We start from the raw sequence: 266341 nt of genomic DNA, 5'->3' as shown, positions 1-266341 counted from the left end.
TTAAACTCCTCAACACGGGCCTCATCGGGGGTGATGGTGGCACACTTGACACCGACAGAGTACTTCTTGATAGCCTCGGCGGAGTCGATGGTGACCTGGTCGTTGGTGGCGTCACGGTGCTCGAGGCCGAGATCGTAGTACTTGAGGTCGATGTCGAGGAAGGGCAGGATCAGCTTGTCCTTGATGTCCTGCCAGATGATGCGGGTCATCTCGTCACCGTCCAGCTCGACGACGGGGTTGATGACCTTGATCTTCTTGATCGGGGCGGCCGAGGAGGCCTGGGCTTGCTGGGAAGCCATGATAGCAGCAGGAGCAAGGGTGGGGCGACGAGTAGCAAAGGAGGCGAGGTTGGTGGCGGCTCTGCGAGACGTGATGAAGTTGTTCTTGGGAGAAGACGAGGAGAAGGTAGAAGTGGAAGAGGAAAAGTTGGAAGAAAAAGATTTGGAGGAAAGGCTTAAAACCGGGCCGGCAGCAAGAGCCCGTCGGCTGGCAACAGACGAACGAAGGAGCAGCGAATTCATATTGGCCAAGGAGGGGGGAGGGGAACCTGGAAATCTGCGCGGGCGAGCTTGTGAAGAACGGCGAGACAAAATGGGAATGAGAAGCGGCCAGGGTCTTGAACTGCTACACTGGGGAAAGTCGAAAATGGACCAAAAAGGACCCAAAGGCTGCTTCCGTGTGTAAGTTCCGGGGGGTGATCTGTAAGTGTCTGCAACACGAGGAGCTGCGAAATTGACCCGACGTTATTGGACCTAGGATAGGATGATGCAAACAGGAGCGCAACAGCCTGGCGAGGTGTGCCGCAGGTTCAAAAGCCTTAGCCGAGGATCAACGCGGCTAGATATACCGTGCTGGGGTCTAGCTCGAGGGGAGACCAGTTTTGTGTGCGCGAAAGGAAATACTAATAAGCAGCGAGGGGCACGCGTTGGATGGGAGGCCGTGGGAGAGGAACGGTTTGTCTCCTGGCAAGAAAAAAAAAAGGAGAAAATGATTGGAAAAATCGGGAAACAGGGTCAAACGAGCGACCGCGCAACTCGTGTCGGTGATGATTCAATGGCTGTCGGAATGGCTACCGGCGGTTTAGCGGGGGACGACGGAGGCGTATCGGCAAAGATAGCGCGTCTGGGCGATCGAGGGGTGCTTGACACGAGGTACAAGTACGTCTTGTGCGGAGTTGTGAGGGGCCGCAGGCGAGTTGAGAATGACGACAGGTGACGGTGAGGCGACGAAGTTGTGGCAACACCAGGACGAGAGTCGATACAGGAAGCAGAAAGGATATATCCAAATACAAGCAGCTCCGGTGAGAAAATGGGACCGGCGAAGGGCGAACACGCAGTGTGTTGAATTGGGCTGGTATTCTTTTATTCAGCAAACGAAGGATGCGACATCGGCCTTCTTTTTTTTTTTTGGCGGCTTGCGGGTTTTTTGGACACGTAGAGGCTCCTTTCTGTTTGCCTTTTGCTGCGTAGCCTGGTGTCTATGCTTGGTCACTGTAGGGCCTGGGTAGTCCTTTTGGTGAATTCCCTGGCTTTGCCCTTCTCTCCTGTCCTTCTTCCTGTTTTTCTGCCTCGTTCTCTTTCTGTTTCTAAAGCAGCCGTCTCCACAAAAGCGACGATGGGTCCTGGTATCGATAGGGGAGGCGATAAGAGGTATTTTGCGACTGGAGTATGCCGTACGAGTATCAAATGCGTAAGGCGCAAAGCGAGAGCTGTGGTTGGGACTGGAGGTGGCCGTTTCGTGATTGTTTTGTTCGAGAAGGGTTTATTGTCAACACGCGGGGGATGTTGCAAGAGAAATATATGTTTCCCCTTTCCCCGTCCCCTCTCTACGACTGGGCAGGCCAAAAGCTGGTCGCGTGTGGAAAGAACGGCCCAGCGCTTGCTCTTTCCCCTCTCCCGTTTGTCCATCGGCCCCTTCCTAATTAGCCAGCACACCCAGTGTCACCTTGCTGCTTCTCCGGGCCATCTGACCTTGCCGGTGCCAATGGAGGACGGAACCACGGAAATAGGAAAGCACGCGATGCCGCCGCTGCTCAGGGTTAAATTGCCAAACAGGCAGGCACGGGAGGAGGGAAAGAGGGGTGCTGTGGACGCCGGCAAGCGCGCTGGAAACTGTGCACAGGGCACTCAGCATGCGGGGAGAAACCGCCTGTCCATGAACGTTTCGAGGTCAGAGCAGACAAAACACGCAGCACGGATTGGCCGGTCGCGATTGATCAAAACAAACAAGGAGACGCAGGAGCACTTTTGCGGTATTAGTCGCCCCTTGCAGTATGTATTGTGGTGGCAGTATGCGGTTTCCTGTTTCGTCGGGTGCCGTTTTATGCAGTCCCCCCGCATTGCTCGGTGGCTCTTTCCCCTTTCCCATAATACCATGCTGTACGTTGTGCATGTAAAATACTCTGGGCGCCGTTTGACACCTGCAGCCACCCCGGCGATGTTCACAACGGTATTCGACGTTGCGAGAAACATCAGTCCAAAAGCACGAGAGGCGTTGCCCAACTGGTGTCCAGAAGACGAACAAATACACGACTGCACGGGACAAACATCTCCGTCAGCGTCGTTGTTGGTGGCGCCTTCCCGTCTGGCAAGTATACCGCATTACCCCTCTGTCGTTCTTTCCCTGGGAGCCATTATTGTCCCCATGCTCCTTCCATCCTTCTGCATGGCGTGGGGTATCTTGGTAGCGGTGCACACCACCACGCTACTGCCGCGGCGCCCGCATGGCGTGCATTGTAAACTTTCCGCCTGGCCAGGGTTGTGTACCCTTTCGCTCTTTCTCCGCGCGCCTCAAACCGGGGAAAAGCGTATGTACGACGGACGTCGGAGAAGGCAGCGACCTGTTAGCAACCGTCGCACCTTCCCCCACACGAGCCGAAAAAGCACCAACGCAACCACGCAGGAAAGCGCGGCGGCGGCGTCTCGAGACGACCGAATTGGGCAATCATTCCCCACGACATGACATTCATAGGTCGTATGTGCCGGCATTAACGGTGCAAGACTCGTCCAACTGCCAGCTGGCTCAAGTCGAACGATCTGCTACAGAGGAGTTCTTTTGCCCAACGTCGTCAAAGCCGTTCACACAAGCCGATGGACCCGGACGGACCAGTCTTTCCGTGCTTTCCGCCCTAAAAAGCCATGGTCGGTCGACTCTCTCGCTTTTGTTCTGCCAATAGGGATTGGCTCTGCGATCGACCATCTCCACTCGAGTCTGGTTAACACTGGCTGTCGTTGCTCTGCGGCTTTGTGGCCGCTGGTGGCTGGTGGTGGTCCGTGGCGGTCGTCTCGGGAGTACGGCAGTTGTCTGGCAGCTGTCAATCTGTCCGGCAAGGACAGCATCTATCAGAACCTCCACGTGGGACGTTGCGAGTAAACACAACGGCGAGCACGAAGCCTGGCACTGCTTACGGATCGATTGACCTGCTCAGGGCTTTGGGGTATTAATCCGGCGCAAAAAGCAGCCCTTATGCACAGAATACCGAAGGAAACGCACCAAACGCGGCCAAGGAAGGTCGCAAATTGACACGCCAGCTAGCGTCGTTGCTGTCGGCGCCCAAGCCAGACTTTGCTTTTGTACAACTTTGCGACGCAAGTACTTGTCCTCGTCTCATCCAGCCGGTCGGCTGTTGGGTCGTCGTCTTTCGTGGCCCCAGAAAACAGCAGTCGTTGTCGCCTCCCATGTCTGCTGCCTCGCCCTGCCTCCCTCATACCTGTTTTATGCTTATTTCTTATTTTTTTTTCGGGATAGCTCGACATTCCTACCCTACGCCCTACGATTGACAAACGGGGAAAAATTGTCCAATTCAACAAAGGATTCCTCCTCTTCGCGCTCTCGACTTTGAGGCATTCGGCGGAACAATAGGAGAAACGACACAGTGAGGATCCGTTTAAGGTTTAGCTGTGGGCGGCTTTACCTGCCCGATCCATACAAGTACGCGTCGGCTGAGAGCCACTGCACACACAAAGATCCGATTTTAAGCCTACTTGGGATATAGCACCAGTGACGGTATGTACATAGGCGTCAGGGCACGTTCCGTTTAATGCAAGTCGTTGCAGATGCATCCGAAATAGGCAAGAATTCGCAGCTCGATTTGTTTACTTCGCTTGATAGCCTCGGCCACTATACACCGCACCGCCAACTCTGTAACTATATGGAGAAGCATCATAAAAGGGACAACTAGATTCATGCAGATCCGGAGACACTGAAAAAGAATCAGAGGATCAACAAAGCCTGGCTGATACGAACCCGGTGCACATAATTTTTATAGATGGTGCTGTACACGGAAGGTTTCGATTTGTCCATTCCTTCTATATTTCGACTGAAGTGTGACGTGCAGGTGTTTGGAGGGTTCCAGTTCGATACATCTCACCCAGACTGTCCTTTGGGGAGGCACTTGGATTATCAGACATGCCACCACCGCTGCTGACTACATCACTCGTCAAGTGTCTCTCTTTGGTTTGATTCACTGCCATGCATAAAGCAGGTATTATAAGATTCCGATTTTTATTTCAGGAGCTATATACTTGACACGGCCTGGAAATGACGAGAACCTTGGCAACACCTTCCTCCACAATCCAAAAAAGAGATATTTACAAATTAGTTCGCAACCAATGTTGCTTTGTACACATGACGAAAGAATAATGGGAAAATAGATACGGTGGCCGAGGGGATTCAGCGGCCGGGTATGGCTGCCCTGGAGAAGAGGGAGAAAACCGAGTGCGTTGCAAGCTGCCAGCTTAGACGGGCACTTCCTGAGGCACCGTCTCGTTGTTGACAAACGTGCTCTTCTCGCCGTGGGCGATGCCACTGGCAAACGTCTTGGTGGGCCGCCACTTGGCCGAGGTCCGGGGGGTGGCCTCCTCCATCATGAGATCGACCTGCTCGAGGGTCAAGCCCTTGGTCTCGGGGACGAGGAAGTAGGTGTAGACAAAGGCGCAGGTGCAGAGGCCGAACCAGACATAAAAGACAGACGACACGAGGGCGTCGACCATGTAGGGGGTGATGACGGCGATGATGCAGTTCCAGAGCCAGTTGGAGGCGGTGGACAGGGCAATGCCGCGGGAGCGGATGGGCAGGGGGAAGATCTCGCCGATGACGATCCAGGCGCCGGGGCCCCAGGTGGTGGCAAACGAGAAGATGAAGATGGCAATGAAGGCGATCTGGGCGTTGACGGCTGGGGTGTTGTCGGCCGCGGTGCCGCCGACAACGGACGCGTCGGGGTGGGTGTGGTTGAAGCCGACGGTGACGCCGACGGTGGCCACAATCAGCTGGCAGATCAGCATGGACAGGGCACCCCAGAGCAGGAGAGGGCGTCTGCCCCACTTCTCGACAGCCCAGAAGGCAAAGGGCGTTGCCAGGGTGTTGACGATGTTGAAGACGACGGACATGAGGAACTCGTTGGTCACGGCGCCGGTCGACTTGAAGAAGGGCGTACCGTCTATTTTTGTCAGTGGGGAAGGACAAAAACAGAAGGAGAAGAGAAAATGTCTACGCTCAGCACTTACAGTAAAAAATAAAGTTCACACCGGTCCACTGCTGCATCATCTGCAGCGACGTGCCGAGAATGGTCTTGCGCAGGTTGGAGTTGGAGGTCCAGAGCGAGCCCTTGAAGCAGGCGGCCCAGGTGCCGAACCAGGTGGTGTCCGGGATGAGCGCCTTCTCGTACTCCTCGTTGGCCACAATCTCGGCCAGCTCGTACTCGACATACTCGGACTGCTCGGGCTGGCCGCGCAGCTGGGACAGGGCGCGGCGGGCCTTGGACAGGTGGCCGCGCTTGACGAAAAACCGGGGCGAGTCGGGGAGGAAGACGATGCCGCCGCCAAGGATGGCGGCCCAAATGAACTGCAGACCAATCGGCAGGCGGTACGAGTTGGCCGAGTCCCAGTCGGCGGTCTTGTACGTGATGCACGCGGCGGCCAGGAGACCAATGGTGATGCAGAACTGGTAGCCGGCGACGAGAGCACCACGGACCTTGCGAGGGCACTAGTGTGTGTGAGCTTTATGCTTCTGATGGCGCGTAAGCAAGCATGGCTTAGCGTCTCGGGGACTTACAATCTCCGACATGTACAGGACGACGGTGGCCGACTCCAGACCGGTGCCGATGCCAGCAATCAGACGGCCAATGACAATCTCGGCGTAGGCGTCGCCAAGACCGGTGATGATCTCAATCACCACACCAATGGCGTAGATACCGCAGGCCAGGATGACGGTCCACTTGCGGCCCATGTTGTCGGCAAGGTCGCCGGCGGCCAGGGCGCCCAAAAAAGTACCGACGGACATGATGGAGACGATGAGAGACTGGTGGCTGGAGCCTAGAGACGTAGCATCGGGGCCCTCGATCGCATGAACCCAGACCTAGTTTGTTAGTACTTTTTTTTGCGTGACGACCGCGTAAATCCACGCTGCTTTGACATACATCCATGGCGTTAACGTTGCCAATGTAGCCGGTGTCGTAGCCGTAAAAGATACCGCCAATGGCCGCAAAGGCGCACATCAGGTACGCCTTCCAAGTAACGGGCGCCTCGATGCGCTCGAGGTCGGACGTGGCCGCCAGGTCGCCCACATGGACATTGGCGACGGCCGGGGCCGTCGTGTCTTCGGCCGGGGTCGACATGATGGGAAAAGAGAAACGACGGAATACGGAGGAAGAGGACGGTGGCCGTATGACCGTGTACTTTTGCTGGTCGTATTGGGCTTGCAAGAAAGGCAAGAAAGGGTCTGGGACGATCACAGACAAAAATAAACAGGAGGCGGCCCGCGGGATGTTTATATACGACACGGCCTGGCCAGGGGACAGCCAGGAGCCATAGAGCAAACAAGCACCGGGATCAACATCAACACGGGTCGACAGGGGCCACGGTCATGGGGGGACGAGGGAGGGGGCAGTTGTCAAAAAATCACAAGCGCAGACCGGCGGTCTACTCGGAGTCTTTTGTCACGAGTGCTCCATTCCCCTCTGCTTTTCTCGCTATTTTCTTGTCATTTTTTTTGTGCATTTGGCATCACCAATACGAGCATCGCCAACCAAACGCACGCCGTCCTCCGATACACACACACACACGTCTCACTCTCACGCGACCCGGGGCTCCACATGCAGCGTGTGCAAGTGTTCTGGAGCTGCGGAGACGTGCATGGGCCCATGGGGTCCTGGGAACATGGAGGAGGGAGAGAGGGAGCCGCGGGGGACGAGGATCTGCACAGCACGACGGCGTACGACTGTACTTCGGAGAATAGAAAATAAAAATAAGGACCGAAAAGGACGTGCAAGACGTTTTAGACGCATCAGACCGTATTGGACGGGTTCGACGAGTATGCAAGGGTGGGTCTGCGCCTGTTCGACCAGCGCTGCTGGTTGGTGGCGGCTTCCGAGTTCCGACCAGTGAAAGAGTGGGCAGGACTGCAGAGTAATACACACATCCAACCAGGGGTGTTCGGACTACGAAGTACGGCCACAGGTCGGGCTGTAACGTTGGCCTTGCACAAGGCGCCTGGGGCTTCTTCGGCGAGACTCTTGCAGACCAAGCAAGCTTGAGTGGACAGGCTTTGTAGTCTGTATCGAACGCTGGGCGAGGAAGCGGGGAGGCGAGAGAAGGGATGGGGAAGAAGACGATGGCAGAATGGCAGAATGGCAGAATGGGACGAAGGAAGAAATTTGCCCAGCGTATTGCCGGAAATTAACAGGAGGAAAACACTGCGGGATCGAAATAGGCAAGTGCAAAGTCCTGAACAGCCGTTGCGACGCCCAGGACCTTCCTGCGCGTGACCGCGATGGTGGTGGTGGTGATAAACACAATGGTCCAGTATAGTCCCAAACCGTGTTTTGTTTTTTATATGCAAAACCAGAGAAGACGCAAGCAGAACTCCCCCATACGATTCTCTACAGCCCAGCAAGAATAAGCCGAGCCAAACCTGCGGGGAGGCAAAGCTACGATCTGAGGGCCAAGACATACAAAGTCGGGAACCTCTCGAGGGTAAGGGGACAAGGAAGGAAAGGATAGGGCAGAGCGACACATGGTCGATACTTGGCACGGTTGTGGATGCGGGGAGCGGCGCCACAGCGGTTGGCTTGCATAGTCGTGGGCTGGAGTGAGAAGTGGAGAAGGTAGACAAGAACTACGACGTAGACAGAATGGACATAGAAGGGATGGGGAATGTCCGGGGACCAAACAGAGCATCCACAACCATTGACGAGACTGGCAACAAGCAAGAAAGAAAAAGACCAACGAAACGCTTCTGTCAACGTCGTCCGTTCCCTGAATGCCATGCCCGTAACCAAAAGCACACAACTGCACGCAACAGAAAAAGCATGTCCAACATGTCGATGCTGGAGATTGTCTCAGTGTCTCAATGTCTCACTCGCAAAGCATGCTTCTCAGACAAAGCGTTTAGACAAATCGACTTCATCGGTGCATTGTCCCGTTTCAGGAAAGTCGCTCTTTTGGACGACCAGTATACGTCGTACTCACTCATATTCCTACATTGTCGTAGTCTGTTGATTTGTTGATTTTTGGGTGGAGAATGGAGTTTGGGGACAACTGGTGATCAAGAAACCCGGGGAGCCTTTCCCCGTTGCCTTCCTGCCTTCTTTGCGACAATCTGGCTGCACATTATGGGGAAGAACAAGTTTTGGCCGCGTCAATTGGACGAATCTCCTCCCTGTCAGGCCGAGTTTGCACCGTGACCATCCTTACACCCCTGACCCAGGGGCCCGCTATCTGCCCTTTCAGGCCATTCGGGATGCAAAACACCTGCCCAAACTGACAAAGCTTACCTAGCGCCTACTGGAGGCACAGACAACGGCACGCCGTTTCCCTGCCCCCTACTTAGTCTCTCCGACTTAGTCTCTCCAGAGTCGGGCCTCAGCGACAAGAGCTGTCAGCAAACGGAGCACAACATACTCCGCCCGGACTTGGCATCGCCGCACATCCGATCTCCGGCGCACCCAGGTTCGCAACCAGGAATAGAGTCATGTGACTGAATATCATCACCGAAAGGTATCCGAAGCTACGATTCGCATTCCACATGGTTACGTTTACCGATTGTTGCGGTCAAAACTGGTCTGAGTGCAAAGTGCACGTGTATGAACAAAAACCAAAATGAACGCGCTCTGCTGACAAAAGCAACCCTACCTACCCTATCGGGCCATTTAGAATTCAAAATGTCACCCACAAGAACCAACCGCAACAAGTCAACTGACTTGGAAAATCTGGATTTTTGATGTATGGGCCGCTGCCGCTTATCTCCGCTTGCGTTGCATCCTAAATCCTGCAGTGCAGGGTGCAGGGTGGAAGTGTATTCTGGACCTGTCGTCGGCCACCTTGAACACGACCATCATCTTTATTCTGAATATGCTTCTTTCCAAGTCAAACTTTAATCGGTCGAGACTCGTGTTTTTGTTGATCGTCTAGGCCGTTCTGCCTGTGCGAAAGCCATGTCAACAACCTGCCTCACACCACCCAGCCCATACACGCCGCCATCAAAGGTGACTCTAGCTGACGGCACAGGAAACTGAGCATCCAGACATTCACACGTTGACACCCCTGCTCGGCAAAGCGGCACATTGTGTGCCACAGCAAGCCGGGGTAAGGCCGACGTGAGAAAACTGCGTGATACGGCACGTGTCGAGCTCGCAATTGCCAGCCGACTTCCCACGTACAGCTTTACAAAGCAGAAAGGCCGGACTCCATACTCATCCGTACGGGCGCACACTATATTCTCCCCAACCTTGCCTACATTGACAAGCCACGTTTGTTTATGAAGTTAGAACACTACGAACTAAATTTTCGAAATGGTTCTCCACTATGTACGATGAATCCCGCACTACGTATTCTTATTATCTTCAGGTGCATTTCATCTCATTGATATAATGTTTTCATAGGCAACTTAAATGCGCCGTGATAATATACCAGACAATCGAATCGGATTGAGGTAGAGTTTCTTAGCGGGCCGGCACTGAACGGGCCAGGCCGCGCGTGGCTTGGCAGCGACTACAAATGGCAGGAACGACTGGCCGGCATAGCCAAACACATACACATCTAGCTTCTATCAATTCAGCAAAGCGCACACATATGCCATGACCAAATCCAAGTGAGGCTTTCGCAGTCGTTAACATTGCAGGTGCTGGAAGTTGCAGTGCTAGCACTGTCTACTGCAAGGTACAACACCAACCGATAGCAATGGCAAGTGGTGAATTTACAAGTTATGTGGTAGACATAGCGATGTATCAGCAGAATGGTTGCAGGGGATCTACAGGAGCATTGTTTAGCCGGGCCAAAAAACTCTTAACAGGCAATGCTCCCGGGTTACTTACTCGGTCTCCTGTATGTGTGTTTGATAGCTGGAGGCTTTGGAAGAAGGCGTAACGGCGGTTGTCTGGTCTCTGCGCCTGTTTCAAACTAATAACAAGCTCCCGAGATTTTGATGTGCGTCCCCTTGCTACGTACAAAAATGAATATCCGGATGCATGACAGTGACAAGGTGAATATGGACAGTAAATGGATTCGGGAAGCAAAGCTAGACAGATTAGATTTTAACAAGTCCGTACAGTACAAAGAAACAAATGTAAGGAGAGCCTTACACAAAATAATAAAACATGTCCCAAAATGAGCTAATTCTATGAACTATATCCCTCAACAAAAAAAACGAAGAAAAACACTGGCCCATGCTGCAATGCTTTATCAGTACGACTCCATCGACATATCGCTATAAGTTCCCCACTCGGCCGGCATGTCCAAAGACTGAGCCAACTGGCGGGCGTTTGTTGCCGCCATGGACGCCGCCGACCGCGACATCCGGATCGCCTTGCGTGGCTCCTCGATACTGCCCTTGCAGTTCGGACACGTCCAGCCACGCTCGGCAATGTCGACTCGCTGCAGACACCGCGCACAGCGCCACCACTCGGCCTCCGTCTTACAGTGTTGCAGTTGTGTCTCCTGAAGCAGCTTCTTGTTCCTTTTGACATCGGCAGTGGACGATGCGGATGCGGATGCCGACGATGGCGACAGCCTTTCGGATGTTCTGGCACCAGAGGACGACGACGTCGAGGCCGCCGTGTGGTGGTTAGCGTTGCTGCCACGCTTCAGCAGATCCTCGAGGTGGTACACGCGCAGATGCTCGCGGTAGTGGTCCTTGCGGTGAAATGGCGTAGCGCTGCGTGAGCACGAAGAGTAGTCGCACAGAAAGCGCTCCTTCTTATCGGCGTCGGTGTGGATGTGCAGCATGTGCCGGTCAAGGTCGGCCATACGCGTGAATACGGGACCATGGCAATCCGCGCGCGTGCACGCAAATTTGCTGCGGCTCTTGTCGTCAGATCCTCCCTTTGAGCCACTGCCACTGCCACTGTGACTCCCACGCCCGTGTTTTGATGATGCATGAGATGCCTTTCGGTTGGGAGATGTGACGGTTGGGTCGTATGGACTGGTACTTCCATTGTTTCCGCGACTGCTGACATTACTACCTCGTCGGCTGCCGAGGCTGCCGAGGCTTCCATGTTTGTGACTGCTGGTGGTGTGTTCGCTTCGGCCGCTCTTGTGGGTGCCCATCGTACTGCTGCTCGCACTGGTACCAACGCCGATGAGACTGCTGCTACCAACACTAGTATCGTTGTAGCTCGTGGTGACCACCTGTGGTAGCTTAGTTCCTGCGACTGTACTCGCGAACCGTGTCGCCTTAGATGAAGCGTCCTTCATTGCCGGAGGCAGCTGGAATGCCCCCGGTGTGGTCGAGTCCAAGATCGACATGGGCGGCCATGATGTTGTAGATTGCGAAGTGGCCTGGAAGTCGAACGTCTCTGTAGCCAGTCCGCCTGGTGTGTTCAAATCGAAAGCAAGGTTGTCCGAATGGTATGCCATGCTTGGAGACAAACTATATGTCCTGTATGTTGATGCACTAATTGTCAGTACACTTCACCTTCCTGCTTCGTCTGTCCATGCAATTCTAACCTCCGCCTTAAATGTACGCAGCAACGAATTGAAGGTCGCTTGTCCATTTTCTCGCTTTTCCGTTTCTTACCTCGTGGTGTGACTATCGTCGTCAGCACTACTCGGGCCGGCAGACAACCACGAACTCTGAGGTGGCGTGTATTGACTGGGGTCTGTATGGGGTGAAATATCGTCGAAAAACCTCATGCCGCTGCTACTGTGGTAGCTGCCATATATCCCGTCATTGGTCGCGCTGCCATCGGAGCTTGGCCACTGCAGGCCACTGAATCCGGAGAAATCGTGTCCACCCGGGCTTGTGCTCGGGCTTGGTTGTGCGGATCCCGCAACTGTTGCCGTATCGCCGACGTCCAAGTAGTCGCCAAAGTTGCTTCCACTGAGGCTCGTGCTACGGTACAGTGGTCCGGGGTGTGAAAGTCCACCGAATGCAGCCAACGGAGACGTATCACCGGCGCTGCTCAAGGAGAGAAGCGGGGAACCGCCTGAGGCCCGACTGCTGGTCTCGGGCATTCCCGCCAGGTAGGACGAGTCACTGGATGTCGGGCTGGTGGTGTAGGTAAAATGTGACGGGACGCTGAGTGTTTGGCTGGATGCCATGAATGCGTCTGTTGTTGCGTCGAGCCCGGCTTGCGAGTAGCTGTACATTTGGCTGAGTCTAAGCGCCATGTCGTTGTCGTCTGGTTGGTTCATTTTTGTCCCAAACAAATTCGGGGCCGTCAAAGTGTCTCAGCGAGGAGTGCAGTTAAATACCAAAAGAGTGAAAGCAAGAAATGCCTGAAGATAAGCCGGCTGTCCTGTCTTCTTTGAATTTGTTTTCTCCTTGCTGAAAATTTCAAAGTGGTCTCGACGCGTTAGACAGCAATGGCCTTTAACAATGCAGAGAAAAGGACAATTGTGTCAGGGTAGCCAGCATATGTATATATGCCAAATGATTTTTGTACTGCTGGTGTCTCCAGCATATCCCATATGTACCCTCTCCAGATTTTCTAAGCGGAGCAATATTGCCCAAATCGGCTCGAAAAACGGCCTCTTTCTTCTGAAGCGGTAGCTGGTAACAGTAGCGTTGAAACGGGACAAAAGGTGGCAACCTAGATGCGAGGTTGGAATGAAGATGTAAGAGAACAACAAAGAGAAACGTAGATAGAGAAACTGAACCGTGTGTAAAGTGCCGAAAAAGGAAGACTTCGGTCAAGGGGAACTGGCGAAGAAGAATCTGGCCGCGGGACTGTAAAGTGCGAGGATTTGCGCGACTTGAAAGATAAAAATTACATGAAGCGAGAAACTAACAAGAATGAAGGACCGAAGAGATTTAGGTTTGAAGGGATAGAACGATAAAGTAAGGACAGAAGAGGTCTCTGGGTTGGGGAGAGGATAAAGAGTAAATCACCTCAGAGTATGTGAAACTGAGAAGTTCTTGGAGCGGTTTACCGCAGCGAAGATGAAGAGGGGGTAGTATGATTATAGGAGTAAATGAAGGCAGAGAACGGATCCTCGAAGGGGGCTGTAAACCAAAATAGGCGGAAGAGAGGGCCAACGGCTAGAGGACAGGCAGGTAAGAGAAGTGCGGCAAAAATAAAGTAAGAAAATTCTAGAAAGGCAGAAAATGGACGTTGTTATTGTGCAGGTTAACCAACAGGAAGGAGTTGAAGTGTAGACGACAGCAAGAATGTGAAGCGCCTTACAACGAGGCTGACAACACGGCCGTCGTGGGGAGGCCACATGAAACGGCAAAGCGGCTTATTGATGGAGAGGGCTGCACAAACGAGGACAAGGTGCAGGACAAGACCACGCAGGAGGGTGATGGGTGATGGAGGCGGTCGTGCAAGGTGCTTTTGTAGCACTCCGTTGCACCAGAACCGGGGGAATAGAAGAAAGGGTCGGGTCAACGATAAAAAACCGCTGGTGTAGGGGCAGCATCAAAAGATGCGGTGATGCAAGAGACGGAAAATGGAGAAGGCCACAAGTGCGAGCGAGGCCCGACAGAAAGGGTGAGCAAAAGATTAGAAAGCACGGATCGGCAAATAGATTTGACCGTTCTTTTCGTTTTTTGTTTGTTTATCCTTTTGCTTTCTTCTAGTCTTCCCTGTCTTTGTTGTCTTTTTTTTTCTTCCGAATGCCGTGCGAGATACGACCTGCGGGCACCAGATGGGGCCCTCAGCCACTGAACCTAACCTTGATGGAATCGTTTCCAAAACGGGGCAGTATTGGTGTTATTCGGCCAAGCAGTCCGTGTTCCGTGGTAGGCGTGATATTTAAAACCGGCTGGTAAGGGTCACACTCTCAAGTTCCTGAGTCTGCAAAGTAAGCATGAAAACGAGAAAACATGCAGCAAAGAGAATAAACGATGGGCGCTTCGGCCTCGTCACCAGCGTTACGCCAGAGAAATTCAACGAAGCACACCCCCAGTATGACTGGTGCAAAAAGTGGTGTCAGGCCAGATTGTACACGAACGAAGGAACATGAGGCGACTGGGAGAAGACGAGGCAGAAGTACGGCCGCTTGTGGTCAGACACCTTAGCTTGGTCTGTACAAGGAAGGCGTTTTGTACGAGGCTGAACGATGTTCAAATCGCCGTTTTTCGTGTTCTGTGGTCTTTGATATTGCCCATGAATCGGCCCATGGGCCTTCCCTCACGTCAAAAGTACTCTGAACAAGTGCTCTGGAAGGCGACATGGGTGAAAGTGAAAACTATAAACAGCGCCTCCATTTTGAAAACGTCCAAGTCGTCTTGGCATCGGTTGATGCCACACGGATCCAGATGAAAGACACAGTATCGTGATGACCAGGGGTGCAGCAGGGAAAAGGCTTGGGAAGAAGAGTGGAGAGAAAATGGGTACCACTGACTTACGTTGGTGAGTTATGAAGATTAACAAAGCGGCCCGAGAAAACAGCCATCAGTAGGAGGGAAGCAGTTCGAATAACGGCGGCGCATATGCACCGATTATGTGAGTCTGCGGTGCAGGAACACTCGTGTATACGACCGCGAGAAAGAAAAGGGAACAATAAGGCAGGCGAGACACAAGGTGTCTGTGGACTAAAATGCAAAGATGTGAGGAACGAGGGCAAACTGCAAGTGGGAAAGGTTAGCGAGCAAAGCATCATAACAACGGAGTAAAATCGTGTCATCTGGCGAGACAGGAACCTCATCAAGGCTGCTGTGGTCTGAGGGTGGGGTGAGAGAGGCGTGACAGGGTGTGACCATGCGTGAGGTGTGCCTTTATGGTGGGGGCGTGTATCTTAAATATGACCAGAGCGTACACAATAGTGTAAATCGACGAGAGCGGTAATAGAATCAGAGAACAGGCCAATATTTGCAGAATATCTTTCAAAAGGACATAGTCGATGCAGGCAGGTATGGTTGAGCTTGCGGCCTTGTCTGTCTCTTTCGCATTTTGGTTTTTTTTCTCTGTTCTTGGACCGTCGTTGGCATTCCGGTTGTCTTTTTCTCTCGGTCGTGGCTTGCCATCGTGACCACGTCACAAATCTACCAAGGTAGACAGTATTGCCCAGGACTGGCTGAGAAGATCTGAAAGATGCGAAGCTGAAACGGAGCATCGGTGCTGCTTCATGTTTTTCCAGCAGCCTTGAAATTTCATACCGTCCTGGCATCCGCTGTGAAACACTCGTGGACACTGAAGAGGGCTGTGCTACCTGGGGAACGAAAGGCGACCCGGCACACGCGACGTACGTGGATTGGACATAAGGTAGCTTTGTCTGGCTCCCCGGGGACTGGAATTCTGGACAACGGATTCGTACTTGGTAGATGCTCTGCTCGGGAGACCAGGGGCCCCTTGAACGTGTCCTTCGGCCTCTTGGGACCTCTTCGTCACTAGGAAAAGGGACGATGGGGGCATATGGAAAAGCCACAGAGACCCAAGCGTAAACGTCGAGCAAGGTGCGAACGGCGTGGGTGGAGACAACATGGGTACGACCACCGAAAGCGTAATAAAACATCAGACATAAAAGAGATCATAAACACACGGAATGGTGGTGGGGGGGAGAAAGCCAGAAAGGAGACCATCGCAAATGCGATGACGCAGGGCTGAGCCACGCTCACTGCCCCCGTATGGAGAAGGTTCGGTGGGCCACACCTTCCCTTTTCTTGCTTCGTGCCTTCCGGATCCGCGGTATCAGACCATAGCACAGGCTAGGTTCTTTCTAGAATGAGAAGGTTTTTATTTGTGTGTGAAATGGGAAGGCGCCTTGTGTGGTTTTGAACTAGGTATTGGTATGAGGACAACGTCTCGTTCAGGATACACAGAAAGAAAAGCAATGATTATTCTGCAAGCAGACCCCGATCAAGTTGCCTCTGATTACGCGTCTGGCGAGGCATGTGTTTACAAAACAAAATCAAGCCCAGTTAGATCTAGCAACCCTTCCATATTCAATGAAGATGCACGGAAGGCGCGATGGGCCCCAGGCACAAGATGCAACGGAAAGTACGATGAAGCGATACGCCGTATGTCGTTGCCCCTTTTCAAGGAGAAAGAGCGACCATGGTAAGGCGACGAGGAGGAAGCCACAAGCCCCAGACAAATAGCATGGATTGCGTGGCAGTTAAGCAGAATTCAAGTAGACGACATTGTCCCGGACAGCGAAGCAACCGATGCATATGAAAATTCGTGTCTGCAAACAGGCACATTTACTCTGTGTGGTGTGCAGCGCGACAACCCTCCAATAGGCGATGGGTGTGTCTGTGTGCCTTGCTTGGACGCCTAGCTGTCCGCCTTTTGAGCTGGCCAATGAGAGGGAATGAACCAATGGATGTGTTGTACAATGACGGTGCGGTGGCAGGAACGTTCGCACGACATTGGACCAGTGTTCTGGTTTGGGGTAAAGAGCCAGCCCAGGAAGTCGGCCTTTGCATTCTTGTCGAAGGTGAAAATGGCAAGTGCGTTCGGGGGTGTAGAAAACAAAGGAAGGATACGAGAATTACAAAACCCACGAGCCTTCGCTAACCAAACTTAAAAAGTTGACTAACAAGACTCCACACAACAGCACCCACCCGAAAAGGGCAATTTTTTAGATGACCAACTGGGAGTGACAAATTGACTGACACTTCGAGCGGCCCCAAGCTACGGCCCTCGGGTGATGAAATACAAAAATAACCCCAAGAAAATAGGCCCGAGATGAAATGACGCAAATCGTACCAAAAAAAAAAAATTAATAAATAAAATAAGATAAAATAAAAAATGAGGAGCCGATACAGCGTCTCAGATGGTGTTTTTCTACAATCACTGTCCAAACGACGACTCTTCGTTTGGATCGTTCCTTCCAATCATGTACGGGTGAGTAACCTGCCTCCTTCCCGGTGAGCTCTCAACGGCAATACTAGCGTGTCGATGTACGACGCAAGACTCAAGGCCTTTGTCGAGTCGGTCGAAAGTTTGCCAGTCGGACAGTTTGGGGAAGAAAGAGCGATCCTCGTTCTCGAACTTCTTGTCTCCTTCCGTGCAGGGGGGTGGGCCGAACGGGACAAGGCTGAGCAACACCGAAAGAAACACTGCTAGTCACAAAGCGGGGCTAGCTTTGTGGGGCCCAGCAGATAAACTAACACGACCAAATCGCTTTTGTGGAGGGTCGTCCGTGTGGTTCTCTTCATCAAAGCAAACAATGGAGTGAGGCTGTGCATCCGCAACAGACGACGAAAACTCACACAAATCTCCCTTGTCTCCCCTCTTTTTGCACCCTGTGTCGCTCATCTTCATTCCCATTTTTTTTGCAGCCTTTGCTGTGGGCCAGGCCGGTTGGCCCATCTGCAGGTGTCATGTCCACAAATTCTAGGCAACCATGAAAAGACAAGACGTGAATGGTGCATTGTGCGCGGTGAGGTCTTTGGTCGGTTGTCGTTTGGCCTCGTCTTGTGGTCCTTGCCGTTCATGACCCCTTCCTTCTTCTTCCTGCTTCCTTCTTGCTGTCGCCTTTTTGCCGGGCATCGTCTAGATTCGGACAAGTCTCTCCTGCGCCATGATCATGTTCATTGCACGCCGCGTTGCTCATTCGTGTCGTCGTGCTGTCCTTGCTTCCCCTTGATTCGCAACTGTCTTCCGAATGCTTGGCAGTCCCCCTGCACTGGTCCTGCATGTGCCGGGCAGGCCCCATTACGTCGTCCAGTCGTCTTTCTGAGACGAAACGGCGAACGGCCAACTACAAACGACGATGTGCTGCGTCCCTGTATGTCCCTGTTGCGCGTTCGACACTAGGATGCCGGAATTAAGCATAAGCAAAAATAGAAACACAAAAACGGGCGCCTGCGCTTCATGAAGCCCAAAAGGGACACGAGAAAGGCGTGGGTAAAGGGGTTAGATCCAAAAGGATGACGACGCAGCAAAGCCGCAACGGAAACGTGGAAACGCGAGAAGCGTGGATTCAGTGCCGAACCAGACAGCTGTCACACAAAAGATGCGGGTGGGGGAAGATGAACAGCCGTTGAGAAGAGCACGGGGGGGCCAAAGACAACAATGGTCCAGAGATGTGTCTTTCGACGAGGACGTGAGACGTAGTCTGGCAGGAACCTAGACACCCTTCGTTGGCCAAAAGGAAAATGACAGTCTGAAAGAGAAAAGAAAGGCGACTTGTCAAGGTGCAGTTGAGCATCCGGGATTGTCTTTCCGCTACGCCTTGCGACAAGTCGACGGGACAAGGCTTAAAATGACAAATGTGAAAGGTCCGGTTTCGTAAAAAAAAAAATGTGAGAGAGAGAGAAATAAAAATTGACTGGGCCAGTGCAAAGTTAGAGAGGGTAAAATTAAGGAATTGTGTGTTGAGGATATATCTCTCATGCCGAAATAAAAATGTTGACAGGTGCAGTTTGTCATGATGGCTTTTTTCGCCATAACATATGAGGCTTTACAAGAAATTTTCTATTAAGAGTGTAATGCGTAACTATGTACTACCCCCCTCCCAAAAAAAAAATAGTAGCGTTCCAGGAAAATATCAAATGTATATTTATGAATACGGTAAACCTATTTGATTTTGTCAGACTGTCAAGACATCTGTGAACGTTTTCACTCGAGTAAAATAAATTAATCTAAATTTCAAGTATCAAGCTATTGGGGATAATAGTCATTTTCTATTATTTTTCTTTCTTCTTTTCTTCTTCTCTCTCTCTTTCTCTCTCTTTTTTTAAAACTTTTTTCCCCCCTAAAACATGTTCTGCACATTCTTTTATTAGCTTTGTAAACAAAACCTTTTGAAATAACTATAAACTAAAATGTATACTTCGTGAAAAAAAGGGGAAAGAAATGCAACCATTAGGGACAACCTGGGAAGTCCTACCGAAAATGCACAAGAACACATATCGCCTCAGCACCCATTGAACAGAACTTTTCACTATGTGCGAATAAGAAGAAAAGACAGAAAAAAGACAGAAAATGACACAAAAATGACAGAAAAAGGATAGAAAAAGGACAGAAGTGAAGTCGCCGACAATCGCATCCCGCGCTTCCAAGTTCGGCAACTGCGATCGAGGGAGCCCGCTAATCCATGGCGATCCGTATTTTGGTCACAGAAAAACGTAACTTTTGAGCCTCATTTGCACTCTGCACTTTGCTACCGAAGCTCGACTCGTTTTCTGAACGTTCTGGTTCCCAATATCGACTGGATAGACAGACAGATTGACAAGGCTTACCATGTGTGGTCGAATGGTTGACAAGCCCGGAACGAGGCGGGAGGGACATGGCCAGCCCTGTAGGCAGAGCCTCGGACAAAACAATAGGCAAGGCTGCGTCGATCGCCGAGACGCGCCTTTTGTTTCTGTTGCTACCTTTCGTTCCGCCTGTCAGCTCTATCTCGGCTCGATAACAACAAGCGAGAAGACGGTGGCTGTTCGCGATCGTGTCCCATCGAACCGGCAAATGAGTCCATTCCCCCCCATGAGATCGGACGAAGGAAGAGTCAACGGCAAGAGGAAGTGGTTAGGCAGGCTAGGTGGCAATTCACATAAACAACGACGCAGATAAAGGCAGTCGATATCGACCTCATACCATATCGTGGTGGCCGACGCAACGTCACCTCACGAGAGCAATATGAGATTTTTAAGACCTATTTGGCGGCATGCCGGCTGGATCTTATTTATTGAACCACCCTGTGCTTCTGTCAGGTAAATAGAGAGAACATGAGATGAGGATTCGATAAATAAAGAGGGAAAATAACCACGGGAAACGCACAGCACGTGCGAGCGAGAGGAAACGATAACTACTGCAAGAAAAGGAAAGAAGTCGGAAGAAAACGCCGGTTTCCCATTGCCCCTTGATTACCCTTTGCCGCAATAAATACACACAAGTGCGATCAACAGATGACCCAACTTAACGACAGCGAAGAAAACAAAGGTAAAGATAAAAAATAAGACGGAGAGACCCTGCGCTGTCAGAGACAACAACGATCGTTACAAGATCCAACTAGCACCACATAGCAAGAGACCCGCAAGGCGTAACATAGATAACAGTAAATGACTAGAGAGGCCACTACATCTCACCAATGTCCCGCGTCCGGCACCTGTGGGCAACTAGAGAGGCAGACATAGGTCATAGATTGAAAGAATTCCGGTCCATCCGACTACACGTCGTCCTCAAGGAACTTATAGACGAATTTGAAGTCGGCCTTCCGTCTGTTCATCCTAGATTAAAGGGGAAAATACATGTTAGCGAAAAAACCTTCTATGTGTCACGACTGTCGACAAAACAGAGGACAAACATACCATGTGCTCTCGTAGTCGAAGAAGCGGTACGTGCCCTGTTCAAACTCCTCCGTGATGCTCTTGGGCTCTTCGTGCCGCTGGAACCAAGTCTGGTACTGCTTGTGGAAGCGCCAGCTCATGTCCTTGAGAGCCTTGGCGGCCAAGTACTGCTGGTAGGTTCCCTGCTTGTAGTAAAACACGTAGAAGAGCGTGTCCGGGTCGATGCGGTTGTACAACCGAGGGTCGTCCAGCAGCGGCAGCGGCTCCTGCGGGTAGTTGGATGTCGAGTTGTAACGCATGTCCGGCACGTAGCGTCGCGGCGGCTCCGAGTCCATGGCCTCGGGCGGATTATTCGCGGACGTCGACAGCTGGCGCAGGGTGGTCGCCTGATTGGCCACGGCTGGTAGGCTCTTCGTCACCTCAAACGAGTCGACCAGATCCTGCAGCGACGCAGGCAGGTGGTATATCGACTCCTCGTCCCGGCGTTCCTGCTCGTCTGTAGCGGATGCTTCCGTCCCATGCTTGGCACCATTGGTAAAGCCATTCGTTTGCGAGGAAGCTAGATGACATGTTAGCAAAGAGAAAGCCGAGGTGTAAATTTGTGTGGCAAATCTAGAAACGGAAAGGTGATGGCACGTACCCTTGGTTGTTGTCTCTGTTGGCTCGGCCGGCGCGGGTGTTGCCGCGGATGTTGCTGATGCTGCTGATGCTGCTGATGCTGCTGATGCTGCTGATGCTGCTGATACTGCTGATGCTGCTGATGCTGCTGATGCTGCTGATGCTGCTGCCGCCACTGCCGCGTTCTTATTCCGTCTTGTGTTCTCTGCCTTGGTCGGCGCCGCAGCGGGTGCTGTTGAAGCGGACGCGGGCGCCGCCACGGAGACGGCAGGCGAGTAGGACTTGTCGGATAGTGCAGACGGCTGCGCGGGTGTTGGTTTGGGCGAGTTGGTTGCACTGGCAATCTTGCTGGCCTGGACGGCTGGAATGGACGCGGCGGTCGGCAGCTGTGAGGAGGAGACTGGGCCGGAGACGCCGACCGGTGGCGGTAACGGCGAAATGCCCAGATTCAGCTTGTCGCTCGCGGCAGCAGCGGCGGCGGCTGACGCATACTTGAGAACTTCGCCGGCGGGTCGCGTTGGTATGGATGCAGGCTTCATTGTAGACGCCACGGATCCATTGCTCAGAGTCGGCAGCGGCGTATGCAGCGTTGCGAGAGCTGGTAATGGCGACTTGAGCTGTGCAGAGGGTCTCCGTCCAGACGCGGCCGCCTCCGATACCCCTTGTCGTCCCTTACCCGTGGCCGCCGGTGCAGTTGGCGGTGCCGCGGGCTTGGACTCGATTTCCGGCGTGTCGTCTTGTATGGACTGGTTGTCTTGCGATGAGACCTTGTCGTTGTCTAGGTTCATGCCGAAGGCATCTTCGTTCTCTTCGAGGTTCAGGTCGTCGTACATGGTGTCGTCCTCTATGAAGTCGCTCTGCATATTGTCGGTGACGTAGTAGCGTATGCTCTCTTCGAGGTCGGCGACCTGGTCGACGTCGACGCCTCCGTTCTCGAGTGAGCGGCGGATCAGCTCCAGCTTGCCCTGGTGCCACTTATGTCGTTCAATGGTACGTTCAATTTGTGCCATGCGTTCGGCCTTGGCACCGTGCATCTTGCCGCGCTTCGTAGTTGCTTGGATGGCTTCGCCCTCCGCTTCCAGTGTCTCAATCTGCTGCTCCAGCTCGTCTACTTGGTTGCCGATAAACTCGGCCTTCGCGACCTTGGCCTGCTCTTTCGGATCAAGTTTCGTCGCCGCTGACAAGCCTTCTTTCGAGTATGCTTTTGTCTTCATGGCCTTTTCTACAGCCTTGAAGCGCTCCATTTGCTAAAGGAAGGGAAACACCAAAGATCAGCCACCAAACACATTTTTCGACGACACGCCTGCCTGTGAATGCCCGAGTCTCCCGGCGTCTGCTTGCATCGTGCTGGAGGAGGGGAGGAGCAAGCAAGCTTACCGTCTCAATCAACCTGCGGTACTCCATAAGCGGACCCTTGTCCTTGATCTCGTTGCCGGCTGCCCATGTCTTAATCTGATCGCGCAAACGCTGCAGCTTCTTGATTTCACGCTTGAGATTGTCTTCCAGCTTCTCTTTCTGAGCCGGGTTGTTGGACTGCTCAATCTTCTCGTAGATGGCGTCGAACTCGGCGACACCCTCGGTCACTTTCTTGAAGCACTTGTCGACCTCCTGCTGGAGTTTTCGTGCTGCCATGGCGCCGGTCGTTGGCAGCCGTCGCCAGGGAGGATGGAATGGTGATGGGTGGGAAGGTGAGGTTCACGTCGAATACGCGGCAGCGGTGTCCGGTAGATCCAGCCCGGGGTGTCGTCAACGCCGTCGCTGTCGTCGATATCGTTGGTGTCGGTGTCGGTGGATAAAGGGATACAGGGCTCTTGGTTGTGTAGTCGTGTGGTCGTGTGGTTCGACTTGGAGGACGGAGTAGGATGTCACAAGCCTGATTTGGCGTTTGAGGTCAAGAGTTAGGTGTACGTCCCAAGGTGTGCGCAGTAGCCTCGCGACGGTGACGGCGTGGATGAGGCTGATGAATGCTGTACGGAGTAATGTTCGATGCTATGAGGTGTCAGAAGGTGGCTGTGGATTAATAACCCGCCCTTGTTGCTCTTGGTGGATGGCGATTCGGTGGTCTTTCAGATTTTTCGCGGGAAAAGGTCAGCTTTAGTCTCATTTTCTGGCTTTCTTGGGAGGTTTTTGCTTTGTCTGTTGGCTAGTGATGATAGGCCACAGAGGCTAGAATGGTAGTACGCACCAGCCGACAGGCACTAAAACTTGGTAAGATAGCAAAGACGGGATCGAGAGGCGCGAGTAGCTATCGGCTAGGGATGCTCAGTAGTAAAATGCTGTGGCCCGCGTGCAAAACAAGACAGGTGTTGTGTGCCCCGTGAGAAAGGTGAGGCCGTTTGACAGGATGTGGAGATGTTGGCATGAGAAACAGAGAGAGAAAGAGAGTACGAAGGGAAGGAGTGGACGCACGGCGTCTGTTCTCACTGGGCAGGCGCGATGGAGGAGCAACCAGCCTGCAACCAGCGAAACAAAACTGAGCTGGGCAAAAAGTGGGGCACTCAATCCCAAACCTGCAGGCGGCTACCCATTTGAGCCATTGCAGCCCCTGGTGTGGTGGCCTATTTTGGCAACTTTATTTTGGATTTATTTTATTTGTCGCACTTATGCGGCACCAAACGGAACTAAGTCACGTGAAATGTCAAGAACGGGTGCACAGGCTAAGAGCCAACGATGGTACCAAAGAGATGGATATCCAGATTACTCGTCTTCTGATTGCCGTCATGTTGGCAAAGAGTGCGAAGATAGTTGAGGAGTCTACGGTACTGACGAGCGAGGAGTACTAGAATCACCCATGGAAGCATGTAATACATACGCGGATCTCAAGACACATTATCACGTGACCATGTCGGCAGCCTATCACATGCTGCATAACAGTAAATGTCCCGCTGAACAGAATCTGCAGGGTGCTGTTAGAGCTTGCCCAGAGCGCTGTAATACCAGCGAGCCGCACACTGTGGAGTGTCCCTGTGTACAACATATTACCTTGTGCAAATGCAACAACAGCATGTGCATCTGCGCCTGACACAACGACAAGACGACACAATGAAAGGTGTGTATTGTTCTGCGATATAATCTGTCGTATGTGCCGATCACAGACACGCTAACCTCATCAGCAATCCTGCAACGCGTGCTGTCGGCCTCGGTCACGGTCGAGAAGGAGCTCGTCTCGTCGATCGGCAAAGGCGTCCTTGTCTTTGCGGCTGTGGCTCCGGGGGATACAGAAAAGGATGTTGACTCGTTGGCCGCCAAGGTCGTCAACATGCGGCTGTGGGATGACGAAGAGGGCGGCAAGGTACGTGATCCGGGCGGTGGGTGTGGATATCGACCGTTACTGACATTGTCTACTGCAGTGGAAGAAGAATGTCCTGGACATTGGCGGCGAGATCCTGTGTGGTGAGTAAGGCCCTGTTCTGGGGCTGGATATTCGTCGTCCCGGCCACTGACATTCTAGTCTCACAATTCACGCTCCTAGCCTCGACCAAGAAGGGCAACAAGCCGTCATTTCATGGAGCACTGAATGGCGACGAGGCCCAGAGGCTCTACAGCTACTTTGTGCAAAAGGTGCGGGAGAACTTTGCAGCCGAGCGCGTCAAGGACGGCGTGTTCCGGGCCATGATGGAGGTCGCCCTGGTCAACGACGGCCCGGTGACACTGGAATTGTCAACGCCAGCCAAATTGGTTCCGCATACGGGACTGGATGTCCTGAAAACGATATAAGAAGAACATCAGGCACATGCGATGCACTCTAGAACTCACACGGCTCATGGATCCCACGTACATCAAGACAAATCACAAAAAATTATGGACAAACCGACAACAAATAACCACCAAAGAAACAAGTCTGATTTTGACGGATAAGATACGTTCCGACGCGATGTGAGGCTGTATGCAGCGTTGAATCGGTGTGAGGCCAAAGCGGCCCGTCGGCGGCAAGACCAACTGAGCCAAATCCAGTGGCTGCTGCTGCCTTCTGCGGCCATTGACGGTGTGAATGGTGTGTGGCGCGCCTGCCCCGCGCAAGAACCAATGCATCCATCTGATTCAGTAGGAAGGAGCTTCCCTCCGGCCCCACTTACGCGGCTTCCTCTCGTTTTGAGCCTATGGCATTGTCTAGAAGCTTCTACTCCATCCCTCTTCTGTTTTACGACGAGCCTTTTTGTCTCGAGCAAGATCCAAACGCAAGCCGCACCAAGAACAACCAAGACGAAACCCCACTGAAGCGTTGTGCGTAGGGCAATACGAGTGGGCAAGCAGTCAACAGCATTCGACCGATTTCGAACCAGGGCAACTAGCACAGAAGCGGAGCTCTCCTTCCTTTTTCTCCAACGCAATTGAACCTCACTTCTTCTTTTTCTTCTCCCGTTTTTCTCTCTCTTCGTCACTCACAACAACACACGTCACTCCCCACAGGTTTCTCGCAACCTCTCCGCACATTCACAATGGCAGACTCGACCGCCAAGGCACAGCGCCCCCGCGTCTTCTTCGACATCCGCGTCGGCAACAAGACGGCCGGGCGCATCGTTTTTGAGCTCTACAACGATGTGGTCCCGAAGACCGCCGAGAACTTCCGCGCCCTCTGCACGGGCGAGAAGGGCAACACCTCCGACGGCAAGCCGCTGCACTTTAAGGGCTCCATCTTCCACCGCGTCATCAAGCAGTTCATGATCCAGGGCGGTGACTTCACGGCCGCCAACGGCACCGGCGGTGCCTCCATCTACGGCGAGAAGTTCCCCGACGAGAACTTTACGCTCAAGCACGACCGCCCCTTCTTGCTGAGCATGGCCAATGCTGGCCCGGACACCAACGGCTCGCAGTTTTTTATCACGACGGTGCCCACGCCACACCTCGACAACAAGCACGTCGTCTTTGGCGCGGTGCTGGCCGGCAAGTCGGTCGTGCGCCAGGTTGAGAACATTTCGACCGAGCCGGGCGACAAGCCGAGCAAGGACGTTGTGATTGTGGACTGCGGCGAGCTCAAGGGCGACGACGCCATCCTGTCGGCGGACGCGCCCAAGCAGCCCGACGCACTGGGCGACCCGTACGAGGACTTCCCCGAGGACGAAGCCGAGACCGGTGTTAGTGCGACCGAGGCGGCCAAAAGCGGCGCAGCAGCAGGAGACGCAGCACCAGCCGACCCCCTCGCCGGCCTGACGGGCGGCAGCACCGCCACGCTGTCGGCCGAGCGCATCCTCAAGATCAGCACCGACTGCAAGGGCTACGGCAACGCGGCATTCAAGAACGGCGACTGGAGCACGGCGCTCGAAAAGTACCACAAGGCGCTGCGGTACCTGAACGAGGAGCCGGACCTCGACAGCGCCCCCGAGGGCACAAAGGCCGCCCTCGACCAGGTGCGCATCAGCGTCAACAGCAACGCCGCGCTGATGCAGCTGAAGCTGGGCGCCTGGCAGGAGGCCCGCGTCGCCGCGGGCAACGCCCTCAGCGTGCCGGGCATTTCGGATGCCGACAAGGCCAAGGCGTACTTCCGCCGCGGCCAGGCGCTGGTGAAGCAGAAGGACGAGGAGGCGGCGCAGAAGGACCTGGCCGAGGCTCACAAGCTGGCCCCCGCCGACGCCAACGTGCTCAAGGAGCTGAACCAGGTTAAGGCGGCGCTCAAGGCTCGCCGCGAGAAGGAGAAGAAGACTTACCAGAAGTTCTTCTCATAGATCAGTCGGATGTGCTAAAGGGAGCGCATGGGTAGACGGACGAGAAAGCGTAGGAAAAAAAAGAAGGAACATGTTACTATAGCAGCGACTGATGCATAGCGTTATGACCAAATGGGTTGAGAAGACGGCGAAACCAAAAGACAGCGAGCGTACATGTCTTAGGTGGTTAAATTTTTTAAAAAGGACATCTGTTAAATCACAACAAGAAATACAAAAAACGTATTCAGACCTTCACGTGAAGACAAGGCCGTTGAAACGGAGTGAATTTTGATGAAGACCTGTGACAATCTACACGTCTGCGGCACGGCGTTGTCCAAATCCAAGTTGCATCAATAATTGAGCGTGAGTGAATGCCATGGGATAATTGTTCGCGTAGTCTCACACCAAGACTCTGGCCTGCATTGCACACAAATGTTCAGATGTAGATACACCCACGTATTCACGTACATATCATTCACTTACCGTCTCGCACCGCCAACAGGTGCGTCTATTAATACACATCCTTTCTTCTCTCGTCTTTATTTTCTCATCCTGTCACTCTCTCTACCTTCCTTTCTCCCCTTTTCCCTTTGTCTTTGCAAGGTTCCTTTTTGTCCGGCCTCATCTGCCCGATACACATGCGAGATCTCGGTTCTGCCCTTCTGCTTTACCCCCTGCCCTTCTGGCATGTTATATTGCCATTTCCGTTCTAAATTTCCTATCCCGGATTATATGCACTTCAGGGACGACTTGGAAGCTTCCACCGTTAACACAACATGTCTGACGAAATCGACTTCACCGTGGGGCGTTGGCAACCCGCCAGCTCTTCGATCAGCGAATGCAATGTACCCCAGGAACCGCTCTCGGAAGACGCCTATATCACCAACTTGCGTCGTGAAGCGCTCTCCGGGGAAATCAAGCGAGTGGAACAGCGTTCCTTTGCCATGGGGCGCCACCCTTCGTATCTCGCCTACATGGTCGAGCAGAAACACCAGCAGAATCAGCTGAACGCTGCACCAAGCACACAGAGTGTGCACAGCGTGCAGCCAAAACGGGTTGAAGACAACCACCCCTCGTTGTCTTCCAATGCGTGGCAGACTCGCCGTCTCGGTTATTTGCACGCATCCAACGCCTCCGCGGCCGAGGCAGAAGCCAGGGATATGAACGTTTTTCCCGTCGGAGAAATGGATGCTCCATGGCCCAAAGAGATCGGACACGATTCTGTCACAGTCTTTAGAAGCGGCCAGAGTCACCTGGGGCATCCACCGCTTTCTCTCTGGCCTACACAAAACTCGGCCACCATCATCACCACGACCACTAATGTCAACTCTTGGCTAGCCAGCAAACAACCTCTCGCAGGGAACACAACCACTGCCGCCGCCGCTGCCACGAGTCGCAGCAGCTCTAGGTTCTTCGATCCCACCTTTGTTAGCAACAACGACAACTCAGCTGGTGTCAACGCATCTACCAGTGTACACCTCGCACCCATGCCTCGACTTCGGATCGACGCTTCCAAGGGGTCCTCTCGCGCGCCCCTGCAGCCATGGTCGGAGAGCAGGGTTGCTCACAACAGATCACATCTCGACAGCATACGCAATGTCAACGGCAACGCCACGATCAACAAGACGCCCACGGCCATCGTGTGCGGCGACGATACTCCAACTTCAAACGCCCCAACGAACCTGTTAGCGGAATCTACGTCATGGATCCCTTCGTCTGGTGCTGAGCTTCGAAGCTGCAGCAGCAACACCACCGGTGGCGCCAGCAACATCAACTACATCGGCACCAGTATCACTCAAAGCGGAGCGCCCTCGCCGGTCCAGAAGCAGGAGCCCTCGCAGCTGTCTCTCGAGTCACTTGTCATCAACAGCATCGATAATGTTGCCGGCCATGAGGAAACCGCCGGCCCCGTTCATGGTAACAACCCCACCGGCAACGGCAACAGTAGTCACGGCAACAACAACGGCAACAACATCAGCCAGCAGGAGACGCAAGGTGCGGTGAGCAGGCACGCAGACTAGCGGTCTGGCCCTCGCTTCACGGTACCGGCCGCCGCCAAGAGAACGACAACCGCATTGGTCTCGCGTGCACGCTCGCCCCTCCCAGTTCCCACCACCAGAGACGTTGACACGTCGGCCATCGTATCCGCTCCTCAGGGACCCCCGGCCCCGGGTTTCTTGCTACCCATGACGGGCTACGAGTTTGAGCTCAACCATGGCCACAACCTGCTGGAGCTACTCAGGCAGAAGCAGTGGGCGCAAGCGCAGCTGTTTTCGTGCAACGAGAACAACCGGTTTAAGCACACGCAGACGACGGCGTGCATCGTCGCCGTCAATGGACGCATCATTGGGCCGTACCGGGCAGAGAGTCTGCGGTGCTATGGCACAAACCCCGAGATTGAAGGTCTGCGGGTGACCATGACAGTGAATGAGGGCGACCGCAGACACATCGATGCCGCCGAGATCGACAGTAAAGATGCTGCGTCGATGCCTGTCTTCCGGAACGCCACACTGGTGCTGCGGCATCAAATTATTATGACGCATCCTTTGCGCACCTACCACCACCACCATCAGAAGCAGCAGCCACACCACGATTTCTCGCAGTATATGCCGTCATCGTCGTCCAACACGACGTCTATTGCGGCGCTAATGTCGTCTATATCCCAGCTACCTGGTAGTGACCGGGCCTCGGCACTGTCGACAAGCACCCGCGCCCGGACGAATACGGGGCAAAGCACCGCGAGCAGCAGCATCGGCGGTGGCACGGCTAGTACGGCTGCTTCGACGAGCCACCGCTACAGCATTTCGTCGACCGTGTCGGGCGCGTCGTCCACGGCTACTTCGTCGTCGTCGCACCAACAGGGCGGTCGTCGGTATCTCTTTGCCACAACGACCATCCCCCTGTACGCTGGTATCGCAGCCCGGCCGGGATACCGCCCTATTGAGGCCAGCGCCGCCGCCGAGCGCATTCGCGAGTGGGGCGGGCGGCCAGACAAGGGCGTCTTTGGCAATTCGTGGCTCGTGCACATGGCAATCGAACCGCGTCACGTCCAGCATGACATCGATACGAAGATTATGGAGCAGGTCCAACGGCTGACGAGCCATCGCAATGGCGGGGGTCGAGTCGATTATGGTGGTGGCCCAGGTGCGCCAACGTGTGATGCGACAGAGGTCCAGATCATGCGCATGGTCAATGAGAGCATGGCGAAGATCGTGGCCCGAGAGGGAACGCTATCGGTGATGTTGTCGAACCACATCACTCAAAAGAGGATTGCGCGCCAGTGTCCCGATCTGGTGGCCATGTGGGTGATGGCCCAGGAGCATCTGTGAGCTAGGTGTACGTACATCCGCCAGGCCATGTCGGCTGCTGAGGAAACACAGATCGAGAAGGGGATTTCAAAGATAAGACAAAGACATCAGTGTGGCATGTCGGAAAGAAAGTACCGAATCAGATAAAATGAAATAAAAGGATTTTTGCCTTTAAAAGTATGTACCGGCAGTAAATACTTGCTATTTTGCCCACCGGGATATCACTGATTCAATTATGGGCAGTTATTTCAGAGTAACTGCTCTCCCCTATGCCGCCGCCATTTGTTTTGTGGCTGTGGTTGCTGCTGGAACTGGTGTAGCAAGCTCTTTTTCGGATTTCGACTCGGCTGCCGTGGTTTCCAACCCGAGCACCGCCTGCAGCTCGTCTGTCTCGGCATGGTCCCGCGTGTGTTTCATGCGGTGACACCATGTCACAGACACGGCATCGTCTGCGGTCGATTTTCGAAACAAGAACTCGCCGCCGACCTGGCGATGGTTCCCCGATTTGAGCGCCAGCCCCCGCGGGAGCTGACGCAAGCCCTGCGCAATCGACCGGAACGAGGACGCCCAAATGTTTGTGTGCTTCATGTACGCGGGTGGCGGGCCCAAGGAAAGTGTCGACACCATTCCGAACTCGTCGTAGAGACGGCGCGTCGGGTCCGCGTACACGGGGTACACGCACTCGGCGACCTCGACATACATATCAATCAGCGACGGATCACCGCAGCCCACGACGACGATCCGCGAAGGCGTAGGTGCTTTGGAAAGCGTTGCGAGCGGGATTGCCTGTGACAGGAGGCGAAGGTACTCCTGGCAGTTCTGGAGAGGGGAAATGTTAGCAAGGAGCGCCTGGAACACCACCATCCAGACACTAGGTCAGAAGGCGTACACCGCAGAAAAAGTGCCGGACAAAGACGACGAGCGTCTGGCCCGTAAAGTCCTCGTACAGGCTCTTGAAAGGATATGATTTGCCCTCGCGGTCGAGTACGGGCAAATCGGCAGTCTTTTTTAGCGTGCCGCGCGATGGCACGTTGTTGTCGGTGCGGACGGTGCCCGAAAACTCTCGCTGATTGACGTTGTCTTCGCCCGGAAGAGCGCAGGCTGGCGCCGGTGCATCGGTAGTGGCCATATCGTTGTGGGATTTGCAAGAAGGGTGTATGTAGATGCAAAGTTTAGAAGTCAAGTCGACGACGGGAAAAGGAGGCTGACGAGACGAGATCGTGAAAAGGGAAGGAGGTGAGACGAAGAAAATGGAAAGAGCAAACAAGAATACGTCGTCGAGGGCAGGAGCTTGTGATGCACCCAAAGAGGAAAGGTCGATCGGAGGGGCTGCCCTCTGTTTGGCAAGCCGGGACGGGCCAACTTACAGCTCGCTCGGCACAACCTGCTCTACTTGCAGCGCTGATCCGGTGTTGAGTTTCATCCGCGTTAGAGCGCTAGCTAAATGTGTTGTACAAGACCCCTTTTTGTTACGACAGACTGGATCAACAACCTGGATATAGGAATTATGAAAGGAACGGTGACAATAAGAGGCCTTTGAAGAACTGAAAATCGAGTGAAATAAAATTGATTTCGCTCTAGTTCGTTCTTTTATACAATAAGTAAATAAATAAATATAAAATAACTAAACAATGTGAAAACTTCTGATCACAAAGAGAAACAAGAGTAGTATGATTTCTCCATGATTGATGCTGTGTCGTACATGCTTCATCTTAAAACGTAAATAGCGGCAACTGTAGCAGAACTAAATACAAATACCCCAAAGCTGTAAAGTACACAGTATTGCTAGCTTGTATACCACATTTCATTATCACCAAGACTCAAGACTCACGATACAACACATTCAAAATGGGAGTCACCGTATGGAGCACATCAAATCTAGATAAAAACTGCAATTTTCTCAACCAGAGTGCTCGTCCCCTATTCTCCCTTTACACTCCTCTACGGCAGCCGGCATCGTCTTACATAACACCCCTATCTATATTCGTGCTCACTCTACCACTCTTCCTGCGCCTTCCCATTCGAAATACAGACTTCTCTCCTGCCATCCTTTTGGCGAACAAATAACCGTATCCACCTTGTTGCATTGGGCCTCGGTCATCACAGCACCTGGGATGGTCTGTACCCTCCGTGAGGGAAACACAGTTACAGTCTTGCAATATTGCCACGGCCAGTATGCCGTCTCTTGACAAGAGACCCCAGTTCTATGGGCAACACGGTACATTTCCAGCTACATCGGACAGTAGCGGCCTCAACGTGAGAAGCTCAGGGGCCGTTGCCTGCCCTGCAAGGAATATGACGATACTGCCTTTGAAAGCTGGACGTCGGCCACCAACGCTAAATCTGCAAGTGGAGGAGGCGGCCGAGCGTCATTGGCCGTGGATCTCGTATCCACGTGGCGTATGTTGATAACCGAATGATTCCGGCTCTGGAGGGACCTTGGATGCATATTGTCACCACCATCTGTTGTCTTCAGAGTGGGCCATTTGTCGTGGATGAGACATGCCAAAAAAATGTCTTTTTTTCTTCTCCTCGCCTTTGTTCAGACTTTCATTTCCCCAGACACTCAGTCATAGCCCGAGCCGCCAATCTGGCTGGCAAAGCCCGCAGTGCTAATGCTCTGCTGGTCGTCGTCGTAGCGCCGGTAGCCGTTGCCGCTCGCCAGGCGTCCGCTGTTCTCGACGTAGTCCTTGAGCCGGTCGCTCTGGCTGAAGGACGTCATGCGGCCGTTAGTTACCGTGTCGTGCAGGCCCGCCCCGAGGCTGACGCCGCCCTGGCCCACGCCCTTGCCGCCAATCACGCTCGAGCCCGCGGTAATGTCGGTGTACTCGGAGTTGGCCACACTCTCGCCGGCGACGCTCTCGGCACCTCCACCGCGGTTGCGGCCTTTGCCGCCCGAGCGGCCCATGGCGCTGGCACCGGGCAGACCGGGCCACTGGTCAGGGCTGAAGCTCGAGAACATGGCCGGGTACGCGGAGCTCAGGTTGGCACCGCCACCACCGCCACCGCCGCCGCCACTACCAATGGCCGAGCTGTGGATGGACGAAACGTCGTCGGGGATGTACGACATGATGGAGCCGGTGTCAAAGTCGCGCGTACCGCTGCCGTTGTGGCCGAGGTGGTTGTGCTGGCCATGGTGGCCATAGCGGCCACCGCCAGCACCGACCGGACCGCCGGGGCCGCCGTGGCCGCCACCGTTGCCCAAGCCGCCCACACCGAGGCTGGCATTGCTGGTCTCGTTGCCGATGCCGTTGCCAAACACACGCGGCGGGCGGTGGCTGTTCTTGGGGCGGCTGAACTGGTGCAGAGACGGCTGCAGGTTGCTCAGGGGACCCTCGACGAGGCACTTGCTGTCCTTGTAGTGAACCAGCAGGTAGTACCAGAGGTCGTGCTTTGCGAGGACCTTGGGGTTGCCGATGATGACGAGGCCGTATTTGGCGCGCGTCAGCGCGACGTTCAGACGGCGCGGGTCGGACAGGAAACCGATGCCGTGGTTCTCGTTGGAGCGCACGCAGGACAGCACAATGTAGTCCTTCTCGCGGCCCTGGAAGGCGTCGACGGAGGCGACCTCGACCTCCTTGTAGCTCTCCTTCTTGAAGGTGCCCGTGTTCTGCATGGTGGTGACAATGTAGCTGCGCTGGCCCTCGTACGGCGTGATGACGCCAATGTCGGCGGGCTTGACGCCGGCCTTGAAGAAGCGCGTCACAATCTTCTCGACGTTGGACGCCTCGGTGCGGTTCAGGTACGAGGTGCCAGACGCCGAGATCTCCTCGTTGCCCAGGTTCGACCAGAACATCATGGGCGTGTCGGCCACGGGCCAGGGGAAATCGATGTCGCTGCGCAGGCGCTCCGCGGTGCTCACGCCGTTTTGCAGGGAACCGTCGTAGAACATGTTGGACGGGAACTCGGCCAGGTGCGGGTGCATGCGGTACTGCGTTTCGAGGCGGATGGGCGAGAAGCCCAGCTTGACGAGGCGCTCAAACAGGGACTGGTTCAGACCGGCCTTGGCGGCCTTCTTGTTCATGATGACAGGGCCCAGCTGCTTGTGGTCGCCGACTAGAACAACCTGTTTGCAGCCCAGAACCAGCGGGATCATGCACTCGGGCTCGGCCGATTGGGTCGACTCGTCGATGAGCACGTTGCGGAACTTCATCTTGGACAGGCGTGGGTCGCCCGCGCCGACACAGGTGCAGCAGACCACGTCGGCGTTGCTGAGGATCTCGCGCTCGGCCGCCTTGGTCAGCTGCCTGAACTTCTTTTCGTCCGCGCTCGACAGCTCGCCGATCTCGTTCTTGAGCTGCTGCAGGCGGGCCAGCTCGACGTTGGTGTCGTTCATGCGGACCTGCTCGTGCAGGGCCAGGAAATTGACCGACGACTCGACGTCCTCGCGCGACTTGGCCGTCAGGCGCACGACCTTGAGGCCGGTGCGGTGCACACGCTCGCACAGCTGGTCGACAGCGACGTTGGACGGTGCGCACACAAGGACCTGGCTGTTGTTGAGCTTGGCCAGGTGGTAGATGATGGTGGCGGAGGTGACGGTCTTGCCGGTGCCGGGTGGGCCCTGGATCAGGCTGAGCGGGGTGGACAGCACGGCCTTGATGGCACTGATCTGGCTGCCGTTGAGCTCGGGCAGCGCGGGCGCGGTGAACTTCTTGGGTAGGGTCGTCTTCATGGGCGCAACGGCGACCTCGTGGCCAAGCAGCTTGTGGAAGATGTAGCCCGAGACGCTCAGCTCGTTGACGGCAAAGGTGCGCATGGCCCACTGCATGCGGTCGTACGAGGTGGCCTTCCAGACGTAGTCGGCCGAGAAGTTATGGGTGCACTCGGTGGGTACGGACTTTTCGTTGCCCGTCTTGCGCAGCTCCAGGGTGACCTCGTCGGACTGGTTGTTGGGGATCTTGACGACGTAGCCGACGCCCTCCCAGGCCGGGCGCAGCTCGCCCTTGTACTTGAGACGCATCTCGTCGCCAACGGCCAGCTTGACGTCGCCGGACTCGATCTTGGGCAGGATGAAGCTGGCCATGTGTTTGTTGTTGAGGCCAAAGTCCCAGCGGATGACGAGGTTGTCCTCGGACTGGGCCTCCTTGAGCTTCTTGTCGTAGTCGGACTCCATCTTGACGAGGGGGCCGAAGATGTTCTGGTGGTGGTACGGGTCGTCGTACTTGAGCAGGACGGGGTGCGGGTCGTCGTCGACGCCGGCGGCGGCATCAAGGTCCTGGACGGTGGCGCTGGCGTTGTCCTTCCACATCTCCTCGAGGCGGGCGATCATAGCGGCAGGGAGGTGGCGGGCGCGCAGCTGCTCGGCATCGCTGGGCTGGGCAACGAGCCACGACAGGAACTGGCGGTTCTCGATAAGGGGCTGCCAGCGGTTGATGTCCCAGCTCATGTCCTTGGCGGAGGTGTTGGAGACGCACGACTGGCGGCACAGCAGGACGACAACAGTGTCGGATTTGGCGGGGATGAAGCCGAGGATGAAGACGTTGCGGTTGCCGCAGTTGTAGCACTCGAGGACAGTCTCGCCGAGCGAGGAATCGGGGTGCAGCTGGACCTCCTTGTGGCGGGCTCGGACGAGATGGTTGACAATGTGCGAGGACCCAACGTTGCCGCGGGCACTGCAGAACCACTTGTTGCAGATCATGCACTTGACGACAGAGGCGGGAGAGTGGATGCCGCAGTATCTGCGGTAGAGTTAGCGCAGAGCATGGACAAGAGGAGCGAACAATAACGATAACAAAAGACATAAAAAAAAAAAGAAAAGAAAGAAAGAAACCTACACGCAAGCATGGGCAGGCAGCTCCTGCTCCTTTTCTTCCTCCTCGGGCTCCAGCTTGGCATATTGCACGTTGTCGGCGAGGGCGCTCACAACGCTATCGTTGTCCGCGTCGTCAAAGGCAACCTCGGTGCCGTTGTCGTTGTCGTCGTCGTCCTGGCGGCGGCGCGTGGCACTGCCCAGGCCGTCGTGCCCGCCATACTTGTTGTAGAGCAGGTTCTCGTCGGGGTCGATCGAAGACAGGTCGTCGTTGTCGTCAGCCTTAATGGCGGCCGCCGAGTCGGAGATCAGGTGGTTGCCCACATGGTTGAAGGCGCCCTCCATGGTAGGGCGCTCCCCGGGTCGTGGGTCGGTGGTAGCGAGCGCCGAGGGACGCTCTGTTGTCGCTATTGTAGTTGGTGACGATCGGGCGCTGGAAAGAAGGTGATACTTTTGTCGGGTCTCGAAATGTCAATGTAGTTTTGGGTCAAGAAAGTCGACGCTTGAGTGCCATCCGCCTGCGGTGTTGCGACATGCGTGCCTGGTTGCAAAAGGCAGCGGGAGGCGGATTGCAAAGGAGAGGAGAGGCAAACGCGAGGGGCGTTGTCGACGTCGTGATTCCGATGATTGGTCCGGTGAATGCAAAGCCAGTCGATTATTATCAGGGAGCCAGCAAGCCTTGCCTGTTGTGTGCGGGGCAATTTTGCTGGTCGGTATTTGTTAGCAATTTTTGCCTGTCGAGGCTCGTCACGTGCCAGACTGACAATTATTGAGTGGACCTGGCTTATCGATAAGACTCATCACCAACTTTTTTTTTTAGTTACAACACTGGGCGACGATTTGTTGCATCTACACTGTGCCTTCGTCGTCACGACACACAACACACACCCATATCGCAGCGTCGCCTCGTCCGCCATTATGCTTGTATGTTCTTTCTTGGGACACCATTGCGTCGTTCAGACCACTACAGTTCTATCTACTAACCCTCCCAGCGTAAAACAGTCCGCCAGCGGAGAGACTATCTCTACCGCAAGGCGATGATCCTCAAGGAAGCCGAGATCAACGAGAAACGCGCCAAGCTGCGCAACGCCATTGCGCAGGGCCGGCCGCTCGAAAAGGCCGTGGCCAGCGACAAGAAACTGCGCAAGGACTTTGCCTACGACGAATCGCGCGAGGACCTCGATGCCAACGCCCAGCTCGACATTGACGACGAGTACGCCCAGATGAGCGGCCTGGTCGACCCGCGCATCCTCGTGACGACGTCGCGGTCGTCGTCGACGCGCCTCACGGCCTTCAGCAAGGAGATCCGGCTGCTGATCCCGACGTCCATCCGGCTGAACCGCGGCAACCTCGTTCTCGACGACTGCGTGCGCTCCGCCAACTCGGCGGGCCTGACCGACATTGTGCTCCTGTCCGAGCACCGCGGCACGCCCACCGGCCTGGTCGTCTCCCATCTCCCCCACGGCCCGACCGTGTCCTTCTCGCTCCACAACGTGCTCATGCGCGGCGACATCCCCGGCAGCATCCGCGGCAGCGTGTCCGAGGCGTACCCGCACCTCATGTTCGAGGGCTTCACCAGCCGGCTGGGCGAGCGCGTGTGCAAGGTGCTCAAGCACCTGTTCCCACCGCGGGATCCGATCACAAGCAAGACCAAGCTGTCGAACCGCGTGGTGGTGTTCAAGAACATTGAGGATGTCATCGAGGTGCGGCATTACGTGTACGTGCGGACGGCACACGACGCCGTGGAGCTGTCCGAGGTTGGCCCGCGCATGTCGATGAAGCTGTTTGAGATCCGCAGCGGCACACTGGAGAACAAGGACGGTCACGTCGAGTGGCACCTGAACCAGTTTACGCGGACCAGCCGCAAGAAGGACTACCTGTGAGGGGGCGATGGTACGATTAGGCAATCTGGCGGAGCGACAGAGCCGGGGCAAGACAGAAGCGGCTCGGCACTGCGAAGAGACAAGCGGCAATTCGCGGGATTTCTTACGGAATTTCCACAGTCACAGGAATGCACGATATAGGACCTCCAGGCAAGCATGGCCCTAGAATGTCCAAAGATGGGCAGGCATTCGACACCGGAAACGAGGCTCCACGGCTGCCGGGCTGCTGGGCACGAACAGAATCACTCAGCACGTTGCCCTTGAGCAGACCACAGCCTACCATTCCGTCAGCATCAGTGTGGCTGCTTGGCTTTGGCAGACAAGCACACTGCTGCACATACCGCACATGATGTGCATGACGTTACGATCATAGCTCATTGTAAATAGCATAATGGATTAAAAGCGAACTCTATCTTTCAGCACAGATGCGAGAACTTCGTGAACTGTGTTGAGAACCACTCTGCCACTGCCAATCCGCGTTCGACCAGCAAGCCTTGTGGAAAGCTTCTCGGTTAGGCAGCAGAGTTTATGTCTATTTCCACTTCTATTTTTGTCGGCCTGCAGCAACGACTCACCAGACTATCGACTGCACAAAGTGCTGTGCATGTCTCTCCACAGCCTTGCCTGAAAAGCGATGGGCGACAAGTGACGTATTTTAGGGGCCAGAAAGACTGGTTCTTGCAAGCGGATTCACGTTTTCGACACTGTCTTTCAGCAACACCTGCTTTTGCGGCCAAGTCTCAGCCTGATGAACCCGCTCAAAAAATGTGGGTACGGGACCGGCCAAGCTGGGCGACGCGGCCGCTGGGATCGTATTTGCACCGATGGGGTTGGCGGGACGGTGAACGCCTCTTCGTAATACTGACTCCGGAATACTGAGGATAAACAGTGGCCAGGCCCTTGCTGCACAACTGCGGGCCCTGGGGTCTTGCCAGAACGTCCCTTGTTGTTGGCCCCGTTCTTTCGCATCGCTAAAACTCAATCTGGCGCTAGTCCAAAACAGGAAAGATATTGGGTGGTGCCCGGTCGTTATTCAGGCTCAGTGTTCATCTTCATCTGCCAGTTTTTGCCTGTGCGTCGTTGCTCATGGTTTGGTGTATTGGTCCTCATTTCGGGCTCATTTCTCGAGTTGACTTCCTCAATCGCCTCTGGCAGGCCGACAAGATGCCGCTCTGTCCGACTTAGTGTGCCATTGAGAGAGTGGACTTGGATAGGTCGCGCCTTCCTCAATCCGCCTTCCACCGTCAGCCTCCTCTCTTTTTGTTTCTGTAGCCAGTCCACATCTGCTGACGGCGCCTGTCAGCCCGTAAAGTCAAAGACTGCTGGCTCGAAGGATATATGTTGTATCCGCAGAAGCCGGGGGCTATTCCGTTTTGACTTTTCAGTCCTTTCTTCTCTGTTATTCGCCTTGGAAAGGCCTCAGCCACTTTCGTCAACCTGCAAGTGGGGCGCCTTCCCTGCGTACCGATAGTGCACTCGTAAACTGTCCCAAACGGATCCACACTGCCAGCTTACCTACGCTCCTTCTTTCTTCAGGTGACTGGTGCGAATCCACCAGAGCCACCTTCCACAAAAGCGGCGCGTCAAGGCAGCAGAGTTAAAACAAAGCCTGGCTACACAAAGCACACAGCGCGCCTTCCGTACAAAGCATGCCGCACGCCAAAAACCGGTTCATGTAGCAAGTGCGAGCGAGCAAAGGAATAAACGAAGATGCGGCGACTGAAGCAATGCTCATAAAGTCCGGGAAAGAGCAACTGATTGAACCATGAATCTCACGGGAAGGAGCAAATGGCAGCACAGAGCACAGCTCTGCTCCACACGGTCCTGCCCAAAGAAGCAAGAATGTCAGACTGGAGCTTGTTTTTAGCCCCATTTTCCGTACAGCCTGCAGCGCTGCAATGACCGCTGAGGATTACTTACTGCACTTGCCCACGTCCCCTGTCGTCTGGGCTTGGTTTCTTGTGCTTGCTTGATTTTCCCAATTATTTTTTACACATATTTTTTTATGTTAATTTCCCTCTCTCCTCATATTCTCACGTTTCTGCTTCCCTCCACCCAATCTCGCTCCCTTCCCCTGTACTTTTCCTTTCTCATTACCACTTTACCGGACGCCGCCGGACACGAAAGCAAACTCCCCGTGATTTGTTTTCGTTTTTCCTATTTTGTTTCTTTTGCGCATTTTCAGAGCCTGCATCGCCGTCGCGATTTCACACAAACGTCGGGATCCATTGACAATTCGACGACGCGAAGCAGAGGACCATCGTACACCCCTTTTCGCGTTTTCGACCGTTTCCGTGCGCCTTTTCGACCGCTCCTTGGTCCTGCGCCAAGCAAACAGGGCGTCCGAAACGAAACGAAACAAAACGAAAGCCATCCCAAACAGAAACTCTCCGCGCGTAGCGATCCGCATCCGCGTCCGCAGTTGCAGTCAAGACGTCGACCAATTGAGCCCGTCCGGAACGCAGACACATCTCCCGCCATGGCCTACAACCAGTACCAGGGCCAGCCGGCCGGCAACCCGTACCAGGGCAACCCATACCAGGATGCTGGCGCCGCCGAGAACGGATACGGTGCACCGGTAAGTCGAAATCGTGTTGAAGCAGACGGAATGGCAAGCCTCGGCACCGACCGTGATCCGTGATCCAGGATTCGCAATGCTGTGGTTTGTATTGTTTTGTTTACGCCAGCATCTAACCGCTCTACTTGCCCTTTAGGAACAGCATGAGCTGCAGCCGTACGGCCAGGCAGACCCTGCAGCAGGCGCGCCCGTCATGTCGCAGCAGGAGTACCTGACCCAGGTATCAAACGTGCGCGGCGAGATCCGTGCCCTGACGACCAGCGTCCAGTCCATCGCCGGCCTGCATCAGCGCGCCCTCGGCGGTAACGACCCGAGCGCGGCCCAGCAGCTCGAGCAGCTTGTCTCCCAGACCCAGCTCAAGAACACCCAGATCCGCAACCAGCTCCGCATCCTGCAGCGCGACTGCGAGCGCACCTCTGACGGCACCCACGCCCTCAAGAAGCGCCAGTTCGAGACCCTCAACAACGACTTCAAGCGCGAGCTGCAGGGCTACATGACGGAGGAGAAGCAGTACCGCGAGCGTTACCGCGAGCAGATCTCCCGCCAGTACCGCATCGTCAACCCCGACGCGACTGAGGAGGAAGTCAACCAGGCCGCCGATGCCGACTGGGGCAGCGAGGGCATTTTCCAGACTGCTGTATGTATCCTCCCTTTGTCCCTTCTCTCTCTCTAGTCGTTGCGCATTCTTTCCTCTCTCCCATTCCTCTGCTAATCTCGTCGCAGCTCCGGACAAATCGCTCTGGCCAGGCTTCTGCCGTCCTGGGTGCCGTTCGCGCCCGCCACAACGAGCTGCAGCGCATCGAGCAGTCCATTGTTGAGCTGAACGGCCTGTTCAACGACCTCGACACGCTCGTCGTCCAGCAGGATCCCATCTTCGACCAGGTCAACGAACAGACGACCGCAACTGTCGGCAACTTGGAGGGCGCCAACAAGCAGGTTGCCAGTGCTACTGAGCATGCGCGCAGGCGCCGCAAGCTCAAGTGGTGGTGCTTCCTCGTCGTCGTCCTCATTATCCTTGCCATCGCTCTGGGTGTCGGTCTTGGCATCGGTATATCCAAGAGCAACAAGTGAGATAGCAGCGACTGACCGACCCCCGACTCAACTGTGCTTTTTCGCCTTCTCGCCTTCTCGCCTCTTATACATCGTCTTTCCTCTTGTTTATGCCTCCATTTCATTCCCACCTTTCCTTCTCCATTATCTCCATCACCCGACTACCACCTGTCGCCAATAGCAGGAGCTACCCGTTGTCACCCGACGACATCTTGCGTCTCGAACCCCGGCATTTCCTCTGCCTCCACATTTCGTTGGCTGCCGTCTAGGCACATTGTTTTTCTTTTTTTGAAATGTTTATTTTGTTTACACTTGGACAAACAGAAAAGCAATGGAATCTTTTGTGATTGCCCCTTATATTAAACTCTTAATTTGTGGGGGTGGCCGTGTTCAGTCTTGCCTTCTCCGTTCTCGATTCCTACACTGACCGAGAGGCTGCCTCGGACCCCCCACACCCCTGTGTCTATAAAGCGCCAGCTTTCGGGTTCAGACTTCCCACCCGAGCTGGCGAGCAAGTTGTTTTGATGGTGTGCTGTTTTGCTGTTTTTGATAAAAGATAGTACATCTTGCCCCCGCCCTTCCCCTTATTAGTCTTTTTTGTTCCCTTGGTTCGTTATACTATTACCACCTCTGTTGATATGAATAACAATTTCTGGTTTCTTTTTTACAACTCGGATTATTCGGTCCCTGCTACTTTTACGAGTCACTGTGTAGGCTTGAGTGTAAAGCTTTTCGAGACGTGCTATATACAGTGTGGAGAGTGTTCGACCACAGACACCTGAAGGATAGAAAATGGAGGTACTTAGATCCCAGGCAAAAAAATGAAGCGAGTCCCTTTGTTGCCAGGCTCTTGACCTTACTCGTCAACGTCCCCGGCGCCACTCACGGCGGCCCTTGTTCCCTACAAAACGTTTCCCGTATTCCCCTTCTGGCCCCCTGGATCATATTCTTTTGGTGTTTCGGAGTCGTCGTGTCTCTTGCTGTAGAGGGAAGAGTTGAAAAGGATATGGGAATTCGCCAGGGAAGAAAAATACAAAACCATTACAAAAGGCAGGACCAACAAGAACCATAGAAAAACCAATGACAAAAAGGACAGAAAGAGAGTTATAGTTGAAGAGGGGAAAAGAGGAATGGATTCTAAAAGTAATGCAAAATAAAAGAGTAAAAGAGATGAAACCCCCAAAATAGAGACCAAAAAGAATGCTTTTTTTCTCTGTTCGTCTTGTTTTGCCCCATCCTTGATATACGTCGAATATCATCATTTTAATTTTTTTTTAATTGTCGTGTTTACCGCATGACAGTTCCCATGCCCTGGAGTTTGGCCGCGAGGGCCGGGTACTTCTCCTGGACGTGAATCTGTGTGCGGGTGGCCTCGGCGTACGACAGGGCATTAACGAGCTCACCCTCGGTGCGGGCCAGGTCGGCGGCACGCTCAAAGTAGGTGAGGGCGTCGGTGACCTTACCCTGCTGCAGCAGAAGCTGGGCCATGGTAGCGACGGCAATGTCGCATTCGGGGTCGACTGGAGGTGGTGCAGTTAGTACATGTAAACCGATACGGGGAACCATGGGGGGGGGGAAGAAAAGTGACAGGGACCTGGACTACGTACTGATCAGTGCCTTGGAGCACAGCTTCTCGGCCTCGGAGAAGTCTTGCTTCCACTGGAACAGGGCCAGCGACTTGTTGATGAGGGGCAGGACATTCATGTTCATAGGCTTGGTCTCCTTCTCCATCTCAATGGCCTTGTCGAATTTCTCAATGGCATCCTGGTACCGGCCCTGGTCCAGGAGCAGCTCGCCGTGATAGTTATACACGTCCGGCACCTTGGTAAAGTTCTTTTCGCACCGCCGGAACGTCGCCATGGACGAGGCGATGGAGCCCAGCTTGTACTGCGTGACGCCGAGCTGGATGTGCGAGAAGATAAAGTCGCGGTCAAGGTCGATCGACTTCTGGTAGTCCTTGGCGGCCTCGCCAAACTCGGACTTGATAAAGTGCAGCTGCGCACGGTGGTAGTAGATGTCCGGGTCGTCCTTGTTCTGCGCCAGTGCCTTGGTGAAGTCCTCCTCGGCCATGGCCGGCGCGCCGAGCTCCAGGTTCATGCTCGCGCGCTTGATGTAGCTCTGCGTCATGGACGGGTCCAGCTCGATGCTCTTGGTCAGCGCCGTCAGCGCCTCCTCGTGCTTGCCCAGCAGGCAGGCAAAGGTGCCCACCAGGTTGTAGGCCAGCGCATCAAACTCGCCGAGGTTGCCGAGGGCGACGGCCTTGGAGAAGGCGGCAGACGCCTCCTCGTAGCCGTCGGCCGTCTTCTTGTCGAGCGACTGCAGGCCCAGGCGCAGCTGGCCCTTGCCTGAGTTCTCGGCGAGGTCGGCGTCGTCGTCGAGGCCGGCGGGGCGCGGCTTGGGGCGGAAGCTCTGCAGGTAGTTGCCGACAAAGGTCGGGCTGGGCAGCTTGGCGGAGCGGGTCTCCATGATCTCCTTGGCCTTGGTCTCTGCGAACTTCTTGAGCAGGCGCTCGACGGCCTGGGCACTGGCCTCGTTCTTGAAGCCATCGATGATGCAGCTGGCGGTGTAGTCGAGCAGCGACTCGCTGTACTTGCCGAGGCGGTCGTAGGCGTTGGCACGGCGGTTCAGGGCCTTGATGTACTCGGCGTCAATGTTGATGGCGGCGGTCGTGTCCTCGACGACCTTTTCCCAGTTGTTGAGGGCGCTGTAGCATGCGGCGCGGTTCGAGTAGTACACGGGGTCCTGCTTGCATAGGATGGCCTTGGAGTAGAGGTCAATGGCGCGGTCCAGGTCCTTGGCGCCGTATGCCTTGTTGCCGGCTTCCTTAAGCTTGAGCGCCATCTTCTTGCGCTCGTCGAGGCTCATGGCGGCGACCGACGCCTCGGTGATCTCGGGCAGCTCCTCCTCGGCGGCGGGGGCCACGGAGGCGGCCGTGGTCTTCTTGGACGACGAGTCGTCGCTCTCAGTCGCCGACGCCGACTTGCCCTCTGCAGCGGCCTTGCGCTCAGCCTCTTTCCGTTTCCGCCGCTCCTTCTTGCTCAGCTTTGGCGTGGCTTCCTGGGCCGCGGCCTTCTTCGAGTAGTACACCACGCCCGCGCCCGTCACAACCACGGCAATACCAGCAATTGTGTAGACCGCGGCCTTGTTCTCGGAGGCCCATGTCGTTAACCGGTCCCAGACGGACGAGTTCTCGGGGACGTTGACGTTGATGGCGGCGCCGGTCGGAAACGGCGGTACCGCAGCCACCGGCGATGCGATGGGCGGTCGTGCGGCCATGGCTGTGGTAATTGTGTTCTGGCTATAGTGCGTTGGTCGAGAGGTCGGGTACGAAGACGCTCTGCTCTCGGCTGGGCTGTGGTTTGGGGGCTCTCCTGTCTATAATACGAATCTCGCGCTGGGCGGTGTGACGAGAGTATATGCGAATTGGAATTAATAAGTCAATGCCTGTGTTCTGTCGTCGTATCAGATGTGCGGTTCTAAGTCTGCTATGGTCGGCTCATGGAGGAATGGTGTACTCGAGAAAGACTGGTGAAGGTGGTGCGTGGCGAGACAGACCTCAACGCCGATTTTTTGGCTGCTTTTTTTTTGGTCTGCCAGCTTCTTTTGTTTTCTGCCTCCCGCACCCGGATTTTGCCCACCGATGATGTCGGTCTCCATCCACTAATTGCAACTACGCAGGCAAGTGTCAATACAGCTTGGGCGGGAAGGAGCTGCACATGGGAAAAAAATTTAACACCGGCCCTCAGCCCGCTGTTCCAGAGAAACGTAGCGCGCACTGGCCAACCAACCGAGGGCCCAGTGAGGGGAGGGGTGGCGGGTTGTGGTGGCGGCGAGCAGTAACGACGGGCAGAGGCAAGAGACAAGAGGGGTTGCCTCAGGCCGAAAGAGTGTTCTGATTCGTCAGCAGACTTGGGCTTTGGCAGGTGCAAAAGGAACTGTAAAACGGTAGCCTAAACGGGGTCTAAACAGCCACTGTAAGCACTGGACGGGGGGACTTGGTAGTCAACAAGAACCTTGACTGCATGCTGACATTTAGGAGCTGGCGATGGGTTCTGGACACACGACCTGTTGCCGTCTTTGATTTTATACTGTTGATTTTTGTTGCTTTTTGTTGATTTTGTGTTTCTTCGGCCGTCTCAGGATTTCTTGTGCAACATGACTGCACCCGACAGCAGCGCTTTTCAGCTGTTCAGCTCCGTTCGTTATGATGCCGCGCTCCGGAGCGTCGCTAGCAACGTAGAGTTGAAGCATGCTGGATGGAACTACAGCCGGTCGTCTCCATTCTACATGCTAGATTTTCACCGCGACCGCCTGCTCCGCGCAGCGACGCATTGGGGCTGGGAAGCGGCGGTCGCGGCCGTGGCGGGAGATGAAGGCCTACAGCGGCTCGGCGAAGTCTTGGAACAGGCCGTTGTGAACGAGAACGGAGGACCCAATCGGTGCCGTATCACCCTGAGCCAGGACGGTAAGATCGGTTGTGATGTGTCGGGCGCGACAGCAACGCCTCTCGCCGGCCTCTTCCCGCCGGAGCTCCCCGCACCGGGCTTCATGTCCGAATCAAATAGCACGAGCAGGGACAGCTCAGAAGATGCGTTGCCGCTTCTACAGCAGCTTCGTTTAACCATGGGCCTCACGCCGTACGAGGTGACCGTTGATGTTGATAAGACCTCATCGTCGCCGTACACGCACTACAAGACGACACGGCGGCAGATGTACGACGCAGCCCGCAAGCGCGCTGGAATCACAGGTCCGGAGCGCAAGGAGGTGCTGCTTGTCAACTCGGACAGTGGCGTAATTATGGACGGCAGTATAAGCACCGTCTACTTTTGGCGCAACGGCCGCTGGGTGACGCCGCCGGTGCCGCCAAAGTACGGCAAGGAGAGCGGCAGCGGCGGTCTGGATGGGACGACACGACGATGGGCTCTAGAACGGTACTTTCTCCTGGCTTCTTCCCATTTCGAACTACGCCTTACTAACATTGATTTTAGAAAACTTGCTGTAGAGGAAGAGGTCAAGGCCGATTCACTGCAGCACGGCGAGGAGTGCTGGTTGAGCAACGGCGTTCGTGGTTATCTCTTTGGCAAAATCAGCCTTCAGTAGATTCCGGTGCATGAAGATTTGTTTTAGACATATCAGCAAGGACGAAGATGACTTTTCGGTAAACGTAGGTTTGTATATAGTATACCGTCTTGTATCATACGTCGCGGAGAAAGGGCCATATCACAGTAGCGAAAAATACGTTGGACATTTAAATTCATCAAGAAAGGTTTGAAAAGCAAATCTTGTTTATCAATAAAGACTAAAGGTGTTTGGACTTAGGATTGCACTGCCAAGGGAACAGGTGGGGCGTCAAACGGCAGCCTCATTACCCTTGGTAAGAAAAAACAAATGCTGGGCCGTCATCTGTAAACAACTTGCCGTCAGACGAAATACAACTATGAAACATACTGCAAATACAACGCGCATGCAATACCCCCATCTCCGAATACGACAACAGCCTCAAGAGGTATGTCATGTTTACAACCCAAATGTTAGCCGACGGCAGCTAACCTAGGCCGTAGTTCCGTCGCCCAGGTTCTGGTTCGCCTCGATCTTAGGCACCGCGCCGAAACGGACATTGCCGACGTCCCAAATCTGTCAGTGTTAGCAACTGTTGAATTTCAAGAGAGTCGCACGATTCGGGGGAGGGTCTTTGAACTTACCGCGTAAATCGACTTCAGGAAAACGTCGCCGAGGATATCAAAGGTCAGATTACCCCGCGACTGGAAGCCACCGTAGTACACGCCATTCTGCGCATCACCGTAGATAAAGTCCTCGGGCTGGATAAAAAACTGCGTATCGCCAATGGCAACGGAGAACGCAGGCAGCTGGTCGGCGGTGATCGTGGCCGGGATCGTGTAGGCCTGCTGGGACGAATCGTACTGAGCGCCGGGGATGGCATCGTACACAGCCTTAATGAGATCATCTGAGAGCAGGCAGAGCGAGGTGCCAGTATCAACAATGGCGGTGTTATTGGAGCGGGTAATTGTCTTGCCACCGACAGACGCGGACGCGGACGGGATCTCCCAGAACCCTTGGCTGTTGTCAACATTGGCCCACGCGACGCTCTTGCCGGAGGCAGTCACAAGGTCCTGGTCGATGAAGCCGAACGTGTAGAATGACTCCTTGTTGTTGTCACGCGAGCTATAGAAGCAAGACGTGAAAAGCTGGGCCTCCTTGGGCAGCGCGTTGTTGGCCACCAGGTTCTCGACCGGTGTCTTTTGGGGACTGGCGGTGTTGTTCTTCGTTACGGTGTTGATCGACGACCAAGCGAGACCAAGAAGTCCGTCGCCGGTGCTTTGGACAAATTCGCTGGACACTTTTTTAGCCAGCTCAATAGCCTGCTTGGGAATGTCCAGCCCGCCCAGCGAGACGACGTCAGATCCAACGTCACCGGAAGCCGAGCTGGAATCGCCGTACTGGATCTTCCACGAGTACCCTTCCATCTGGGAAAAGGAAGTCGACTTTGTCGGGTCAAACGCAGAGTGGTTCTTCTGATCGCTGGCCGGAAGCTCCGTGGAGATCACCCAGAGGTCGGCTGAGCCCGTGTCGAAATCGAGCTGCAGCTTTTGAGGCGGCGTGCCGATGCTCACCTCGCAAATATACTCGACATCACTCTCTTGGTCCTCGGCAACGACATTGCCGGTGCCGTCACCCGCGTCCACGTTCTTTGGCACATCCGCTTGACCAGGGACGGCCTTGGCCGCAGCAGCGGCGGCGCGCTCCCGCCTAAACTCACGGAGACCCATATGATAAGGGCCAGGCATCGTGGGCTTGAAGTCGAACTTCCGCATGGCTGCAACGTAAGACTTCAGACCATTGTGCGCGTGGTTCTTGTTGACCGTGGCCACGATCCGCTCAAGGCCGCGGCTGGCCTTCAGTTCTTGCTGGACTTTAAAAGCAGCCTGCATGATGGGCGATGCTGTCTTGCGTATCAAGTTGGTGTCAAGTGAAGTGATTAGGGAGATTGAGAGAAGGAAGTATTGTGCAGGTGTACAAGGTTTGTAGATTTACTACAGGGCCAAGATGAAGAAAGATGAGGGAGCCGAGGGTTGAAGAGAAGACAGGAAGAGCGTGAGCAGAAAAGAGGACGAGGTCAAAATGGCTATTCGACTGGGACTTGTTTTCTTTTATGGCATCAGGAAGAGCAGCCGAAAAGGTGCGCAGGGCAGCCACGGGTCTGTCGCAACAACGCACACCGCTGCCACGTAGTTCACGAGGTGACGAGAAACCTGTTCTTTCCTAACCGAGAAACTGTTTCTGTTTGTGGAAGGTGATGTCGTCATGCACCTGCGCGCCTTCCCTGTGCGTATCTGTTGCACATGTTTCTGCTATTGGCCATTCCCCTGTCTGATGCTGCAGCGATCATCGTACTGCGTTCGTAGTGGCATCGAGCTTAATGGCCCCGTCGCAGGTTTTCGCCCCTACTTTCTGGTGCCCTGTTTTGGATTGATTTTTATTCTATTTTTTTATTTCGGACAATGCAGGTCCTGCGATGCCCTTGCAAGTGCGATGTGCCGGATGCTACGATGCAAGTGGTTCATCGTGAATGTGGCTGCACCTTCCTTTTGCCAAGGTTTCGGTATGAATCCCAAATGGAAGGCCCGTACTTTCCCCGTTAGACGAAGGACACAGGGAAGCTGCAGCCAGCAAAACAGATCGTGTAATGTCAGGCATTTTGTGTTCATATGCTGGTGCCGGTGCCGGTGCCGGTGCATTCAGATGTACGGAGTAGCTCAACATGTTGGTTTATAGGAGGAGAAAAGGCCTTGACAAATTGGCCGTGCAAATGTGCTCCGCATTGAATCAGATGTATGTGGAAAATCACCTCAACAAGAACATCCGTCATCAGAATCGGGCTTTGGGATGGGGAAAGCAAGGAGGGCGGGGGAGGAAACAGGAAGCTGCGACCACTACATCATAGCAAAGGGGCCCACATTAGATACGCTTCGTTGACTGGTGTCAATGCCTGCCTTTTTTTGCGGTTGGTGATAACCAAACAGTCGTGCTGCGGCAAGAGCATAAGAGCGTAGCTCCACTGCTCTTTCTGCATACTCCAGCGATCCAGCCACGCATAAACATATGTCAAGTTGCACGGCAGGAAGAAAAAATGAAGACTGTGGAATGCATGCGAGGAAAGACCACTGGCCCAATGACCCAAGAGGTTCTGTTTTCACAAAACTTGCCGCCACCAGTCAATCTCCTTCTCCAATGACATCGGTTTCCAATCACAGAGCAGAGAGGAGTGAACATGCGTTGCTGCCTTGTCACAAACGTCGCGTCCGGCATACAGCTTCCACTGGTCAATGAACCCATTGCCCTTGCCTCGTTAGTTTTCATCACGGCCGTCCATGTCCGCAGTCGCGGTTTCCCATATCTGCTTTTGTCGCCGTACTGATGCACTGCATCGCTCTTGCTGTCTTCAATCGTCACCAACGACCGCTGCGGAAATCTGGAGCCATATTGCACACTTGGCGTTGTGGCTTTCTGCCGTTGGAGGATGTCTCAGTAAACAATTGGCTCTGGACTGGCTGTCAGATATTAGTATAGGAAAGCGCCACTCCGCGCTGCTGGGGTTTCATAGCTTTTATGGCGACAGCTCCACTCAGCACCCCCGCTGCAGCAGACCCAACACGCCTGGGGACGGGTCCAGCACCTGCCCTGCCGCATTTCCTCCCTAATTTTCCCAATGCAACTCTCGTTTTCCTCCTGTTCTTCGTCCTGGTCGTGCCTTCCTGTGCCATCGTAATCGTGCCCTTGGTTTTTGGACGCAGAATTACCGTTGTTTTTTGCTCATTATTTTGGAGCACGTTTGCTTTCTGCTGCAATCGGCAAAATTTAACGTCGTCCTCTGCACCGTCCAGCTCCTAGAGCCAGCTTGTTTCGCACCAACAGCAAGTCACCTTGACCGTTTAATTCACTTTCGCCCCCTCTAGTGCCATTTCTCCTCTTTTCGTTGTTGTTTTGTACAGTCTGGCGGCATTAGCTTCAACCCCATCCCCAAATATCTAGTCAGGAAAGATCGAAACAACAGTCCGCCCGGGAGAGTCAAGCCACGACATCTCTGCTGGCTACTACTCGAACGCTCCTTCCTTGCTTGCCGCCTGATGCTCCGGGGATCCGTCATCCATCGCAGCCCACCCGGACGCCATTGACTTCATCACCATCGCACCTGCCGTATATTGGTCTGTCGTCATCGTCACGTTCGTCCTCTAGCCCGACTCCGTCCCGCCTTGCCTTCGAGCTTTCCGTCATATTACGTTGCCGGTCACACATGCCCTTTCATCCTTCGCTCTTGAACGCCCCTACTGCCCTTAACGGTTCCAGTTCCTGCCGTACCGAGCTCGATTTCAGCAGGTCTTGACACGTCCTTCCTCATCCAACAACGAACGATTCGGCATCCTCTCCACTCTGCTTCCTAAGCACACTGAAGTCAACACGCATCATCCAAGCTCCGTCTTTTCTCACACGACTCCGTGGCATCCGCCCTCGACCACCTCTCTCGTGACTCCGACCCCCTAACATCGATACATTCTCACACCGTTAGCGGCTATCGCCATTATCACTACTTTCCGTAAACAGAGCTTTCGGCCGCGCATATACGGGCGAGACGACTACCGCTACGGGTACCTCTCGCGGCACAGAATGGCTGCTGCTACCGCCACGCCCTCTCCCAATCCCACACAAAAACGCAATGTATCTCGTCGAATAAGGGCCGTGGGCCGCCGTCGGCGTGCAGGAGAGGAAGACATCAGCGAAGGCGGCGCCAACAGCGCAGTGGAGTTGGTTAACGACGACTCGCTTACAGAAGGCTCTATCGCCAGCGATGAGCAAGACGCGGTGCACGATAGTGATACCAGTAATGTGGACGATGCATCACCAACCGTTCCGGCACACGACAAACGACCGGTTGCTCGGACAGGCGGAGGACAAGGAAATGCGCGTGGCAATGGGGCAACCGGCGGATCCGCACTGCGAACACCGGCCAATGCGGCAGACAGCCCCGTGGATGCAGCCGCAAAGGCGTCCTCGACATCCGCTCCTTCGAGCCAGCCACAATCTACGGCACCTTCCGTCAAACAGCCCCAGCCTGCCATTGTTTCGTCGTCGTCAGTTCAACCGCCTCGGCGGGAGACGGCCTACGATCGACAACGTCGGGAACACGACCTCTACAAACAGCGGAGAGACGAAGATCCTTCATTTGTGCCGAACCGAGGTGCCTTCTTTATGCACGATCATCGCGGTGCTGGCCCTGCTGCCAATGGCTTCCGACCGTTCGGTAGGCCCGGACGAGGTGGTCGCCGTGGCGGCTTTGGTGGATCGTTCTCCCCTATGCAGTATGTCACGTTTTGTAGTGTCTCTGTTTTGTTGTCACATCATGCGCAAAATGCATCGCTAACTCTCCTCAGTAATCAATTCCACAATCAGGCCGATCCCATTGCCAGTCAACCGTGGACTCATGACATGCACGAAGCGGTCACGCAACCGAACCCATCACGCCTGTCGATCCCCCGCCGCCAAAATTATGACGCTGTCAACCAGTACGCGAACAGCCAGTACGCTGGGAGTCAGTATGCCGAAAGTCAATACGCTGGGAGTCAGTATGCTGGGAGCCAGTATGCCGGAAGCCAATATGGTGGCAGCCAATTTGGTGGCACCCGCGTTCCTCCCCCCGTGACCGTCATTCCGACATGTCCACCGAGCTCCACGCCCATCAACAGGTCCATGTCGGTCGAGAAGCCACTGGGTATCGTGACCGTCCGCGTTTTCTTCCCGCCGATGAAGGAGCCCGCCTTTTTTGAAAAGTTCAAGGCTATGCAATATACCAAACTACCAGACCACCGGCCCCCGCTGCGGCGAGACAAGGCTGTTGTCATCGATTTGCCAGGCCATCCAAAACGGCAAATCTTTCCAGCAGTAGACCGGTCGTTTATTTTTATTCCTCGCGCATTGCGACCCAATCAGCAGCGCACCCGCGGTGGTCGCAACAAGTCTGTTATGGGCTCCGTGTCGGGTTTCTCGCGCCGCACAAGTGTCTTTGGTGGAAGCTATTACAACGGCAGCATGTATTCCCCCAGTGTCGCTCTTAGTCGTCGTTCGTCTATTGCCCAAGACACCGGGAGGGACTTCATTATATCACCAGCCGGCTCGGTTATTTCCCGCCCGCCCATGGCGATGGAAAACACAGCCCGTCCGGTCGTGCGTCTACCGCCTGCCGCTGGACCCCCTGTTCAGCCTGTTGGTATGCCGGTGGGCATACCCGTTGCAGCTGTGCCCGGGCCCATGATCGTTCCTGCAATGGAGCTTGCCCCCATTCCCATGCCCTCCTATCCCCAGCAACAGCCTCCATATGCCCCCCTGCCGGCAGCACCGGCTGTGAACCCACAGCCGAACCAGCAACCATCGCAAGGGCCTCCCCCTTCACCTTCGCGGCCCAGTTCTCAAAAGCCTGGGCAATCACAGCCTGCCCCACCGGCCCAGGCGTCTGAGGAGTCACAGCCACCGCAGCCTCCTCAACCGACTCAATCTTCCCAGCCATCTCAAACATCGCAGCAATCACAGCCCTCACAGCCCTCCCAACCATCCCAGTCTCACCAGCCTTTGGAGACTTCTTCGCTCAGTAGCGTCCCACCGCCTCAGCACCATCCACTGCCGCAAAAGCCGACGTTCCAAGAAAACCGGCCAAGTCTCAGTTTGCCTATGCACCAACCCCGGCCGCAGAAAGCTGTTTCCGTCGAAAATATCGAATCCCCCGCCGCGCTTGGTGCCATGCAGCCTTCAGCGCCGCAGCCGTACTCTATGGCATTCCACCAGCAGGTGCCTATTTCGATGCCGTCTGGCTACCCGCCCGCTGAATCGCACTCGCGGCATCCATCATATCAATCCCACACCACTGGCACGCCTTTATCACAAATTCCCGAACGGGCCATCCACGCTGCTCCTTTCCAGCCAAACATGCCAGGCCAGCAACAGATGTCATACCCGCAGCAAAACAACATAGGCACGCCTGGCGGGCCAGCGTATTACGCCGGCGCCCCAGGTAGTTATGTCATGCAACCTGCGCAGCAGCAAGGCTACTACTACGCCACTCCAACGACGTACTCGTCAACTATGCCCTCCGGAGCCAACATGCCAGGCTTCGTCCCTGGTGGCGCGCCACAAGGTCCCGTGTCCGCCTATGGCCAACCAGGTCAAGTTGACGCATCCGGCGGAGCGAGTGCTGGCCCTCGCAACATGGTTGCACAGGAGGTGAATGGGATGGTATATTACGTGGATGCATCCCAGATGCCCTCGGTACCAACCTATCCGGGATATGCCCAAGCACCAGCACCGCAAGGCGGATACATGTCCAGTATGGGCAGCATGGTCACGCCGGCACCTGCTGAAGGATACTACTATGGAGGGCAACCTGGCATGATGTACTATCCGCAGTAATGCTTGGTCAATACCATTCGTTCTTCGTCTCATTCCCTTTCATCTAGTCCCCATCTTTCGGTACTCCGGTACTCCTTCTCGTCTGTACCTCGTCCGTGTACAGGAATTCCATCCGTTAAAGCATAGGCGTCATGTATACCAAGCCACTGTCATAATCCGGCGGATTGCATATCGTTGCAGCATCGTCCATTGCGCTCTTACTTCATACTTGGATAATTCTCATTCTAAAGCGTGTCAATTGACTTCCAAATTACGTGTAGCTCTTTCCAACGTGCAGTGATGAATTAATGGTCAGGCTATGGGCATCTATGATGTCTTGGCAAATGTACCAGTTAGTGACTACTATGTCCTCATTCATTGTTACAAAACGTGACACTCGACGTATTTTGTTCACCCCTGTGATGGTTATTTTGGAAGTCAAAAAATATAATTTTATTGTAATTTCGTGCTTTCGTTTCCTTTTCCTACAAAATTAGTACATATCCTGGGAAGACGATATTTACTCAATATCAGGCGCTTACAACAACTCGCGTGACTCAGACGCTAAATGAATTAGTGCAGACGTCTGCATTCTAGAAGCACACGACTTTGACATATGAAGACAGTGGAAACACAGCAAAAGTATTTTGATCGGGACACGATTGCAAAACCACGGCAAAGCTTCGGCGGCATATTGCGTAACTTGCGCTTCTTAAACTCAGACATGGGTCCGTATTATGTGAAAATCCACACTGGGCACTGAGGCGCAGCGAATATCTAATTTCCTGGCCTGTCAGATGCCCATATTCGACATTGACCATGTAAGGCTGTTGGTGTAGATGTTGAGACCATCGCAGAATACATCTGTCGGGATCGATGCGAGAGTCGTAAAACGGAAGAAGACAAGGAATAAGTGCAAGCTGACAACAAGTGTCTGCTCGTTTCTAGCTTATTTTGCAGCTGGGGCACAGAGATGGACCTTTCGGCGAGAGCCCCGCTAGGCCCGCTATCATCCACCAGAGCCTCGCCTGTTGTAAGCATGGTAGCTCCTTCTTGTAACGTGTATCTCTAAAGATTGAGGTCCTGCCAATTGAGGTCGACGGACGAACGATATAAAGGGAGGGCTGTGGCTCTTGCCTTTTTGTATTGCTTTGCTTCTTAGAGGCGACGATGCTCTTTTCTGTTTGCCTCATTTGATCCTTAACATTCACTCCCTGCACGGCAATGGACGACGGAACAGGGACCCCCATCCGGCCCGCTGCCATCCTTGCGACGTCGGCCGGCCTGACTGCATCACCCGGCTCGTCATCACCCATGCAAGCCATAGCACCAACAGCGGCTTTCACCCCGAACGGTGATGCTACAGCGGCTGACTCTGTGACGAACGGTGTCTGTGTCTTCTCTGGGGGGACGGCAGCGAACTCACTCGTGGACGCCTTCCAAGCGGTGGCCAAGCACCTCTCGAGAGACGACAAGGGTGACACGACACGACAACGAGAGAACAAACAACCATGTTCGCTTACCTATATCATCCCAATTTCGGACAACGGCGGCAGCTCCTCTGAACTAATTCGTTTCTTTGGAGGCCCGAGTACGTGACCTGCAGATGTGTCCACTTAAACCCCCACGCTGCTTGACGAAGACGAAGATCTGCTAACATTGCAATACGGCAGGCGTGGGCGATGTGCGAAGTATGTCAACAACTCTATTTTGAAATGTGGACATGCCTTGTCGGATATTCCAAAAGCCTGCATCTCAAACTAACGTGTCAACCTAGGCCGCCTTGTACGTCTCATCCCTTCGAGCGATGACGAAGGAAACGAGAGGGGGGCTCTCCGGGCGCTGTTTGAGCACCGGCTTTGTGCATCCGACCCCAACCAGGCGCGCACCGAGTGGCTGGATCTCGTCGAGGCCCGTCACTTGCTGTGGACATTTGTTCCCAGTGCGACGCGTGAGCTGATCCGCGCCGTTCTCAATACGCTCAACCTCGAGATTGTGAAGCGGGCACGGCCTTCGACGTCCGTGTTCAACTTTGCCGGTGCCAGTGTTGGTAACCTGTTTCTAACTGGTGCTCGTTTGTTTTCGGGCTCTTTTGAAGCCGGCATCTTCCTCCTATCCCTGCTTTGCGGTATCCCGGACCATGTTGCTGTACTGCCGGCGATCAACTCCAACTTTACGCACCACATTTCGGCCGGCCTCGTTGACGGGACGACGATTGCTGGGCAGGTAAACATCAGCCATCCATCGTTGCCTACAGCTTTGCCGGATGGAGGGCCGCCCACCGGGAACGCCACAGGTGGCGGTGGCGGCGGTGGTGAAATGGATTGCGCCGGAGAAGTCGATGTGGGCCCAACAGATGGCCGTGTTCCTTCCGGGCCTGGCCCCGTCTTTCGCTCTGGCCTGAAAGCACGGAAACGTGCTAGCACAGCCGTTGACTTTGAGGACGCAACGTTGCCTGGATCATTGCCGGCGCTCCGGCAACCACAGATTACCTTTAGCAAAGAGGACGAAGAGGATCTGCCCTCGCGCATTTCCCGCATTTGGTACATCAATCCCTACGGACACGAGATTCGGCCACAAGCCAACCCGAAAGCCCTCGCGGCACTGCGGAAGGCCGAGGCCATCATCTACAGCATCGGAAGTCTCTACACCAGCATCATCCCGAGTCTTGTGCTGCGGGGTGTTGGAGCAGCAATAGCACATAATGGCAGCAAGGAAGACAGCAGCGAGCCACCTCGGAAGAAGGTACTCATCCTCAACAGCCGTCTCGACCGTGAGACAGGACCGAGACACCAGGCGATGACGGCTGTCGACTTTGTGCGTGCGATTGTTGCGGCGTGCAAGCAGAGCCAGTCGGACTTCAGTCCAGTGCAGGACAGCGAGTGCCATCGATATGTGACGCATTTGGTCTATCTGGATTCGGCGCCGCACATGGGCGGTTCAAGCAGCAGTGCCGCACCAGAGGTCGACAAGGAGGCTCTAGGTCATCTTGGGATTCAGTGTCTCGCCGTTCCGACCCAGGCAAGCCAAGAGAGCCAGGATGCCAGAGACGGTGCCACTGTAGCGTCCAAGAAAGCCATGGGGCGATATGACCAGGCGGCATTGACGCAGACGTTGAAGAACCTTCTTGATGGCTCTTGGGACCGGTAGCTGAGCACTTGAATTTCACCGACGGCGATCTAGATGGGCATGATCGTTGTGTAATCTACATTTGTTTTCCACTTTGTGGCTAGGGACAACGGCTATCGATTTTTTATTTTATTTTATTTTATTTTATTTTATTTTATTTTATTTTATTTTTTTGGTGGTCGTTTATTTCCTTGATATCATATGTTGTACTCCATAGTTTCGCACCGTATACGCATGCCCAGGCCTAACATTGGTTCTTTCCTCCCGATCCTGCTCATATCGGGTATCAAACGAAAACGGATATCAGCCTCCTGTAAGCGGCCGTGCACAGAGTTATGGTGCTCTCGAAGCACAGTTTCGCTTTAATTGTTTTTCCAAATTGCATTTGGCCACGAAAGTCCACGTAGCTTTTACTAGTTTTATGGCCGATCAATATGTTCATCGGAGAATTGTGTTTCGAAACGACACCGAATTGCTGGTAAAAAAGGAGGGTAAAAAGAAGAAAAGAAGAAACGCAAACATGATGGACGGGACTGATTAGAAGAGCTCGGCCCCGACCGGTCGGTCTGGTTGGGCGGTATAATACGGGAGGAAAGACGATGAGGCTCAAAAGTTCGGCAAGGCGACGCAAGGCGGCAGAAAGCCTCGTTCATAGGTTCTTTTGAGGTCGAACAATGCCTGTTCTGTTTGTATGCCGTTTCTCTGTCTTGACAATTGGGCAAAGGGCGGACATGCAGGCGAACATGAGCAAGAGCCGCATCGTTGGGCAACTCGGCCATCCTCCCTACTTATTCGTCACAATCGACCAGGCAAGATTGACCTGAAATTTCCTGTGTCTTGACATTTGTTTGCTGATGGGAACCGAGTCGACTCTCCAAGCTGTATGTTCCCGACGTGCTTAATTTTCTCTTCATGCCATTGGCTTTTCCGTGTCCAGCTGCCCTGTTTTCTGAAGCAATGTGACATGTTGAGACACGCAGGGGGCCACCACAAACACGGGTGGCGGCGTCTTCGCCCTATCCCAGCAGCCTGTCCAGCCCCCTCGTCACTCGCTAGCCGCCTGGGCTCTATCTGAATTAGGGACTCGATGTTCTAGGCAGTGACAGACTTTGTTCTGCCACCTCTTCTGAATCCCAGATGTGTGCTCTCGTTTCGTTTGCTGTCATGCTTCTGGTCGTTTTCATTTGTTTGCTGTCGAGTTGCCTTCCGCCCTCACAGACCGATCCAGGCCCAGCCGGCCAAGACAGGCAACCGTCGAAGCTGACTCGGTTGGTAAATTGTCCAATGTAAATCAATAGCAGAAAAGAAGCGAATGTCGGTATTATGGTCTTGTCCTATGCCGACGACCAGCTTTCTCTTGTCTGCATTGCAGACCCACATGTCCTGCATGACGAAGCTTCAGCCAATGCCTGCTTTGTTTTTCGTCGTAAATGCGCACTTTGGTTAACAAGCTCTCTCGTCATGTGTCGCCTTTTGTTTGCTCAAATGCTGGTCAGCGTACCTCACGCCGTAATTACCGCCTCCATAGAGAAACAATGAGAACCAGACCAGCGTGGGATAAAAAACATAAGAAACCAAGGTGCGGCTTCGACGTCAGGCTGCCAGTCATGGGCCACACTCCACTTTCAGCACTCCAATGCCCCTTCGTCTGCCCACGCTAATGCTGCAGCAGAGAGAGGGGTGGTAGAGACAACATGGGCGAGAGACCAACGACATTGCATCGAGCTCGAGTCGAGTTTACTTCTGTATCTGAGAAGGTACTTTGTAATACTGTCCGGTTGCTTGTCGACTGTTGGAAATCTTGCTTGTGGTGACGTAGGATAGCTGATAGCACACAGAGCTGTCATTTGAGGTCTCGATTTTATGCGTCCCATCGAAAGGAAGGACATGACTTCAGAGTACTCCCTCTCACAAATTGGCTCTGTGCCATGCATTTCAGACCTGCAGCACGGAGTAAGGGGCGACAAAACGTCCGGGCCTGGCGTTACACATGGTCCATATTCGATGCTTGACGTCGTCAGCTTGCAACAGCCTTGTCACCACTTCAGTGACGACGTACGTTGCCATTGTATCCCGAAAATCGCCTCAAGGTGATCTCGTAATGCCGTATCACCTTCTGTCGTATGCTCCCTTCGCCGTTTGCCACGCGTGACGCCGTCTCTTTTGGTGCCTGCGGGGCCTTGGCGGTGGGCACGGAGCTCTCGGGTAACCTGGGGCGAGGAGCTTGAAAGATCGAGCTGGGGGCCTCTGTCAGCTCCATCAGGCTGGGCGTGGCCAAGGATAACAAAGCAAGCCGCTCGTGTTGGCAAGGGTATTAAGAACTAAAGGCCGTTACGATCTCAGCCAGTAGACAGACGAATGCTGTCTAGCGTCTGCTTGAGCAGCCCAAATATCACTGCCATAATGGCAAATGCTTTGGATGTGTTGTATGTGTTTAAGGTAAGAAGAAAAAAAAACAGACAGAATAGGGGATCGCTGGAGCAGTCACCTGCCCCTCGGCCGACTTTCCATCGCCCTTTCCTTGAACTTTACGATACAGCTCCTCTTAACCTTTGCCCGGCCGCTCTTTCCTTGTTTTCGATTGTGCGGTACAGCATACTTGTCACTGCAGACTCCACGCAAACATGCGGACAGGCCTCACGGCCTCTAATTTTTTTGGGGGTAAGCCTCTGTAAAGGTGTTTCGCACTCTGTACATCGGTGCGTGAATGAGCCGAATGTATGCCCGGTTGGACCAGAGCTGCGAGAGCTGCGAGGGCATGACGCCGTAGACCAGCGATAGAGGCACGAGGGCTCTGACGGGTTTAGACTTTTGGCCCCGCCTGACGCCCCACTTCCCTTCTGGGCATGTGCTCTTATTCACGCCGTTATCCACTAAATACGCCATCGCCTGCCTGACTTGAATGCTATCACTCCAGGGCCTTCCTCGCGTAAGATACGCAGTCGGGCATCGGCGGCCCTGTATCTAACAATGCTGGATCGCCGCATATGTGTTTAGTCCACCGTCGACGTGCAGTTTCTTGGGACAAGACCAACTGCCCGCGAGAGAATAGGGAAGGTACGAAAGGACCTTCGGTAGACCAACAGATCTCGAACAGGGCACCAAATAAACCCATGGGAAAGTGGCACTGACGGCAGTGTTTCGCTCCTTCCCTTCGCTCCTGCCCTTCGCGCCGCATTTGCATCCCTTTGCACCTTTCCTCCGCTTACATTGTGTTAATTGGGTGACCTCCATCCCCGCCCCACCGCCATTCCCTTTCTCTCTCCAAAGGCTGGGCAGGTGGGGCCCACACGTCGCCTCATGCGTAAGTTCTCGCCGTCCTCAGTTCACGGTCCCAGGTTTGCTGCGGGCCTCTGCCTCTTTACTCGCCTTGCTGTACTCGTTCACTGTCCATGGGTGCTCGTCTTTTGCAAGCCTGCCCACCTATTGCGTAGCCACCACCCCCGATTCGTATTATCTGACTGCCTGGGGGGCGGGCTTTAAGGCGACTCCTCTCTTTGCCCCACTTTCAGTGCCTTCGCTGACCAATGACCATGACGCCTTCCTGTACCTTCTCTAAAACGGCCCCTGCTGGGGGACAACCACGCTCTTGCCTCACTCCTTCCCACACTTGCCTGGAGCCTTCGTTCCGCCGTCGGCCCCTTCCCTTATGGCGGGAGTTGGCCCTGCTACTCAGGCCAACACACTATCTTCACCGACAAAACCAGAGCGGTCGCACCTTCCCTCCACTCACTCCTCCTTCGCTTCCTTTCCTCTTTCTTTCCCCTCATTAATATCGACGGGATCCCGTCTTCTCGTCGCTCCATCCATCTTCTATTTTGACGTTCGCAAACTCTATTGTCCATCTCCCATTTGCATTCTTTTTTGTTCTTATCGACGTTTGTCTGCAGTCCTGTCCACGCCACGAGCTTATCGCATCCACTCCAGTGCTCGAACTACCTGCCTCGCACATGTAAGTCCTATGAATCTCTTCAGATATGGTCAACACATCTCCTCGCGATACTGTTTTGCCTCGAATGCCTGCTCTCACTTTTTCCCTGATGGGACAGCATGTTTGTCCCTGGGCATTTCATCGTTCCAACTGTCCTAAGAGCTTCGGACATGTCGATGGCCGAGTACTTGTTTGGCACACTTGAAGTATACGGCCTCGGAACTGTCCATCACTTCCTGATGCAAGATGTTTTCGCAATGTTATTTTGACTTTTCTGCTCTATACATTTCCTGTTTTGGTGGCAGTTTTATCTGCGCCCCAGGCTTATTTTGTCTTTTGCACGCGGGCTTTCCTACCACACGTCGTGTATTATCTCTGAGTTGGCTATAAGTACTAATTCTGGTGATGCTAGAATACGACTTGTGCCGTTGTCACCTCCGTCACCTAATGCACTGCGTTTTTGCATTTTCGGCAAATATATACTATTTACGAAATACAGCCACTGATAATGCCGCCATCTATGCCAATCCAGCCCGACACGCCCATCGCTGTTAAAATCGCGGTGGAAGACGACGTCAAGGCACACAAGAAGACCAAGATCCCCTATGGAGTTCTTGCAGACGGCCTGCCGGCCTTGGAACAGAAGGTAGTAATTTCCTTTCTCGATATGTGTTACAGCTTCTGATTGCTGACGCTGTGCTGACTCTATGCTGCCCTCATCTCTAGCTTCGCGAGTTCCTTGCTGTTCCTGAACGTACGCCATGCCATTTTGAACGATTCTCAGACTCGGCCGGCAAGAACATCCCTCTCGTGAGCACAAACCCGGCTGCATACCGGCAGCTACTGCGGGCTGCTAAGGCCAAGCAGAAGCTTAAGCTGCGTGCTGTCTTCCACGAGACCGAGAGCGCAACGCCCGAGCAGACTGAGTCTGAGGGCGCGGCCAAATCGACGGGTCCTCGCCCTGTCACAATCGAGGACATCCCGGAAGCAGCTCCAAATGCCTCATCCACACCTGCTGCCACTATCGCTGGCCCGGCCCCAACTCCGGCCGCCCCGTCAGCAGAAGCCTCCACTACATTGGGCTCTGTGCCGGCTACCGCCACGGCATCCGCTGTGGCCTCCGCCACGGTCTCCGCTATCCCAATCGCGAGCTCCTCAAAGGCCTCGCTCAAGAGCGCCTTCGCAGCTCTGACAGAGTTCAAGGAGAAGCCGCACGAGCTCACTCCCGATGTTGTTCAGCGGTGCATCGACGCGTACCCCGACATTCCTGGCCACTTTCCCGAAGGCCAGACTGAGACCGAGTGGGAGAAGGAACTGGACGAGCGTTACCAGGCGACCATGCGGAGCATGGCCCAGAACCACCAGAGCCGCCAGGATCTAGCCGACCGCAACTTGGCTATCGTGGAAGCAACTATTGCACAGATGAACCTCAACTCGAACACCAGCGGCAAGCAGCCTGGTCCGATCCCGCCTCAGTCTAGTTATTACCACGATCCGTTCTCGACGTTCACCTTCCCAACCAGGACTCCCGTCAACCCTCTCGCAGGACCGTCGACATCTGCTACCTCGAATGAGGCCCAGAAGCCCAAGCCCATCCCGGTCGCCAAGTACACGCGTGACTACCCTTCTACCTGGGCCCACAGCAACTCGAGCGCGACCATTGCCTCTCCTACGCCCAACCTTGCCACAAAGGCCACGCCCCCTGTTGCTACCTGCGCCACAGTGACGGCCCCGCGTGCCGCCTTCACTGTGTGCTGCAACTCTTGCGAGCGCAAGATTCCGGACGCCCACTACCACTGCTCGACCTGCGAGGGTGGCGATTTTGACCTTTGCGAGACGTGCATCGAGCTTGGTATCACGTGCTACAACCCGGAGCACTGGATGATTCGTCGCAACATTCAGAACAACCTGATTGTGAACAGCACGACTGAGCGCATCTCGCCCAAGGCGAAGCCTGCCTCGTCTGCCACCACGTCGGAGAAGGCTGCGGACAAGGCTCCTATGACGTCTACAGAGAAGGTACCTGCGGTGGCCAGTGTTGCTAAGGACGTCAAGCCCACTACCGCGACTACGGATGATGCCGCTCGCACGAAGGCGTTCCGCAAGTACCAGATCCGCACCTGCAACAACTGCATTCGTGAACTGCCCGAGTTCGAGTTCCTGCATTGTTCTGAGTGCTTCGATTTTGATCTGTGCAAGGCCTGCTTCGTGAAGAACGACCATGGCCACCATCCCAAGCACGCCTTCCAGCCCGCTGTCAAGGGCACTGAGTTCGGCTGGAACGTGACTCGCCGCCTATCTGCCGGCCGTGGCTACCGCCACAACGCTGTGTGCGATGGCTGTGAGGCGTTCATCACTGGTGTTCGCCACAAGTGCAGCGACTGCCCCGACTGGGACTACTGCTCCGACTGTGTCTTGAACGCTGGTTTCATTCACCCCGACCATCGCTTCATCCCCATTTATGAACCTCTTGCTGAGGCTGTCATGACCAAGGAAGATGATCAGGTTATCCACAACGGCATCTTCTGCGACGGTCCCCACTGTGCTTCCAACGGCCTTTTCCACACCCCAATCCGTGGTAACCGCTACAAGTGTGCCGTGTGTGACAACAAGGACTTCTGCGCTACCTGCGAGGCCAGCCCCAGCAACACTCACAACAAGACGCACCCTCTTATCAAGTTCCGTACGCCCGTCCGCCACGTTTTGGTGACGACCACCGGCGAGCACGACAACGGTCGTCGTATGCCCACCATGGGCGACCGCCGCCCCAAGATGTTCACCTCCCTTGGCAACAGACCTGTCAGCACCCCTGCTGCGGAGACGAGCAGCCTGAGCGCCAACAAGGTGCAGACGGTTTTGGACATGGAGCCGAGTGCGGCCCCTGCCAACACCCCCGCCACGTCTGCTGACCTTGTGGCCAAGGAGGAGATCAAGAAAGAGGAGGTGACGAAGGAGAAGACTGTCCAGGAGGAGCCTGAGGCTAAATTGGCCCGCAACCTCGGCGCCGGCTTCAAGGCCGAGACTGTTTCGGACGGCACTTCGTTCGCCCCAAACCAAACCTTTGAGCAGACGTGGACCATGCGCAACACGGGTTCCGTTTCCTGGCCAGCAGGCTGCCGCGTCACCTTCGTTGGGGGTGACTACATGGGTCACGTCGACCCGAACAGCCCGGCCGGCATCCAGGAGCTCGTGTCGTCGTCTGAGTCGACCATTTGCTACAAGTCCCTGGCTCCTGGCGAGGAGGCTTCCTTCACGATTCTGCTGCGTTCTCCCTCGCGCCTCGGCCGGATCATCTCGTACTGGCGCCTAACCACCAAGGGCGGCATAAAGTTCGGTGACCGCCTTTGGTGTGACATTAACGTGCGCGCCAAGGAGGATGTTGAGACCAAGGCTGATTCCACCGAGAAGACCGGCGAGGAGGTTGAGAAGTCTGAGCCGAAGGCCGATGAGAAATCGGAGGCCGCCAGCGAGAGCCAGATGATCTTCCCCAAGCTTGAGACGGAGTCGCCCGTGGACAGCATCCATGAAGCTGTGGAATCGGCTCTCGCTAAGGAGACTACTGCGCTCGACTTTGAGGACGAGGAGGACTGGACTGTTGAAAACTCGGACGACGGCTTCTTGACGGACGAGGAGTACGACATTCTTGATGCCTCTGACGAGGAGTCTCTGGTGGGCGAGGACACGAAGGCCCGCAAGTAGGCGTTTATTGACGACACAGGTTCATGGTAGTCGAATAAGCTATGCCTGGCGCAATCAATTGCTGCTTTTGATCTGTTTTATTTGGGATTGGGTTTTATGAGAATATTGTTTGCTCAAGTTCGTTTCTGGTTTTCTTATTATTCTGGTCTGATTTGTTTTCGTCGTGCTTGTCTCTTTGATTTCCTTCTGTTTATTGATTTTTCCTTTTGACACTTGTTCCCTGAAGTTCTGCTGTATCGGATCGTTGCCGGAGCCCTGGATGGGCTGACTCTGTTGTACGACGTCCTGATTTTATGCATTTGTCTCTGGATGTATTTTATCTCAATTTTTGCGTCTGTGTTTGTCTTTGTACGTTTAACAGATTGAAACAATGGACTTTTGCTTTTGATACCATACTCTTATGTTTCTCGTCACATGCAATGAAAGTTTTATTTAGAATATCTTTGCCCCGTTACCATGGAATTGAGAATGTCAAAGCCGTGTGACTAACCCACATATTATGTCTTACTTTTGACTCTGGTACACATGAATCATCTGGACGAGACAGATTTGCAGTAGGATCGATCACATGAAAGTAACGCGTCCTGCAACGAGACAGCATACAAAGCAGCCTCGCCCCAACAACTTTGATCAAATAAATTATACATGTGTCATATATGTAAAACAAGGAATATATCGCTCTAGCCATACAATGCGTAAGATACCAAAATTAAGGACGCAAATAAAAGACCTGCCAATGAAATACGGCGTACAGAGGAAAGGGCCCCAGAAGTCTACTCTAGCATCGTCTTTTTGCCGAGGGAAGCCGTAATGGCACCGGTCCGGTAGGCGACAGTGGCGTCCTGATGCTTGTATTGTTGGTTGTCGGGACGGGGCCGTCTTTCTCTCGGCTCGCGGGCCTTGTTGCCGCCACGGCCCTCGCCATCGTCACCTTGTGGCCGGCCGCCGTTGCGGAAGCGCTTCTTGTAGCGCATGGCGTCATCCTCGGCGAACTGGATCTTGAGCGGACGGCCCTTCAGCTGGTTGACCCACCACTTGCGCTGTCGTGTGCGTGGTGCGGGCTTGATCGCTTCTTTTGTGTCGGCCACAAGGTCTTCGTCTTCCTTGTCCCCGGCAGCGGCGGCTGCTTCGGCTGCAAAGTCCTCTTCGGTGTCGACCATCTCGGTAATCCTGGCAAAGCCTGTGACAGCCGCGGCGGCCGCCTTGGACGCGGCCTCGGGCGTAATGTTCTGGCCGTCGTCTGTCTTGCCGCCAAACTGCACCCAGCCGTAGCCACGGCACTTTTCCGTGTTGTCTGGGAACGTGGCGACCTTGACCCACGCGACGGGTCCGCAGGGCGTAAAGTGGCGGCGGAGATCCTCCTCGGTGGTATCGAACCCCAGGTTGCCGACGAAGATCTTGCTGCTGGTCATGCCGGCCGCGGGCGCTGCCGATGCGTCGGCGCCGTTCTTGCCAGCGTTGTCACCAGCAGCACCGGCGGTTGCAACAGAAGCACCAGGACCGGCACCTTCACGCTCCTTGGCCGGACGGCCTTCAAACGACTTGCTGTCCTTGATCAGCACACGGCGGCCATCCAGCTCCGTCTCGGACAGTGCTGTCGCGGCCACCTGGGCCTCATACGTCAGGAAATCGACGTAGGCGAAGCCTTTGTTGGGCGGCGCGACGTTGCCGTTGCCGTCGGCATTGACGTTGTGAGGGCGCTGCTGGTGTGGCTGGCGCTTGCCCAGGGGCAGGTTCACGCGGGTGATGTCGGCCTCGGAAATGGCGCCGCCGGAGCAGTCAATGAACCATTGGAACAGCTGAGGACGGGTGACGGTAAAGGGCAGGTTGCCGATCCAGATGCCGAACTGGGAGCGCTCGGCCTTTTTGTTGTCGTCCTTGTCACCGGACTTTCCGCCTTTGGCCGGGATGTCATCGTCGCCCTCATCGTCGGATCTGGGCTTGGCAGGGAGAACCTTGCCCTTTTTCAGAGCACGCTTCGCTCGCTTGGAGGGTGGCTCGGGGAGCGAGAGGTCGACCTCGATTTCGGGGACATCGTCGTTGGCGGCTTTCCGCTTTTTCTGGGCCGACGGCGAGGAGGGAGAGGAGGGGCCTTCGGTTGGTGCAGCGGCAGCTGCCTTTGTCTCGATATCTGTCGCCATACTTGGATCTGGGAAGGACAAGGATGGCGGGTTTGTCTATCGAATATCCGGTGTAGTTTGACGTTGGCGAAGAGAGACAAAAGTTCTGCCGTATCGTCCGGACTCCGCCTTTTTTTTCGACTTGGACTTTTTCCTTATCGAAAAAATGATCGGTGGGGCGATAACGATAAGCTTTTGGGCCATGTGCACGCTGTAATTAAGTTACTATGGCCCTTCAGAGACGTGTCGAATACGTTTTATTTCGCCCTTGAATTTCCTTTTGCTTGAATTTAAATTTGCATTTTCTGATATGTTTATAAAACCCTCACCTCTTTTTTCATTTAAAGGCAGTGGAATTGCCTGTTCACGTGCCTCGTTCCATTTCTGCCAATTCGCACCTGCCTGTACGGAGCATTATGTGCCTTTTTTTCCAGGCTGGGAGTTTCCGTAAACAACAGCCGCCTTGGGCCCACTTTTTGAAACGTCTCTGTTTGTGGAGTTCGTCGTATCTTACCTCTGCCTGCTACAGCAAGAGCAGTTGTTAGTTGTCAGGTGATTAGGCTTAGCTGAGGATGATTACACGGCGCTTACCGCCATACATCTTCCTTTGTCAACAAGTATCACTCTGTGCTTTAAAACTCCGGCCGCTAGGCTCCTGTTCAGACAATCAAGCCTCAAATGTCGTCTGCTGGCCGGCTTTCGGGCTCTGCAACTCTGTAAGCCTGCAAGGTGACGAGGTAGGGCAAAGGGCGAGCGACTGAGTTGTGTCAGTGTCTTCGCTGTAAGCGCTCCTTTTGATCGACGGCCACATCTTTTCCTCTCCTCTTGCCGTCTTGGACTGTTCTCCATTTTTGACACACGCACCTGCAGTTTCCTGTGCTAACTGGGAGAGAAAGGGATGCGATTTTCCAATACTTTCCCTCTTCGGACATCTTTACGGAGGAATAGTATGCCAAAAGTCGGCATGGGGGTACTTTCCCCCCGACAGCGAGCCCCCGCATGCCCTGAGACACCTATTGGCCGCCATCCACACACCACTTTGACGAGCTAATCCTGGGGAGTCTGGCCAGCCAATGTCAAAGAGTCGCGTACATGCACGAAGGCACATCCGAGCACACGTACAAGCAGACACCGCAAGCACCTTGACCTTGTCCCGGCCGGGTCTGTTCCAAGGCGCCCGGGGTGTGCCCTTGGACGTGCTTGTTTGATTTGCTGCCTGCAGGTGACGGGCGGTGGTGTGTTTTCTTCGCCGGTGTCGCGAAAGATGGCTTCCGTATGTAACGGGACAGTAATTAAATTCATTCAAACAATCCCCTATTCATGTTGGAGCAACTCAGTTTGTTGCTGGCTGCTATTCGTATCTTACCATGAAATATGAGTGACTTGGCTCAGACTAGGTTTCCGCTGCGGAGACTGCCCGTCACTTCACTGAACTTGCGCTGGGCGATAAGGTTGGACGTTAGATGATGGCAGTCTGTCATAACCACTAATCCAGTGAATGCCCTGTAACTTTGGGGCAGCCCCACATCACCTGGCCGCATGAGTGGAAGCAACAACAGCCACGCCGGGGGTCTTTGTCTTATTACGGCACAGTGCCAGCTGCCCAGAGCCCACCAGGAGAGGAGATGCAAGACAGGCTAGGCGTAGACCTCAGCCAGTAACCGTCCAAGGATGCCTCCAAAGACACGCTATCCTGCGTCCCGTGCCCCCCAGCACACAACCCACTCACACATCTGCCACGCAATAATTCCCTGCCCAGCCCAACCTAACTAATCCTGGCTTGCCTGAGCGACTCGCCTCTTTTCCTCTTTCCTCTTTTTTTCCGTCTCCTCTTTTCCCTCTTCCTTCCGTCGTCTTAGGCCCTCTTTTCCCCCTTCCTCATTTTCTAATCGCTCCTCTCTTCTTGCTTTTCGTTTGTTTCTACCTCATCTCTCTCCCTTGTCGATATACTTCGCGTACGCTCTCGCCGTCCCTCTCGTATCGACGTATTCGCCGCTAGTTGGACGTCGCCGCCCTTCCGTGTCCACGCCGTATTCGCCCATCCCGCGGTTCCGATTCTGAACGACCTCGAATCATCACCACATCCAACAACGGCTACCGCCTGCCGGACCGACGTTTTGCCCGGCACAAATATACCACAGTCCTTTCATCGACGGCATCTGCATCCCAGAAAGGACGGCATCCTCGGGACCGCCATCCATCGCCGCGTGCTCTTGTGATACGGGCCCTTGTTGCAATCCGATTGCTCCTTTTCTCAGAAAATGAACGTCTTGCTGCCAGCACAACCGGCTCTCTTCCCCCACCAGCACGAGTCTCCAAGACAGTCTCCCTCCCGGTCTAGTACGTCTGCCTCCTTTTGCCTCTTCCTCTTGTCTCCTCTCACCAGTCGTGACTGTCGTGCTTACAACCCAGTGTCTCCTTTCCCAACCATGGCCGCCTCCAAGAAGCGGAAAGCCGACGATGACGGTAGTGATGAAATGTCCGTTTCGCCCATGAGCTCGCCCGCCATCGCCAACCGCCAGCTCTCCCGTCCTGTCAAGAAAGCCCGAGCTGCCGAAATGGCAGGCCGTCCCCTGCCGCTGCCTCGCCTGCTCGAGGCCCTCGATGCCTCGCAGCTGCGCACCATCCTCCAGACCATTTGCGACCACCACCCGGATATCTCGCAGCAGGTCGCCGACAACGCGCCGCGTCCCACACCCGCATCTACGCTGCGGCTCCTCGGCGAGTACCAGGACCGCCTCCGCTCTGCCATGCCGTACGGCCACTCCAGCGCCGACTACAATTACTATCGCGTCAAGCAGCCGCTCATCGCCATTGTCGAAGCCATCTCCGAATACACCCGCCAGTTCCTGCCACCCGTCGAGTCCCAAACGTCCGCCTCGCTTGAGTTTTTGGACGGCGCGACCAAGATCGTCCACACGCTGCCCGACTGGGACAGCCCAACGTACCGCCAGCACAAGGAGGGTGCCTACGACGAGATTGCCCGCGCCTGGGCCGTCGTCATCCAGGAGGCGTCCAAGCGCGGCGGCGGCGGTTTCACGTCGTTGCTTCTGTCGGAGCACTGGGACCAGATCCTGTCCAAACACAACCAGCAGTCGGGCGGGCGTCTCAAAGCCGCCATGAGCGCGCTCTCGACGCACGTCGGCTGGATGGGTGCAACAGGCGGCACCAACGACCCCAACTCCATCCGCAACCAGCTGATGAACGGCACCTTTGGCTCGCCCGTCCGTGTCGGTCCCTGGTAGGAGCAAGACATACCACTACATGTTGTCGAGCTGGGCCATGCCCGGAGACTGTCCCACACGACCGACTTTTAACGACCTTTACGACGTTTTATTTTGCATTTGCATTTTCCCCCAGGCCTCATTTCAACCTCCTCGTACTCTCGTTCATTCCCACGAACCCTCTATCTGGTATATTGCCTTTGTCATTTGACATTTTTTTTGTCTTTTTTTCAATTTGTTGTTTTCGCCTTCATGTTCTAGTTGCTTCGACCCTCATCACACCGGTGTTAATAACGGCCAGCGTTCAATAGAATTCAGGGGACCCAAGGAACCATCCATATTTAGGCGGCGTTTTTTATCTTTTTGTCATCCACCTTATTCTCTTTTGTACGTGCACTTCCGTGGTCGTTTGTCTTCATGGATTGGTCGCGCAGACTCCGTTACCTTGATCCATGATACCATTCTGCCTACCGGCATCGCCATGTTCTTGGCTCTTGTCATTTTTTATGGAAATGATTCTTGGTGACGTTGTTACTGCTAGTTCCCTTCTGTGCTTTCTGTGTTTCTGTGTTTTCTATTCATTCCATGTGCTTCGTGTTTCCATGTTGGGAAATATACGGTAGGGAGGATCGAGTCTTTCGGGTAGGGTGCTCGCATGTCGTCCTTTCATGTCCGTCATTTCTCCCCCCAAGTTTTTGTATGGCGTTTTTGTCGTGTTTATATCATGATGGTTTTGTAGCCGGGTAATCGACTCTCATTCTCAGCCCACGTGCTTGTTCATACAAGTATTCCAACAATATACTCATGGTCTTAAATCATAGGACGACGGTCTTTATAGTTCGAGATGGGGGAACGTTTTGTTTGTCCACGGTAACAGCCCCTTTGTCCTTGATGAGATGCGCGATACGTTGCCTCACCTTGATATGTTCCGCCCAGCCTGTCTTATTTTCTGGTTCGGCTAGCCCCCTGATCTCCGGCTTTGCTATGCTCCAGCAAACCTTCCGTGTTCTGTTCTCGGGGATCCTCGGTTGTGGCGATCACCGGAGTACATTTTCATCCTTTTGAGTTCTTCTATTCTTCTTTCAGGTTTTTTTTTTTTTCAGTTTTTTCAGATTCCGCCGCCACCCACCCATCTTCGGCCGCACCCCGCCAAGCTTTTAATTTGTGTCGTGTGCAAAAATAGCAGCGACGCATCAGCTACTTTCCCCGTCTTTTTCATGACGTTGTTTCGAAAGATGCGCCTTCATTGTTTGAAACCCCCATCATGTTTATTTAAGCCCATTCCGTCAAACCACTCGTTCACAGTCCACGGTTGTACCTTCGCGACCGAGACAAGACAAGGGAAACGGTGAGAAAAGGATGAAAGAAGCATACTTGTGCACCATCATGTTCCATTTAAAATTTCCGACGGAGGACAAGAGTTATGGAAAGATACGTAAGATAATGCTTTGTCTTATGTGCATTCCCCTACATCGTAAGTTGGCTGCGGGTGCTTCCATGTTGGTTCAGTGGGTGTGGGCAATTTTATGTCGTATTAGTGGCCGCGCACGCTACGGCCGATGTTCCACAGGGCCCCGTCCAGCCTGTCAGCCCTGAAAGGTCTCGAGTAGTCAACCCAGGTGGTCGGGTTTGGCGGTAGCATAGGCAACGCCCCAATTCCAGTGCCGCGGTCCACTGTAATTACTTTGTCTGCACGTGACCACGAGTCATTTTGGTAACACCATTCTCAAGTCGCGTCTTCAGCACGTCGCGCCTGCCTATCGTTTGGTAATACTTTAGCAACGCACAGGAGGCGCCAGCAGACGCAAGTCCACATCCTAGCCATTCCAACCAGCCCCGTCCGCATCACGCATCCCGAAAGACGGCCGTCCGACCATTTGTCGGGCACTGTCACTGTCCTGTGTGAATCTGATAGCTTGCTTTTATGCACCCAGTCCTGCTAACACAGTGTGGTGCCTATCTCGTCCCATCAAGACGCGTCTCCCGTGAACAGATTTGTTGATACGGCGCCAGTCGATTGCGACTTTTGTTTGTCCGCCCCGACTCATCCTCGGGATTGATCTCGAAGATGCCCAAGTACGTCAATCCCGCTTTCTGTGACTTACGACCGCGATCTGCCTCGTACTGACATCTACGCAGCCCAGGAGACCAGCACCAGCACATCTCCAACCCCTTCCAAAACATACAACCCCAGCAGGGCTTCGGCGACATGAATCAACAAAACCTGCAACAGCAACCCGCACAGCGGCTGTCCGAGTATACCGCCCAGGAGATTGCTACCCTCCAAAGCCGTCTCGAGAAACAGCTCGGCCCCGAGTATCTGTCCGCACGCTCCGGTCCCTCTGGTCAGAAAGTCCACTACATCGCCGCTGAGAAAGTCATTACGCTCGCCAACGAGGTCTTTGGCTTCAACGGCTGGTCGTCGTCGATTCAGAACATCCAAGTCGATTTCGTTGACGAACACCCGCAAACATTAAAGATCTCTGTCGGGCTGTCTGTCATTGTCCGGGTGACGCTTCGCGATGGCACGTATCACGAAGACATTGGCTACGGCCACATTGAGAACTGCAAAGGCAAAGCCGCCGCTTTCGAAAAGGCCAAGAAGGAGGGCACCACGGACGCTCTCAAGCGTGCCCTGCGTAGTTTCGGTAACGTCCTGGGCAACTGCATCTACGACAAGAAGTATGTGGAGCGTGTGTCCAAGATGAAGGCCGTGCCCGTGAACAAGCGCACGTTTGCCGAGCAGGGCCTTCACCGGCATGCCGACTACGTCGTCAAGTCGGAAGACGATACGACCACGGCCGTCGCGACGGCTGTGCCGACAGCGGCAGCGCGGCTTCCGCAAGCGGTCGCGGCAAGCGTCAAAACCGAAACGTCTGTTCTAGCGGACACGTCCGAATTTGCGGCAGACATGTTTGACGATGACTTGCTCGGCGACTTTGATGAGGCCGACTTTTGTGTAACCGACGAAGGCCACCCCGATGAGTTTGTCGTCCGCGAATCCTCTGTGCCCGCACTTCCCCCGCCTCAGCAGAGCGTGGGCTCGAGGAACACGAGTCCACTGCGACAGGTCGTCCCACAGCAGAACGGCAACTACAACAACCAGCAGAGACCAGCCAGGCCGGGCGTGCCTCCAGGGGCTCCGCAAACGCCGACACCAATGAACGCCAGGCCCATCGGGAACGGCAGTGGCAACGGGTTTGGGCAAAGACCTTACCAGCCTGGTGCGAACCACCAGCAGACCAACGGGCCGCAGCAGCAAGGCCAAAGGCCACAGGGCTTCGGCAGCAACGGCAGCAATCATAACGGGAGCAGCAATAACAACAACAACAACAGCAACAACAACAGCAACAACAACAACAACAACAACAACAACAGCAACAACAACAACAACAACAACAACAACAACGTCAAACCAACACCACTTTCAACTGTGAATAGTAGCGGCGGCAATGGTAACAATGGTGCTGCCGGCGGTGCAGGCGAGGTCGAACCCACCCCCTGGTTGTCGGCCCGTGCTGTCGCCAAGGTCGGCGGTGGGGATCCCCTCCCCGCGGTGGTCCCGAAGATTCAGGGTGAACACCTATTCGACCCCAAGGCCGAAAGTCCCTCGATCCGCAAAACGCCTGGGTTCGACCACAATTCGTCCAAGCCGATCCCACGCCTCAACCGCCCAAGTGGCAGCATCGCGCTGCCGCCATCAGCCAACGCGGCATCAAATGTCGCGTCAGCCTCTACCAGTTCTCCTGCTGCCGCGTCCAACATGCCATCCGGTGCGCCTGCCATTGGTGGCATGACCACCCGGAGCGGTGTACATCACCCGGGAATGGAGCCGATCCGGCGCATCGGAGCACCGCCTAGCACAGCGAGCCCCCTCGCGAACCGGAACCAATTCCGGCCTCCACCCATGAAACGTGGCCCGCCAACAGACTCTACCACCGGCGCGTCCCGACCGCCTCTTGCGGATGTGCCAAGCAATGTGCCGGTGAACGGAGGGACTATAGTAGCTGCGGGTTCTGCTGGTGCAGCAAGCGTGGACGCCAAGCGACAGAAGCTTGCATAGAGGAGATGAGTGTGATTTCTTTTGATTATTTCAAGTCAATTCCGTGGTATTTTCGAAGGGCTACGATTATTATGGCGTTTGGCGATATGTATTAATGGCGGCACGTCTTCATAAACACAAGCACGGCTATGCACCACGGAATAAGACACAAAGCTGGAGTATGTTGCTTTGTGTTTCTTCAAGTTCATACCATGTTTTAAGTCAATTCAACAAATTCACGTTTCAGACCTAAAGATTGATACTCAATATAGTCGGCCTCCCGCCACAGCCGCGATTTGTGATGGCTTTGAGCCAGCCTAGCTAGCTGTCTCTACCTGGCTTCTGGGATTAATTTCACCTTTTTCTATCGACTCCAAACCCTCCACAACATGACGTACGTTTTCCACAGTCTGTTCCGCATTGCCATCTATTCCTATGCAACTCAACACAGCGGTTGGAATACGGTGCAGTTGCTTGAATTGACTAGCCGCTGATTGGCTGACACTTACACCATGGCACCTGCCATTCGACCCACTACGTGCTTGCCCGCTGTCGGCTCCGATTGCGGGCAGGTTATGGTGCCTTCCATAAGTGTCAATTGCACACTATTTTTTTTTTTTCGTCCCTGGCGTTTGGTAGAGCGGATCGCTCCTTCCCCCACAAAATTTGATCTGGACGATTTGAACAGTGACAACTTCCCGCACTTCACCACCTTTACCCTTCCCCACGATCACGACCACAGTTCTTCGGTCCCTCTTCCTTTGCAGCCGACCGAGAGGACAGACTGAGAGACTCACAGAGCCGCCATGGGGCCTATTGCGCTTGCTAGCCGTTCCGGCGCGCTGGCCAGGGTAAGCGTCGTCATTTGTCCCCCGCAACGCAAACGACCTTCCTCTTTGGTTCTACGTCTTGGCTGACCACATTTTTGTTTCTCTCTCTCTCCAGCTCCAGCAGCAGCCCTTACGCCGCGCCCTGCCCTCGGCTGCCCGTCGCCTCTTCTCGACTGTCAACGATGCCGCCCCCCTGCCCACTGTCTACGAGCGCCTCTACAACAAGTATGCCACTGTGCGGCGTGTGCTGGGCGCCGAGCGCCGGCTGACGCTCGCCGAGAAGATCCTGTACAGCCACCTGGACGATGTCGAGACGAACCTGCTCACGGACACAAACAATGGCCGCTCCATTCGCGGCACCGCCAACCTGCAGCTCAAGCCCGACCGTGTCAACATGCAGGACGCCTCTGCACAGATGGCGCTACTACAGTTCATGGCCTGCAACCTGCCACAGACGGCCATCCCCGCCAGCATCCACTGCGACCATCTGATTGTCGGCGAGAAGGGTGCCGAGGCCGACCTGGAGGCCGGCATCGGCACCAACGGCGAGGTGTTTGCGTTCCTCGAGTCGGCGGCGCGCAAGTACGGAATTGACTTTTGGCCGCCCGGCGCGGGCATCATCCACCAGACTGTGCTCGAGAACTACGCCATCCCCGGTCTCATGATGCTCGGCACCGACAGCCACACGCCCAACGCCGGCGGTCTCTGCACGGTGGCCATTGGTGTGGGCGGTGCCGACGCCGTCGAGGCGCTGGTGGGCGCCCCCTGGGAGCTTAAGGCTCCCCGTATCCTGGGCGTGCGGCTGACGGGTCAGCTTAGCGGCTGGGTGTCGCCCAAGGACGTCATCCTGCACCTGGCGGGCCGCCTGACGGTGCGTGGCGGTACCGGTTTTATTATCGAGTACGCTGGACCTGGCGTGCAGACGCTGAGCTGCACGGGCATGGCCACGATGGCCAACATGGGCGCCGAGGTCGGTGCCACGACGTCCGTGTTCCCGTACACCGAGGCATCTGCGCGCTACCTGGTGTCGACGCGGCGGGACCAGGCCGCACAGGACGCTGCACGGTTCCAGCAGTTCCGTAGCACGCAAGCGCCGGCGGCCAACGACAAGAACGCCGTGTTCGAGTTCTCCGCCGACGAGGGTGCCGAGTACGACGAGCTGATTGAGATCGACCTGTCGGAGCTCGAGCCGCACATCAACGGGCCCTTCACGCCCGATCTGTCGATCCCGCTGTCCGAGTTCCGCCAGACGGTCGAGCAGGAGTCATGGCCCCAAAAGCTCTCAGCTGGCCTGATTGGCAGCTGCACCAACAGCTCGTACGAGGACATGACGCGTGTCGAGAGCCTGCTCAAGGCGGCGGCGTCGGCGGGCCTGCAGCCCGTGTCGGACTTTTACGTGACGCCCGGCAGCGAGCAGATCCGGGCGACGCTCGAGCGCGACGGCACCCTGGAGACAATCGACAAGGCGGGCGGCGTGCTGCTGTCCAACGCGTGCGGGCCCTGCATCGGCCAGTGGAAGCGCCGCGACGGTGTCGAGAAGGGCACCTCGAACGCCATCTTCACGTCGTACAACCGCAACTTCCGCGGCCGCAACGACGGCAACCTGGAGACGATGAACTTCCTTGCGTCGCCCGAGATCGTTACGGCGCTGGCGTTTGCCGGCTCGACGACGTTCAACCCGCTGACGGACCACATCCCCACTCCCGACGGCGGCGAGTTCCGCTTCCCGGCCCCGCACGGCCTGGAGGGCCCGCCGAAGCCGTTCGACGAGGGTCGCGCGGCGTTTGCGGCGCTGGTGCAGCAGCCCGATGCGTCGGTGGAGGTGGCCATCTCCAAGACGTCGGAGCGCTTGGCCATTCTGGAGCCGTTTGAGCCGTTCCCGAACCAGGACCTCGAGGGCCTGCGTGTGCTGGTCAAGGTGCAGGGCAAGTGCACAACGGATACGATCTCGGCGGCAGGGCCCTGGCTCAAGTACAAGGGCCACTTGCCCAACATCAGCGCCAACACGCTCAATACGGCCGTCAACGCGGCGACGGGCGAGGTCAACGTGGCCTACGATCTGGACGGCAGCAAGTCGACGATCCCCGAGCTGGCGCAGCAGTGGCGCGAGCGCGGCCAACCGTGGCTGGTCGTTGCCGAACACAACTACGGCGAGGGCAGCGCGCGCGAGCACGCGGCGCTGCAACCGCGGTACCTGGGCGCGCGCATTGTCGTAACCAAGTCGTTTGCGCGCATCCACGAGACGAACCTCAAGAAGCAGGGCGTGGTGCCGCTGACGTTTGCCAACGAGGCCGACTACGACCGCATCGAGGCGGGCGACGTGGTGGCGACGGTCGGCCTGTACGACATGCTGCAGGCGCGTGGCCAGGGCGAGGTGCAGCTCAAGGTTACCAAGGCGTCGTCGGGCGAGGAGTTTGTGGTGCCGGTGAAGCACACCGTGAGCAAGGACCAGGCCGGCTTTATCCTGGCCGGCAGTGCGCTGAACATGCTGTCGCAGCGGTAAGCGTGGAGTGACGAGCAAGGACAACAGAAAATAAAAATATACAATGCATCCTTTCAGGGAGGGAAATGAAAACGTATACCAATGATGGGGCTGGCATAGTTTGAATATCTTTGGTGCATCTATGCTCATGTAAATAAAATTTTAACATGGATTTCCTTGTACGTTCCAACCCATACTGCATCAAGAGACCACCGTATCGCACCACGTGAAGACATCATTGGCTAACCTTGTTTGGTAATGGTACATACCGTTTTACAAGTAGTTCTCCTATTCATATTTCAACATCTCGTCCGCGCTGCCCGTTTGTGAGACTGCTTTTTGTGCTCCCGAAAAATTGTGGAGTTCGTATGACGCACAAGTACAATTGCAGTCATACCGTATGTAACTCATGTTCCACCACTAATAGCCGCAAAAGTCATCGCCGCTCTGCGGTTCGCAAACGTCTCGGTATCCGTACGCGAAGTGCGTCCGCTGCTGGTCGTCGAACGTGGCGGTGCCGGGAATGTAACGGCCGCACCGGTCTGTGATTTTGGCAGAAAAGAGCTGCCGTGTAGGGGCATCGCAGCTGTTGGAATTCCAGTTGCAATAGTAAGCCACGACGCAGCCGCTCTTGGAGTATATGCTCTTGTTTCCGTCAACGCCGAGATAGCTGCCGCACTGTACATCAAGGGCATTGTTTGCCGCATCCGTGTTGGCGGGCGTTCAGCAACATGTGTTGGTTGAAGCATTGGATTCTGTTGGGCTCCTGCAGCGCCTTATCATGAGTTTCTTTGATGTTGACGGTCGGCACGTTGCCACTGTCGCCGATGCGGATATGCTCCTCGGTGCCGCCGGCGTCGACTGTCACTATGTAGACGCCATCCGGCTGGTTTTTCGGGATCTTGAAGCCGGATGCCTGAGCAGCGGCGGCAATAACGACGGCAAGGGTCAACAGCAACATGCTTAAGTAGGTGATAGAAAAGGATAGAGTAGACGGGATGGGCAAGGCAAGTGGTGTTGTTGAGAGCATGGGCGAGACAGAGCAAAACGGTCGTGATAACAAAAAGGGCCCCTCACTCTTATACGGTTTTGTCCCACCTATAATGAACCGCCAATAACCATATGGGGGAAATACGATGACGACAGCGGCGAAGGGTACAAAATTTAAAAGGGGTCTCTGGACTATGCTTCTGAGGCACAAAATTCTTGTCGTGACGTCGTGCTGAGAGCACTTTGGCGCCCAGTTTTGATTACAGTCCTCGTCTCGACGGGTCGGGATGTTTCTATATATTGATGTAATAGACAACTGCACATGACTCGTAATCAACTTGCGGTTTCAACATGCCCCTCGGGTGTAGCCCGTCCAGTCTCCAGCTCTGCAAATTATATTTTTGCCAGTCTATAAACAACCAACAGAAGTTGTTCCTGTAGCGGGTAAATTGACCAACAAAGATAGTTGCACTGCACAAACCGTCACGGAGCGTAGGAAGGGAATGCCTTGTGGTTCATGAGCTTGAATTTGCAAATCTGAAATTTTCCCGGTTGTGCGTGATTTATAGTTGGATCGATTCTTTGATAGCGCTAAGCGTTCGGCCCGTGATACTACGGCGTAATAAACAATTTCACCTTTTGGCATGCAGGTGGTGTGAGTTGGTCATTTATTTATGAATCGCCTAATGTTTAAAAGGGTCTACTATTGCAAATAGGAAGATGAATACTGAAAGAATAAAAAAAAAAGAAACATGAACAGAATAAGAAATGAGAGAGAATAATAAAAAAACATAAAACGCCGGACACTTTGGTATTCCGCTGTTGCGCCCTAGATGTGAACTTGCAATTACCCCTGTAACAACAATCCCATTCCCATGCAAAAAATGCTACCCGACGATGATAACCCATACGTTCCCCACCGTTCTAACCTAATATAGTCCCACAGGACTGTGATCCCTAAATTCATTGCCGCCCCTTGCTCCGACCGCTCGGTTTTGGCTTCACCGGCCAGGCCTCTTCGTCCAGCGCCAACTTGCCCAATAGTGCCATCCATGGCTTGTTGCTCGTCACTTCGGTGGGTAGCTCGCCCGTCCAGACCGAAGGGACCTGGGGAGGTGGTGCTGCACCTGTTGGGGCTTGTGTGGTAGACGCCTTTTGTGTTGATCCGCGGGTTGTGCTATTGGCGGCAGAATCTGGCCCCGTATTCGTATTCATATTCATATTCATGTTCATGTTCATATCCCCATTTGTGGCACTCGTTGGCGGCTCGTCTGTTGGCGACTCTGACGTCTCCGATGATACTGTTGATGCTGCTGTCGCGGCGGCTGCGGCTACAGCGCGGCGGCGGGCGGCAGCAGAACGCTGGACAGCCTTTCCAAAGTTGGCCTTGCGCCCGCCCCGTGCCGCAATTTCTTTTTGTTTGGCGTCGTGCCAGGCCTTGGGTCGCGCTCGGGTCCAGTGCACCCTTGGGTCAATGTGGGCGTAGACAAAATCAGGGGCCTTTCTGGCAGACGAGGACGTAGACGACGAAACGGACGAGTAGCTCGTGGGTAGTGGTGCGGCTGCGGCAGCCGATGCGGCCTCAAGTCGTTCTCTGGACTTTGCGACTTCAGGCGGTGGCGGCAGCGGCGCCACGTCCTCACCCTGGCTGTAGATGTATGTGTCTAGGGAGAACGTCATTGCCGCTTTGGCTGCTTGCGGTGTCCCGTTGGCTGCGTTACTGGCCTGCGCTTTGTCTCGTTCCTGGATCCGGCGCTGCAAGGATAGCCGTAGTCCCAAGCGTTTCGACGTGGATGGTTCTGCAGCAGCGTCGTCTGCATCGCGACCCGGGCCGGCTTTTGAATTATGTATTGTAGGTGCCTGTGCCGCAGGTGCATTTGTTTGCGGTTGAGAGTTGCCGACTATATTTGAGGCAGAGGCGCTCGCTTGAGCGTCTTGGGTGTTGCTGGCTTGCGTGGTCGGTGGAAACGTTTCGCCATTCACTTCATTCGGCCTTTCCGTGACATTCGTTCCCACGCCTTTGTCCCCTTCTGCAGGCACCCTCGGTGTCGGCGCCTCATTTGTTTGCGCCCGTTGGGCTCCATTCCCATAATCGGATCGAGGTCGCTTCTTCGAATGGTGCAAGGCCCGTAATTCGGGCGGGCTTTCTGATGGCGTCAAAATAGTATTGCCACCGTTCGCATTGCTGCTGTCTTTCTCTTTGATGCTGCTTTCATCACGTCCGTTGGGGAGATGGTCCGCCGTCCCATTTTGCCGTGAAGCGGTGTGCAACGAAGAAAAGTATGAGCCTGCCAGACTCTCGCCGTTGGCGCGTGACGCGGGTGTAACGGGTGCGCCATTTGTAGCTGCGTGTTGTCCTACGCCGGGTAGAAGAGATGGTCTTGCTGCAGACGCTGGACGGGAACCACTGCCTGGGGCTGTCTTACGCCTCATGTAAGTGGTCGATAGTTCAGGTGAGAGCACTGCATTTCTGGGTAGACGTGGAGCATCGGACGTGGGCAGTGGGGTCTCAGCTTTGGAAGCCACCGCCGCAGCCGGTTGTGACGCCCGCGGTGACGGGTTTCCCGACACATGTGCCGAAGTATCGCCTGATTTATGTATTGGTGTTGCAATGGTTGCTGGTGTTGCTTTTGCTGCCGCCGTTGTCGCCGTTGTTCCTGCTCCTGTTGTTGTCGGCGCGCTCTTGCCATTTTGCTTCTTTGGGCGTATCCGTGTCAGATGCTGAATACAAAACGGCGTCGTCATCCACGTCAGCGCCAAGCACCCAGGGAAAGTGCATGGCTCTGGGGGCAGCGACACCGGGCTATGTTCCGCGATGTCGATGCCAGCCCCGGAGTGTGGACCGTCGGACGGCAGACCATCGGTGGCTCCGCGCAGTCGCGGCAGTGTGCTGTCATGCGCTGTGCCTTGCAGGATGCTGTTCATAATGCCGTCCCTGCTGCTGAGAGGGTCGCTGAATAGCCTTCCATGGACATCATAGCCACTACGGCGTGGTGGCGCCGACGTATCTGGTAAAGATGCGTCTCGCATCTCTTTTGTCGAGTTGTAGAGCGACGAAGGACATTGAAAAAATAAAGAGCAGGTAAAGTTCCAGCTGCGCGTGATGCAGTGTGAGTCTATAACGGGGCGCCAGAAACGAGCATGCGTGGTCAGTCGTATGAAGAAAGGACAGCATAGCCATAGCCATGGAGCATGAATGCGAAGCGACGAGGATGCAACAAATGGGAACATATAAAAGGACGGGACAAGGAACAGGAAGCAGAGGGTAGGGATTCCGTCTCAGGTCTTTTCAGTTTCTTATAATGGTCATCATGCAGCACGGCCGAGCGGTTACGCATGCCATCTCGACCTCCACAGGGGCCCGTCCCGTATATAGAGAGTAGTTAGGCACGGCGAGAAGCAGGACAGCATCGTGTCACCCTCCTTGCACAGCCAAATGTCTGCCATGGCCTTTGGCCCCGGTGCTTAGCATCCGCACAGATTGGAACAAAGCCCGTATAACGAGGCAAGTATCTGCGCGAAAAGGTGCAGCTGGGACTCCAAAATAGTGGCAGCCCAAGAGACGCAGTGGTTGACCGGCCGCAGAGGGCCAGGCAATCAATCCAGCGTCTGTATAAGGGTTCTGTGACAGCCGCCCCTGTTCGCCAGCAGGCCATTGAGCTGAGGCGAGGTGGGATGAAAAAATTGCAATAAAACAGGGGCAGCCGCTCAGCCGCAGAACAGTATACAGAACGCTCAGCGTGTGGGCAGAACTGTATAGCCTGCGACCAAGTTTGTGTGACACAGGTCCACCTGCGAAAACAGTGGCGAGAATGCCAAGTAAACCAGAGAGGCCGCCATGAGCGCCATGAGGCTGTCTGACCTTTTACCAATAGTCATCATAGACGGAGGCGGGGATAATGAAGAAAATGAAAAAAAAAAAGAGACGAGGGTAAACAACGAAAATGTCGGATGAAAGAGGGGGAAGGCTGCAGGTGGTTGGGGGATCGGTGAGGGGGTTGAGAGGGAGCAGAATAGAATGTGAAAAGAGAGGAAAATATAGAGCAAAGGTGTGCGAGGTAGATGAAAGTGAACCACCCACGCTCACAATAAAAACGGCGAAGATGAGAAAGGCTATGAATATAAAATACATACCGGGCCGGGCAACGAATTGCCGTTCACGGCACTTCAGGACGAGACCTCAGCCGCAACGCCAGCAGGGCGCCGTCACCGTTGTCGCTCACCAGTGCGCTGCGGCCTGGACAGACGCATGGAGTGCAGAGCCGGGGCCTGAGGCGCAGACAGCTGCGCGGTCGCGCAGGTCTGAGCAGGCTCTCAGGGGCGCCGGCGACGACGAAGCAGGTCGTCCGACGGAGCACGCGCCGCTGCTGTGCCTGTGAGAATGGCCTCGCGGTGCTGAGCCGCGCGGAGCAAAAAGCCTTGCCTGCGTGCCGTGTGTTGCCTGGCAGATCTCGCGCGGCGGCGAATCAACGACGAGAAAATGAGACGAGACGATAGGCGACGACGATGTGCGACGAGGGCGGACGACGAGAGGCCCGCGTTGTGAGGGTGTGGGAGAGCGCAGGAAAGAGGCGAGGCTGGCCGTGAGCCAGATGACAGACAGAAAAGCACGCGCACACTTGCGGACCGTTGATAGACTAGACGCTGCGAAACAACACGGCGGGTAGACGACAAGGGGGGTGTGGGTGTTTTGCGAATTTCAGCGGTTGCGCGAATCCATCCTTGGGCAGTCGTGGGAACTGCGTTCTGCGTTATACAGCAGGTCTCGGCGTGCACTGTAATACAGGCTGCCCAGGGAAAGAGCGACATCCACACTGTAACCGCGGCCCACTTATTTTGTTCCTTTGCAGCGCTAGTCGGTGCCACTCAGGAGGTTCGTTCCTTCCCCCATCCAGCTGTCCCTCAGCCTTCTGCTCCTGCCGAGACCAAGTCCCAAAACCGCACCCACGAGGGAAGGAGACGAGACGAGCGATCCGGAAGGCGCCATCCAGTAAAACGTAGGGCCGGCTTGGAACAACGATGCGCCGGACCACACGACTACAGTGTACAGTTGGCGCGCTGGGGTCTTACAGCAGGACCGCATGGGGTCGTCTCACTGAGACAATGGTGGCAGCTTTCCAGCAATTAAACACGCAGCGCCAAAAGCGGCAGGAGGGGTGCACCCCATTCAGGGAGCTACGATTGACCTATCCACGGTGCACGGAATATAGGCCAACCTGAATTGTATATTCTGCGAGGATCCGCCAGCCTCGTTATCCTTCTGCCAACCACCACGACAGCCGACCGCCGACTAGATCTCCCGCCCTCGCCGCTCACGCCGCCGTCGCCCCCGATCCGCGACGCGTGCCCCGCCCCGATGGATTTCCTCAAGTCGGCCGTCGCGTCGGCCATCGCCAAGGGGCCCCCATTTCCCTATTCCTTTGGCGACCGCGTCGACCTCGACCCTTCGATCTGGACATTGTACAACGGAACCCGACGAGTGCGTGAGGATGCAGCCCTGCCAGTCTTTTTTGACGCGTTGACGTCTACTTGTCCTCATTCGTGTCCTCGCTGAGCCCCTCTAACACCTCCCGCCCCAGGAAGACGGATCCAACTGCAGCATCTTCTCCTTCGATGTCACCGCAAACAAAGCGCGCCTCCCGCTGGCCCGCAACGCCCTCAAGAAGCTGCGCACCCTACGACACCCCGGCGTCATCAAGGTGCTCGACACCGTCGAGACGGACACGTACATCTACATTGCGACCGAGCGCCTGGTGCCCCTGCGGTGGCACGTGAAGCGCAAGAGCCTGAGCCCTGAGACGCTGAAGTGGGGTTTGTCCAGTATTGCTGTATGTTGACATGTTGTTCTTTTCTTTCTTTTTTTTCTTTATTGTCTCGCCCTGTCCTGACTCGACTCCCAGCGCACAATCAAATTCATCAACGGTGACGCCTCGTCTGTCCACGGCAGCCTCAAGGTCGCCTCGATCTTCACATCCGAGAGCGGCGAGTGGAAACTCGGCGGCTTCGAGGTTCTCAGCAATGTCAAGGACGACGACGCCATCATCTACAACTATGGCAGCCTGGTCCCGGATGCCGCCCGCTACACCCCGCCGGAGCTGGCCCGCAACGGCTGGGACGCCATCAAGCGCAACAACCACTGGGCCGTCGACTCCTTCAACTTTGGTGTGCTCATCTACGAGGCCTTCAACGGCGACTTTGCCAGCAGCGACCAGGCCGGCCAGACCAAGAACGTGCCGCCCACCATGCAGACCGGCTACAAGCGCCTTGTGAATGCCAACCCCAAGGCTCGCATCAGCGTCGCAAACTTCCTCGAGATGGGCCAGCGCCACGGCGCCTTCTTCGACTCGCCTTTGATCAAGCTGACGGACGGCATTGAGAACCTCGGCGTCAAGACCGAGGAGGAACGGGAGCGCTTCTTGGAGTAGGTCCACAGGTCCACATTGTACCTTGAATCCCGCCATGTGTGACCCTTGCTAACCCGACTAGCGACCTGGGCGAACTGACAGACGACTTCCCCGAGGACTTTTTCAAGATGAAGGTGCTGCCCGAGCTTCTCAAGTCCGTCGAGTTTGGCGGCGGCGGCCCCAAGGCCTTTGGCATCGTCATGAAGATCGGCACAAAGCTGTCCAACGACGACTTTGAGACCAAGGTCACGCCCGTCGTCCTCCGCCTCTTTGCCAACCCCGACCGTGGCATCCGTGTCTGCCTGCTCGACAACCTCCCGCTCATGATCGACCGCTTCACGCAACGCATCGTCAACGACAAGATTTTCCCCCAGATCGTCGGCGGATTCACCGACCTTGCGCCCATTGTGCGCGAGCAGACGCTCAAATCCGTCCTTGTCTTTGTGCCCAAGCTGTCCGACCGCACCATCAACGGCGAGCTGCTGCGCTATCTGGCCAAGACGGCCAACGACGAGCAGCCGGGCATCCGCACCAACACGACCATTTGCCTCGGCAAGATTGCCAAGAACTTGGGCACCTCGTCGCGCAGCAAGGTGCTCATTGCCGCCTTCTCGCGCTCGCTGCGCGATCCCTTTGTACACGCGCGCAACGCCGCACTGCTGGCGCTCGCAGCGACGGCCGACCACTTTTCACCCGATGACATTGCCGGGCGCATCCTGCCCGCCATTTGTGCCGTGCTGCTCGACAAGGAGAAGCTGGTGCGTGACCAGGCCACCAAGACCATGGACGTTTTCATGGACCGCATTCGCAAAGCAGCCGCGGCGATGCCCGACTCGGTCCTGCCGCCACCCTCGGCAACTGCGGGTGACGATGCTAACGCCAACGGCGCCGCGCGCATGAGCACGCCGCAGCCCGACGCAAATTCCGGGTCCAGTAGCTCCTGGGCCGGCTGGGCCATTTCCTCGTTTACAAATAAGATGTCCGCCGCGGCCGGCGAGATGGAGTCGGGCGCGGCCGGTTCGGCGTCCACGCCCACACAGTCTGCCACAACCCAACCCGGCCGACCGACCATGCACAGCACGGCCTCGGCCTCGACGCTGCACCGCCAGGCCGTGCGCTCGCCGTCGGCGTCGCAGCCCGTGTCGCGGAACTCGTCCTCCTCGAATGTGGGAGGCGACTCGTACTTTACGAATGCAGCCGACGATGCCGATGCCGCCGCCGAGGACGATGCGTGGGGCGCCATGGACGACGGCTTTGGCGATGACGGCGGCGATGCGTGGGGTAATGATGACTTTGATAACGGCGACGAGAATGCGGATCCCTTCGCGGCAAAGACGACGACAAAAGCAGCAGCAGCCACGTCGAGCCGAACCGCCAGCGGTACCGGCGGCGTGCAGCCATTTGGCGACGATGATGCGGAGCCCGACTTTGCGGGCTGGCTGGCGGCGCAGGAGGCCAAGAAGAAGAAGAGCAACATCGCTGGCGGCGGCAAGGCACTGCCCAAGGGCCTAGCGAAGACCGGAACGGGCTCGGCCTCGTCGAGCCGGGTACCGTCTGCGTCACGGCCGGCGACAAAACCCGCCGCGAAGCCGGCAGCGAAACCAGCCGCGAAACCGGTGACCAAAAAGATCAACTTGGCGCCAAAAGACGACGACGATGCCGACGGCTGGGGCGACGGGTGGTGAGCTCCTCTCGTTGTCATCACAACGACGTAATGCCGCTCATGTCACTGTTCTTTGTTTTTCTGCCTTCATTCGATTCCGTCCACAATAGAAGCAAGCGACCCTTGGCTAAAAAAAATACCAATACGTTTGAACCGATATATCCACATGTATATAATATACATTTGTCTCCCTTCCTCTCCTTTGCTTTGCTCATGCCATGCCGTTGTTCTCTATAGAGTTGGTGGACCGTTTTCTTCGGCGACCAGATGCCGTTATTAAGCGGGCAAGTGTGCATGGCGGCCGCCCGACCTCTGGGGTGCGCCGTTTGTGGCATCCCGTCGCCCATGATGTGGCATAGCACACATCTGCAAGTATATAGTGCGACCTGGCCGAACTGGCCGTCATATTCCCAACTGTGCAAGGTCCGTTCCGTGTGCCCAAAGCTGTGTCCCAAGCCAACCAATTCGTATCTCCAAACACCGGCCTACCTCCACCTCGACGCGGCTCTTCTTCTTCGAGGCATGGGCACGTTGCCGTCACAGGACACCATCGCGGCCGTGGGTATCAAAACGCTGTAAATAATGGGAGAAGGGACGTGGGACGTGCTCTAAGCGTAGGTGCTTGTCGTCTTTCCGTCATCAAACGGAAAAAAAAAACGACAAAATCCCTCCACTCTTTCACCGGGTGTCCGAGTAGTCGTTGAGGGCGACGCAGACAGCGCCGCGGTGGTGGCCGTTGTACTGGCGGATGACCTGCTGGCTGTGCAGCTCCCAGAGACGGGCATAGTGGTCGGACGAGGCGGTCACCAGGTAGGCAGAGTCGGCACTGAACGCGCAGTCCCACACCCAGCGCTGGTGCTGGTTGAGCGTGGCGTTGAGCACGAGCGGCTTGGGCTCTTCGTCGGGGCCGGGCGGCCGCGTGTCGACCTCCCAGATCTTGGCCGTGTGGTCGGCGCTGCAGGTGGCGAGGCGCTTGCCGTCGGGCGACAGCAGGATGCGGGTAATGTAGTCGCTGTGGGCGCGGAACTGTGTGATGGGCACGGGCTTGGTGCGCTCGTAGGTGGGCAGCAGCTGCCACATAAAGACATTGCCCGTGTTGTTGGCGGCACACAGCAAATAGCCCTCCATCCCCATCGTGATGCAGGACATGGGCACGTCGCCGTCCGGGATCAGCTCGTGCGTGCAGTTGTTCTCCGACAGATCCCACACGCGCACGCTGCCGCTGCGGTCGCACGAGATAATCTCGCCCTGGTTGGGGTGGATGACGACGTCGTTGACGGGTGCGCCGTGGCTGTAGCTGCGCTGGATCGCGGCGGTGCGCGTGTCCCAGATCTTGACGGTGCCGTCCTCGGAGCTCGTGACCATCCACTTGCTCTCGCAGTGAAAGGCAACGCCGGTGACGTTGCCCGTGTGGCCCTCGAAGACGAGCAGCGGGTTGGGGTTCGTAGACTTGATGTCAAACACCTTGACGGCGTGGTGGCCAGCGACGGCGAGGAGGCGCTTGTCGGGGGAGATGCAGAGGCGATTCACTTGCGAGTCCGGGTGCTGAATCGTGCGGGAGCAGATGCCCGAGAGGGCCTCCCAGAAACGGATGGTGTGGTCATAGCCGGCTGGAGAGGTCGAAGTAACGGGACGAGGAGCGAGTCAGCAAATAGAAGCGCGATGTCGAGCAACACGGCGACAGGGAAACTTCTACAACGTACCTGTGCACAGAATGACAGACATGGTGGCGGTCGGCGTCGAGCGTGGTAGTCGGCAGCGGATTGTCGATCCGTCGAGGTGAGAGGAGCTCCAGTGCCCCCGAGGCTGGTGCCCTTTACCTAGTGGAGATGGCTATGGACAAGAGTGGGGCCATCTCGCACACGGCTTAGTCATGATTTTGTACACGTGACCACTTACAAAAAATTAATCGTGCAATTCGACGACAATGATGGCTTATATCGACTTGCTTAATTTATTCCTTTTTGATTTGTTTTACTAATGTTTTGTGTTCTATCGTATCATTCCTTTATCTCCACCTTGCAGAATCTCACTACAGTTGTTCTTTGCCATGCTGTAGTCGCCATCCAAAGGAATCCTCGTTTCTTATGCAGCCCTGCGCCCCGTCTGCAACGAAAATGAAATAAATTGCACACCGAGCGTGCTCCGCCCTGCTTCGTTTCTTCGCCAATTGTTTTGTGACGGTCAGTAAATGCGTGATGGGCGATACTGGCGAAGGCTGTGTCCGCAACGCGAAACAACACGCATGTGGCCACCCGCCAGCGCCACTGCGGACGGGAATCTTTTGTGTCTCCTGTACAACAACATGCGGTTGGATCCGTCGCCCCATTGTGGGTTTCCGTCACAATATCTGTCGTTGTAGGGGTGGAAAGAAAACACTGTCTTTAATTCTGTCACAAATCACATACATCGGCACGCTGGAGCGCAGATCAATACGGCTGAAGCTCAGATCGAACGTCGATTGGGATCAAGACTTCGGCATGTTGGTCCCAGATCGAGCCAGATCCTCGGGAATGGAACTGTAGAAACACATATTGATATATCATAAAGCTCATAGCCTCGTATATTGCGCATTATAGTGAGACCCAACATTTACCACTCTACATCCGTTCATTCCATCGCATCCGTGGCTCCATCAATTCATCCCTCTACTTCTCAACGACTGCTCTTTGAACCACTGTCTCGATCTTCTTCACTCGACCCCTTCTTGTTCCAGCCAAAGCGAGGTCTTCTTTTCGGTGATGATGGCGACGACGGTGACGACGACGACGACGAAGAGGCAGAAGAAGCAGTGGAAGATGACGGCGAAGGTGGCAATCCGTGGTCTGGGTCACGGCGGCTAGGGTTTCTGCCTCCATGGCTGCCGCTGCTTCCACCGCTGTGGCTGCCATTGTCTCCGTGCCGGATTGCCACCCTATCCACAAAGCTCGCATCAAACGACACACCGCGAACCGACAGCTGAGCCAAGTCCTGGTTGTGCTGGTAGCGAGTCATGACCGACGCCCGTGGCGACGACGGCGATGATGTGGGTGGCGAGGACGACGATGCCGACTCCGTTGTGGCTTCACGGCGTGGTGCGCGGCTGTGAGGACAAGGGACTTCGATGTAGGCCCGACCATAGCAGTATGTGCAGGAGGAGCAGCTGGATGTGTTAGCCGTCTCGCCAATGTATGGTATATTCCACAAAATAAGAACTATCCACCTACGCAGTGAAGCTGCCGCAGCAGTAGGAGCACGACTCAATGATCTGTGAACAACCACAAATCTTTTGCGGCCATCCGTAGACAAACTCGTCCGTGTAGTAAGGCCTGGCCATGATAGAATCTGCAAAAAAGCCGGGAGGGTCGACGGTTGAATGCGATGCCTGAGACCGAAGTATATTACTTTGATTCAGTCGTCAGGAGGTTGAATCTGACAGTTATAAGACGAGCATGTAGGATACGGCCCGGTTGTTAGGCGGAAATGTCTTGGTAATGTCTGGAGAGTCCGATTAAGTAGGTAATGGTCGTTTGCGTTTTCTTGAAATGCAGAGAGTAGTTGGTGGAGCTCCTCAAACTCTGAACACGAAGCTGGTAACTGTAGTACGATTTCGGACGTTTCTAAGAAATGGTGATTTTTAGAACTACTAACAGTAAAGGATATTGGCCTAAGCTAGACATATACAGAAACTACCGTCCTGTCTGTGGTCGGAAGAGCAGAACAGCCCTCAAAATGGCCCTTCAACAACGTCGTGCACACTACCTCTCTCATACGACAGTGCAAAAACGACTGAACAGGGCCAGGGTAAAGCTCCTACGTTAGTCAGAAAGATATGGAACTAGTAGCCCGTGGCGGAATTCGATACGAGCGATGGCCGGTGATTCGGAACCGGATTGGTCACCTATAAAGCATCACACAACATAAGGCGTTGGCCTTCTGCCAAGTAGCAAACACGCTCCCCTATCCTTTACTGCACCTTCTCCCATTCCCCGTAGAAAATCTCTCCAGGCCACTTTTGTCCTACAGGGAATGCGTAGACTCCGAACTATGCTAGATGGGAGCGTAGCTGCATGGACGCTAGATAACCCTGTACAGTTCTTATAACCTTCGTTATGGCCCTTCTTGATAGTTTCTGAACCGGGCCGCATTATTTCTCTCTGGCTATAAAGCAAACAGTCATGCAGTGCCGAGGACAATCGTATCGTACGGATCGTGCTTTTAGGCTACCTATTCTAAATCGAAGGGGAGGAAAACACAAAACGTAGACCAGCAAGTTGCACGACGGAATCTGACAAAAATGCGACACTTTCATCACCTCCAAGCCCTTCCTACTTGGCGTAATATCTCCTCGTTGCAGACTCTGAAGGCATCATTAAGCAGCCTGCATGCATGGACATGGATCAGGGCTCTTTACAAATATGGTGAGCTCCTGATATGAGCGAGGCTGCATCTTGGGAGGGGGGGGCAGAACAAAACAGCGCAATACTGCATGTCCGCAAGCCTGTCACCGAGTACGACGTACAGACTTCACTCTTTGGCTGTTTTGTACGACTGAGAACAGAAGGATTCTTACCTGCTCACAGGTGTGCATATACGCAAAGTGGGCAGCTGTGGAGTAGACGACATTTTCCATTTTGATTGACTCGAGATTCCTCGCCACGGCAGCAGCCACATGCTTCGGGTCCAGTCGTACGACATGGGCACAGACGGTGGACGGAATGGCTAGATTTCTGAGGCGCTGCTGCACAGCTGGCCCGATACGACGTGATGTTGATACGATAAAAACTAACGCGATGGACGAAAGGAAAACAGAAGAATGAGAGGCCAAAATGAGGGGGGGTGGAAGCATGAAAGAAAAAAGAAAAATAAGGATGTAGAAAACTGAATGTCAAAACACGAGGCGTCGCATATCGGGTTCACACACTTTGTGCAACACCAAGTCTCACCCGACGCCGGGCAACTCGTTTCATTCTTTACATCACGCGGCCACATCCGATAGGATACCTTTCACTGACCGCTTTGTTCTAACGAGGTCGCAAAACAACGAGCAACAGACGCGCCGATGCGGATAATAACAGTGCTGGTGACGAGACAAGGAACCGGAATGCAGTAAAAGAGCGGTCATCGGTAGTTGTCCATTCCTTCCTACGATTTTCTGGATCGATACACATTATCAGTCAGTTAGCATGAGACGAAATCTTGCAAACACAGGTGACGACAACTGAACAAAGTGGAAACACAAAGCTGAATACAAATATCGAATTTGGTATGAATGGATGCAAGGACAGTAAATAAAGCCAGAGCAAGAAACAGTAGGAAGCAACTAGAAACGCATATGGAGACAAACCAAGTATATACTGTATTATATAGACTTTCGGTTTGTATTGTTGAATTTGTTGTGGACGATGTTTTGTGTCTGGTGTTCCATTCCTGTCCCATGCCGTGTCCGCCGAAAAAAGGTTATAATATGTAACATACAGGAAAATAGCTCACCCCTGGCAAACGTGTAAAATTTGGAGAGAAAAAGAAAGAGAAGAAAAAGAAAAAAAAAAAAAAGAAAGAGCCGAAAATATTAGAGGGGAAATGTCAAGAACATTAACGTTACAAAACTCCGGTCGTTGCAGTTTGGCGTTATGGTTGAAAGTGTCATAAAACGCCGGGGAATCCTTGATAACCGGGCACACAGAGAAAAGAGTCATGACCGACCCGAAAAAAAAAACGACAATTAATAAGACGGAAATGATACAAAAGAGAAATAATTGCCGATTATTGGCAATATTGCTTGACAACAAGACAAATGGATATCAGAAGGAAGGGGCCGTGTAGATAAGCGAGCCAAGCACAACGGCACCCCCGAGTGCGGCAATGCCAATCTTCTCAGCCACTGCCCATGCCCGCCCCTTGCTCTTCTTCTTGTCGGCCACGGCGGCGGGTGTTGCAAGCCGTTTTGCGGATGGGGCCTCGATTGCGGAAGGGGTTGCCACAGAAATAGTAGCTGCCGAAATGCCCGATGTGCAAGCAAGCATCTCGTCGGCTTTACGCTTCTTGCTGTTTGCTTTCCGCTTCTTGTACGACGAGAATGTCGTCGCGTTGGTCAAACCCACGTCTTCACTATCTTCCTCACCGCTAGGAGCCACGAGCGGCGGGAGGTCGGAACCAGTCGGGTGTAGAGCCGGAGACGGCGACGTCTGTTGAAGGGAGTCAATGACCACGTTAACCTTCATACGGGCTTCGTCGATGATTCCGGCACAGAACGCCTCGTTGGATTCAGCCGTTTCGTAACTGGCGGGCATGTTTCGGTAGACAGCGGGTAAAACGCCAGGTGCCTGGGTGGCGGGGATGCCGTCGGTCGGGACCTTTGCAGGAGACGAAGTCGGTGGCGATGGGTTGAGAATCGACGAGATATCGAATTTGGCAGACACCGAGCGTGGGAGCGTGTCTTCGAGGAGAAGCGGCTTGCCGTCGTCAACAGGATCGACATCCGCGTTCTCGTCATTGGTAACGTCCTCTTCAATGGGTTCCTGCTCGTGTATGAGTTCATCCTCAACAATGCGGGACAGGGTGGCCACATCCTCAGCGGACATGGGCGGCGGTGTCCATAGGCCAATGACTGGCATCGAGTAGTTGTTATTCGGGGTGGGCTCTTTGCCGAAAACGAGCGATGGCGGACTGTCCTTTTTGGTGTCCTTGGCGTAGCCTTCGAGTTGCTTGCTGAGGTAGCTGCCCTCCATGTCTTCTGGCAGCTTAACATCTTTATTGTCGTCCTCTTCCTCATGTTCTTCCCCCTCATATTCGTCGTCTTCTACATCGCCGTCCTTCTCCTCCTCCTCCTCCTCCTCTGCTTCTTCTTCTTCTGAACTATTGGTGACATCGTCGACCTTGTAGTCTTCGTTCACTTCGCCATAGTCCTCTTCAACCACCTCGTCGTCGTCTGCATAAACATCATCCGTTTCGCCACGACCCTCACTCACGAATTTATCCAGAGGCGGCAGAACTTTCGTCTCTGAGCACAGCGTGATTTCCTCCACGCTAATAGCGTCGTCGTTGGAAGATGTCTCGCTGTCCTCGATCTCGTAGATCGCAGTCTTAGACTTGGCACTATCCGGAGGAATGGCTTTCGGCCCAGTGTGACTGCAAATACTAGCAGAGTCACATTCGAAGTCACTGACGCTGCAGTCGGAAGCACAGTCGGAGTCAGGCGCACAGTAAGAGCGAGCCCTCTCGGCAGGCCTAGGGTGGCATGTTAGCAAGTATTATGAAAGCGAGTGATATACGACATGGGATTGCGCACTTGTTCAATGTGCTGACGTAAGTGACTTTGCACGAAGCCGGGTAGAAGACGTCCAAGCCACGAGACACGTGGATTCCAAAGCTGACAACGTCGTCTTGCTTTAAGGCCAAAGCGGTCTCCTTGGTGGGTTTTCCATTCACGAATGTCCCATGGAGCGAGCCCAAATCTGTCACGGTGACCGACTAAAGGAGTGAAAAAAAAAAATGTTAGTGAGACCACACGGATACGGGATCGTGATACGGAACACCCACATACTCCGTCATTAAAGTTGCCCGTGATTTCGGCGTGCGTCCGAGAGACAACGGGGCTATCAAAAAAGGCGTTATCGGAGGCAGGAAGAAGTCCCTTGCTGACTGTCTTGGACGCCCGGCCGATCTTGAACATCGGTTTGTCGGTAGTTAAGCGGATCTCGCGGTTGATGAAGTCACCGTCGGATGATTTGTTGCTGGGCTTGAGACTGACGAGGACTACTCCATGTTAGACGCGGCAAGCAAAGAGACAGACGGTAAACTACCAAATAAAAGAGTGGGAAACATACTGCTCTCGTACTCGGTAGCTCCGTTGTCGAGCTCCGGAGCCATGGCCATGGCGATGTATGGACGGCTCAGCTGGCAGATATGTTGGCAGTATCGAAGATTGTCGTTCAGATTGTCGTTCGAGAAGCGTTCGATGTATGTTCAGTTGCAGAGGTTAAAGCCACAATCGAAGGTAATGCGAAAGTTTGTACGAAAAATAACGATATGCCTCTGGCGAGGCTATGAGCGGGCTTGGTGGATATGGCCGATAAGGACGAATCGTGCAGATGACACCGGGATGCGCGGGATGAGATGTGTCGTGCAGATGACGAACTGTAGTTATTACCCGATCAACCAAAAAGACAAGAGGAAGAGAAGATGTAAAATCGTCAACTGTTGGCGACGAAAGAGAAGATGCAGAGATTGAAAAAAGAAGTATAGCAAGGAAGGAGACGGGACAGAGCGATAGAGTAGAAGCAATGGCGGGCGGAGACAGTGAATGTTAGGGAGAGCATAACAAGTGAACGGAAGCACAGTGTGGGGCAGGCTACATTCTGCTAGGCAGGCAGCGCTTATCGAGGCAAGTGCGGTCGAGGTGCCTTATCAGAAACTGAAGCGAAGGAAGTCACCAGACATGCGCCATCAGGAGTGGAAGGTACTCCGTGCGTGAGGAAGAGAGGGGATGGGGCGGGGTAGTTGCGGCTTTGGAGTGATATGTGCTCGAATAAAGTACTGTTGGCAGTGGCACACCTTGGCCAAAAGCCAAAAAGTAACGAATATTACGCAGTAGGAAAAACGGCCGTCGAGCCTTCGATCTCTGTCAGAACACTGCTTGGGATGAGCAGACCACCCGGATCCGTTTCAGTCCGGCCACGTAACTGCGTAATAAGTGACGACACACTGAGTTGTCTGGTTGGCGACGGGGTTATTGGAAGAGACCAGAGGCGACGGGCAAGCGAGGATGCGAGAAAAAGAGGACGACACTGGTGAAGAACCCGGCTCTTTCGTTATCAAACCGATCGAGCGGAGTGCATGAAGGGCTCGGTACAAGGCAATGCTCGAGAAGGGCTTTCGCTGTGCTGTGACGAGGCCCGACCAGATCACGTTTACAAGAATATGTAGTTATGCAGTCTGTTGCTTGACTCACTTGACGAGCATCTCCAACTCCGACTACACCGCATCGCATGATACTTTTCGCGCCGTTGTTCACCGCCTTGCGCAATCAGGTCGCCGTGAACAACGTTCACACAGTTCATACCCTGATACCGTTTCACGCTCCCAAAGCCGCTCTATCTCTATCGCGTGATATCGTAGGCGTGAATTGCGTGGGTCCGCTACTAGCAGTGACGCAGCCGTCATGCCCCACTGGGCAGGCATATCCTGACCCTTCTCGGCCTAGTGCTGTAACGGTGTTGTAGGTGAATATGAACATTTTGGGTTTAATTGGCATGGAATCGATACAGGACGTTAATGAAGTGTCTCTTAAATATAACCTTTGCAGTGGAGAGTCCCATTACCATCCAATGTCTTCGTGTGCAGCTGTGCTGTTGTGGTCGCTTAGAAAGTTGCCTGCTTGGGCCGTCATGTTATGCGTATATCAAATCCATCCATGCAAGTACACGAGTTGGGCAGCCTGCTTCGAAATCGAACGAGTGTAAGTAGCATTGACGAAGGTAAGTAAGTAGACTTTGATGATAAGTCTACTATATCAATAAACAGCACGGCCTCGAACTTTTTATATGAAATGGAATATTTCAATACAAGACACAATTATTGCACGTTTTCGAAGAATTTACTCTTCACGAGGCTTTTGCAAAAACGCGGGGGTGGGGCTACTCCAAAGAGCATAACATTCCGTTACAGCATGGCCCCTACTTGTCCAGTAGGACCTATTTGTTTTGTTTCGCCCAAGTTTAAAGGAATTGGAACGAAGTCCAGGAGCTGTCATATATCATTACTCGACACCGAGATATACCGTTGAGCTTTTCTCTGCCTGGTCACAGTGACAGTATACAATTTGGCTTCAAGTTGTTCGGCTCAGACTTTTAGGGCAGTGGACCTTTACCTCAGTAAACGTATTTGAAAAGTGTACATTGTGAAGAATGATCTACCATACAACTTTGCTAGCTATTATTGCTTGACGAAGTCTACAAAGTTTACATGTGCACTAATTGAGATGTAGATCAACTTCAGAAGTAAAAAATGCAAGTGTCCCTTCTCTTTCGTCTTGATCTTTCGTCCTTCGCCGACAGATTATTTATTTTGCAAATTGATTTCTGCATTACAACAGTACTTACGAGATCTTGGTCGACGCCATGTGCAACGACGATACTATTAGTACCCGCTTAGTCAAACATCAGGCCGTGAAGCACCCTCAAGCAGCTTCCACGAGCTCACCCTCTCACTGCGTTGAGATATATACCGGTAGCGAAAGTGAGACTTGAGCCTCGACCCTTTCCAAGGCCAGGTCCAGCTCGACGACACGGCGGGTTGTAAGCGAGATGCCATATACGGCAGCAAGATCCTACATATTGATACCCGAGCCGCCCGCACACGTGTAGGCTGCCTGCTCACTGTTCCGGTAGCTGGCTTGACTCTGCAATTGGTACACAATCACCGGATGCGTAGAATCATCGAGCCTGTGGGGATCCCATCGCACCTCAGCACAGAAAGTCGTCTGCTTCTGATACGGATATTGACGACTATCAGGCTGTTGAGGCTCAAAAGATAAAGTGTTTCTAAGAAGGACTCACGGTCTGGCTCTCAAGGACGAGAACTTCGGATTGCGAAAAAGAAGGATACGAAGAGTTTGGCTAATGGAGCTTCGAACTTACGCCGAACTGGAGGACGAGCGGGAAACCTTAAGGACAGGCAGTTCACACGCACAGGCACGCGAATTGCGTGCATCGCTCGGGTTAGATTCCGTTCCCTATCTTAGTAATTTAGAATCTCGAGTTGCTTTTTAAGTGAACGTCGTAGATCTTTTTTTTGGTTGGTTGATAGGTTGGTTGGCTCAATTCAAAGGATGCAGTTACGTTTTCCCGTCTTCGAATATATCATACTGCATCATTCTTAGTAGCCTCCTACTTACATTCCTCACAGCCCGTTGCCTATTCTCCACATACACGTGTAAAAACAGAGATATGGTAAACTTAAAGTGACCGCCAAGTCTGTCATACGTTTCTGCCGAGGAATGCGGGAAATGCGGGAAGGGATCAGAAGTACTCTGGAATGGCATGTAGAGGAGTTATATTCAAACGAACATACACGAACCTCGTACACTTACGACGTCTGGTGTCCTAATGTCGTTCGTGTGCATTGGAGTTTTTAAATTCATTTAAAAAAAAAAAAAAAAAACACAAATGGCTTCACACTGCCCCGTCGTAATTACAAGCAAGTAAGTAAGCATAGAAAAAGTACCTGCCCGTGACCTTAGCCTAGCGATAAGAATAAAGAGAAAGGCAAATCAAAACAAAAAGAGAACCAAGGCACACAAAAAACACAAAGTACGAAAGTACGACTTATTCAATAATCCAAATGCAAAGTGGTTACGAATTACATCTTGTGTACTTTGTACGAGCATCTTGTGTGGTGCCACGGCATAACCACTGACTTTCTCTTTTTTTCTCTCTCTTCAAGGAGAAACAAGATACAGTTTCCGCGGACTGTGGTCCTCAAAATAAATCCAGCCACCTCAATTCTCAGCACGAGCCTAATGGACTGCATTTGATATTCATCTGGCGCACATGGCACGGGATGAGAAGCGACCAACCACCAAGCTGAGGCGGGAGAGGTGTATCCGCATCCGCGTGCTTCCTTCTGTCGTTTATCCAAGGGGGAAGAAACGAGATGGGACAGCTTTTCCGGGAAATTGACGACCCAGAATAGGTGTAATTGAAACGGATGTACGGCGGAAAGGTGTGTAAACGGGAGGACGAGAAACACGAGGAGCAATCAGACAAGTCCCGAGAACAACACATTACGAAAGCCGGATGGTTACAATGGTTGTCTCCTTTCAACCAAGGGACGGTTCCAGTAAATGAATAGCCCGTACTGTAAGAGCTAAAATAATCTATTCGGATCGAGCTGTAATATGGTGTGCGAATCAAACAGTACGGGAAGCCGAGTAACTGCTTTCTGTCCTAATTAGGGAGGCTGGGACGCCAAAAAGAAAGAGGAGCTCCTTTCAGACACGCATGAGGAAAGAGCTCGAAAAACGTCGTGACAGAAGGTCAGACAGAAGGTCAACGAAAAAGAGCGACTACATTGAAGACAAGCGACCGAAACAAACGGCCACCTCTACATCAAGCTCTGGCTGTGCTTCGTGGCCTATCAGTCTCCCGTTTGTGCAAGAGCTTGCCTGTATCTCCACCCGTTACAAGGGGCAACCGTGGAAACTGCGACTGTGACAAAACTTTGCCTTTTTGTCGCTTTCCTTGGTGGATGCACTAGCCCCTTTTCGCACGTAGTGCTACCAGCAGACAGCAAACCTCTTGGGAAAACGGGACGCCCCTCGCTCCTTCCCTGCCGCTAGTCCTCAGCTGGTCTGGCTGTCTCTCCTGGCGCCAATGTCAACAAACCGCTCTACGAAGTATTCAGGGCGCACCTGGCTTGTTTATTTGACATTGCGACGTTCGAGGCTTTGGGGAAACCCCAACAAAGCGAACAGCACATCTTACGGGAATACGGTGAGCAACATAAATAAAGCTGTCTCCTTTCCGATAAAAAAGTGGGTACTGGACCGTTTTGATTTGGGTTCTTTCCAATTCTAATATGTCTGCCTTGCAAATCCACGAAAACCTGTCACACCGAAAAGCAGTTGATTAATCTTTCCAGGGTCGTAGCTGCCGTTGCCTAGTTGCGTTCCAGCAAGCTGTCTCTCCCCACGCCGTCACAAATTTCCACATTTCTCAAGTTCCGTGTCTGATCGTTCCTTCCTTTTTTTGCAGCTCCTTACTTTGCTTTTTCTTCCATACTGCAAATTGTCTGGATCGCAACTTCTCTTTGCGTGTCAAGCCTCGAGAAAGCAGCACCTCGGCAAGCCAATCAAACAGCTACTGCAGGTAAGAACCTCTCACTGCGCCGTCCATCGAGCCTGCCAAACAAATTGCTTCCTTGCGCTCCCACCCCTGTCACTTGTTTTCCCTGCACGAGGCCCACCCTCGGATCGCCCGCCTCTTGTTTGTCATTGGCTGGGCGACCGCAGCAACGCCAACGCATCAAAAGACTGCAAAAGAGGGCAAGAGCAAAAACGAGCCGATGCAGGTAGGAACTTGAACGCACCAGGTGCTCTTTCCTCTACACACTTCCTTTTCGTGCCCATCCGCGCCCCCAATCCGCTTCACAGATCCTGCTTCTCTCTCCGTCTCCCTCTCTCTCTGTCCCTTTCTCCTTTTCATGTCGCATCGTCTTGCATGTTGGCTTCGCCCTTCCCCCGGCGACATAACGTACAATCGACTCCCTGGGCAGCCGTTTTCGCCCATCTTGTGCCTGATCCACTAATAGGCCCAAACGAACCTGCAGATGCACCCAACAGTTGCATGTGTTTGCTGCACTTGTCCATCCATCCACCCGCATCTCTGCTTTTCCGTTGCCTTTTCTTTTTGTCGCCCAAACCCGCCCGCTCAGCAACGACGATAGCGGTACGACTCTACCCGCAGCTCGCTGCACGCCGGCCCTCTATGCACCAGACTTTTCTTCTCCTGCATACTCGTTCCAGCTTTCCAACCTCTCCAACTCTTTTTCTCCTTCGTCGCCAGCTTCGCCAGGGCAACCGTCTCGTGCGTCTGTCCACTGGCGATCTATTGTCTCCTTGTCTCTTTTTAGCAGCTCGTCTATTGGCTTCTCGGGCTGCACATCACCAACCAAGTCGCGGCCTGCGGCACTGATTTGGTTTCTTCCATATCTTACTGGCCTATGAGTTGTGTTTGTTGCTGTTTGCAGAAACGGGGAGAGAGTACGCGCATTGTGGGTTTCTCCTCGTACATGGCGCGGTTGTTCTCTTTTGCGTTTGTTTTGTTTGCCTTTGCTAATTCTCTCTTTGGCTGAAAGTCCACCATTTTGCCAGTCCCTTCTTCCCTCGGTCGATTTCTATCGTATTAATTCGCCCATACGCCCCATGTCTTGCTAAAGCCGCTCGTCGACGTCTTTGACCTTGTTTCTTTCCCCTAATACTTTTCTTTCCGTTCGTCGACATCTTCGTGGCCCTCTTCCACTTGTGGCACTTTCTTCCCTCCTCGAATCAAGCTCCCTGTCTGGCATTGGGAGTTTGGAGAGGCGAGGCTCTCGTGGCCGCTGCAAATAAACAGAGCGCGCCCCAGCGGCACCCTCCACCAACCCCATTGATTCGCATCGGAAGCGACATTCGACCCGACTCTTCCTGCCCGAGGCCACCATGGGTGGTGACTCCAAGAAGAAAAAGGCTGCCATTCCCCTTCCCGCCCCGACCGAGTCCGAATCCATCATAACCGCTCCTACGGAAGAGGCAACCGCGACTGCTACTGATGTGTCCCGACCTGGTGACGAGAAGTCGTCCTACTCTCTCCCCGAGGACGGCACTCCCGTGACGATCAAAACACGCGGCCACAGCGCCAACCGCTCACAGACATCCCTGCTCATCGAATACTTCGAGGGCGGCAAAAGCCCAGGGCGTTCCGAGAGCCCAGGTAGCCGCCGGCCGAGTGTGCGTGTACGACTGAAGCCTTCCGGTAGTCGCAAGGACGAACGCATCATGATCTCCAAACCGAAATCCTCCTCCCACCCTCGAAAGGCGTCCCTCTCCCGCCGATCGTCAACTCCACAAAAGGGTTCGTCCACCGCCGCCCGTGATTACGAGGCGGCCGGTGGCAGTGCCATCAGTGCCCTTAGCAGCGGCGGCGATGGCGAGGACAGTCGAAGCATTCACTCGTATGCGTCTGCGACTGAAGAATCCAACGTGTCTCGAAATCCTATTACTGTGGAAATTGACCACGGCGGTAGTGGCGGCGCCGGTGGTGTTAGTGCCAGCCAACAACGGCAACGGCCGCGCCGCCCCACAAGCCCATTGATACCCGCCGCCGCCAGCAGCCGTGGCTCGGCGTCCTATCTGCCTGGCACCGTGTCGGAGATCTCGGCAATTCCGGCAGACAGCTTCTTAGACGGTTCTAAATCGCCACGCAGTAACAGTCCCACTCGCGACATCGCACTAGCTGCTGCGGCCACGGCCGCGGGTGCTGCTGGAGCGGCGGCGCTTGAACGGCATCGTGTTTCAAGCCGAAGCCGAGCTGACGATCCCGACCGCATCGTGGTGTCCAAGTCGGGCTCGTCCCGTGACAGAGACCGTGAACGAGACGGAGACCGTGACAAGGACCGTTCTGGTCGAAAACATCGTTCAAGCCGCAGTCGGACCAGTAGCCTGAATGTTGCGGAGCGCGAGGATGCCGGATCCCCCTCGCAAAGACGTTCCAGTCGTCATCGTCACCACAACGAGTCCGCCGTGTCCGCGGGAGCGGAATCGAGCGTCCTGTCGTCTGCTCTCTCACCCAGCCATCGCTCCTATGACCAATACTCGGTTCGCTCAGGCGCTTCCAAAGCTTCGTCCATCAATAATCCCAAGCTATTAGAGACCGTCGAAGACGCCATCCGCCGCCTTATTCTGCCGGAACTGAACGCCCTACGACGAGAGCACAGCCATCGGGACCGTCGCAACTCTACCACATCGACCGGCACAAGCGTCTCGCGGGACGAGTATGCTACGAACGATCGCCGCCGGTCCGGCACCAGCGACCGCCATGGGTCCGCCTCACACACCCCGAGAGACAAAGGAAGGGAAGTTCGCGACCGTGAAGGAAGGCATGCACTTGTTGATAGTCCATCCCCCGTAATGGACTACGCATCCGATTCGGGTCACGAAGCTGGTCCCACGAACCGTGCCGTTGGTGATACACCAAAACATAGCACAGACAAGGTCCGGGATGCCGCCATAGCAGCAGCAGCAGGTGCGGCTCTTGGCGGCTTAGCGAAAGCAGCCATGACGGACCACAGTGGGTCGCCTACCACTGCGCGGGATCAACGTCGCCGCCGCAGAGCTGAAGCGCAGGGCATTGATATTGATAGAGATCAGGGCGCACCTCCGGTTCAGCTACAACAGCACCAAGGACCACCGGACTTGTACCTCACAGGTGCGCATAGTGCAGCCAGTCGTTCCTTCGAAGACCAGGCTCATGGTCAACGTGGTCTGCAGGAGGTACCAATGCCACCAGGCGGCGGTGGTCTCAATGCCGGTCACTTGCAACATCTCGATCCGGATGCTGGCTTCTTGCAGCCTCCCATGCCTCTAATGAGTGAAATCAACTCAGACATGACTCGCACGTCCATTCTCTCAGCAGAGTCGGATCGCCCCCTTTCAGCAGAAAACGAACGACAAATTCCTCCTGTCCAAGACGTATCCAGAGGTCCGCCCCATGGCGATGAGCCACTGGGTTCCTTACCTCCTCAGTACACAACCTCGTCGAGCAGTCTTCAGGGACTTGGCACACAACATGCCAATATCTCGCATGGCGATCTCCGGGCATTGCCTCGCAACTCTGTTGGCAGTGGTGCCAACCACGCGAATATGACTGGCCGGGGCATCGATGAGGTCGACGAGCACGACGCCATAATCGATCGCGAGCACCAGTATCCCGACCAGTATTTGCAACAGGCTGTCGAAGACGACTTTGTCGATGATTATGACGGTATGGCGGACTACGCTGGTCAGACCTACGATGCCTATGGCCACCAGATTGTTCCAGCGCCCCTTAAATATGTGCCCTATCAGCCTGAGCATCGCGGCCTCAGCCCCATCCCTAGTGTTTCGGGCTACACGGAGGGCGGCGCGAGCGAGGTGCAGGGCTACCGTGACAGTGGAGTGACAACAACTTCTACATCGTCCCCAGGAAAATCTCCTCGGCTCGAGCGCAAATCGGCCGCTTCACTCAACTCCATCCCTAGCAATGTCATGAGCCGTGAGTTTGATCACGACGACCTCAGTGCCCGGAGCTCTGAGATCGACTACCGCCCTGCCCCGACGCAGTTGACCGACGTTACGGAGGACGGCGACCAAAACAATTTCCGTGCTATGGACGGTATTGCTGCCAACCCTGATATCACCCACACGCCAATTGGCATTGAGTCAGCCGTTGCATCACTAGTCGACGGCTCAATGCTTGATGGGTCCGCAGTGACAACGGGTTCCAGCGCAGATGGTGCTTATGCACCTATCTCTGGCACCCGTGGCTCCATGGACACGCTGGAAGAAGAGCGGTCGCATGGACAGACGACACCCAAAAACCGGTCTGTCGAAAGCCACGGTCAAGCACTACGTGAGGGCGACGCCGGTCTTCGCGAAGGTGAGGAGCTGCACGAGACGCGCGAGATTGCTACTGCATCTCCAACGACAACCAGAACGAATCCCTCTGAGTTCTCCGGCGAGTACGAGATCGACCAATATGGACGCAAAGTGCGGCGCGCTTCGCCTACGGCCTCCGAAACGGCTGCCATTACTGCTGGTGCCGTAGGTTTGGCCATTCGTGCAGCTCGGGACCGGAACCAAAACCCATACCAGCCTCACGGTGAGCGTGAGGTGCACGAAGCGAGCGGAAGCCAGGACGTTCCCGCCGAGAGCGAGTGGGTTCCCGCTGGTGTCCAGCGGAACAAGTCATTCAAGGAGCGGACCATGGACGGACTCCGTCCAGCCAATACACCCACCCACAGCACCGACCGCGTTGACGAGTACGACCAATACGAGCACGATGTGCCGCGCATGGGAGCTAGCGGTCTTCCGGATCTCAGCAACCCCCTTCCGGAGATTGGCTACGGCGGCTACTCGGAAGATGAAGATATGGAGACAAACCCTTCCGTAGTTCACGGCCATGTCCCAGACGAAAATGAGCAGGAAGCATGGCGCACTGGCGATCGGACACCTACCCAAGAGCGCCACGATGAAGCGACGTCACACGCAATGAGTCTCGCCGGTCCCGCTGCCGCTGCCATCATGGGTGCTGCTGCTGCCGATCACATGCTTGGCGCGTCTCAGCACAGTCGGCAAACTAGCCAGGAGCGGGACGAGGAATGGCAGCGTTCGTCTGATGAACGCAAGCGGGACACCCTGATCACTAACCCCTACGAAGGCACAAGCCCAATTGTGAACGAGAGCCTCATCAAGAAGTCTATTCCCAACCCTGCCACTGGAGCTGCTGCTGCAGCCGCCGCCGCTGCCGCTGCCGCCGCTGCCGCCTATGGGACAGCCGGGCCGGATTATGCTACCAGAAGCCCGCTCGGCGCCCGGTTTGACGAGGGATATATCTCTCAGGGCCCCGGAAAGTCGCCCGATTTAGCCAATGTCTCCAAGGGCAAAGGTATCGACTACACAGATGCGCCTGCTGTCTTTGGCGCTACGGAAGAGGACCCGTTCTATACGGCGAACCAGGCTCGACACTTTAGCGGCTTGTCGCAGGGCATGGCGACACCACTTTACGATCCCGCTACCGGTGCCGGTATCGACCGCATCGAGAATAAGGACATTGTTGCTTTGATGCAACATCTGATGGTGCGGGACGCACAGCGGAGCGCGCGCGATACGGAGATTCTGGTGACTCTTGTTCGCGCGGCAGCGGAAATGCGCACCTCATTCGAGAACGTCCGCACCATGCTCACAATGCATGAGAAAGGCATCAACAACGAGTTCTCCAAGAAACTCGCCGACAGTGAGGATGCGATCATTACCGAAATCCTCGACGGAACCGAGAAGACGGTCCGTACGCACCTTGGCGGACCCCGGCCTTTCCCGGGCAGTGGCAACCGGTCTCTACATGCCAGCATTTCCCAAGCCGAGACGGAGGACCTGCCAGGAAAGCGCCAGAACATCTTCCGCCGTGCTCTCAAGTCGCTGAATGCTAAGGGAAACAACGACTTGACGAGAATTGAGGACATGCTTAACCAGCTGCTAAATCAAGTCGACGTTCTCAAGGCTCAGTCTGCAGGCGGTGCGGGACCCGGTGGCATCAGTTTGAGCGGCAGTACCAGTGGCCACGGACCGTCTCCGTACGAAGGAATGATGGATCCCCAATTGGCCTATGAGCACGACCGTGGTTATGAACCCGAGGGCCAGGCCGGCACATCCACCGCCAGCCACGCCAGCCAGTCCGGCCTCCTATCCGTCAACTCGCGGGGCGGCCTCATTCAATCGACTCGCAAGTTCTCCGACAATCGGATCAGTACCGTGCCTGAAGGCAACGAAGACGAGCCCGAATACGACCAGGGACCTGGCAGCGCACCTGGCAATGGACCAGCCGGCAACGTAGCTGCTGGAGGTGCATCTGGTAACTTGCGCTTTGGCAGCCCTGCTTCGGTTCCCCAGATGAGCTCAGCCCTGCTCGCAACGCCGCCCAGACAATCACAAGACATCCAGCAGCAGCAGTACCAGCAATTACAACTCTCTGAGCCCCGACTGCATATGCAGCAAGCACCGCAGAGCAACGACAACACACCCCGGACAGAAAAGGCCAAGAAGCACAAATCCAGCAGTTCGTCCAGCTGGCTCCCCAAGATCTCGAGGTGGTCGGAGACAACAACGTCTAGTGTCGGACGCGTGTTCCGGGGCAGCCGCGACTCCAAGAAGGACAACGACGAGCTGGGCTTCCATAGTGGATTGTCTCGATCGGGTTCCGATCTCGCGGCGTACGATGGCTATGAGCCCACGCCAGGAGACAAGCTCCACTCGGGCTTCTCTGAGACCGACATCATTCATGGCGGCAACTACCTCGATCAGACGCGGCCTGAGCAATCTCAGCAGCATGCCCACCAGGGCGGGCAGATATACCAACAACGCCAGTTCGACGATGACATCCACGGTTATCACCTGCCCCCCGACAGTACGGAGATTCTCCCTCCGAACCCCAAGTCGTACATGACGCCCGAGGATCCCAAGTACCGGGCGCATCGCGACTCCCTCAACCTCCAACATCCTCAGCCGCGGTCAGGTCAGCCCTTCAAAGCTGCCCTGGAGTCACAGGCAGCCGACTTTGACTCACCGATGAGCCCCCGATCGGCCGAATGGGCCGGCTCTGCCACATCGCTGAACCGGTTCCCAGGTCAGAACACCAACCGGTACAGTGATGCGTCGGTCAGCAACACGGCCGCGCAAAGTACACAGCAGCAGCAACAGCAGCAGTACTGGGAAGCCGGGGCCGCCCAGGGCTCGCAGTCGCAGGCGGGCCCGCCTCGACCTCCCAAGGAACCTCTAGATGCCCAAAGAGAGCAACAGACGCCACCTCGTCCGGCACGCCTAACCAAGGCAGCCAAGACAAGCCCTCTTCCGTACCACAGCGTGGAGAGCGGATACGGAACAGCCACACACGTCCCGACGAGCTACACCGGCAGCCCTCGGTTTGAGAATCGCAACTTGAGCGGCGCGCTGACAGCACCAACGCGGCGTCCAAGTGGTCCTCGGGCGATGACTCCAAAGAGTGAGCGAAGCGCGCGTAGCTACAACGACGATGAGCCTGGAAGCGACCCACGCAGACAGAAGAGAAGTAAGTTGTGACGGAAAATCACAATCTTCTTTTATGAACAAATAAACTAACACTTGATACAGACACCTTCGGCACGATTGCCTCTCAAGATACCGAGACGTTTTAAACAGGAAACACTCCAACATTCAGTTATCAGCAACACCACGGCGTCGCAAACCAACAACTTAAAATGTCTCGTCTACACGGAGGAGCACACGCACGGATAGAAAATAGGGAGGGCATTGTCGACGGCATGTTGAGAACACCAAAGAGGAAGAGAAGGAATTATTAGGACACCAACAGGCGATGGGCGCGCTTCTACATTTGATTTTGCTTCTGGGGTGTTGTTTACACACAGCTGGCATGATGCATATTTTCATGATGATTACGATATTTGTGAAGAAAGATGGCAAGATCGCAAGATGGCAAAAATGGGTTGCTGGACGAAACCACAACAAAGCCTTCCCAGCATTATGCAGAAAAATAAAGAAGGAGGATAGTCAGATCTTAAAGAAAAGAGGATAGCATAGGGTTTTCATATTTCGTTTTTTTTTTTTTTTCTATTTTGCTTTTACAGCACCGACAGCGCGGTATATAGCAATCTTGTAATACCATACTTAACTCATCTCCCTATCCATATATTCAAGTTTCAGTCAAAAAGTGCAGTGTCGGTCCTTCTCGCCCCCCTCCCCCTCCCCCCTATACATTGTCGTTTCTATCTGTGTATGCGATGGAAGACAACGTTGTCAACGCGGCTTTGAGAGACACATCACATTGTAGTACCATATAGCCCATTGCCAGTGTGTTCCATTCCTGTCTTAAGGTAGTGAACGTCTACAAAATATAGCCAAAGATACACCACGGGGACAACCTAGAAATAGGAATATTGGGGACAATTGAGTGGCTAGGACCTGCTCCTCAGAGTTACTCTATTACTTTGTTTTTCTTGGCCGAGTACATAGATGTAGCAAAACGGGGTATAATGCAGACGGCGCTTTGACCCATTGTGGTGCTCCTGACGTTGTGTCCTCCTCTCTCTTCCCCGTTTTCTGAGACGATGTCGTAACAAACGGGACACTTTATGGATTGTTGAGTAAGTACGAGCTTAGTGTCCTTGACAGTTGAAAATTGTTGCACTACATGTCGAAATAGCCGAGCAAGTGCTCATTTTCTTGAAGCCATTTTGAAGTTATCGCTTGTGGTCGCTTAGGGCACAAAATTCACACGATATTATGAAGTCGGATTAGGGTAATGGCAGAAGTGGAGAGAACCAAGAAGCTTGTCTCCATACAACCATTCTCTGATGCAGTGCACCCAGGAGAGTTCACCACCGTGTGATACATTCTTATTGCTTGTGTGAGAGAAACAGAGTCAGTATTGCGGTGGGGGGGATCCAGCATTTGTCTTCCTGTCGACAGAATTATGTGGCTACGACGTACTGCTGTGATATTTTGTCCGATTTGGTGTGGGGTGATGAATTAAAATAAGTTCACCAATTTATCTCACCGTGGATGCACATGAAATTATTGCAGGTGTCTTTGAAAGCTGCAAATAGTTATTCCAGAATCACGATCCGTTGCATGGATTACGTTGAGGAATTTTACGTTCAGAAAATAGATCTCTCTCCACGTCGAAGATGCCAATGCGATTTTGTCACTATGTTGTAAACCTCCTTATGACAACAGGTATTCATAATCATCATTGCACTCTGGGTGCACGAGAAGTCAATAATAGTTCATCTTCTTCTGCCTCTGCAGTATTTTGAGACTTTGCACCATCACTTCCCTTCACCTCGCCGTATTTACATTATATCAGCCAGTCCCAGCTCTCCACGGTCCTCACAGATTCGGCTGAAGAGAGCGAGCCGGTCCACCTATACACGCTCGCTTGAAGCAGCTCACTGTATGGGGGCTTGCTTAGGAAGCCAAAAAAAAAAGATGTTGTGGGTGTGGTTTTTGTCCCTTCCTCAGAAAAGCACCAAAAGTAGGACTGAGTTTACGAAAGACTGCCAAGGCCGAGGTCACTCTCAGCAACAAATGGAAGTGCGCTGGAGTTCGCTTGCCTTGGCCGCACAGCCAGGTCTTCGCATTTGCGGAATTTGCGCTAAAAGTCTTTGAAAGGTCACTCGCGCCTGCCAGTCTAAGGTCAGCTCAACTGTAGTCGTACGAATGGAAGGGGCGACAGGCAGTCGCCGATGGCCGTCACTGTGGCTGTCGCCGCTGACCTCCGTGATCCCGTGACCCTACGACATTGGTTGATGTTTCGCTCTTTCCTCGTTGTTTCGCTCTTTCGGGTCTCCGTGCCTGCTGTCTCCTTGCAAATTATACGAGGTGAACGTGACTTCGAAACAGTCAGCCGCAAAGCGCCACAGCCCAATTGAACTGTATTTTGTGTGTGTGTTCTACTCTTGCTCAATACCGCTCCTAGCCGCTTCCACCTGGTAGCTGAAAAGAAGATTCGGTCGACCTCAGAATCACACCCCCTTGCCTGTAGCTTTCCTCTGGACGCCCATACCTCTTTGGGCTTGATGCTCTTCACACCATAGAGAGAGCTCGTTCCATTTGTTGTGATCTTTCACAACTGTGAATGTCAAGCACGAGGACCATTGATACCCGGCTTATGTGGTTCCATTCGAACGTTGCTTGTCGTCGTTGTTTGTATTCTCTGGCCGCAATACGTCGTATGAAGACCCTCGCCCCAATCAGATTTTTATTTCTCCTCTTTGAACTCGTAACCTCTCCTCTTCTCCCTGAAAATGGGTCACTTGGACCTTCAAAAGTGGACCGGTAGGAATCGCAAGGTTATTGTAGCATCCTGTGGTGTCAATGGAAGGAGGGGAAGGAAGCTTCTACTTCGGAGCTGGCTGTCTCGACCCCTGGTAAAGGTATAAAAAATGTTCACGATGTTTTATTTTGCATTTTGCCGCGCGAAGGCCGGCTGTCGTGGCGCAGGTGATCTGCCTCAGCAATCACAGCAAGACGTGGCACAAGTTTGGCAGCCGCTGGCATCATCGTGTTGCTGTCCGTCGACGGTTGGCGGGCAACCCAATTGACCTTGTTTCAACATAGTTTAAGCTTCAAATGAGGTCCGACGTGGAACTCCGAGCTGTGTGCCATCCTTGCCCTGACAGTCTGTCCAATAATTGCATAATACTTGTGGTGAGCGAGATGTGAGCCGACGCCAATGAGGAAGTTGCATCTGGACCACGATCGTTGTTGCTTTCGCCAAGTTGTTGCGACAGAGTGGTTGTCTCGCATGTCTCTCTTGTCTGGGAGGGGAAGGTACGTACCGGCATTCCATTACTAAAAATTAGGTACGAGAAACCCAAAAACGGCCCAGGGGGGACAGAACGACCAAAATGACCACTGGGGCGGGGCCTCGTGATGCACTAAGCCAGCCGCCATTTCGTAACGGTAATATGCCAATGGCCACTCTGGAGGAGGATCCCATTTACACATCGTGCAACGTGATCACGCAAAATGCCAGCAGTGCCAGCACGCCCCCTGGAAACGCGCTGAAAACACCTGAAGCAGCCCGCCCAGCACTTGCCCAAAGAGCTGGTCACAGCGCCTAAAAGCCCATCACGCGGTTGCCACCACTCGGCCCATTCGCTGGGAAAGGAGCCAGGGAGCCTCCTCCACCTCTCAAAGCCGCACTTTCCATCCTGGGGGCGTGTAAGTTTGCCTCTCTTGTGACCTGTAGCCAAGCCAGGCGGCTTTGAAAAATTTTACCTATCTGGGTCTTTCTTGCCTTGCTATTACCCCATGGATTGCTCTTTTGCAGCAAAAGTTTTTTCTTTACGCCGCTGTCCTCCCTACCGTCGCGCCTTCCCTCCTCGAGCAATTGTGTTTGACCTGCCCACAATGTTGTCATCTACAAAAGTTCGTCAGGGGGGCAGCAATGCTTACACGCCCCCTTCTCGTGGATTCCCCAGACAAAAGCCCAGACACCCAATCCACCCATTCCAACATGCAACGCAATTCTGGCTGTTTCTCAGCTAATACAAAACAATGTTTTTACTTACACGCCCCTCAGGTGGACGTCTGACTCTTTTTGCTCTGCTGCTCCCCTCGTTAAAAATGATTTGCCTGGATGGGGAGAAAAGCTCTTAAACATCGTGGCCTCTTATTCATATATTTTCTATTGTCACTCGCTTTTTTCCTTCACTCTTCGTCTCTCTCGAATGTCATACACGGAAATAATATACAACAAGTATATAACGATCTAGAGTACATCGAACACGGACATCACGAGCTTCACATCCTCGTCCACAGTGAATATCACCATCCCCTCACACCACGAATTACACCCACAGCCCTCACAATGCCCTTCACAATCACCGAACCACATCCCACCGTGCAGGCAAATGCCTACACACACTCCGGCCGCGGCGGCCTGGGCAACACCTTCCGCGCTCCCACCACCGTCACGCCTGCTGCCGGCATCCCCACGCCCCTGACCAAGGTGTCCTCGGGCTCATCTGCGACACACACGTCCACTCGCTTCTACGCTGGCCGTGGCGGCGCCGGCAACGCCTACCCGGCCTCCAAGCGTCCTGCTACGTCTCTGGACGACGAATACATCTACGCTTCGGCCGCCGCCGCCAAGGCGCAAAGCACCGGTGGCTACGTCGGCCGCGGTGGCGCCGGCAACTTTTACTCGTCCAAATCATCGTCCTCGTCTCACCATAAGAAGGCGTCGGGCTCTACTTCATCCGGCCCCCTCCTGTCGACCGCCGACCGCATTGCCCACAGTATCCGCTTGGGTACCCATGGCCACGGCCACGGCAACGGCGCCTCGTCTGCCGGCAACTTCGTCCGCAAGGGCAGCGACGCCAGTTCCGTCTCGGGCGCGAGCACTACGAGCAGCGAAGAGGGTCGGCGCAGCGGCTTCTGGGGCCGCATGCACCGTTAAAGAGGGCGAGAATGGAGATCTGAACGGCTCTGGCAGCTTGTCTCTTTTTTCTCTATTCTTTAATTTGCCATTCTTCTCGTATAAATGACCCGACTTTCAACGACCACTTTCAAGCGACCAACTTTGATTTTCTTGACGACCGTCCTAGCATCTGAAAAGCGCGTTGCGAAATTAGCTGCATCCTGCTTCAAACGACTCGCTCTTTTTCATTTTTCATCACATTATTTAACTGCGGAACGGAAAAGTTTAATTCTGATTTTCAAAAACAACACCACGGATGAGAAGCATTACGGAGTTTCTTTTTTTATTTTTCTTGTCATTTCGCCGGATTATACCACAACCGAGCGGACCGGCGTTCTCCTGTTTCATTTTTTCATATAGTAGCGCATTTCATAGCATTTTATTCTCGTTGGAAAAAATTACTGGATGGAAGTCAACAAAAGCAAAGATACCCGATTTTGCTTTTCTGTTTCAATCACAAAAGAGAGATATTCTCTTTCCTAATATCTACAATATAAACGCACTCTGCATCTCTTCTTTTGTGACTAATTGTGTCTTGAACAAGTAAAATCTTAAATTTGGGTGCCTCCCTGTTTGTATACAACGAAAAAGGGTATCATTTCAGTGCGCCCTTCTTGCCCGCCCCGCCCTGGCCTCCCCCTTCCCCCCCCCTCCTGTCGCTACCGATTCACTTTCGGTCGGTGATGTACTCCTTCTATCTATTCCTAATAGGCCATATCCTCCTTCCATGGGTGTGAGATGTATTGTATATAATGTATGTATATGTGTGCGTTTGTGAGTTTGCGTATGTGTGTGTCGATGTGTGTAAAAAAACGTAGAAGACGCAAGGGACATGTATGCCCATCCATCTTCATTGATGCCATTGACCAGCGAAGAGGGAATAAATAAGGCATCTCCCTTGTTGTCGTCAAGTTGCATTGTTTCCCTTTCTGGCTTGCTTGCTGTGTCCTGTGAGAGATCGATATCGCCGCCTGCCATATCGCTCCCTCATCGCCCTCCTTGTCGGCCGCCTCGAGAGACTTGTCCTCTCTGCCATTTGCCTCATCACGTGAATTTCGTGTGAATGATGTCGGGGTTCTCGTGCCAATCGTCGATACTGACCCACATCTGTATTTTCGTTAGCAACAAGTCATGGACGGCAACCTCAAAATTCTGTTTCCCGTGAAACCTGGGACTTGGCCTACCTTGCGGAACGTGCTCAGACCGGCCAGAATACTGCCGCCGATCCACGTCGTATACTTGCGCTCCGGCGGCGCAAAGATCTTGATCCGCATGTCCTTGACCGCAATCTTGCGGATCTCGTGCAGCAGCCGGTCACCGAAGCCCTTGGTCAAAGTCGTACCGCCCGACAACACAATGTTGGCATACAACGACTTGCGCAGGTCGAGGTCTGTCCGCACAATCGCATCCACAACCATCTGGTGCACGCCAGGGTACTCGAGACCGATAATCTCCGGGTCGAACAGGATCTCGGGCGCACGGAACCGCTCGGGGCCGACCTTGAGCTTGTTGCCGTCGGGCAGCACAAACTCGGCCGTCTTTTTGGGGTCCGACTTGGTCGTCATGTAGTCTTTCTCCTCTTTCTTGGGGTCCACGGCAATGTAGCTCGTCGCCTCCTTGATGTGCCGCACCACCTCCTTCTCCGCGCTCGTGTGGAACACATAACCCGTTTTCCGCAGCAGCGTCTGCAGGTACTCGGTCACATCGCGGCCCGCCACGTCGATCCGCTGGATCGAGTTGGTAATGGCGAAGCCCTCGTACACGGGCACCGCGTGGCTCACGCCGTCGCCCGCATCCAGCACAATGCCCGTCGTCCGCCCGCTCGCGTACAGCGACAGCACCGCTTGGATCGACGTGTAGAGCGCCGGCACGTTGAACGTCTCGAACAAAATCTGCGCGGCCGTGTCACGGTTGCTGCGCGGGTTGAGTGGCGGCTCCGTCAGCAGTACGGGGTGCTCCTCGCTCAGCACTTTGAGGCCCTCGTCGTAGATATACGCCCAAATCTTTTCCATGTCGTCCCAATCCGTGACGATGCCGTGTTCGAGCGGGTAGTTGATCTTCAAGAGGCCGCGCAGCTCAGTGGCCGCACGCGGGCCGACGAACCAGTCACCCTCGAGGGCGCCGGCGAGCACGCGCAGATGCTTGGGGCGGCCGACAAACGAGGGGAAGTAGCACTTGGGCAGGTCCTCGCCAGCAAAGCCTGCGCGGATGGTCCCTGAGCCATTGTCAATGACCATCGGGATGTTGTGTAGACTTTCCGCCATAGTTGCGGATGTGTATGTGTTTGTATTGTGTGACCGACGGAGGCGGGAAGAGTCGACGGAGTGTTGCAGATGGAGGAAGATCCGGATGCTCAAGAGGCGACTAGCGCGGCGCGTCTGCTCCTCTGTTTGTTCGAGGGCGGGGTGGGCCAGCCGAGGTCGTCGTTGAGCCCGTCAAGGTCGTCAAGAACGTCGAGATAATAGGTCGATAGCAGTGCCAGTTAGCCGTGACGGCCACGGGGCATTGTCTTGCTTTATCCGGGAGAAAGTAGTCAGGAGAATGAGAAAACTAAATACGCTGGCCGCAACAGTATGAATAGCAAACGAAATCGTAAACGGGCTTGCGCTCGCTACCGCTGTTTCAAGACGTCGCTATGTCGCTTATTCGGCAGTTGGCCGTCGTCAAGAGGATATGTCGTCGTGCGGAGGTCGTCGCTGTCTCGCAAAAGGAGAGCTCTCTGTCTCTCCTGGGCCCTCCAAAATTACATGCAGACACGGACGCGCCAGAACAGCACACCAAGGGGCGTGCCTTGCGCTAGTCTGTATTTGCACTAGTTTATTGTTTTGTCGAGGTAAGAGCACGGACCACGCTAGTTTTTGTGTTCTCAAACAACTTCCCCAGAGTTAAGTGTGGCGCAGATAATTGTGGCGTCACCTACGGAAGGCTCCTCCCTTGACTTATAGCGAACAGAAACACGGCTAAGATTCCGACAACTTGGTCGGCAATTTTTATGTAATTTGGTTTTTGTTCCCGAAGCTCATAGTTGTCATACGTTTTCGAGTTTGATGTGTGTATTTCGACAGAAGAATGATGAAAGCTAGGAAAGACGTTGATGCCTCGAGATAGCATGTGTCGCTTCGAGGGAACTCGACGAAAATAAAGGAAAATTATAAAACGCCACCTCTCGAAAAATATAAATACAAAATGTGCTTCTCTATGGAAATCTCAAAAAAATATCGTAAACACTCGTTTAGTGGACATGGCCATCGAGGCCCTTCTTGGCGATCATCGGCCAGCCCAGGATGGTAAAGGCGACAGGGAAGTAGCTAGAGCGAGGTGTTAGTGGGAGTAAACAATGGGGATTGATTCTTTTGATATTATGTGGCAGCTGGGATGGACATACATAGCAATGGTCTTGCCACTCCGCTTGATTAGACGACCGTAGTCGGGAGCCTGGGCGTCACCGGCAACGGGTAGGCGCTGGAAGACATGGGGCTCAAAAGACCGAGCGAAGCTGCGCAGGGACCGCACCACCGAGAACTGGCGGCGGCCGGTAGCGGCAGCATTGCGGATGGCAGCGCGGGCGATGACGGGAGACATGGCGAAGGTGGAGGAGGTAGTAGTTGGTGTTGCCAAAATAAAAGCTGGTTATAACACCGAGTGGTGATGTGTTGATTAGATGAAGAGTGTTGAGAGGATGAAATGATCTGACCAGAAGGCTGACGATGCAATAAAGAGAAATAAAACATAAAAATGAGAGAAGGAAGGAGGATAGCTGAGGTGTCTTTATATGTGAGGGCAATACGGAGACTTGGCATATGGGATATAATTCAGGACAGGACTAGAAGCAAAGGGCAAATTATGACGGCCAAGTAATTGTAATCCTTCTCCTTATTGCACGCCTTCATCATGGCCAGGCAGCGACTCTAGCCCAATGCCCAAGCGCCCATCTAGTCATGTCGGTGTTCGTTCCATTGGCATCTCGTCTTCGCCGTCCCAGTCCGACATTTGACCGTCTGCAGCGTATTGGCCAGCGAGTTCCATAGCATTACGATGTACTTGTTCAGATGGAGCAAGTTGACGAAACTCGAGAATGCCAGTGAAGGAGAAAACAAAAAGAAAGGCGTCAAATGACCAATATTCAATTGGAGAAGGACGCTTCGGGAGTCTCTCTGTAGATCTACTCCATCATGCCATTCTGGATGATAAACGTGAGATGACTAGGGAAAAGTAGGGGAGCTCATTGTGCGAATCCGCGAACCGGTGAATAACGGTCTAGCTAACGTACGCGGCGAGAGAACAAAGAATAGCTGTCTATGGAATGGGCAGGGATTCGCAGGGCTGAGTGTCCCCCAAAAATCATATTCCCGGTCGTAAATGTAAACTTTGCGGGCACCGGGAATAGCAGAGGGACGGGATCTACCCGGGTTTGGTCAGTCCGCTTTTGAGCTCGACTAAACCATTTTTCGGGGGAGTGGCACCACCGTGAGGCACTGCATTGTGCCCTAGTGGCACCACTAACAAGCCCAAGTGGCACGATGACTGCTGACAGTGGCCGGCTGTTTCCGACCAATGGAGAGGCCAATTTGGCAGGTTCAACGTTGGCAACTGCCATTTGCCCGTTTCCTTTGACGGGCTGTGCCTGCCTTATCGCCACTTCCAGACGAGTCCGTTTTTTTAACTTTTCCAGAGCCTTGGGGGAAGGAGGGCAAGATGGCATTGTTGATTGCTGTCGGTTTGTTCCTTCCATTTCCGTGCATGCCCTGACTTGTGTCACATGATAATCAAAGATGGGAATTGTAGAAATATTGAAACAGTAGGTACGACTGTCTCGTAAGCATATGTCGAGTAATATCGACCCAGATCTTGTTTTCAATACCTCCCTCCTCCATCGCACCGGGAGGATATCTACGTCCAAAGCACGGTGACAATAGAGCATGCAAGAACAACTATCAATTATTGACGACCTCCCTCCCGTACCTTCTCGTTTTCCAGTCACACCAAGACACATTCCTCCATATGTCCAGCGTCAAGATGCGCAACGATACACGAGCGCTGCCGACGACAGCGCGTCTTTTTGTGCGGACATAAAATCGAGGCCGGTGAAATAACGTTCAGCGTTGGCCGTCTTGGAAAGTATTCGATCACATCGGCGCGGTCCTACTCACGGACGCCTTATATGCAGCTTTTCCGTACCGCGACCCTCCAAAGTGTCAAGGGCTTGGATTGGACGTATTTATGGCGAAAGCGAAAACGACAAGACAGAGGGTATGCAGGAAGCCAGCAGGACCAATGGCAGTCCTGGGGTCACTTGTGCAACCGCAGCGTGTTTCTACTGTTATTTTTTGTATTCCTCTTCTGTCTTTCCTTGGAGCTGCAAGGTGGCTAACGGCCTGTTACCCTTTTGATATGACAAACATTGTAGTTTTCTATCCAACCCGTACTATCATCGTCTTCCAAAACTCGTCTCCTGTACTCTGTCTCTCCATTATACGTTTACCCCCGACCTGGCGCCGAGACCCATGATTTTCCAGCAAACTGACAGAGAGTCAGTATGAATAGTTTTGACACGAGGTAAGCTTACATATATAACGGAAGGAAGATGCAACTCACTCTCGAAACCAACATCCTCGGCAAAGTATCGGTCGGCCACATCTTTGCCAAACTGAAGCTCGCCACCAGTCTGGAAAGCGAGGGCATTGTGGCCCAGGGCGATGGCAATCATAGCTGGAACGGGCTTAAGGGTCTGGTACTGGGGAGGGGCGCCAAAGACCAGCTCCCGCATGCGCTCGTGGGCGTTGCGGGCCATATAGTAGCCCATGTGCATAGCGCCGCCACAGCGCTTGATGCCGGACCACTTGACAATGTCGCCGCCAGCCAACGCGCAGTCATAGTTGGGAACCTCGGGGGGGAAGAAGAGGCTGGAGAGTCAGCGCGTGAAGAAGGCCATATATCGATGCGTCTCACTTGGGGTGAAGGGTCTCACTTTGGCTGGATCTTGATGTAGCCTTCCTCGTTGAGGGCTGCGGCAGGCAGGAAGCTCGTAGACGGCTGGCTCTTGGAGATGGCGAACACGACGGCATTGACACGTAGAGTGTGGCCATTAGTGAAGACGACCTCCTTGACACCTCCGTCGAGCTCGCGCGTCTCCTGCAGACGGTGCTCCAACACTACCCCCACACCGTTCTCTTTCAAAATGTCCAGCGTCTTTTCGGCCAGGTTATCGGGCAGCGGCTCCGACGACAGGAGACGCGACCGTGAATGGGCCAGGGTGACTTTGACGTGGGGCTGTGCCAACTTGAGCTCGGCGGCCATCTCGATGCCGACAGCACCGCCGCCGACAACAAGCACGCCATCCTGGGCTGTTGACACGGCTTCAATGTGCGGGTTTACCTCGGCGAGGTACGAGGCTTTGTCGGGCGACTGAGGCACGACGGGGAACGCACGGCGCAGACCCGCGGCGACAATGATGAAGTCAAAACTAACAGTACTGGTGGCGCCGCCGGCTGCCGCCGCCGCAGCAATGGTGGCAGTCTTGCTAGCCATTTCGACGCTGGTAACGCTGCCGTGGATGGTCTTGATGTTGGGAGACGTCTGTAGCGCGAGGATGTCCTTGTACAGGACCCAGGCCTTGTCCGCGTAGACCTTGTTGGCGAAAACGAGAGGGGAGCCAATAAGGTGGTCTAGGGTGTTAGTAGGGATCGAGTTCGCTTCATTGCGCTCCAGAAATGGAACCTACAAAAACCATCACGTTCGTCAACAATCGTGATCTCAGCGTGGATGGGCTCAGTCTCCTCTGGGAAGGCTGTGTTGGGGTTAGTCTACTGTTGAGTCTAGAGTGCCCCTTCACCAGATCTGTCTTTACCATCTTGGCCAACGTAGCCGGCAGCAGCATGCGCTGCCTTGCCGAGACACAGATCGGACAGGTTGAGGGCGGCGGCCAATCCGCCATAGGAACCGCCCACAACCAGTATCTTGAAAGGTGCCGAAGCGTCGTTGGTATGCAATGCTGAGCCCATTTGGGTTGTGGTAGAAGCCGACGAATACGATCTAGCCTGTATGCCGCTGCTGGCGCGGAATGAACGGCCCTGCGAGGCCAAAGACCGCGAGGTTAAGCGTGGTAAGGACAAATTTGTACGTACGGCCGAGGTGGTGTATACGACGTCTACCAAGAGAGCTTCGATGGATGAACGTGCGAGAGAAGACTTGGTGGTGGTTGTCGCCTTAGTGTAAATGGAACGAAGACAAGGAGTAGACAGAGACATAATGGACGGAAGGGAAAGGGGCTGGCGCCGGTTTAAGAGAGCCGTAGGAGGACGACCCGCACAAGAGGAGAACCAATAATGACGAAGAGACAGACAGCGCGGCGCTGGCGTGTCGGCAACGGCCCAGTGAGGTGCAGCTCGTGTCCGGCGTGATAGTGAGGAGGAAGATTGTACCAGGGCAAGGTGTTGTGGTGGGTCAATAGATTGATAAGATCGCTTAAAGTAGCACCTGCGCTGTTGGTCGTGCCTGCTGCCGGTCTCGCTGGGTCCGCTCCTGCCAGCAATACCCACAAGGTTGACTTGGCATGAGTCTGTAGACCAGAGCAAACCCGACGATCCCGTCGAAGCAGCTGGTGGGAGGTGTGCAAAGTACGGCAAAGTGGCAGTGGAAGACGGTGCGAGGGAGTAACCAGCGCTGATGCGAGGCAAGGCAAGCAACGACATTGAGGCCGACACAGTTTTCTGGACAAGAAGAAAAGACAACGGCACGATCACCAGCCGAGTGCAGGCAGCAGGACGTTCTGTTCTCTGGGCAGGAAAGAGACGAGGTGACAACAAAGGGCGGGCAAGAGGCAGTCGTGGCGGCTCTCGGTCTCGTCTCGCAGGCAAGGCTATCTAGACGCATTCCGCCTTTGTATACTCGGACTGCGATCGGCGGATGCTAAGTGTGAGCCGGGATACACATGCAGGGTCGATGTAGGTACTGGATAGGTGGGTGGGCATAGAAACGAGACATAAGAACGTGTATGAAGAAATGCGTTTTTGAACGTGCCTTCGGAGAATACTCGAACCGTGAATATCCCGCGGAGCAGATGCGGTTTTTGGCAGCTCGCTCTTCCGGTAACTGACCGTTTCTCCGAACAGGAAAGCGCGTTAAAACCGAGACAAACTCGATGCTAAAAGGCATTACTTTCCGTTTACAGATGTAAGTGGGTTTGTCCAAGAGATGCTCTTGCCAGAGACAAAATAGCCGCAAAAGGGCGTGCAACGATGCGTCCAAAATAAATAAATAAATGATCACGAAACGCGAGCAGAGTCTATCTACATAATGAGTTGTCAAGCACACCTTCTTGGATGGGCCGATGTGCCTGTCGTGGATGTCTTGGAAGCCCGGTATTTGACAGATATTAATGTGAACCCGCGTCGCTCCTGCTTGTCCGAATAAAAGCGGGGAGCTTCGATCTGATAAAATGCGTGTGGCAGGTCGACCATAAAGTAGCACTAAATCTTAGATATTTAGCACGACAACCACTGAAGCAGTAGCACTGTCGTGCCCCAGGTCCCTGTAAGCCGCTACTCTTTACCTCCCCACCATAACCTCTGATAGCTTGCGATAGGCAACGGCGTGCACTCGACATTTGACGGAGGTTTGTAGCTCCCACGTCAAGGATGGGAAGAGTTTGATCAAAAGGAGGAATTACGCTGAGACAAAACAATGAGTTGCAGTAAGAAACAGAAAGGAGTCACAGGAGAGGCAAAACAACAAAAGGGAAATAATAATTGCCAGTCAGGATGCACGGCTTAATTTGCTGGAAGTTTTGTGGCAAAAGACGAAAATGGCATAGAATGCGCATAGCAGTCACATTAATCACGGATTCAGTTGTCTTGTCCCTTCTGACCGGTCAGATGCGCCCTCGGCCTCGCTTTACAGGCTCTTTCGTTCGTCCGTATATGCGAACCGGCGCCGCTCGGTGGTTACGGAATGCAGTGTCCTCATCGCGGAGATACAACGTTTGTAAGACAGGCATGGAGAGAGCAAAAGTCGGCCTAGACTCCTTCCTTAATACTGTTCTTTACTACAAGCCCGTGAGAGCGGTATACTTTCTCCCCGGGTTTCTGCCCGTGCTCTAACGAAGGTACCGGATATGTCAGCATGGCTGATGAAGGGGGAAATGGTTGACACAAGCGTAAGTATACGCTCCTTCCTCCAGGCGACGTCGTATCAAAAAAGGAGATGCATATGACGGATCAGTAAGATGTGGAAATGGCTTTCACTGCGTAGCAATCTCGGTCATCCAACGGCTCATCTTACTAGCAGGTGCACACTACCGTGTTCGCACGAATCGAATCTCGTCTGTTCTGGTGTATGAAGTAAGATGCATTTATAGTTTCGCCAGTTATGTATCGCCCTCTATCCTGCTCTCGGGGGTATCAGACCAAATCCGTCCATGTATAGGTCCAACAACGCACACCTGTTTAAGAGACTCTGCTGCACATTCAAGGTGACCGCGTCACCAGTGTGCCTTCTGCCGGCTCCAGCAACTGCCACTTGCACTGGATGCCCTGCTTCTTAAATCGCCCAATGATCTCCTCCGCAATCTCGTCAAAGTGGTCCGTCGCCAGCGCCAGGATCGTCGGGCCCGCACCCGACAAGCACACGCCCAGCAGACCGGGCTGCGAGCTCGGCGTCATCGATTCGACAATCTCGGTGAGACCGGGGATCAGCGTCTGTCGATACGGCTGGTGCAGCTTGTCCTGCATGGCCAGGTAGATCAAGTTCGGGTCGGGCGGCGACTGGCCCAGCGCCACAGGTAGCAGTGCTATCCGCTGGAGGTTGAAGGTCTGTTGAACCGCTGTCAGCTTTGCTTTTCTCGTCCTCGCTTCGCTCGCTTCTTTGTTTTTCTTTTTCCCCGCTCGGCTATTTCCTCCACCTTCTCCTCCTCCTCCGTCAACCCAATTCGGTCTTTCGTTTGTGACTTACCACGTCCGCACGGGGATACTCCGCCGGCAGCACCTCGCGCGCCTTGGCTGTGGCCACCTCAAAATCGGGGATGATCGCCACCGCCTTGATTGTCGGCGACCACGGGAACTTGATGTGGTGGCCGATCCCCAGCGGCGGGGCTGGTGGCTGGTCGCCCGTGTCCACGCCGCCTGCCGGCGACGGCAGCACTTCGCTCAGCGGAATCTCCTTGCGTGCGACGTCCTCCGGCTTCAGCGGGTTCAGGTACGTGCCCACAAACCCGCCAAACAGCGCCGCGCCCACATTGTCCGGGTGCCGTTCAATCATCAGACAAAAATCAAACAGACGTGCCGGCGTCAGGTCGTGCAGGCCGCCCACCTCCTTGCCCAGCATCACGCCCGCCACCACGGCCGCACCCGACGAGCCCAGTCCGCGGCCCAGCGGGATCGGATTCTTGATGTGCACGTGCGTCTCCGCGGGGAAGCTGCGCTGGTTGTGGCAGCGGAGCACGTAGAGCGCGACGCGGGTGACCAGGTTCGCATCCGGGTCCAGGGACACCGATCCCTCGCCGTCGCCCTCGTACGTGATGCGGCAATTGAGCGGCGCCGTAGACGGCGACTTGGAGCGGTCAATGGTGACGTGCAGCTCGAGGTAAAGGGAGAGCGCGAGGCCGATGACGTCGAAGCCAGGGCCAATATTGGCCGACGACGCCGGCGTGCGGATCACAAAAGATTCGGTGGCCATTATGAGGGTGGGGGGAGTAGTAGAAACGGTGGCAGGGTGTGGGAGTACAGCTCGAGGTGGTACGTCGTGCTCCGTAGATGTCGAGCTATCGTTTTGGATCGGAGGAGGAGAATGCCGTTGCTGCAAGGGAGGCCAGTCGGTGGCGATGGCCAGCTGCTGTCGTCTAATTGAGTCGAATTGGGTCGTTTGTAAGAAGTTGTCAGTTGACGCCCGTGTCCGTTATCGCGTGGCTACCAAAAAAATCCGCGCTTTCGGTCGGCGTCTGGAGACCTTTGCGTGTGACTCGGCCACTTAGGCGCTTTTTTTTTCTCGTGTGCTCTTTCCCCCCTTTGGTTTCCCCCCTTTGGCTTGCACCGATCGCGGAGCTATGCTTGTTTGGGCACCTAGCAGGCATTAACAAATCTGCTTGACAAAGAGGACAGGAGCATGCCTGGACGTGTACGTTTGCATTACCGGTTTCTTTTTTCATTGTTCCCTTTTCTTGTATGCTAGATTTTTTTATACATTTGCTAGCCAATACTTTTTTTTTATATGCATCAAAATAAACCATTTATTCAGTTAGAAAAAAAAACATAAGCAACGAAACAAACGACTCGCGTGGTGCAGAAAGCTAGACGTCACTGAAGACAGAGCGACCTTTACGAACAGAAGCTTAACATACACCGAGGTGTTCTTGGTTATATCACGGACAGGATGGCTGATATCTTTCTATCACAGCATCTTTTGCACATTTCCGTGGCGACCACATGACACAAAATAGATGTATGCCCATTTTTCTGTGTCTTGCAGACATCAACATTTGTTTTTCAAGAACGAGAGAGCTGTACTAATCTTCTGGAATAACACACTTCCGTAGCAGACATGAGGGCCTGGTGTCTGTTCCCAAATAATTACTATACGGTTTGCGTAATATCGAGTATATGTAGCGAAAAGAGGGGCCGGAGAACTCATCAGCGCAAACAACAAGAGCAACTTGGCGCAGCGGAAGCGCGCCGGGCTCATAACCCGGAGGTCCCTTGATCGAAACGAGGAGTTGCTAAAGGATGGTTGTTTGAGCACGTCGTTTTAGTTGACTTTTTGCGTTGTCCTTCGTTCTGACAATGTCTGACCGTCCTTCCATTTTTTTTTAAACATTTCCTATTTTCAAGTCTGACTTTTATCTCATCATGTTCGCGTCAGCTCCAAGAACGCCTGGCTCTCTACAACTACCTTTACTGCTTTGTCCTGATGTCATCTCGACAACAAATGTGGCTGGGTCTCGCTACTTCTTACAAGTATTCGATTGCCTCTAGCCTTTTCGTGCAAAACAGCATTCAGAAACAGACTCGCTGGTTAGTTTACTGTGACCGTCGGCTACCGTCCCGTTGTCTCACGCAGATAGATGACAGCTCGTGCAGTTGAGAGGCAGTGGGTAGCGCGGACAAGGCAGGCATAAACGAGCTCATACCTTGTCGGAACACGAAACCCGATGCCCGGAGTAGAACGATCGCAAGTACGGCCGGAGTACGCAGAGGGGAACCTGCACAAGCCTCGTCACTGACGTGACTTTTATCAGGCAACCGCATTCATCTTCACGACATTTTATTGTGGGACTACGACTGCATTGTAGAGAAGGCCTGGTTGTTCCGAGAAAGGCAGAGGCAAAGAGCTAATGGCACCAGAAAGAGCCACAAAGGAGGACGAGATGCACTCACCGAGTTAAGCTTGCTCGACCTGCATGCTACGAAGAGCACCAGTGAGAGCAGAAAAGCATGATACGAACCAGAGATCACAGTTCTCCGTGAACCAATCGAAGCAGAGTATGGGGATATGCATTTCGATCGCCCGTCCACTGGAAGGCGACCCAAGGTATATTCCCTGCTTTACTGTGCCAGCTTGCATTTATTGGCTGGACGGCGAACACGCTTAAAGTCGAACTAGACGGGGGCGGTGCATAAAGAACGCCCGTAACCATTCTATGAGATTGTCTTTTTGCCTCGCCGTAGTACGGAGTTGGCCTCGTGATCTTGCTCAAGCGCAAATGGATATACTGCACTACTGGTTGTGAAGGCTGCCTCTTTGGCGGCTGTTGCATTTTCGCTGGTGGCGATTTCGTGTGCTAAATATAACACACGCCACAATGACTTTCCTTTTACGTGCCTGACTTGCGCCACTTCTCTGGCATCTGGCAGTTGTCTCCAAACTGCCTGTGGCTTGCGCTAAAGATCCCCACAGTCTCAAGCCAATGTGCGCGGGCAAATTCGAGGGTAATGGCCTCACAACAGCGCATAAGCCTGCACCTGCGATGTATCTATCTTACGCTTATCTCTGGTTTTCTTTGGCCCTCCTTGCAAGCCCCTGGTAATGTCTGCCAGTTGTCGCTCCCCATTTCCGGTTACAGGGGATAATGTCGGCGATCTGCAGCGCATGGGCACAAAACGCGCAAGGGCGTCTGAGTTTAATCCGTCGCAACTGCTTTTTTGACGGGGAAAAAGTGGCGTCGGTGCCTTATTGTAGGCAGTTCAGGGTCCTCTTGCCAATTCCATGATATGACAAGTGTACACACATAGCAATTACTTCGTATGCCCAGTGCTTGTCAAGATGTATAGCAACGGGGAAAGAAAGTATCAGGGAACAAACCAAGAACGGTAAAATGGAGGCAGCCAGGGGTCGTCAGTGGCAGCCGCTTGACCGTTGCGCTTTGGGCCTGGCAGCGGGTGTTTCGTCCATTCCGCCAGATCCTCCAAGTCGCATGTTGTATGTGTGTATGTCGTACCTGCGCCTGGCCAATCGTCGCGAGTGGCTACGTCACTCAAGGCAAGGAAATGGAAATAAAAAAGAGACTTGCTGCGACCAACTCCCGCCGCCCCTAACTTGAAACATTGCACTGATTTCATTTTTAGACCAGGCCGGATTCCTAGGCCCCACAAGCGCTTCCTCCTGGCGCGCACTTTCCCGCAATCGTCACTTCCACTTCTGTAACTGGGAGACTGGATATCGCAATAGTACAGAAGTAGAGGCAGGCACCTCTCTTGCAATTTCCTGCCCTTTCCTGCCCCTTTCGCATGCTGGCGAAAGCGTTGCGCTGCAGAAGAAAAAGAGCAGAGGCCTCTTAAATCAGTGACTATGCACACCGTCCTCTTAAGGACGTTGAAACCAAAAGTAGCATGCTGAACCACCTGCAGACTGACCCGTCGCCAAGGCATATTTTGCCTTCGAAAAAAGGGAGGCTCAGCATCCCGAGTATCAGACATCCAGCCAAGAAAGGGCATGAGCGAGCTTGTTCAAGTTTTCCACAAAGAGGCAAAATTCTTCCCTCGGACGCTCCTCCCTCGCCCTTTTGCATCGTGACAAAGTGGCTCCTTCCCCGGATTCGTTACTGTCTCTTTGTTGTCCCTTGCTCAGTGTCTACCCTTATCCTCCCTGTTGCGTCGAACCAACTTTTGTTGAAGATTCTCTCCTCAATTTATTCGTCGCTTCTTCTGAATCGCTTCTTATTCTTGTACGCCATACACCCCTGCAACCCGCGACGGAACCTGGCTACCACCCACCCCGGTCATCTCCTGCACTGTGTTTCCGCCATCTCCTGCAGCACCAACAATCCCCCATAAACGTGAAACGTCCCTCGTTCAGACCTGCACGTTTCCGACAAATCAGAGCCTTTTTGCTTGAGTTTCTCGCATCGCCTACGCTTGTGAAGCAGGGCCACGTCCTCCGCTATTCTTACAATTTCCACAGCTGCTTACAGGTCTTACAACCCTTACAGCCGGTGAGCGACTGCGCCGTAAAACAGGTCAGCAAGCCTCACGCTCTCTCTGCCCCTGGTGAATCCTCTCAGGTACCGACGTGAGAAGAAACTCCTGTTGTTGACCGTTTTCGTCGCCCCAGCAGGAGACACGCCAAGTGGGTACAAGAGGACCCCGAAAACATCAAGTGAAGCTCGAGGAGGAGAGAAACTCGGCTAGAAAACGGCACCAGCCAGAGGCAAAACAATATTAAAAGATACGCCAGGAGACGCCAGACGGTGCCGTCCACAACTAAAAACTGGAAAAGGGGAAAATACACCAACAACAAGACGCACTGAGAGGATAGTATGACTGCATTTGAGTGATACGTTCGATAAACGGTCTCAATGCTAAACGGTTTGCGGCGACGCAATTAAGCAAAAACCCAAAAATAAGGGGCTACGGGGACCCATCAAAAACCAGCTTTGGAGCCAGCCTAGCATTCGTGCCAAGCACAGAGCCGCCAAGGGGGCCACAGGAGGACCACCCTCGAGAATTTCAAACACGAAACACATTCCAACCATTGCCGCGCCCTTCCTCGTCCTGTCCAAGTCTCCCTGTACTTACCATCCCCGGCCGCGTGGAGGCAAAGGATCAGCACTACCATCGTTGTCTGTGGTTGCGATCGCATACTCCGTCTTCCGCTCCCTTTCTCTCCTTTTCTTTTCAACTGCTCTTCGACTCTCCCTCCTGCGCTCCCTCCCGCGACCAACAGCTGCGACGCGACGTACTGACACCCCCCCTTTCAACTATAACGACGACTTCAACTATCACTGTTGTATCCGTCACGCATACTGCGCGCTGCCCCCGGACACACACCCGTGGTTTGCAATTCCGTGAACCATGGCCTACAACCGAATAGGTATGTTTTTCTGATATTCATGCCATCCTATCACTGCGCTTCCCCTGCTTGCCTATCCCGGTGATCGTCACAGCCCGACAGACAGGCATAATCTTATTCTCTCTGGCCCTCCCTTCTCTTGTGTTTCTTGTCCTTTACCCTTCTCCTCTCTCCGTTTTATTTTTCGGCTCTTTGCTGTCTTCCTCCTTCCCAACATTGTGGCCAATATCACTTGCTCTTTTCACCCGGCCATTGAACCTCCCTCCGCCGCATACAGCAACAACTCTTTGTTGCGCACAGCATATTAGATAGTTCGCCGGATAAAGTGAACGTCAGAAACAGATATTCGAGAACAGAGGACAGAGAACAAACAGCATCTGGACTCTACGGCACTGGTTGCCTCTCTCCCTCTTGCGCTCGCCTATCTTCTTCCCTTTTCGCCTACTATCATACTTTCTTCGCCCCATTCTCTCTACTTGTTTAGTTTCTCCTTGTGCCACGTTTCGGGAAGCTGGCCGACCTTTCTGTGAGAGCGTCATATACTCATATTTTGTTTCCCTCTTGCTTCTCCTTCTAGACGACGGTTACTACGACCACCAGATGGATCCCCGGAGCCATCGCACGCCCTCTCCGGGCAACCCCCTTCAGCATGGCTACCAGCTGGATGACAACCCGCATGGCCGCCATCCCATGGGGCAGAACCTCGACGTCCAAAGTGTCCCGTCGATGGGCCGCTTCAGCCCCGGCGACTCATTAGATATGCACCCAGCGGTAGGTTCCCTCTGTCATTAAGGGGCGGCAGCATTGGCTTCTCTGAGCCTCCGTATACTAACTTGCTTCGCGCCACAGCACTCGATCGATAACCTGGGCTCGACTTCGAACTTTGATCAGCCACACCACGGCGCTGGCGACTTCCACGGCGGCAGCGAATACGGGATTAACCCCGAACAGCATCACGATGCTTACTACAACCAGCCGTACGAACCGGCTCAGCACGATGGACACGGCGCCGGCGGCTACGAACCAGGGTACGAACCGGGATACGACAACGATGGCAGACCGCTCCTGCACCACCAGGATTCCTATGCGGCCAGCAACGTCGGTGGCGGCTACGAAGACCCCATGATGCAGCAACAACAACAACAACAAGACCAAATGCAACAACGGCAACAACAAGGAGGCATGGGCGGCGGAGGCATCAAACGGTGGAAGACGGTCAAGCAGGTGCTTCTGTACCGCGGCAACTTGGTCCTCGACTGTCCCGTTCCGCCACTTCTCCTGAACCAGGTACCCCACGGTGAGCGTGACGAGTTCACCCACATGCGCTACACGGCTGCCACCTGCGATCCGTCGACCTTTTACGAAGAGAACTTTACCCTGCGCCAGCGCCTTTTCAGCAAGCCCAGACAGACCGAGCTTTTCATTGTCATCACCATGTACAACGAAGACGAGATTTTGTTCGCTCGCACCATGGTCGGTGTGCTCAAGAATGTCGAGTACATGTGCAAGCGCAATGAGAGTAAGACCTGGGGAAAGGATGCCTGGAAGAAGATTGTCGTCTGCGTCGTCAGCGATGGTCGTGCCAAGATCAACCCGCGTACGCGCGCTCTGCTTGCTGGTATGGGCGTCTACCAAGAGGGTATTGCCAAGCAACAGGTCAACGGCAAAGATGTGACGGCCCACATCTACGAGTACACCACGCAGATTGGCATGCGCATCAAGAATGACGTCGTCCAGCTGGTCCCCAAACAGCAACCCGTGCAGATGCTCTTCTGTCTCAAGGAGAAGAATCAGAAGAAGATCAACTCGCACCGTTGGTTCTTCCAGGCTTTCGGCCGTGTCCTCGACCCCAACGTCTGTGTTCTCATCGATGCCGGTACCCGTCCCGGTGGCAACTCCATCTACCACCTGTGGAAGGCCTTTGATCTTGAGCCCATGTGCGCCGGCGCCTGTGGAGAGATCAAGGCCATGCTGGGGCCTGGTGGCAAGTACCTGGTCAATCCCCTCGTTGCAGCGCAGAATTTTGAGTACAAGATGAGCAACATTCTGGACAAGCCGCTCGAGTCTGCGTTCGGTTTCATTTCTGTGTTGCCCGGTGCCTTTTCTGCCTACCGTTACGTTGCTCTTCAGAATGACAAGAACGGCCAGGGTCCACTGGAGAAGTACTTTGCCGGTGAGAAGTTGCACGGCGCCGGCGCCGGTATCTTCACAGCCAACATGTACCTGGCCGAGGATCGTATCCTGTGTTTCGAGCTCGTCACCAAGCGCAACTGCCACTGGATCTTGCAGTACGTGAAGTCGGCCACGGGCGAGACCGATGTGCCCGACGGTATCTCCGAGCTGATTCTGCAGCGTCGTCGTTGGCTGAACGGTTCCTTCTTCGCTGCAATTTACGCCATTGTCCACTTCTACCAGTTCTTCCGCTCCGATCACTCCATCCTTCGCAAGCTCATGTTTTTCATCGAGTTTGTGTTTAACACCGTCAACATGATTTTCGCTTGGTTTGCCATTGGCAACTTCTTCCTCGTCTTCAAGATTCTGACGTCCAGTTTGTCATCGGATGACCTGCTGGGCACCGTTGGCAAAATCCTAGGCGTTGTCTTTGAGTGGCTGTACGGAGTCTCGCTCATTATCAGTTTCACGCTGTCCATGGGCAACCGTCCTGCCGGTTCCGGTCCATACTACCTGGTCATGTCCATTTTCTGGGCCGTCATCTACATCTACCTGTTGTTTGCTGCTATCTTCATCTCTGTCAAGGCTATCCAGACCGATATTCAGGCTGGGTTTACGATTACGATGTTGTTCCAGAACAAGGTCTTCATTACGCTGATCCTGTCCGTCATGTCCACCTACGGTATCTGGCTGATTGCGTCGCTGCTCATGTTCGATCCGTGGCACATGTTTACCTCGCTCATCCAGTACCTCATGTTGACGCCCACCTTCACCAATATTCTCAACGTGTACGCCTTCTGCAATACCCATGATATTTCTTGGGGTACCAAGGGTGACGACAAGGCCGAGGCCCTACCCTCCGTCAGCACCAAGGATGGTCAGGGTAAGACGGACCTGCCCGACGAGGGTGACTTGAACGCCCAGTACGAGCGCGAGCTGCAGGTCTTTGGCCGCAAGGAGGTCAAGGTCAAGTCGACGCCGACGGCCGCCCAGCTCGACGAGAAGCAGCAGGACTACTACCGTGGTGTGCGCACGGTCGTTGTTGTCGTCTGGATCATCTCCAACTTTGCGCTGGCGGCACTAGTTCTGAGCACGGCCGGTCTCGAGAAGATTGTGCCGGGTGCGTCCGACGAGGAGGCCCGTGCCACGATCTACATGGCGGCCATTTTGTACTCGGTTGCGGCGCTGTCGGCTTTCAAATTTCTCGGTGCCTGTTGGTTCTTGATTGTGCGCATGTTCCGCGGCGTATGAGCGCAAAGAGAGCGCGAGCGAGTCTCTTTGATTTGGGTCTAGTGTTCATCCGGCGTCTCTATTTTGTCCCTCTCGTCGATTTCCACTGTGCTTCTTCATACCGCCCTTTTCATATTTGTCGAAAATAATACCCAACAAATGAAGGAGAAGAAGGGGGGAAAAGATAATAGAAGAGTCCTTGATGGGGTCTTTGGTCTTCATTTTTTGGCTTTTGTTTGATTTCGTTTCTGTTTAAATCGGCCTCGTCCGCATTTTCCGTTTGTTCTATGCTCGATATTTTTTTCTTTTCTTTCCTTTTATCTTCTTCTCTCATGTCATAGCCTACATATGTAGTTACTTAACCTACTATTTTGTCCTAGAATGTCATACGACACCAACTTCATATTTGGCTTGCTTCTGATCGTTAGAATAAAGGTGTATCCCTAGTGGTTCTATGTTGGTATGTATATTTGTGCACGCTTTTTGGGTTGTACCACGTGTATTGTGCGTACTCGGTACGATGATGCCCATTTTCATACGTCGTACGTCCAAATTATCCAATTGCGGTTGCGATGCGCTAGCATGCTTTAGCCCGAAACGGACATGGGCTTGGCACCTGGCCAATGCAGTCCTCCAATAAACCCCCTTAGCGCCTTCCTCACCCAAGTCTCTCCTGGTTTGTAGCACTCCCTCTCTTCCACTCTTAGAACTCTCCTTTCTTTTTCCCTCTTCCACAACTTCACTCGACCACATCCATCCTCTCCAGTGCATGCGTCACGACAAGCATCGACGGTTCATCATCGGCACCATCGCCATCATCGGCAATAACCAGCGCATTGATTCCATCGTCTCCATCGAGTCTGTTACCGGTATTTTGATCTTGTAATGCGCGCGCGCTCGTCAACAATCTCCTGATTGATCGCCTCCGTTTTGGCCTCTCTTGTCGCCCAATCCAGCGCCCTGTATCGCGAGTGACGGGGTCTGGTGGCGTTTGTTTCTCGTTTTCTATTATTTATTTTTACTTTGTTTTTGCTTTACTTGCTTTCCATTCGAACATGGGGCGATAAATTCGTTCTTTCTCTTGCGTAGCAAAACAAGAGTTCATGGTTCAACAGGAGGCAGAGCGTTGTTGAAGCCCCAAGAGAGGACACTGAAGGATCCAAAGAGCGATTTTCAGTGTTGAAACGGAGACTAGCCTTTGTTTCTGACGCGTTTTGCGGGCTCAGCTCTCCGGCCAAATTCTGTCTTCAGCGCTCACACCAGCCTTCGCCCCAAGCCGCCCAACACCCAATAACGCCCTAATCCTTGTGACCAAAAAGCGCGCCGCGGAGTTGCATAACAGGGCCCAGGTCGCGTTTTCTTCAGGGTATGTGCCAACCCACTATTAGTGCTAATTAATGCCCCCAAGACCCTTTACCCCCCACGCACACCACCTCAAACTGCTGTTCCTTCTATTGTCTCGACAACACATCCATCCCCAATTCTCCCAAAATTGGCCGTTGTATCTCTCCCGTTTGTCTCTTCCACCTTTTCTTTTTTCCCTTGCCCCCTGCCTTCTGGCTTGGATTAATTGGGAAGTATGGCGATGTTGAGAGAGAGACCGACAGTCGACCACAAGAAAAAAAAAGCAGACGATAAACAACACATCAGGCAAGCAAAGCCATCATTTTAATTCGCAGATGACTTTAAGCAGAAAAGACTGGATGGTCGAATGGGTATTTAACCCCCCTTTTGATTCCGTCGTTGTCTTCTCAGGCCGAAAGTAACAGCGTTCTTCACATGAAGAAAGAGACGAGAAAAGAGAAAGGGGAAGATGGAGGGAAAGCAGAAAATGCCTCTGGATAAAACAGAGAACAGAAAGATCAAAAGACAGAATCGGCAGAAGCTACCGACGCAGCAGGGACAAACACAGCAGGGACAGACAGAGGCAAGGCGACAGCGTGCGTGTGCCAATTCTGATGCAGCTGGGCTGACCTTCGACTGCAACCTTTGGGTCAACTTTTGTGTCTCAATTGTGCAATTTTGGTGCAGCCAAAATCGACGGCAAACACCGGCACGACGCAGGAACAGACGGGGGGGGCAGGACGGCGCGCCGCAATCGGCGGCCGATCTGGACCTGGAGCCGCCCGCAGTTGCAGCCCAAGAAAACAACTGGCCTGTTATCGCCCGCATTTGCACATTTTGCGACGCAGGGGAGCAAGACTGAGTTTAAGCAAAGGCAGGCAGATGGAAGAGAAGTGGTGATGTGAAGGCTGCTGAATGGTGAGAATGACGGGAGGATGGACAAACGGCTGCAAAAGTGGGCGACATGGGAGGGAAAGGTCGGGAACCGAAGCGGCGTCTGGCGCTTGCTGCTGCGAGGCGGCTTTCCCGTTCCCTGTCAGGCAATGCCTTGTCCGTTTTCGTCTCCTCAGCCTTGTCAAGTCCTACAATCACAGTTGGCAGCAGCCTTCTCCTCCTGCTCCTTCCTGGTCTCCCTTTGACCTCATTGTTCGCTCTTTCCTTTCGGAGTTTTCGTTTCGTGCTCCCCGGGAGCCTTGGCTGTTCTGGTGTTTCCGTTCCAGGTGTCCTGCACCACCCAATTCCCGCTAACAAGCAAAGGTCGACGACGACAGTCCAACTGGCAGCAGAATGGCTCTTTACGGCTTTCGCTCTCTATCCTGTCTATCTGTCTGTCTTCTTCTGATGCAATTGTCCGACTGCGTCGCTTTGTGTCTCTCTGTACTTGATGAGATATCTCCTTCTTGTCTTTTTTTCGCACATTTACTGGCCCAGTGGGCTCCTTCCAGCGCTCTTGCCCTGCACCAACCATAAAAGCCGCCAGCCAAACGTTCCCTGCCGCTAATCAAACTTTCTCCACAGCATGTTCTTGCAGACTCCTGCCACAATCTTGTCTTTTCCTTGTCCGCCTTTGGACTAGCGCAAATCTGCCTGTCTCTTTTCGTTCCTTCCAACCCAAAACAGTCGCGTTTCCAGTGCACGGCCTTTCGCGACAAAACAGCTCTCCAAATTGCGCACGTGACCCGACAAAGCTCTTGAAAGCTCTCCCCATCTCCGTCGGCCAACTTCCGCCTCCCTTTCTAAACTGCCTTCTGGAATTGACAAAACAAGATAACAACTCGACAAGCAAGGGAAGGAAAGGAAATCAAATAATTAAGACGACACCGCGCGCAAAGCGCGTAGGTTCGACGCGAGCCTGCATACACTGAAAAACTTGTGCAAAGGTGGAATAGCTTAACTGTCTGTCCTGGTGATAACAAGCACCAAAGACGAAAGTCCGCAGCCCAAAGCCACCGAAGGCGACCATGGCCCAGCAGGGCAATGGCCACACCGGTTGGCCAATGGACTATGAAGATGGCACCGGCTATGGCCTGCCGCCCGCCGGGGACGACCTCAACGACTTCTTAGATATGAACGCCCTGCAGCACCACCCTATGGAGACGTGGTCTTCGGTGCCGGACCCGTCTGGCGCCGTGGTCGACGGCGGTGTGCCTCAGACCTTTGGCCGCGATTCGCATCATGCTTTCCAACAGCTACCGAACGGCTATGCCAATCTCGTCGGAGCCCAGCCGCACTCGCAGGAGCATCAACAGCCGACACAGCAGCAATGGTCCACACCAGGCTTTGCCATCCAACATCAACAACAGCCGCAGCAGCAGCAGCAACAGCAACAACAACAGCATGCATTCGACCCTTCATCCCAAAATCATGGCTTTGTTGGTCACACACCCGTGTCGTATGATGCTGTCCAGGGCTTTGCTGTCCCTGCGGAGGCCATGGGCAACATGCCTACCTACCTATCTGGCCAGATCAGCAACGAGCAGTGGCAGCAACGGCAACAACAAGAGCTACTCCGCCAGCAGCAGGCGGCGCTCCAAAAACAACGCCAACAGCAACAACAGCAACAACAGCAACAGCTCCCGGTTGACGTGAACAGATACCCCTACGCCACATCTCCACCCGGAGCGACTGGACCGAACGCCGCACCTCGACCGAGCTTGTCACCTGCGCCGCCCCGACAATCCACCCTCACCCCCGATACGATTGGCCACCCGCATGGCACCAACTCTCCCGCGCCCGGCAGCGGTTACCAGAACCCGGCTCAGAACTGGCCAATTCAGGCCCAGCTGCAGCAACAGCAGCCACAACAACACCACCTTCAATTCGCCCAGAACATGACACCCGTTCCGCAACCGATCCACCAGCAGCAGCAGCTACATTCGCCAGCACAACAACAAGCCACCCCATTGCCGGCCCCACCTACCGCGACAACGAATGCCACAAAAGCGGCGGCAACCACCACGCCAAAAGCTACAAAAGTCACAAAACCCAAGGCCACCAAAGCCACCAAAGCGAAGGCAGCAGCGCAGCAGGCGCAGCCGGAACATTTGTATCAGCAACAAATGTACCTTGACCCGCAACAGCAGCAGCAACCATCGCACCTACCGCAGCAGATGCCACAACAGACACCTCTGGAGGCAGGAGCGAACGGTTGGGCGCAACACCAACAACAGCAACAGCAACAGCAACAGCAACAGCAACAGCAACAGCAACAGCAACAGCAACAGCAACAGCAACAGCAACAGCAACAGCAACAGCAACAGCAACCGGGACCGGGTCAGGTACCGTACCAGCATCTGGCAGACGAGCAGGCGTGGCAGGATCAACAGCCACAGCAGCAGCAATTCGTGCAGCAACAGCAGGCACAGCAGACCCGACAATCACCTCCGCAACAAGGTCAGCAGCTTCGTGTCCAGCAATATCAACCGGCACAACAAACGCACAACTCCCAGCAGAAGAAGCAGCTCGAGCAACAGCGGCTATTCCAGCAGATGCAGATGCAGCACCAGCAATTTCGCATCCAACAGCAACAGCAAATGCAACAAGCACAGACCAGAATCCCGCCTCCGATCGTCTCGCCTATTCAGCCTCCGACCTATCCTCAGTCTGCCAAACCCGTGGCGGCCGCCAAAACCGTCGGCAAGGCTCAGTCGTCCACCCCCGTACAAAGCACGTCCGCCATCCCGGTGCCCACCATTCCAACTGCCACGCCGGTACCCGTGCCGACAATACCAGGTGCCGCTCCCGCTGCATCACGTGTTAAACCTGCAAAGGCCGTGTATAAAAAGCCACAGCTGTCCGATGTCCTTCCCAAAGAGATTAAGCACATTGCCAGTACTGCAGAGACTCAGGAGCGTAAGCAGCTCTTCCCGGGCGTGCCATTCTTGGTGCTGGGAAACGTGGTGCATATTGAGCCTCCACTGAGCACGACCGAACCGGCTGTGCTGCCTGATCCGTCCAAAGACCTGGGCACGAAGCACTTCCCCGGTCGCAAAGGCCCGCTGCCCTGCGAGACCATTGCCGAATATGATCGCCTTGTCAGCTCCCAGCCGTCCGAGAAGAAGGAGGCGCTGGTGTTCGAGCTGCGCAGTCGGCTCAAGAGCCAAGGCAAAGTCTTGCCGCCCAAGGTGTACAAGTTTGCCTCGCTCGGCGACACGCCTAAGAAGCCTACCAAATCGATTGCTCAAGGCCGCCCGGCAGCTATGGAATCGCCCGGCAGTAACGAGGAGTCCGAATCCGATGAGGAAGAGGAAGTTCGCAGCGCGACCCGGCCCACAGACCCGGCCGATGCGGCTGCTTGGGACGCCATTGGCTTCGTCCATGTCGCCGACAACGCGCCCACTACTATCAAGCGTGCCGTCAAGAATTTTGGCGACTTTATCAAGGGTATCTACGACGGCATCAAGGAGACCAAGGAGCGCCTCAAGAAGGCCGAAGAAGGTGGCAGCAAAAACGAGACGGTCGAACAAATCAAGAAAACCCTTGCTTCAAAACAGGAGATTTTGTATCGTGCCGTCGACGCTGCGGATGAAAAGGGCCACGACCAGGTGCTAGAGAACCTGGGCGGCAACGGCCCGCTCGTCGCCAACCTTGTGTCGGCCCTGCGCGACTGTGTCAATGCCTCTGACTTTAACGGCAAGCTGACCAAGACGTTGCTGCGCTTCATGTCACAATTCACGACGATTACCGACGAGATGCTGAACCAGCGCCTCAAGTTCGACAAGATCCAAAAGCGCTTCATGACCAAGGGTGACGCCGAGGTGAAGGACTTGGTCGGTGAAATTGTCTCCAAAACCATTCACGCCAAGCCAGCCTCGGCCACGGCTGCTGCGAATACGGCAACATCGGCGAACGACACTATCGTTGTTGCAGACGATGTTCCGTCCAAGACAACCGCTAAACCGGCGTCGTCCGCGTCCAAGACTGGACCTACAAGAGTCGTATCTGATTCGTTGTCTTCAAAACGCCCCCGCGAGGATGAGTCGGCCGATTCACGCCCTGCAAAAAAGTCAGCCACCAATTCTGCCTCAGGCGCACCGCAAGCAGTTGCCAAGGTCACCCCGTCCTCCGGCGCAGCATCGTCCACGCCTGCGGCTGCCAAGCCATGGGCCGGCACATCACTGTTACCCGGCAAGATACGTCCCGCTACTACGAAGCCGGCCGCTCCAAAGGCAGATGCATCATCAACTGCAGCGGACAGCAAGGCCGACGTGTCCAGCAAGGATACAGCAAAGACGTCGTCAAGTGGCTCTCCGTCTAAGCGCGATACAGATGTGCCCACAACGACCGGTCCTGCAAGCAAGGCGGCGCCGTCTTCCACTGCCGCCAACAATTCTGCCAGTACAATAGCGGCAGCAGCCGCCGCATCCCGCGCTAAGAAAGCCGCCGCCGCCGCAGCCAAGGCCGAGCAGGCGTCGTCTGGATCTTCGAAGCTGGGCCTGCTTCTCGACGAGATCTCCAAGCCCAAAATTAAAAACGCCTCGCCCGCCGCTCCCACGCCGGACTCCTCGTCGAGCGAAAGCGCGTCGGCCAGCGAGACGCCCGAGCAAAAGGCCAAGCGCCTGCGCAAGGAGAGCCGTCGCAAGCTGCGCGTGACGTGGCGGACAGGCACCGACCTGACGCAGGTCCGCATCTTCACCAAAGACGAGGGCGAAGACGAGGGCAGAGCTAAGTACCTGCTCCGTGACGCCGGCGACGACCGGTCCGAAGGTCTGGCCCTGAAGCGCCGCCTAATGAAGGGAGGTGCTGAGGACGACGACGATGGCAACGGCGGCGGCGACGGCATGAACCTCGACGACGATGAAGATGACGAGCTGCCGTACCGTCCGTGGTTTGAGGCGTCGCCCCTCAACTTTTCGTCTCTGCCGGCCGATAAGGTCGCCGAGACATATGTCACGCGTGGTGGACAGTTACCTGTCGATTCGTCCGAGCGCAAGGCCATGGCCGACCGCGAAAACACGGTCCTCATGGCCATCTACACCGACCACTCTGACATCCCGCCTACGCCCAAGTCACCGTCGGCCGCTCACCCTGAGCTGGCTAGCAAGCCCGTCAACGGGATTGCGTTCCCGGCCTCCGAGTCCAAGGCGCTGCAAGAGGTGCAGGTCCGCTGGAACGAGGAGCGCCAGTATGGCGCCAATTGGGCTGCATGGAACGCAATCCAGCGGCTGCAGAGCGCCAAGAACCCGCAGCAGCAGCGGCAACAGCCGCAGCAGCCTCAGTCTGTCGGCGGTGCCAAGGCAGGTGGCACAATTACTTCATTCACGGGTGCTCGGGGCGGTGACGTCGTCCGCCTCCTTACGTCCGGTGCTGTCAAGAACTGGCGGCCGACGCTTGACCTGTCGTCTACCACCAAGGTGCACCGCTGGCAAGATTACTCAGATCCGACCGTCCAAAAAGCTGTGCTGGCGCTGGAGAGTATCTTTCTGCAGCTCCAGGGCAAGGCCTTTCCGGCCACCGAGCCGCCCGCTTACATTGTTGACCCGGAGCGCATCAAGGAGTGGTGGACGGGCTATAACCGCGAAAAGCAGCGAGAACGGACGCAGGCTGAAGCAGCCGAAGCACAGAGCCGCAATGCCGTCCAGCCGCAACCGAAAGAGGAACAGACACAACAACCGCAGGCGGCTGCCACAGCCGCTGGCCAACAACAGGATACCGCCGCTGCATGGGCCGCCTACTACGCGCAACAGCAGCAGCCGGCGGCTGTCCAGTCGACGGATGCCAACGCCTATGCGCAGTACATGAACGCATACTACCAGCAGCAGGCGCAACAGCAACAGCCGCAACAGCAACAAGCAGCCCCAGGCGGCGCAGGCGACCCGAATGCTCAATTACAAACACTGTTGACAACGCTGGGCGGTGGATCTGCCGCTCCACCCACAGGCGCCGACCCGCAGAACGATGCACAGCTGCAAGCACTGCTGGCGTCGATGATGGGCGGTGCCGGTGCCGGTGCCGGTGCCGGAAGCGCACAGCCGGCTGCTGGATCGGCCGACGCGAACCAGGCGTACCTGCTGTCTCTTGCACAGTGGGCCTCCGGTGGCCAACAGCAGGACCAGGGCCACCACAATGAATCCCAAGCTGACCAGGACGGTGGTGACAGCTATAAGCGTTCGCGTGGTATCCGCAGTACCACTGGCCGCAGACGGAATTATCATTACAAAGACAGTGACGGCGGCAACGACAGCGGCAGCGGCAACACAGACTCCAACGCTAGTAGCGGCCCGTATAACAAGCGGGACCGCGACAGCGACTCCAACGTGCCCAGCCACCTGCGCGGCATCAACCGTGCGCTCATTGGCACCAAGGCCTGCGTCTTCTGGGCCAGCGGCAAGTGTGCCAAGGGAGACAAATGCACATTCCGCCACGATTAGACGTGCGACTTCTATATACCATGGTGTTTATTGTTTTCTTTGTCATTGTTTCATGCAGCATAACAACGGCCATGGATCCTGTCGGGCGTCCTGGCGGGCCGTTTCTTTTTGATCTTTTTTCTTCTATGTCTCATGTACCACTTTCGTTTTTATTTTTTGTTATTTAATTCTTCATACGGGGTTGCATTGTCCTGTGGCGTCTGTCAAAATATTGTCTGCATTCTCCAAGTTACTCTGATGCACCATCAGTGGTTTGACATTCACTTTGGGTGTTCCATATTTATGTATCTTATCGGGATTCTTTACTGTATTAATGCATATGGGAAATCATAGGAAGGAGCTGAAAATACAAACAATTTCAAGTAGGAGCGACCTCGTTATTTGCAAGCAAAATATCATAGCTATTGGGCGATGGATTGTCCGAAAACAGCAACTGTGACCATTACCGTGTTACACGTAGTAAGAAAGGGGAAGGGCCAAACTGCGCTAGTGGATGGATTCCAGCCAGTCAGCGTTCAGATAATTCAGGGGCGACAATGGGGGCGACGTCCAAACGCACTAAAACTGAATCCGCCACCCAGGCTGCCCACAAAAGAAGGAGCCGATCTCGCAACCCCTCCTGCCCTCGTACCAAAAACTCGCAGTGAACAGGGCAACAGTCACTAAACTTTTTTTCCTTCGGCCCATCTTGAACGGTTTTAATGGAACCTGTTCGATTTCAAAGCAAGCCCATTCGACGACATACCCTTTTCTTTGGTCTGCAGCAGCAGCAGTAAGAGCATCTGGATCCTTGCTCATCCTCGACCACTCATTTCGAGCAATGCACTGGGCCAGTCGTCGCACAATTTCGCAACTCACATTTCACTCTTGAATTGCATCGTGACGTACAGAGCCACATCAGCCTTTGCATCATCGCCACATTGGAACATACTCGACGTGAGACCGACAAGCGGCCTATTCTTTTTTCGTCTCTCCCTCTTCCTCCTCTGCTCAACCCCTCAACCCACCGGCACAATGAGTGCAATCCTCTCCGCCGACGACCTCAACGACTTCATTACGCCCGGCGTTGCCTGCATCAAACCCGTCGAGACCCTTCCCACCGTTCCGGAGCCGCAGCCCGCGTCGGCGTCGCTCGAGCACGAGGTCTTTCGTGACGATGGCCCGACCAACGGCGCCGCCGCAGGGCCCGCTCAGATCTCACTGACCGACTGCCTCGCCTGCTCAGGCTGTGTCACGTCTGCCGAGGCCGTCCTCGTCAGCTTGCAGAGCCACGCCGAAGTGCTGCGCGCCCTTGATGCCGCGCCGGGCCTGCAAATCGCGTCCTCTTTATCGCCCACCGCGGTTCACGGCCTCGACGACCCAGCGGGGCCCCTCCTCTACGTCGCCAGCGTCTCTCCGCAGACGCGCGCCAACTTGGCAGCCACCTGCGGGCCCGGCGTGACCGAGCAGCAGGCGGGCTACATGCTGGAGCACCTGCTGTCTGGGCCCGGTGGTCTGCGGTCGGGCGGTGCGTACAACAACGGCTTTACATGGGTGGTGGACACGAACGCGGCGCGGGACGCCACGCTTGTATTGGGCGCCGACGAGGTGCTGGCGCAGCAGAGCGCTGGCACAGCAGGAGGCGCGGCCCGCCCGCTACTGACGGCGTCGTGTCCCGGCTGGGTCTGCTATGCGGAAAAGACACATCCACACGTGCTCGGCCACCTCTCCAAGGTCAAGTCGCCGCAGGCACTGACGGGCACGCTGCTCAAGACGACGCTGAGCCGCACGCTGGGCATGCCGGCCGACCGCATCTGGCACGTTGCCGTCATGCCGTGCTTTGACAAGAAACTGGAGGCGAGCCGCGAAGAGCTCATGGACGGCGCATGGGACGAACGTACGAGCCACAAGGGCTCCAAGGGCATTCGCGATGTGGACTGTGTGATTACGAGCAAAGAGGTGTTGATGCTGGCCGAATCGCGCGGCATTGATTTCTTTAGTCTACCAAAAACAAGTCTACTGGCGCGCGGCAACAACAGCGGCCGCGGCCGAATTCCCTTCCCCGACCCCGTCCTTGACCAGTTTCTCTTCTCTTCCTCCGCATCGCCTACCTCCCAAAAGCGCCGCCACCCGCCGGCGGCGGCAGGCAGCTCTGGCGGCAACCTCCACTTTATCTTGCAGTCGGTGCTCGCCCAGAACCCGGGCGCGACGCTGCAGACGACCCGCGGCCGCAATGTCGACGTCGTCGAGTACGCCATCACAGCAGCCGGTGCCGACCCCACAACCGGCGCACCGCCGCTGTTCAAAGCTGCGCGCTATTACGGGTTCCGCAATATCCAAAACCTGGTGCGCCGGCTGCGGCCTGCACGCCCCTCGCGGCTGCCCGGCGGTCGGCCTATTGGCAGCGCACGCCGCGGTGGTGCCAGCGGTGCGGGTGCGGGGCTGGATTTTGCGTACGTCGAGGTCATGGCCTGCCCTGGCGGCTGCACCAACGGCGGCGGACAGATCAAGGTGGATGACGACGTCATTGTGGAGCGGAAGCGGCAGGCAAATGGCCTCTCCACCGAAGAGGACAGCAGCGAACCCGCCCCCAAGCCCGGCCCGTTGGAGCAAAAGGCATGGCTAGCCGAGATCGACGAAGCGTACTTTTCAAACGAGGAGGAGGCCGCAGAGGCCGATGCCTTCACAGCGAACGACCTTGTCGACGGCATTAGCCCCTCGTATGTGCGCTCGGTGCTGGCGCACTGGGCGCAGATCACGGGCATTGACCTAGCTCAGCTCGCCTACACCACGTACCGTGAGGTGGTCAGCGACGTCGGCAAGTCAGCTGCACCCGGCAGCAAGAAAAAGGGCGGCGATGCCTCGGAGCACGTCGTCCAGCTGGCTGGCAAGATCGGTGGTGGGTGGTAGCAGAATGGGAATGAGTGATGGCTTATTGGTTTTTTTTGTTTTCCGTGGCTTGCATAGCTTGGCGTTTTATGTTTCTGTTTTGGTATACACGATCTGGCCAAAGAGGAGGCAAAAAAAGAGAGGATATGATACCCAAAATTGAGATCCTGCATTACTTTTTATCATTTCGTTTAAACCCTTTCGCTATGCCTGGGTGGTGTGTTTAATCGCTCTGTAGACCGCCTCGCCGAGCAAACCCAAAGCCGCCACGGCCGCTGCTATCGGGACCTCGTGGTGCGCGGACCACAAACTCTTCCTCGCGCGGTGTGCCCGTCCGGCTCGGATACGGTGAACCGGTCACATCGCTGCCGCTGCCACTGCCCGTACCGCCTGCATGCTGGTGGTGGCCCTGGCCGCCCAAACGCCTCTGGCTCTGTGGTTTTGGAGAGTAGTTTGGATCGTAGAGCTCTCGTGTTCCAGGCGGTGTTGCCGAAGGTGAAGAAGAGAATGGTGCTGTGTTTTGCGTCGAAGCTGCGCCGTTTTGGTAGTTCTGGCCGACTTGATGCTGCTGCTGTTGCTGTTGCTGTTGCTGTGGTTGCCGCCTATTGAAACTGTTGTCGTGCTGCTGGTGTTGACCCCGGCCGTTGCCTTCCCCTAATCTGTCTCCGCGGTAAGCACCGCCTTGGCCCCGGCCACGTCCCTTGCCTCGGTATCCACCAGATTGTTGTGCGTGCGGTGGTGTATGGCTCCCACCATTGTTGCCTCCAGACGACCGTGGCGCGGGTGATGGTTGCCGCGATGATGCCAAAGACCCTGGGGTGGATGTGTTGTTGTTGTTGTTATTGGCGGTGGTGTTGATGCTGTTGCTGTTGCTGTGGCTGTCCTTATTGCTATCTTTACTGCTGCTTGCCGGGAGCGGCTCGCCAAAGATCTTGGCACGCGCCTCGTCGTACTTCCGCTGCTTAGCCTCTCTCTCACGCTGTTGCCGCTGCCGTATCTGTTCCGGTGTTTCTTTATTTCGCTGGGCCGCCGCAGCTGCTTCAGCCTCAGCCTCGGCTGCGTCATCTCGAACAGTCAGCTCCTCGATGCCTGTCACAGGGTCGCGCCGCCGAATCATCCGTGGAGCCGGTTTTCGGCTCAGGACCGTCATCTGCGGCCGAAATGCCGAGGCCGCAGGTAGGATTGTGGGCGCACTGGCTCCACTGTTGTTGCTGCTGCCGGAAAGCAGGGCACCGCCGCCTGGCGCAGCTCCAGCCGACAAAAAGTGAAACTCCTCCGGATTGTCGCTAGAAGGTTAGCAACAACGTAACCTCAAACCGCTGCAAAAAATCAAGGAAACAATACATACGCCGAGTTCCACAGCCGCCGGTTGTCCTCCTCGTGCTTCGCCAACCGCTCAGCGCGGGTCATTTCGGCAGTTCCTTCGCCTGACGCAGCTGCCGCGCCCCTTGATGGACCAGATGGACCACCGGCACCGTCCTTGACAAAGAGTTTCTTCGCCTGCTGCGCGTTCTCTTTGGCCATCGCTTTGTCGGCTTGTGCTTCCCAGTCGTCGTCCCAGGCATTGGGGACGCCTGTATTCTTGGCCATCGTCAGGTGCGGGGTGAATCGGACAGCCGGGTAGAATGAGTATCGTGCCCGTACGCCACAGCGTGCGTGTGGTTGTTTTTCAAAATCAAAGTCGTTGGTCTCGGTCGTTCTTCATGGCCATGTTCAATTCTTGGTGGAGGGAGCGAAATTTATTGGAACTTGTAAATTTCCCATTTTCAATGACCTGTCTTGCCATTTTTAGCGGCATGGCAAGCACCTGTGCCGCCCGCAACCTACGGAAGGCGCCTTCCTTCCATTCCTGCTCAATTGGGTGTGTGATGAGTCCGATTGGCCAGCCAAGCTGACTACAATGGCCCCACCTCTTAAGCCTCAGATTCCTTATGTCGTACAGACGACAACATAAAGAAAGCGGCACATCTCTCAGCACAAACGTCACAGCAAACAACGAAGCGTCAAAATACAAGCCACAATTAACGCAGACAATCAATCGACGGCAGGGTTCTTTCATAGCCTGGTTCATTTTCATACTGGTGGATACTGCAACACAGAAGGACAAATATCATTGACTTGCAACAACCAGTGACGCACGAGTCTCGATTCATCAAACTGGCTTCTTCCCCGGTCACTCCAACTTCAAGGACGATGGACCAGGACGTCACCATGACCGGCGCGCAGCCGTCCTCTTCTGCTGCGCCAGGAACGGCACAGGCTGATCCAGCCAACGGCGCGGCAAACCCCTTGGCCACGTGGAACACCCCCAAGCACCGCGAAGAGGTCGAGGCATACAGACAACGACTCACCGATCAAGGCTTCAACGCATGTACGATCCCACCGCCCATCCGCTCCTTTCCCCTAAGTTAATTTGTACTGACCTCTATTAGCCGACTATGGCGACCCTCTGACGACGGTGCGGCCCTTGGAAAAAATCTATAGCCGGCCGTTTCCCGACGGCACAGAGGCACGCCTGCGAGCGCTAATTGAGAAGAAGTAAACGATGATGGGTTACGAGCGATTATTCCTGGGGATTATGGACTCAGTGATGGTCTGTATTTTGACGAAGCATGATATCATTGTTCTCATCATTCTTTCATGTTTGTAACACACTTTATTTTCCGTTCGAAACGATTGATATACGACGCGAAAACGCGACACTCCAATGCGGAAGTCGTGCAAACCAACCGGCCGAAAAGCCTCTACGTAGTAGCCCCAAATTATGTGATAACGGCCGGGACAGTACGTCTCTACCGAAATGATGCCATGGCGTCGCAAATAATCGTAGGTGTACCGGTTGTTTTCTTTTTTTTTTATGCTGCAACCCGTATTGCTCTGGTTATACCATAAAGCAACCGTCGACTCTCATCAACAAACGCCTCTACCTAGTCACGGTTGTCTTGGGAACAGGTCCCAACCTCTGAACCCATATAAAGCTGTCAAAAGAGCTCTTTTCATCTCCACAATAACGAAAATATCAATGAAATCCTCGCCTCCCAAAACGGCGCGGCGATCAATTATCATCCGGGGAAAACCACAGCACTGCTACCCGCCAAAGCCGCACCGCCAGCTCACAACCGCGGAATGAAGCAGAACAATAGCTCCAATATGGGCCAGACGATATACGTTGGCCTCGCCAGGCCTGGCAAGGCCCAAGCGGATCCCTGCAGTGGCACGTCCGAGACTGATACACCAGCCGATGTCCACCGTGCCCAGATTGCTACCATCGGCTCCTGGCGTGCCAAGTGGACTGCCTCAGCGGAGAGGCGGCGGCAGAGATGGTTGGAGCGGCAGAAGCAGAACGAAATTGAAAAGAGACAGAAGATGCAATATGTGATCCGACGCAAGGCGTGTTTGACTCGGCTCTACCAGGCGCGCGCCGACCTGGGGATGGACAACATGCGGGAAACCGGCGAGCCCTTTATGCGGTACCTTGCCCGCACCTACATGTCCGATCTGCGCCTACTAGCCGTCCGCCACCACCTCCGTCAACAGGTGATGACGCCAGCCGACTATGCGGAAATGATGATCTGGTACCGGCGTGCCCAAAAGGAGTGTGGCAAGTCGGCGGCCGCCCAGGTGAAGAAGCAGAAGAAATAGAAGGAGGACAAGAGGCAGAGAAGACGAAATTTTTGGTAGAACAAGGACGCATTCACTACACAGCGATATTCACTTTTGTTTTTTAATTTTTTGGGGTGGGGGGACTTGGATTTTTTTCCTATTCACTACCAAACGTAGATTGCTTTTGGGACTTTTCCACGACAGCCCCTATTTCACTCAGGTGTGCCAACCTGTATCAATTTGATTCTCGCATAATTGACATCGCATACAATGGATGTATCACGTCCCTTGCAAATGATGACCAACACTATGAACGTCTTTTCCGTGAAGCCATTGCAATATGCTCGAAACTATAAAAAAATCAGAAGGACAAGGAAAAGCGAAAACAAGGTTTTATATTTATTTTATAAACCACCATCTACATTTGATATATGAATAACTTTGAACGTGTGCGGTACGATGTTTATTAACTACGAAAAGCCTTCCAGCCAGCGATGGCTCATAGACCCCTTTCAAATCATATGGGGGAGGGTGCTGTTACGGTGGCCGGAGGCCGACCGGTGTCATTACCTGTACCTGTACATTCGTGGGATAACAAGATGCAAAACAAGAGCTGGGAGACCAAGTTCAATATCAACTGGAGTACGAAGGGAACGAGAGACGTGCGACTTTTGACATGGGAATCCGCATTCTCCGGTGTGTTTATTTTCTGACAGAGACACCGTGCATGCAGGCGGAGAAAATAAACCGGATGGAGGGCCAGTGGTGACACACGGCAAAACACCAATGAAGACGAGTCTGTTTGCAGACCTACAAGAGCACATATGAAGATGGTAGACCAAATATGGCTAGTTTATTTCCTGGATATCAAATATGGCCAGAGAAGTAGACATTCACAGGCAATGGTGACGTGCATGACCACCCCAAAATATGGAGATTACCGGGATACGTTTTCGACAATGAGCCTCTTCCGTCTAGTGAGAATCACGACCACCCGAACTTCACATTTATTGCTTGCGGCAAATATGCGTAGTATCTGCTATTCGGCTTGCGTGTTTGCACAGAAGGAACGACCGTTAAAAATAAAAGAGGATGGGGCTGATGGGAAGTGGAGGGAAGGGGTCCCGAAAGGTGGTGTGTATGAAGGGGAAGGAGCGAGAGGGAGAGAAGCCGGTACGACCATCGCTCATCCCACCCACGAACACACAGAAACCTACATCGGAGAACAGCCAGGTGATTGGGCCGCGACATGCGCGCGGAACGAACGCGGACTTAGGAGGAAGGGAAAGTAACCCTCTTTCTATGATTTGCGATGCAGAGGGATATTTGTCCGCACGCGCGTCATGCCTGTACGTCTTTTTTTGCAAACAAGATTCGTTTCTTCTCTTATCTATTTGCGGCCCGAAACAAAGAACATGAAAATCTCCCGAGCAAGGAGAAATAGATCCATAAATAGCCCCAATGTAGCAGAGATCAAGGCCTGATGCACGGAGCTTGTTGCAAAGCAAGGAGGAATGTGAGAAACCCCCGATATGTGACCAAGGCTCTTTGCAGGCCGCGGTCCACGCGTGCCATACCGCGCCGTGCTGCCGGAAAGAGCGACCAACGGGACTGGACGAGACGCAACCATAGACGGGAGCATTTTCTGCATGTGACTTGTCAAAGGGGCTCTCATTTTGTCCGTCGTTTTTCAACGATGAAGCCCTCTCCATGCGAGAGACCGCCGAGTTTTGGCCTCATCATATTCATCTACACATACAACTCCCATCTTGAATCTGGAAAGTTCCCTTTCCACTCATCAATCCTAGTTCTATGCCGTCCACTCTTCAAAACCCCCTAACGGTCTAGACCGGAGCACTAATACGACGCTAAGACATGGCAACTTCGGCAACGAATATAGCGGGATATCCACGAACCCAAGCGCGGCTGCCACATTTAGCACCAAACTGGTTCTCATACAATCTTTCTTTACCCAAAAACAACTTCAAGACGGCATAATTTGGGGGAATAGAAAGGACAAACGGATCGGTATGGCTTCTGTTGTTTTGCAGTACCATAGCCGACTCCGAAAGAGTGTTTTTTTTTTTTGCCACGCGTGTCGCTCTTTCCTCCACCGCCGTGCCTTCTCTAGGAAAAGAACCTGCCGGGACGCCATAAAAACCAAAAATGGAAAGTGCCTTACACAATTTGCGGAACGGTCTGAAGCTACATCGCCAAAATAAGGAAGTACCCAGCAAGTTCGTCCATGGGCTGCTTCTTTCCCTGCCACTCGCCAGATAAGTCTAGGCAAGCGCTGTATGTCGATGCCCCCACCTCGCGATGTAATAGATGGAGAAGTGGCGAGTGGGCGGAGGAGGGGAAGGAGCAGGTCGGTTGCACCCCGCCGAGTCTGCCTGTCATCTGTATGAGAGGCGAAGTGCATCCCCAAGAAACAACAGTGGGCTGGTCAACGTTACGTCGAGGGCAGTGGGCGATGGGTGAACGTGCAGTCGACCAGGCGCAGAAAGCCAGCGCACAGGCAATAATACCACGTAGGATACGGAGTAATATGGGCTGTAATACGTTCAGGCGTTGTGACAAGCAGGTTATGGTGGTTATCGTACGCAGGCGCAACTGCCCCGACACGCTTTTTCGCCTTTCGCCTTGCGGAGCGCGTCGACGCCAAAAGCAGCAGGAGCAAGAACGCATACGACTGTCGCCATTGTTTTCTACAGCACCTTCCCAGCCCTGCTGCTGTATGCAAAACTAAACGTACCCGCTGAGATGCTCTTGCCTCATTTTATCTTTGTTTGACCCCTCCTTCCTTCTTTTGCTTCGTTCCCTTACCTAGATTTATTCTCTTGCTGTTCTGCTTGCATATCGATTGTCACTTTTCTTTTCTTCTCCGCGACGACACGACTGACCACGACGACAAGACGACGACAAACTACGCCGCGCAATCCTCAAACGCCCACCTGTAGGATAGAACTCGAACCGAATCTCGCTTGCCCGAGTCAAAGAACTACTCCGTGCCCTAAGGTCGACCACGCCCTTGGCTCCGTTTGGTTTGATCGCCATCAACACCAAGCCAACAGCCTTCTCGAAAGCGGCACGACGAGACTCCAGCACCCGATCGAGACACCCTAGATTCTAGATCAGAACCCAACCCCGGGTCGAGCCGCTTGGGGAAAGAGAAATCAGACGAAACACGCCCGGCCATTTCACGAGCATTTAAAACACAATCAACAAGTTAAACTACGGCGGCCACATCAGCGAAACGGCTGGAGAGAGACGGAACGTTTGGCATCCTTTCGCCCCAGCTATATCAAAATGACGGGTGCTACAGTGGGCGCCCATGGCGCAGAACACGGCGTTGTCCAAAACAACATCCATGGCGTCCCGCATGGCCCGCATGGCATCACCAACCACAGCCACGACCTGCTGAGACGGGCCACCCAGGCCGTGATGTCGTCGAGGTAAGGAATTTTATTTTATTTTTCAGTTTGGGACCGCTCGTCTCGCCGTTCCCGTTCTTCGTATTGCCCCTTTATTTTGCTATCCCTCTGATCCCCCGCCCCTGTTATAACGGAACACGAGAATCCCAAATACATCCGCTCTTGTGACCAAAGGCTGGGGCCATCTACATTATGTCCAGACCTTCATTTTGTTTTGTGTCGTGGGGCGTGTGCGTCTGCGGTCGAGTGAGCAAGTGGGACTGCACGCCACCGCGGCTGTCCATATACCAGCATTACGTTATCCGATGTCTGCCGCGTCGTCCATCGTCCATGACGTGTATTTGCCGTTTGCCTCTTGGATCATGTGAGCCGTGGTTATGTCTCTTTTACCTCATGCAAGCTGTGGTCATATGCTTGTGCTGTGCCTCTCCCATTTTTTTTTTTCGTGTATCTTATTGGCGTCAGCATGCCGTTCTGAGCTATTCGAGGCCTTGCTTAAGTTTAAGCATAGCGGACAGAACTGGCTACTTTGGCAGCTGGACATGGACCATGTCTTCCAGACTCGTCGCCAAGGCAAGCAGGAAGTTCAAGTACGAGACCCAGAAGCCAGAAGGAGTCAGAGAACTTTCTGAAAAGAGAAGATACGGCCCGCTCCATCTACAAACGTTCGAAGAGGAGAGAGCGGATGGCAGGTGCTGCACGGAATTGGGTTTACGAAGTGACGGAGTGGCTCCACTATTGGCAGGTTTGGCCTGGGTCAGTCGGCTTGGCCAGTCCTTGAGGGAGTCGGCCAGCGCATACGCTGCTTATCAAATACACCAACCTTTTTTTGGCTGGCTGACTGAGCCAGCTGGGACCTTGACTGATGTTACTACATCGTACTGAGGCAGAATTCAGTGCCTCACTACAGTGAGCGAGGCACTGGGGAGGGATTTGCTAAAATTTGTTCTGTCTGAAAGCAAGGTGCTGAGGCCCATGGCTGTACGTCTTGCCGAGTTGCCATTTGCCATCTTCTGCTGTTCAAGGTTTTTACGAGTTTTTTTTGCTCAACACGCCACTGCGCCTTGTTACCCAGTATTACGATTCATTATTGGTCTTATTGCCAATTGGATTGCGAAAGTTGGAGATTTTGCGGGACTCGCTTTTTTTATGGGTCCCAGGCGAGGAAAGTGGTAAAGTGCCGTCCCATGTCCATGTCGCCCCATGTGAAGAGAAAGGCGCAAGTAGTTGCTCACGCCTGCCTTTTGTCTCGAATTTTTGCCTTGTACAACAATCGGCGACTGCAATCCCTCCGTCTTTCAGCCATGCTTAAGTCTGTCATAATCCACCTCAATCCCACGTATCCGGCCACATGGCCTGTGTCAGGTTTGACGGGTTGGTGGGAAATGCGGGCTTGCGGAATTGGCTGACTGGATGGTGCTGGTTGTACATGAGGATGCGTCAAGCATTTCATGGATCAGATGTGATGCCAGGTCAAGCCATACTTCGCAGACCAGTCCAGGCAGAAAGGAGCAAGGGCCAAACAGAGATGGAAGCACCAAGCAAGCCCCAGGGAGAAGCGAAAGAACCCCAGAAGAGCGACAAGGCCGAAGGGAGGCGTCGAGATGCAGGCGAGGGTGCACAGCTTCATCAGCTTCATCAGCTTCAGCTTGCCCAGCCAGACCTCTGCTCCATCCAACATGCTCTGCCTTTTTTGATAGATATTGGTTGTTTTGTTCGTGTTCTTTTCCCATTCGAATGCCTTGCTCTGTCCTCACATTGCCTTGACTTGCACACAAACTTCAAACTCGACTGTCTCTCCGCTCCGTTGTCGCTTCGCGTCATAGACAGTCGTCCGCAGAACACCCCTCCTCTTAGTAGCTCGACGAGCCAAGGGCCCACTTGCGTCTTTTCCGTGGGAACCTTACTCCTCACACCAGTGGCCACCAGCTGTGATTACAGCACCCTTCGTTCCTTCCCCAATCACTTCTGCCCTTCAGGTGCTCCACTAGGCTCAGCCCAGATCCCAAGCGGGCACTTTACGATTACCGCTAAAAAAATCCCTTGTCTGAGCGAATCGCGATTTCCGCCCAGCAGACGCGGCACACTAATACATGTTGCCCGTATTTGAACCTTTGGTGTTTCTGGGCGCTGCTCTTTCCTTTGTTAGCGGCCGCCACGATACACAGTCGTCGAGCCGCAGTGGAAGGAAAGAGCTACCTCCCCAAGCGTGCAAATCACACCCCGAACCTTGTATCCGTCCTTTGCACCTTCCTTTGCCTGCTCTTGCCCTTTCCACCCAATTCTTAGTCGTCATTTTTGTCGCCGTTTTTTGCCCCTCCTTGACTCGGCCACTCCTTCCCAACCGAGCTATTTTTCATTTGTATTCCCGTTTTTTTCCCTCCTATTATTTCACGTCTTTGCGGTCCCGGCCTACCTCCTCTTTCCCTACTTTTCTGTTATTCATCTTGTTCTGGTCCATTCTGCCCATTTTTTGCATCCTGGGGCATTTCTGGCCGTGTTCGATATTTTCACCTCTCGTCATCATTTTCTGTGTCAGCCACTTTGACCTTGACATCGTTTCTCTCCCTTCCTCACACACATCGCGAACCTTGTCTTCAACGGACGAGCATCTTTCAATGACTACTACATAGGCACGCGCTGTTGTGTGCCTATACGTTTTGTCCTTTGACCTTTTTCTTTTCTCTTTTCTCTTTTCTTTCTTCTTTCTTTCTTTGTATTCCCTCTATATTCCCCAGTTCTTTGTATCACCCATTTCTCTTTTCTCGTTCCGTTTCTCTATTTTTGCACTTTCCGACCTGTACCTGCTGCCCAACATGACTCCAACGAATGGAATTGACGAATCCAGCAGGTCTGCTGCGGCCGACGACGACGGCACGGATCAGATCGGCTCAGACACTCCCCGCTCCGGTGTGGCTACACCGCAACCGGACCTCCACGACAAACGTTTGCCAGGCATCATGAGTTACTTCAATCAGGTTCGTCCTGCATCTTTTAAACGCCTGCTCTCAGGCAACTTCACTCTACCCTCGAGACCTTCCTCTGCCTCCTCCAACACCCCCAGCACTGCCAGCACAAGCACTGCCAATTTTGCAATTCCTGCAACCACCCCCAACTCTACCTCCGCACCTGCATATGCCTCTGCGCCGAAAGCCGCCGAAGATGTCTTGCCGAGCATGACGCCGTCACAAACACAGCCGCAACGACCACCATCGCCGACGACAAATCTGCCCCAACCAGAGGATTCGATTACAATTTCAATAGTGACGGCAGCACCGCCCAAGTCTCGGCCACGGCCATCACTTTCCAAGACCACCAACGCCAGTTACTCCCGCAATACCGAGACATCCCCCTCAATACGGGGCGACGCCATGACACAGCAACATTCGAAAACCGAACTTGAAGAGAGCCAGAGCAAGAGTCACAGCGAAAGCTGGCAACTTGACGAACCGCATCCAGAACCATTGCCAAATCCGCCGCCATTACAGCAACCACAGCCGCCACGAGAACAAACGGCGCCCACCGGAGACGAGTCTCTGCCTTCAGAAAGCTTAGCAGCAGCCGCACATTCGTCGTTGCACCCATATCCGACACCGCCAGCGTCCATACGAGGCGCAGTCGGGACTGGAAGCGGTGGTAGCGGGGGAGGAGCGGCAGGGGTAGCAAAGGAAGGCACAGAAGCAGTCTCTACCAAAAACGGCGCCGGGGCACCGGGTGCTGCGGGCAGCACCATTTCCAATCCGTGGGACGTCCCGTGGACTTTTCGTAGCCACAAGAAAAGCGTGTCCGATGTGCTCGAGGCGCGTGGCCGGCAGGAGTCTTCGTCGTCTACTACACCTTTGACCGGCGTTGTCACACCGTCCAGCGTGCTTGCTCGTCACTTTTCTATCCCTTCTATTCCGTCCCTTGCTACTCCTTCCTCCACCTCCACCTCCTCCAATACCCCCGCGTCTACCCGCTCTCCCTCCGTGACCCCAGGCGGTCCGCGTGCCTCCACGGCGCCGGATACGCCAGCTGGTGTTGGATCACCAGTGGCCGACGCGTCTGCGCCCGCTGCTGTCTTGCGTTCCGCGTCTGTGAGCCAACTGAAAAAGCTAACAATGACACGTTTGAAGAGCGGTCAGTCCACACCGACACGGTCGTTATCTGCTGCCCAGTCTCACGCTACCGAGTCTCATGCCAGCCCCGCGCCCACGTCTGTCAACGAGAGTACAGCAACAACCATGAGCCGAGATGGTGACGATAGCAGCCGGAGCCGCGCTGCCTCTATTACTCCGACCTCGCAAGGTGCCCAAGCACCCGCACCCAAGGGCAAGCTCACAATTAAAATCACTGAGGCTCGGGGTCTTCGGCGGACACGCGACCCGTATGTTGTTGCTGTGTTCCAGCGCAGCGAGCTGATTTCTGGCGGCCCCCGCTCCCCCGATGACGGCGAGGACGCGGTGCTCCCCGGTGTGGCTATTAGTAGCATCCCCATCCAGCGTCAAGCAAGCGATAGTGGCCGCCCCATGGCGATTCCTATGCGGAGCCGGCAGAGCAGCAACACAAGCATCACAGACTATGGCGCTTTCCGAAACCGTACCGTGCGGCGGTCGCTCACAAACCCCAAATGGGACGCAGAAGCTGTTTTGTAGGTGCCCTTCATCCGTTCTTCTTGTTTCGTTTTACGAGAAATACTTACCATTTTATGCTAGTGATGTTGTCGACTCCAACATGCTGGTTGATATCTCCGTTTACGACCATGTGCAATCTGGCGAGGAATTCCTGGGCCACGTCGACTTCCAGGCCAACAGCTCGGAGAAGGAAGGTCCTGTCCGCGGCTGGTTCCCTCTGCGCGGTCACGCTGATACCATTGCCGAAAACATACCCACCGGCGAAGTGTATGTCGAAGCTTTCTACCAGCGGACCGAGCGCAAGCACTACGGACCGGACGACTTTGAGATCCTGCGTTTGATCGGCAAAGGCACGTTTGGCCAAGTGTACCAGGTTCGCAAGAAGGACACACACCGGATCTATGCGATGAAGGTACTCTCCAAGAAGAAGATTGTACAGAAGAAGGAGGTTGCCCACACCGTCGGTGAGCGCAACATTCTTGTCCGTACTGCAACGTCGGACTCGCCATTTATCGTCGGTCTCAAGTTCTCGTTCCAGACGCCATCTGACCTGTACCTGGTCACCGACTATATGTCTGGTGGTGAGCTCTTCTGGCACTTGCAGAAGGAGGGCCGTTTCGAGGAGGGCCGTGCCAAGTTCTACATTGCGGAGCTGATTCTGGCAATCGAGCATCTACACAACAACAACATCGTTTACCGTGATCTTAAGCCGGAGAACATTCTGCTGGACGCCAATGGCCACATTGCCCTGTGCGACTTTGGGCTGTCGAAGGCCAACCTGACCAAGAACGACACCACCAACACCTTCTGCGGAACGACCGAATACCTTGCACCGGAAGTCCTGCTGGACGAGGCCGGATACACGAAGATGGTCGATTTCTGGTCGTTGGGTGTGCTCGTGTTCGAAATGTGTTGTGGATGGAGCCCTTTCTATGCCGAGGATACGCAGCAAATGTACAAGAACATTGCTTTTGGCAAGGTCCGGTTCCCGAAGGACACTCTCTCGGCAGAGGGCCGGAGTTTTGTCAAGGGCTTGCTGAACCGCAACCCAAAGCACCGTCTTGGTGCCACCAAAGATGCCGCCGAATTGATGGAACACCCCTTCTTCCGGGACATCGACTGGGACGCACTGTCGAAGAAGCTGATCACGCCGCCTTTCAAGCCGAAATTGAAGTCGGACACGGATGTGTCGTACTTTGACCCCATCTTTACCGACGCCATGGACAAGAGCGGCTCTCTTAACGAGCGCGCCGCTGCTCTGGCCCGTGGTATCGCCACATCCACCCCGCTGTCGCCGTCGATGCAGGCGAACTTCCAGGGCTTCACGTTTGTGGATGAGAGCGCTCTAGAAGACAACATGAGGGGCCGTCCGTCGTACAACAATGACGATTTTGACGATGACATGCACGATGCTGGCAACTCGTACCACAATTCACATGGTGGTCACAAGGACGACGAGTGGGACGATATCAACGACATCGATCCGAGAAATGCTAACCGCATGAGCGGCATCGTTCGGACAACAACAAACGACGAACACATGTTTGGGGATACTCACTTTGACATGTAGTCATATCTCGCAACCTATCAGACCAGTCTATTTCCATGCTCCATTCCACCGTCTATGCTCTATAAAACCAACTCTCACTAATGTGTCCATACTGCTCTTTTTGGGTATAGCCGCCTTTTACTGCCGCCTAATATCTACCACCCTCCCGATCACCAACCCTCAAAAATCCTACAAAAAAAGAAGAAAAATGTCTTCTATAACCCGACATCCTTATATTGCCCCTCACCTTCTTTTTCTTTCTCTTTTTTGTTCTATATGACGACATTTTACGTGGCCACTTATCTTTCTATTTCCCAATTACCGCCCATTGATCGCTACACGGTCTTTGACTCGAATTGTATTTCGGTATTGCATTTACGGATGGGGATAGGCGGACGTCTTCTACTTTTTTACTTTTACTGTACATGTGTCTTTACTTTCCTCGATCCATATATCTGCAGTACTGTGCATTATACACATACACACAAAGAGGGGGGCATCTTTGGAGACGAAACAATCTTGATTTTTTATTTTAAAAAAATCCAAATGCAAAAACCGGCCCGGGTTGGCGGTCTAATGGCGTTTTTATGGTGGCTTAGGGTTGGGTGGTTAGGATCATAATTTATCGACATAATCTACTTGTGGTTGGCCTTGTCCTTTCTGCTTATTTCTCTTTCCGAGTAATTACTGTCCTCATTTCCCCCTCGCTCACATTACTGTAATTGCTCTGACCTCTGCTTGGCCTGGTCTGTCTTTCGTGTCGTCTTCGGTGCCATTCCCGTTTGTTTCGTGTCGAAATAGTGTTTGATATAAAGTGCCTTTTCTTCGGGTAGTGATGAGGAAGCCATGTGTTGCGGAGGAAGCAAAATTGAAAGAAGAATGATGGTGAGAGGGATAAAGAGACGATAGGGAATATGTCTGGTTAATAATGATAGGAACATACTGATACATAGATGATCACAGGTAACTTGATATTAGGCATTGAGTCTGGTCAAGCCTGTGAATTATTTATATTAGCACGACAATATTTTCCTGGGTTTATTTAAATAATACAACGATTCACCATTCATTCCCGCCCATGACGTGTTGACGACGTTCCAGTTCTTGATCTCTCAGATTTAAAGATGTGCAGGTACAGAGCCCAGCCCGGCTTGAGTACATAAAAAGTGAGTAAGAACAAAAAATGCTTTCAGGAAATGAGCAGAGTGTAGAGAGATTGGCACTGATTTCGAATTAACGAAAATGCTCAGCCAAATGGTAAACGAAAAAGTAGAGTAAAAAAATGATAAAATTTATACACGGGGGCGTTTCTTTCTCCGCTATGACTTTTTATGATTATTCTTCGCGTCGTCTTTGTTTTCAAATGTGTTTGCGTCAGATGCCAACCACCCACCATTCTCATTCTCACACAAAAAAGGCCCACGAATACACATGTCCTTTTTAGTTCCTCATTCTTCTCCTTCTCCTCGCAAACCGTTCCTGAAAGTTATCAAAGAGTATCCTAGGTCCGGTTTCGTTTTGTCTGTTTTTCATAAGGTTGGTTGTTTCGAATGTGCCCATAGATGAAGGAAGAGCGCGGTATTGTTGATTATCTCTCACAAAAAAATTAGAGAGTTGGTAAGTTGAGGGGGTGGGCGGAAACGATCCCTTTCTCTTCGTTCTCGCTCAAGCAAGAAAATGTGGCTTGGCTAAAGGGCGGGCAATGGAGACAAGACGGGTGCTTTAATGGTGAGCGTCATCCTCATCCTCCTCCTCGACGAGCCAGTCCTCAACGGGGGCGGCCGATGCCTCGCCGTCAGCGGCGACCTCCTGGCCCTCGACCTCGACGGCCATCGACTCGTACTCCTGCAGGCTGCTAGCGAGGTCGGCCTCCTCAGGCGACCGCGGGGCGCTGGGCAAGGAGAAGGTGGAGACCTGGCCCTGGGCGTCCTCCGGCTTGACGGCGGGGACCTTGTAGGCCTTGAGCTCCTTCAGATAGAGCTCCTGGACAAAGTCGGCTGGAAGGAAGATAAGAGTTAGCAGAGGCTAGGAACCGCGTGTACCTTTGATGATTGAGCTGAGAGAGTGCTTACCACGACGAGAGACTGTGGGAACAATGAACGTCCGCATTTGTGTGGTCATCGCTGTCCGCGTAACGGCAGCAAATGCCCGGCGGGGCTGCAAAAAGACTATCGTCAGCATGAACGTCCTGTGACGAGTGCATATTCCCATCACTGCTTCCTAGAAAGCATGCCAATCCAACTTTTACAACCGCTTCGTCTTCTTGATTCGCTGCCTCCGTCGCTTCCGTCGTTCCCGTCGATTGCTGTCGGCATGCTTGGTCGAACGTATTTCGCTCAGGTGGTTTTTCCTCGAATCTTGAGCGTTGTCGTCCGTTCCTTAGCAGGTTATCCGAAGCTCAGGGCGCTCGTGCCGTTTCGACATTCGAGATGAATTGTCGGGGGCGGGTGTGTGCTCCATTGTCAATGGCAACAAAAACGTGTCTGCTCACCCCTTTGCTTGGAAGCTCGGAGAAAGCAAAGCCCACATCACCAGTCCAGCAAATCGCAACCACTTTCATTTCCCCAGTCCAAAATCAACTCTGATCCGATGCGCGATTTCGTTTCCTCGACTCGCAAAACTCGTTGTCTTCGCGATTGTTGGTGTCTTTCGTGTCATCGTGTCGTGATGTCGTCGTGTCGTAGTGCCGTCGTGGGTGCGTAATCGAAGAGGGGGAAACCGGCAAGCCGATACAGAAGAGCGATTTTTACCTCCGCCAGAAAAAGAGAAGCAGAAAAACTTACCGCAACGCGAGCCAGAGACTGAAGCATGGTGAATATGCTGTGTAAAAAGAAGAACGCGAAAAGGCGAAACGAAAAACTCGACAAGTTTGATGCCGAGAAGTGTCGTCGGGGGGTGTGGGGGGTGGTGAGGTAAGTCGGTGAAGTTGAGCGAAGAAGTTAAAGTTGGTGATTTGATTTGATTCTTTACTCGGAATCCTTGGGGCAAAGAGAGGAGAATGGGTGAGCGGGAAAAAAGGCGTTAGGGAAAAGCAGGAATTGGGGCCTGGCTGGGTCGGGAAAGCGAGGTGAAAAAAACTGGCACCACGCGCAAGCCACTCCCAGCCTCAATTTTGGCCAGTTCTGGGTGGTTGATTTTATCCCCTCGTAAAAGCTGTTAGCTAGCTCCACTATTCGGCTATTCCAATGCCCAACAACAGTTTTCCGTCAGGGCTCGTGATCTGTCACGTGGTATTTTATTCAAGACTGCAAGACACTATTGACATCGACATATCTTCACGTCCATGCTTTACAACACTTCTGCAACCCTTTTGCATATTGACCTCACGCGCAGTATAATCCAAAAACCTTCGTTTGCAATGTACATAATATATATGTGTGACTCTAAAGGGGCACAAATTAAAGGGTATCGTTCCCGAGTACCCCCATCGCCTTATCGAGTTCCAAATCATGACGTATACCACTCACCTTTCAGTCTGCACTGAAACTATCAAGCATACCTTTGCTCCTCTCTCCTCATGCGATTCCGGTAGCCGCCATTTCTGTCCTCATTTGGCCGTCTAGCTGCGTTTGGCTGCTGCGCACGCATTGGCGGCAGCGATGGCGACACAGAGGTGCCGTTGTTGTCAGCACTGCTCGCCTGGGAGTAGTGGGTACTGCTCTCATTCCTAGCGGCTGCTGGACCCTTGTTCCGCCAATCGTTTTGTTGCTGCGGCGCCGGCTGCTGGTAGTCACCGTCCGGGTGGTAGGCCATATCCGGCTCGGGTCCGTCATAGCGACGGCCATTGCCAGAGACAGGCACACTGCGGTCGACGTTCTTGTCGCGTGAAGGCGCCAAAACGAACGAACCGACACCCTTTGCAGCCACATAGGCAAGGAAAATGACCCCGGCCGCCACCGAGTAGCCAATCATAACGGACTTGGATGCCATCGCCAGCTGCAAACCTAACCCGCCGTTGACGATACCCATAATCATGAGAATACGGCCTAGCCAGATGTGAATGTGGCCCACAACGCCCCGGCCCTGGTTCTTGGTAAAGTGGCGGTGGTGCAGCAGGCCCAGCATTGGCTGGAATGCCATTGTAGCAACAACAACGGCCCCGAGGACCGTATGGGGGCGCGCTTCGCTGACATGCAACTAGGAAAGTAGCAAAGAATCAGTACGCAATTCTCAGCATGGGAAACTGTCACAGCATTAAAACTCACCAGTCCTCGCTGCTGGGCTGCAATGATACCCAGGGCAAAGCCAGCCCACATCAAAAGATAGGCAATACCCTGCCAGGCACCGTGCAACAACCACTTCCCCAAAAGCGGCATGAGCGCCGAACCCAGCGGATAGAGCACGACCATGACCAGGGCCATGATGACAGCATGCGCAGTCAAGATCGCGGCGCTAGGGGCAGACGACGAGACATCCGTGGCGCCATTGTTGGAGGACGAGCCACCACCACTGTTCCCGCCTCCGTTTCCACTGCCCGTCCCACCACCCGTTCCACTACCCGAGCCACTACCCGAGCCGCTACCCGAGCCGCTACCGCTACCGCTACCGCTACCAGTGCCACTGCCACTTCCGCCGCTGCTCGAAGAAACAAACGGGTTGCTGTCGCTGTTGATGGTGGCCTTTGTCAAGTCCAACTTGTACTGAGCCGTGTTGTCGTGCACGGTGAGGGCAGCGTTCTTGTTTGTTGTGGCCAGGGAGCTGCCAGCGCGCCAGGCGCCTATCCATGGCGCATTGGTACTCGTGACGGACAGTTGCCCACTGGAGCCCCATGATTCACAGTTAGAGCACATGACGTTGGCGGTCATAGTGTTACCAGACACGCCGCTGCCGGCTAGCAGGGTGAGTTTCGCAGCGTTGCTGCTCGTGTCCTGTGATGGCGGTGTGTGAAATGTACCTGCACGGGGTGAGATCGTAACGTTGCCCTTGCCGTCCTGGTACATGACAAACATGTTGGAGCCGGACATCATAGTGCCTGTGCCAAGGGCGACCCATTGGTACGACGTTGGTGCGGAGATGCTAAAGTAGATGTTACCGGTCCCCTTACTGGCTGTCGATTCCGGTATGCCAATGCCGTAGCAGACGTTTGTGGCCCCGGAAGGGCAGTATGTAGTGACTGCTTGAGCACCCGCGACTAGGGCTAAATGCAATAGTTAGTTTACTGTTTTGACTTGCATCTATCGTATCTGTATCCAATGTGGACGACTTCATTATTTTGTTCCACTTACAAAGAAGCGCAACCAGAGACGAGCGACGCCTTAAATGTGTCTGACTCGTCATTGTGTATGTTTCTCCGCGTGTCTTTGGTCTTGTGTGTAACCAAGTATGTAACTCGGTTGTTGGTGTTTGGTACTTTGAACGGGCGTGAAGGACAAAAAGATGAGGAACACGTCCAGGTGAAATGCGTGTGATGAATTTTTCAAGGGGCTGCCGTGTTTAAATAGAAATTATGTGCTCGTCTTTTGGCACGGCTAAGTCGTCCAGTAGCGAGCGTGAGATAAGAGACCCTGGGAAACCAAAGGAATGATGAGAGAAACACAACACACTGTGTATGCGCAACTGCAAGTCTGGTTTGTGTTTCGTGGGATCGCTTGTGTTTGTGTCTGTTTGTGTCTGTTTGTGTGTATATGTGCGTTCTTGTAAGGTCAAATGCTGTGTATATAAAGTAAACAGATCGAGCACCTGAGAAACCGAGTTGTTATGTCGAAGGTTGAGAGGAAAATAAATATGCACGAAGGGAGAATTTGCTGTCAACCGGCAATGAGAAAGGAGGGACAGTTAATTAAACGGTAAAAGTGATCGATGTTGTTTTGACGTATTACCCAGTAGGCGTGCAAGGAGATTGAGAGATGGCCAAATCAAAATCACATATCCGGGACGGCTGGTAGGTTAACAATGGTCAGCATGACAGAATTTCCCGTAGAATCAGAGGAGGGAGACAAAGAGTTGTTATAATGACGAGGAAAGATGGGGGACAAGTTGAGCGGCGAATAACAAGACATTATTGAAGCCATAAAAGCTGGACAAGGGTCAAAGACAAGGGTCAATGTACCAACCAGATGTGAATTATGAATAAGCCGTCAAACTGGTGCAGCTCAGCGTCTGTGTACCCGCCGGGATAACAAGAGGAGCCGAGCACAATGATACCGCGCGTTATGTGTGCAGTGCCATTCCGTGTGCCAAGATGGGCTCTTTGTGCGTAAGTCTATTTGAAAACGGACAAACAAGAACAGCCGGTCCAGCACCAGGCCGATCAGTCGCCGGGACCACGGCACTCCTGGTCGTCTTTTTGTCGAGCGATTAGCGAGTGGGATACAAAGTGCAAGATGCAAAGAGGCGCTACGGACGGGCGTTGCCCCCAAAGGCGCGAGATTGTACTAAGGGCCGAAGTCTTCCGGCGGTCGTGTTGTCGTATTTCAGAGATATCTCGGTGGTCCGGATTACAAAGGAAGATGGTCAATCAGCTGCAGATGACGTCCTGTGGAGTGAGGAATTTTTTCGACTTGGGCCGAGCAAGTGACGACTGATACTGCGCGGTTCCGTGGTACGTTCCTTCGGCTGAGAGGCGTACGAGATAGTGAGAGGGACGCAAAGACAGTACTACAGCAGTGTTGCGTAGCCTGTACCAGAGGAAGAAGGCAAGAGGGCAGGATTCGAGATTCTGTTTCAACGGCATGCGTGGTGCTTGCACTCTTGGTCTGCCAAGGAGGTATAATGCTGCAACGTGATCAATATCGGTTGCAGAAAAACAATGACCGATGCTGATCGAAACGCGCGTCCTCGCCTCTGTATGGCGTCGTTCCATCAACGAGGAATGCAGGCGAAAGGAGCGGACAGGATGACGAGATTGTCCGCGACACAAATAAAATCTGCAGTGTTCGGCGCAGCGTGGCGCATTGCACAGACACGCAGGGGACATTCCCAATTACAAGACATAAAATAAGAGGACGAATTAGAAGAGAGGGAGAGGAGAGAAGAGACACCAAAACACTACAACAACGGCGTCAGACTGATAACGGGTTGTCTGGGAAAGAAATGGATCTGCCTCTTTGAGCGTCTCCTTCTGCAACCGTCGTCTTTATATTTTTGGTGACCTTATTAACAACGGCAACAACGATTGAAAGAAGGATACAGGAAAGGGGTTGGAATGAACCAAAGGAAGGAGGAAACAAAGGAACATGGAAAGCACGATGCAAGTTGGAACTAACAGTGTTTACGAGAGGGTGCACACAAAGAGAAAAAGGAGAAGGCGCCAATGGCGTCCATTGGCTTGTTTCGGTCTAAGCGCAATACGTCTAAACGCTTTCGACTTACAAGGGAAGGGCGACCCTGACTACCATTACTTCGAATCTGGTTGTTGCAAAAAGTGAAGGAACGAAAAGGAGTACTTGTCACTCTACGACGCGCCGCCAAAACGTTAGCAGTCGCAACGCGCCGATACACTAGATAAGGGTTGTCGTTTATTGACTGGCCTGGCCAGACCGCCACCGGGAAGGTCCCCCCCCCCATCGTGAAACTGCGGGACCGTGGGAGAGGAGTGAGATGGGGTTGCGTTTATTGACGTGACCGCCGTGGGTTTGAGGCTTGGCTGTCTGAGCAAGGCCTGTCTGTACGAAGTCTTCCGAGAGACAAAAAAAAGGAAAACTTTGAGTTGAAAATGACGGTATTTTCGGGCGTCCATGCTGCAGCCAAGCGACAGAGATCCACAAGAAGACGGAAGACTACGACATCCATTAATGATCACCCAGATACGGAGGCTGGATAGATGGCCCGCGCCGGTGACAAAGGGTAGAAGGCAGCACGAAGGGTCGAGGAGAGAGACCCGGTGCGGACAGACTCATGAGGCCGCACGGTTGACGGACGATCGCCAAGCGCCACTGAGCAATTGGGTTGCTCCGGACGGACGCCAAAGCGAGACATTAGCACAAGAAATCCTCCGTGCGGCGTGTTCCACACAGCGCGATTTTAAGTGGATTTCTTGGTTTCGGATGAGGCGAAGCAACGGCGACGGTCAGAAAGGATGAAGCAGAAGGTGACCAGCCTTGATGTGTCACGAGGTCAAATTGCTCCCCCATTCTGGGCATCTTGTCCGAATCACAGCTAGTCAGCGATAAAAAGGAGCAATCACAGACAAAACGGAAATAACCGAAACCACGAAAACGCGAAAGCAATACGGCGCCAACTTACAACGCTGTGGGAGAGAGGACGGGTTTCAGGAGAGACAATACGGAGTTCAGCCGCTTCCACTTCGCGGCCAAAAAAGGGATTGCGAACGCCTCATTTAGTCAGCCTCTACTGAACACATTCCGTGCGTGAATACGTCCTGACCAATACCTTCTCCGTCCGTTCTGCAGTACGACCTACAGCCCACGGTGGCTTGAAATGTAAAAATGTATGGCATATACCCAGACGCATACGTGTACATGGTGTATTTTGTATTGCATTCCGTAGCACCGGCACTTTGGGCGTTGTCCGAACCAGGGATCGCGAGACACCTTGCATGAATTGGGCTTGGCTTGAGTCCGGGACGTGGTCCAGAATGGGATTGGGCTTAGGGCGTAATGACTTGGCCTGCATGGGATGCCTCCCTCGGCTCTTGATCCTTTGAAAATGGGAGGCGTCAAGTCGTCACAAGAGGGATTGCGAACGATAAATTGCAAGTTGGGGGTGCTCCCCTGTTCAACCCGAAAAGTCTAAAACATATGTTCTTCGAGCGCTTGGGCAGTCTGATACAACCGAAAGTAATGGGCAGTTTACAGTTTATCCTGTGGACCAGACGACGTTCCCTGAATAGAGGACATCCATTTGTGTCCCTATCTTTCTAGAATATTATCATGATCATTTCTCTTCACAGTGAAGAAACAGCAGAAAAAAGGTCAATTCAACGGCCCAAGCGGCAAAACTCCTTGCTATGCTGTCTTGTGCGTGGTCTCGCTGTGAATAATCAGACCAGCACGTTTCTTTTCGTATCGCTGTGCGACACAACTGTAGATAAATCAGAGGCACGCTGTGGTCTGTGATAGACGAGCTCTCCGCCCTAGCACAGCGTATTCAATCAAAATGCAACAAAAGCCCTCCAAGCAACGTCGTATACCGAGATACAGAATGAAAAGAAAAAATAAAAAGCACACCCCATCACCGTTGCCCCATAGACATCTATCCAGTCTTCATCTTCTCATCTTCCGTCTTTGTTGTCTTCTAGACCTGTAGAGTCTATTCTATGTATATCGTAAAACAAAGTCAGGAACCTCTGTCCTCACTCCATAAACGAAGGGAAGTTGCTCTCGTTTAGCAGGCTTGAGCTCGCAACAAAGCTGAATCCACCAAACGGATCGTCGCGGAAGCTCATACCGCTAGGTCCGCCGCCGACAATGCTCCGGCCACGCGGACGCGCCGACAACGAGCTAAAGTAGGGGTCGGGGTCGCGCCCGTTAGGGCCCGTCGTCGGCGATGTCAAGGGGCTCAGGGACAGGTCCGTAAACTCCGTCGAAAAGTTCTCAGCAAGCTCCGGGTCCGTAATGACCGGCTGGATGGGCGGCTCGACCTCGCGCGCCGCCAGGCGCACCCAGTCGATCTTGCGGAAGAAACGGTGCTTCTTGAGAATGTCGAGGTCCTTGGGCATGTTGGCACCGAGACGCTTGCGGGGCTCCTTGCGCAGCAGCCGCGTGAGCAGGTCCTTGGCGTCCGGGCTCAGGAAATACGGCAGCACAACCTTTTGCTTGACAATGTTCTCCTGAATCTTGGCGTTGTTGCGGCCTCGGAACGGAGGGTTGCCCGTCATGAGGTCAAAGCCCAGCGCGCCAAAGGACCACCAGTCAACAGCGCGACCGTACTTTTGGCCCTGCACAACTTCCGGCGCCATGTACTCGACGGTGCCTAGAATGGAATTGCAACACGCATCGTCCGAGGCTTCTGTGGCCGTCGACCCCGCCCGGCTGCGGGGGCCGGGGAGAGCCACCTTGGACAGGCCAAAATCCGTCAGCAGCAGGTGACCCTCAGCATCCAGTAGGCAGTTCTCCGGCTTCAGGTCGCGGTACACCACACCCAGCGTGTCGTGGAGGTGCGACAAGGCAAGGGCCATCTCGGCCATGTAAAAGGCGGCCGTCGACTCGCTAAACATGCGCTCGGAGCTCAGATGCGTAAACAACTCGCCGCCCTGGCCGTACTCGAGGATAAGGTAGAGCTTCTCGCGGTCCTGAAATGCGTAGAACAGCTTGACGACAAACGGGTGGCGGTTGACCGACTCAAGAATCTGGCGCTCCGTCTTCGTCTGCTCCACAAGCTTCTTGTGCACAACAAGGGACGCCTTCTTGAATTGCTTCTGCGCATACAGTCGACCTGTCGAGTTCTGCTTGACCAGCACCACGGTGCCGTACGAACCTTTGCCGAGGCAGCGCAGCGGCTCAAAGTCGTCCGCCGTCATCTTCTTGGGCTTTCCGCTGTCAGCCACATGCGCACCATCGACTTTTCCATTGCCACCACGAGCCGTCGCTGTGTTCGTAGAGGCAAATGTCGCTGGGACGTCCTCAGGCTCAAGATCGCCACCAAAGATGGACGCCTCGATCTCACCACTTTCAACAGCGGCGGCGGCGGCGGCGGTGGCTGAACTGGCATCCTTCGTCGGCATGGGATGCTCGTCCCGGACGCTCTCGCTGATGAAATCGTTCTTGAGCGTAATCACATAGCTCGTGCCGCTCGTCTCTGCCTCCGTCTCGTCACCGCTCGTGTTGCTCGACACGCCATCGTGGCTCGTGCTACGACTGCTCTGGCCCGTCTGCGCGCCGCTTGCGTCGGAGTTGGTCGCCTTGGCGGACGAAGAAGAGTCTGGGCGTTGGTCGTAATTCCTAACCATGAAATCGGAACGGCCGGTCTGGCTCGTCTGGCTCGTCTGGCTCGTCTGGTGCTTGTGTAAAGTGCGTGTCTTGGTCGGCGACAGTGGCGATGCGATGCGTGCAGCTGTCACTGTGGACGAGGCCACGGTCACCGACGCCGTTGTGACGGGTGCCAGAGGCTGGAGCTGCGAGCGGCCTTTTCCGCCAGGGGAGCTGGCACGCGAAGACGCCGCCGAGTTGTCGAGGCTAAGCGGCTCCAACTGCATGCGCAGCTTAGCGATGCCGCTCATGGCAGGCGATCCAGATCCTGCAGGCCGCAGCACAGGGCTGCAGTTGGCACTCACGACGTCATCGAGGACGACCATCGGCTTCTTGCGGCCGCGCCGTGAGCCCTTGCCCGCGCCATTTCCGCTGCCATTTGGCGTGTTTCCGTTGCTATGACGAGCGGCGCCGTAGTCGCTATCTTCATCGCCGGAGGTGACGGGCGTGCCGTGGAAGCCACGGACCGTGGTCAGTGCCGGGGATGCAGCCTCCATTGCTGCGGATGAACAGAAGTGCGGGTGCCGCGTAGGGGTGTGCTGGGGTGTGAACGGTACGATGCAGGGCGATGTTCCCTGCCGGGCCGTGATATATCGTAAGCGGACTCCGCCTTTACGACGCGCGGATGGAACCACACCCGCTTGATCAAGGGGTATCGCCCCGGCGGCGCTCGGCGTCGCAACGTGCGTCCGAAATCAGTTTCCGAAGGAGGTTTTGGGCACTTGGCACACGCATCTGGTACGCGAAGAAAGACGGAGAGTGGACGTTTGGTGTCGGTGTACTAGGCATTTGCGAGAAAGTTGGCGAATAAAAATCGTTCGTAACGGTGTTGGGAGTTGTCGAAATGATGATGTGGTGACGAGAGGGAGAGCAAAACGAGAGGGAGAGAGGAGGAAAGTGAGAAGAGAGAGAACAAAAGTATGCCAACTTCCCTCCGAGGAAAATAAGGTGGAGCCTTGAAAATTCCCCAGGAAAAATGCAGCGGGTCCACTTTAGGTGCTAGTTGCAAAATAGCAGGCGTATTTTGGACGGAAGCAGCGAGTCAGATGAAGTACAGAGAGCACATTCCGCCCGTAAGGCTAGCGGCTGGCAGTTCTGATTGCGGCACGGCAAGAGCCAAGGACCCAGTAATAAAAGAAAACGCAAAAAAAAAAAAAGAAGAGAGAGCAAAGAAACGAAAACTACGTGAACCAGGCGCGAGTGAGGAAGAGGAAGGCCAAGCAACTCCTCTCATAAATTTCGCATGTTCTTTTCCACGTTATGTTTCATAACACTGTAGACTCACTTGGCACGCAACAGGCGGACAACACATAGTATCATGGGTATCGTAATTGGGTTTCTTTTATCTATCCGGCCAGTCGGTTACAATTGCATCAAGTAGAGTATAAACTCGAGCCGTCATCGCGGCCCCACAGCTTGACTGTCTTGTCGTGGCCACCGCTCACAATCCACATGCCGTCACGGCTGACGTCCACACTCGATACTGGGCCCGTGTGGCCGTTGAGCGTCTGTACTAGCGCCCAGTCGTCGGCCGAGTAGATCTGGATTTTCTGGTCGAAGCCGCCCGACACGAAGAACGTCCCGGATACCTTGGGCTGCTGCACACCCGTCTCCGGGTCAGTGCCGGGCGGCGTGCCCAAAAGGCCGTCGTCCAGTCCCTTGAACCACCGCACGTCAGACACCGTGCTCGAGTGTGCGCCGATGCCGCCGGTGCGCTGCACCTTGCGAATGTCCCAGCACTTGATCCAGCCGTCGGCCGACGCAGTCAGCAACCGGTGGCCATCGGCGGCCCAGTCGAGACCGTAGATGGGCTTGATATGGCCGTCGAGGGGCCCATCCAGGATCATGGCCGTGCGGCCAGACCGCAGGTCCCAGATCCGGCCGATGCTGTCGAGGCCCGCACTCGCAATCAGCGACCCATCTGTGTTGAAGCTGACCGCGTACACACCACGCGAGTGCCCCTCTTGGCGTAAGACTTGGGCGCTGCTTGGCCCGCCGTCAGTGCCACCACCAGATGTTCCCTCCTCGCCCGCTCGCTGTACATCCCACAGGCGCCACGTAGCATCCTCGGACGCCGACGCCAAGAACTTGCCTGATGGGTGGAATTCGACGCGGCACACGCGCTGGTCGTGGCCTGTCAGCGTCGCCACAGGCGTGTCCTGGTTCAGCGACCACAGGTTCACGAGCCCCTCGGCGCCGCCGGAGGCCAGATTGACCGCTGCGGCCGACACGCCGGACTCGGGAAGCGTCGCGCCGGGGAACCACGACAGGCCGCTGATCTTGCTCGTGTGGCCGCGCAGGCTGCGCGTGTGTTCCAGGTCGGGCACGCGGTACAGCCCCAGCGAGCCGCCAAAGTTGCCGGCCGCCACGTACTGCCCGCTCGGCGAGATGCGCGTCATGCTAACGTTGCGGTCGCCAATCGGCTGGCTGGCCTGCAGCTCAAAGTCGCGCAGCTTGCTCTTGACCTGGTCGCGGAACTTGACGTGCGTGCGCAGCGGGATGGCCGACTCGGCGCGCTGCAAGGCCACCTGCCGACGCGTGCGAGGCAGGGAGTAGGCCGTGATGTCCAGGCGCGCCTGCAGCAGGTCAGGCCCGCCCGATGTGTAGAATTCCTGGGGTCCGTCCTCGTCGTCCTCGTCATCTTCGTCGTCCAAGTCGCTGCTACCAAGGGCGTCGTCCATGTCCACGTCCTCACCGCCAGTGCCGCCGCCCGCTGCCGCCTTGGCCGCCGCATTGCGGTCGGCAATTATGCCTGCCAGCAAGTCCCGCAGTCGTGCTTTTCGTTCCTGGTTCGTCTCGCCAAAGTAAATAATGGGCTCGCCGATCTCGATGAGCTTCTCGCGCACTTTTGCGTCCTCCTTTGGAACGGACACCGTTGCCGCTATCTTTTTCCGGGCCAGCTGTGCGAGGAGCTCCGATGCCTTCTCGGCCGGCATGCCCGAGGCCGTCATTGGCATATCGTAGTCATGTTCAAGGGCTATCGGAGACATGTTAGCACACTGAGGATACATGGTCAGACTGGAAACAGGCAGGGGTTACATACGAATGCTCGCCAGGTCAATGCCCCTTGGCCGGCCCTCCTCCTCGGCGTCCTCCACATACGCCATCCGCGACGGATGAATCATCGTGTCTGCTCCGCTCGAGGACAGTCTCCGCAACGTCTATAGTATCGATAAGTTTGTCGTCGAGATCGAGACACGTTGGGCTCAACAGGGCCACATTAATGGCCGCGGGTCGGTCGTAATTTAGTGTACGTGCAGGGGCCGTTATAGCTCCCTCAAGGTCACTTCAGACTGGAATCCTTGCCGTCTTTCGTGGCCTTGGCCGTCGTCAAAGGTATGCTTCGACGCTGGTATGTCGTCTGTCCTGCACGGAAGCTGCAAGGAAGCTGCAAGGAAGCTGCCTGTTTTCTGCGAGCCGCTGTTATCGATAGCGCACTTGTTTGGCCACGGGCCTTTTGCAAAACGCGTTCAGAGATGTCACGTGCATAAAATGTACCTAGCGCCAATGTCGTAGCTTCCCTGTCTGATCAGCACCCAGTGGCGCGCGCCCGAAAGCTGAGAAGCACATGAAAGTCCCAGCAGCAAGGGAGAGCAGCCGCCAATACCAATCAGGCGGCCGCTATGGTCCCATCAGGGAAGGCACCGCCGAACAATCCTCTTGCCATCTCCATGCAAGCCCTCCTGCCCCATCTTCCGGCGTCCCGTAACTGCATCCGCATCCCGCCTTTCTGTGGCATTCTGCAATTCGCAGCCACGTTTTGTGCCTCGTTCCTCAACGAACGCGAACAAACGCAAAGCTACGCCAAGCGCATCGAGCCAAAAACGCTCTCTTCATCCACTGCAACGCATTCGACGCGTCAGCCCGCTCTACTATGATGAAAGGGGCGTCCTCTTGAGAACGCTAGACGTTTCGTGTTCTTCAGCACCGGTAGGCCACGCTATACTTTTCTTCCATCGCCCTGTCCACTGCTCGCTCTTTACGGGGCCTGTGTTCGGTCTTGCGCTGCGCTATCCAGCTCGGATGGATTCAGCAGCGTAGAGAAGGAGCTCGATCTGTCTTCTTCTTCGTTTGCCCCTCATCCACTATCGTTGTGAGCTCCTGCGCGCCATCGACTCCTCGCGTGATTCCAGACCTGACTGTCTGTTACCCGTTCCTCCGTGTACCTCTACCCTGGCCCGGCCCGCTGGCCCAAGATGTCTCTCGACCTGGAAAAGCACCTCGTCTTTGTAAGTCGGCCCTAAACACTCTTTCACGGGTATCTGTAGCTCGGCATTCAACCTCAGAGCTCGACTAATATTATGTTTGCTCGAACAGTATGGCGCCTACCATCACAACAAAATCAATGTCGTCGTCCACATGATCTGTGTGCCATTGATTCTTTTTACTGGCTTCTGGATGGTAAGCACTTTGCCGGCCTGTATTCGCTGGAACACGGATCCTAACCACACACACGCACTCTCTCTCTCTTAGGCCTCCAATTCCCCCACTCTCATTCCCCTACCGTCCTGGCTGACGGTTCCGAACCTGCCCCTCAACCTCGGCACCCTCGCCGCCATCACCTGGGGTGCTCTCTATGTTCTGTTAGAACCCGTCGCCGGCACTGCCCTCGCGCTTCTCTGCCTCGGCGGCGCGGCCGCCGGTAACTACGCCCTCTCCCACTTTGATGCCCACATCATCACGACCTACGCGGCAGCTACACACATCGCCTCATGGATCTTGCAGTTTGTCGGCCACGCGAAGTTTGAGCGCCAGGCGCCCGCGCTGCTGGACAACCTGTTCCAGGCCATCTTTCTAGCGCCGCTGTTTGTGTGGCTGGAGCTGCTGTTTGCCTTTGGCTATCGGCAGGAGCTGCAGGGCCGCGTAGAGCGCGAGGTGCAAAAGGAGATTGCTAAGTTCCAGGCGAGCAAGACTGTGGCCAAAGATCACAAGAACGGCAAGGCCCAGTAACCACCATGGGACAGGCTACGACGACTAGCCCAATACTCACCATTCACAACTTACTTATGCACATATACAGGCGACTAAAACGCCACCACATACGCGAAATAGCAAGGACAGTGTACTGATCATACGACTCTACCTGCGATGTCGACGACGTCGATCTACTACAAGCATACCCTAGACGATGCTATGTTGCGCATACGGCCTCGACGTTGTGCTAGTTTATTGAGACGACCATTTACGGTCTCCACTACATCCAAGCAAGCGTCCAGAATCAGGCGCGCAACACCAGGGAAAGTAATATTTATGACTGGTCCGGCCTTTTCCATTAAGGTAGGCCGTTGGTCTGCCAAAAAAGGCACATAACGTTCTCGCTCCCCATCACCGGGTGATCACGGAATTTAGAGGCTTGAATTTAGTTAATGGACATGTGATTTCATCGTTTTTTATTTTATTTTTTATTTTTTGACCGTTTGGAATCTGGATACGGTGGCTTTCCACACGCCTTTATATAGTTGTGATTGCTACAAATGCAGACCAAGCAGAAAAGACAAAAAGAAAAAGAAGAGAACAGGGGAAATTATAAAAGTACGAAACCTAACAACACGAAGCCAGCGTGTCGAGAGCGGAGACTACGGTGCAGAGGAGCACAAGGCTGAACGCAAATACAGTTCTAAACTATGCACTACGCCGCTTTACAGGACTCACCGTGTAAAACAAGACAGGAGAAACACGACAAGCAACAAGGATGTGACACTAACGTTTGACGGTTACACGGAACTTACACCTCAAACCCAGTCACGCTCGATCCGACGGGAATCCACACAAGCAAACGACTCCGTGCTCTTAGGCGTCCTCAAAGCAGCCGCCATGCGTGTAGCAATGTTCGCTTTATGTTGCTTGCGAGCCAGGGGGGAACTTCTACCAGCGGGCAACGACGACGAAGAAGAGGGAATCGTCTTGTAAGGCCCAGTAGATGTCGGCGGCCGACGAACATGAGGGCGAGTCAAACTGACCGGGCGGGGCGAAGTTAAGGCCGGAGGCTCAAGAAGCGTAGCGGCTTGTTGGTCCAGTCGACGGTGAGACATCTTAGAACGGGAGTTGGGAAAAGGGAGAAGAGCGTCGCCACCGGACTTTCGGCTGCGGCTCGAAGATGAGCTAGGAGAAATCCGCGGCGGGCGGGAAAACGGAGCAGGAGAGGTCATAACCATTCCAGAACGAGCGGCCGCAGGAGAAATGCGCACACGGCCGCTGGCGTTGGTTGGCCGAGAAGTGCGGGGGGGTGATGGCGGCAGCAGAGGCGAAGACCGGGAGATGACAACAGGGGGAGGCAGGGTGGGAGCCCTTGGCTGTTGCCTACGAATAGAAGAAGAAGTGGCAGAAGATGTGTCAGTAGTTGCGGTCTTCGGTTTCTCCATCCGCATCATAGGTTCAGGTTCATATGAACGAGGGGAAAAGTGAGATGGCCTTGGCGGGGCAACAGCTGCCGGCGGGCGCGAGAGGTTTGTGCGGCATGTCCAGCATGGCTCACCGTGATACTGACGCACCGTCTTGGTATTCTCACACTGCCGCTTCGGAACACCGCCGGTGAAAAGGTACACCATGGACGGCCAGCAGCCGGAGTAGTTAGTGGGGTGACGTGCCTTGTGGCAGAGATGAAACTGGCCAACATCCCGGTGCCGGCAAGAGTAAACGTAGACCACGCCTTGACACATGGTTGAGGAACAAGAACAAGGATGAATAAGATCTTACCTTGGATGGTTGTTTGCGGTGGCAGCGTCTTGAGCCCCTCGTCTAGGAATCCGGATGTAACTGTTGGTCCCAAGAAATTGTGAAATCAAAGTTGCTTCACAATTTTCTGGGATAAAGACAAGACGAAAGAAACGCTGTCACTAGAATAGTTCTTGGTTAGTTGTTTGTGTTTGAAGCTCCAAGCCGCGCAAGAGGAAGTGCGCGCTTGGATCTTTATATATATATATTGGCAAGCCAATTTCGAGTGTATTATGTTCACGGCGATAAACATGAACTGGGCTTGTCAATGTGAAATATCTGAACATCTCAGGTGAGATGTTCACAGTGGCCAGCGATTGTGTGCTGTTCGATATTCCATCCAGGTCAACCTCATTGTGGCTGGTTGCTTTTATATTAATATTTTTTTTTAAAAAAAGACCGTTCGATATCATATCTTTCTATTCATTTTTCGAGTTTTTCGTTCCCTTTCGGTGTCCTTTCTCCCATTTCCGCGTGTGGTTTGTTTACCTCAGACGGTGGTTCTTCACGTCTTTGTCTTCTAATACAATGGACCTCAGCCAAAAGGGGCTAGTTTGTCAACAAAGGCACTGTTCCACGGAAACAGAGTCTTTTATCGTCGAAACAATGGCGGCAACACAGTGCATTGTCGTCGTTCACGAAATTTCCTATAAACGTCGCCGTGGTAAACTTGTCATATGTCATTGTCTGGACCATTGTCCACTTTGCTGTGTTCATGAACATTGCCGGTGCGCGATGCATCAGAAGCCGCCTTATAAAGGTGCCGGGCCTGTGCAGCCAGGCAGACCATCCTCTGCTTCTCTTCATCTCCCCAGCGTCTATCCAAGAAGAAATCGACAGCGCAGTGGTCAGTGAATGTTCTGGCTTTTCTCTCGACAGTTTTCATATCGACCGCTAAGCCAGGCACTTGCCTCTGTTTCGTCGACTTTCTTCCGTGGGCTGTATTTTTCTTTCTTTAGTTTTTTATTCTGTCTTTTTTCGGAAACGCGCTTCCCTGGCGGAAGCGCAATTGTCTCGCCTTGTCGACTTTTGTGTTGTTGAAGTAAGAAGATTGTCGAGAGATCCATCACTGGAAAAAAGAAGGTTACAGTTCAGGTAAGTATATACAATCGCTCCTTCCTTGTTCGCCATGTCGCTTCAGGAGGTCCCGAACTGCCTTCCTTGGGAGCAGGCCGGCTCTTCTCCTTCCTCATCTTCCCACTCTACAGCCTCTTCCGTCACCTCTTCTGTCACCTCTCCTGCCCCTTCCTCTTCTTCCTCGTCTTCATCTGCACCTGATTCTTCATTCACTCCCAGCGCCACGTCCGGCGACGTCCTCAACGTTGCCGACGCTCTCATCCGTTCCGTCCAATCACGCCACAGCACCCACCTATTTCCTCTTCGCTGCGAGAAGGACCCCATATCCTATAGGAGGAAGATCATCGCCTTCACAACGATGTGCTGCCTTGAGGGTACGTTTCCGGCACCATCAGCATCGCTGCAATATCCCACCTTTTCTCTGAATTCCATGCCTGACTTCAATCTCGGGAGCTGGGAGCCGCATAAAAACCCTCTCGATTGCGCGAGAATGACCCTTTCCGAGTTTAAAGATCAGATGTTGTCACCAGAGGAGCGGCGCGTGGCGAAGCCGGCTGAGATCCGCAAGGCAATGCAAGGCGAACTTCCGGACATGCGCGGCATCTGGACCGATGTGATTCTTAACAACTTTGAGCGAGAGATTGTGGAGCGCCCTGACGACTTTGAAGAGGAAATCGACGAGGAAGTAGTCAAAGAGGAAGAAACTACCAAAGAGAAGGAGCTTTATTCCAACATGTCTGTCTTTGAGGAGAGTGACGACGAAGAGGACTATGACGAAGACGACGAGGTAGGTGGCGAGAAAGTTGGAGAGGTTACCAATGCGGTAGAGAATTTCGTCAAGGAAATCGTCAAGCTCGGAGAGACTATCGAGGTCGAGATGGTCGAGATCAAACGGGTCACCCAAATGGAGATTGTCGAGGTCAAGAAGGGTCGTGTTAAGACTATTAACATGAACAAGGCCGGGGCTGCCATCGATAATCGTATCGTCAAGAAGGCGCCCACTCTGCCGAGGCAAAATTCCCAGTGGAACTCTATCCAAGCGCGTCTCGAGCAAGCCACGGATAAGATGCGGCGCTTGGCGAGCGCAAAGGATGACTCCGTTCCAAACAACGAACTCTCATCCCGGCCGGTGGTGCTTAAGGTCATCGGCAGCAGGCCACCACCTCGGCCTCATTGGGTTCATGCGAGTGTGCTTGCTGGAGTCGGTTTGGAACAGTACCAGAACTGCAACTGCGGCTCATCACTGGAGCAGGGTGCCGGTTGTCAACCAGACGAGGTGCAGGTGCCAGTGAAGGAAGTCCTTATCTAGGCGACACGGTAAGTCGGAAGTGTTCTACAAAATAGCGTCGAAACGAAAATCACAGACAAATAATCAGCTGTGCCTGCATCATACAGACTGAAACAGTCAGCAAACCTTTGCCTCTTATTCTATTTTCTTTCTCCAGATGTCCTTGCATACATACGATTTAACAACGCAACCAACTTCAAATATACATACAAACAATCCTACTAGCAAGTAAACTGCGAACAACAATGCAATCAACGGTCATGAAATAGCAAGACAAGGTAATTCATTGAAAAGGCTGCTAAAGAAAGAAGAAAAAAAAGTATAAGTTGCTAGGGCATAAACTGACGTAAATGCTGCAAATATTAAAGAAATAATGGAAAAGTTCCAAAATTAGTCCCCCTCCCAATTCTGCGCGGAACTCCATGGTATAACCCAATAAGCAGCCGCCCACCATCACCCATATCTTCCGTCACCAATAAATCCGCATCACGTCGCGGCGATTGTATGTCGTCCTTCGTAATTGAGTATGACTAGCGGAAGAAGTAGCCATTTACAGGCCACCGAGGATGTTGCCGAGAATGCTGACCGCGGCAACGACAAGGCCCTCAAGAGTGTTGGACAGTTCACTGACAGGGTCAAGACCACCCGTCGCACCACCGGCCACACCGCCGGCAGCAGCAGCCAGACCGCCAGCGGCACCAGTCAGGTTGTCAAGCTGGGACAGGTCACCCAGGGTGCCCGTGGAGATGGTGATGGTCAGGTTGCTAAGCAGGTTACCGACAGCGAGGAGCAAGCCACCGAGCAGACCGGTCAGGGCGCTGGCGTTGGTCAGGCCACCCAGAGCAGAGGTAACCGCAGTCGTGCCAGAGCCGCCAGCGTTGGCGGGGACAACACCGCCAGCGCCGCCGGTCACACCACCAACGGCGCCGGTGACACCACCAACGGCACCAGTCACAGCGCCAGCAGCACCGGTCAGACCGCCCAGCAGACCACCAGCGGTGTTCAGGACAGTGCTGACGGCACCAAGAACGACGCCCAAGATACCACCGGCAACGACCTCAGCCGAGGCGACGGTGGACTCGGCCGACGCGGCCGCAGCACCAAGGCCAAGCTCATTGAGCAGACTGACGATGCCCGAGAGGGAGCTGTTGAGGTTGACCAGGCCGCCGGTCAGGTCACCAACCAGGTTAGCGTCACCCGCCTTGGCGGTCTTGACCTTGCCGGTCAGGGTCTCAGCCTCGCTAATAACGTCGCCAATCTGGCTCGTCAACTGACCGACGACGCCAGACACGTCAACGCGCTTGGTGACGGGTGCAACAGCGACCGCGCGGGCGTTCATCTGGGGAGCAGCGCAGACGCCAGAGGCGAAAGCGGCAATGCCAGCAATGGTAGAGAACTTCATTGTGAATAGGTGGTACTTTGAAGAAGTAGAATAAAAGAAGTGTAGAGAAAGGAAGTGAAGCGAGTGTGGTAGTTCTGTGAAGAAGCTGTTTGAACGAGTGAATGTTTGATGAGGATGAGAGAAAAAGAAAAATGAGTCTGGATTAACCAGTCGAGGGAGTCATTGTTATATACTCGGGAGACAGGACTGGATCAGAGCCAGGCGTGCTGCGGGAAACGATCCATGAGCAACAATCATCAAACAGACCGACAATCCAATATCCCACAAGATCCCGCAAATCCCATCCGGCGTAGCAACCAGGTGTGCAAAGAATGAGAACCATCACTCCCCCCCTTTCTTAGACAGAACCAACTCCGGCGAGTGGGAACATGGGTCGGCGTGCTCTGTCAGGTTCAAAGAGTCAGTCAGGGTCAAGGAGCCTGAATTTCTGGTCTCCATGGAGAGAGAAACTCATTCCCTCGTTCAGGCAAACGGTGCCTTGTTTCGATTTTCCGGGCATGCAGGTAATTTCAGCTCAGCATAGAGCGGCAGCTCTACAGGTTCTCGAAGTGGACTCAAGTTGACGGAACTGCACAGCCCTTCATGCCAGGCGGCACTTATGCATAGGATGTGGAAAATGGTGTGATGTATTAGGGTAAACCTTGGGAGTTCTGACAAGCCCCCCTTCCCCCCTCCCCCCCCCCTTTGCAAGGTACAAGGATGGATATTGCACTTGAGCTGGGAGAAGTCGTACTGGAGGGAGACCAAAAAACGTGCTTGATATCCAGATTTACACCATGCACCCCATGGACCACAGCTCTTATTCGGAATGCATAACTGTTTTGTTGTGACCGCCTCTCTCCAGCTGAATATCTGAGAAAGCGTATAAACATCTCACAGCACTAACAATGAGAGACAAAGAAGAGATTTGCATCGGACGACGAACGTGCGAGCAAAACAATCCTAGAGTCAGAGTGGACATGAGTGATGTATTCTGATAGACGGGGGCAACCATCCGTTCATACCATGCCGGTAGTTGCTGTCACTTTCGTTACCTCCGTGATGTTTTTCTTCTGCAGTGGAGCGGCGATGTAAAAAAAACGGATCGGCGGTTGATGGTGGAATGGACCAAGTTCAGACAAAGAATGCCACGAAACGGACGAGGGGCATTGAACTGGACGGCCTTGATGACCAATGATTTCCCCCTTTGATGTGTGTCAGTGCCAGGCTACCTTGCTGGGTCTCTTTGTCTTGGTGGAAGTATTGCGAACGACGAGATCGTATCCCTTGAGGGCAAAGTTAGAGAACAAGAACAAGGAAATTGAGGTAAACAAGCAGGGGCAGATGGCAGAGAGCAAAACCACACAGACACACACAAAGGGAAGAGGATGCATCAACGAGGCTCAGGAATTCACAGAGCAGCGTGGGCCAACAAAGATCAACCAACTTGTGGCCTTGGTAAGGGCTCCTTTGGCGTTTGAATCGCTGCTGCATCGCGGCTGGTGGTGTTCTCCGCCGCTGCGTGGTTTCGCCGCCGGGTTGTTTGTGCATGTACTTCGTATGCTTACTTTAACACTGTTTTCATGTCCCTTTTTTATTTCTTTTTTCCGGCCGTGAGCATTTGGAATTTCTGCGAACGCTTCTCCTGGTGATATGTGCCTTGATGCAATAGTCACTTGGTTCTGCTTTTCCTTTCTTGATGCTGTTTGTTACTTTTTTTTTTTGTAGTTGTCTGTTCTTGTGGTTTCTCCTTTTTTCCTTTTTTGTGCCTCCCCTTTCCCGCCCTTGGATGAGATCCGCGTCGGCGCCGTCGATCACGGCCAGGCCCACAAATTCTATCAGGAGGCACATCATCCTCCGGTATGGAGAAACGACACCTGTCAGATCCCAGGTCCGCGGGGCCTTGTCAACAGCACTCCACATCTTGCTAAAGCACTAACTTGGACCTACATGTTTTCGACGGAAAAGCTTCTTTGGGCGTTGACAGGCCAGCAGGCCTATCCGTCGGATATTATTTGGCGACCGTCCTTGACTGGCACTAGCAGTAACTGTCAGTTGCAGGCGGACGACAGGCGACATGCAACAGTTCTCCGGGAATGCAGTCTGAATAAGGATCGTCGCCATTTCATCATGTCTCACCCTGACCGGGAGGGTGCAAAGAGCCCTGACATGGTGAAGAACAACCAGGTAGGCCATTCGCGGTTACATCATCGCTGTGCCTCTGGTGACCTGCCGTCCGACCGCACGGATGGGACGCAGACTCCGTTGCCCATGCTGTTTCTGGTTTCCTTGATTCTTGCCTGCAACATGGAAAGTCGTCATTTCGGACGACGGTGTGCGCTTCCACACAGTGATGTGCAAATTGAAAAGGGGCCAGCATTGCCACGCTCTGCAGTTTCAATTCCGGTTTTCCCAAGCGCCATTTGGAGCGTCTGTCGGCTGCGTCGAGAAAGTATGGCCATGGTGAGAGATGTTGGGTAAGGTAGATTGCAGAATTGTTGACGAGGACGAGGAGGGGTTGGTGGTTCGCCATGCGATCCTTCGTTCCTCTGTCCTTCGCTCTTGCCCTCTTTGACTCTTTCGCTGTTTCCCTCATTTCATTTTTTTTTCTTTTTCTTTTTCTTTTTCTTCTCTTTCTCCTTGCGCTGTACCTTGCAGTAGCGGAAGGCGCTAAACACCACCCCTGTGACTCGTCTCCTTTTTTCCTCTTTCAGGTCCTCCCAATAACACTCGAGCACTTGCTTTCGCTCTGGCGTTGCATCACAGCACTCCAGTTTTTACGCTAATGCCAAGACTTTCTCTACGGCATATCGACATCTCTCTGCTTTCTCCCTGTCCTTGTCTCACCTCTCTGCAAGATTCACCTATTCCCTTCATTCTCGACAGCCTTGTTTCCCGATGCGTACGGCTATTTCCGACGCTCTTCCAACACCAGCTTACCACATTACCGTGTGGCATGCGAATCCACTATGTTAGGCCCGACTATCGCAACTCAAAACGTCGACCAGTCGCATAGTGATCAGACATAGTAATGATCATTCGGCGGGATGTGACCGGGATTGCGTGCCAACGGTCACTTACACCTTGACACGCCCAAAAACCAGGCACGAAGCACGCCGTCTGGCACTGCGTAGTCGATTTCCGGTGATGCTCGACTACAGTGTAATTACAGCAAAGCGCGGCGGAATGGCGCCAGTAGGGATCGTCAAGCTGGCAGAGGCCATATCCAGAGCGATGTGTAATGGATAAACACAAAGACGAAAAACCAAAGCAAACACGGCAGCGAAAGGGGCCGAGCAAACAAAAGAAAGCCAGTGGGAGTCGGGCCGTAGGAGCGAACGGCATATCATCGAAACGGTTGCGCACAATATTTCTCGATTTTGATGACCGTTATTCACGCGATGCTGCTGTTGACAAATCTCGACGTTGTTGTGCAATATGGAAAAAAAATTCCAGTATGGAGCTGAGAGAGCGAATATCGAGCATCTCGGCGGTCCGGCTCCAAGGAAATGTTATGAGCAGTGCCAGTACTCCGTTCTCTGTCCAGACTTGTCTCGATGGTATAAACATAGGTCGCCGACTGGTCGAGGAAACGCACTGGCATACCGGTCCAATGTCCATACTTTTCTTTGTCTTGTTTTTCGGTTGCGGAGTGAGAATACTCTAGATCGTCAGGCCGACCTGAACAGAGTTTTCTCGCGGTGGAGTTTCTTCTCGGCAGGTTGTTGGTTTGTGTCGTCGGGTTGCTTGTCTGTCTTTGTCGTGAGAATGTGTATACGTGGTTGCTGAGTACACCACTTCAACATCGCTGATCTTGATGCGAACTCGAGTCTACTGGGCCGCGTTTGGGTTCCGATTTTCTTCTGCAATATCGCTTTTTTCTCGGTATTGCAGCAGCGCACATATCCGGTCAGCACTTGCCCTTCTTGCGCCATGTTTGATTATCAATGCCCTCGCCATCGTGTACAGCTGGGTGTTAGTCGTCTTGTTTTGGCAACCCGTGGTTATGAACAGATACACGTTGTCGTTTGGTTGGCCTAGGCAGGTCCATGGCCCATGGCGATTCTTTATGTCGTCGAGCCAGAGAGGTATGGCGAAGGTCCCCAACCAACATCACGTCGTCGGGGGTATTTATTTCGGTCTGCACGAAGTTGCTGATGGTTGGCACAGCGGTGACAACCAATAGGTTATTGTCCGACTGTCACGACTGTCACGACTTGTATTTATTCGAGTATTTTGTCGTCGAGTCGAGGCTTTCGTGGTCTACTTATATATGTTGCTTGCCAAACTCCCCATCAAGAACAATCAGTACATTTCCTTTTGTCGACATCGCCCTTATGTCTCGAGTACCACTCTGAGATATGCCCAGGCGGCCGAGAAATGAAGCAGATGGCCGTTAGTGAACAGAAATGATAGTAGTATCCGACTCCAATGCCATACGAGGTCATATCGACATGGCTTTCGCGTCTTTTTCAAAAAAGAAAAGAAAAAGAAAAAGAAAAAAAAGAAAAAAATTTGGCGGCGTGCGTGCCTCACTAGCTACATCTCATGTCGTTATTTCTTTTTGTTCTCGACACCAAAGGGATGCCTCAAGAATGGTCCGAGCTTGGAATTTACCGTGCCCCTGTGCAGACGATCTGCTAGATTTTGTTCGTGGTAATGGCGACTCACCGATTTTAGTATGAAGTGTATCGTGATACATGGTGTTTTTCGAAACGTGCTCTGGCTGGCATCAAAATAGTATCAAATCATTGTGTCTTGTTGTCTTTGGAGTAGGTTAGGTATACCCATACCTTACTTGATAATCTGCTATTCATAGTTCAACGGTATCATAAAATAATTTGGAATAAATATATAATGCCGTTCAACATTTTTTTGTGGTATTTGGGGGGGTAAAAAGAAAGACAAAACAAATAACCATGAACAAATATTTATATATATATATATATATATATATATATTTATATGTACACACATATATACATCAAAAACAATGAGATAAGCCCCTGGCGATTTTTTTTTTAAAAAAAAAAGGCAAATCAACAAAACTAAATAAAGGAAAAATTATGGTTCGCCGTAGCTAGAACAACAGGAGACACACAAGGCTATCCAAACATAAAGAGACCTTCATCATGTCATATCAAAGCACCGTTACTACGCCCGCGCTTTGTTGAAGTCAGTATGTGATAAGTTTCTGTAAATTTATATTATATATTGCATAATTGGTAACTGCGTTTCGTAATGTAGCGTTAATCAAGTCCATCGTGTCGCAAGGGATTTTTCTGCGGCCTGGATGAGTATGTAGAGCCTCACTGTCTTCCCAGAACTATTGGCCTATCTACATTGCGACTTTGATATCGCCGGACATGTGCACCAGTTTCAGGAGCATCTATGTCGGCAGAATCGACGTTAGCTAGGCGATGAAACAGCCCCTGTACATGAACTGTCATCGTGGGTCTCCCGATGGCCTTCGAGAAGGGGGGAGTATGGACTGGCCATCCCTGAACCTGCAGATAATCGTGTTTGGTTCATACGAACATGGGGTTGTTTGGATCGACAGGAGGTGCAACGCATCGTTGCAGGTATCTTTCATTTATCTCCCTCGTTCCGCACACTGGCAACAACTTCGTCAATCATCCAGCTCGCGACCGAAATCAATCAGCCGCAGCTTTGTGGCATCCCGCGGGTGAAATTGTGCCACTTTGGACCGGACCAAGAAGCGCGCGGCGGCCGACTCTCGAAGGATGGTCACATAGGCTGCCGAGCTGTCACCGCCTGCATCTGCTAATGCATTCAGGAGCTCCTCCGTGAGCTCCTGCATCTCGGCCGCCGCCGCCGTGGCCTCGTCCCAGTTGCTCCTGTCCTCTCCCTCATCACCCTCACCCTCGTCGCTACTGCCGCCGCCACCAGCCCCGCCTCTTGGGCCCCAGATCTCGTCAATGCGCCGTTGTCGCCGGTCCTCGTGACGCCCCTTGCCATTCTTACTGGCCTTATCGCCCGACGGTTGTTTCCGTAGTTTACCTTGCGAGCTAAACCCGGCTGCAAGGTCGTCTGTCTGGATGTCTACCATGCTGCCGACGACAGGTCCGCCCAGCTCTTCGGCGGCGAGCATCGGGCCTAGCCGCTCCTGGATAAATTTCTTGAGCGATTTGAGCAGCGCAGCCGTATCGCGGTCGTACTCGTTGATTTTTGACCGTAGTTTTTCCAGCGCCTCCTGCCGCTTCTCCTCTGCCGTCATGGTGCTCCGTGCCTCGACACCGCTACGCAGGGCGACGATGCGCTCTTCGAGGGCTTTCTGTAGTGCACGCTGGTCAGCGAGTCGCGCCTTGTCTAATGCCAGCCGCCTCTGAGCTTCGGCAAGGGCCGGAGACGACGTTGCTCCCTCGCCGCCGAGGTAAGATTGTGACTCGGCCAGGACTCCATGTGTCTTGCGCATGGCTAGCAGTGCCGGCAAGACTGAGTCTGCAAACGGTAAGAACGGGTCTGACCGTGCAGCCGCATCGTATGCCGAAGTCATAATCGAGAGCGATGCCGTGGCCGATGTCAGCGGCGCAGCACCCGCAACACTCCGCCGCAGCTAGAATGCATGTCAACATCGACTAGAAAGGTGACGGTGGGCGGCACAAAAAAACACATAAAAACTCGACATACCTCGGCAAGAACACCCTCTTCCTCCTGGACCGCACGCTGGAGCTCTCGGATGGACCGCTCGACATATGTTGCATGCAAATCATCTTGCGTGATAGGTCGTGGCGTCTCCTCCATCCCTCCAGGCCTCGTTCGCAAGTTATGTGCACGGACAAAGAAGGATGTGATACGGTTCGAGAATAAAATCACGAGGCCGAGGCCCTGTAGTCATGCAGCAGCGCCTAGCCCTCCTTCCTAGAAGTGTCTACCTAGGACGAACCTGACGATCTGCAAGATATGTCAGAGACGGGCAGAACACGGGGTTGGGAAGAACAGGGGCCGGGCACACGTTGCACAGACAACTGGTGAACGCAAAAGAAGGAAGGCAATATTTACTGCTCGACGAGACGCAGTGCGACGCAGAGTTGAAGTACCGTAAACAAGCGTATCACATCAATGGTGCAACGGTAATGTTTGATGTATCTCTTGCGTTTGTTGGCGTGTCTTTTGCGTACCTTGGTGCCGTCTCGCGAATTTTCGTCACAATGGAGTACAACTTTGTTGCAATATCCAATATCATCCTTAGTACGACATACGGAGTACTCTGTAATGTTGTGCCTTCCAACGACGCCCGCGACGCTTGGATTGCTCCTCCTTTGACTAGCTTTCGAAGGCGCGCCTGCTGCAGCGAATTTGAAACGCGTCGTGGGTAGTCACCCTAACTGTAATCATATTTCGTACGTCGCTTCCTGTTAAGGATTCAGTGCAAAATATATGGCACATGCTAACGCACAAACATCTCTTACTAAGTACACAGTGCTAACAGTGTTAATTACCACACTGATGAGCTCAAATAGCACTGTTTTTTTGGAAGCGGGTCGACCAAGCCTATTTGATTGGCTGAAAATGCATTAAGGGTCGAGAACCAGCTCTGGAGCTGGGAAAAGGCAGGAGCGCCACAGGGTTTGTGCGCTGTGTGCTGCCCAATCTTCCAGGCAGTTGCTTCTGCACACGCCTTTGCCCTTCCCCGCTCCTTCCTCTCCCTCCCTTTTTGCCTCTTTCCTCCCGTGTCCAGATCTCATCTCGAGACAGCCGCACACAGCCCTTGCCCACCGCCATCCCTTGCATGGTATTTCGTACCTTCCACCCTTTTTGATCAGCACCGTGCCCTTGTTTTACGTTCTTTCCCATTTTCCTCCGCCCCCTTGTTTGGGTTTTTGACGCCTGTCCTCCTACTTTTCACGTCAAAGTAGCCCTCTGAAGCATTACCATTCCTCGAACATCTCTCAGCTTCATCCCCTTTTGTTCCATCTTCTTTTTCAGCCGTTCCATCTTCTTCTACCCCATCGCCATCCCGCCTTCGATCTTCGGTCGCAGAAGTAGGTCTTTTGTCGGTCGCCCATCCGCCTGCGCACAGCAAAACCCAAATCCCCCATCCCGAACCCAACGAACATCCCGCGATCCTCTTTCGATCGTAGGTTCTCTGGGTTTCCTGTTCTCAGGATCTTCTCAGCTTTTGCAGAGTCAAGTGTCGAAACGGAAACGCGCAGGTGGTTTGTTTGCCCCAACCGGTTGCTGCGCTCTCACCCTTCATCCCCGTCAGGTTTGAGAAAACGAGGTCCCTACAGCACCTCCCGCTGCCCGTTTTTTGCCTCGTCTCTTCCTCCAAGTACTTCTCGACCTCCGTCACCGCACGAGCCCATCGCCTCGTCCATCTCTATCCTCTTCTCTATCGCCGCCTTCCTTGAGCACTCTCAATCTCACTCTCACTCTCTATCCTCTGCTCATTGCACCTCTCCCGCACCACGAGAGAGTTTTGTCCTTCCGATCACTTCATTGCAGACGATCCGTTCATCAACCACGCGCACCGCCTACCGTTCAACTTTCAACGTCCACCCATCGTTCGGTCCCACGTAGCAACAGATCTTCAAGCACATCCTTGCCTCTCGCGCACACGACTGTTGCTTCACTTCGTTTTTTTAAACACCGCCCGGCCTGCACAGCTTCCTGCACAGCTTCCTGCACACCTTTACTGCCCAGCCAGATCCAAGAGTGTCCCATCCGGCCCCGATCCGCCACTACACCTGCACAGTTTTCCTTGCTGAAAACCTTTCGAGGTGTAGATAGGCACGAATAAAAAAAGTTTGACCATTTTAACTGTTTTCTCTTGACCAAGAGAAGTCATCCCGGAGAGAAGAGCCAAGGTTTAAGCTCTTCTTGGCTACGTGATTTTTGCAAAGTACGACGGCTTCTGCACTTTTAATTCACCCGAACCACTCTCGACACACCTTTTCGCAATGTCGACTTCTCCGCCGCCGACTTCGACCAAGCGCCCCCTCGAGGAGGTGTCTTCTCCGTCCCGCACCGGCGATCAGCCCGACGCCAAGCGCCCTGCGCTGGACAAGGTGGTCCGTAACGAGGGCGAAATTAAGGAAAGCAACGGCCTCCCGTCCATTCCCCCGGTTCCCATCTCGTCCCGTGAGTCCAACGGCAGTGGCAAGACCAATGGCGACAAGAAGGACAGCACCAAGGACGATCAGGATGCAGCCAGCACCCCTGACGGCGCTGAAGCCAAGTCTGCCTCAAGCACTACCAATAACTCTGCGCCGGCCCAGGGCAGCTCGGCTAACGCCCATGACGAGACTGCTTGGATCCACATTCGTGCCGTTATCTCTAGCCCGGAGGCTGCTACGATTATCGGCAAGGGTGGTGAAAACGTGTCCAAGATTCGCCAGATGTCGAATGCGAAGTGCACCGTCAGCGACTACCAGAAAGGCGCCGTTGAGCGCATCCTCACAGTGAGCGGCGTCGTCGACGCGGTTGCCAAGGTTTGTCCCGTCTTTCGGATTCTCGCATGGTATTCACATTGACTGACTCTTCTCCAGGCCTTCGGTCTCATCATCCGGACTCTGAACAACGAGCCGCTGGGCGAGCCGTCTAATGCTCACTCAAAGACGTACCCACTGCGTCTTTTGATCCCGCACATTCTGATAGGTTCCATCATTGGCAAGGGCGGTTCCCGTATCAAGGAGATCCAGGAAGCCTCTGGTGCTCGGCTGAACGCCTCAGATTCGTGCCTGCCGCTTTCGTCGGAGCGTTCGCTTGTTGTTATGGGCGTTGCGGACGCTGTCCACATTGCGACCTACTACGTGGGCAGCACTTTGTTGGAGCAGCTCAACGAGCGCTTTGGAGGCCCGGCTGCTTCTGCCTATGCTGCCCGTGGTGGTGGGCCTGTTGGCCTGGTCCCTGGCGGCATGCAGGTTGCCCCGTACATGCCGCAGGCTGCCACTGGCAACTACGGCCGCCCGGAAAACTACACCAACAACAACGCAAGCGGTCGCCGGCCGGATGCTCGGTCGCACATGCCTCCCCAACCGTACGGCGCACCGTACGGTGCTCCCACGGCCCACGGCGGCCCCGGCCCGGTAGTGCCCATGTACGGTGCCCAGGGTGGTGCGGGTGGTTATGGTGCTCAGGTACCGCCGCACCACGCTGCACCGCACCACGGCGGCCACCAGGCGCACGGTCCCCACGGCGGACAGCCCATGCACAGCGGCGGCCCGGCCGGCCCTGCTGGTGGCATGCCTGGCGCACCCTTGACGCAGCAGATTTTCATTCCTAACGACATGGTCGGTGCGATCATTGGCAAGGGCGGCCAGAAGATCAACGAGATCCGCCAGATCTCGGGCAGTATGATCAAGATCAATGAGCCCCAGGATAACAGCAACGAGCGTCTCGTGACCATCTCAGGTACCGAGGAGTGCAACCGCATGGCCCTTTACATGCTGTACTCTCGTCTGGGTACGATGATTTTTCACTTTCCTACACCCTTTTACCTTGGACCAAGTGCTAACCATGTAAACAGAAAGCGAGAAGCACCGTGCGTAAAATCAGTGCGATTATCGTCGGCGATTCCGACGATGGCCGCATGTATGTGCCTCTCCTCTCTTCACGACACCGCTTCCAATACACTACAGCTATTGTTTTTGCTCCTCTCCTTTCCGGTGGCGTTTTGGGCTGACGGAATGGCCGAGTTCCATCTTTGTCTATCTCACCTGGTTTCTGTCCTGCCTATTATTTTTATCACGTTGCCTCTTATTCAACCCGTTTCTACCATTCCTGTTTTCGTTCATTGGCTTGTGATTTGTTTAGCCGCGTTTGCTGAACGTGACGGAAGCTCTTTCGCCACTTTATCATACTGAGACTGTCTTTATTGTTTGCCTTCATCCTTTCTTTGGTTTTGCGGTATGAGACACAACAGGTATTGGGCGACGGGAGGAACACGAAAAAAGGGGAGTTTTGTTTGCCTTTTGACTTTTGCCAATCCAACATCTTTCATATGCACTGTTCGCACCTTACCGACCAACCTTGCTTTTCCGTCCATTGCATTTCCCGCCTAAGCCTTGCCACTTCCTAATCTCCGGCGACTTGTATATGTACTGTCGTGTGTATTTGTTTTTACATGCGTGTGATATCGTAGTGATTCTGCATATCACTCGTGGCCCTTACGTCAAACTCGTATCCTCCCCGTCACAATCCTCGGGCGTATACACTATTCAGTCCAGGAAGCCTGGTGGACGTGGGCATTCAATCTTGGTAGGTTTTTAATCCTGGGTGCCACTAATCTATATGCCAAGGGATTTATGACTTAACACCCTTATGCTCTATTCGAGTATCACTTTCCTCTTCGTTTCTTCCTCAATCCATGCGCGATCTCTGCATCGATTTTTGTGTAGTATATGCGAGGCTAGGCTTTGTTACTTCATTTTCTTATGCTCGGTTTACACAGTGGGTTTAGACTTTGCCTTCTATTTTGGTTATGGCCTTTCTGGAGTTGATCATGACTAGACTGTAAACGAATGAAATGAATCAAATGAAGACAGAAACTATATTGAACTCATACTTACAAAAAAATAAATAAATAAATAAAACAAAAGGTCATAATAGTATACCGCACCATCTTGTTCACACATATATTTGCTTGATTGGCGAAACATCCAGCCACCCCCAACTTATTTACTTCTGCCCCGTTCCGTGAACATAGCTGCTCCACCACTTGCCAATCATGCCCGGCGCCGGCTTTTGGTCGTGCATGCTGGCCCGGCGAGCTACCTGCTCGGGATCGTTGGAGCGCTTCTGCTGCTCCAGGGAGGAGAAAAGGCTGGACGACTTCTACATTGTGTTAGCTTGCTGGCTTGCTTGTCCTTCTGGTACGGTGCGTCAGACGTACACGACGGCCCATGGAGCCACTGGAACCGGTCGAGCCGGTCGAATCGGCTCGCTGCTGGCGAGCGGCGTTGCCCCCAGGAGAGTCCATGATGATATTTGGATAATGAGCTGGATTGTTTTGTGGGATAAGTGAGGATGATGTAGAGGATATAGTGTCTCGACTGAGTTGGTGGTTTTTTGTCAACGCAAAGACAGGTTAGTGAGAGGGAAAGAATAAAGAGAGCAAGGGAGGAAGATGTCAAAAACGAGGGGTCGCCCTGCTATATGTATCAGACAAAGACAGGGAAAGGCGGACCATTATTCTTTTATTCGTTATTTGTTAGTGGTCACATCTGCCCACGACAGAACAGGGCCTTTCTTGGCCTTGGACAGCAGAAGGCGAAAGAGGCCCAGTAGCGCAAAAGGAATGTGTCGAGGCACCGCTTTACAAAAGGCAAACAACGTCGGACTTTGCCTGAATTGTCATCAAAAGCGGACGTTAGCAGATAGGAACCTGCCTTGCGTGAATACTGTTATGCTCTACCATCTCTGGGAGTGCTGATCAGCAGACCATATGACCTCACCGACCAATTAGGCCCGTCGGGATCAGAGCAGCTACGCCATAACTATAAAGGTGTGCCTCGAAATTCCTGATGGAGGGTGACCAGTGGACAACAAAGGGCGAAGGAGCGTACAGAAGCTCCGACACTGAAAGCAGCTGGTGGTCGCGTGTACTCGACGAGGGGAACGGGAGGGAAGTAGCTTCTAGAGAGGCAATGGCCTAGAGCATTCCGTCGTTTTCTTTGGTCTAAGGTGATGTCCACTCGCTCTCGCCTCTTTTTCGATGAGGAACGAACAAGGAAGTCGTTTTATCATGTCTGATTGAATGGTGCTCTCGACGTGGTGAAGGATGTTACAGAGCTTCGCTGAGGCAGGCTGGTAGCACTCGATGAAGACATCATATATTGGTACTACTATCTGCACTGGTTTTCATGGACTGGTATGCAGGTCTAGGTTGCATCTCGTCTACCCCGCAAATTGGCCATTGGCCGCTATACCTCTCTCGTTTGATGGTTTCTTTGACGAGGAGGACGTTGGTCATTTTAAATGGAAACAGCTCGACAAGCCATTCCGGATTTCGACCGAATTTCATGGACAGACCGATCTGTGGCCGGGTCTTAACGGCCGTTGCTGAAGGAGCAATGCTACACCACGACACCGTGACTTGCCTATCCGTACTTCTGGATCGTGGGCCCATACTTTTTACAACTTTTCCCTGTTTAGATGTTATCAATAGACGGCGGCCAGGGCGTGCTTCAGACGTTTGACGATAACCTAATAGCGTAAATAATGGCGTGGCACAATGGCAAAGGGACAACACAAGGAGTCTCATGATGTATGACGCAGCGGCCAGCTCCAACTACAGGAAACGACCGTTAAAGTATGGGGTAACAAAACTGCCCTAAACCTATGTAGCTAGGCCGCTGGCCCCTGCGGATTCTGCCACGCCTTATCATTTTGCAACTGTAGAGCCAAGCTTCCGTTGGGGACTCTCAGTAAACAAAATCCACGACAACATGGTAAGCTCGAGTCTTGACGTACATATACATGGCTATATACGTCGTACTTTTATAAATATCAGAGCTAGGAGCAGTTCCATATTTCAGTTCTTTAACCCGAGTTTGGGGTGCAAACGTACACGAAATACGGAGTAGATGGGCCTCGGTCCAGATGATGTTGATGTCTGGCTGGAACCTCCTTGCATTCGTTTCATGTAGCATGGTAAGGGCTGCTTGACTCGCTTGAGGTGAAGGTAGTTATAGATCCTCAAACATTGACAACTTCCTCGCCTTTCCTTCCTCGAGTCCCTGTCAATCGTTCTTTCCGCCATTGGCCAATGGGCTCCCTCTCCTTACAGCCCCACATGCCACCAGAATCCACTTAACGCGTCCAGCTGGACCTCCGCGACGCGTCGTCCACTCTCCCACCAGCTGCAACAACCTCTCTTGCACCTTCCTTTCTCAATGTTTCTGCGCCTTCCTCGCCCGACTTCAAAATATAGCTTTGCTAGCTTTCCATTCGTTTGCATACGCTCTTTACTCTCAAACCAATCTTTACCACACTCGCCTCAACATCAGCATCTCTCACGAACTCTCTCCCACCCCAACCTGCACCACCACCTACCTCGCCTACGAAGAATGACCACCGACGCCCCAGTCGCTGCTGCTGCTCCGTCATCGCCCGTCGTTCCCCTCCTTGCCAACTCCCCGCCTACCTCCCCACCCGCAAAGCGCGTCAAGACCGACAGCATGGCCCAGCAGACAGAACAGCCTCAGTCGCTCGCCGCCGCTTTGGCTCCGGCTCCTGTTCCCGCCCTCGCCATCCAGAAGCTCTCTGCCGACGCCAAGCTGCCGACCCGTGGCAGCGCCTTTGCTGCTGGCTACGACCTATACGCTGCCCGCGCCTGCGTCATCCCCGCCCGCGGCAAGGCCCTTGTGGACACGGACATTGCCATGGCGGTCCCCGCCGGCACCTACGGCCGCATCGCGCCCCGCTCGGGGCTGGCCGCCAAGCACTTTATCGACACAGGTGCGGGCGTGATTGACGCCGACTACCGGGGCCACGTTCGCGTGCTGCTCTTCAACCACAACGAGACGGACTTTGCAGTAGCCGCGGGCGACCGCGTGGCCCAGCTGGTGCTGGAGCGGATTGTGACCCCCGACGTGGTCGAGGTGGCACAGCTGGAGGAGAGCGTTCGGGGTGCTGGCGGCTTTGGCAGCACAGGTGGGTTTGGTGCTAGTGCTCCTACTGCGACTGCTCCGGCCGCTGCCGCCCCGACCGCTGCACCAGTTCCGGCTCCGACGGAGGGCACTGCGTAAGCAAAATGCTGTCCAACCTTGTCGCCAATAGATGATACACTGGGTATGCAACGCGCCAGAGTGCTTTGCTTCGGAGTTTTACTTTTTCTTTTTTCAAAACGGAGCGTAGGAAATGACGATCCGGGCAAGGATATGCTCGTAGTTTTCCCCTTGGGTGAACGAGAAACATTATGAAGCCGGCTAGCAGGTAGCCGTTGCGTATCTGATGAGATATATATATATTTTGATAAACGAGATACATACAAACGACACGAGGATTTTGTACTCAGCTTCCTTTATTGTTGAAAGTGATTATGCTGTCTAAAGCTGAAAGTTAAAAAAATAAAAAAACCCCATGCCTCCCCAATGTGTCTAATATGCGACCCAAGACGTAGCCAGGTAGACTCCGTATTCTGTTTAATGTATGCTCTCACTCTCTGTAACTCTATCTTGCTCACCTACTCTTGCATCTTCACGGCGTGGAAGGATACGGTGGGCGACCGCAGCGAGTTGACGTTGCGCGGCAGCCGCAGCTCCGCCGCCCCCGACTTGAGTAAGTGCAGCGCCTTGGCGCGCTCCGCATCGCCTGTCACGCCGTGGCGGTCAAGAGTCGCCTCGGCAGCCTGCATCTGCACCTCCAGACCGTCGCACGTCTTCGTGAGCACCTCGTGCATGCTGGCCAGCACCTTCTCGGCTGCACGTGCCAGCGGCAGGTCAATGGCGTCCACGCTATCATCGCTCAACCAGGCGCGGCGCTGCAAAAGAGTGGCGGCGTCGGGTGCGTTCGTAACGGCTTCGCGCATACGGACAACCATGAGTGCGCCAAACATATCACCCGTGCCGCTAAAGTAGCAGTCGATGCTGGGGAACACAATCTTGAACGTGCGTGCCTGGCCCGTGGACGTGCGGGACGAGCCGATGACGGAGAGTGACGACGGCGGGTGATTCGGGTGGCTGAGTGACACGGATGTGATCACAATGTGTGGTACCTGGAACTGCTCGTGGAGCACCTGGATGGCCCGTTCGAGCGTCTCCATGTTCTTGATCTTGACACCAGACAAGAGTCTGTACTGCATTAGCGCTTTGCCCACAAGAACCAAATTAGAGCCAGATATTCTTTTCCACGGCCGACTTACTCTGCTTCAAATTGGTTCGGCAGGATCAGGTCGGCATGGCTGAGCAGCTTCTTGTACTCCGGTGCAACGTCGTCGGCCACGTACAGCTTGCCGTTGTCCCCCATGACTGGGTCGAGGACCCAAAAAAAGTCACCTGGGTTGGCCATCTTCCGGTTGCGCAGCTCTTCGGCAATGCGGCCCACTGCCTGGACCGCTGCGGCCCCTGGCACGTACCCGGACAACATCATATCAAAGTTGTCCAGATATGACTGCTTCAGTCCCTCGAAGATGTCCCATATCTCCTCTGCTGATGTGCGTGTTCCTCTCCATTGTTTGTATCCTGTGTGGTTGCCTGTTCGGCCAAAGGCAGAAGCGCCGCGTTGTTAGTCATGGGGAGAATCGAGACTCGCGGAGCCGAAGCGTTTTTGTCGTGAACGACAGGGGAGAGACGGACTGAACTGGACGGTGTTTAACGCAGCAACGTCACACCCTAAAGACTGCATAGCAAAAACGGCAATTTTGTTGCCCACATGGCTACATGCAGAGAGCAGGCACCGTTCTGTCAGCAAAGCACTGAAGGAAAACAAAAATACCAGGCTTTGTTATTTCTGCACGTGGACAGGAGCTTACCCAGACACAACCTAGGAAGCAACAGTTAGAACCGGGCCCGGTGGAAAACGGCATTCGATCCATTTGCGAGACAAGGGTCCTCTTACATGGCTGGCAATGGCCAAGACCCGTGTCTCGGGCACTGGCGGCTCGGCTGACATCGCTCGTGGCTCTGGCCGGGGCGAAAAGATCGGACAGAAAGGACGGGGACGGGGGCGTGCCGGCGTAAGATCAGCGGGTGTTGCGGCCGAGAAGAGTAGAGACCGACGAGAGCGGGACGCGAGGTGCGAAAGTTGCACAAAGAGACCCCGGAAGTGGTGACTCTTACTCGGCAAGCGTCCAATGGCGTTTGTGTTGGGGGTCGTGCGCAAGGCTGGCCGGCGGGAGGGTGACGCATCTGAGGGGTTCGGCGCAAACTAATCACACGAGATGCAGTTCGAGACTTGGGGGCCAGGCGTTCACAAGTCGGACAGAGCGCAGTGGCGGGATTGTCAACAAGGAGAATTTGTCGAGGAAGGAAAACAAAAAAAAAAAAAGGCGCCTGGGGAGAAAGAGGATGAAGGCGCAAGTACGGTTAGGCTTGGCACCCGCCCCGAGAAAATTGGAGAAAGCGCTTCGGAGGGGCTATCATCGGCACCGTGACAAATGGAAATACACGGAAGGAGCGTAGGGTCGAGTCTCACGACAAACTGACAGAGTAGAAGGAGCGGTGGTAGGATGAAGAAAAGATGTGTCAACGACAGTCGCTCCTTCTCGTGAAGATTGGACTGCCCTGGCACGAGACAATGCGTGCAAAAATGGTATGACCTAAAAAGGGACAGAAGAGAATCTCCCAGAAAGGAGATAGTGTCCGTTGGCGCTGGCGCCGAGTCATTACGAAGGAATTGTCACCATGAAAACGAAGAAAGACGAGCTAAAAAAGAGGCAAAATAGGCGGCAGGATCCACCACCACCGCAGTACTTGTAAAATGCTCTTTCTTCTTCTGGCCAAGTCTCGATTCCAGGCTCCTTCCTTTTGGCCATTGCAAAAGGCTTTGCAGACTCTGGCTACTCTTGCCTGAATAGGAAGCACCGAATCCACAGGCGCTGTGGTTTTGCGATTGCAGGAGACTTAAAACGGCAGTCTAATTTGAAACCCATCGAGAGAGTCTGGGCCTACCCCGCGGGCGAGGCCGATCTCCGCAGATATTCTTATTCGGTATATCGGACTTGTAATTGCGACCGTTGGATTGGACTCTATGCACATCATAACTGCTCAATAACTGCTCGGCGTGTCGTTTCGACTTGCTCTTCGTATGTAGAACGGCCGCGGATTCCTCTTTTCCTTCCTTGTGCTGAATTGGTCAGCAACGTGGTGGGGGGGGGGGGGGGGTAGGTTGGAAGGCATAACGACAAGAGGTAAGAACGGCACAACTTCAAGCATATTTTTGGAGCAGTTGCATTGTCAACGAGAAAAAAAATAAATAAAATAAAATAAGGGAGCGTCGATAGTCGTTTAAGTCACCTCGCCGTCCATCCATATAGTTAATTACACGGTCCTGAAAATCACGTCCTGCCATGCGCACTGGGTAAACCAAACCCAGATTTCCCATGTTCGTCGTGCCGACACATTCTCGTCCTTTTAAAATCTGTCGTTTACTCGTCGTCGCCAATCTATGCACGTTAGACAATGTTTCCGAGAGAAGAGTTGAAGGGGAAGAGGAAGAAGAAAGTCGTGTTACCTTTGGTGCCAGGTAGAACCGCAGGTAGCTGCTGCCCGTCAGGATGTACTCGACCAGCAGAGGCACCTCGTTCGAGAGGCAGATCTTGACCTGGCTCGACAGACTGGCGGCCTTGCAGAAGTTAACCAGGTACTTGAGCGAAAAGGTCAGCGACACCGGGTCGCTGAGCTCAATGTCAATGTTCTCGGCCGGCTTCTCCACGTTGGTGTGGCTGCGCAGGGTGACACTGCCGCTGCCAATGTCGCCATTGCTAGCAAACTTGATGCCGTCCTTGGTCGCCTCGATCGTCACCGACTCCGACATGGCCATAAGGTCCGTGCAGATGCGACGGAACTCGGCGCTGGGCATGGTGATCGTCGCCGCGTACTCGGTCTCGGGGATGCCCAGGTGCTCCTGGTCAATGTCCATGAGCTTGAGGTCGTACTCGCTGATGCGGTCGTTCTCGGAGCTCTCAAACACGAGGTTGAGCGAGTCGGGCGCATCCTCGGCCTTGAGCGTGAGGATGTCTTCGTTCTGAGCCGCGCGCAGCACCTTGGTGAGGGACGTCAGGTTGACGCCGAGAGCGACGTTGCGGTCGCACCGGTACGGTGCGAAACCCTCCGCCTTGAGCAGCATGGACACCAGCGCGACGTGGCTGTTGTCCATGGCCTGCAGCGCCATACCCGAGTCATTGCAGTCAAAGTTGCAATCCTGGACGAGGTCCTTGATGGCGTCGACTACCTGCACGAGAAGAGTTGGTCAATACTGAGGGACCTTGAGAGACGCAATATGCATCCGATAGTTTCGTGGGCAACGAGCAAAACAAACCTTCTTCAGGATCGACGCCTGCTCTAGTCTTGCTTCTAACATGGCGGCGTTTTGGAGGGTGAAGATGTGAAAAGGTTGGTTGTTGAGGGGGGAGGAGAGGAGGGGGAAATCGCGGGGATTACGAGGGCGATTTAAAATGGTCGAGGCGGTCTGGCTATGCACGATTCGTCTGATGCAGTCGTCAAGGTCGGGTGTTGAGATGAGGTGGTGGGAAAAGTGAGAAAGTAGAGATTGACGGAGAGGGAAAAGACAAAAGGAGAGTAAAAGAAGAGGGAAAGACGAAAAGTGACGACACAATGTGCCTACAAAAGAAGAGGCAGGCGCGTGAACGAGAAAAGGAAAAGGCCAGCCAAGGCACACGACACGCTCCTGCTTTCCAGTTTCGCGTTTGGCCAGGAATCGACGCGTCGACCAGTTTAATTGAACCCGCCCTGGCGCGGGGCAGCTCCTTCTCTGTGTTGACAACTAAAGCACTTTTTGCCCCACATGAAGCCGCGCTGGCAGCCGCCAGGCACGCTGAGCGCTGAGAGCAGTTGGCCCTGGCTTGGGTTGGTCATCTCTTGCCAAGACAGGCAAGACCTTCAACTGTGATTGGCTGATGATGCTTAAAACAAAGCTTCACCAAACCAGCAAATTCAAATCCAGGAGAGGACAACAAGAAGCACGAAAAAAAAAGTAACAAACGAGGACACTAGTTACGGTTTGCATTTCAAAATTTCGTCGTTATGTATTGCTATCTAGGTCCGGTTAGTTTGCAGATGATAGTTCAACGTTCACGTTCTTAAAACTCCCGGTGGTAAACTCCAAGACAAGATGATGCAAAAGTACAAAGATGGTACTGAGTAGGCTGTCAGTGAAGATAGAAACGTTTCCATGCTGTCTGGTTCGATCCTTTGAAACTGCAGTATGTATCCAGGCGCCATGCAATAGTAATAATAGAAACAGGTAGTAACGACCAAGAGTATGTAGCAAAGGCCATAATATGAACAGGTGAAGAGAAGATAAAACACTGCAGAATGCAACAGGGAGAAGAAAGAAATTAAAAGTAAATTCAAATGAAAAGTATCATCATAGCGAATTTCGGTCCACGTCAGACTTGGGCATTGGGCCGGTGTTGTCGTGGCCACCCTTCGGTCGTAAGTTGATCACCATCTCCAGCTCGCGAAGCATGCCCCGATTGGCGTCTGCCTGCTCGCGTGCTTCGGCCCGCTTCTCGCGGTCTTCTTTCATCCTGGCGATGCGCTCTTCACGAGTGAGCATGCTTCGGCGCCGTGAGGAGGGGGGCAAGGACACAGCCTCGAACACGACCTCTTCGTCAGGGTCGCCGACCGTGCTACCGCCAAGGGGTGAACCGCCAGTCAGCGCTCGCAGAGCATCTTCGGCTGTTCCTCCACCACTGTCGATGCTGTCCTCGCCGACTGTGGTGAGTCCACTTAGGGATGCTGTCGGGGAAAGGAGACCACTGATTGACGAAAGCCTCTTCTCGTTACGGTCGATACCCGACGCCAGTGCCGATCTGCCTTCCTCCCAAGCCTGGGTGAGCAACTTCAAATCTTGCCCGATGGAATCATACTGGGCTAACAAGTTGGGCCCTAGTTGTGTGATATCATCGGCTTCATTGAGCGACCGATCTGACTCTTCGCGAAGCAATGCCAGCTTGGCTTGCAGACCCCGGATACCGGTCGACAACGAGTTGAGCTTGCCCAGCTGCGAGCGCCACCGTTCACGACCCGGGGACAACGGTGCCGTCGGAGTGGCGATGTGCGGAAACGTCTCTGCCTCAAGAATCGAGCGCATTCGTTGGTAGCCGAAAATTGTCACCTCGTTCAATGTGCGAAGTCCCTCTACAGCGGTGGCCCAGCGCAGATAGTCTGACTCGTCGCCACGTGCCTCCAGTGCAAGGAGCGCGCACAGGAACAGCTTGCGAATTGTGTGAAATCGCGAGGTTAAAACGGTCAATGTCCGAATTGAGTCCGCATCATCAAACTCGGCCTCGGAAAAGCCTTGCATAGCATCGGAGATGTCGAAATCAGTGATGTCATGAATGTGGTAGTGCATTTCAAGTTCCGTTTGCTCTGCAAAGCCTTTCATAACCCCGGCCGTCTGGATGTACTTGGGCAAGGCATCGACAAGGGAGCTGCGGACCACCTTGCGCAGCCGCATGCAACGCCTAGACTGACTTCTGTCATCCATGCGGCTGATGGGCGGCAATGGTGCGCTTCTGTGGAATGGGGGTTAACAGAAATCCTTCATAGCGACCTGTCCATCGGAACGCGGAGGCCGGGGTGCAGTGTTCCGACTGAAACACGCGAAACACACTTACATTCTGTATCCCCGCGAAACAAGCTCCACCTCCTTGATAAACGCGATTGAAGCACTTGCAGCGCTGTCGAAATCGTGCGACTTTGCGACAAAGGACCGAACTTCTACCAGAGCCGACTGTCTGATGTAGCGAAGCCATTGCTGGCGTATGTAAGCATGGCCAACAAACACGGCAGTAGCAACAAACACCAAGCCAAAAACAAAACGCTTTTTGGTCAGGTGCGCGATGCCGCCAAGGTACACCCAACGGACTGCCCACGAAAGGCCAAACGCGCTTGTCACGGCCACTACAATGCCAGTCGCGGTTGGCAACGGCACATCGAGATTATCTTGGGCAGGCGGAGTCGCCCTGTTGTCTGGATCGCCGCTGAAATCGCCACTGCTGCTTCCGGGTCGTGTGGGCTGTTGATGCTGGCCGAGAGTAGCAGCGCCGAGGAGGTGGGAGGTAATGATTGTATATCGGAATTTTTCGATGAACTGTGCGTTATCAACACGGCTTATTGTTGACGCGACGGCTCTCTGCGGACAAACGCGAACGTGATTAGCATACACGGATATGGAACTGGATTTTGACGGGGTCATAACGCGTAGCACATACAGAGTAGCGGTTGTTGAGGGAGGAAGAGAGAGATGTGTTGCGCCGAACGTCGACACGCAGCGGGTTTGGGATCTTGTTGCGGAAGCGTTTTCTAACCATCGGCCGGCCGACCGGTGCAAATATAGGAGAGGGTGGGCTCGGCGGCGGAGTGTGTACGACATTCTGGTTGTCGTCTTTGGTCTCTATCCGCTGTCGTGGCTGTTGTTGGTGGGACTGGTGCCTCTGGTCGGGCGTAGGCGTCACTGGAAACGGGGAGCCCGGTGTGTCGTCAGCGTCGACGTCGTCGCCGGCAGATAGGTCCGCGGTGGACGATGAGCGGGTGATGGCCGGGACCCAAGTGGTGGGTTCGTTTCCGCCCTCGTCTACAACCACAGGTATTCGGTTAGCACGTGGGATTTGCCGGCGCATATCAAAGGTTGACATGGGCGTTTTCCGCGCCATCTACAGCTTATCGAAACAGATCCGACAAACGAGAACGCAAATTATATTGAATTAAAAAGAACAATAGTATCGTACCTCTCAGATACTCGGCGAGCGGCGTCTGGTCAAATACCACAGTCTCCATGGAGTCGGCTGGTTGTGGATGGCGGGCGCATCATCTGCTAGCAGCAACCAGCGCACGCGATACCAAGTTGAGGTGTTTGCTAGTAGCGTAGGCGGCAGGAGAGAAAGTGGCGACAAAGAGGCTCGACCGAACGCGGAGAAGTCGTAGAATAGACACGTTGGCGCCGCCTCTTGGACGAAAGAGAAGGGGAAAGGGCGACGAGGGCGTTGGAAGCTACGGCGGTGGTATATGACGGGTTGGCTCGGCGGCAACGGAGGCGAGAAATCTCGTGACTGCGTAGGCGTGACTTTGAATGGGAGGTGTGCGGTGGTATTGAAGGTCGCACGTGGTGTCGCGAGAGACACCACGAAGAGGAGAAGTAGGAGAGGAGAGGGTGTAGCCAAAACAAAACATGTGGGTTCGTCGGCGTGCGGAGCGTGGCGGTTGTTTTCGACAGCGTAGGGAAGCACGAAGGTGCTGCGTGTTCGGTGGACAAAGGATAAAATGAGAAGGCGCGGCAGAGATAGAAGCTGACCGGGAAGGAAAGAACGTTGTTTTGGTGTCACAGATTCCTCTTTCCCATTTGGGCTTGAAGAATAATATTACTCTCTACTATTCTCCTGCTATTTTACCGCATCCGCCGCGTTGTTTTTGTGGGAAATGAACAACATCGCCAAAATGAAGCTACAAGAGAGGAAGGACCTTGTTTGTCCAAGTTTTACAGGGGTTGACCCACCGCGCTGCGCACGCTGTCGCCGAGAACGTCACACCCCAGCATTAGAATAGTTCTGCCATATGCTTTCTTTCATCAGCGCAAGTCCCGTCAAATTGGACGCCGTGCCTGCCTCCTGAAGTGCTAGAATGAACCGGCAAGCGCCCCTGTTGGCATTTTCGAGCGATTGAAACAAAACTCCAAGAGGAAAGAACGCTAGTCCTGAATCGGGCATTAAAAGGCGGGCTTCAGATCTGGCCAATCGGAGATCAGCGCAAACTGGCAGAAGCTCAGAGGACGTCTATGTGGCCTGTTCAGATCCACGAAAGGGGGCATCGAGAAACACAACGACAAGGCATCCAAGCCGCACGCCCAATCCCCCAAACCAAACCCCACAACACACAGCTGCATCGCACAACACATCTCACGATGCCGACCGAACGCGATTTCCAGATCCAGCCTCTGGTCCAAGAGTCGATTTTGCACAATTCTCGGGTAAGCAACGACGAGGAAAGTAGACGCGAAAACGAGCCTGAAAATGGGCACTCGGCACTAACTGCACACAGACCCTTATCAATGTCCAGTCTCTGACGGCCTCGCTCTTCGGTGTCGGCGCGGGCATCCTCGGCCTCGAGTCCTACAACGGCTTTCTCTTCTACATTGTCTTTTCGCTTATCACGACTGCCTTCTTCTTCGTTTTCCGCGTCATGTCGGCATCGCTGGAGCTGCGAAGGGCAGGCAAGCCTGTCAACACCCTCGACACGAGTGCATTTTTCCGGGGGCCGTTCGAGTTCTGGACGGGCGGACTAGTGAATGGACTGGCGGGTTATATCTTGACGTGGACGCTGTTTTTTGGCCTCGTCAGAGCATAACCGACAACAGCTGGAAGGAAGGGAAGGAGGGCCGGTGAAGGCCAGATACGAGAGAGCGATCATTTGGTACGGCGTTAAATTTCGGATGACATTGTTTTCATAGGACACAAATGCGAAAGTACTATTGATACACATGTGATATTATATCTCCTGCTTAAATTGGGGCGTCATATTTTGAGATGCAATATTTGCTACCTTAGTCAAGAGTATATATGCAAAAATCGATGATAAGTAGGCTACGGAAGAAGTTCGCAAAGCAATGCGGAAACAAACTGTTCAAAAGGGAAGATGCCAAAAACAACGGACAACAAACAAACGAAAAGTCAAAAGTATGTGAACCACTCAACACATGTCCGCTCAATCCATAATTTCGACTACTTTTCCAACAAAGCCATCCAGCACGGATCCTTCTTTGCTGGCACCTTCGAGAATAACAACCTGGGACCCGAGCTCGATCCATTCTCGTCCATACAGCAGCTCAAGGCGGACGCTGTAGCCATGATTCGGTGGGGCGGCCGGGCCGCCCCATTTCTCGTCCTCCTCGGCGTGCTCAAACGAATCAAAGACACCATCATCGGTCGCCTCCATTTTTCCAAAGTCATCGACGGGTGTGGAGCTCCAGACCTTGGCCACACGACCCTGGGCCCGTACACTTGCCACATAAAATGTGACCGGTGTGCCAATACTCAGACGGCCAATATGGACGTCCTCAAAAAAGGCTGTGAGTCCACTGGCTGCTTGGAGCTGAAGTCCACTCTTCAGCATGTGCTTGCTGGGCACCGCAACAACCATACCACGCCGTGGTTTGAGGGCAGCAGTGGACAAATGTACTTCGTCACTGCCGTCAGCAAGGCTACCATGTTTGGTTTGGGTCGGCGGAAGTATGACCAGGCCAATGGTGCCGACTTGATCGGCATCCAGAGTCTGGACAGGGAGGCGGAGGTTGCGAATCGTCTCTATGCGGGCTTCATGCCACTCCCCCTTCAGAGCCGACGCCGAAATTGCATTGCGGGCGGCGATACGCGCCAGTTCAGACGACGACGGGTGTGAGGATGACAGGCTGTTGTGGCTCGGGGACGCAGTCCTGTCATCATCCAGACCAGATCCTGTTCCATCCTCGTCGGATGGGAAGGGCCCGATTACCACAGGGTCGCCAACGGATAACTTGCCGAAGCGGAGATATCCGGAAAGTACGTGGCCCGAATCGGCTGACTCTGCAAGGCTGGCGGTAGCATAAGACACAGGGCTCTTGAAGCGGTCCTCAATATGGAAGAGCGCTTCAGGTTGCTCAGGGTTGAGTGCCTTGCCAATGTAGTCGTGTGACGTTGGTTTAGGAGGTAGCGGCAACGACTTAAGGAGGGCATGGATCAGCCCAATGCCATCTCCATTGACACAGCTCGTCAAAATCACGGGAACCACCGCACGGAAGTCCTGTGACTCGCGCATGGGAGTCAGAACACGCTCGATGGCTGCGGCATCGATCGGGGAAACGGAGCGCGTGTTTTCAGTCGCCTTTTGCTTCGACTGTAACAGCTGCGGCAAGCGACCCGCGGTTTTGATAGCAGTCCAGATAGGAGCCAGCGTGCGCTTCAGCGACTCCTTGTTCAGCAGGTCCGATTTTGTCAAAACGATGGCTAATGGCAGGCCAAGTTTAACACAAAAGTCGAGGTGAGCTTTGGCTAGGGCGGCGCTGTTCGTTCCAGAACCCGATTCCAGTGGTGTTGATGTGCCACTCCCCGTATCATAGTCACCAGAAGTACCGCTATCAGCATCATCGGGGTTCGTACTGAGGCAAAGAAGAGTCCAGTGCGGTGACCACCCAATGAGTCCACGAAGCGTCGTTCTACGAAAGCGGGGGTGGCCGGCCGAGTCGGATATGAAAACGAGACGGCCGTTCTTGGTGTAGTCGTGAATGCCAATCCAAGACTCGATGTTGGTGTTGGAATAGTTGACTATGACTTCGTCGCTGTAGCCAACGAGCTCTTGAGTGACAGTGCTGGTGAGGCCGGAGGCCATTTCATGGCGGTGCTTGAGCGAATTCAAGCGACTTTTGCCGTGCCCGTCGTCGAGCGCTCCCGTCGAGAGCGTGCCGAGCAGCGTGGATTTTCCAGACCCTGTCGGGCCGGTCAAGGTCACCCGCAATTGGTCGGCCGTCGTGGACCCCAGGGTAGTGGACAAATCGTTCACTCTGCCGCCATAAGCCGTTGACATAGTTCCTGCCTCAGCCCCATTACTGCCGTTTCCCTGCGAATTCATGTGTGGCTGGACAAACACCTCCGCAACCCACAGACGATCACGGAGAGTTACGGTGCCATTTCCGGATGGTTTCGTCTCCTCGGTCCACTCGCACTGGCCGACTTCGACAATGCGAAGGATCTTCGAAACGCAACCAAGGTGTGCTGCCATCCAGCGCAAAGTGGCAATACTCTGGTCCAGCTCGTCTTTTGTAATGCCCACAAGCGCACCATCGTCGGCCACACCAATTTCGTAAAGAGCACCTCTAGACTCCTCCAGGCCGGGCGCCAACTTCCCAAGCGTGACAGGCATCTCCGCAATGGCCGAGTCCTCCGGTAGAAGCGGCAAAGCAGGGTCCTGCTGCGCAACAGATGCGTGGTACGGCGAGGACTGGCGTAGTCGCCAAAGGAGCTGTGTCATTAGATGCTCGCAACGACTTTGCCGAGTCTGCCCTGTCGTCGCCGACCCAACCACGCGACGTTTTTGAAGAAACTTGGGGTCGGCAGTGACTTTCGGCGAGCCGGCAGAAGCGGTCGGGGGGATAAACTTGTATGACCGCCGCGGACGCAGCAGCAGGTGCAGCTTGTACTCGACCGGCCCTTCTTGCGGCTCAGGAGGTAGTCTTGTTACCCCATATTCAGAGAGCAAGCTGTGTGCGACAGGGCCATCGCCCGGGGTCTCGTCATGCCCGGCCAGGTGACCACGGCTCGAGGAGCTCGGCACGTCCACATTGGCGGCTTGGAGCCATGGGGACGATACCCGAGGCGGGTTCGGGTCGTACGTAAAGACAGACATCTGCCTTCCGTTTCACAGTTGGCCAAAAACGGTGACGTGCGCTCGCCTAATAATGATGGGGGAAGAGAAGTGCTTTGTGCTTAGTTTCGTAATGGTAATAATACGTGATGCTGCAAAGAAAGCAAAGAGACTGAGAGCTGGACAGTGTGAGGTATTTGAGGCAGCATTTTGGCTTGAGAATGTCGGCGAGGCTGGAGTGGTCAAGACACAGGCTGCGCTCGACAGAGGTCTGTGGGCGGATGTATATAAAAAAGTAGAACTGTTTCCTGGTTCACGCACTGCTCAAACAATGGGCGAACATTGCAAGATGACTTTGAAAGCGAGGCTTTGACAGGGAATGGGTGGTGGACAGGTAGAGAGAAAAGGAAGAACAGGATGTTGTGAGCAATTGAAGCCAGACTTTAGTGTCAGAACGGCCCACGGCGTAGAATGGTTGGCGCATGATGCCCCTCCACATTGGACGACTCCCCAATAGGGAAGCCACAATCATCGCAATGGTGCGTGACTCCTTCCCGATTCTTTCTACGCGGCTACGAAGAGAAGCAACACGCATCGACGACGCAAGGAAACAACGAACGAGGCCAACCAGCGTCCTGGGTCGCCCTGGCAGCCTCGGGAGTCACCACTTCTCCAGCGCACGGTCTGAAGTCCCCAAAGCGATGTCCCCTTTGAACAAAGTTTGGCCGCAAAGTGTGCTTGGTCCCTGCTCGTTGTGGGTAACCGACCAGTGTCATCGGGCCCCCCCTTCCAATCCAGACTTTGAAAGTCGAAATTTGAAGCATTCTACGTCCCTCGTACTGAATTCTCCCCAAACTACGAAACGACGATCAGCTGACGATGGCCCAACAGCAAGCGAGGCAGGCAGCTGCGATTCAACATCGCCACAGACGAGGTAATGACGGACTTATGTCCAGTAACAGAATGCGCCTGGGGCAAAAGTTTAGCGGCCTACTTCCTATTTTTATAACTAGTGCCGTTGGGCATTGCTTGTTTTTGGAACGTGGTGCGGGGGCTGAGCTGCACAGTGAAATCGACACCGCCTAATCGGAGTGGGGAGGAGCCAGAATACCCTTAAAGCAATACCCCTAAAAGCGCTTGCTCTGCCTCCCCTTAGGTGCCTCATCGACTGTTGGGCCGTCCCCTTTCGAAACCCTTTTCTGTGGCGAAACGTAGGTCAGACACATTGCTATTCTCCATCCACCGTCTTTCTTCCTCCTCATCGACACGGCTTTGCGACTCTCCCGCCTGCATTGCGTCCCGCATCTCTCACACAACAGCGCTCAATCGCATTATTCTCCCGGAGATTTTTCTGGACGAGCGGAACACAATTTCTCTATAAAGCATCGACATCCTCTCGGCAGAGCCCCTCCACTCTCGTCACGATGCCTCGGTTTGGGTTTTCCAAAGACGACGAGGACAGTAAGAAGGCTAGTCTGTTCAGCAGGAAGAAGGGCAGCAACAACACGCAGGACGACAATCCGTACGCACAGCAGTCTCAACAGGCTGACCCTTACGCCGCACCAATGTCATCTCTGCAACGCCAGCAGGCAAGCATGGGCCTGCCAGTCCGGGGTGGACGTGGTGGCCTGCCGAGCGGGCCTGGTCCCAGATCAAATGCTGGCCCGCCGCCACCTCGTGGCGGCCCGAGCCCCAACGCCAACCCCTACGCTTCGGCTGCAGGCTACGGCGGCCCACCGGCCAATGGCCCGGCATCGTATGGTGGTCCTCCGCCGAACAACGCGCCTAGCCAGCAGAGCAACGGCTACAGCGCCGGCGGCTATGGTGCATCGGGTGGTTATGGCAGCAACAAATACGACAACGACTCGTCCTATGGAGGCGGCCCCCCTCTTGGACGGCCCCCAACATATAGAAGCACAGCTGACAGCGATGGCCCAGGATCTGGAGGTGCTGGCGGTTACGGTGGTGGTGGTGCTGCCCGACTCAGTGCCCGACGAGGTGGCTACGGCGGCATGGGTGGCGCCGACGACGAGGCTGACGACTCGAACCGCCAGGCTCTTTTTGGCGACGCACCACAAAAATATGCCGAGCGCCGCCAGGAAGCCTCTAGCAAGTACCCGAACCCCGCTGACAATGGCGGCGGCTACGGCGCTGGTGGCGGCGAGGAAAGTGGCGGCTACGGCGCAGAACGCGAGCTGACGGCCGAGGAGCAGGAGGACGAAGATGTCAAGCGCATGAACCAGGAGACGCGGTACCTGCGAAACGAGACGGACCAGAGTCTCGACCGGTCGCTCATGATTGCCAACCAGAGTATTGAGACGGCACGGGGAACAATGGCGCGCATGTACAACCAGCGCGAGCGGCTGCTGAATGTGGAGAACAACCTCGACGAGGCGGCCAACCACAACAAGATTGCCGAGCACCGCGCAGCGGAGCTGAAGCACTACAACCGCAGCATGTTTGCCGTCAAGGTCAACAACCCCTTCACGTCCAAGCAGCGCGCGGCACAGCAGGCGCAAGCGGCCATTGACGAGCACCGCAGCGAGCGGGAGCAGCGCGAGGAGACGCGCCGCTTGGCCTACCTCAGCAACCGCAATGCCGAGCAAAACTTTGAGCAGGTGGAGCGGACGACAGAGCAGAACCGCCGGCTTGGCCAAACGAAGTCGGGCATTTCGAGCAAGTTCAACCTCGAGGACGACGACGAAGAGGACATCCAGAAAGAGCAGGCCATCAATCAGAAGATGGACCTGCTGTCAGGCGCTGTTGGCACGCTGAACATGACGGCGAAGGCCATGAACCAGTTTGCCACGGAGGATCTGGATCATATTGACAGAATTGCTGCCAAGGTATGTCATCTCACCATTGCTGTTCTCTGCGGCACATTGCTTTCAGTCAGCTAACACAGTGCTACAGAGCGACACTGTCGACGACCAGGTGCGAGCCAATCGGTACAGACTCGAGCGCATCGAAAAGGGCCGGTAATAGGTGTGGCCCTAAAGATAAGTGGATTGAGTTGGTCTTGGTTTTCACCGGGTTATTTATGTATTTATTTCTTTTGAAGTTTTACATTGTGCCAGCAGTTTCAATTTATATTTATTTGCGTCCCCTTCATGACATGTGGTATGAGTATCAAAAATATGGCGGACACAAGTTCACAATGGGCTCCTTTGTGGCGGTGTCATTTTCGAACGCCGATCTAGGACACAGACCGCTCAATATTGCACACCAAAAATCAACTCCGGCTGGAGATGTGTCAAGTATGTAGCGTAACCTCAAATCATGTAATGACTTTGTACAACAGACATTGGCAGAAAGAATACTAGGGGAAAAGAACTCTCGACTATGGTGAAAAGCACAGTTTGGCCCCCAACACTTGGTCCAAGTAAGATGATCGTCCGGCGCTTATGGCGCCCGCACGTCGCTTCGGGAAGGGTCTTGGGGGCCAGGGTTGCTTTGCGCGTGTCCAATCAGGGGCGCTTAACGGCCAAGAAGAGTGCTTTGAATGGCCGTCACCTGCATAAGCTTTCAGTAGCCCCGGCGTTCTCGTTGGTGAATTTGGGGCTTTGCAAATTGACTGATGTCTCGTCACAGACAGACGACAGACGTGGGTCCGTGTCGTGATGTGACATTCATCTGGCACGACTCTTTACCGTAAACAAGACCAGAGAACGGAGCGGAGAGATGTTCCTCCTCCCCCCCGCTCATCACCGGAATCCTCCAGATTCGAGCGGACCCAAAGCATAATACCTTTTACCTTTGCGTTTGTCGTCGCTGCCTTCCGTCATCTACAGTTGGATTTGGCGGGTGCTTCCCGGCCGCTGCTCGAGATCGCGGGTCGCAGAAACGGCCGCCTTAGCCTCCCAACTCCCGTGCCATGGACGGCTGCAGCCCACCCTGGTGTGCTGGTCAGGCTAGCTGGTTGGTATGCGGCATCTGACGTAGACAATGTCAACGGCTCTAGCCAAAGAGACGTGGTTGCCTCGCAGCTTTTCTTTACCGCAGTGATCTGAAGTGTGCCATGAAGCGTGTTTTTCGAGAGCCCAAGGTCCTGGATCGCCAATTCGACGCGGTATTGCGCTCGTGCATGATACATGCCATCGCTGTTAACCGTAGACACGAGCAGCCAAAGCCCCACATGCCTCAAAGTATCGAATATGTCGTCGTCCGGCGAGATGCTGCCCGTCGTCACGCCGTCGCATCGTGCTTAAGCAGACATGATGCACTTTAGGATACAATCCCAACTCGCCAGCGGCAAGCTCAGAAGCTAAGAGCGTTCGGTCGCTAGACGGCCGCTCCTGCCTGTTGAAACTGAGTCGTCGAGCGGCACTAACACGGCGCACAAAGCGTGGAATACAAGAGGGAGTCGCAACCAGGTATCTGACGAATGCAGTACGCACCCGCCTGTGGCACACTTTCCCTCCTCGGAGCGAGACCTTCGGGCAGACTCAGGCCCCATCCACCGAAACCAAGCAGCCCACTTTCCCCATTCAATCCCGGCATCCCCTATCTGTTCGCCCCTCCCCCTCCTTTGCGCCTATGCTCTGGCACCTAAAGGCCAGCCAACGGCCTGGATTTGGGAAGGCACCACCAACACCTCCTCACAGCCATTATTCCTGGGCGGCTAATTAACCATTGCCCATCATTCACAACTGCCCATCTCTTGTCCTGAATAACCTCAAAACATCACTATCTCTTGTCTCTTGTTATTCTCCATTTTGTGATATTTGTCGATCCAGCTTCCACTTTGCCGTGCGTCCCTATCGACAGTGCCGCATACGACCGAACCTTGCCGCCCTGTGCCATTTGCGCCCAATATTGCCAGCACAGCTCCCGCCGACACCGCCCAGTGACGTTCTAGGCATTTCCCACCTCTTCGTCACCTCATTGTGCCAGCTCTCGACAAACACGGGTTCGTTCTGGCCGTTCTTTTTTATTCTGTCCACGGTATTCTTCGCAGAACGAGCATTGCTCAACCCTCACATCGCTCCCGTTACCGACATACAGCCGGTCCTTTTGTTTTCTAAACGGTTAGCGACGTCAGCAAGAGGGGCTTTCTACAGTTCCGCATTTCGAATCCGACATCCCGACAGCATACGACAGATATACAGCAAGACAACGTTTCGCTACGACCTCCGCCGATCACGCATCTGCTACCTGCTCCATAACACTGTTTCGATATACCGGCCTTCGGAGAATCAATACCACTACCCGTCCCTTCCGGACTCGGACGTTAGGCGTGACAGCAACACGACAGTTGCACCGCCTTCCGGGCCGAATCTTTCGCGGCGGCTCACTCCTGGTTCCTCTGTTACGAGCGTCTATCAGGAAGAAGAGCTGTTGAACTATACCATAGCCCCCGAGCAAGCGCTCTCTTGCGACCGTCACAATGGTTCAAGCCCCTATGATCTCGGTGCCGCTCAAGGCTACTAACGAGATCGACTGGATTGTGCCGCTCAAAAACTACATCCGTGACACATATGGCGACGACCCGGAACGGTATGCCGAAGAATGTGCGACTCTAAACCGTTTGCGCCAGGACATGCGCGGTGCTGGTAAGGATAGCAGCTCCGGGCGCGATTTGCTCTACCGGTACTATGGGCAGTTGGAGCTTCTTGACCTTCGGTTTCCTGTTGACGAACAGCATATCCGGATCTCATTCACATGGTACGTATTGAACAGTGGCCGATCCAGCTCGCGGTACGCCAAAGATCGCCATCATATTGACATCTCCCGCCAACTTATAGGTTTGATGCGTTTACACACAAGGCGACGTCGCAGTTCTCGCTTGCATTCGAGAAGGCATCTATCATTTTCAACATCTCCGCTGTTCTGTCCTGCAATGCCGCCCTCCAGAACCGCTCCGACGAGTCTGGTCTCAAGACTGCCTACCACTCTTTTCAGGCCTCTGCTGGAATGTTCACCTATATCAATGAAAACTTTCTCCATGCTCCGTCGGCTGATCTGAGTCGGGAGACCGTTAAGACGCTCATCTCGATTACCCTTGCCCAAGCCCAGGAGGTCTTCCTAGAGAAGCAGATTGCCGACCAGAAAAAGGTCGGTCTGCTGGCGAAGCTCGCGAGCCATGCCAGCTCATTGTATGCCCAAGCAGCCGAGGGTGTCCAAGCCAACGTCGACAGAGCCATTTTCGAAAAAGTCTGGCTCTATTTTGTCCAGGTATGTTTTGCGTGAGCCGATTCTCCTACGGTTGGTGCAAAATCGAGGCTAACCATTCTTCCCCTATAGATCAAGGCGAGCCTCATGGGCTCAATGGCACAGTACTTCCAGGGCCTCGCCGATGATGATGCAAACAACCATGGTCTCGCAGTATCGCGGCTGCAAGTCGCCGAGACCCTCGGGAAGGAGGCAGCCAAGCTGGCGACCAGCTTCCCTAGTTCTTTGCCTTCAAGCGCAAATTTGGGGGCCGACACCAGCACACTGCTCGTCGACATCACCAAACGGCATCTGTCCACGGTCCAAGAGAAGCTGCGCGGCTTCAACAAGGACAACGACTTCATCTACCACGACTCGGTTCCCGACGCAGCCAGTCTCCCGCCCGTTTCCAAGCTTCCTGCTTGCAAGCCAATACCTGTTAGCGAGCTGTACGCAGGCCAGGACATTCAGCGCATCACTGGACCTGACCTTTTTGCCAAGATCATCCCACTTTCCGTGACCGAGTCGGCAAGTTTGTACGATGAAGAAAAGGCCAAAATCCTCCGCGCGGAAACCGAACGGGTCGATACTGCGAACAGCGAGATGGCTGCCAGCCTTGACTATCTTCGCCTTCCAGGCGCCCTCCAGGTTCTCAAAGGTGGATTTGACCAAGAGGTGCTCCCTGACGAAGATTTCCGTACCTGGTGTGTTGACGTGGCCGACCACGAAAGCCCCGAGGCCATTTTCGAGCCCCTGCGTCATCAGCGGGAGGCAATCATTGCCACCCTGGACAAAAATGCAAAGCAGCTCGACATGGAGGAGAGTGTCTGTGAGAAGATGCGCTCTAAGTACGAAAGCGAGTGGACCCAGCAGCCCAGCTCGCGGCTCACGACAACACTTCGTGGGGACATTAAAAACTACCGAGACGCGCTGGACGAGGCGGCGACCAGTGACGGGCTTTTGGCCTCGAAGCTGCGCCAAAACAGTGCTGAATTCGACGAGATGCGGACAGCGGCCCAGCATGGCGAGGTCGACGCGCTGTTCCAAAGAGCCTTGGCCAAGGTACGGGGCAAGTCTGGCAGCCAGACGACGAGCCCCAGCGAAGGCAATCTGCTAGACACCGACTTTGAGGACAGTCACCCCAGCGTACCAGATCAGATCAATACAGTGGATGAGATCCTGTCAAAGTTGAATCTTGTCAAGCGGGAACGCAACCAGGTGCTGAAAGACCTCAAAGACAAGGTAAGCCCGAGTGTTTCTTCTCTCAATGGCTACGTGGTATCCATATGCGGGCGTGCACTAACAAAGCAGATTCACGACGACGATATCTCGCAGATATTGATTCTGAACAAAAAGTCAATTGCAAACTACGAGACGCAACTGTTCAAGTCGGAGCTGGAGAAGTTCCGCACACACCAAAACCGACTTGTCCAGGCCAACCACAAGCAGGCAGCGCTCATGAAGGAGCTGACGGCCGCATTCAACACGCTCCTGCAGGACAAGCGCGTCCGCTCGGAGCAGAGCAAGTATGAGTCGGTCCAGCGGCAGCGCGCTTCCGTGGTGAACAAATACAAGCGGGCCTACCAAGAGTTCCTCGATTTGGAGGCGGGCTTGAACGGTGCCAAGCGGTGGTATGCGGACATGAAGGAGACTGTTGACAGCCTCGAGAAGAACGTGGAGACGTTTGTGAACAACCGTCGGTCCGAGGGCGCACAGCTTCTCAACCAAATCGAGCAGGACCGCTCTGCCAACAAGGGCCAGCAGGCCGAGCTGGAGCGGGAACGCCTACGGGGGCTCATGGAGCGCATGTCCGTGGACACCACACCCTCGTCGCAGCCTCAGCCACCCGCGAATGGCGCATCATCGACACCGCCACTACCGTCGTCTTCGGGCGGTCTGTCTGGGCGGCCGACGCCCATGCCACTGTACTTGTCTAACAACAACGCGCCACGGTACCCGGCGACGAACTTCACGGGGCAGTACCAAGTTCCAAACTCACCGCCCCCTAACCAGACTTCCATGCCATCCCCATACGCCAGCCAGTTCGGCCAACAGGCTGCGACGTACAACCCGAGCGCACTCGGCCGAATTCCCGGCCCCGCGTCGCCTCCGCCGACGATGACCAGCTTCAACATGAACGCGATGCGGGGGCCAGCGTCGCCGCCACCGACACAAACGGCGTTTGGGCAGCCCGGCAGCCACCAGTATAGCACGTACGGCAATCAGCAAGCCAGCCAGCCGCCGACAACACACTCGAGCACGCCGTCCAGCTTTGTGCCAGCTGGTTTCGTGCCACCGCCGCCGCCCCGTGCACCGCCACCATTGGGCCCGCAGCAGACATATCACGTCAAGCCGACCGACTACTATTCGCAGCAGCAACAACAACAGCCGCCACCGCAACAGCAGCAATACCAGCAGTCATTCCAGCAGCAAGCGCCACCGCCTCAGCAAGCTCCAGCCGACCCGTGGGCAGGGCTTAACTCGTGGAAATAAGTGATGGTGGGAACGAGTTGAGCATGGCAATGGAAGATGGCACAAGGCGGTGTTGGCTATTTCTTTATGCTGTTAAATAATGCGTATTTGTGTATGAGGAGCCGGGGTTTTGGATGACTTTTATTTTCATTGTTTTCGTTTTAATCTATTATAATGCATGATGTACTGGTCAGAAAGATGAATTATTGCATAGAATAGTCTCGCTTGTGTTGATTTTCAACGTATAACACAAAAGTGGATAAAAATCGTAAAATAATCTTTTTAATATACCCAAATCCATAAAACTAAACACCGTATCGTTGTATCGTACGCAAGTCGCAATGTCCCTTTCTATAGCTTTACTCTTGCTCAACGGACAGCTCTCGCGATCACGTTGTCCGCCGGGTTGTGGTGTTTCTAAGCGAGTACCGCTTCTTCGGAGTCCGTGTCACCCTCGTGGTACTCGTTTTCTTTGGAGATGCCGGGTCTTCAGAATCGTCTGTTGACGTCGACGGCTCGGGTGGTGACGACAGACTCTTCTCGTTGACGGGAATCGCAGATGGCGAGGGACTCATGGCACGCAGCCAGCCAATGTTGGACGAGGTACGACGGTGGCGGCCGTAGCGGCGGTTCGGCCGTTCCAACAGGACCATGGACAGCCACGGCACGAGCGCGACGGCGGCGACAAAGACAAGACCGACAATGGTGCATGCGCTGACACTGGTGTTGGAGGCAATGCCGCCGACCCGCAGGCGGGTCGATTGGCAGAACGACGCGAGAGTCAGGGCGTTGTCGGCGGGGACCACGCCATGGCCTTTGGGAGTGGTGGTCGCCGTCTTTCCGCGGCATGCCGGCACAAACTCGGACGCTGCGAGCCAGCCGAGGCCAACATAGACTGCGGCCGCGACACCAATGGGGATGCGGAAGCCGCGCAGCTGGGGAATCTTGGCGTAGCCCATCATGAAGCGGCCACAGAGGCCGACGACGGAAAATAGGACGGCCGAAACAAGGACCACAAGGGCAGTTTTGGTCGTCGATGACGTGCCCAAGACCTTGTGGACGAGGGCACCAACCCCGACGTTCTGGCGGGCCGCAACGAACGGCAGAATGGCCGCATGGGCGAGGCAGGCCACAGCGGCCGATGCGGCGGCCGAGAGCACGGCATAGACAAACGAAAGGCGGATGACGAAGAAGAGAAAAGTAATGTCCCAGAGAAAATCGATGACGGCCTCGGTCGACCCGAAAAGGCCGGAGGTGGGCATTGTGGCGGTTTTTGCTAGATGGATGCTAAATAGGTGGTTGGGGGAGGAGGAAGAATGAGAGTTGGTTCGATTGAGGTTGCAGAGGCGCTCTGCACAGTAGACAGCTGCAACGGCGAAACGTTGATTGCTTTGTTGTTTTGAAAGACAAAAGGATGTCACAAAGGGATGAGCTTCGAGGATCACCTGTTAGTTAAATAAGGCCACCACTGTTCTTGCTTCCCGAGCAGTTAGCAGGAAACATCACTCTGAAAAAGAGCCATCGCCCGAGGAGCAAGCGAGGCAGGCTGTCTGGCGATCTCTGGCGGGATGAAAAGAAAAAAGGTAGTGGTGGGTAGTTGTCCGACAGTCAGCGTCATCGGCTTTGGCTGTGTGTGTATTGCGTCCGTGATGTGGTTAGATCTGATTCATGGCCCCAAAAGGGAAAGACCTGAGCCTGTTAGTGCCAAAGCCGACGGACGCGCTACAGGCAGCCGCATCGCACTATATTTTCAGTGGTGCAGAGTGGCGTGACAGCACCCAATACGGGCTACTCTGAGACCAAAAACAACAGGCCACGTCTGCCGCACACGAAACCAGTGACACCCATCGCAGCTGTCCGACGGGGAACAAGTAATACTTCACAAAGAACGTTACCAGGGGCCACATGACTTACCAGCGGTGGCGAGCCGGGTTGGTTCCTAGAAGCCGCTGGAAGCCGGCTGCCGTTGTCTCGTCTTAGCACTATCTTTGCTCTGCCAGCGAGTGGAAGGGCCCTTGTCTGATGCGTGCATGGCATGTGATTGTAGACATAGTAATATAGAAATATATAAATATATAAATTCAACGGTCTTTCTGTATTCATTGTATTACGTGCTGTGAATAAATGCAAGGGGATGGGGTATGGCAAGGGGCATAGAGGGACGCGAACGACAAACAAGGGAAATCTAGCAAGACAAGGGAAATCTAGCAAGACAAGGGAAATGACCGGGAATGCAAGAAGGGCTGGAAGAGGAATATGTACAGGCGGGAGTGATGCTTCGGGAGGCTTGGTGAGGTGTCAAGGGCAGGGAGCGGGACGTGGATGAGATGTGGGTGAGGACCACCAGGAGCCTTTAAATGTCCGTCTTCTGCAGCTTGTCGGCAAGCTCGTCCACATCCTTGTCCTTGACCTGTACCACAGGCTCCTCTTGCGCCTCTTCCGCCTCCTTGATCAGCTTCTCGGCGCGCTCCTCGGCCGTCGTGCCCTTGGCCTCCTCCTCTTCTTCCTCCTCCTCCTCCTCCTCCTCCTCTTCGTCCGAGTCCAATTCCTCCAGGTCGCTCAGGCTGTCCAGGCCCCATGCGTCCTCGTCCACCACGTCGCCGCCAAGCTTCTCCTTGCGCTCCTCAAACAGCTCCTGCAGCACGACCACTGCCTCGTCATCCTCGGAGAACTTGTTTCCGTTGACCTCGAGCTTCTGCAGCACCGGCAGCGCGCCGCTGCCGGCCGCATCCGACAGTGCCTTGAGCCCGGCTGCCGTGATGTCATTGTACTGCAACCGCAGGATCTGCAGCTTCTTGTTCTGGCCCTTGTTGAGCGCGCCCGCCAGCAGCACGCCGCCCTTGGCGCTCAGGAGAGAGTCGCCAATGCCCAGCTCCTCAATCTCCGTCCACCGGGGCACCACGCCTGCCAGAGCCTTGGCGCCCATCAGCGTAAACGTGTTGTCCTGCAGGTCCAGCACGCGGATGGTCGTCGCGTGATGCAGGCCCACGCTCAGCAGGTGGCTGATGCCCTCCTGGCGGATGCCGTTCTGCACCATCTTGACCGTCTTGACTTTGCTGTGCAGCTGGAACGCCTTGGCCCACGCCGTCATGCTGCCGTTCTCCAGCCGGTTGCGGCCGCAAATGACCGTCTCCAGGTCCGGCACCTCTGTCTTGGGTTCCGCCTTGCGTGCCTCCTCCTTCTTGGCGTGCAGCGCACTCAGAGCATCGGCAATCAGGATGCCCGCGTGCGGGCCCAGGCCGTTGTTGTTGAGGTACAGGTGCTGCAGCGGCACGTGCGACGCCAGGAACGCCACCAGCGGCGCCTGCGTGTTGAGGCCAAAGGCGTTGTCGTTAAGGTTGATCGTGCCCAGCTTCGGCAGGTTGAGCAGTGCCGTCAGCAGTGACGACAGCGCCTCCGGGATCTCGTTGAGCAGCCGGCCCGTGAAAATGTCCGCCAGATTCGCCGTGGTCAGCGTCTTCTTGGTCGCCAGCACCTCGCCCAGCAGCTGGCAAGCACCCACGCCCAGCGTGTTCCCCAGCAGCCGCACCTCCTCGACATCGTCCATTGCCCGCAACGGCGCAATGTGCGGCTCGATGTCGGCTGCCGTGTCTAGCTTTAGGCCCTTGCCTTCGAGGGAAAAGATCTTGGACGCCATCGTTGTAGATGTTGATGTGGGTGTTGTTCGTTGCGAGTGGCAAAGGGGAGGGACAGGATGTGTCGAGTCTCTCGTAAAATAAGTGCTTTGGAAGTCTATTGTTCTCTATGTGCACGTCGTTCCGTCTTTGATTTGAAATATGAAAGAAACAGAGAGTCAAAAATGCAGGGCTATGGAGGCAGACTGGGCTCCAAGGGGAAATGTGCCTGGCCGTATTTATTTGCTGTGTTTACTCAAAAAGTTTTTTGGGCCAGGCCCCTCTCGTTGCTAGGAAGCTTCGCTGGCTCGCTAGGCCTCAATGCACGGCGGTGTGGGGGAGGGGCACGACCTGGACGTCAGCGGTCACCCCCTGTGGCGCCCCTGTAATTACGGAGTGATACCGCCCACTGGTTTCCTCATTTTTTGTATAGTCCATGTGCAGCTGGCACCAGCTGGCAGCTCCTTTACACGTCTAGATTCTGACTAATCCCATATCCCTGGCGGATGAACATGGGTAATGCTCAATCTGGTCGAAGCGGCGCCTTCTCGTGCAGGAAGGTGTACAAGCTCGCATTGTGACGGGCTGATGGCGCCAAAAAGCTCCCAATCGCCCTGCTCCTTTGCGCCCTTTCTCAATTTTGAGACTACCATCGCAGCCAACAGGCCGCAATCAGCCTCCTAAAGGACATTGCTAAATTCTCATACCTTTCATTTTCATTTTCCATTTCTAAACTTATCCCACATATTGACGAACTGCATTCACACAACGCGACGGATGAGGCGTTAATGCGATCGCGACATCCAAAACCTCATGATCTATTTCTCGCTATTTCCAACATCACTTCGACAACCTCTCTATTAATGACCGACAACTGCCTGTAACTTTGATCGACTTTGTCTCCTTTTTCCTCCCTTCACATCCAGTCTCACACATCCCATTGACAATGGGCAAACGTCACTCATCACGCAGGTCGTCGCCATCGGGCGAGTCACCCATGCACGACGAGGACGACAGCGCGACCGACATCGTTTCCAAACCGCCCAAGCGCCTCAAGGCAGCAAACGGAGCCGCCGTGCCGACATCACCGGGTAGCGCATCAGCCGCCCGTGATGCAGCCGACGCTGAGCCCGATGACGAGGAAATGAAGGACGAGCCGGCCGATACTGTAAAGAGCAGGAAGGAATCCCGCTCCATCCGGCGAAAGTCGTCGCGATCGAGCGCGTTGCCCGACGCGAACGGCGATGACGACACTATCGAGATTGAACAAGAGGCCGGTGACGAGGTAGAGGCCGAGGTAGAGGCCGACGCAGATGCGGACCCGGCGACAGAAGAAGCGGGTGCAGACGTTGAGGTGGACGCTGAAGTGGAGGCGGCCGATGCGGCTGATCCAGACGCGACCGTGCTGCACACATCCAACGATAACGTGAGCAGCAGCATCGCCAGAAAAGCAAACGGCACCACGGCCAATGGCAACGCTGCGGGTGCGAATACCGCACACCATGGGCGCAACGGCGCCATCGACGACCTTCTCGACACCATGTCGGACGTGTCCGAGGACACCGACGGCGACGTGCCGCCGCCAAAAAAGATTGCCCAACCATCAACACATACTTCCTCATCCTTTGGCCTCCGACGCGGTGCTGTAGACGAGGATCCCGCAGCCGGACTCAATGCCATGAACGAGCCGCAGGTGACCGTGTGCGCATGGGACGGCTGCGAGACGGGCGACTTGGGCAATATGGACAAGCTGGTCGAGCACTTGCACGCCGAACATGTCGAGGGCAAGCAGCGACGATACACGTGCGAGTGGATCGGATGTCCGCGCAAAGGAAAGTCACACGCCAGTGCGTACGCGCTCAAGGCACATCTGCGTAGCCACACGCGTGAGAAGCCGCACGTCTGTCTCCTTCCAGGTAGGCCATTTCCACTGTTTCCCACACACGTTGATTCGTCCTCCTCTAACCCTCCACAGAATGTGACCTAGCCTTTGCGAGACAGGATGCCCTTAACAAGCACATGCGGACGGCGCACGAAATTGACTTGATGCGGTATTATGAGGCGGGACAACGGAGGGTGCCGTTTACTGGTCGCTCAGGCAGTGGTGCCAACGGAAGTGCCGTCAACGGCAGCGTCGCAGCGCCGGCTGCTGCCACAACCAACGGCAAGGCCGGCGGTCCGAACAAGCTCAAAATCATTATCAAGACGCCCCTCTCCCATGCGGGTGGCCACGACGACTCGGTCGACAGCAGCGCCTATGACGACCCCAGCCTGTTCCACTACACGGGTGCCGAGACCACTGCGCTCGGCAAAGACCAGGGCTTCACCGCCCATGAGCTCGAGCTGTCGCCCAAGGAGCTGTACGGCGTTTGCCGTCTGCAGCTGCAGTGGGCCGAGGACGAGAGCGAGGAGCTGCGCAAGGAGTGTGCCGCATGGGAGGCTGCCGCGCACAACGCCTGGCTCGAGCAACAGGTGCTGCTAGACCAAGTTATCCTCAGCGAGAAAGACTGGTACGAGCGGCGCAAGGCGGTGCTAGCCACGCTCGCCATCGAGGAGGCGAAGCGCGCTGCCGAAGAGGCCGCCAAGGAGGCGGAAGAGGAGGCTGCGGCGGAGGCGGCTGGCCTGATTCGCGGTGGTGATGCCGACGATGACGACAATGACGGCGATGGTGGCAAGGACGATGACGATTCGGGCGCCGACGACGACAATGATAACGATGATGTCGACGGGGATGTCGACGGGGATGCCGACGGGGATGGCGATGGAGACGACGATGAGGACGACGATGTGCCGAGTGTCATGCTCGACCCCGATGCCACCCGTGACGACTACTCCTTTGCAGAGACGACGTCATTTTCGGTCGCTGGCGGATCTTCGCTGCGGAATGAGCTGGCTGTGAATGGTGACTAGTAATCCACCACGTTTGAGCGACGTTCACGGAGGCCATATGTATATGCTCCCCCTGGTCACGGTGCACGCCATTTGAATCAGTTACAACGGTACTTAAGGTCTTTTGTCTTGCTTATTTCGTTCGTTTCTTGTTTGTCTTCAGGCACCTCGTTCCTCCTGGTCATGGCGGTATTCATATTGTACTATTAAGGAGTTTTTACTATTCAGTTATGTCTTTAAACCTTCCTTTTGTAGATATCCTTTCTTGGGTCCGGAGACTTGGGAAGGTACAAAATGTCATCCAACGGTGTGCAAAATACAAAGCAGTTGTTTCCGGGCTCTCTTTCAAACCTGCGAAAACGTGCAAAGCGGATGCACGTTTGCCCTATTTGCCCTATTGTTCTATTGTTCTACTGTCCTTCTCTTTTCTGTGACTGTCACTACCGCACCTTGCGCTTCTCGGCCTCCTTGTTCGTAAAGGGGAACCCACTCGTGCGCTTATCTGCCCCCGTCCGCTTGCTGATCCGGCTGCCCTCGCCAAAGAGCAAACACCACACCCCAATGGCCGCTAGAATGCTGCTGCCCGTGCAGCCCACCAAGAAGGCCGTGACTGTCGGGTGGATGTCGTAGTAATAGCAGCCGTAGCTGTAAAAGGCAGCCGCGCCGTGGTAGAGAGTCGTGACAAACAAGGCGGCCCAGGCGTAGGGTGAGGCAGACCCGTGGTCGTTGTCTACAGCGTGCAGAGGGAGCAAGCCGGAAAGAACCAGTGTCTGCAGGGCCAGGGCCAGCTGACCGAGGCCAAGAGCGCGAGCAAAGTAGACGGCGACGGCTGAAATGCGTCAAAAAGGGCCGGCAAAGCAAATAAAAGACGCAGAGGGCAGTGGAAGCAACCTACCAGGAACCGGACCTTCCGTCATCACAAGCGAAACAACAAACGATGGCCACACAATGAGAGGCAGCGCCTGGGCACTGAGCCAGCCCAGCGACGCGAGGCTGTAGGCAGTAACGGCCTATAATGAGGGCGATGTTAGTGGGTCGTCAAGGGACAAGGGGAGTCGATAAAGAGACAACGCACATCCATAATTGCACGTAGTAAGAAGAATGCACTCGGTTTCAAGGACGTTTGATTCTTTGATCTTCGCAGTGTTGTCTATCAGGAAGAGCGTCGAGAGCTCGCTACTTATTCGAGGCAACAGAGGTCCATCCCTCCTTCCGCGACATTGGAAGCTTACGTCATATTCCTACCAATGAGCGGCCGCCATTTCACCAGGAGGCAGAACTAAAACAACTCTCTGCTCTGGCTCTTTACGACGTACAAAGCTGAAGCAGCTTTACAAACAAAGGGAAAAAAAGGAAGAAACTCGTATCTTCTATACAATCTGCAAGCCGTACAAACGGGCAATGAAATTGAGATTGCTTTAAATTTCAAATAACATTGTTTTTCTCCCACCCGTTAAAAGAAGCGGTGGCCAAATTCATTCTGCTTTCCACTTGCGGGATCTTCCTTGCTTTATGTGTGTCTGTGTAAGTCGTGCGCTGACATGCGACTTTCCTATGAATAATAATGTAATTGATACGATGACTTGGTTATTTTAGCATTTTTTTCTGGGTATCAGGTGAAGCTGTTGAAGTAATTCCTCCTTTAATGAGATCATTTTTGTGGTTTGTACAATTGTGTTTAAAACGAAAAATTCCAGTGCAGTTCCCAAGTCGCACTCCCGCTGCAACAGCCTTTTTTAGTGATTTTTAGTGATGGAATAGGCGAATGTTCTGCTCAACGAAGGTGATACCCAGTTTCTCGGCCGTGTCGAACACGGGTTGGTCGTTCTGGCTGCCGCCGGGCGCAGCAATGTATTTGACTCCTGACCGAGCGGCGCGGTAGACGTTGTCGATGAAGGGGAACTGTCGTGATGTTAGCAAGGTACAAACTTGGGCGACGTTTCAAAGGAAAACACAGAATAGGAAAACATACGAATGCATCACTGGAGACGGCAACGTCCGTCAGAGTGGCCAGCCATTCCTCGCGCTCGGCATCGGTGAAGGCGGCCGGGACGGTCTCAAAGACAGCCTCAAAGGCCTCGCGCTCCGAGCCCGACTTGGGCAGCTGGCCGCTGACCAGCAGGTCAATTGCGTTGCTCCTGTCCGGACGCTTGGTGCCCTTCTTCCACTGGATGCCCAGCACGCGCGGATGGAAGCGCAGCCACCAGTTGTCAGCCTTGTCACCGGCCAGGCGCGTGCAGTGAATGCGCGACTGCTGGCCGGCACCGAGGCCGACCACCTGGCCGCGCGCGGCGTAGCACACCGAGTTGCTCTGGGTGTACTTGAGCGCAATGGTGGCGACTGTCAGATCGCGCAGGGCCGACTCGGGCAGGGCCCCGGCGTCTTTCGGTGTGATGATGGTACTGAACGACTTGGGCGAGATGACGACGTCGTTGCGGTGCTGCGCCAGCGTGACACCGTAGACCGTGCGGGTCTCGCGGGCGGGAGGCGAGTACTCGGGGTCGATCTGCAGCACCAGGTACCGGCCGCCCTTCTTCTTCTGCAGAATGGCCAGGGCCTCGGGCTCGTAGCCGGGCGCGATCACGCCGTCCGACACCTCCTTCCCGATGATGGAGGCGGTGGCCACGTCGACCGTGTCGCTCAGCGCGATCATGTCGCCAAAGCTGCTCATGCGGTCAGCACCGCGCGCACGGGCATAGGCCTGGGCCAGAGCCGAGGTCTCGATGCCGGTAATGTCGTTGACCATGTAGACCTTGCGCTCGTCGGCGCTCAGGGGCGTGCCAATCGCAGCACCAGCGGGTGACACGTGCTTGAAGGATGCCGCGGCCGGCAGACCCAGAGCCTCTTTGAGCTCCTTGACAAGGGGCCAGGCGTTCAGGGCGTCGAGCAGGTTGATGTAGCCGGGGGCGCCGCTCAAGACAGTGAAGGGCAGGCGACCCTCCTTGACGTAGGCAGCAGCGGGCTTCTGGTGGGGGTTGGCACCGTAGCGCAGGGCCAAGTGCTGGAAGCCGTCGCCGGCGTACTGCTTGCGGAAGAAGTCAGAGATGGCGGCGTCGTAGTCGGCAGTGTGTTCAAACGCCTTGAGGGCGTACAGCTTGCGGCTGGTCTCCTTAACCTCGCCGGCCTCGAGCTCACTGATGAATTCGGCGTAGTCGGTGGGATCGCTGAGGATGGTGACACGGGAGTGGTTCTTGGCTGCCGCGCGGATGAGGGTGACGCCACCAATGTCAATCTCCTCGACGGCCTCGGGTACCGTCACGTTGATCTTGGAGACGGTGTCCTTGAAGGGATACAGGTTGCAGATGACGTAGTCGACCTTTTCGATGTTCTGCTCAGCCAGATCCTTCTCGTCGGAGGCCAGGTCACGCGCCAGGATACCGGCGTGGACAGCGGGGTGCAGCGTCTTGACGCGGCCCGCGAGCATCTCGGGGGCCTTGGTGATGGACGAGATGTCCCTAGAGAAGAGGACGTAAACGTTTGTTAGTAGAGCTGTCCGGCGGATGGCAACAACAGAACGCCCACCACAAGCGCAACTGCAGCCATTGCGCAGAGACGCCGCAGCTCGCAAACCTCACAATTGACCAACAACACGGCACTCACTCGACGGGGAACCCCGACTCGCGGATCATCTTGGACGTGCCGCCCGAAGCCAGGATGCGGACATTGTTCTTGACGAGGCCCTTGGCCAGGTCCAACAGCCCGGTCTTGTCATAGACCGAGATGATGGCAATTCTTTGGCTGGCCATTGTGTCTCGATTGGGATGTGTGTGAGGTGATGCGGTGGGGGGAGGGATTGTGGAGGTTGGAGGGCGGAGGGTGTCGGAGGTGTTGTTCAATTTGTCGTCGTTAAGATGCGAAAGGGAGAAAAGAGGAGATGCGAGGTCGGAACAACGTTGGCTCAAGCAAAATAAAAAAGGACATGACGAAGTGCTCTAACTGACGAAAAGGGAAACATCGATTGGACGCTCTTAGTCGGGCTACCCCTCCAAAGTTACCTTTGCAAGTTTCTTTGGAGTAAACGCTCGTTGAGGACGGCTACTGTGCGGAGTCATTTTCGCACAGTCTGCGACTAGAGGACATCACGTGCAGCGATAGGGCGATTGGGGTTGCCCTTCCTTTAGCCCAATGAATACTAGCGCCGTCTATGCCCACACAATCGGCACACGAAATGTGCTCTCAAACCGGATTTAGTGTGGCCTACCGCCATGCGCACCCCCTCCCTCTATTCCAATTTTTTTTCCTGAGATAGGTTTTTTCGCTTTGTGTGTGGTTTTTTGAAACCTCTTTCTTTCAACTTCAGCAACCTTATCCGACATCGACAACCGCACCACGACCACCTCCGAACAATATTCAAGATGTGAGTTTTGCTTATTACCATTAGCAGAACAGAATAATTCGATTGCGATGATGCATTTGATGGCAAGGGCTCCGTGATGACCTCGATGGCGGAACGGCGAATCGGCGACTTTTGATGTTCGGACGGCGGCGAGATCACGAAGGGAGATGATCGGGAATGCGTTGCAGGGTCATCGGGCGATGAGGCAACAGTATGTTCGCGGAAAATACCGACCATCTCAACGACAACGACGTCCACCGAAAGACAAACGAAATATTGGGAATATATCGTTATCGGAAGGAGAAAAGAATCGACGAACAATCGAAAGACATAGACAACAGGCCAACAAGAGACAGACACGACATCCATAAAGGAACCGAATTCGCTCTACCAGACCGCTCGCCCGCCATTTGCATGCATCGTCGACCGTCGAATGGCTCTGTGATCAAGTTCTTTGACGTTAGCAAGCGGTGACTAACGTTTTTTTTTTTTTTTGTCCAGGGTCAACCTGCGTACTCAGAAGCGTCTTGCCTCGTCCGTCCTGGGCTGTGGCAAGAACAAGATCTGGCTGGACCCCAACGAGGTCTCGGAGATCTCCAACGCCAACTCTCGCATGACCATTCGCAAGCTCGTCTCCGATGGCCTGATCATCCGCAAGCCCGCGACCATGCACTCGCGGTCGCGTGCCCGTGAGCTGAACCTGGCCCGCCGCATCGGCCGTCACCGTGGCTTCGGTAAGCGGAAGGGTACCGCCGATGCCCGTATGCCTGAGTACGTATTTTTCTTTCCGGCAGTTGGAGTGCAATATCCAAGAACTTTTCGTATCTGTTTTGTTATGGCCTTCTAACAACCCCATAGGCAGGTCCTTTGGATGCGCCGTCTCCGTGTCCTCCGCCGGTTACTAGTTAAGTACCGCGCGTCGGGCAAGATCGACAAGCACCTGTACCACGAGCTGTACCACCTGGCCAAGGGTAACACCTTCAAGCACAAGCGCGCGCTTGTTGAGCACGTACGTAACAAAACCTCTCCGAACGATGTGCATACCATATTTCTGTGCACGAGCACAACTAACCCATCCACAGATTCACCGCGCCAAGGCCGAGCAGGCCCGCGAGAAGCAGCTGAAGGACGAGATGGACGCCAAGCGCGCCAAGACCAAGGCCGCACGCGAGCGGAAGCTGGAGAGACAGACCGCCAAGCGGCAGGCGATTCTGGGCGAGGACGAGGAGTAAAGCAGTGCGAATCTGAAAACGAAAATGAAAATGGAGTGGGCGTGAAGGACGGCGTCGACGGCAGCAGCGGTCGGCTGCAGCTGCCAGGAAAGAATGAGGATGAGGCGGCACCAGCAGCGACGGCGGCCCCGGGACCGGACAGCGAGAGGGCTGCATCTTTTTTGCGAAAACAAAAACAATGGAGTTTTCCGGATCAACACAAAACAACACCCTCTTGGGCGGAACATCAAAAATTAAAAAAGGACATTTCATCATCTTTTTTCTTCTGTTGTGCTTCTGACCCCCACAGTCTGCTGATTTCCCTCTGCCGTCTCTGCGTTGTGCACTCCTATCTCTCTTTAATGTCTAGGCCTGTTGCCTTTTCTTTCATCTCGCTTCTTCTTTGTCTCTCATTCGATGATGTCTTTTCTCCTACTTTCTTTTCCCAGCTTCTCATGCCGTCATGGCTTTCCTCATTTGGGCTTTCCGCTTTTGACGGGAGCGCAGGCCAAAATACAGGCGGATTTTGCATACGGAGTCTTTGCCATTTTCATCTGGATTTTAGGCCCTCTAGGTCGTGCTCCTTGTTCTACGAAGTACACTGCGTGTTCGTGGTGTTAAAGAGTAGAACGGGCAAGGAGCATAGCAAGCGGTAACGGATACAAAATCGTCTGAACGAATAAAAACAATTGAAAACAGAAGGATGGGCGTCCTTCGCAATGCGTTACAATACAACATGTGGTGCGTCGTACGAGCTATTAACTGAAACGACAATAGGTAAGTCCGGTCTGGAGGAGGCTTCAAGTGCGTGTGATGTAAATATCATCGACATAATCTCGACAATGACAAGAGCTCGAGACCGCAACCAAGACAAGACACGAAACCAACGGCACTCGCTGAGATGTTGGTCAACAGAGACAAGGAGGTAGACGTAGCACAGAGGAGAAAGTAGACTGCAAGACATGAAAGGGCAAAAATCAAGAAGAGAGCACGTAAAGTAGAAAAGAGAGTCACAACTTTATGTTGGGTCAGAAGTTTCAAATTGTTCCTGTCGAAGGTGGTGAAAGTGCCAAGACATTTCAGCATGCTCCCAGGCACGAAGTTGCCTCCGTGTGGAAACGATCTGGCGTTTAAACGAAACAGACTCATCACTCCCAAGTTTAGTTGTTAGGGAGAAAAAGAGAAGAAAAGGGGAAGCTGTCGAAATTTCCTCGGCTGGCTCAAGAAAAATTTGTACCCGCAGTCCGAGCCTGGGTCACGTGTATCTGCTCCTTCCTTCTGGGGCAGCCCCAGTCTTCAGATGAAAAATCCGAAGCAGGCAAAATTGCCCAAATAAGCAAGAATGGCTGGCAGTCCACAGGTCTGTTCCACAGCGGGGCCAGCCACTAGAATTACTAGAAAAGGCCATTTTATGGCATCTAGCACCAGAATAGTACCGCCGGCCACCCCCAGAAGACCGCTATAAAGCGCATTCCGGTCCTTCTGGCGCAAGTCCTACGTTCCGGCGGCAGACGAACGGGAAAAAGAGGAGGTGACCTCACCGACCCTGGCCAGCGTCATAGACGCCTTTCATGGCTCTAGATTGGGGCTTCCGATAGGACGGATCGCTGGTATCGCTGGCTCCTTCCTCTTTGACACCTGCTACAGAATTGACACGAGCCGTTCGCAGGCGCCTTCCGTCTGTATCTGCCAACTGTATTCTGTACGTCGTAATACCTTCTGTTTTAGTATGTTGTAGTGTTTGCAAACAGTCACAACGGCTTCTCCTGCCTGTGTTATTTGCCAATCCGTAACGCTGCGTACCTTCCCCCGCTCGAAGCTAGTCCAAGTAAAACCCAGATATATACCGTGCGCGGCACCAAAATCGTCACGCAAGCCGGCTCAAGTGTCGGACCACCCTTCTGCTCTCTCTCTTCCTCTTCTCACCACCTCGTCAGTTCCCCGTCAACGACGTCTCTAGTTTTCTGGAACTTGAGAAACCAGGGCCTCCACAGCATAGCAAAAAGAACCGCCAGCATAGATTAGAGCTCGAATTGAAGCTTGCCGTTTAGTCCGTTCCTCCGCGTCCCCTCGTCCGGACAAAGACAACAATCGCGGCCCAGCTCACTACGCCGCCGCCATGTCTCTTCATCTCTTCCGGAGCACCGCCCGTGCTGCTCGGGCCACCCGGCCATGGACGGCCCCAGCTTCCCCGTTTGCCGCCGCACGGACACGGACCCGGACGGTGTCGACACACAGCCAAGACGGCCAGCAGAAGGTGCATAACACCTAAACACAACACACGACAAATGCCAGGCCAAGTAATTAACATGAATCGCAGATCCTGTCAGCACACTTGCAACAGGCCGACCCGACCATGTACGAGATTATCGAGAAGGTGCGTGATACCGTCCTGGTCCCCTTATCTCGACCCATTCGGCCGATACCACGCGGCAGTATTCTAACAGCCCTCTAGGAGAAATTGCGCCAAAAGCAGTTCATCAACCTGATCCCATCCGAGAACTTCACGTCCCAGGCCGTCCTGGACGCCTTAGGCAGCCCCATGCAGAGTGCGTTTACTCTTGTCCTCGGAACATGGACTCGCGAAGGCACAAAACAACCGCTACGCACGGGAGATAAGCTAACAGACGACAGACAAGTACTCAGAAGGCTATCCCGGAGCTCGGTACTATGGCGGCAACGAGTTCATTGACCAGTCCGAGCGGCTGTGCCAACAACGCGCGCTGGAGACATTTGGCCTCTCCGATAAGGATTGGGGTGTCAACGTACAGGGTACGTTGGACCTCCATATACAATGCGATCACATCGTAGGCTTCAGTCTAACATAGTCGCAGCTCTCTCCGGTGCTCCCGCAAACCTGTACGTCTACTCCGCCCTCATGGAGACCCACGACCGCCTCATGGGCCTCGACCTCCCCCATGGCGGCCACTTGTCGCACGGATACCAGACGCCGACCAAGAAGATCTCCTTCATCTCGAAATATTTTGAGACCCTGCCCTACCGCCTCGACGAGTCCACCGGCTACATCGACTATGACAAGATGGAGGAGATGGCCCTCATCTACCGGCCCAAGATCATTGTTGCAGGTGCCAGCGCCTACAGCCGCTTCATCGACTACAAGCGCATGCGTGAGGTCTGCGACAAGATCAATGCCTATCTGCTCGCTGATGTTGCCCACCTGTCCGGCATGATTGCCGCCAAGTCCATCCCGAGCCCCTTCGCCTACGCCGATATCGTCACCACCACCTCACACAAGTCACTTCGCGGCCCCCGCGGAGCCATGATCTTCTTCCGTCGCGGCGTGCGTCGTGTCAACGCCAAGACCAAAGAGGAGGAGCTATACAACCTCGAGAACCCCATCAACGCGTCCGTCTTCCCCGGCCACCAGGGCGGTCCCCACAACCACACAATTGCCGCTCTCGCTGTCGCCCTCAAGCAGGCCCAGACCCCCGAGTTCCGTGCCTACCAGGAACAGGTGCTTGTCAATGCCCAAGCGCTGGCTAAGCGCCTTGGTGAACCAAAGGACAAGGGTGGCCTCGGCTACTCGCTCGTCTCGGGCGGCACTGACAACCACCTGGTTTTGGCCGACCTCAAACCGCAGGGCATTGACGGTGGTCGCGTCGAGCGCGTACTGGAGCTGGTCGGTGTCGCTGCCAACAAGAACACCGTGCCGGGCGACCGCTCAGCGCTGACACCCGGCGGTCTGCGCATGGGCACGCCTGCCATGACAACACGCGGGTTCAGCGAGCACGACTTTGCACGGGTGGCCGACATTGTCGACCGCGCCGTGACGATTGCGGTGCGCGTGGACAAGGCGGCCCGCAAGGAGGCCGAGGAGAAGGGCGTGAAGGGTGCTGGCCGTCTGCGGGTGTTCCTAGACCACCTGGGCAACGGCGATGGTGTGCCCGAGATCCTGCAGCTGCGCAGCGAGGTTGCCGACTGGGTTGGGACCTACCCCCTGCCCTGGTCGACCAAGGAGTAAAAGGGTGCGAGAGTGACCGATGCCAATCTTTTCAACATGACGAAATGATCTAAAAAATTCATACTGGGCCGAGGAACCATTGGAAGAAAAGATAAGAAACAAAAAAACGTACGCTATGTATACAAAACACTGCAAAATCACCTTCATCCTACCTTTCTCTGTACACTCCTCTCCTCTTTCCATTTCACTTCTTTTTTCTTTGTTCTGTCTTTTTCTTTTGGTTTCTACCACTTCCTGGTCTTGTGAACGGTCTTCAACGCCGGCGTTTTTGGTTGACATCCAATTTTGGTCTTTGCTTTGTTTCCATATTATTGTCTCTTCGTCTCATTTGCACTGCCTTTTCCTAAGCCTCTTCTCTCCGCTGCGGCCATTGTCCTTTTTTCTTCTTTTACGACCTTTCATTCAACCATAGGTCACTTGTTCTGCAGTCGAATCTACATTGTCGTTCGCATGGGCACATTCATTACAGGCCTTCAAATATTCATCAAAATCGGCCGTGATATATTTCTTCGAATTACTGCTTTTATACCAAAAGCCATCAAGCACCAACCTGCCAGCGAATATTCCTTTGGACTCCCAATTTCCACTAGAAATATACGGCTCTGGATACGTCGACAAAGTGAACGGAGAAGAAACTAGCAATAGTAGGTGACTCGTAAAAGAAGGGAAGAAAAGACGACAAGGAGATACCCTTTTCATAAACCCCACCTCTGATATTTTTCCGGGCCAGTTTAGGCGCCGTACCAGCCGCCAGCTCTCCAGCAAGCCGTCGCACTGGGACCATTGGAAATAGTGCTGTACTGTGTTTGACTACAAATTGTTAGCTTGAGCTGGAATGATGATGCGTGAAGGAAAAGCAAGGAGAAAATTCGAGACGTACCCAACCCAGACAGTGCCCGGCACCCTTGTCGTCTGGTATACAATGTCGGTCTGAGTGGCAACGCCGCCGTTGCCGCCGCGGGTGACTGTGACGACCGCGCCTGGCCTGCCGTTGCCACCGTTGGCGCAGACCGTCGACGGGGAAGGCGTGATTGTAGCAGTGATGGTCCGGAAAACGACCTCGGTAGTGGTAGGCACTGGCGCAGTCGACACGCGCGTCTGCGTAACGGTGCGGGTCGTCTCGGTGATTGTGACAGTCGTAGCCATGACCGACTGCATGCTGTTCACGTCGCGCTTATCTGGAGAGGTCAGCGTGTACTCGAAAGCATGAATGAAAAAGGTACTATAAACATACTTGATGGGTAGTGGCACGAGGCAGCGGTGGTCACGGTAGTCTGGTACTGGCTAGTCGTGACGCCATTGGTAGCCGTTCGGGTGATGGTGGTCGTGACGGTCTGCGTGCGGCCGGCCGGGTAGTTGGTGATAGTCTGTGTGACGCCATTGTTGTTGTTACAATTGGCCGTAACGGTCTGGGGGACGAGAATGAGTGTCTGGGTCTGGCCGACCGTGTTGACAATGGCTATAATTTTATGTTTAGTATGCTAAAACAGGAAATAATAGAACAAAACTTTTCTTGACAAAACTCACTCTTTGCACGCGGTGTCGTCGTAATGCCAAGGACAATCGTCGGTGTAGCCTGCAAGAGATAGTCAGTTTACGATATCCAAGCCACGGAAGTTCCAATTCAATTAATAACGCACAATCACAGTCGATGTCTGCGGCACGCCAACAGTCAATGTAATAGTGCGCTGCACGGCAATCTGGTCACCGGACACGATAATTTTCCATGTGCCAGACTTCATAGCCGAAAATGGGATGCCGCTGATTTTTGTTAGCCAGGGCGCACAAAATCTTCTAATATAAAATAGGCATGCCTTACCATGTCGATGTCTGCTGCGTACCGGCTGGCGTTGTGCTGATTGCCGAGCAGGCGTACTGGTTGTTGTCTGTGTCGACGAGGATCGGGCTGATACTTTCCTTGCTGCAGCCCTGGAAAATGGTAATAAAGCTGAAGTACTGGTTGGATGAGCCGTCGATGTAGTAGGCGCCACCATTTGCATAATCAACTCCGTAACTCGAGCAGTCGGCCAGAGCGCCGGTCGTCAAGGACAGAAGCGTGGCCGCCACGGCTAGCAGCGTCTTCATTTGTGCAACCATGTTGTGGATAATGTAAGAAGAGCTTGTAGATTGTCGATGTTTCGTCTCTTGGTTTATTGTCTCAAACGAATGACTTGGGTGAAAGTTCCGGGGATAGAGAGACAACGCAGATGGCGGACGCAGAAATCACCAGCTTCAGAGAATACTTGGACATCGAAGGGAGCAAAGAGACAAAAGAAAGAAACTGAAAGAAGAGCAAGGGACAATGTTGGTTTTATGGGTGATGGGGATAATAAGAGAGGAAGAATCTACATACTATATTTCCTCGACGGCCCTAAATAGTAGAAACCTAGGAGATCGGACAAAGAGACGGACAGGAGCAAAGCAGAAGATTGACAACGAGGTACCATTACGTGGAAAGGGCGATGTGTTTACCATATCGAAGGTCAATATCAATATCCGTTGGCATTCCCCCATCCTAGATCCCGCCGAGCCAGGACACACTTTCTGCAAGCCAAGAAAATAGGCCTAGGGAAGAAAGCAATATAGTGCATGGCTCATGGCTGAAAGGGAGAAGGCTGGCGGAGGTGAACAATGGACGAAAGAGGCGTGATGACGGGTAGATGGGACAGGCCAAAGACGATGGGTCGTTTGAGGTACCGGAGACGAAATATACATGCAATAATAATACGATACGGGTGTGATGCCGGTCTTGTTTAATTTCTTGCCTGCTGTTTCGTTTCGTTCCTTTTTTGCTGTTTTTCTTAAAATCAAAAGGCACCTCACACCGTGCCGTTCAGTAGGATAAGCCGTCCCAACATCTTGATGCACTTGCAAAACCTTGGTAAGAGAGGAAGTAGCTAGTATTTGGGACCATCAAAGTGGATAAGTTTTGGGCGAGGAATGTTGAGAGCCGGCTGGTTCACGCGGATCCCTAGATTGGCCTGGATTCAGGCTATGAAGATGCGGTTACCAGGAACCAAGGCTACCGCCAGGGGAAATATGCTCAGTTCCGTTCAAAAATAGGCCACCTCATATCGGAAACATAAGACGAAAAGAAGGGTCAGTGAACAAGATCTCTCAACGTGGTCGCAAATAGAGTGGAACGAAACAGAGAAGGCAGCAGAAGATGGTCGATAACGCAGAACGCGCAGACCTGGCCAAGTACCATCTCCAGAGACTGGTGGATGCATTCACAGGCGTATAACAAAAGGCCACACAGCTGTTAGGTTGTACGGTATACTTTATCTACACACATAGGACGGTGTGTAGCGACAGCCGACGGGTGTGTGGGAAACGAAGCACAAAAAAAGTCCGATGGGGATATGAGCATACACACCTTCATCGGCAGAGGTTTTTTTCCAGCACTTGCTGTATGCAGAACTCTTGAGCTTGGGAAGAGACCGCCACGAACGACGTTGGCCTAGCCCGTGTGTCAATGTTTGTGTTCCTTTAGAATTGAGGAACGGACAAGGCACGTTGCAAACAAGGGACATCCTAGTTCATTTTTGCCGAGAGTGGTCTTTTAATAACTCCGGCCGCCGTATTCGCGATTTGGGTGTGCGACAGCGATCGAGAGTCAGAGTGAAAACGCACAGTCGATATTCGCAGTGTCAAGATAGGGTGTCATCGCGTACATCCGACAAGAGGTGTAGAAGAGACACTGCGACGATGGTGGGGGCGTGAGGAAAGAAAAGGAGCTGGTGGCCGGTAAAAGGGGTGTATCGCGGCTGTTACGATCTTAACACGCCTCCGGATAGCTACTTAGTTGTAATTTGTGTTTACAGCCTTTTGCTTTTTTTTCTTGGGGGGAGCCTATTTCGGGTACCTGACAGGGTTATCCGGGGGCCTCGCGTTGTGTTCCTCTTCCTTAGAGAATTTCAGGACTGTCAACAAGCTATTCTCGATGTGGTCAGCATATTTCTTCACGGCCAAGTCATTAAGTCTCAGTTCGATGGAAGAGATTTGTAGGTATTTTACCTATATTGGATGGTTTTATCTTGTCGTCCTGGCAGCCGTGTGATAGCCGTCCAGGAATCTTGTTTTTTACGTCTGCTCTCTTTGTTTTCTGTGCCGTCTTGAGAATACGCTCGTAAACCGGATTTGATAGTTATTTCTGTGGGAATCTGGTCGGCTCATGTTAGTACCAGTTCAGCCAAACCCTAGCTGAGGTTGGACGCCGTAATCCACCGGGTCTTCGGGCCAGACAAGTAGTCAGTAAACAATTCAGAGTGTTCTCGTTTTTAGAAAAGAAAACTTACAAAAGAGACACTGGAAGCGGACTGAACAATTGGACTTTTAGACTGTTGTCCACCGTCGAGGCACAGACTGGCCATGACGGTAGACTTAGGACCTCGACAACGCTGTCCAGCAGAACGATTGCACTCGCCCCCTTGGCAAATCTAGACGAAACAGAGCTAGAAATAAAAGGGACCAAAGGCGACGCTGGTTTAGTATCGTTGATATGGCCCTGAAGGACGATTGCTCCAGGACATCCAGCCCGCCAGGCCCGTCCATCCGGGCAAAAGAGTTGAGACGGTGAAATCTCCGGCGGGCTGTATCGACACGGATAGGAGGATTAACACTTGGATCAATCGAGCTATATGCAATCGAGCCTATCAAAGTGTCAGGAAAGCAGAGGCGATATGGGAGGTGGGTAAAAACGAGAGTCAGGATATTTCTCTGGCAAAAGACGTCGAGGCTGAGGGGACCGAGGTTTTTGATAGCGAAAATCTACTTGCCAATGTCGCAAAATCGACTTTCGGATATGTGCTCTTTGGCTAAGAGAAGCTGACCTTACAAAGGAAACAAAACAGAGTGAGGATTTGCGAAATAGGGGCAAAAGACACAAAATTTCTGAGGGTCGCGAAGCAACAGGTACGCTTGGTACCTTCCCTCTTGACAAAGAAGCCTTTTCTGCCGAAAGTACCTACGATAGGAAGTCCAGACAGACAATCCGCACCTTCCTCATGAGAAGTTCCACCTCGCGCTTCCCTCATAACAGTGCATCGTTCTTTCCGGACCAAAATTTTGTTCAGGGTTCACACCCCCTTGCCGTTTCTGTCTGCCGTTCCAACTGTCGCTCGTCGGTCGAACAGGCCATCTATTATCCAACATGTCGGAATCACCTTGCATCTACCACTTTGTATTTATATCAATCCGCGTATGCAAAAACACGCCAAGTCCGTCGCTAAAGACTTCCTCCCATGTCTCTGCAGCGTGCACGGCTCCTACTTTCCCACTTTTGTGGCATTTTCTCTCCTACGCACATACGTCCGTATTTAATCTTTTTTATGTTCTTCAGATTCTTATCGGATTCGGGACATGGCGGCGGAGTTTGTCCTCGTAGCCTCTTTCGTTATCCCTCACAAGAGTAGACCATATCCCCGTACCGTGTACATCGACATAATTTACTACCGTCTGTGGCTATATTTTCCTCGCTGCTGTCGTCGTCATCATCGTCATCGTGGTCCCATATCTGTCTAGTTTCGCTAACAGTGTGGTTGCATGTATGTCCCACTTGTTCTCGTCTTCCTCGACCCCCGAAACAACATCACACACAATACCGTTTACCAGGAGTACGGTAGGTTTAACTCTCGGAGAGAAACGTACAAGCGAAAAAATGTGTGAGGTGTGAAGTATCGATTTAATAATAGAGCTTGCCTTGTGTATTTACATGACCGTATCCTTTCCCTCCCCGGCCAATAAATGCACGCCGTGCTTAGAGTTGGGGTAAGCCGAAATATAAGTATAAAATAAACAGAATAATCACTAACAAGTAACTTCACCAGCCTTCTGCATTTTGGGTTTTGCTTCTTTGACGCTGGATGTTATCTGTTGGTCGACAGGTCAAATCTTAGATATTGGCCCCGGATTTGCCTCCTGCTGTCAAAATAAGCTACGCTGGTACATCCCATCTTTGTGTCCCCGGATCTTTAATTCTTGCCCATCTACTGTAGAGCTTCTCAATTTAAACAGTCCGAGGAGATACACATCCACATGTCTCCCTACAGGTTACTTTCCAGCTCCATCCTTTGGCCTAATTCACCTCAAATTCTTCTTATGGCCGTTTATTTACTTTGTCCAGTATACAATGACGTAGGTAGGCTGTTAGAAAACGTGTCATCCTGTTTGAAGCTTAATGTCTAATAAGAAAGGCAGCACAAAATTAAGAATCGAGCAGAAGCAATGGTCGATCAACGAAAGCTATCATTAGACCCCTGCCATGCAGCATTTACGCTTCCAGTGCGGAATACGGTCCGTTCATTCTAGCTTTTCTACCTCCAGACCTGCTCTATACTGGAAAGCGCTTCCGAGGCTACTGGGAAGGCAATATAAACATAAATATAGCAGCACAACCCATGATGTGAACACTATGCGACTCAGCCTGTGAACTGGGCTAGGACCCTGAAATTCCGGAGCGCTCGATCCTGTATTTTAAACAAAATTTTCGGTTTCGTTCAAACCCAATGCACCAAATGCTCGCTACCCATTGATACACAAAATAGATCTCTAAGTAAATAAAGAGGAGACGTCGAAACGAGAACCGGGAAAGGCAACCCCCTCAGAACACAGGAGGCAATATCAGCCCGTTCCCCGTCTATAGAGGGAGGGAGGGAGGGAGCTCATAGCTTCGACCAGAGACCGGGTGATGATGATGACGAGGGGGAGGAGGGAGACGAAGCTGCGACTGTTGACGGGACGCGCACTACAACTGAGCTCGTTCCCTCGGCATCAGCCGCGCCGCTGTCCAACACCACCTCCTCGCAGTCCTCGGGCCCCACACCGTTGGCAAACTGGAAGACGAAGAAAGGCAACGATGTGCCAGTGGCGCCCAACGCGGCCATGGGGGCATGCCATGTCGCGGCGCCGTAGGTGACGGCCTGATCGCCGCGAGCCACAAAGGCACGCAGGCCGCGGACGTCTGGTGGGTTGTTGCGGGTCGCATCCGGCAACGTAGGCGCCACAATCACCAGGTAGCGGGTATCCGCGGCCGAGTGCTGCGACAGCGGCACGAAGGTCTGGGTGGTGTAGGGATGGCGCTCCAAAATGGTCACGGGAAACCGGCCGCCCTCCAGCAGTGTACGGGCCCCGCAGACAAACATGCTGGCCAGGGGCTCGGATGGCATACCGCTCGGTGCCTTGCCCGAGGCATAGCGGTCGGCGAGCCCAGAAACGCGCTGGTACTTGATGGCAGAGCCCTGGTTGGCGGACACGGGATGGTGCAGATAGCCTGCGCCGGAGGATCCAAACGCTTTCGCAAACTGCGACGGATGCACGTCAGGGCGCGGGTTCTCAATAACGTCGCCAAACGGCGCAAATGCGGCGGCCGTCAGCGGCTCGGCGGGCACAGCCAGCCGCAGCGCCGCAACGTCGAGCCTGTCAGGCATGGGAAAGATATGCTGTGGAGGGAGGTGGCAAGACGCAGATGACGTCGCACGTATTAGCCGTCCCGGCTGGAGCACCCAGGCTGCTGGATTTCTCAATCGGATCACGTCCCGCGGATTGTTTCGTCTCGTCTTCTGCGTCGCCTCGTTTCGTCCGTTCTTTCGAGATTAGCCTCTGTCAAATTTGTGCCAGAAAAGTAGCCTGTTTCGTCCCAAATGTCGTTGAGTCTGCCAAAACGCGAATTTTTGGCGATGCTTCTCCCGTCGTCGATCAATACGACATATCCGGCTACCCAATGTGCTGGCTGCGTTGCTTGCGTCCCGCTTTGAAATAATTAGATGGGAAACGTCGGTGCCACGGAAAAAGCACCCACCGGTGGTAGCCCCAACTCAAGAGTAGAATCACTTACTTGGGAAACAACTCCGTTTTAGGCAATTACCGAGGCTCGCTCCTTCCTTAAAAGAAAAAAACAATAATTTGATCAAGTCATTATTTGTTAAAAGATAATATAGTAATACCCCTTCTACGAGTGCTACTTGTCTTTATTTAATATTTTCGAATGTTTTTGCTGTTTTATTGATTTTTTGTTATTGTTTTTATTTAGGAAAAAAACCGTACCTCAATAAAATGCACCATTGTCAAACGCAGTAATGGGGCAAAAGGTTATATGTGGGAGCAGCAAGGCAAGAATGATCGTCACTCTTTCTTAAATGATGCGCCCACCTTACTGGGAATGAGGCCCCTATTCTAAATCCAAGAGGAATTATCGTAGTCCTGTATTCACTCGTAACAGTTCGATTCAATCCGAATGAAACAACACCAACCTGGATAAATGAACAAACCGAATTGAATGAAGGATGCCCCTCGAGACAGCAAGTGGAAGCCCCTGCATGACGTCTTGTTTGACAGGCAGGATGGCTTGCCGGAACGGATAGAAAAAGCTCGACTGTGTGCTTTCGTGAGAAAGGAACTGTCAAACACTGACTTTAAGACGAAGTTGCTCGCCTCTCTGGTCAGACAACAAGTTGCATGCGACTCTGCGACTCCCCGCAAGCACGATAGATCGAAGAAGACATGCATTTCCATGTGAGCCCCTGGAAAGCTCTTTGACTGTACCGTTTTCGAAGATGCCTACTGACGATGAGCAGAATCGACTCCAGGCAAATACACACGTCGCCGGCCACGTATTGTTCATGACATAACATTCGGAAGTGTTGGGGATTGTCTTCACCGACACAATTGTGATAATGCGAGGAGGCATCGGCCAATTTTCTTACCGGCTCGACATCCGTGATAATGTCATCATTGTTACGCCGAATACGCATCCCAACGAAACGTCTGTCCTCTTCCTTCTCTTCTTCCTGTGCATCGCCGTCGTCGTCCTCGCGTTCGTTGCACTGCTTTGCATCAGCTGCCGGGTGAGGAAGATAAATAAGCACAGCAACTTGCAAAACTCGCCGTTGCAATCCCCCCACGTGGTGCCAGGCAGCAGTCCCCAAGTGCAGCTAATGTCTACTACTGTCACCATCACTGAGCCGGTCCCCGCTCGGCTGAAGCGGCCTAAACCGATCATGCCTAAGTCGATGACGAGGCGTGACGAGGTGCGTGGCCAGCAGCGCCGACAGCGATACGACTCCAGCGATCAGCGAGCCATGCACGCGATTCACGCTTACGAAGGACATTACGCCAGAGAAAATCGAAAGGATCACGAAGGGCGCGAGGCTTGACAATGAACGGCACTTAGCGGCCACGAGCAGGCAAGACTATCGATATTGCAGAACGCGTGACGCTTGGCAGCTTAAGACAAACCGCTTGCAAAAAGAAAAAAAAAAGTCTCCTTGATGCCTTCCGACACCGGTGTGGCTTGGGACATGTTACATGCACAAACGGAGAAGGTACCCCAGATTGTATCCCCGAGATGGATAAAGCCAATAAGAAGCGTCGGCGGTATGACTCTTAGTCCAGGCCGAAGAGGTTTTCATAAGACGGAGCCTTTGATGAAGAATGCCGCTTACAGCAGTGCGATCGTCCCGTTGACGTGGACGCCGCGAATCCATTTGTTCAAAACCCCGGGCTCATTTCTCACATCGATGTTTCCCTCCTTTGCATTTTGTTGAGCTTTTGAGGACCATGAGATCTGATCAACAGCAGACAATGTTGCGAAGGCGCCAGAATTCAACGTTAAAACGAAACCAAGTAGTGGGACGCGTGCAAACACGACAGTGGAGCTGCCTAACGCAGCGAGAGATTTCAGCACGTTGGCTTTCTGGGGCCATTGACCAGGATCCAGTCGCCTCGCTCGGAACCTTCCTCAACTCTCCTTCCAAGTCCGATACCACTCCGGAGCAGAGATCAGCAAGCGGGGACTCCTGCCGTGCGCGCCATGGCCCTAAGCTCTAGCATGTGTATCGCTCTTTTTTTCTCCTTTTTTCTTGGGTGTGACACGACACGAAGCCGCATGCATGAGAAAAAAAAAGCAAGAAGACGGAGAAAATATGAATTGGATAAAAGAAATATACAAGTATGCAGACAGTCGCGAATTCAAGACGCTATGAACTGTGATTCTGCTCGTGAAGCTTAAAACCATTGTGACAATTGCTTCTTCCCCTCGTGAACTACGACAGCACTGTCCCCGCGACGAGACATATATGATCACAGCTTCTCTGTAAGAGTCTACCGCTGACTTGAACCTGCTCACAATGGCCGATCTTGTCCCGACCGAAGCAAGAAACCTGCTCCAGGACCTATCGGGTATCGTCATCCAACCCGGGGAAAACCCCTACCTAGCCCTCATCAACGCCTGCGACAACGACCCGGCCAAGATCCAGAAGCTCTACGAGACGCACCGCACGCTGCGCAACCAGCAGCAGCGCGCAAAATTTCTGGATCCGGCCTTTACAGAGGTCCTGGTCGACCCGTTCCTTATCCGCATCGAAAACCCCAGCATTGATCCGTCCTTTGCCGACCCGCGGCATGGCCTTGTATTCTGGGCCCGCCCTCCAGAGCACGTCCTGCAGCTCACCGCCCATGTGCAGAGCCTCCTCCAGAAGGCCGCCCCTCGTGGGCTGTGGCTCATGCCCACGAACCGCCAGCACATGACGGCCCTCGAAATTACCCACTCCAAGACGCCCGCGGAGGCGTTTGCCGTCGTCGACAAAATGGCCAAGTCCATGACGCAGGCGACGGCGGACGACGGCAGCCTCACTGCGGAGTCGGGCATTGCTTCGATTGTCAACTACCCCTATGCGCACCGCGCGCGCCTCGTCAAGCCCATGCTCTCGTACGACCTGTCCGCCGTGGCGTTGTCCTTTGTGCCGGCTGCCGGCGAACCCAGGGCCTCGCCGGCGCCTATCCCGCCGGCGCAAAACACCGTTGTTGACGCTGTTGATGCTGTTGGCGATGCCTACACATACCACCATCTGCGGCGCGACCTGTTTGACCGCGCCCAGGCCACCGGGGTCGAGGTGGCATCGCGGTACGTTGTGCCCAGCGCGCATATTACGCTGGGTCGGTTCATTGGACAGGAAGACCATGCCACGCCCGAGGCGCGCCAGGCGTGGGTGGACACGCTAGACGAGATCAATGCGTGGCTGGAGAAGGAGGTATGGGACAAGGTGTGGGAGCTGTCGGAGACGGACAGCGACATTGCGGGAGTGAGCGGCTACCGGAAGCCTGACCTGCCGCCCCCGCACCGCCGGCTGGTGGGTGAGTGGGTGGTCGGTCAGGAGCGCGGGCTTGATGCGCGGACGGGTGCTCTGTGGTACGGCGGTGGCCGGAGCGTCATGGTCGGGCAGGGCTTCTGAAGCCAGGGCCGCACTACCACTGTGGTAGATGCGAGTTATTTCCCCAAACCGTACATCCCTGAGGTGGAATAGACAGATCGACCGAGGAGCTAGAGGGTTATGAAGGATAGACGTAGTGGAGTCGAGTCAAAAAAAAAAGCGACAGTCGGACCGTCAGTCGCAGAAATGTACGTAAATTTTCAAGTGTTTTTATTCGTTTTTATTTCTGTCTTTGTTATTTTTGGTTGTTTTTATGTTTCGTAGCCCGTGTACATTACAAAAGAACAAAACAATTGTAATGGAAAGAAAAGATACAGACCGGACACACGAAATCCCAAATCCTCACGACCCTGTCCCATACCAAATTTTGATTATTTTTTTGTGCTTGGCTATGTTCGTGTCCCCAAGGGTGCTCCCGTAAAAAAAGAAAGAACACCAATGATGCTCATCCCCGTTGCAAGAATGCAATAGCAAGAAAACAGAAAGGAAGGCTGTCATGAGACAACCCGTTCGGTTAATTTGCGCGGCCCTCTGCCGAAATGTGTGTAACCTTGAAGGGTCATTGGCGAGGATTTCGTGAAACTTGGTCGGTTCTGGGCGAGTTTATGGGATCGGAAGAGCGAGCAAGCGGAGAGTGTGTATGTGTGACAGGCAAGAAGAAAGGCAATTCTACTGCTGTCGAGTATCTCCTCGGTGTGCGCGCATTATTGTGGCGCGCACGAGAGAGGGAGGGCGGGAGAAAAGGAGGAATAGACAAAAGCAAAAAGGCGTGAATGCAGGGAGACAAATGCAAAAGAACAAGAAAGGTTGGCAGCAGGCGATCCGTTTAGAACACCAGAGCGGCACCCTTTGTCTTCTTGTCACCACTGGAAATGTTTGTTAGCGAAGCGGTTCTCGAAATGAGGGAGGCGAAAAGTATGAACGTACCCGAGCTCGAAGTGCTTGGTGCGCTTCAGCGGCAGCTGCTTCTTGGACTTGCATGATGTGCACTCGAGACGCAGCACGATCTTCTTGGTTGTCTTGGCCTTCTTGTGGAAAATCTGCTTCGTCTGACCACCGTAACCAGACTGCTTACGGTCGTAACGACGCTTACCCTGCGCGAACAGGCTGGCCTTGCCCGTCTTGTACTGGGTGACCTTGTCTGTTCTATGTTAGCCTTCCGTCGCTATGCCGCTATCTGTTGTTGACTTGCATCCCTTTCCATCTGGCACTCGGTAGGACTCGGTGTGGCTTGCTTTCATCGTCGTCCATACGTCGAGTCGTTGGGTTCTCCTGAAGGTATCAGAGTGGCGGGAGCCCCTCATTTGACGCTTCAAGTCCTCGCCGCCAGACTGTCCTCCGATGTCGTGTGCCGTCGGTGTCCTCCTTATGCCAGATGGGATGCGTGTCTTTTCTCCAGGAAAACGTGATATACGTACGCTGGGTGTGCTTGCGGCACTCCTTGCCCTTGCCTGTACAACAAGAAAAATCACAGGTTAATATCCAAATCTCTCTGTCGATAAACATTTGTCGTCGAGGAGGAGGGAGGGAACGGTGGGAGTCTGTATTCAGTCGTCGGTGTTCGAAAAGGGAATGTGAACGCACAGTAGGTCTTTCTCGTCTCTATACACGAAACATTGTTAGCAATCAAATCTATCAACTTGTCATGGCCACGCCCTCCACAAAGCCTTGATCCTCCTTCCCATCGCCAGCATTGCCAATCGGCACTACCGTCACCGTCGCCGCTATCCGTCCCACGCATCGTGGTTCGACAAAACCTGGACTTGGAGGATGTATGTTTTCATTCGCGACTGGGCGGGAGTTGGCGGTTTCGGTGACGGCTTGCTGGCTGTATATTTTGTCCTTCGTCCTTCTTGTGTGCTTTGGATTGCCGTTTCAACTACTTACTCGGAATGTTGACCATCTTGGCGGTTGTTACTCGGCTGGAGTCGTTGTCGTTGGGTGTGATGTGATGGTCGTGAAGTGTCGATTTTGCGGGAGTGCAAAAGAAGCCTACTGATGCTGGACATAGAGGGTTTTTTTCGCACACAGTATCTAATTTTTCCGAACTAAAAAAAGTTTGTGCGTTCCGACAGCCCCAAAGAAAAAAGAGGGGAGTGGAAGGGAAGAAAATATTATTGTGGCGCGGAGCACGACCGCCACATTCGGAAATTTACGTAATACAGTGTCATTGACAGTGCGAATTCTATATATTATATTACATACTGTTAACTCTGTCGACAACTATCAGGCCGTCCCCAAAAATGAACAGGGCTAATCTCCACATCTCATGTTGATTGCCGTTGATCGCAAAAGCCATGCGCTCGCATTTGTCCGGAATTATCTGCACGACACGCAATTTCGGGGTTTTATTACTTTTGTCTCCCACAAAGTGCCAGCGGATGTCAGCGGCCGTGCTATACCGGCAGACCGGCTCCTTCCTCTTGGGAGGCAGCTTAGCAGGCTCGCAGGATTCCTGCCGTAAATTCAACCGTCTGGCCCTGAATATTTGCTCTAGTAGTCTCAACAGCCTTGTAGAAGTTGTCAACACTGCATCGTAGTTGACACTGTGGATGTTGCAATGGTTGACGTCTGCGACTGGCTACATTTTGATAGAAAGCAGTCCACCACAACCTTAAAACGGTCCTGTCTTACGACGCGCAATTTTGGGCAGTCCGAGCGGTGCCATGGTCTCCCATCACGGTCTGGAATTAGCCGGTGCCTGGTTCCTGCATACAAATCACGTCTACAGATGACATGCGGCTCAGAGCACATGGCCTGGTGTGACCTCCTGGCCTCCCTGGCTTACTGGCCGGCTAAGAACCACAAAGTGTGATCCAGCGCCTCTTGCGGCCATTACTGCGTTGTTTTGGGCCGGAGAATGCCGCTGTTTACGGTTGAGATGCTCCTTCATGTCGAATCTAACCAGATGATTCTCTTCGGCATCACCACCTTGGGAATGGTGGGGTGGCGATATATTATCATAACCATGATCTCGTTCCATGCAAATGCAGGATGCTATTCGGTCCTTGCGCCACTTCTTCTCGTTTTCTTTCCCATTTGCCGTTGTGGACGACTCGTTAGTCGGTCGTTTCGCACTTGAATTTCCATGAAGCAGCAATCCGCACACCATAGATAATGCTCCGTAGTCTGACACAAACATCCCTGCGATCCCCACGCCAAAACCCGGTACCCCTAGCGGTCGCATTCTATGAGCACAATGATGACCGAGTGGGTGTGATCAGTCCGGTCAAAAATGTCCGGTCTAGATAGTGTACGTCGTTGGGGGCGGCCAGTGAGAATCCGTGGCGTTCTTAGTCGACTCAAGAAGGGGGTCCGGGGGATGCTTTGCCCTCTCACAGAGCACCGTGTCATAACATCACCTATGTACCCATCGACTTCGGACAGAAAGAGCTAGGTCACATTGGTGTATTGTTATTTTGAGTTGGTGCTTTGACTTCTGGGTGGATTCGATAGTGTCTGTTGGCTTCGAAAGAAATGCAACGGTAATATATCGTAAGTCGGTTATCCTCGTCGCAATGGTTGGCTGTAGGCCCTGTGTTCATTGTTCTCAAGGTGTTCCTTCATTGTTCTTCTCCCTTGCCTTCTCCCTTTGTCCCTCCTCCTCTCCAAGCGCCTATCAAATCATTCAACTCTCGTTGCATCTCCCTCCCTGTTCCCAAAGGCATGCTTTCCCAAAATGCGGCACTCCTTTCCAACATACATTCACGCTGGCGTTCGGCTGACTGGGATAGAAGACAGGCCAGGCTCGACCAGGCCTAGAGCCAGACCAAAAGGGCCACCTGTCGTGGTCAACCCCTGTAATAATTACATTTCGAATATGGGTGAGATACGATAGAGCAGGAACAACAGCTTTCTGGTAAAAGAGGAGAAATGCGCATTGTGGCTTCGCCGCGCCGAAAGGACCACCCCCATGACAGAATCGTTGCCGATCTTCAGGTCGTCCGTCCCTGACAAAGGGCCCACTGGCCCTGGCCGTTTCTCCACAATCGAACTCGGATTGTTGTGGTTATGTGTGAGTGCTTCCGTTTCGAGGAGAGTAAATAGCTAGCAAGAGATGGATGATGCCGTGGCACTTGGCCAACGTATGCGTACGGGCGTAGAGGGCGGAGGATTTGTGAGATGGAGCGAAAATAAGGAAGAGAGAAGAAACAGAGGAGGATAGAAGAAACAAAAGATCTGAATTGGGACACTCTCCCGTACTCTGATTTCTTTTCTATGGAGGGGACGTCGGTCGGCCCAGATGTTGGTAAGCATGCTTTCCATGTACGCCGTACTGAAATTGAAACATGGCACGTTTTGCGCGTCGCTTGATTATGACCGTAGCATTACTGTGTCGTCAGTGATAACGGCGGAGACGGCTAGTAGAAAGGAAGCGAAGACGAACGGACGAGATGCGACGGAATGCGACCTCCTTCTTTAATCCACTGCAACGGCCTATTGCACCTTCCCTGCATCAGTCCCTCATTTTCGGCTGGTTGTTCCTTCCCCGTGTCCAGTCCCTGCTTGCCTGTTTTAGAACAGACGATGCTGAGGTTCGCCCACTGGTCTTTCCTCGCCCAGTTTGATATCCTTGTCGTAGTGCATTTCTGCGTCTTCACCTGATTCTAGCTCTTCTATCAACAATTCCCTTTAAAAACATCGTCTCGACAACGCCGCATAGAACGACTCCATCCCACCAAGAGCGCCACGGCGCTGCACCGTTATACGCCCCCAAGGCCCCTCTCGCCCACAAAGTACAGGCGAATTTTCTTTTCGAATCCAGCGCCGCCTTGGAGATCATCGACGCCATCGCCACCGCAGCTCCCTCTGGCTTTTGCTTCGCTTCGCTGGTCCACTGGCCCCTCTCTCAACCATATTCGTCGCTTGGTGCACTCTCAACCTCCTCCAGCAATTCCGCTGATACTGCACCTGGCCAAGGAAGAGCACCCTGCTCGCGCTGTACGGGCACAACGTCAAGGGCTGCTAGTCATCAGATGCGCAATCAAGGACATCTCAGCCCCAACACAGGCACAAGCTTATCTTGCAACGCACCGGCAACCACGGACTTGTTTGCCTGTGATTTGGATAGCCTTTAGCAAAGTACTACCACGACTGCTGAAGCTACAACATACGCGGTGCCCCATCGACATTGTGTCCTAGCTTGTGCTCTTCGCACTAGTCTACGGACACCGCAGACCTCGCAAGTGGAGCCTCTAAACTCCTGTCGCTCCTCTCAGACTCCTCAATTGTCGTCCATACCCACACAAAGCAACCTTCCCCGCGGCCGCCGCTTTGTCTTTCGTTCTCCCTCGCTTTGATTGTCTTCCGCGTCTTTCATTCCTCTTCCGTCGCGCCATCTCACTATTCCCATTGTTGTCCGAGTATATTTGCATTCCTCTCTTCGTCTGTCATTTCTGGCTCTCATTTACTGTTGCATATCAGCAACATCCGTGCAGCTGTTCCGCATCCCCGCTCACCGCACGCTGCTCTGGCCCGAGAATGGTAACGGACCAACGGACGCCCTATCTGACTTCCTTGACCTGCCATGCGCAGCGCAAAGAAATCGGGTTGACAAAGTCCCGGACGTGAGCTGCTCCGGTTGACACTTGCGCACAGTTTCCAACTATTCACTTTGCGTCACTCGCTGGCGGAACTCCAGGCCAGCTTGCCGCGCCTCATAATCGGCCATTGATGTATTCAACCAAATGGACCGCAACGTACAAAGGTGATCGACCGGGAGCCTCTGACCACCAAGTGTTAGCTTCCTCAGCACATCGCCTGGTCGATTGTAGCTCTGCTTTTTCCTGCACAATGCAGAGGCATTGCTAATATTAACTCGACCTACCACAGATCCTGAAGAACGTGGCCGCCCACAATGGAAGGGCGGTCCTCATTCGGTCGTGACCGCGACCGGGATCGTGACCGAGGCCGTGACAGGGATCGGCCCGTGAGCTTGCCCGAACACCCCACCTCTCCAAACCCACAGTTTGCCTCTCAGCTCGACCATGGGACAGTACCGCATGTGTCTCAAGGATCGCAGATATCCCAGACGCCTTCTCGCGCTCCTCATCTTCCTTCATTGCCAGAGTCGCCTTTAACACCTGCACGCATGAGCGAGAGCGCCACATTTCCGCTGCCGTCTGTCTCCTCCCAGACAACTGTTATCAATACCAACACCTCCACAGCACCGAGCGACACAACACCCCCTGCCTCGGTACCCACCATGCAGCCTACGATTCGAGCCGTCACACCTGAACTCCTCGACCACAGCACAATCGTCACACAAGACCTGTTGGATGCGGCCACCGCCTATTCCGGCATCTCTTCGTCCACAGTACCTCCCCTACCACCACGCGTATTTGGATCCATGTCGCCACAGGGCTCACCAAGAGCTCTGTCCCACCATGGCAGCACAACCAGTCGTCGACAGGGTGTTGTTTTCAGCGACACCATGGCCAGCCCCTTTGACAGCACCATTTCTGAGTCCAGTCCCCCGTCCCGGCCCGCCGTATTGCGTCCTCGGACGTACACCATGGATGGTGTTTCTTTATTTCGCGAACCCCTTGTCTCCAGCACCTCTCCCGAGAGCAGGAATAGGGTTGGCTCGTTCTCTTCGTCAGGCACGGTCGATAGCACCTTTCGCTCGACGTCCTCGCTGCAAGGACCCCCGCTTGAGTCGCTGCTCAGCTATCCCCACATCGCCGCCACCAGATCCTCTGAGACCCAGCCCACGCCGACGTCAGCTCCCTTTGGCGGCATCACGGCGTCCTCGTCCGCCGGCAGCGTCTCATCTATTGGCGGGACAGGTTTCGTGTCCTCTACTCCCTCGGCCACTTCGTCAAGAGACAAAAAGTCCTCTAGTAGGCGGCTCATAAAGAGATCCACGTCTCGTCCGACCTCGCCCCTCATTTCACCACCACCATCCGTCGATTCATTACCACTACCAATCCCGACCGACAATGCCAACAAGGTGCTCATGCTCATGAAAAATCTTTGTGGAAGGATGCGCGGTGAAATTGAATACCGGAACCTGGGAGAGGAGTCGTGGCACCACGGCATGTCGTATATTGAAGAAGAGAAGGGCAGCCTCATGTTCGACGCCGGTGACCATGGTCCGTTCCATATGGCATTGGTGGCCGACCTTCGCGGCTGCCGTGTTGTGCCCGCAGTCCGGCCCGATAAAGACGGCAGGTGCTTGGAGCTTGCCAATGCCCAAGCGACAACAGAGATCGTCTTTCGGCCTCTTGTGGCCACCGAATTTGATCTATGGCTCGCCGCACTTCTCTGCTGGCAGCAGCTACGTCTGAGCCCGGGCGTCGTGGCCGCCCCTCCAGCCACTTCCAAACCGCCGAATAGCCGTAGCGCGAGCTCGTCCACCATTGACTCTGGTAAACGCCGGGCGTCGGCGGCAAAGGTCAAAGAAGGAGCCATCATCAAGGTCGGCAAGGTCATGCTGTGGGACAAGGGCGCCGCTACATCACCACGCGCCATTGTGAAGCGGCCTTCCACGCGTGACCTCAGATCCGTACAGACATCATGGCGCCGTGTCTCCTGCATATTGCAAGGTAATGGTGAATTCAAGCTCATGACGGAAAACGATGTCACAATTTTATCAGTCATTGAGCTTGCTCAGCTCAGTCGCTGCGCCATCCAACAGTTGGACAAGTCAGTGCTCGACGACGACTATTGCATCGCCATTTTCCCCATCTACGCACCAACATCAACGCACCTATCCATTTTCCGTCCTGTCTACATCGCCCTCGATTCACGAGTTGCCTTTGAGGTGTGGTTTGTCTTATTACGAGCCTTTGCTGTCCCTGACGTTTACGTATTGGATCGGTCCAAGGACAACCAAGTGTATTCTATAACGGACATGCAGACCGAGCGAGAGGAAGCCGTCGAGGACGATTCGGCACCACCAACCCCAGACGAGAAATTCGTGGAGCTTGGAGAGAAGGGGTCATCAGAGACGCCTGTTCGTACACGGCAGCGGCAGCTGTTCCGTCTCGAGAAGACCTTGAACTTGCGCGTTACGGAGGCTAAAATCAAACCCCGCATACTACCCGACGGCAGCCCGGTTCCTGTGCTGCCTCAGGAGCGCACCCATGAACGGCATCATGGCAAGTTAGCGATGAACAATGATCCCGAGCAGCTGATTGGGAACTACTTGGCTGAGGTGATTCTTGATGGCGAGGTACGAGCCCGAACAACCATCAAATCAGACACAAAGAACCCGTTCTGGCGAGAAGACTGCGAATTCGGCGACCTACCGTCTACGCTTCCTTATCTGTCTGTCGTTCTCAAGCGGGTGGACGGAAGTCTCGACAGCTTCACCCATCAGCTCCAAGCATCATTGGGCCTGCCAAAGACTGGAAATCTACTCGAATACAACTATGGTGCCGTCGACATATCGTTGGCCGACATGGACAAAGGCAAAGATTATGAGCATTGGCTTCCAGTCATTGACGACAGGCAGCAGACCGTTGGCACGATGCTGATCAAAGTCCACCACGAAGAGCTAGCCGTGCTATCCGCCAAAGAATACAAGCCTGTCTTAGACATGTTACAGAAATTCAGCTCTGGTCTTACCCTGCAGATTGCGGAAGTTATGCCGGGTAGCCTGCGCCGGCTCTCTGAGGTGTTCTTGAACATCTTCCAAGTTTCCGGTACAGCAGCGGACTGGCTCATGGCTTTAGTCGAGGACGAAATCGACGGCATTGGGAACCAGACGACCATGAAGAAGATGCGTTTCAGTCGACGTCTCCGGTCCAACGAGTCTATGGAGTCCTCGAGCGACCGAGAACAGATGGTTCGTGACATGGGCCGCTCGCTTCAAGGAGAAGCCAATCTGCTCTTCCGTGGCAACTCTCTGCTGACACAGGCACTGGAGTTCCACATGCGCCGCCTTGGCAAGGAGTATCTCGAAGAGATATTGTCCGAAAAGATTTTTGAGATTAACGAGGTCAATCCTGACTGCGAAGTGGACCCCAGCAAGGTGTCCAATCATGAAGACATTCACAAGCACTGGGAGCTACTGATGGGATTCACCTATGAAATATGGGAGTGCATCACTGTTTCGGCCGCGCGATTCCCGTCGGAGTTGCGCCACATCTTGAAATACATCCGAGCCGTTGCTGAGGACCGGTACGGTGATTTTTTGCGTACTGTCGCGTACACAAGTGTGTCCGGCTTCCTCTTCCTCCGCTTTATCTGCCCAGCGATTCTGAACCCCAAGCTGTTTGGCCTGCTGCGCGACCACCCCCGCCCTCAGGCGCAGCGGACTCTCACCCTCATTGCCAAGGGATTGCAGGCACTTGCCAACCTGTCAACGATTGGCAAGAAGGAGACCTGGATGGAACCCATGAACCGTTTCTTGGCCGGGCAGAGACAGTCGGTCAAGGACTTTATCGATGCTGTGTGCTCAATTCCCGCGGAGAAACCGAACGCGGCCCCGATATTGCCAGCCTCATACTCGACACCCATCGCCATTATGGGCCGGTTGCCTCCTGCAGCTCGCGAGGGCTTTCCTAGCCTCCCTTATCTGATCGACCAGCCCCATTACATCGCAGCTCTGGTGAAGATGTGGATGGACGCACACCCGCTCTCCGCGCCCACGCACGTCTACGACGGCGACCTTTTGGAATTCAACGGTGTCTGTGTGGAGCTCCAGGCACGGTCGGACGAATGTTTGACGCGCACGGTGGTTCTTCGTCAATCAACGGATACGGACAGCTCGCATCCCAAGCCGGAAGAAACACTCGCTGAGTCAATGGAACAGGCTAGCTTGGCGGATACCGTGAATCTCTCCTATGGTAACAGCTCAACTTGGATAGAGAACGCCGAGGGCGTCAGCGTCAGCAGCTATAGCGGCCATATCGGCAGTCGTAGTGGCGGCTTGGCACCACCGGGATCCTCGGGCAGCGAGGTGGATGACAACTGGGGACGTGACCACAAGGAGCGCCAAGTTAGCAGCAACAATGGCAACAGCAATGGTAAAGAACAATACGACATCGGCGGGTCAATTAAGATCCTGCGCAATGGCAAACAAGCACGCAAGTTCTTCAGTGGTATCATCAACCGCAAACCCCGGACAGCCAGCCCCGAGCATGTCGGCGCGCCTGGTTTGGACACTCGAGACAATGAGTTCAACAAGGACGGCGAGCAAGTCCGGGAGCGCGAAGTGAAAGACCACGAGAAAGGGCGGGAACGCGGCCGTGAGCAGGACCGTGAACTCCACGAACACGAATACCATAAAATCTTCCATCACCACCACAAAGACAAAGAGAGGGAGCGAGAGAAAGAAAAAGAGAAAGAAAAAGACAAAGATAAGGAAAAGGTTAAGGAAAAGGACAAGGATACGGATAAGCTCACCAAGCGAGACAGGCCGACCAAGTCAGAAAAGTCGTCCAAGAGCCGGCACCTTGATCTGGGCGAGTCATGGTCTCCCTCTGCCTTTGGCGCGCCAGACCTTCCTCCACGGCAGAACAAGAAGTGACGGCCTAACCTATGAGACATCCATTCTGTCTTCCTTTCCCCGTCCAACTGATTTTTTGCTTTTCGTCTGTATTATATTGCATACGTCGACGGCCTCTCGTCCGTTTCAGACGTTTATACCTTTGCAGACTCTTTTTGAGTTAGTCGAAAAGTAGAGAGCTTTTATGGGGGTTACGGCGAGACAGAAATTGAAAAGCAAGCATCGCTTGCTTTTTTTTGTGTATGCGTCTGAAACGCCCCTGGTATATTAGCCACAGTTTTGCATATGTTTTCAATAGCTTTTTTGATGACTCTTTTTATATATCCCAATACCACATATTTGTTTATACTGCTTACGAAGCTTCAAGGACCAAACCATCGTCGCTCCTTCCCTGAAAGTGAACGTCTCGCCATCGTTCACCCCTGACTGCATTGAGTAGGAGGTCGAGCTAGCTCCTTCTCTCTTCGCGACGGTGCGCACATCGCTCCTTCCGATTGTTTACATTTCGAATTTCACAATAAGCGGAATGTGTCTCATTCCTCGCCCCTGAAAATATCATGACCACCAACCTCACCTTCTTTTGTCAGCGCATCAGCCACTACATGTTTTGATTCGGGACCATATTTTTTTGTTCCCTGTAGCTCCCCATAGCTTAACCATGGCTGACTGGTCAGAGATCTTTGAGCAGCGCCTGCAAACGGTACTGCAAGACGACAAGGAGCAGGGTGCGAAGGGAGTTGGAAGCGGTGCGAGTGCCTTATCTAGCCGCGATCTCGATTTGACACCGCCACCGACACACCACAAAGTGCCCATCGACCCGACTGGTGCCTTTTTTGAGTCAATTCAGAACCAGAGCCGGTCGTCTAGCCTTGTCGCCAAGGCTACGATGACCAACCATGCCGTTGGCAGTGGACACCATGCCTTTCAATATTTCGAGCCGTCATCAGCGTCGTCATTCTCTTCGTTGCGTACCGTCGTCACCCCGGCCGCGCAGATACTTCGGACGGCATCGACATCTCCTCCTGTGATCGAAATTGACCGGCCCGATCTCACAGGCTTGCAGGGTGAGTGTTAATGACCAAGTAGTTCAACAGACATGGCCCATCCTGACCTCACGTCCTGCAGAAAGCTACTCAAGCCGGGCAGAGGAGCTGCACTCGGAAGCCACCAACCGCATGGCCGCTGCCCAAGACGAGCTCGAGGCTGAACTCGGCCGCATGGCTCAGCGGGAGGAAGCGTTTCTGTCCAATGTAGCGGGCAAGCAGGCACACTTTAGCCGGTCGGCCGAGTCCTGGATGGTCAAGGTGCAGACGCGCGAGAACACTGGACGCGGTGACGTCGGTGGCGGAGGTCCCGTGGAAAAGGACGAGCGGATTGTCGACCGCATTGAAATGGTCCGTGCCGCCGCCGTGGCCTTGGAGAGCGACCTCGAGAAACTCTGGAAAGAGTGGGACCAGGCGCACAACGAGGCGACGGACGTGTTGCAAGCCATGACGAGCGAGAACGAGGACGAAGAACGGGACCAGATTCTCGCCAAGGCCAAGAAGGAGCTCGATGCAGCGGCAGCGGAGGCCACCAAAGAGATGAAGGAGAACGAAAAGGTATTTTTCCAACTTGTGCCTTCCTTGCCGTCTTGATCGTTCGCAGCTAACAATGTGACGTAGACATTCAAAAAGGCCATCTTCGCCGAAGAGTGCAAGCTTGCGCAGATGATGCTGTCGAGACAGTCAAAGTACGATTAGATATCACTGCAAGGTAGTGTGGGTGCCATGGACCGGCGAGGGCTTGACATCGATTGACATCAGGGTGCTGTTACTGTTTCTCATGTTTCCTGATGGATCCAGTGCTTCTGTCAACGTTGCAATAAGAAAGTCATTCTAAATTCAAGTCTATTGTATTGCACAGGGTTATCTCAAAAAGGGAGCTGATATCATGTCTAAGAAAAATAGCAGAAGTGGCTCCGGCCAACAACTTGCTGTCTACCTTGTTCCGCGTGCGCCTGCTGGTGCGTCTGTCCGCCGCTTCTGCAACGACCGGCCGACAGCGTCGCGCACCATGGGATCTGCCCGGATGGTGTTCTGTACCAGCCACTCCTTGATCTTGCCACGCACATTGCTCAGGACCTCGTCCTGGCCCACAAACGGCGCCATCTCCATCTCCAGCAGCCGCGTGGCGTCTTGGTCCAGTGACCGGCTTGTGCTCTCGAGGCGCTCCAGCGCAGCCAGCAGGGCCGGATCGGCGGCACCCTGGGCACCGCCGCTCGGGTTGGCTTCGCTGTCGGCGGTCACAACCTGGCCGCTACGCGTGTCGGCGCCCAAAAGCGGTCCGATCTGCGAAAACGCAATGTACATGGTCAAACTGAGCTTGCGGGCGAGTTGGATGGCCTGGAAGGGCAAGTAGGGCCCGTGCTGCGGCACCAATACAGTGAACAGAGGGTTGAGCACGTCGGTCAGGATCTGCGGGTGGTAGGGACGCGAGATGGTGTGCAGCTCAAAGACCAAGACGCTCGTCAAGACCAGCCAGCGCTCATAGCGGCCCCACGTCAGGTAGCCAACCAGGCCCAACCCGTACAGCGCGGCGGCGGCCACGGTATAGTAGGGCGTGAGGGTGCGCACGCCCATGGATACAAAGTCGTAGATGGTGGAGCAGCGGTTCTGGCCATTGTTGCTGTTGTTGGTGGCCCAGGCGACAGACACGGGCCCGAAGCGGTCGTAGGCAAAGCGGCGGGCGGGGTCGAGCAGCGTGTCGGCGGCTGTCTTGAGGTGGACAAAGTAATCGTTGATGGTGGCCTCGTCGGCGCCCGCCGAGCCGGCTTTGTCGGGATGGTGCAGGGCGGCGAGACGGCGGAAACGCGACTTGATCTCGCGGTCGGTGGCGGTGAGGGGCACGCCAATGTCGCGGTAGAAGGAGCCGGCACGGCGCAGTTCGTAATCAGCCTCGTAGATGGTGTACGCCAGATAGAGGGCGACGACGAGGATGTGGATGCGACGGCGGTGCTCGGCAAATCGAGGGGTGCCGGGCATGGGCCGCGGGTCACCTGCGCGGATGGTGAGGGAGTAGTATATCGACTGTGTCCAGCCGGTGACAAACTAGACGTGCATGAGCATGTGTTAGATGCGTATCGAGAGCCTGAAAAAAACGAACGGTAGATGGAGGTAAACAAACGTTGGGCAAGAAGCTCCAGCCGACGAGGGAGAGAAGGCCGGACATGGCGACGGGTTTGGGGGTTTGGGGATTTGGGAGGCGATGATACGGCGTTGTCGTGTCGGTAAGGTGGTGAAATCATGGGAGGTCGAGGGTCGGCATCGTCAAAAAGAGGGCAAGAAACGAGGTCGAAGAGCGACGAGTGAGTTGAGTTGTCGATGTGTCGACAGTGAAAGTGGAAGGACGATCGAAATAGCTTTAAGTGGCTGTTTTTGGTGCAAAGTGTCCCTTTCTGTCCTTGAGTGGTCGTTGACCCCTGACACGTCTTTTTGATTGGTAGCGTCAGCGCTAGGCAAATTCGCGTTCAGTGCACAAATCCTCGGGCAAGACCGCTGTGGCCCAGACGCATATGGGCTACTGAATCTAGCGAATGAGAAGCTTCGTCTTACAGCAAAGGACTCCGCCAAAAAGCTCCTTCTGTCTCAAGACCACAATGAACGGAACAACGACCTGGCACCTTCCAGCAAAAATTGGAAAGAAGACGCTCGTTTGCGTGATGTTGGCAAATCGGGTAAGACCGTCGAGCTTGACGAAAATAGGCCCGGGTCAAAAGGAAATTCCGATTGAGAGGGGGTGATATGCACTGCCGTGCTTACTGCTTGCTACGGACCTGGTTCAAATCCGCCAACTCCGCTTCTCCTCCCAAGCACGACGACCTCTTGATCTCGTTCAGTTAACGGCCCCGTTGTTGCTATTTCATATCTCGTCACTCTTTTCTTTCTCTTTCTAGTCTTGTTCGTCAACAATATTATGAGATTCGCATGTATCTAGCAAAGATCGCGAAACAACGAAATTGACGCTCCATTCATAACAATGCTTTGTCATCGACCGTCTTCTACAGCTTCGACGATCTCTCTTTGCTCGCCTGGTCCCGAAGGATCTTTCTGAGGATTTTGCCGGACTGCTTTTGTTAGTTGTTGTGCCAATTACACGGCTAAGAGCAAATGGCATGGAGAAAACTCACCGGGTTCTTGGGAATCTCATCAACAAACACCACGCCGCCAGTCAGCCGCTTGAACGGTGCCACCCGTGCCGCCATCCACTTCGCAATGTCTTCGCCGGTTGCTTTTGAGCCGGCTGCGCGCACGATGTAGGCCCGAGGCCGCTCCTCGCCGTAAACTGCGACACCGATTACGGCGGTATCGACGACATCCGACCGCTCGATCAGTACGGCTTCAAGCTCGGCCGGCGCGACCTGGTTGCCCTTTACCTTGATGAGCTCCTTACGGCGGTCGACAATGAAGAAGCCAGCGCCGGTGGCGTAGCGGTTGACATAGGCAATGTCGCCCGTCTTGAGCCAGCGGGTGCCGTCAGCGTCGACATGGATGGTTTCCTCGGTGGCCTTGGGGTTGCGCCAGTAGCCTCTCATCAGTGTCGGGCCGGTCACCCAGAGTTCGCCCGGTTTGTTGGCCTCAGTGATGTACTTCGGGGAGCCACTGCCACCTCCTTCGTCGACCGCCACCAGCCGCGCCGAGTAGTTGGCTCCAAGCTCGCCGACTGACCCGTCCCCAGCATCGGTATCGGCGGTCCATGTCAAACACGTGCAAGTGACCTCGGTCATGCCCCAGCCCTGGCGAACGGGCACTTCGGCGTTGGGCCACAGCTTCCGAAGGGCCGCAACAGATTCACTGGCCAGTGGTGCAGCACCACTAGAGACAGCCTCGACGCTGCTCAGATCGTACTTTTTGACGATGGGGTGCTTGGACAAGGCCACGGCAATGGGTGGCACGAGCGACAAGGTCGTGACGCGGAACTTTTGGATGTGGTCAAGGAACTTGATAAAGTCAAATTTGCCCATTATGTACGCGGGGATCTCCATCTGGGCCATGATGGCGATAAAGTACGTCTGCCCATATGCATGGTACATGGGCAGGAAGCACAGGCCAACCGTGCGCTGGCGCGCGGCGACAATTTCTGGGTCGTTGCGGCCGACAGAGACAACGCTTTCGCAGTTGGCCACATAGGAGTGGTGGCTGATCTCGACGCCCTTGGGCATGCCCGTCGTGCCACTGCTGTAGTTGAGAGCGCATGTGGTTGTGGCAGGATCCGTGGGCTCGACCCAGTCCCAGACCAGCGCACGCCGGTGATTCCCCTGCAAGAGATCGAGCCAGTGCCGAACACCGCTGGCGCCACCATCGGGCAGTGTCTGCTTCGGCGGGTTCTCAGTCGAGACCACATCAGAAGGCGGATCCGGGACCGCGTCAAGCACGTATATCCGGTCATGCGGCAGGCCGACCGCGTCCGCCGCTTCGAGAGTCGTGGCCAGGCTGTTGGCGGCGGTAATTACGAACTTAGCACCCGAGTCTCGCAGCTGGTAGGCCAGCTCGCGCGCGACATACGACGGGTTGGCGCCGCTGAAGATACCGCCTGCCATGAGGGTGCCAACGAAGATGGGGGGAAAATAGATGTCATTGCTCGAGAAAAGCAGCATCCGGTCGCCGGCCTCCAAACCGGCATCCTGCAAGCCGAGGGCGATGCGCTTGCTCAGCAGACGGTAGTCAGATTTGGAGATAAAGTGAGTGTCGGGCCGGTCGGCATCGATCAGAAGCCTCTTGTCCGACAGGGGTTCCTGGGACGAGCCGAAAATCCACTGCTGCAGCGAGCAGCGCGGTATCGGCGCGATGTGCCGTGACACGATCGTCATGGTGTCAAGTTTGTGTCGTCAAGTGGTGGTCGTCAGGTCAAATATCGTGGATATCGTCGCCAAGTAAAAACACCGTGCGAGTAGTTTTGTGGCAAAAGCAAAGCTTAAAAGGGAAGGACAAAAAGGCGTCGACCGCTGCTTGCCAACTCGACGTAAAAGAAGGAAGGACAAGCGGTCAGCGGAAAGGCAGCACTGAATCTGTTTGTGCAGATGTGAATCAACAATCGGAACGAACACGGTCTACGGCCGGCCACAACAATGCGTACCTCGCTCGAGTAAATATATATGGGGAATGAGAGGGGATCCTTCGGCCATCGTGCATACCGACAAGCCGCGTTACCCCATCCCCGGAGTTGTGCATAGGACAGAGGAGCAACGCGATCATCGACTGGAGCTGGCCAAAACAAAAGCAAGCGAGCCGAGGCTGGCGCAATGGCGTATGTGGTACCTTCCCTTGTTTAGACGGGGTAGAGGCGACGAAGAGGGGAGGGATGGGGGCCAAGAAGCCCAGAAAATGCCCAGACAGGAAAGGACGAAGGACATCGGAGGAAGGAGCAAATACAACACTGTTTCCTTTTTACCCATCATTCTTTCTTTTCTTTCCTTCTTTTGTCCCTCTCCCTATATCCCCTTTTAGCTATCTACCTGTTGCGGCTTCCCCACGCCCCGTTTCAGTTGGCAGGAACGACGCATCGGAACGGAACTCAGGAACCCGAGTCGTCTCGCCAGCCGAACACAAAATGGCAGGCACGGCCATCGTACGACGTCGACGTATTACAAACAGAAGATGTCCGTCGTACCTGTCATCATTGCGTCCCTTCTTAAACTAGACCTGCCATTTGAACTTGGACAGCCAAGTGGAACCGTCCTGCCCTCTGCGCTGTGCTCGCTACCTTCTTCGTAAGACATTTGGACCGTCTCCACACAATAGCAGGCTCAGTGGCCTCGCTGCCGTTGTTTCCTTCCCTCCCCCGCACTTTAGCTCGGTGCAATGGTATCAAACAACGCAATTCCCCAGATTTGCTGTTTCCCATTCGGGAAAGGCGCCAGCCCATTCGCCGTCCATGACCTTTTCTTTCTGAGCAGGTGCCTCCGACAAGCTCTGTATCTTGTTTCCTCTTTCTTGTCTTCTGCCGCCAAATATCTCGGACTTACAGCGGACCTTTTCTCCCCTTTCATAGGTGCAAGAAGTAAACGCAAGACAGTGTTTATCTCGGGCGGTGCAATTGCTGGTGAACCACGGGGCACGTTCGATGTGGCATTGTACCAATGTACCGTTTAGCTCCCACCCGTTCCACTTTGCGGTTGACTTATCTCAGGGGCCTCCGAATCGATGCAGACCTTGTTCGATGCAAACTTGCAAATGGCCTTGCTGAAGTTCACTCCGGTTCTGTCCCCGTGCATTTCGTCACACCGTTTGCCCTCAATCCCCACTCCCCTCGTTCTCGCATTCATACTCTGGACTGTGCAACGACAGTCCTTGCCAATTCGTTAGAAGAGCCGTTTCTTTGCCCGCACACTAACCAAAGCCGAGGTCGACCTTTGAGATTAATGTAACTCCGCACTGCGGGGAGCTCTCTTTGCACTGGCGGTAACGGCAAGTTGATCGACACTACCTTGGTTTTTAGTGCAAAAGTTTCGGTTCACCGTATGCCGTCTTAATAATAGATTAGCTACGACATAGGTTTGTGTTATTACCGGTCTCCGTTGGTAAGGAAGACTTGTCGTTGTGGTGTTCGCTCTCACCGTAAATAGAAAAATAAGAAAGCGGTACAAAGTGCATATATAATTACAGAAAAGATCCCTTTCGGGGTTCTCTGCCGAAAATGTGGTATTGCCTTGAGCTTTGCGTTCTATGAAGTCATTTCTGGCTCCCACGCTGGCTCCTCTTGAGCTATAATCACATCGAACGTCCTGTCTTTTGAGAAAGACTGCCTTCACAGAAGCCCTCGTCCATCCCCAGTCCACCCAAAAAGCCGAATAGAACAGGAACAAAGAAATGGAATAAAAAAACAGCATAAAGTAAAAGAAAACAAAGTTGAATAAGACTAAGAAAACTCCTCAACCGGGTTGCCGATCTGGCCGGGGTATATTTGAGAAAGAAAACAAGAATAGGAAAAGGCAAGATAAAGAGGATAAAGAAAGTCGTCATGAGAGAAACGAGAGAGAGGTAGGATTAGGTCGTGTCATCAAAAAGGTAAAAGAAAAGAAGATGTAACGTGGCGTTATTAAAACAGATAACAAAGCAGTCATCAAGAAGAAGAAAGTAAGAAGAAAATAAAGAGGTAAGGGGTCAAGTCATCACATCATGCCCAGCCGTGTCATGCGCTTCTCCATCCGCGGGCGTGGACCCAGACGGTTGCCGCTGGGCAGACCAAACGGTCGTGCAGCTGAACCGAGAGCGTTGGGGTTCGGCAGACCGACAGACGGACGGCGGGAGACGCCGGGGCCGGAGGGCAGACCGTTACCACGTGGGACCGCAAGATTGTTGCCCATGCCGCCCCGAGACGAGGCAGATGAGACCGACGAAGCCGGAGTCAACGGCGCCTGCGACAGCCACGTCTGCTGCACCCGCTTCCAGGCGTCCCGTTCGCAGTACACGGCGCCCGCCACCTCAAAGTAGCCGTCCTCGAGAGGCAGACGGCAGTCGGCACACACAAAGCATGTCGGGTGGAATTTGCTGTCGGCCTCATCCGCCAGATATGATCCTTCAATGCCGTTGCCGCAGCTGCCGCACAGGCTTCCGTTGACAGCGTGGTAGTGGCGCTCGCAGTATGGTTGGTCGTTGTGCACATAAAAGGTGGCGGACGAGAAAGGCTCACTGCAGGTGGTGCACACAAAACAAGCCTTGTGGTAGCGGCCAGTGAGGCGGCCATCGGCGCTCGACACGGACTTGCCGGTGATGAGGTCGCCACAGGCCTTGCAGTTGCCGCGGGAAGGCATGGTCGGCACGACCGGGATCGTAGGAATGGAAGGCATGGGCGGCGCCATGTTGTTCGCTCCTGCTCCGCGAGACCAGCTACTGCCGTTTCCGTTACGGGACAGCGCACCTATGGACTGATCACGTGCACGACTGGGATCCCGGCGCAGGCTTCCGTTTCCGTTGCTGCCAGAACCGTTATCCGTGTCGTCCTGCATCGCATTGCGGCCCCGCGATTGAGGCCAGCGGTCAGGGGATGAGCGGCTGTTGGATGAGGAGGGGGTGTTGGAGGCGCCAAAGCCGCCATAGCTGCCGTTGCGGCCACGCTCATCTTGGGTAGGGAGAGGGCGTTCTTCACGGCGCTCATCGCGAAGATCCTCAGATGGGTTCAGCGCTTGCAGGTCATTCATCAGGCTGTCGAAGTCGGCCATGTTAGACGCATTGCTCGGCTTTCGTGGTTGTTCGCGAGGCACCTCGCGGACTTGGTCACGGCTGTTGTTGTTGATGTTGTAATAATTGTTTGTGCCACTTTTGTTTGGCGAGTTCGACGTCGACGAAGTCGTAAAGGACGATGCCGACGAAAACGACGATTGCGAGGACGACAACGCAAGATTCCCACCAGGTCGGCTCGCTACGCTCGACACAGTGGACGACATGGAGTCCGACGCTGAATGGTACGGGTTACCTATGCCAAATTCGGCGGCGAGGTTGATTTTTGGAATGGTGGGAGTGCTGGAGTCAGTTGAGTCGTCACGGCCCGACGTACGCGGCCGCAGCAGACTGGTGCGTGGCGGTGGTGCACGAGACGTGTCGGGACCCATGATAGGCCGGCGCATGGGGTCCGACGGCTGGCTACTGCTCCCATACGAGTTGTTGTTGTTTTGGCCCATATTGCCCATATTGCCATAGCCATCGTTATTTGCTTGCCGCCTCCGCTCAGGGCGAGGACCCGGCGCCGATGGTGTGCGTGACGGCAGCTCAGCGCTCTCGCTCAGACGTGGGAATGTGCCGGCGCGGTTGAATGCGGGCGGTTGGAAGTCGTCGTCGTCGAGCGTCAGATTGCGGCCCTCCATGTTCTCCCGGCTGTAGTCCGAGTTGTTGGCCGCCCGCGGGAAGGCATTGCGGGCGTTGGTGGGTTTGCGGCCGAGGCCACTGCTGTCAACGTCAAAGGGTCCCGGGGCTATTGTGTTCATGCGCTGCAGCAGGTTGGTGGCAGGCTGGCGCTTGGGGCTGCTGGATGGCGGCGGATAGGCGTCATCGTCGAGGCCCCCGTAGCCACCAGGTCGACGGGGTTGGGTCGATGAGCCATATGCAGACGGTGAGTCGAATTCGTCCGCAATCTTGGGCTCAAAGTAGTCATTGCTGCCTGCGTTGCGGTCGTTGCGATCGCTCATGTTGCGATCGTTGCCACGACTACCGCCCAGACCGCCCGTCCGCAGGCCGCCCATCATCATGCCAACAGGCGTCTTGGGCGAGACACTCTGGGAGCCGCTTGAGTTGCTAACGGGTGTAAGCTGTCCTGTGCGGTAGTAACTGCGATCTACAAGTCTGTTAGATGTGTATAGGAGTAAAGCTGGCGAGAAAGAGAACTCACTCGCTGCCGATGTGTCGACTTGTGGTGGCAGACGGTTTGGCCGGTCCTGGTCGCGGCTGCTGTAGCCATAATTACTGCTGCTGCCGTTCTTGCTGCCATAGGACATGAACTGGTCAAAGTTGGCCGGTGGCGCCGGTGCACCTATGGACGGTGTTAGTACTCTCCTTCTCTCACCCTTTCCCAGTATCGCTCTCTTGTTCGACGTTGACGCACTCTCTTCTGCTACTTTGCCACAAATGTGCTCGCCCATCATAGAGATCTCAATTTCCTGGCTGCATGACGAGCACTTGATGGTCGGCAAGAAGCTTGCCGGCCGGTCCATATTGTGCGTGTTGTGTGAAGTAGTGATGTTGTTCTTGCTGTTGTTATTGTTGTTGTCGTCGGTGGTGAGGACATCAAATGCTTGGCTCCCTCCAGGGGTATTCTAGTCCTCGATGGTCAATTGCGTTCGCCAACAGCTCATATGTATATGTATACGCAGTGTTGCCGACTGGTTCAAATGTCGTTGCTGATTGTTTTTTGGTTTGACGCACGGCGCGGGTCCCAGGTCGTTGACTTTTGTCCTCGGTGCTGCTTCCTTTGATCCCAGCGTTCCTCCAAACAATGGCGTTGTTCAAGTCCAGTCGAGGTGTGAGGTGTTTATTGTCGATGAAAGACGACCAGTTGCCCAATTTGGAACAGTGATGAAGAGAGTTGTTTGAGACAGAAATGAAGAAATAAATGCGTGGTCAAAAGAATTACTGGTTGTACGATGTAAGAAAGAAGGACAAGGGGGTAGATGGCCAGAAAGAAAGCGAGGAAGGAAGAAAACAAGCAAAGTAAACGAGAAGATGGAAAACAAGGTGAACAGGGGTCTTCAATGTGCAGGGTTAGAAGAAACGAGTGTGTTTTGAAAGCGAGAGTCCGAGTGGATTTGGGAAAAAAGACGGTCAAAAGAGGAGGGCCAAGTTTGAGGTTGTCAAATACGGTGTCGTATCTGGCGGCCAGCAAAAGTTACGAGGGCCCTGGCTAATAGTTGCTTAGTGTTGCGTTTCGTGTGTCGAAAACGGAGGGGGGGGGGGTCCAAAAGAGGAGGATGCGAGGATCAAAAGGTGGTCAAGGTTGTATCGAACAGATGGGGCTTTTCTTTGATGAAATAGAGCAAAGAGGAGAGAGCGAGCAGGGGGGGCTATTAGACAAAAGGGCACGGTACAGGCCAAGTCACATAAAAATAAAATAACAGAGAAATACGTCGTAAAGAAGTCTACTGAACAGGGACGCCTTTCCCTTGTAAGCAGCAGCAAGAGGAGCAAGAAAAGTAAGAGGGATGGCACGGACGCGATGTACGAGCACGGATGCAGCGAGGAATGGAGAAGTGGAAAGAGTGACGCGAAACGACGCCAAGTGAGGCCAAATGAGGCTGTGAGAGGCAAAACGAGTGAGTATGTGCAGTGGACGTGAGGATCGCAGGGAGATATTTAACAATGGTGCGTGCAGTGTAAAAAGAGTGCAGAACCGGATGTTCAAAAGGGAGGGAGACCCGTTTTAGCGGATCTATTCTCAGAAAGGCGACGTGTGAGGCATGCAGCGAGTTATCGAGAGAAGGGGTTACGAAGGCCAAAACAGTTGAAAGAAATTGATTGAACGGCAAAGGGAGGCTACTTCGTAGACAGCGGGAAGTGAGTCTCAGAAAGAGAGGAAATGAGAAACGTCCGTCGATGCTCGCTTGCAGTCGGTGAAATGCAACCTCAAACGAGCCTAAAGTGAGGTGAAAAAAGGAGCTCTATTCGGGACAGTGTCAGGCCGACCGGTTGCCTAGGAAAAGGGCAGAGGCTGTTTTGATACCGTTTGCCTTTCCTTTATTTGTTGCTCTGTTTTCTCCGGTGTCTTCTTCTCTTCTTTTCTTCCGTATTCCGGCTTCCGTCTTCCGTCTTGCTTGGGCAACTGTCGATCACGATGCGGTACCAAGGGTCGCCGTTTCGAAAAGAGAGCCCACGAGTTAGGGCAGTGTGGTGTAAGTCGGGTTGCCGCACTGTCAGACAACCTATATGTATTGATCAGTTCATGCCGCCCTCACGAAAGGTTATTTTCACTTCAGTTTTTCCTCTCCTCGTATTTTTGCCTCTTCGCTTCTTCCGTGTCTTCCTTTTTGATCCAGTTTCCTAACTCGATTAAGTCAAAGTCCAACGGCCACCTGGACTGTCTGTCTCTGTTATGGTAAGTCGCTGTAATTTTAGTGTGCCTCTTCTCCTTTCTAGCCCCGAGACGGGCCATTGCAAAAAGAAAAAGAGAGAACAAGGAGGAAAACGGCCGAGATGTGGAGGCGATCACAGGTCGCCCTTGCCTGTGGGGTGACCTCAGTGGTCTGTCTGGGCCAGTGTGTCTCGTCTTGTCCAAGAAGCCAAGTCTCTGATGAGAGTCTGGCCAAAACTGGAGCCATCGGGGTGCGTGGAGTCGAAAAAGGCCAGGCCCGTGGCGTACGTAAATGAAAAGATGAGCCAAAATTTGATTCATGGACGGGAATAGAATCTCGACTAGAGCACGCCAAAAGCTGGAGATTGCTATGAACACAGTAGATTGGGCATGGGCCACAGTGGGGGAAAGTGCAATGGTGAGGCATCATACGTCGTAGGGTAAGAACGACTGTGACCAGATATCACAAGGTGAACGACGTACGTCGTAGAAAATAGAACGATTAATTGCAAATATCCACGGCACAACCGGTAAATCGTACTTTCATCAAAGCTAAACGTAACGGCAATGCTGGGTTACAAGAATTGCGGGAGCTCTAGACGAAATAGAAGCACCTGTCACCTCCCACACCACTTCGGCATCGCCTTTTCCATACGACCTTCTGGTCCTTCTGGCTCTTCTGGTGTCATTTTTGTTCCCATCTAACATCCATACCGAATTGGCTATGAGCACGCCGGTGGCCGTTTTGATTGCTTTTGTGTGAGTCTAATCTAACCTTTTGTCGTTAACTGCCGCCGCCACAACCAGCTTAATCCCCGTTCCTGGATATCTTGCCTCACTAGACAGGTAGAAGACAAGCGGTGTGTCCGGACTGCCTCAGGGCTTGCGTCAAGGAAATATCGGAAATTCAACAACTGTCGGTCATTTTTTTCGAGACCGCACGGCGGATGGTCGCCAGTTGAGGCAACAAAAAATAAAAGAAAAAAATAAGATTACGTCGTAGGTTTTGGGCGGGCCTCCACACCACACACCACGAAAGAGAAAGAGGGTCGCTCTTGCCTGCATGTGTGCTTGCACACTTACCGAGCACATTGCTCTTTCCCCTTTTACCCTTCAGCTCTCGCCTTGTCTAGATCTTTTCATATCTTTACCGCCGCTCTTTCCTCTTCAGGACCCTTCAGGTCGCTTCAGGAAATCGCCCCTTCCCTATTCTAGCCATAGGCCAACATGATCTCCAGCGACCCCTGTGCTGAGGAGTTGTCGGCCCCTGCTCTTGTCCTTGTTTTGTTGTTATCGCCAGCATGATCCCCATTTCCGAACACATTGCCAATGCTCCACGTCGCAAACAACACCGCACGCCGAATACCACGCCGATAGATACGGATACAAGCTGCAGCAAACGCCATAATTACATCGTATATCAGTCGTCGACAGCCCATTGGCTCCACAGCTGCTCTGTCGCGCAGGCAATTCCCTTTTGCTCCGTCGCCGACCCACGGTTCTGTTCGAGTGCACAGGGCAAAAGCGAAAGTTTAAAATGGATCATTGGAATCGAGAATTGTCCCAATGTCCGCTTAATACTGGTACGTACCTTAGCACCTTGGCTGCTATGGTGAGATACGACGTACATGTACGACGTAAAACCTACATCATACAGACAGGTGCATTACTTCAAGGTACAGAAATACATCGTTAAAAGGCGGCATTTACTCAGTCTGGCGCTCTTTGCTTCTGTACTGGGAAGTCAACCGGAGCCAGGGTGCAGCTGAGGGAAGGCAGTGTGGTCCCCTTCCCCCCTTCTCCACAAAATGGTAAGCCACCTAATGATCACCAGTTTAATTACCCCTGACGCCGCTCGTATCTAGTGGCTGATACCCCCAGCAACAGGCCAGGGGCTTTTCCTCTTTCCCAACCTGCGAGTATTTTGCATACTGGGCCCTGGAAGGATTCGGACAACAAACATTTGAGGTCGACATCAACAGAAACAGATACAAACTGCCACATATGGTATGTCGTACCACTACGGAGAATTACAGAGGACATCGTACCTTACTTTGGAACAAATACACATTAAGTCATCCCATTGCATGGTTACATTTATGTTGATGCGGTTTGTTGATGGTGTTTGTTGACGTTGTTAGTCGTCTTCTTCCCTTTGTTTCTTGACTTCGCCCCACGACATTGTATTGTTTTGCCGTCTGGGTCTAGCTGTTTCTCCTTCGTTACCCTCCTCTTGGTCGAGTTTGGGGCCGTTGTTTCTTGTCCGCCTCCTGCTGTTTCGTGTCCGGCGCCAATCGAGACAACATGATCAACAAACTCAAAAGTAGCGGTTGTTCCAGCGTCTTGCTTCGTCCCTGTCATTCTCGTCATTGAAAGCGGAAAGCGCCCAGAATTATCTTTGAGGTCCGTTGACCAACTCGCGCACAAATCTTCGAGCCGCCATACCGCCGTTTGTCGCATCCCAAAAAGCGCACGTCGCATTGTTGCGTACGATGTCATGCGCTGTCCCTTTCCCTTCCCACCACCAATTCCCTCTCCCATGTTCCCTGCCTACGTCCAGTCCTTTCCCGCTCGGTTCGCCGTAATTACCACACCAAACAGCGTCGAAATAGGGTGCAACCAGGCAGACCGAAGCGTAGAGCGGAAGTGCTTGCAGCTCGATGTCGCAATAAAAAACGACGGTGCGACGGAGGATTGACGATGCAATTCCCGAATGGTGCTAGAGTCGGCGATTTGAAATGAAGAAAAGTGAGAGTGCGAGAGCGTGCGAGGTTGGTCCAACCAAATGCGACAACGGCTGCAACGTCTTCTGGTGGCCACTCCCGCGTTCTACTTCATGATACCTCGAGTCGCCGGGCCGCCTTGTCGTTGAACTTAATATCCCCCGTTTAATGAGACTTGAAGTGTTACAAGCAATTCCGTGCAACGGCGGACAAATAGGGTGTTGCAGATATGGCGGGCGGCAATGTAAACAGAACGGTGCAAACCGACTGGCTGATGTTCACTGGGCACAATCTGATGTCATTACCGACGCGGCCGCCAAACAACCACGATACGCTACACAGCGATAGATGAAACTCGATTGCGATATTGTGAAATCTGGTGGAATGCCATGCATCTTGTGGGCGCTCGTCTGACAGCCACTCGCATCCAATAGACGCCCGGCGGCTGAAGAATCGCGAAATCTCACATTCCGTCCCTTGCGCCTGCCAAAGGGCAAAATCTGTCTCCTCGTCATCTCGTGGTGATTTGGACCGACTCTGGCCTCCCTCTGCTCTCTCGGTATCCCTCTGCTCCATATCTGCGACCGCCTTTATGTCATAACACGACTCACAAACTCCATAATTTCGTCTCGATTCAACCCTGAAACACGGCAGATCGGCAGGGCCCAATTTCACAAGAAGAGAGATCCAGCACTCGTCAAAGTAGTGCAATCGGTGGGCGCGCTGTCTACGATGTAGTCCAGACTTTCAAGCTGGCCACGCACGTCAAGGTCGACTTTGTGAGGGGGCGAATTTCCCGATATGAACATCATTTCTGCTTCGAGGCACACTCTCCTCTCTCCCCTTCGCCTCTTCTCGTTGGTCGCTACCATTTCTCGTCATGTTCTTCACATTGTGCCTAGTCACTTCCCCTCAGTGGCTCTGTCAGAAGCTTCTCATCTTTTCGTCGTTTGCTCATCTTCCGTCATGTTTTCTTTTGGGCTTGCAGGGGTTTTAATGGGATTTTAACCCCAAAAGTGGTGGGAATTGGTTCAAAGTGGCCCACACAACATGTCTCTTTTCTTTACGAAATAGTGATCATCGCCAAGTCACCCCATCGTGGTTAAGTTTCGCCCCATACGGCTGACAGTCTTTCTCCTAGCAACCAGTCTCCTCCTGTCGTCTAAAGCCGCCCCCTCCTGAGCACGGCATCACTACGAATTACGGAGCACAAATAAACAATCCGTGAGTGCCGAGCTCTCCTAGTCCAGGGACACGGCGAAACCTGAAATATCGTTGATGAAAGATTGCGGAACGGTGGGGATGACGAATACTCGCTGCAACATGGTCGGTCGACTTGGC

At 54.1% G+C, this 266341-nt stretch overlaps 88 protein-coding genes and 1 non-coding gene across 89 annotated transcripts in view; 45 read left to right on the top strand and 44 right to left on the bottom strand.

The window, feature by feature from the left end:
* The window catches only part of SPSK_09014 (isocitrate dehydrogenase), a gene marked incomplete at both ends in the record, with an annotated part of 1684 nt that extends 1163 nt beyond the window's left edge, over positions 1 to 521 (bottom strand). The window contains one exon of the mRNA XM_016735595.1: positions 1 to 521. This exon is cut by the window's left edge and continues 11 nt beyond it. Coding sequence (XP_016587285.1) covers positions 1 to 521 — 521 coding nt within the window.
* A 466-nt stretch (positions 522 to 987) lies between these two features.
* On the top strand, positions 988 to 1215 carry SPSK_10199 (uncharacterized protein; the record flags this gene model as incomplete). Its single annotated transcript, XM_016736747.1, has 1 exon — positions 988 to 1215. One exon carries the CDS (start codon positions 988 to 990, stop codon positions 1213 to 1215), a length of 228 nt encoding a protein of 75 aa, XP_016587284.1.
* Positions 1216 to 1983: 768 nt separating this feature from the next.
* SPSK_09580 (uncharacterized protein) lies at positions 1984 to 2961 on the top strand (the record flags this gene model as incomplete). Its single annotated transcript, XM_016736152.1, has 1 exon — positions 1984 to 2961. The coding sequence occupies one exon, from the start codon at positions 1984 to 1986 to the stop codon at positions 2959 to 2961; it is 978 nt and encodes a 325-aa protein (XP_016587283.1).
* Positions 2962 to 4736: 1775 nt separating this feature from the next.
* Positions 4737 to 6613, bottom strand: SPSK_08877 (uncharacterized protein; the record flags this gene model as incomplete). Its single annotated transcript, XM_016735463.1, has 4 exons — positions 4737 to 5437; positions 5505 to 5982; positions 6052 to 6354; positions 6416 to 6613. 4 exons carry the CDS (start codon positions 6611 to 6613, stop codon positions 4737 to 4739), a joined length of 1680 nt encoding a protein of 559 aa, XP_016587282.1.
* A 4063-nt stretch (positions 6614 to 10676) lies between these two features.
* On the bottom strand, positions 10677 to 11849 carry SPSK_09425 (uncharacterized protein; the record flags this gene model as incomplete). Its single annotated transcript, XM_016735997.1, has 1 exon — positions 10677 to 11849. One exon carries the CDS (start codon positions 11847 to 11849, stop codon positions 10677 to 10679), a length of 1173 nt encoding a protein of 390 aa, XP_016587281.1.
* A 156-nt stretch (positions 11850 to 12005) lies between these two features.
* On the bottom strand, positions 12006 to 12626 carry SPSK_09852 (uncharacterized protein; the record flags this gene model as incomplete). The annotated part of the gene is made up of 1 exon (XM_016736420.1): positions 12006 to 12626. One exon carries the CDS (start codon positions 12624 to 12626, stop codon positions 12006 to 12008), a length of 621 nt encoding a protein of 206 aa, XP_016587280.1.
* Positions 12627 to 17170: 4544 nt separating this feature from the next.
* SPSK_09960 (uncharacterized protein) lies at positions 17171 to 17650 on the bottom strand (the record flags this gene model as incomplete). The annotated part of the gene is made up of 2 exons (XM_016736526.1): positions 17171 to 17417; positions 17451 to 17650. The coding sequence occupies 2 exons, from the start codon at positions 17648 to 17650 to the stop codon at positions 17171 to 17173; spliced, it is 447 nt and encodes a 148-aa protein (XP_016587279.1).
* Positions 17651 to 20492: 2842 nt separating this feature from the next.
* SPSK_08638 (CCR4-NOT transcription complex subunit 3) lies at positions 20493 to 22863 on the bottom strand (the record flags this gene model as incomplete). The annotated part of the gene is made up of 4 exons (XM_016735229.1): positions 20493 to 20553; positions 20635 to 21172; positions 21254 to 22478; positions 22609 to 22863. 4 exons carry the CDS (start codon positions 22861 to 22863, stop codon positions 20493 to 20495), a joined length of 2079 nt encoding a protein of 692 aa, XP_016587278.1.
* Positions 22864 to 24222: 1359 nt separating this feature from the next.
* On the top strand, positions 24223 to 24948 carry SPSK_09766 (D-tyrosyl-tRNA(Tyr) deacylase; the record flags this gene model as incomplete). Its single annotated transcript, XM_016736336.1, has 4 exons — positions 24223 to 24280; positions 24345 to 24523; positions 24582 to 24624; positions 24704 to 24948. 4 exons carry the CDS (start codon positions 24223 to 24225, stop codon positions 24946 to 24948), a joined length of 525 nt encoding a protein of 174 aa, XP_016587277.1.
* A 722-nt stretch (positions 24949 to 25670) lies between these two features.
* On the top strand, positions 25671 to 26894 carry SPSK_09374 (peptidyl-prolyl isomerase D (cyclophilin D); the record flags this gene model as incomplete). Its single annotated transcript, XM_016735947.1, has 1 exon — positions 25671 to 26894. The coding sequence occupies one exon, from the start codon at positions 25671 to 25673 to the stop codon at positions 26892 to 26894; it is 1224 nt and encodes a 407-aa protein (XP_016587276.1).
* A 755-nt stretch (positions 26895 to 27649) lies between these two features.
* On the top strand, positions 27650 to 30202 carry SPSK_08573 (uncharacterized protein; the record flags this gene model as incomplete). Its single annotated transcript, XM_016735166.1, has 2 exons — positions 27650 to 28873; positions 28895 to 30202. The coding sequence occupies 2 exons, from the start codon at positions 27650 to 27652 to the stop codon at positions 30200 to 30202; spliced, it is 2532 nt and encodes an 843-aa protein (XP_016587275.1).
* A 246-nt stretch (positions 30203 to 30448) lies between these two features.
* SPSK_09677 (uncharacterized protein) lies at positions 30449 to 31310 on the bottom strand (the record flags this gene model as incomplete). Its single annotated transcript, XM_016736249.1, has 2 exons — positions 30449 to 31000; positions 31071 to 31310. The coding sequence occupies 2 exons, from the start codon at positions 31308 to 31310 to the stop codon at positions 30449 to 30451; spliced, it is 792 nt and encodes a 263-aa protein (XP_016587274.1).
* A 1437-nt stretch (positions 31311 to 32747) lies between these two features.
* SPSK_08382 (regulator of nonsense transcripts 1) lies at positions 32748 to 36275 on the bottom strand (the record flags this gene model as incomplete). The annotated part of the gene is made up of 2 exons (XM_016734981.1): positions 32748 to 35859; positions 35956 to 36275. 2 exons carry the CDS (start codon positions 36273 to 36275, stop codon positions 32748 to 32750), a joined length of 3432 nt encoding a protein of 1143 aa, XP_016587273.1.
* A 573-nt stretch (positions 36276 to 36848) lies between these two features.
* Positions 36849 to 37813, top strand: SPSK_09597 (U3 small nucleolar ribonucleoprotein IMP4; the record flags this gene model as incomplete). The annotated part of the gene is made up of 2 exons (XM_016736169.1): positions 36849 to 36854; positions 36923 to 37813. The coding sequence occupies 2 exons, from the start codon at positions 36849 to 36851 to the stop codon at positions 37811 to 37813; spliced, it is 897 nt and encodes a 298-aa protein (XP_016587272.1).
* Positions 37814 to 40292: 2479 nt separating this feature from the next.
* On the top strand, positions 40293 to 41462 carry SPSK_09430 (syntaxin 1B/2/3; the record flags this gene model as incomplete). The annotated part of the gene is made up of 3 exons (XM_016736002.1): positions 40293 to 40391; positions 40528 to 41028; positions 41115 to 41462. 3 exons carry the CDS (start codon positions 40293 to 40295, stop codon positions 41460 to 41462), a joined length of 948 nt encoding a protein of 315 aa, XP_016587271.1.
* A 1266-nt stretch (positions 41463 to 42728) lies between these two features.
* SPSK_08801 (mitochondrial precursor protein import receptor tom70) lies at positions 42729 to 44717 on the bottom strand (the record flags this gene model as incomplete). Its single annotated transcript, XM_016735388.1, has 2 exons — positions 42729 to 42961; positions 43049 to 44717. The coding sequence occupies 2 exons, from the start codon at positions 44715 to 44717 to the stop codon at positions 42729 to 42731; spliced, it is 1902 nt and encodes a 633-aa protein (XP_016587270.1).
* An 879-nt stretch (positions 44718 to 45596) lies between these two features.
* SPSK_09614 (uncharacterized protein) lies at positions 45597 to 46541 on the top strand (the record flags this gene model as incomplete). Its single annotated transcript, XM_016736186.1, has 1 exon — positions 45597 to 46541. The coding sequence occupies one exon, from the start codon at positions 45597 to 45599 to the stop codon at positions 46539 to 46541; it is 945 nt and encodes a 314-aa protein (XP_016587269.1).
* A 450-nt stretch (positions 46542 to 46991) lies between these two features.
* SPSK_09223 (aspartic endopeptidase (AP1)) lies at positions 46992 to 48391 on the bottom strand (the record flags this gene model as incomplete). Its single annotated transcript, XM_016735799.1, has 2 exons — positions 46992 to 47075; positions 47144 to 48391. The coding sequence occupies 2 exons, from the start codon at positions 48389 to 48391 to the stop codon at positions 46992 to 46994; spliced, it is 1332 nt and encodes a 443-aa protein (XP_016587268.1).
* Positions 48392 to 51125: 2734 nt separating this feature from the next.
* Positions 51126 to 53915, top strand: SPSK_08501 (uncharacterized protein; the record flags this gene model as incomplete). The annotated part of the gene is made up of 1 exon (XM_016735096.1): positions 51126 to 53915. The coding sequence occupies one exon, from the start codon at positions 51126 to 51128 to the stop codon at positions 53913 to 53915; it is 2790 nt and encodes a 929-aa protein (XP_016587267.1).
* A 1203-nt stretch (positions 53916 to 55118) lies between these two features.
* On the top strand, positions 55119 to 57044 carry SPSK_08841 (uncharacterized protein; the record flags this gene model as incomplete). The annotated part of the gene is made up of 3 exons (XM_016735427.1): positions 55119 to 55485; positions 55568 to 55585; positions 55672 to 57044. 3 exons carry the CDS (start codon positions 55119 to 55121, stop codon positions 57042 to 57044), a joined length of 1758 nt encoding a protein of 585 aa, XP_016587266.1.
* A 2023-nt stretch (positions 57045 to 59067) lies between these two features.
* Positions 59068 to 59283, bottom strand: SPSK_11017 (uncharacterized protein; the record flags this gene model as incomplete). The annotated part of the gene is made up of 1 exon (XM_016737237.1): positions 59068 to 59283. The coding sequence occupies one exon, from the start codon at positions 59281 to 59283 to the stop codon at positions 59068 to 59070; it is 216 nt and encodes a 71-aa protein (XP_016587265.1).
* A 2179-nt stretch (positions 59284 to 61462) lies between these two features.
* SPSK_08420 (ZZ type Zinc finger containing protein) lies at positions 61463 to 64653 on the top strand (the record flags this gene model as incomplete). Its single annotated transcript, XM_016735018.1, has 2 exons — positions 61463 to 61603; positions 61681 to 64653. The coding sequence occupies 2 exons, from the start codon at positions 61463 to 61465 to the stop codon at positions 64651 to 64653; spliced, it is 3114 nt and encodes a 1037-aa protein (XP_016587264.1).
* Positions 64654 to 65426: 773 nt separating this feature from the next.
* Positions 65427 to 66794, bottom strand: SPSK_09255 (RNA binding protein Rnp24; the record flags this gene model as incomplete). Its single annotated transcript, XM_016735831.1, has 1 exon — positions 65427 to 66794. The coding sequence occupies one exon, from the start codon at positions 66792 to 66794 to the stop codon at positions 65427 to 65429; it is 1368 nt and encodes a 455-aa protein (XP_016587263.1).
* Positions 66795 to 67440: 646 nt separating this feature from the next.
* Positions 67441 to 67739, bottom strand: SPSK_10118 (uncharacterized protein; the record flags this gene model as incomplete). The annotated part of the gene is made up of 2 exons (XM_016736674.1): positions 67441 to 67656; positions 67689 to 67739. 2 exons carry the CDS (start codon positions 67737 to 67739, stop codon positions 67441 to 67443), a joined length of 267 nt encoding a protein of 88 aa, XP_016587262.1.
* Positions 67740 to 69202: 1463 nt separating this feature from the next.
* SPSK_09711 (protein Cut8) lies at positions 69203 to 70018 on the top strand (the record flags this gene model as incomplete). Its single annotated transcript, XM_016736282.1, has 1 exon — positions 69203 to 70018. The coding sequence occupies one exon, from the start codon at positions 69203 to 69205 to the stop codon at positions 70016 to 70018; it is 816 nt and encodes a 271-aa protein (XP_016587261.1).
* A 2047-nt stretch (positions 70019 to 72065) lies between these two features.
* SPSK_08796 (DNA repair and recombination protein RAD52) lies at positions 72066 to 74060 on the top strand (the record flags this gene model as incomplete). The annotated part of the gene is made up of 2 exons (XM_016735383.1): positions 72066 to 72073; positions 72137 to 74060. 2 exons carry the CDS (start codon positions 72066 to 72068, stop codon positions 74058 to 74060), a joined length of 1932 nt encoding a protein of 643 aa, XP_016587260.1.
* Positions 74061 to 74845: 785 nt separating this feature from the next.
* Positions 74846 to 77372, top strand: SPSK_08585 (aconitate hydratase 1; the record flags this gene model as incomplete). Its single annotated transcript, XM_016735178.1, has 2 exons — positions 74846 to 74890; positions 74985 to 77372. The coding sequence occupies 2 exons, from the start codon at positions 74846 to 74848 to the stop codon at positions 77370 to 77372; spliced, it is 2433 nt and encodes an 810-aa protein (XP_016587259.1).
* Positions 77373 to 77518: 146 nt separating this feature from the next.
* On the top strand, positions 77519 to 78095 carry SPSK_09884 (uncharacterized protein; the record flags this gene model as incomplete). Its single annotated transcript, XM_016736451.1, has 3 exons — positions 77519 to 77530; positions 77743 to 77749; positions 77779 to 78095. 3 exons carry the CDS (start codon positions 77519 to 77521, stop codon positions 78093 to 78095), a joined length of 336 nt encoding a protein of 111 aa, XP_016587258.1.
* Positions 78096 to 79304: 1209 nt separating this feature from the next.
* Positions 79305 to 81371, bottom strand: SPSK_08766 (uncharacterized protein; the record flags this gene model as incomplete). Its single annotated transcript, XM_016735354.1, has 1 exon — positions 79305 to 81371. One exon carries the CDS (start codon positions 81369 to 81371, stop codon positions 79305 to 79307), a length of 2067 nt encoding a protein of 688 aa, XP_016587257.1.
* Positions 81372 to 82444: 1073 nt separating this feature from the next.
* On the top strand, positions 82445 to 86430 carry SPSK_08338 (uncharacterized protein; the record flags this gene model as incomplete). Its single annotated transcript, XM_016734938.1, has 7 exons — positions 82445 to 82716; positions 82983 to 83338; positions 83392 to 83536; positions 83589 to 83820; positions 83921 to 84169; positions 84242 to 84762; positions 84828 to 86430. The coding sequence occupies 7 exons, from the start codon at positions 82445 to 82447 to the stop codon at positions 86428 to 86430; spliced, it is 3378 nt and encodes a 1125-aa protein (XP_016587256.1).
* A 656-nt stretch (positions 86431 to 87086) lies between these two features.
* Positions 87087 to 88133, bottom strand: SPSK_09518 (G protein beta subunit; the record flags this gene model as incomplete). The annotated part of the gene is made up of 2 exons (XM_016736090.1): positions 87087 to 88018; positions 88112 to 88133. The coding sequence occupies 2 exons, from the start codon at positions 88131 to 88133 to the stop codon at positions 87087 to 87089; spliced, it is 954 nt and encodes a 317-aa protein (XP_016587255.1).
* Positions 88134 to 89063: 930 nt separating this feature from the next.
* On the bottom strand, positions 89064 to 89724 carry SPSK_09824 (uncharacterized protein; the record flags this gene model as incomplete). Its single annotated transcript, XM_016736393.1, has 2 exons — positions 89064 to 89550; positions 89615 to 89724. The coding sequence occupies 2 exons, from the start codon at positions 89722 to 89724 to the stop codon at positions 89064 to 89066; spliced, it is 597 nt and encodes a 198-aa protein (XP_016587254.1).
* A 2467-nt stretch (positions 89725 to 92191) lies between these two features.
* SPSK_08764 (uncharacterized protein) lies at positions 92192 to 94265 on the bottom strand (the record flags this gene model as incomplete). The annotated part of the gene is made up of 4 exons (XM_016735352.1): positions 92192 to 93617; positions 93679 to 93860; positions 93934 to 94145; positions 94217 to 94265. 4 exons carry the CDS (start codon positions 94263 to 94265, stop codon positions 92192 to 92194), a joined length of 1869 nt encoding a protein of 622 aa, XP_016587253.1.
* A 6322-nt stretch (positions 94266 to 100587) lies between these two features.
* Positions 100588 to 106755, top strand: SPSK_08271 (uncharacterized protein; the record flags this gene model as incomplete). Its single annotated transcript, XM_016734876.1, has 1 exon — positions 100588 to 106755. One exon carries the CDS (start codon positions 100588 to 100590, stop codon positions 106753 to 106755), a length of 6168 nt encoding a protein of 2055 aa, XP_016587252.1.
* A 3326-nt stretch (positions 106756 to 110081) lies between these two features.
* On the top strand, positions 110082 to 110297 carry SPSK_10216 (uncharacterized protein; the record flags this gene model as incomplete). The annotated part of the gene is made up of 1 exon (XM_016736761.1): positions 110082 to 110297. One exon carries the CDS (start codon positions 110082 to 110084, stop codon positions 110295 to 110297), a length of 216 nt encoding a protein of 71 aa, XP_016587251.1.
* Positions 110298 to 111046: 749 nt separating this feature from the next.
* On the top strand, positions 111047 to 111637 carry SPSK_09876 (uncharacterized protein; the record flags this gene model as incomplete). Its single annotated transcript, XM_016736443.1, has 1 exon — positions 111047 to 111637. One exon carries the CDS (start codon positions 111047 to 111049, stop codon positions 111635 to 111637), a length of 591 nt encoding a protein of 196 aa, XP_016587250.1.
* A 1065-nt stretch (positions 111638 to 112702) lies between these two features.
* Positions 112703 to 113922, bottom strand: SPSK_09382 (actin-2 protein; the record flags this gene model as incomplete). The annotated part of the gene is made up of 2 exons (XM_016735955.1): positions 112703 to 112765; positions 112843 to 113922. The coding sequence occupies 2 exons, from the start codon at positions 113920 to 113922 to the stop codon at positions 112703 to 112705; spliced, it is 1143 nt and encodes a 380-aa protein (XP_016587249.1).
* A 968-nt stretch (positions 113923 to 114890) lies between these two features.
* On the bottom strand, positions 114891 to 115240 carry SPSK_10061 (uncharacterized protein; the record flags this gene model as incomplete). The annotated part of the gene is made up of 2 exons (XM_016736620.1): positions 114891 to 114966; positions 115044 to 115240. The coding sequence occupies 2 exons, from the start codon at positions 115238 to 115240 to the stop codon at positions 114891 to 114893; spliced, it is 273 nt and encodes a 90-aa protein (XP_016587248.1).
* Positions 115241 to 117128: 1888 nt separating this feature from the next.
* SPSK_09133 (apoptosis-inducing factor (AIF)-like mitochondrion-associated inducer of death 1) lies at positions 117129 to 118659 on the bottom strand (the record flags this gene model as incomplete). The annotated part of the gene is made up of 5 exons (XM_016735712.1): positions 117129 to 117178; positions 117254 to 117561; positions 117627 to 118323; positions 118380 to 118445; positions 118506 to 118659. The coding sequence occupies 5 exons, from the start codon at positions 118657 to 118659 to the stop codon at positions 117129 to 117131; spliced, it is 1275 nt and encodes a 424-aa protein (XP_016587247.1).
* A 2463-nt stretch (positions 118660 to 121122) lies between these two features.
* Positions 121123 to 122329, bottom strand: SPSK_09398 (homoserine kinase; the record flags this gene model as incomplete). The annotated part of the gene is made up of 2 exons (XM_016735971.1): positions 121123 to 121467; positions 121607 to 122329. The coding sequence occupies 2 exons, from the start codon at positions 122327 to 122329 to the stop codon at positions 121123 to 121125; spliced, it is 1068 nt and encodes a 355-aa protein (XP_016587246.1).
* A 967-nt stretch (positions 122330 to 123296) lies between these two features.
* SPSK_11267 lies at positions 123297 to 123368 on the top strand. The gene has a single exon. It is a non-coding gene; the product is annotated as a tRNA-Met (tRNA).
* Positions 123369 to 127534: 4166 nt separating this feature from the next.
* Positions 127535 to 130357, top strand: SPSK_08492 (chitin synthase; the record flags this gene model as incomplete). The annotated part of the gene is made up of 2 exons (XM_016735087.1): positions 127535 to 127705; positions 127784 to 130357. 2 exons carry the CDS (start codon positions 127535 to 127537, stop codon positions 130355 to 130357), a joined length of 2745 nt encoding a protein of 914 aa, XP_016587245.1.
* A 1810-nt stretch (positions 130358 to 132167) lies between these two features.
* Positions 132168 to 132542, top strand: SPSK_10041 (uncharacterized protein; the record flags this gene model as incomplete). Its single annotated transcript, XM_016736602.1, has 1 exon — positions 132168 to 132542. The coding sequence occupies one exon, from the start codon at positions 132168 to 132170 to the stop codon at positions 132540 to 132542; it is 375 nt and encodes a 124-aa protein (XP_016587244.1).
* Positions 132543 to 133641: 1099 nt separating this feature from the next.
* Positions 133642 to 139050, top strand: SPSK_08284 (uncharacterized protein; the record flags this gene model as incomplete). Its single annotated transcript, XM_016734888.1, has 1 exon — positions 133642 to 139050. One exon carries the CDS (start codon positions 133642 to 133644, stop codon positions 139048 to 139050), a length of 5409 nt encoding a protein of 1802 aa, XP_016587243.1.
* Positions 139051 to 140064: 1014 nt separating this feature from the next.
* Positions 140065 to 141939, top strand: SPSK_08878 (iron-sulfur cluster assembly protein NAR1; the record flags this gene model as incomplete). The annotated part of the gene is made up of 1 exon (XM_016735464.1): positions 140065 to 141939. The coding sequence occupies one exon, from the start codon at positions 140065 to 140067 to the stop codon at positions 141937 to 141939; it is 1875 nt and encodes a 624-aa protein (XP_016587242.1).
* A 202-nt stretch (positions 141940 to 142141) lies between these two features.
* SPSK_09257 (uncharacterized protein) lies at positions 142142 to 143508 on the bottom strand (the record flags this gene model as incomplete). Its single annotated transcript, XM_016735833.1, has 2 exons — positions 142142 to 143204; positions 143267 to 143508. The coding sequence occupies 2 exons, from the start codon at positions 143506 to 143508 to the stop codon at positions 142142 to 142144; spliced, it is 1305 nt and encodes a 434-aa protein (XP_016587241.1).
* A 603-nt stretch (positions 143509 to 144111) lies between these two features.
* On the top strand, positions 144112 to 144460 carry SPSK_10063 (uncharacterized protein; the record flags this gene model as incomplete). Its single annotated transcript, XM_016736621.1, has 2 exons — positions 144112 to 144289; positions 144351 to 144460. The coding sequence occupies 2 exons, from the start codon at positions 144112 to 144114 to the stop codon at positions 144458 to 144460; spliced, it is 288 nt and encodes a 95-aa protein (XP_016587240.1).
* A 608-nt stretch (positions 144461 to 145068) lies between these two features.
* Positions 145069 to 145560, top strand: SPSK_09948 (uncharacterized protein; the record flags this gene model as incomplete). Its single annotated transcript, XM_016736515.1, has 1 exon — positions 145069 to 145560. The coding sequence occupies one exon, from the start codon at positions 145069 to 145071 to the stop codon at positions 145558 to 145560; it is 492 nt and encodes a 163-aa protein (XP_016587239.1).
* A 3270-nt stretch (positions 145561 to 148830) lies between these two features.
* Positions 148831 to 149123, top strand: SPSK_10122 (uncharacterized protein; the record flags this gene model as incomplete). Its single annotated transcript, XM_016736677.1, has 2 exons — positions 148831 to 148976; positions 149003 to 149123. The coding sequence occupies 2 exons, from the start codon at positions 148831 to 148833 to the stop codon at positions 149121 to 149123; spliced, it is 267 nt and encodes an 88-aa protein (XP_016587238.1).
* A 381-nt stretch (positions 149124 to 149504) lies between these two features.
* On the top strand, positions 149505 to 149840 carry SPSK_10079 (uncharacterized protein; the record flags this gene model as incomplete). Its single annotated transcript, XM_016736636.1, has 1 exon — positions 149505 to 149840. The coding sequence occupies one exon, from the start codon at positions 149505 to 149507 to the stop codon at positions 149838 to 149840; it is 336 nt and encodes a 111-aa protein (XP_016587237.1).
* A 1931-nt stretch (positions 149841 to 151771) lies between these two features.
* SPSK_10850 (protein-serine/threonineeeee kinase) lies at positions 151772 to 155138 on the top strand (the record flags this gene model as incomplete). Its single annotated transcript, XM_016737109.1, has 2 exons — positions 151772 to 153585; positions 153650 to 155138. 2 exons carry the CDS (start codon positions 151772 to 151774, stop codon positions 155136 to 155138), a joined length of 3303 nt encoding a protein of 1100 aa, XP_016587236.1.
* Positions 155139 to 156839: 1701 nt separating this feature from the next.
* On the bottom strand, positions 156840 to 157238 carry SPSK_10019 (F-type H+-transporting ATPase subunit h; the record flags this gene model as incomplete). Its single annotated transcript, XM_016736582.1, has 2 exons — positions 156840 to 157114; positions 157190 to 157238. 2 exons carry the CDS (start codon positions 157236 to 157238, stop codon positions 156840 to 156842), a joined length of 324 nt encoding a protein of 107 aa, XP_016587235.1.
* A 1368-nt stretch (positions 157239 to 158606) lies between these two features.
* SPSK_08938 (uncharacterized protein) lies at positions 158607 to 160394 on the bottom strand (the record flags this gene model as incomplete). The annotated part of the gene is made up of 3 exons (XM_016735522.1): positions 158607 to 159254; positions 159323 to 160254; positions 160343 to 160394. 3 exons carry the CDS (start codon positions 160392 to 160394, stop codon positions 158607 to 158609), a joined length of 1632 nt encoding a protein of 543 aa, XP_016587234.1.
* A 3976-nt stretch (positions 160395 to 164370) lies between these two features.
* SPSK_08743 (uncharacterized protein) lies at positions 164371 to 166482 on the bottom strand (the record flags this gene model as incomplete). The annotated part of the gene is made up of 1 exon (XM_016735331.1): positions 164371 to 166482. One exon carries the CDS (start codon positions 166480 to 166482, stop codon positions 164371 to 164373), a length of 2112 nt encoding a protein of 703 aa, XP_016587233.1.
* Positions 166483 to 167358: 876 nt separating this feature from the next.
* Positions 167359 to 169110, bottom strand: SPSK_08961 (U4/U6 small nuclear ribonucleoprotein PRP4; the record flags this gene model as incomplete). Its single annotated transcript, XM_016735543.1, has 2 exons — positions 167359 to 168962; positions 169029 to 169110. 2 exons carry the CDS (start codon positions 169108 to 169110, stop codon positions 167359 to 167361), a joined length of 1686 nt encoding a protein of 561 aa, XP_016587232.1.
* A 1071-nt stretch (positions 169111 to 170181) lies between these two features.
* Positions 170182 to 170935, top strand: SPSK_09755 (uncharacterized protein; the record flags this gene model as incomplete). Its single annotated transcript, XM_016736325.1, has 3 exons — positions 170182 to 170214; positions 170303 to 170386; positions 170459 to 170935. 3 exons carry the CDS (start codon positions 170182 to 170184, stop codon positions 170933 to 170935), a joined length of 594 nt encoding a protein of 197 aa, XP_016587231.1.
* Positions 170936 to 171717: 782 nt separating this feature from the next.
* On the bottom strand, positions 171718 to 172644 carry SPSK_09628 (uncharacterized protein; the record flags this gene model as incomplete). The annotated part of the gene is made up of 1 exon (XM_016736200.1): positions 171718 to 172644. One exon carries the CDS (start codon positions 172642 to 172644, stop codon positions 171718 to 171720), a length of 927 nt encoding a protein of 308 aa, XP_016587230.1.
* Positions 172645 to 173828: 1184 nt separating this feature from the next.
* SPSK_09334 (uncharacterized protein) lies at positions 173829 to 175085 on the top strand (the record flags this gene model as incomplete). The annotated part of the gene is made up of 1 exon (XM_016735908.1): positions 173829 to 175085. One exon carries the CDS (start codon positions 173829 to 173831, stop codon positions 175083 to 175085), a length of 1257 nt encoding a protein of 418 aa, XP_016587229.1.
* A 529-nt stretch (positions 175086 to 175614) lies between these two features.
* SPSK_09685 (uncharacterized protein) lies at positions 175615 to 176466 on the bottom strand (the record flags this gene model as incomplete). Its single annotated transcript, XM_016736257.1, has 1 exon — positions 175615 to 176466. One exon carries the CDS (start codon positions 176464 to 176466, stop codon positions 175615 to 175617), a length of 852 nt encoding a protein of 283 aa, XP_016587228.1.
* Positions 176467 to 182074: 5608 nt separating this feature from the next.
* SPSK_09453 (uncharacterized protein) lies at positions 182075 to 183210 on the bottom strand (the record flags this gene model as incomplete). Its single annotated transcript, XM_016736025.1, has 2 exons — positions 182075 to 183022; positions 183097 to 183210. 2 exons carry the CDS (start codon positions 183208 to 183210, stop codon positions 182075 to 182077), a joined length of 1062 nt encoding a protein of 353 aa, XP_016587227.1.
* Positions 183211 to 185369: 2159 nt separating this feature from the next.
* SPSK_09091 (poly(rC)-binding protein 2/3/4) lies at positions 185370 to 186960 on the top strand (the record flags this gene model as incomplete). The annotated part of the gene is made up of 3 exons (XM_016735671.1): positions 185370 to 185900; positions 185958 to 186873; positions 186938 to 186960. The coding sequence occupies 3 exons, from the start codon at positions 185370 to 185372 to the stop codon at positions 186958 to 186960; spliced, it is 1470 nt and encodes a 489-aa protein (XP_016587226.1).
* Positions 186961 to 188088: 1128 nt separating this feature from the next.
* Positions 188089 to 188389, bottom strand: SPSK_10114 (uncharacterized protein; the record flags this gene model as incomplete). The annotated part of the gene is made up of 2 exons (XM_016736670.1): positions 188089 to 188244; positions 188303 to 188389. 2 exons carry the CDS (start codon positions 188387 to 188389, stop codon positions 188089 to 188091), a joined length of 243 nt encoding a protein of 80 aa, XP_016587225.1.
* Positions 188390 to 190478: 2089 nt separating this feature from the next.
* SPSK_09806 (dUTP pyrophosphatase) lies at positions 190479 to 191159 on the top strand (the record flags this gene model as incomplete). Its single annotated transcript, XM_016736376.1, has 1 exon — positions 190479 to 191159. One exon carries the CDS (start codon positions 190479 to 190481, stop codon positions 191157 to 191159), a length of 681 nt encoding a protein of 226 aa, XP_016587224.1.
* A 437-nt stretch (positions 191160 to 191596) lies between these two features.
* Positions 191597 to 193023, bottom strand: SPSK_09207 (pyridoxine kinase; the record flags this gene model as incomplete). Its single annotated transcript, XM_016735784.1, has 5 exons — positions 191597 to 192203; positions 192275 to 192605; positions 192708 to 192787; positions 192884 to 192894; positions 192970 to 193023. 5 exons carry the CDS (start codon positions 193021 to 193023, stop codon positions 191597 to 191599), a joined length of 1083 nt encoding a protein of 360 aa, XP_016587223.1.
* Positions 193024 to 194497: 1474 nt separating this feature from the next.
* Positions 194498 to 195432, bottom strand: SPSK_09621 (proliferating cell nuclear antigen; the record flags this gene model as incomplete). The annotated part of the gene is made up of 3 exons (XM_016736193.1): positions 194498 to 194515; positions 194584 to 195303; positions 195391 to 195432. The coding sequence occupies 3 exons, from the start codon at positions 195430 to 195432 to the stop codon at positions 194498 to 194500; spliced, it is 780 nt and encodes a 259-aa protein (XP_016587222.1).
* A 254-nt stretch (positions 195433 to 195686) lies between these two features.
* SPSK_10942 (uncharacterized protein) lies at positions 195687 to 195917 on the top strand (the record flags this gene model as incomplete). The annotated part of the gene is made up of 1 exon (XM_016737172.1): positions 195687 to 195917. The coding sequence occupies one exon, from the start codon at positions 195687 to 195689 to the stop codon at positions 195915 to 195917; it is 231 nt and encodes a 76-aa protein (XP_016587221.1).
* Positions 195918 to 196458: 541 nt separating this feature from the next.
* SPSK_10861 (proliferating cell nuclear antigen) lies at positions 196459 to 198875 on the bottom strand (the record flags this gene model as incomplete). The annotated part of the gene is made up of 4 exons (XM_016737118.1): positions 196459 to 197611; positions 197714 to 198231; positions 198311 to 198672; positions 198827 to 198875. The coding sequence occupies 4 exons, from the start codon at positions 198873 to 198875 to the stop codon at positions 196459 to 196461; spliced, it is 2082 nt and encodes a 693-aa protein (XP_016587220.1).
* A 1120-nt stretch (positions 198876 to 199995) lies between these two features.
* Positions 199996 to 200438, top strand: SPSK_09986 (uncharacterized protein; the record flags this gene model as incomplete). The annotated part of the gene is made up of 2 exons (XM_016736551.1): positions 199996 to 200061; positions 200133 to 200438. 2 exons carry the CDS (start codon positions 199996 to 199998, stop codon positions 200436 to 200438), a joined length of 372 nt encoding a protein of 123 aa, XP_016587219.1.
* A 357-nt stretch (positions 200439 to 200795) lies between these two features.
* Positions 200796 to 203468, bottom strand: SPSK_08538 (GTP-binding protein; the record flags this gene model as incomplete). Its single annotated transcript, XM_016735131.1, has 1 exon — positions 200796 to 203468. One exon carries the CDS (start codon positions 203466 to 203468, stop codon positions 200796 to 200798), a length of 2673 nt encoding a protein of 890 aa, XP_016587218.1.
* Positions 203469 to 204850: 1382 nt separating this feature from the next.
* On the top strand, positions 204851 to 206408 carry SPSK_09119 (synaptosomal-associated protein, 23kDa; the record flags this gene model as incomplete). The annotated part of the gene is made up of 2 exons (XM_016735698.1): positions 204851 to 206272; positions 206340 to 206408. The coding sequence occupies 2 exons, from the start codon at positions 204851 to 204853 to the stop codon at positions 206406 to 206408; spliced, it is 1491 nt and encodes a 496-aa protein (XP_016587217.1).
* Positions 206409 to 208812: 2404 nt separating this feature from the next.
* On the top strand, positions 208813 to 212069 carry SPSK_08414 (vacuolar protein-sorting protein BRO1; the record flags this gene model as incomplete). Its single annotated transcript, XM_016735012.1, has 3 exons — positions 208813 to 209090; positions 209171 to 209600; positions 209670 to 212069. 3 exons carry the CDS (start codon positions 208813 to 208815, stop codon positions 212067 to 212069), a joined length of 3108 nt encoding a protein of 1035 aa, XP_016587216.1.
* Positions 212070 to 212437: 368 nt separating this feature from the next.
* On the bottom strand, positions 212438 to 213310 carry SPSK_09671 (uncharacterized protein; the record flags this gene model as incomplete). The annotated part of the gene is made up of 1 exon (XM_016736243.1): positions 212438 to 213310. One exon carries the CDS (start codon positions 213308 to 213310, stop codon positions 212438 to 212440), a length of 873 nt encoding a protein of 290 aa, XP_016587215.1.
* Positions 213311 to 214401: 1091 nt separating this feature from the next.
* SPSK_09315 (Ran GTPase-activating protein 1) lies at positions 214402 to 215685 on the bottom strand (the record flags this gene model as incomplete). Its single annotated transcript, XM_016735890.1, has 1 exon — positions 214402 to 215685. The coding sequence occupies one exon, from the start codon at positions 215683 to 215685 to the stop codon at positions 214402 to 214404; it is 1284 nt and encodes a 427-aa protein (XP_016587214.1).
* A 923-nt stretch (positions 215686 to 216608) lies between these two features.
* Positions 216609 to 218572, top strand: SPSK_08817 (c2h2 finger domain containing protein; the record flags this gene model as incomplete). Its single annotated transcript, XM_016735404.1, has 2 exons — positions 216609 to 217578; positions 217638 to 218572. The coding sequence occupies 2 exons, from the start codon at positions 216609 to 216611 to the stop codon at positions 218570 to 218572; spliced, it is 1905 nt and encodes a 634-aa protein (XP_016587213.1).
* Positions 218573 to 218991: 419 nt separating this feature from the next.
* On the bottom strand, positions 218992 to 219632 carry SPSK_09842 (uncharacterized protein; the record flags this gene model as incomplete). The annotated part of the gene is made up of 3 exons (XM_016736410.1): positions 218992 to 219380; positions 219447 to 219561; positions 219627 to 219632. 3 exons carry the CDS (start codon positions 219630 to 219632, stop codon positions 218992 to 218994), a joined length of 510 nt encoding a protein of 169 aa, XP_016587212.1.
* Positions 219633 to 220297: 665 nt separating this feature from the next.
* SPSK_08790 (phosphoribosylaminoimidazolecarboxamide formyltransferase) lies at positions 220298 to 222297 on the bottom strand (the record flags this gene model as incomplete). Its single annotated transcript, XM_016735377.1, has 3 exons — positions 220298 to 220453; positions 220524 to 222084; positions 222152 to 222297. 3 exons carry the CDS (start codon positions 222295 to 222297, stop codon positions 220298 to 220300), a joined length of 1863 nt encoding a protein of 620 aa, XP_016587211.1.
* Positions 222298 to 223100: 803 nt separating this feature from the next.
* Positions 223101 to 224119, top strand: SPSK_09543 (large subunit ribosomal protein L19e; the record flags this gene model as incomplete). Its single annotated transcript, XM_016736115.1, has 4 exons — positions 223101 to 223357; positions 223389 to 223658; positions 223746 to 223896; positions 223970 to 224119. The coding sequence occupies 4 exons, from the start codon at positions 223101 to 223103 to the stop codon at positions 224117 to 224119; spliced, it is 828 nt and encodes a 275-aa protein (XP_016587210.1).
* A 2098-nt stretch (positions 224120 to 226217) lies between these two features.
* On the top strand, positions 226218 to 228080 carry SPSK_08885 (glycine hydroxymethyltransferase; the record flags this gene model as incomplete). Its single annotated transcript, XM_016735471.1, has 5 exons — positions 226218 to 226355; positions 226419 to 226475; positions 226554 to 226647; positions 226733 to 226870; positions 226933 to 228080. 5 exons carry the CDS (start codon positions 226218 to 226220, stop codon positions 228078 to 228080), a joined length of 1575 nt encoding a protein of 524 aa, XP_016587209.1.
* Positions 228081 to 228811: 731 nt separating this feature from the next.
* Positions 228812 to 230177, bottom strand: SPSK_09258 (uncharacterized protein; the record flags this gene model as incomplete). The annotated part of the gene is made up of 6 exons (XM_016735834.1): positions 228812 to 228875; positions 228961 to 229258; positions 229315 to 229539; positions 229608 to 229656; positions 229721 to 229841; positions 229900 to 230177. 6 exons carry the CDS (start codon positions 230175 to 230177, stop codon positions 228812 to 228814), a joined length of 1035 nt encoding a protein of 344 aa, XP_016587208.1.
* A 4565-nt stretch (positions 230178 to 234742) lies between these two features.
* Positions 234743 to 235507, bottom strand: SPSK_09749 (ureidoglycolate hydrolase; the record flags this gene model as incomplete). The annotated part of the gene is made up of 1 exon (XM_016736319.1): positions 234743 to 235507. One exon carries the CDS (start codon positions 235505 to 235507, stop codon positions 234743 to 234745), a length of 765 nt encoding a protein of 254 aa, XP_016587207.1.
* A 1245-nt stretch (positions 235508 to 236752) lies between these two features.
* SPSK_09959 (uncharacterized protein) lies at positions 236753 to 237232 on the top strand (the record flags this gene model as incomplete). Its single annotated transcript, XM_016736525.1, has 1 exon — positions 236753 to 237232. The coding sequence occupies one exon, from the start codon at positions 236753 to 236755 to the stop codon at positions 237230 to 237232; it is 480 nt and encodes a 159-aa protein (XP_016587206.1).
* Positions 237233 to 238204: 972 nt separating this feature from the next.
* On the top strand, positions 238205 to 239308 carry SPSK_09474 (uncharacterized protein; the record flags this gene model as incomplete). The annotated part of the gene is made up of 1 exon (XM_016736046.1): positions 238205 to 239308. The coding sequence occupies one exon, from the start codon at positions 238205 to 238207 to the stop codon at positions 239306 to 239308; it is 1104 nt and encodes a 367-aa protein (XP_016587205.1).
* A 518-nt stretch (positions 239309 to 239826) lies between these two features.
* Positions 239827 to 240060, top strand: SPSK_10192 (uncharacterized protein; the record flags this gene model as incomplete). The annotated part of the gene is made up of 1 exon (XM_016736741.1): positions 239827 to 240060. The coding sequence occupies one exon, from the start codon at positions 239827 to 239829 to the stop codon at positions 240058 to 240060; it is 234 nt and encodes a 77-aa protein (XP_016587204.1).
* Positions 240061 to 240113: 53 nt separating this feature from the next.
* On the bottom strand, positions 240114 to 240528 carry SPSK_10006 (large subunit ribosomal protein L44e; the record flags this gene model as incomplete). The annotated part of the gene is made up of 3 exons (XM_016736569.1): positions 240114 to 240153; positions 240215 to 240433; positions 240476 to 240528. The coding sequence occupies 3 exons, from the start codon at positions 240526 to 240528 to the stop codon at positions 240114 to 240116; spliced, it is 312 nt and encodes a 103-aa protein (XP_016587203.1).
* Positions 240529 to 245144: 4616 nt separating this feature from the next.
* SPSK_08308 (RasGAP group protein) lies at positions 245145 to 249764 on the top strand (the record flags this gene model as incomplete). The annotated part of the gene is made up of 1 exon (XM_016734911.1): positions 245145 to 249764. One exon carries the CDS (start codon positions 245145 to 245147, stop codon positions 249762 to 249764), a length of 4620 nt encoding a protein of 1539 aa, XP_016587202.1.
* A 637-nt stretch (positions 249765 to 250401) lies between these two features.
* SPSK_09495 (uncharacterized protein) lies at positions 250402 to 251485 on the top strand (the record flags this gene model as incomplete). Its single annotated transcript, XM_016736067.1, has 3 exons — positions 250402 to 250807; positions 250869 to 251344; positions 251408 to 251485. 3 exons carry the CDS (start codon positions 250402 to 250404, stop codon positions 251483 to 251485), a joined length of 960 nt encoding a protein of 319 aa, XP_016587201.1.
* Positions 251486 to 251722: 237 nt separating this feature from the next.
* Positions 251723 to 252953, bottom strand: SPSK_09363 (membrane associated DnaJ chaperone; the record flags this gene model as incomplete). Its single annotated transcript, XM_016735937.1, has 2 exons — positions 251723 to 252832; positions 252909 to 252953. 2 exons carry the CDS (start codon positions 252951 to 252953, stop codon positions 251723 to 251725), a joined length of 1155 nt encoding a protein of 384 aa, XP_016587200.1.
* An 829-nt stretch (positions 252954 to 253782) lies between these two features.
* On the bottom strand, positions 253783 to 255591 carry SPSK_08924 (uncharacterized protein; the record flags this gene model as incomplete). The annotated part of the gene is made up of 2 exons (XM_016735509.1): positions 253783 to 253848; positions 253912 to 255591. 2 exons carry the CDS (start codon positions 255589 to 255591, stop codon positions 253783 to 253785), a joined length of 1746 nt encoding a protein of 581 aa, XP_016587199.1.
* A 2301-nt stretch (positions 255592 to 257892) lies between these two features.
* SPSK_08581 (lim domain containing protein) lies at positions 257893 to 260427 on the bottom strand (the record flags this gene model as incomplete). The annotated part of the gene is made up of 3 exons (XM_016735174.1): positions 257893 to 260051; positions 260106 to 260246; positions 260319 to 260427. 3 exons carry the CDS (start codon positions 260425 to 260427, stop codon positions 257893 to 257895), a joined length of 2409 nt encoding a protein of 802 aa, XP_016587198.1.
* Positions 260428 to 266341: the final 5914 nt, after the last annotated feature.

This window comes from Sporothrix schenckii, assembly GCF_000961545.1.
Source record: "Sporothrix schenckii 1099-18 chromosome Unknown Cont44, whole genome shotgun sequence".
Taxonomy (NCBI): domain Eukaryota; kingdom Fungi; phylum Ascomycota; class Sordariomycetes; order Ophiostomatales; family Ophiostomataceae; genus Sporothrix; species Sporothrix schenckii.
This window is presented reverse-complemented; position numbering and strand designations above follow the sequence as displayed.